The sequence below is a fragment of the Chroicocephalus ridibundus genome, chromosome 4, assembly GCF_963924245.1.
Source record: "Chroicocephalus ridibundus chromosome 4, bChrRid1.1, whole genome shotgun sequence".
NCBI lineage: Eukaryota > Metazoa > Chordata > Aves > Charadriiformes > Laridae > Chroicocephalus > Chroicocephalus ridibundus.
The window spans coordinates 67,782,445-68,067,117 of NC_086287.1; the positions used below are offsets into that span (position 1 = coordinate 67,782,445).

The 284,673-nt window shown below is 44.7% G+C and overlaps 7 protein-coding genes and 1 non-coding gene across 17 annotated transcripts; 4 read left to right on the forward strand and 4 right to left on the reverse strand.

The window, feature by feature from the left end:
• Positions 1-45,421: 45,421 nt before the first annotated feature.
• Positions 45,422-59,749, reverse strand: KLHL28 (kelch like family member 28). Its single transcript, XM_063333722.1, has 5 exons — positions 59,603-59,749; positions 55,809-56,707; positions 52,910-53,353; positions 49,896-50,104; positions 45,422-49,402 (listed from the first exon to the last, which is right to left on the reverse strand). Exons 2-5 carry the CDS (start codon positions 56,705-56,707, stop codon positions 49,239-49,241), a joined length of 1,716 nt encoding a protein of 571 aa, XP_063189792.1. The 5' UTR covers positions 59,603-59,749; the 3' UTR covers positions 45,422-49,238.
• A 231-nt stretch (positions 59,750-59,980) lies between these two features.
• On the forward strand, positions 59,981-96,892 carry TOGARAM1 (TOG array regulator of axonemal microtubules 1). Of its 2 annotated transcripts, XM_063333727.1 has the most exons (22): positions 59,981-61,491; positions 72,206-72,362; positions 73,763-73,897; positions 74,198-74,494; positions 74,922-75,187; positions 77,083-77,315; positions 77,944-78,044; positions 78,718-78,879; positions 79,802-79,900; positions 80,318-80,487; positions 82,883-83,051; positions 83,371-83,505; positions 84,228-84,381; positions 85,003-85,108; positions 85,495-85,730; positions 89,007-89,165; positions 90,359-90,485; positions 90,797-90,915; positions 92,089-92,278; positions 93,241-93,460; positions 94,224-94,310; positions 95,929-96,892. In XM_063333727.1, exons 1-22 carry the CDS (start codon positions 60,061-60,063, stop codon positions 96,180-96,182), a joined length of 5,007 nt encoding a protein of 1,668 aa, XP_063189797.1. In that variant the 5' UTR covers positions 59,981-60,060; the 3' UTR covers positions 96,183-96,892. The 2 variants fall into 2 exon arrangements, with proteins under 2 accessions (XP_063189797.1, XP_063189798.1); XM_063333728.1 differs by lacking the exon at positions 78,718-78,879.
• A 99-nt stretch (positions 96,893-96,991) lies between these two features.
• PRPF39 (pre-mRNA processing factor 39) lies at positions 96,992-111,471 on the forward strand. Of its 6 annotated transcripts, none has more exons than XM_063333734.1 (14): positions 96,992-97,094; positions 100,506-100,869; positions 101,144-101,269; positions 101,910-102,028; positions 102,813-102,980; positions 103,765-103,930; positions 104,531-104,638; positions 105,652-105,816; positions 106,134-106,260; positions 106,354-106,622; positions 107,224-107,408; positions 108,827-108,901; positions 109,467-109,587; positions 110,644-111,471. In XM_063333734.1, exons 2-14 carry the CDS (start codon positions 100,540-100,542, stop codon positions 110,692-110,694), a joined length of 2,010 nt encoding a protein of 669 aa, XP_063189804.1. In that variant the 5' UTR covers positions 96,992-97,094; positions 100,506-100,539; the 3' UTR covers positions 110,695-111,471. The 6 variants fall into 6 exon arrangements, with proteins under 6 accessions (XP_063189804.1, XP_063189803.1, XP_063189805.1 ...); XM_063333733.1 differs by lacking the exon at positions 96,992-97,094 and adding an exon at positions 99,221-99,538; XM_063333735.1 differs by lacking the exon at positions 96,992-97,094 and adding an exon at positions 101,620-101,782 and having other exon boundaries at positions 100,847-100,869; positions 101,144-101,516.
• Positions 106,705-106,790, forward strand: LOC134515734 (small nucleolar RNA SNORD127). Its single transcript, XR_010071101.1, has one exon. It is a non-coding gene; the product is annotated as a small nucleolar RNA SNORD127 (small nucleolar RNA).
• Positions 111,472-111,962: 491 nt separating the features above from the next.
• FKBP3 (FKBP prolyl isomerase 3) lies at positions 111,963-116,231 on the reverse strand. Its single transcript, XM_063333740.1, has 7 exons — positions 116,121-116,231; positions 115,949-116,050; positions 115,761-115,868; positions 115,017-115,152; positions 113,968-114,035; positions 112,710-112,807; positions 111,963-112,206 (listed from the first exon to the last, which is right to left on the reverse strand). Exons 1-7 carry the CDS (start codon positions 116,229-116,231, stop codon positions 112,152-112,154), a joined length of 678 nt encoding a protein of 225 aa, XP_063189810.1. The 3' UTR covers positions 111,963-112,151.
• Positions 116,232-116,404: 173 nt separating this feature from the next.
• Positions 116,405-187,881, forward strand: FANCM (FA complementation group M). 3 transcript variants are annotated; one of them, XM_063333729.1, is made up of 23 exons: positions 116,405-116,965; positions 117,739-117,911; positions 118,629-118,706; positions 119,395-119,553; positions 143,030-143,161; positions 143,947-144,079; positions 145,943-146,071; positions 146,573-146,674; positions 151,371-151,564; positions 152,217-152,423; positions 155,630-155,864; positions 160,381-160,538; positions 161,154-161,306; positions 175,038-177,030; positions 178,436-178,515; positions 178,640-178,708; positions 179,243-179,380; positions 181,790-181,946; positions 182,933-183,039; positions 183,550-184,116; positions 184,881-185,265; positions 186,840-187,131; positions 187,612-187,881. In XM_063333729.1, exons 1-23 carry the CDS (start codon positions 116,521-116,523, stop codon positions 187,757-187,759), a joined length of 6,234 nt encoding a protein of 2,077 aa, XP_063189799.1. In that variant the 5' UTR covers positions 116,405-116,520; the 3' UTR covers positions 187,760-187,881. The 3 variants fall into 3 exon arrangements, 1 of the variants encoding a protein (XP_063189799.1); XR_010070882.1 differs by lacking the exons at positions 184,881-185,265; positions 186,840-187,131; positions 187,612-187,881 and having other exon boundaries at positions 181,790-181,953; positions 182,931-183,039; positions 183,550-183,567; XR_010070883.1 differs by lacking the exons at positions 178,436-178,515; positions 181,790-181,946; positions 182,933-183,039; ... (2 more) ...; positions 186,840-187,131; positions 187,612-187,881.
• On the reverse strand, positions 121,473-135,331 carry LOC134515118 (heme-binding protein 2-like). Its single transcript, XM_063333732.1, has 5 exons — positions 134,937-135,331; positions 128,658-128,749; positions 127,111-127,252; positions 125,525-125,708; positions 121,473-125,096 (listed from the first exon to the last, which is right to left on the reverse strand). The coding sequence occupies exons 1-5, from the start codon at positions 135,160-135,162 to the stop codon at positions 124,925-124,927; spliced, it is 816 nt and encodes a 271-aa protein (XP_063189802.1). The 5' UTR covers positions 135,163-135,331; the 3' UTR covers positions 121,473-124,924.
• Positions 187,882-188,061: 180 nt separating the features above from the next.
• On the reverse strand, positions 188,062-210,261 carry MIS18BP1 (MIS18 binding protein 1). 2 transcript variants are annotated; one of them, XM_063333731.1, is made up of 16 exons: positions 209,265-210,261; positions 207,558-207,686; positions 205,772-206,490; positions 203,953-204,029; positions 203,317-203,447; positions 202,762-202,849; positions 202,288-202,451; positions 200,428-200,594; positions 199,296-199,452; positions 196,821-197,697; positions 195,754-195,926; positions 193,455-193,597; positions 190,855-191,000; positions 190,106-190,190; positions 189,391-189,448; positions 188,062-189,186 (listed from the first exon to the last, which is right to left on the reverse strand). In XM_063333731.1, exons 1-16 carry the CDS (start codon positions 210,031-210,033, stop codon positions 189,092-189,094), a joined length of 3,978 nt encoding a protein of 1,325 aa, XP_063189801.1. In that variant the 5' UTR covers positions 210,034-210,261; the 3' UTR covers positions 188,062-189,091. The 2 variants fall into 2 exon arrangements, with proteins under 2 accessions (XP_063189801.1, XP_063189800.1); XM_063333730.1 differs by lacking the exon at positions 188,062-189,186 and having other exon boundaries at positions 189,193-189,448.
• Positions 210,262-284,673: the final 74,412 nt, after the last annotated feature.

Below are 284,673 nucleotides of genomic sequence, written 5' to 3' on the forward strand. Positions count from 1 at the left end.
CATTCACAAGCTGCATAGAGTGGGATTTATGTCTGCCCAGTCCAAGGGGGTGGGATGCCAGGTAAAGGTTTACATCTTGCCCCCAAAAGCCCAGCAGAGGAGCCGGTGCCAGGTCAGCACAGGGGAAGGGTCCCTCAGAGCCCTGCTGTACGCAACGTGGTGATGCCAAGCAAGGAGTGCATACAAAGCACACAGTGACTGTCACATAGCAAGAGGTAGGGTGATGAAGAATGCGAATAATATCTTGATAAATAGAAATAAAAATGTTGGTGCCTCTAGTGATGGTCAGCACCAGGACACCTACCCTGCTGCCCTTCTGGGGAGGAGGTGGCAGCGGTCACTGCAGTGCCCACACACACAGGAGCATACTTGTGGGTCAGAGGCTTCATCCCTCTCACGGGCACCAGGCTTGTACCGTGCCAAAGCACCCACTCCACCAGAAGAAGCCCTGGGCTGAGCTTCCTCAGCCACCGAGGTGGGCCAGCAATGCCGTGGACATCAGTAAACCCTTCCCCGGCTGCAGCAGAGCCCTCTCCCCTGCGCCTTGTGAAACTCTCCAGCAGTTTATTGTGCGGGGAATGCTGCTCATTACACAGCAGCGCTGAGCATATGGCTCGCAGTTGTGAACATAAGGAAACGCTGAGCTAATTGCTGCACAAGGAGTGGGAGCGCTCTCGGCAGCCTGCAACCACCAGCACGGAGCTCAGGCTGGAGGGAAACAAACCTCTCTCCCGTCTCCTTTCCCCAGCGCCCTCCTCGCAGAAGGCCCGTGTTGCCCTGAAAACACCAGCTGCTTTCACAATCACTCGCTGTGCCCACGCTGATCCCTGCTCCCGGCCGCCACTGCCCCGAGGCTCGGCGGGAGGGTACGAGGACAGGGGGAGAAACAGGATGGGGGGGCACCAAGGGCACCCTGGAGCTAGGCACTCATCTGCAGCTGGTGGGGAACTGTTTCTTTGGCAAGCCAGAAAATTGACATAGGAAAAATACAGTTTGGAAGATCCACTGTAAAGCAAAGGCTGGGCATCCACCTCGATTTTGGCAGTGCTTTTTATTAATCCTGACAACTTTCACCAGTGAGGGATCAACAGCAGAGCTGGGGAGAGCCCAGCAGCAGAAAAGCCCCAGACTCGGAGCGGTCTGGGGGCTTTCCCTGAACCTCTTGGGCTCCCCAGTTAATTGTCTGATTCTCAGACAGAAGCTGAGAAAACATGTAAAGATAACAAACCACAAAAGTAAAATAAACCTGCCTAAATTATTCAACAACCTTGATGAGGGTAGCACTTCAACGCACCACAGAGATGCTGGACCAACAGACCAGCTCCGCTGAGTGCCTCACCTCGGGTGGTTGGTTTTCCCCCCACGAGAGAGATTTCAGTTCACCCAGCACCAATCTGCCTTTTTGTCTGTTCCCATCACCAAGTTTTGTCTAGAGTCACCCTCTCAAGCATCCCCTCAGGCAGCACTCCCACCCACCTCAGTGGAGCTTGTGCCTGCAGGAGGGCTCACGGGTCCAGCTCCCATTTAACTCTGCGAGACCTCCAGTTTCCAAAGCACAGCGCTCCTTGGCAAGGTACCTGCATCACCACGGGCTCTCTCTCCTTGGGCACCTCACAGGTATTGCCTCCTTAGGGCAGCAGCTCTATGGGATACTTTGAGTTTGGAGACTGCAATGAACCAGAAAGATCAGTCTGAAGGTACAAATCTCATTTAGGCAGAATGCAAAACCTGGAGCAGCACTGATAAATATGAGGAAAATCCAGTTTTCAATTCATCAAGCCTTTACACAGATGGATAATGTCGGTCTGGTCCTTCTCAGACCTTCCAAAAGGCACATTTCCATCCTCCTGCTGGCATTGCACAGCCAGGGCAGGTGCACCGAGGTCTTTCACTATACACGGTTCCAGTGGCAATGGGACATGGTAATTTAGGATTTGCAGGTGCGTTCAGGATCTTGCATTTGGTCTGTGTTCGGAAATAGGAGGGGAAAAATGTAATTCCCATCCTCACTTCTGGGCTACTGCCTGACATATTATGAAAAGAAAACACAACTCCTTCCTTCCCCTCCTCCCAGCACACACAATGATTGCTTTCTCACTTCCATCCGGGAAAGTTCAAAGGTAGCTAATGAAGGTACCACTGCACTTTGCTAGCAATCAGCTCGCAGAAGAAGATTGCAGGAGCCGGATAAATTGGCAAAAGCTAGGTGCCTTTCTGTCACATCTTCATGTGCCAATTACAACAAACAGCTATAAAACCGTGCTCTGCAAAACAAATTGTTATTTTGCTACAAATCTGGGAAGGTTTGACTTGCAGCTGAATGAGCCATGTTTTCCAAGGAAATATCGAGAGAACATTCCCATTCCTTTGAATATGCTGTGAAGGTAACATAGAGGAAGAACACAAACAGTTGCCCCACTGAAATAGTGTTAAATTCCTATTTTTTAATTTAAGTAAATGCAACAGACCGGTAAGATATCTACTTTACCTTCTTGAGACCCTAGGAATTAGATCCACAAAATGGTTTACATATACAAACACAAGACCCACAGCCTCCAGCAACATCCCCTTTGTCTGTCCCTCTCCAAGCCACAGTGCTCTGCCGACGTGCAGGCATTCCCACCATCTCCCACACTCCAACCCTATTCTATCACATCTCCAAAATACAGAGCAGCTCCACAGCTGGACATCTGAAGGGAGGGAGGTTTCACTCCTCTCTTTCTCATCCCAGTTTCTCCTGCTGCTTCCTCCACGCTAACTTCTCTGCTGCGTGTTTTCATGGAATCACAGAATGGTTTGGGTTGGAAGGGACCTTAAAGACCACTTCATTCCACCCCCCTGCCCTGGGCAGGGACACCTCCCACCAGCCCAGGTTGCTCCAAGCCCCATCCAACCTGACCTTGAACACCTCCAGGGATGGGGCAGCCACAGCTTCTCTGGGCAACCTGGGTCAGGGGCTCACCACCCTCACAGCAAGGAATTTCTTCCTCAGATCTCATCTAAATCTGCCCTCTTACAGTTTAAAAGTGTTCCCCCTCGCTCCTCTCCTGAGCAAGAGTCCCTCCACATCTATCCTGTAGGCCCTATGTCTACGGAGTTAAGCTCATCTCCTAAACCAGAAGTGTTCTGCACATTGATTTTCTTACAGGCCACAACCAAGCCACATCTTAAGTCCCTTTTCAATAGGGCAGAGCTCCGAGATGTCTTCTGGTAACGCATGCTTCCCAAACGCGTCCCCACGCCTCCTCTCACACCATGCTCAGTAGGTCTTGTCAAGGAACGTTTTCCTGACCTCAAGTGAAGAAAAGAAGGAACACAGAGTTTCTACTGTAATTACTAACAAGTAGTTTGCCTTTTTTGTTTTGCTTTTTTAGTAAAAGACCATTGACTATTATGGCAGATGTACTTAACAAAATAAGCAACCCTCCAGAAACATGTACCCATTGCAATTTCAGAACAAAATCATTTTTTAAAAGGCAGTTCCAAAACATTAATATTATACCATTCCAACCACACAAAATCATTTAAACTCTACCCTTCTCACTAACCTGAGACCTCACAAGGAGAATTGTTAATGCAGAATTCCAAAGTCTGAATACGCATTTCTTGTCGTCCATGCCAATACTAGGACTCAGCTCCTGGCCGGCACCAGACAAACAGCTCACAAGCAGTTCCCTCTGCATCAGGAAGAGCCTGCTGCTCAGGAGCGTGGAGCCTGCTGCAGCGAGCACCTCCTCCCACCTGTGTGAGCACCAGGGCTCAGGTGTGCAGAGGGGCTGGGAGAGAAGCTCAGAGGGGGCAGGGGGTTTTCAGATGGCTTTTGTAGGAAGAGAGCTCGCCAGCCTTTATGCTTTGTCCCTCTGATGGCCAGCCGGTATGGTGCATCCTCCTTTCTTTTGCAGAAATCTCAGTAAATAAGCCCACTACTTTCATTCCCATTTCATCTTCAGCTGGAGGACCTGCATTAGATTTCAGCTGTGAGGGGGTCCTCCGAGTCAAAATCTGATGCACTGCCAATGAATGTGTTTCAGCTGCCAGTTGCATAGGAATACTCCCATGAATATTTTCACCCATCCCTCTTTATTTGGTTGAGCCTGAATGCCTTGCTTTGAATGTCAGTCACCAGGAACATCCAACCACCTCCAGGAGAAGGGGCTCCCTGCACCGTGCCTGGCAGGGGCTGGCTCCCCTCTGCAGTGGCCTCCTCATCCCATGCAAAATGCTGACGTGCTCACAGCCGCTGAAACATTCCCATCCAAAGGTGACATTAAGTAGGGGCAAGGGACAAAGAGTAGAAGCACCAAGGTAACACTGCCGTCGTGGAGAGCTGGGATAGCAGAGGCAGCCGCCATCTCATCCCTGTGCCTCCAAAAACCTCCCCCAGTCCATACAGAAAAATAAAAATGGAAATACATAATCAAGGCATCTGGGATAAATTCCAGTGAATGCAGATCTCAGCTTTTCTGCTGCTTTGATTCACCAGGTGGAGTGTAAGCTTTTCCCCAGCATCACCCAGGATTTAATGACATTCACATGAAGTGCTTCACGATCTCAAACAAACCCCAAAAGTGAAGTCTACTTTTTGCTGGTCTGCTAGGTAAAAGCAGACCTCACCTAATGAAAAACAAACATCCTCCCCTTCTTGGCTCACTCCTGCAAATACGAGGATTTCAAGAGTGCTAATAGCTCGGCTTGCGTTCAGGCTCAGTATTGAGTGAGGTCAGGTCTGCACGCAAGCGCAGGGTCCCCTCGGCACGGGGGAGCCGTGGTGGCTGCGTGTGCCATCCCAGTGACACCAGCAAGCGTGACGGTGGCTGCGCTGTTATCCCGCCGACCCTTCATCCCTGTTTTTCCCTGTGGCTCATCCTGCCTGTGGCAGCTGATGCAGAAGCTCCTCCTGGGTCAGTCATTTCAGCCGCCCCCGACAGCAGCAACCTATTCCCCAAAATCCCTTTTTCACAACGCAAAACATATTAGAAATGCAAAGAAAACTGATACGTAGTAGCCTTTACAACAATTCATTGATAAAATCCTTGGACTGCTTTGACATGAAATTATTGTTAGCATGCATTTTCCTAACCCTACCTGAAACAGTGCAGGACATTAACTTACAATTCTGAAGTCTTCACTAGAACAAAGTCTTTTTAAAGACTTATCAAAGCCATTTTACATATGAGATAGAGCACGGAGCAGTAAGATGGTAACAACAAAGTGGTCTTTTAAAAATATGTTTTCCAGTGGCCACAATAGAAACTGGCAGAGGATGTTTCCTTCCTAAAGAAATCTGTCTGCAAGGAACTGTCTGGAGATCCTAATTCTGGAAATAATGAACTTTGAGAGCCTCAGCTGACGATCAGCCTGGACACATGCTCATTTACCCTTCCGTTATGGTCACATCAGCTTTAATAGTCCAAAAAGCCATGAACCCTCCGTACTTTCAGTTTTATGGTAAACCCCACAAGAATGTTATTCTACACGAATATTTTGAGGAACGAGCGCGCAGCATGCTGCTTAGGCACAGTCGTTGTTTGAAAACAAGATGATTTTGTGGCAGATGGATCGAGGCACTGGCTCCCAGACACAAATGGGTCCCACAAAGCTCAATAATCGGTCAAAAGCTGGTGAAATCTGCCTTATAAAGAGAGCTCTCAGCTTGAAGCTGGAGGGTAAGGGTGCAGCAGTGGCAGCTCATGGTATATCTGGAAGATTGGCAGTAACCCAGGGAGCCTGGGAGCCCTCATTAGGAAATACTTTTGTCTTTTAACTTACAATTTCTATTTTAGATTTGTATACATTTCTAGTTACTTTCATGTCATGATACAGGTTTCTAACATCTTGTCTTTAGTAGAACTTCAAAGCATCAAATGGACTTGCATTTTAAAGTAGGATGCAGAATTCCCACACAAACTATACTTTCATGCTCACTTCTCCCGGAATCCCCCCCTTCAAAAAGCAATAGCTTGGTGCTGCTGTAAATTGCCTTTAAAATCCATAAAAACATAAAAACCCAGGTTCAAGGAAGGAAACCAAAAGCACTATGCAGCCCTTCAGAAATAAAGTCAGAAATAAAACCACATCTAACTGTATGAAATTAAGTCAAAAGGCTGCCAATGTTCATGAAATTGGCTTGGAGTCATTGGATCTAAAAAAACAACAGTAACTCTCGGGATTTTCTGTTTTCTTTCTGGAATATAAAGTTTTAGGGTTTGTGCTTTAAAGCTTGATGCTACAAACGGAGGGTTTGCTTTGGATGTAGAACAGCCTTTGAAAAGCCATGTTGCAGGGTAAACAGCTCAGGACATCTCAAGCATCGCGGAGGTGGTGCTTTAGGAAAGGACCAAATCCTGCAAGGCTGCAGGTGGACCTGGGCGGGGGCCTGGTGTGGGGGGGAGCAGAGAGGCCAACGCCTCTGGGTAGAATAGAATAGAATAGAATAGAATAGAATAGAATAGAATAGAATAGAATAGAATAGAATAGAATAGAATAGAATAGAATAGAATAGAATAGAGTGGGATAGGATGGGATAGGATAGGATAGGATATTTTATATTGCCTGCTCCCATTGTTCATGCCTAGTGCAAGTCTAGCTCTGTATTGCTTTTCTGTTCTGGTTTTGATGGGAGATGTGCCAAGTCAGGCTTTGCTTTGGGGTGGATGGAGCACCAGCAGCAAGCCGCTTGTCAGAGGCCTCAGGTTGCTCTTCTCTTCAGAGTGCTCTTCTCCAGGCCATGGGGCCATGACTGATGTCCCAGTACCTTCTCGCTGCCACGCCGGGACTCCTGCCCCGATACCTTCTTGCTGCCACGCCACGAATCCTGCCTCGATACCGGCTGGCTGCCATGCAGTGACTCCTGCCCTGGTACCTCCTCACTGCCACGCTGTGATTGCTGCCCCAATGTCTGCTGGCTGCCACGCCGTGACTCCTGCCCTGGTGCATCCTTGCCGCCACACCGTGACTCCTTCTGTGGTACCTTCACACTGCCACGCCGTGACTCCTGCCCTGATAACTGCTGGCTGCCACGCCGTGACTCCTGCTGTGGTGCCTTCACACTGCCACGCCGTGACTCTGTGGATGCCGAAGGACCTGCGGACACGGCACCCGGAACGAGCCCTGGAGTTCTCATCGTTCTCACTGGCAGCAAGCCGTGGGATAAGTAATCAAGCCCCAGCTACACAGCACCTGGGCCATGATAAGAGGAAGAAAAGGAGAGAGTGCTGACGGCTGGCCGGGTTGCTACAGGTGAATAGCTTGTCTTGGTTTACACCATGCATGGTATGTGGTATGTGTGGTATGTGCTGTGTAATCACATGATAAGGACGTAGCAGTGGGAAATTGCTAGCTCTGTAGCAGAAGGTATTTAAGGAGGCTGTTGCCTAAAATAAAGCGACTTCGTTTGTGCACCAAAACAGAGTCCGTGCCTAATTGCCACATGACTCCTGCCCTGGTACCGTCTCGCTGCCATGCCGTGACGCCTGCATTGTTGGCTGACTCATTATTTCAGGGCATATATCTGACATTTCCTTTTCTGCACCTTCTACCGATCTCTTTTCTCTATCGACGTTGCTCTGAGATTTTTGAGCAGGGGACTTCAATATTTCTGCCAGAGCCTTCTGGCTCCAAACTTGACTCATTTGCTGGCTCCTGTTGGTTACTTTTCTGGTTGTTCTCCGGCTGATCCAGATGACCCCCTCCTCGGGGCTGTAGGCTGCCCTCTGCGCTAGCTCCGCTTGGTCCCTGGAGTTCATGCTGAGCTGAGACTCCTGCCGCTGGGGATGCCAGTTGCTCTGCCACAGCTCGGCCCCCAGGCAGGAGTCTGGTCCCAGGAACCACCAGCTGCCCCCGCTGGAGACCGGCTGCCGGCTGTGACAGGAGTCCTGCCTTAGAGAAACACTCACAGCACTGCCGGGCTGCTGAACCGTGCCACCCATCTTAGTGCGCGAACCTCCACTCCCCTGGGTTTCTTCTGCCACCAGTTCTCAGGCATCACCTGCTGGTTCTGGTCCCACTGGGTGTTGGCTGCTGCGCTGGTGCTCTTGTCCCCATGTCTGCTGCTGCTCCGCGATGCCTGCCCCTCTGCAGTAGCCGTTTCGGGAAGCATAGCTGAAATTTCCTCTTCCACCCTGTTCACTAGTTTATTCTCTGTATTGATGCTGATGCAGGGGACAACGAGCTTTCTTCCAGAGCCGTCTTGCTCCAAACGTGGCTCCATTGGTGGCTCCTTGCTGGCCTGTGGGCTGATGCGGGCAGGATGGGGTCCCTCGCATCCCCAAGGGTCTCCAGGTCAGGGAGCTCCGGCTGCTCACGCCCTCTCCCCCCAGCAGGTCTCTGCCTGGGGCATAGTGGCCAATGTCTCCCCACGGCAGGGGCTCGCCAGGCAGCTGGCGGTGGCGTGGGGCAGGGTGCTGCTGCTGGTGTGGGACAGGAGGGTTCCTCTGCCCACCCCTGCCCTCTGGAAGCCCCCACCACTGGGAGGTCACGAACCAGACCCACTGTTGCGTGACGTGTGTGTCCCCCAGCCCCACGGCTACCCCCAGACTGTGGCCACAACCCCGCAGCTGCCCCCGATGGTCCCCCCTACGCTGCCCCATCCCACACCACTGCTGCCCCACAGCTGCCATCCCCATGCCCATCCCACAGCCTGCCCCTGGCTGGGCACCCACGCTGCCCTCCATGCCCTGTCCTCCCCCACAAAATCGCCCTCCCATTGCCCCCAACCTTCCCCAGCGGTCCTCCCCACAAGCTGTTCCCTGCACGCTGCATTCCCAAAACCTGCATTAATAACCTTTTTTTTTTTTTTCTCATATGTGTTTAATTGCAAAATTAATTCAGGTTTTAAAAACCTTTAGCTCATCACCTGGCTTGTTTGTTTTGCTCAGCTTGTTCTGGAGAAGCGTCTGCTTTAGAGTATTTCGGCAGAGATGGCTTCTCACAATCTGCAGCTGACAGGGAAACTGTAATTCATGAGCCAATACTGCTCCTTAACAATCTTGCACTCTTACGTGCATAATTAAAAAAAAATATTAAGAACCCTGTGGCTGCCTACAAAGATGTAGATGAACTGTGTGCCTCATTTGTGTTGTATGTACAGCTGAAAATCCCTTTTTAATTTGTTCTGTCACAGTTAAATATTACTGCTCATACTGCATATAACATCTTTTATGGCAGTAAGACAAAAAAATAATTTGGATAAAGGAAGCACAGAAACAAATTTCCACCCAAATCTCAGTGCAAACAAAACCCCGCTCCTAGTTCATGGTACGTAATTAAGGTTTTATGAATCCTAAATCAGCACATATATGTAGAGCTATAATGCATCCACTAGTTAAAAAAAGTTTTTTAAGTGAATTAACAATGTAAGGACACTAAATTACTGAAAAGAAAAATGCCCAAGGAAGCAAATGAAAACTTTAGAGGTAAAGACCTTCAGGAATGGGGCAGCCACAGCTTCTCTGGGCAACCTGGGCCAGGGGCTCACCACCCTCACAGCAAAGAATTTCTTCCTCAGATCTCATCTCAGTCTCCCCTCTGTCAGTGTAAAACCATTCCCCCTCGTCCCATGGCTCCCCTCCCTGATCCAGAGTCCCTCCCCAGCTTTCCTGGAGCCCCTTTAGGGACTGGAAGGGGCTGGAAGGTCTCCCCGGAGCCTTCTCTTCTCCAGGCTGAACCCCCCCAGCTCTCTCAGCCTGTCCTCACAGCAGAGGGGCTCCAGCCCTCCCAGCATCTCTGGGGCCTCCTCTGTCCCCGCTCCAACAGCTCCGTGTCCTTCTGCTGTTGGTGCCCCAGCGCTGGAGGCAGCACTGCAGGGGGGTCTCACAGAGCGGAGCAGAGGGGCACAATCCCCCCCTCACCCTGCTGCCTATGACTACATGCTAATGTATATCCGCTGCTTTTTCTGTGGTTTACTTGATTCCCATACGCCACCAAGGCTGTGGCGCAGCCTTACAGAGGAAGAAAATCATGTTAGTAGAAAGGTGGCGTTTGTAATCAGCAATTTTCTTCCAAACCTCACAATATTCGTTGGCTTTTTGAATTTTCTTGCAGCAAATCGTATTTCTTTCCAATGTTTTAGAGTAAAGATGCAGTCACATCTGGGTGTGCAGGAGGTCATCCAGCAGCACCCCAGAGCATAAGGTAAATCTATTCAGTGCCAACAGCATCAGCCTGCTTGAAGGGCCACGGCGATTGCAATACCAATACTGTGGCTTTATACAGCTTTAAAGGGAGCATATAGACGATAAAATGCATATAGGAGATAAAATGTTTCCAAAAATGCCGCTGGAGAAAAACATGCCATTTTCCCCTTCCTTTGCAAGACTGTAGAACTCCCTGGGGAACCTGAACTTTTGTGAAGGATTGACCATGGAGTCAAGTACGTGGCTGACGTTTTTCTGCTCTCAGAAAAGCCACAGGAAAGTCACAGTTTGCACAAATTCCCTGTGGACTTGACAAGCCTTCCCCAGGAAAATTCCCAAGTGCCATCCCAAGCGTGCCCCAGCCCGGAATGGAGGATCTGCCCCTGCCACCGCAGCAGCCCCCTCCCCGTGCCCAGCACACACCCCCCGTCCTCAGTCACGAAGAGGGAATCGCTCCTCCGAAGGCAAAAGAGCAGCGGGGTGGAGGAGCTGCAGGGGCTCCCGCCTTGAGCTTCAGAGCAATATTCCTCTGTCTCACAGCGTGCGCCCTGCGTGCCGCAGGAACAGTCGCAGCAAAGCCCAAAATTCCTGCTCCGGGTGGAATAGATATATTGTGTATAATATACAAATATTGTATTTAGCAAATATGTATAAATATCATACATAACAGATAACTATATTCTATATAATATTATATAGAATAAATATTAAACATATTATATATAATATATAAATATATAATATATATATAAAATATACATAAAGAGACTGCAGCAAGCTGGTTCCGGTGCGGAAGGATGGCAGAAAGGGAGTGCTAAGCGGTTATCCAAGCTACACATTGACACCGTCAGGGTGAGACCGAAAGCTTGCGTGATGATATAACGAAAGACCGAGCACGTATGCGGAAGGGGAAGGTAAAGCAAGGGCCGCCCAGAACCTGCGATGGCCCAGGCCACGGCTTGCCGTGCTGAACTGCGCGCTCCTGCCACCGCCTGCTCACGTATTTATCCTCTGTCTCATGTTTTATATTTCAGAAGTAGTCCTTTGGGGAGAGAGATCATCTCCTTGTTTGACATTTTGTGGAAATTAGTTTGCGTTTGCTGAGTACTAAATCTCCATTCCTCGGCCGGGGAATTCAGAAAAGTGCTTTTGCTGGGGACTATGGCCCTGAGGTTGTATTTTCTCCCTGTAGAAACAGAATAAAAGCAGGAGAATTCTTCCATCTTGTTCTCTCTTTCTTTTCTCCTTTGAGTTATTACTATTGGCTGTTTCAGGTTAGAGATAGATATCTGTGTATATACAGATATATGTGTATATATATTTAAAAAATACCCATCAATCACTTTGAAATTTCATTCTTTGAAAGTCGGCCAACAACAATATCATTTTTTCTTATCTACTTATGAAATGACTCCAAGGTAAAAGTTCTCAAAATTACAATAATTTCCTGCCAAGAAAGTAAAATTTAATGTTTGTGGGTTCTCACTTCAATAAGCACAGGAGAAATGTGCACCTACATGGATTAGACGAGGCTTTTTTGAGCTTGTTAGGATGGTCAGGCTTGGGATTTTTACCTAACATATTTTATAAAAGCATCTGAAAACAGTTTTAGGTTTGCACATGGGGTTTCTTCATTATATATTATGAAGTACCAGGTTTTTTGGTCATTATTTTGGCTTTCAATTAAACAATATAGAAACCTGTAAGAAAAACTGTAAATAGCTCAAGTTTTCAGAGGAAGCTGTACCACCCATTTGAGCCAAAGGGCAATACATTTGAGCCACATCAGCAATACAGCCAAGCATCTGTTGACCACTTCAGGCCCTTATCACATGGGATTTACAGATCCAGATTTGATCTGTTCCAACCCACCCGTTCCTCAGAGGACAAACAAAACCTCTGAATTTTCACCAGGAAATGTCACTTTTGCATCACTCGCAGACGTGCTGTTTCCAGCAGTTCTGTCTCTAACAAAAACACCCAAGCATTTGTGGCTGCCCCATCCCTGGAGGTGTTCAAGGCCAGGCTGGACGGGGCTTGGAGCAACCTGGTCTGGTGGGAGGTGTCTCTGCCCAGGCCAGGGGGGTGGAATGAGATGACCTTTAAGGTCCCTTCCAACCCAAACCATTCCATGATTCTAGGATTTCAGCTTGGCTGTGATGAAATGGGCTCATCCTACGCTGGGCAGTATCCAGGGCGGGTGCACCCTTTCTTCTCGGGGCTGGCTTTCTAATTGCTACACATTTCTGGAAGTTTGGCCACCAAGATCATTTCCAGTGGAGCTGATGTGGCCATCACCTCGGAGTGTGCAAAATTTGAAGACACTGTTTTCGTGGGCAGCCCAGGATGCAAGTTACCCCCAAGGATGGGTATTAGTCTTCTCGTAGGCACTGGTCCCCATTGGCTTTGTGCTGCAATGCCTTCACAGTGGCCATCCCTGGCATCCAGGGTCTTGCATAGACATATGGCTCCTCTGATGCCTGCTTACAGGACGGATGTGTGCTCGTCAGCTGTTGTCTGACTTCCACACATAATCCACCTTCACAGGAAAAAGCTTGATCAGTGCTTTGCACCACACTGCCAGCTTGCTCCAGCTGCAAGGTCTGGGTCGCATGAGGAAGCCTACGTGTAGAAACCACCACGTTCCTCCAAGAGTTAACATCTCAGCACAGCAGGTTGTCATCTGCCCACTCTTTCTACTCATGTCCCTCCCTCATCCAGCAGCCTCAGACTCCAGGATGTGGAGGACGGAAAGTGGAAAAATGATAAAAAAGATAAATCTGTGCTCAAGTTGTGCTCCCCATAAACTGCCATAATTGGATTTGTGAATCCAATTACAGCTGTAGTGTAGAAGGCCACAGTCGAGCTCTGTATTGTATTTGTGAAGCTGTGCAACTTGTGTATAAAAAAAGTGGGCAGAAACAAGCTAACTGCTTTTACCTTGAAACAGCTGGAGAAAATACCTCCTGACCTGATTCTAACCTCACTGAAGTCAACAAAATCAGAGCCTCAGGTGATTCAATTAGAAATCCCAAAAATGTATCGAGCTAGGCTTTAAGTAAGAGCAACTTCTCTGTTAGGGCAATTGCAGATCTCGCATGGTAAAGGAACCAGCCCAATGCTCAAAAGCCATGTGTAATTAGAAATAATTCAGCTGAGTTACAAAATTTCACTGCTGCAAGGGGTGACGTAAGCCAAACGATACTGGGGGACAGCAGAGCACAGTTTCTTGCTGGGTGCCCGAACAGACCAGCCTGGATAGGAAATGCTCCGGGGACGGGATGTGACAGAGCCGGGAGACAAGCTCTGGCTCCTGAGAGACACAAAGAGTGAGAACAGTTTTTCATTACACAGGTTATAGGTTATCTTGCGAAATTATTAGGCATTAAGCCGAAAATAAAGCTTAAGGGGGAGTTAATCACATAGTACATAATTGAGTTGTGGAGCTCACTCCTCCACAGACTACTGCAGAAACCAAATTATAAGTAGTTTCAAAAGGCCTAGACAAATTCAGGAAAAATAGATCCACTGACGGATATTGAAAATCTCCTAATTTTATTTTTCTTCTCATAGCCTTTTCCTAAACTTTTTTACTGCTTTCTAACTGAGAATATATCCTTTGCAGAATATTTGCTAGAAATACCCTGCAAAGGATATTTTCTCGTGCACAGTCGTTGCTGCGAGCAGGCTGCACTGGTCCCAGACGAGCATCGTTCCGGTGGTGCGTGCCGGTGTGTGCCGGTGCTTTGTGCAGCTGTGCTCAGCTCCCGAGGGCTGCTGCGGGATCGCCGCACGAGTCAGAGCAATGGCTTGGTCTTTCCTACAGAAGATATTGCGTCTGCTCGTACAGAATTATCCTTCTCTCTTTAAAATCCAGGCTGTGTAAACCACAGTTATCCATTTAAAAAATGAAATTATTTTTTTTTTCCTAGCCTTCGGTGGCTTGTAGCGTATGCAGTACTTTGGCTTTCTGGTCTATATCTCTGATATATTTTCCTCAAAATGCATTCAGTACTCACTACTTCAGAAAGCAAAAAACAAGGACCTGGAGCAATTCACAGCTGCAATTCAAATTTTGGCACAAAAGGGAGAAGCCTATGCCTTTTCCCTGTGGTGTTGACCTACATAATCCTTGTGTGTCCAACCCCGGGGACACCAAGGTTAGACAGTCCAGGTCTAACTCCGACCACCCTCTCTACCTGGATTTTAAGTCCTCCTATGCCAGTACAGTACCTGAATGTTTAGGAGCAGGTGGAACACAAATAACATTAAGAATAGGGAATTTTTCTAACCCAAAATGGTTGTTCAGTAAAAAAGGAAATTGTTTGACAAGACAGTCACAACTCCAAGGAGTGGAAATCAGGTAGAGATGAAAAACTTTGATTTGCACCTATATATTTGAAGCTGCTAATTGTGCCCTCTGGGAGGCAAGCCTTTTGAAAACACTATTTCTTTATACATACATGAAATAATTCCTGAATATTTCAAACATAGTCTTTATGTCTAAAGTAAACATATGTTGATCAGTTATTTCTAGAATAATATGCCATCTGCTATTTGACAACACATTCCTCTGAGCGTAGCGGTTAGTGATGGGTGAAAGTGGTAAGCCATTTTCTATGGAATTTTGCTCGCTTGCAGACATTTTGTGCAATTTAGAATCTAGAAATATGAATCTTGAAAAATGATCGAGAGGTAATTTAATCTGACCCATGGCACTGAGGAAAGAACACCCTGACAGATGTTTTCTACCCTGTTCTAGCAAACAGCCACCAGTGGACACACCACAGCCCCCCCACCACCACCAGCTCCAAAACTTAAAAAGCCTTACCCATTCTGAACTGTTTCTGTTCAAAAAGAAGTTTGCGGTTTTTTTCCAGGTTCTTATATTAAAATATTATTGCAGGGAAAATCAGCTGGGAGCTGAAATCTCATCTCATCGCATCTCCTCGAGCCCTGCCCTGAGGACCCACCTGGGCTTGAGCACACCGTAGATAAAGTCCCGTACACCGTCGCAGTACATGGGATACACTGTGCTTCACACTCTTGAAGCAGGATCCCATTGAAGGGGGCTTTTTAGCCTGACATAATTCCACCCATCAGTGTTGACCCGCTTACGTGAAGCCCACAGTGGCTGAACAAACCCTGCCTGCAGGGGACTCGGGGGACTCCCAAACCACCTTTCCAGCTCTCTACCAGTCGTGTGATGGAAAAGTCTGCTCTCTGCCCGAGGAAGAAAATTAGATCTGCCAGTGTTTTACAAGTCAAACTTTGAACTTTATGTCAGATTAATCTGGTGACTGATTCAGGCAAAATCTGATCATTCTGTGGTAGGAAAGAATGATTAAAATATAACTGCAAGAATTGTTGAAACAAAAATTCAGTTCCAACTGAAAAGAATCTGTGTTTTAGTTTACCAAATACTAACCATGACCAGAACTCCAAGATTGCCAGCACCTGTCTGAAAAGCAAACTATGACTTTGAAAGATTTAGGGAAATAATCACTTCAGTTTTCACTGGACCAAGTCACAGAGAAGGTAACATCTTCCAAAGCAAGAAGTGCACTTCCTTTCAGAGCAGACTGAACAAGATGGAGATAAAACAGCCTAAGTCTCAACAAAGGTGTAGCCCAGCATGTTGGCAGATCATGAAAATTGGGGTGAACGCTTTCGTCAGACCGTGCTATGGAACATTCTCCTCATTTTTCATCTACAAAAAAAGCTTGGGCAGCACCTGAAAAGCTCTTCTCATCCAGTCATCCTGGAGCCTGGTGCAGGAACAAAGTCAGAAGGGTGACAAACCTGGAGCACACCACGTAAAGCCCGGAATAAAAGTGCTTTTCTTGTGTCAGGCTCTCGGGGCTTTCAGTGTGGAAGAGAGAGAGAAAAAATATTAGGAGCTCCTCATAGTCCTCGCTGCCAGGGGAGGCTGGCACACCTAATGATATCAGCGTGGGCATCTGCTCTTCATTCATGGCCAGAGCAGATGGAAATCAAGACACCAGATCCAATTCTCCTGTTTCACCCGCTGACCTGTCTCCATTTAAGTCGAGCTGTGTGGCGGTAGACATCAACTGCAAACCACACTTGACACAAATGCTTTTTCTGTCCTGCACCGGTTGCATTAAAGCCTGTATGAGATGAATGAGGGTGGCAAAAAAAAGAACAGACCGTAAGAGGATCGTGTGTCTCAGTCCATCATTTTGTGCTCACGATTAGTTGTACGCAAGCCCATTTTGTATAGATAAGATGATCATATGCCGGCGTTATTTGGTACATACTTTTACATATACTAGGTTGAAAATAACAGAAAACTATCCCATAACATATATATATTTTTAATAGAATATTTCAGTTGGAAGGGACCTGCAATGATCATCTATCCTGACCACTTCAGGGCTGACCAAAAGTTAAAGCATGTTATTAAGGATATTGCCCAAATGCCTCTTCAATGCTGACAGACTTGGGGCATCAACCACCTCTCTAGGAAGCCTGTTCCAGGGTTTGACCCACCCCTCTGAGCCCCAAAGCTGAGCCACCATGTAGAAAAATAGCAGCCGTCACTAGTGTAGGAGCTGTAGGCTTTTTGGGTAGTCTCACAGTAAAATCTATTAAAGTGAACAGAAGTGATTCAGCAGGTACACATCTACCGTATCAATATTTAGAGTTTGCAACATGAGTCATGTGGCCATAAATCATACAGGAAAATAACAAAACCTGACAACTGTGTCACGGCAAAATCAGGACAAAAGTATATTAAGACTTTCAAGAGTGGGCAGAACATACATTAATTATAGCCCCAAAAGATTGCTGCGACTTTCTAAGATGACAGTTTAAAGTATTAGTAATTCCTTAGATATTATTTTGCCCAGTTTACTTGTTTCCACAGCATGTAAATGTTCTGATTTAACACTTAATGATCATCTCACAGAAATACATGTGCAGCACTTTTCTGCCAATAATGATACTTTTCACGTTTCTTATGGCCATAAGTGTGCGGCTGAAGAAAGGCTGGAATAATCACATTATATATTACAGCCATTTAGTTGTAGAAATGGAGCATGAAATAAACACTTTAGTTCATTAGCCCTAGTAAAGTAGCACAGCGTGAGCCTGCTATCCGTAATCACCGGTAATCCGTGCTTAACCTGGTGACATGCTTTATTATCAAACCCATGAGGCGGCTCGGGATCTCATCCTGGAAATGCAGCGGGTGCCCCTAGGAAATGGCTTTTTCGGAGGAAAGAGGCTGTATCTCATAACGCTGTGTGTGCACCGCCTTGTGTCCCCTCTGCTGCCGCCTGCCCTGCCGTCGGGTCCCCACCGGGCTCCACAGCCGCGCCGCCAGCGATGCCCGAGGTCCGGCTGATTCACCACATCCAACAGCCACTTTGGCAGCGCAGGGCAAGGCACAGCTCTGCTTTGGTTGGGGTCTATCCGATCTGGTAATTAATAGATGCAGTATCCCTGCTATTTAATGGAAACGCTGCTATACCTGCCAGCACACCGGAGCATCAGCCAGGAGTGGCTGGATGTCCCCGACGGGGCCTCGCAGGGATGGGGACAAGGATGGGGATGGGGGAAGAGGAAAGTCCTTCTGGGTTTGTGCTCCGGGCAGCTCGTACCCACGATGAGATGTGGTTTCCCGGGCTGTGTCCTGCTTGAGAACCACAATACAGGAGCTGCCACTTCCCTGTGTTGGCACAGGACCTTGTGGTCCCCTCTGGCACACCGGGTGCCCATGGCAGAGAGCAGCCCCGCCACGGGGGCTGGCAGGGAACCCCACACCCCTGGCAGCCCCCCGGGGAGAGGAGGTTGCAAAATACCCACGAGAGGCTTGACCGCAGAACTAGTCTAACCTGAATGCTTTTCTTCTCTTTTAAAAGATGATTTTCTTTTCAATCATCTCTTTTTAACAATAATCTGGCAATAATGAGGAAATTATATTTTCCAAAGAGGAACAGAAGACCGTTGTAGGCACTCCAGGACAAAAGAATATTTCAAAATATTCAGTAAAATACATTCATATTAGCTAGAGCTTTACTCTGTGGCTCAAATTGCTCTGTCTTCTTGGGAAAAAAAAAATGAGATGGTTTCCAATGGAGGGCAGGAACTACATCTCCTTTAATAATTTCATGCCAAACCATGTAAAATGTAACTCCTGTTCCTGTGTTCTTTCAAAACCTGCACCCGGTAGAGTAGCAAATGGCCAAAAAAAAGTGTTTAGGAGAACTCATTTTCATGCTCTGCAGGCTCTAACCTTGTCTCCAAAAGCCAAGGTTGATGTGTCCCATGCCAAATTAAATCGAAGATGTATGCAGTAATGAAAAGGGTAGCATTCCATGAAAATCCCCACTTTTCAGTTAAAGAGGCCATGGTTTATTAGCTATGCAAAAATTACAATGTCAGAGTAACTTTGTAAGTTCGACTTTTTTCCTAAATGCTCGTGTGTCTCACTGGAAGGAAGAAGCTAGCTCAAGATTTTCTTAAATTGTTACCTGGATGCTCTACTTAACAAAACATAAATAAATTGCTCTAGCAAAAATACACCATGTGTCTCATAAAACATGAGGGACGCGTCACCTGAGGGGGGGGGACTGGGCAGAGCGGGATCCCCACAGCAGCAATCCCAGAGCAAAGAATCTCACAATTACGTAGAGAGGCATCAGCAAAAATTTCCCTCACATTAACAGATTTTGCTTCCTGACAGAATAAAGGCCCCGACTCCCAGATCTGTGTGTGATACTTGACCTATTTACATGAATTCCCTCGCTGTTGGCAAGCTACAAATGAGAACAAGAGCTCGTTACGGATCTGCAAGGCCAGACGAGTTCCCGAGGGAAGGCAGAGAAAAGCAGATCCTCGTGTCAGGGGGAAGTGGGAATTAACAGCGGACACTGAGTCGTTGGGGTTGGCCACTGGGCTCGGTGCAGTCCCGTGCCCTGGTCCATCCCTGCACAGCCCCGGTCTGAGCAGGGGTAGGAGAAAGGAAAAGGCAAATGGTATTTTACTGCGTTAGTAAAGTGAAACTGTGCATGAAGGAATAGAAAAAAGGAGCAGACTCAAACTCATTGCAATCCAGAGTAAGCTGCAGAGGACATTTAATCATGATTTCCCTTCTGAAGGGAAAACAATATTAGAAATCTGCAAGGCCTGAGATTTGCATCGGAGTCCAATATGTTTTCCCTTTCTCATCTCCATTCCCCTTAAATCTTTTATCGGAGTCGTTAAAAAATGTTGCGTGCTACCACAGTCATAACAAATAAACTTATGCCCTTTAACAACTGTCTGGAGCACAGCAGGAAATCAGACAGATATATCTGTACCCCCGTGCAAAACAAATCTCCTTCCAGTAATAGCAGGTCTTCTTCTGCAGCCGGCACCAGGGAAGGCACACAACCCATCCTCTCCGAAAGAAACCACCTTCTTCCTCTGTGTGCTCCACGCTACCCCACGGCCCCGGCTCCCATGGCTCAGCCCCGTCAGCGCTTTCACTCCCCGGTCATTGCGTTAAAAAGCCAATTAGGGCACATCGCCCAGCACAGGGGAGAGGAAGTGTGACAGGGTGCTCCCCCTCTCCAGGAGCCAACCTGACCTTTATCTCCCGTACCCCTGCCCAAGCAAGAACCACCCGTGGTGGTCATCATGGGTGCATCTAGTCGTGATGGCTCAATGTGGTTTCGGGGAGTCAGATAACAGCACAGTAGCCAATGGCTATCAAGAAATGCTGGTACTGTGGCCAATGCGCAAATATGACTGTAGGTCAGTCATCTCACCCCCATAAATAGCGAACAGCCCAAGAGCCCTTGGAGCTCTCCTCAACGGCAGCAAGCTGCATGCCAGGATCTCCCCTTGAGTAGAGATGCCACAGGAGGTTACTTCTCGAGACCCAGTGTGGAATAATTACTAAATTGGCCAAGAATACAAAAATACAGCTTTGTTCACACATTAAGGAAAGTCATAAAATCAAGAGGCTTCTGAGGTAGAATACAGCCGCAGCTAGCACACGAAGAATGCAACATCTGTGATTCCCTGTACAAGGTTGTTTGCGAAACTACACGAGGGATGGAACGGAACGCGCTTGTTCCGTGGCCTTCCCTTGTGACGAATAGCAGATATGGGGACGAGATGGTACTACGGAACTGATAAGCGGCCTACACGCTACCCGAGCCAACATTTCGTCAAATGTTGATGAAATGCTGTCCTTTTGTGAGAACTTTGCTCACCACAATGTACCAAAACACACCTCCATCCCGGAGGCTATCCGCCCCCGAGGTGTGAACACTCCCCCTTGAATACATTAATCATAATAAAAGTACATATGACTAAAGTCACTCAAACTCCACTTTGAAGATAAAAAAATAATATAAAAATAGCCCAAGAGAGAGGGGATGTCAGGGAAGACACCATCGCGAAGAATTCCACCGCTGATTTCCGGGATCAGTCGACGGGCTGAGCCTCTCTTCCCCCCCATAGGGACGCCTTTGGGTAAGACTTTGATTACACCGAGCGCTTTCTCGGGGACTTAGAAATTTCTCTAGAGAATCTCTACCCTACATTTATAGCCAGGCTGTATCGTTTATAATTTTGTCGCGCGTTTGTATACTTAACAATATCTTTATTTGCACATGCTTTGCAGACAGTGTATTTATCACCGGCAATCCTAAAGAACCTGTATATCTGTTGTTTAAATAAACTGCACTGTTTCAGTAGCTAGTCGTTTCGCTTTCTCACTGAACGCAACCAAAACTTGAGAGAGGCCGTGCTAGTTCAGGAGCTCGACTAGACTGAAGGTGCAGTCCACTATTAGTGTATCCAAATCGTAATAGTTTAATACATATTAAACGCAATTGGACTGATAGTGCTGAATTGGGCACCACTCAGAATTTAAACCTAGCCGCACCTAGCCTCCCACCTCGGTGAGGAGTGTTAGAACGCAAGGGGGTTTATCTTCTGCCAAAACCGCTTGGCCCCGTTTCACGTAACACCCAGAGATTCCTTGCCTCAGTAAATCCTTGGTAAGTGACTAATAGCATGCTAAACTTTGAAATCTTAGCAAAGTGATATAAAGGATTGATTGCGCATATATATAATCCTTTAGACAGAAACCATTGACCAAGGCTGGGGCTGGGATTGGATCCAACGGCACCCAGAATCCTCTCCGAGAAGGAGCTTAGAAAGCAAAGGGGGGTCTTTCTGAACCTCAACTCAACGGGAGGGTCTCCCTGACAGCTCTGTCTGACCCTGGCCTCCATGCAGTAAATAACCCAGTGTGCCCCACCATCTTGAACCTTGTTAAACCACTGTTGCATTTACTACCAAGCTTTGTTAAATCCCTGTTTTATATCAGTAAACGTATCGCTGTTTCTCTCTACGAGTGAGCTGCATCGCTCCACACGCGACAGGAGGGCATGCACGAAGCCGTTCCTCACACCGCTGCAGTCGCCAGAGCCTGCAGACAGCTCCTGGGAGAAGCCCGCTCACTGCTGATGCTGTGAGGAGCAGCAGCGGCACGGTCCATGGCCGTGCCTCCTCCTGCACAGGGCTCCCCAGACCCCAGGATGCGCTTGGAATATGGGATACATCCAAGAAGAGCTACAAGAATGGTTTGTGAGCTGCAACAAGTTGGTATAAATCACGTTTGCTGTGTGCGAAGCCTGCTGAAGCAAAGCAGGAGCTTTGTGTCTTGTGCTGTTTTGATGTGTGCTACCCTGACGGAGTCGGGGGAACTGCTGCTGTGATTTATTCATATCCTAGCAAAAAAGTCTTCATTAACTACTAAAACTTGCATGTGGAAAAAGCATGTACTGTCAAGTGTTGGGTGCTGTTTAATGAAGAAAAATGAGGCGGCCACCAAATACATGGCAGTCAGAGCTGGATCTCTTATTGACTTTCTTCCCTGGGCACCTGTTCCCTCCTCCCACATTACTGATTAACATTTTGAGAGTTCCACAGCATCTCCCTCTCGTGACATGTGGCCGGTGTCCTCTCAGGACTCTGCCCAAAGCGAGTACAGGCGATGCCCCATCAGCCCTAGGGATTTTATGCTGCTCCCATATATGCACGGCCACATCCTTCCCACACCTGGGCTGCACCAGCGCAGCGCTCGGGGCTTTTAGGACCTCTGGCTCAGCTCATGAGGACAGTTAAGGCACAGGTTTTCAGCTAGTTTATCATGAAGAATAAAGAAAAAATCCTAGTATTATCTTTTCCTTATTTTCAGTGCAGTCAATGAGCTACTTCTCTGCTTTGGGCCAAGCAAATTACAGACGATACAGCATTGCCTATAAAATATTGGGCTGCATTCAAAATTCACTTTCAATTTTAATGCGTTTGAGGTTTAGCTGGCTATTCATGGGGGAAGGAATAATACAGACTGGCAGCAAGGTTAGACGAGCTCAGTGCAAAACAGCAGCCTGAAGGGCAACAGCTTCAGCTGGGGGTTTGTCCTGCTCCCCCATGGCCTCCCATATAGGACAGCGGGAGTACGAGCACCCCTCTTTTGGATGGAGATGCAGTGAAAAGTAAATTTTTAGGTTTAAAGTGGTCTGCTTACAGGACCCGGGGCCAGTTTGGGATGTTTCTTCACAGAGGAGATGAACCGTGCCCTCCCTGTGTGGTGGGACGCCCTTGGGCATCGCCACAGCCGAGGGAACCACCAGCCCTGGAAGCCAGTTCCCGCCACGTGGAGCAGCCGCGCTGGGCCAGGCAGCATCCCTGCCTGTAAACAGCCAGCCCCCGTGCACACCCATTCGATTAAGCTTTCTATTTTTTAAAATTGAAATATTTCTCATGCCTGCTCAAACACCTCTTCAAGAGTACTGATATTTATCTAACATATTGAAAAATTATTTTAATTTTCAGGAAATCTCTTTTTTTTTTTTCCTTCCTCCCTGGCAACCTGGCATAGATAACAAAACAATGAACAATTCTCATTCATTTCATGCATTTCTGAACATCGTGGCAACCACTGTCAGAAAATTTAATCATGTTGCTTTCATAACATTTATTTTGCATATTTCTGCAGTCACTCCATGGAGCATGGCCGTGGCAAACATAACTTGCCCAAAGTCATATGCAAAAGATAGTTCGGTACTTCCTCAAAATTTGATACTGGGACGACCTGCAGAAATAAAACCTCAGAATATGAAAGGAAAATGTTCATTACACCCTTCTTGTGCTCTTCCCTGCTCTTGATTTAAAGTTTGCTTGTGGTAAATAGGTTGGAGTCTGCTTTTCCTGGTTGCATAGAGAAAGAGCGAGTCTCAAAAACTGCCCTTCATGTGAAACACTTTTTTACCTTTAAACTAATTCCACCGATATCAGATGGGAAACTGCCTCCACGTTCATATATCTCAGCTTCACTTACCTGGATTTAGCAGATCATAATAAAGGAAATATTAGATGCCTAAAGCACCATCTGTGCACTTACACTGCTCAGCACCACTAATTAATTCCGCCTTGAATGGTCGTCTGGACCAGCCACGGGGACATGCAGGTACCAGCCATAAGTCCCAGACCACCTTTCCTTCCAGGCAATTCATTTGCGTTTGACATTTCATAGTTCTCCAGCTTCATAAAATTTATTTCTGACTTGTTTCATGTAAATCAAATTGCATGAGATTTCTGCCTTCAGTTTATAAATGATCACATTAAACCAGAAGATGCTCTTGGCCACAGTGAGTCTAAAAAGCGTGATTTTTTTACAGTTGCTGTTCTTTTTCTTTTTCCTTTTTTTTTTCCTGTGAACAGGCAACTTTGTATACTCCAAAATCAAGTCATTTGCACATTTGTCTAAATCCAGAATGCTGGCTAGGTACGTGCTGTATTCTGGGGAGCCCCCCCTGCAGTGCTGCCTCCAACCCCGGGACACCAACAGCAGAAGGACACGGAGCTGTTGGAGCGGGGCCAGAGGAGGCCCCGGAGATGCTGGGAGGGCTGGAGCCCCTCTGCTGTGAGGACAGGCTGAGAGAGCTGGGGGGGTTCAGCCTGGAGAAGAGAAGGCTCCGCGGAGACCTTCCAGCCCCTTCCAGTCCCTAAAGGGGCTCCAGGAAAGCTGGGGAGGGACTCTGGATCAGGGAGGGGAGCCATGGGACGAGGGGGAATGGTTTTAAACTGACAGAGGGGAGATTTAGATGAGATCTGAGGAAGAAATTCTTGGCTGTGAGGGTGGTGAGCCCCTGGCCCAGGTTGCCCAGAGAAGCTGTGGCTGCCCCATCCCTGGAGGAGTTCAAGGCCAGGCTGGACGGGGCTTGGAGCAACCTGGGCTGGTGGGAGGTGTCCCTGCCCAGGGCAGGGGTTTGGAAATATATGTCCTTATAACGTCCCTTCCAACCCAAACCATTGAATTTTTCTATGATTCTACTTTGGCACAGGGTCACCGCTCCCTGTCTTGTGCCCTGCACAGGGCAGGGGCTGTTGCTGCACCTCCTGGGATGTCCCTTGTCCAAAGGGTCCAACCTTCCTGCCCTCCAGCACCATCCGGGCGGTCGCACCATCCGGGCGGTCACACCGCCAGGGTGCAACCTGTGTTATGTTCTGATCAGCCTCAAACAGGCCATGAACGTGCTCCATTCCTGCTAGCAACCACCGTTACCACTTCATTTCCAATGGAAAAATAATGCTTAGACTAAAGAACGCCAATCAGGTTTTGCTTCCTCTTTCTAGTCCACCCCCCACAATCTGACCGTTGCACGCAGCTAAGCACTGCAGCGCAAAAAGGAAATCAAATGTGTAACTTATCACAAATGGCCAAGGGACTCTGCCAGGGCATCCGTGTAGATGCCAACCCACTTAGTTATGCTAGGAGATCATTTTTCTAATGATATTAAGATAATATATGGAAAGATATTAGTGGGATTCAAAGGGCTGGCTAGTAATGTCCTCCCAGACACCCACGGCTGGGATAGAAAATGCTGAAATAAAGTCCCAGCATCCGGGAAGGGTTTTGGGAGCTTAAGCCATGGGCATAAGCCGGTCTTTAGGTCACACCCAAGGAGGGAGACTCCTTTGATCAGGCATCCGAGCAAAATCTCCATCCCTTCCTGAGAGCATCCTGCAGGGGGGATTGCCTCGGTGCCTCGGCCCTAGTGTGGGTCCGCAGGCCCTGGTGGCCGCCGGTGCAGCCCCTGCAGCCCCAAGGCAGGCAGGCAGGGAGAGGGCCCAGCCCAGTCTGCCACAGCCCTGCTCTGGTCCAGGCTGCCTCAGGCTGCTTTCTTCTTCTTTCCTTTAATTAAGCAGGAAAATATCTCCCTGAGCTGAAGGTAATTGGCAAAGCAGCCTGGGCACTCAGGAACTTCGTAAAAATAAATGCGGGCGGCTAAATTAGTTTCAGCATTTTTAAGTTGCAGAAGCGAAATGGCAAAAAACCCAAGAGCAGCAACAACAAATATTCCCGCTGGCCCTGGTTGGCTTGAGGCTGCAGGGTGGGAGGAGGGAAGCTCCGGCAGGACCTCAGCCCGGGCGGTCCCACACCCACAGCTTCCAGCCCCGTCAGCCGGAGCCAATGCAGCGCCGCATCCCGAACACCACAGACCACCCGTGCCCGTGGGCACCCACAGCCGCTGCTCCAGCCCCACCAGCCCTTTGGCCACCTCCGTTTCAGGGCTGACCCACGTTTGGGCATAAAACAAATCATTTGGATAGGTCTTGGTGCCTCCTCTCCAAGTGCTCCCAGAGAGGCTCCTGCTGCATCGTCACGGACAACTGGGACTTCCAGAGAAATATTTGGGCATCTCCTCTGGGGTGGCACGGGCAGTGGGACAGCACCGGAGCTCTTGGGTGTCAGATCCACCCTTGGGGCAAAAGGAACCCCCCTCCCGCGCACCCATGGGCAGCCACAAGCATTCTGTCGGGAGGCACAGGCCAAGCCAGGGACGAGCTGCTGGGTTTTCATTTTCACCATTTAATGCTGCTTTCAACAAGTCTGAAGCAAAAGAGTCCACATAGAGTCTTTTTGTCAAAGACCGCAGTGGTTTCTCTCTCTTAATCAGGCTCTTCCAGCAACACTATTTAATTCTTTTCCGTGGCTGGTTTCCCCAGCAGGCAGATAGCCAACGTGTAGCCCATCGCCCGTTTCCCGGCTCAGCCCGTGGGACTCGTCCGCTGCTGTTTGCAGCTTCCCTGCCTACAGAAACCAAACGTTGCCCACGAAGCGATGAAAATACCCTCAACAACGTGTAATCAGCTTCAAAACTTGTGCCAATCAAAACGGTTATCGGGGGAGCCTCCGGAGAAACAAAGGCTGGGATTGCAAACAAACGTTACATAAGTATTTTTGAAAGAGGAATAGAATAGGAAATCGGTGGGAATTTGCTAGCCTGCTGCCCTTTACGTTATTCAGGAGGCGGCAGGGTTGCCAGAGCTCTTTGTGCCGGGAGGGTGTTGAGCCCCGCGGAGGGCTGAGGTCCGCGGGGATGCTCAGCATCCCTGTCAGTAATAAACACTATGAAAAAAGTGCCTGCTCTTGTGTCTCGGGGTTGCTCAGCCCCTGTGTAGGGACCATTAGGGACATTTTAGCCCCTCAAGGCAGCAAAACACAGAACCTCGCCTTAAACTCTTGTTATTTCTAGCTAAAACTCTTATTATTTCTTTCTCGAGGGTGACATTTAGGTACCTGCTTGTAGGGGGACAAAATGCGAACCGAGGTCCCACGGCGTGTTGGAGTCCCCGCCAGCAGCTTGGGACACACTCAGGTCAAAGTCAAATCTCCCTGCAAAGCCTCCTGTTCGCCCAAATATCCTGCCTATTTTAAAGCATTTATTTAAAATTAAGTTTTGTGTGCAAGTTTATTAAAAAAGCGTGGTTTATGGATTTAATTAAAGTACTGCGTGTGAGACCTTGCTAATCCTGGTTGTGCTGCAACTGTATTAAAGTGCTAAAAATCAATATATTTGAGTTTAAATATTTTATTACGGCAAGCTGTTAAATATTAATGATGTAACAAGTAATCAGTGTCATCGCTTCTGCCTGTCTTCTTTCTGTAGGAAATCTGCAGGAAATTTGAAAAAAAAAAAATAAACGTCTGTTCGGTTTGATGGCTAGGCAGCTCTTGGTTTTCTCGGTTCAGGAAACAAATGTTGGTGGTGATTTACGCAGGTCACAAGAGCATCTTCCCATGGCCATTCTCCACCTCATTATACAAGGATGGGAAGGCACGGGGCAGCAGCGCGATGCCGGAGGGCCGGGAACACACTCACGTGCACCAGCTTCCACGGTGTAAGCCAAGACGTGGCCCTGCTTCATGTCAGCTGCTGGGACCTCCAGGTGCCGTGTCCTCCTCCACCATCTCGGTGGCCCCAGGGACATCCCCAGCTCTCATTCCACCATCACTCTGGTAGCAAAAAATTCCCATTTTCTGCCCTTCCTGGGATTTTTTTCTGGGTTGCTCCCACAGGTGGAAGCTCAGGACAGGCAGATATAAAGGTGCCACGCAGGTGGCTGGAGCCCCGCTGGCTTACTGACACAAAAATAGAATCGTGAACTTTCTTGGGGCAGATAAAAGGCTATTTTTAGCACATTACGTCTGGCTGTGGCAGCAATTTGTGGCCCGATGGAAATCTGAAGGTCGCAAGCAGCTGCCAAAGAACTTTGGAAGCTTTTCACCCAAAAATGTTCCCTGAAACACACAATTCTTAACGATGCTTCTGCTCAGAGAATGTCAAATTATACTGCATAAAATGAATTGCAAACACGGGTTTTGTAATCACATTTTAGAGAGATCTGAGTTTATTAATATACATGATCTTGTAAACCTGGCTCCTGCGAAAAGGCAATGAAGGAGCCAATTTGTTTGCGATCAAATCCTAATTCTAGAGCAAGTCAATCTTATTTTCAGTCCTGCCAGCTCGCACGCTGCACGTGGCGGGGGGATTTCTGCCCAGGACGGCCTCCCAGCCGTGCCTTGCTCCCGGAGGAGGGGTGCGGGTGCAGATATCCCAGGGGAGGATGCCGAGTGTCGGGAGAAGGAACACCCCAGCTCACGGGCTGTGGGCACTGGCCGCTTTTGGAGCACTTTCCATGGCTGACCATTGTTAACCCTGTTTTTAAGTGGGGTAGGAGCTGTCTGACAATCTGCAGACGTTGGCCATGCAGATATCCACATCCGAGACAGCCTGGTCGTGCTCCCTGCTTCCCTTCATCCCCCGGGGACCCTGCACCCTGGGGTGCACACCCCCCCGGGGTCCGTCACCGCTCGGTGACAGCATGGGATGCAGCCAGGCACCAGAAGGATCTCTGGGTGTCCACCTGAAAGCAGGGCCTGGGGAGGATGCAGGGACCATGAAACTCTGTGTGTGGCATATTGCTGCTGGGAGCAACAGGAGACTTAGTGGTTTTATCCAAAAATGTGAGCTCTCTCCCATTTTGAAGGCCAGATCTTGAAACATGTGACTACATTAGATCCCCAGTTCCCTCTGTAGCACAAAGACACACATCTCTGGTGCGGTGCCTGGGCCCCGGAAACCTGCAGGTGCCCCTTTCCCCACTCTCTGATCCTTGCATTTGGCATCTGTTTGCCCGTTTCCTCCGTGCGATGTTGTTTACACCCTCCCAGGGAAATTAGTGCGCCGAGTCTCTGACACAGGCTCCTTCAGCAGCACCGTGCATCTGATTTTTAATCTGACTAATAGGGTTGAAATGTCACACTAATAGCAACTCCTGTGCCTCATGGTTTTGTCCTATCAATCAATCCTTCATTATCAGGTTAATTGGAAATATTTATCTTATCCGATACTGAACACTTTTTCCCCGAACAAAATGTAAGTTGGTATTTTCAGTGGGGGAAAAGGCACTGGGGATGGGGCAGGGGATCAGCCCAGCACAGGGGTGGGGTCCAGAGCCTCCCGTGGGCTCGGCACTGCATAAGGTCGGGTTGAAGGAGGTCTTCTCCTGGGCTTCAGGTCCCCATCTCTTCTCCAGATGCACCTCATGCAGCCACTCATGGTCTCAAGGTGGATCAAGCCTCGGTTACCTTACCGGAGGGCAGCGCACCCACAGCCAGCTCCAGCCTGGCCCAGAGACGGTGGGGACTGCCATCCCCATCCCCACCTGCCCCAGGAGGGACACAGCCTTGGCTCCCCAGAGCAGAGCCGAGGTCTGTGTCACTGCTGCACATCCCACAGGGAGACAGGGAAGTCCCAGAAACACCCCTCTCTGCTGGGCTGGGAGTGGTGAACCCTGACCATGGGTCCTCAACAGGAATGATCGATGGTCACCAAAGCCCCAGCACCTGCAAGAGGCGTCCGCAGGTTCCACGGGTGGCACCCGAGGCGTCCCTGCCCCAGCCCCATGGCTCTTTGCCCTAGGGAAATGCAGGTGCCCCATCCTGGGCACACGCTGTTGGGTCACGCCAGTGGGATGGGGATGGGGACATTGTCCCCCACCCGCCCATGGCAAGGGGAGGCAGCGCAACCCTTAGGTCATGTAATTCTGCTGTCACTTCTCAGTGGCACTTTCCCAGAAATGTTATTTCTACATGTCTGTTTGTGTTTTCCAGGTTTTTTCCTAAAAAAACAAAAGACTGGGGGAAAAGACCTTTTCAGGTTTTAGATGTTCTGGAAAGAAAAAAACCCCAAAACTGATTCTGCTTTAAAAGTCATTAAAATGTTCAAATGGAGAAAAAACAAGTATCTGTAATTATTACCAATGGAAGCAGTTATTTTTCCTACTCTTGTTAGAACCTTCTTTGAAACTAATAGCATCCTTCCTGCCAAATGAGATCCTCTTCCATTACCTTAATTTTTTTTGCTATAAGGAAAATCACATCTTTGCAATTCAAAGCGAAACCGGTACCCTCGTTCCCGATGTACCAGTGTCCCAGGTGGGACGAAGGAGGGACACAGCTGATGGGACTCCTCTCCCATCTCCCGTCACCGTCCCGGGGGGAAGCTCCATGGACGTGCCGGAGGTCCCAGCTTGGCTCTTAATCTTCCCTGGGGGCAGCAGGTTTCTGCTTGGGCATCCGTGTGTCCCCAAGCCCAGCAGCAACTCTCCAGGTGGGAGAGTTTCCAATAAAACCAGGACTAGCTGAGTTTGCTGCTGATTTTTGTCTGTCCATACTGCTGCAACTCCTAACCCCCACTGCAGTTAGCCCTGTCGTATGTAGCTCCCTGCAAGCACCCTGATATCAAATCACAAACCACCTCTTACCTAATGCTATTTAAAAAAGGTGGGGAGTCACGTGCGACTCAAAATGCCTTTCCATCCCCCCGCGCTGCTTGCTGCGGGAAACGCTTGCCAGTGCTCAGCTCTCGAGTTGTAATTCTGCTCTGGCTGGGTTTAGGCAGATGAGGAGCTGTCGCCCGAACCCCCCGAGTGACCCCTCCGGGGACCTCCCGGCTGCCCGGCAGCGCCGGAGCCATCAACGCGGGCTCCGTGCCATGAGCATCCTTCCCCGGCCCCGCTCTGGCCTGCGGCGGCGCTGGGAACGTGATCCCGGGGGAGACCGAGCAAAGGCACCTTTTCCCTCTCCGGAAAGCCGTGCAAGAAGTGCGTTTCGGAGCAGTTTAGTCGGCGGCAAGCGCTGCCCCCCCCAGCGCGCCGGGATTGGGGGGGGGGGGGCGGGGGGGGGCTTGCGGCCGCGGCTGCCGTAGAGCTTTGCTACCATCTGCCGGGGACCACGGGGGCTGCTCGGCAGCTTCAGGGACTGGAAGCCCAAGGCGAGATGAAGGGAAGCTTTACCCGTCCCTCGGCTTCATTCCCAAGGACAAACTCGAACTTCACGTCAATGAGGGTCACACGCACAGCCCCCGCCATCGCGGGCAGCTCCCCGCACCCCTTTGAGATGGTTTCATTAAGACACAAGCACCAGGAATCAAAGGAAGGGTTTATTGATGCCCCACAAAGCAAACACCAATGCCAACACATGATATGCAATAAATACTCCTCTGGCTCTGCCCCTCGGTGGAGGCACCTCCAGGTCCAGCACCCTCCAGCTCCAGGACTGCTGCACCCCATGGTCCCGGCACCAGTGTCCAGCCCCCAGCACAGGGTGAGGGACCATCTCTGAGGAGATGAAGGACATCGTGTCTGCATTTCCATATTTTATTTAGAAAAGACAAAGCGTGCTGGAAGGTGGCGCTGGTGGCAGGGCTGGTGTAAAGCCCAGGAGATGATGCTCAGGTGAGGCTGGGGGTGCCAGCAAGCCCACCCAGCGCATCTCCCCGCGCACCCTGGCTCCGTTTCTCCTTGGCACAGCCAGGAGAACGCCTTGCTCCTGCCGCTGCGAGCACCAGACACATCTGATGGCAGGTGGGATTCTGACAGTGAGGTGGGAATCCATTCCCACGTCCCTGCCCTGTGCAGTACCGTGCAGGTACCTGTGCTTTCTGTGTAATGTGATTTCCTGCATCAGCATTTCTCAGCCAGGATGTCACTGTCACAGCTCCACTGACACCCCTCTACGAGGGAGATGTACATTTTTCTTCACGTCTTCAAGTGGCTGATACCCGGCAAGAGTGAGTGCAGAGGAACAGCCTGCCTGCAGCAGCCAGCCCCTGGTCGGAAGGTTTCTGGGAGCCACAGGCAGCCTTTATGAGGCTGCCAAAAGCTGATCCCCTGTTTCCCATTGATCTTTCTCCACGGCACAGGACAGATTTCATCCTTCTGCTTACATGGAGTTACCCAACCCCACACCAGCGCTGTGATGGAGAGGGCAGTGGGATGGTGCCACGCTCAGAGCCCCCACGGCTCCATCCACCCCTGGATTAATCAGGGGATCTGGGGTATGGCGTGATGCCAGGGGTGGATGGCAAACACCCCAGGCCAGTGCGTGCAAGAGATTTTTCCTGGCGCAGAGCCAGAGGACGGCACCACAAGGCACTGGGTCCCGGCAACAACGTACTGGAGGGTCCTGGGCTGCCCCCGGGTCCCCAGTGTCCCCAGCACAGCGGGGGCTGCGCAGCCTGTGCCCCTCACATGCCCGCTGCCTGCCGCCTGCCCGCACATGGCGATTCCCATGGCAACACGCTGCCACGGCACAAACACCGGATAAACTGAAATGGAAATGACTAAAAGCAAATTCCGTCGTCTGCTCCGATGACAGAGCCAATATTAGTGCCCATCTGCCAGCATTATTCCCCTGGAATTAGAAAGAGAAGCCGAGAGGGAGAGAAAAAGTGACATAGTGAGCTTACACTTACTGATTGTGACTGTCCTCAGCTTCAACTGATCATCACTGCTCCCTTCTGCCCACCCCCTGTCCCCCCGCCAGCATCCCGCACCAGGTCCCTGCTCAGGTCCAGAGCGGGACAGCCCCCCCGGGCAGCAGGACTCAGCCTGCCCTCGGCATCCCCCTGATGCATCCCCCCGACCCAGCTGCCCTCCCAGCTCCCTTCCTGGGAACAGTATCCCCCCTAGAGCCCCATCCACAGTGGGGGAGCTGGCCCCACACTCCAGCTTCCCGGAGCTGCTCCACAATGTCGAGGACAACGGAGACTGGCAGAGCTGCAGCTCCCCGCTAATTCCTGCCCCGTCCTCCGCCGGTGAATCTTGTAATTCGCTGCTTGATCGTTCAGAGAAATCCTGTGGCTTGCATTATTATTCAGTACAATCTCATCAGCTTTTATCCTTTAGCAATGACCTTACGATAGTAAAGTTAAGCCTACAGAAATAGCATTTGTAATTAATCTATTTCCATAAGATTAGCATGTCAAATGTCACAGGGATACATGTAAGATCCCTTCGGAGCTTAAAATCCTTTTGCCTGAATTGCTTCAGAACTGTGACAGTCTCATCAGTGAGCAAACAGCCCGGCCGGGGGCCAGGGCTCTTCACGGACCCCTCCCCGCCGCACAAATCACCGGCTCTGGCCTGGGCTGCCAAAACCCGCTTTCTGTCCCGTCCACCCGATGTGGCCAACACCAAAGGGCTGCTGGGCTCACCCCGAGCAGGGACAGCCCCCGGCAATGCTGCTGCCATCGCATGGGCTGAGGCCGGGGCTTTCTCACCCTCCCCTCGTCCCGTCATCCCAGCCCAGCGCTGGCACCGCTGCTGCGGGGCGAGTCGGTGCTGCCACCGACCTCCTCCACTTCAACACTGATGCATTGCTTAAAAAATAATGCCAGAATATATCGAGGGATTTATTTTATCTTTCTCTCGCATGAAAACATTGTGTACAAAGTCCTCCTTACCTGTAAGGAAAATCCCCATTTGATTCCCGCACACGACATTTTTCGAGTTTAATGCTGTGTATTTTCCCGGGGGTTGTTAGAAAACACCCCAAATCCCTTCAGGGCTCTGCTGTGGCTGCTCGCGGAGCTCGGGTACCCTCTGCCTCCGCCAGCATTTACATCTCAGCTCAGACGAGCTGCGGGCTCTTGCACTTTGGGGGTTTGGGATCACAGCAGCCTGCGGAGGAGGGTGACACTGAGCTGCCGGAGCCAACTGGCACCCATGGTGTCCCCGGCACCCTGCCACGGTGTCCCTGGCACCCTGCTACGGGCATTTTCTGGCCCCACCAAGGAGCCTCTGTGCCCACCCCAGCCCCTGCCCTTGCTGCCACCGGTACAGGATCAAGGCACCAACACCCTTTGGTTGTGCCCAGGTGACTTTGCAGTCCTGGAGATCTAACATCCCACAGGGACATGAGTAATCACTGCTAATCAGTCACCACAGAACATGCAGAGACGCTTTCAGGGGTTCTACGGCCTCCATAAAGCTGCAGTCAGACCCGCTGGTACCAAAGCAAAGCAAACACCTGCCGAGGGTGAGGAGGGACCTTCAGCAGCTTCATTGCATGGACCCAGATATCGCAGCCCCCTGCCACACACTGTCCCCATCCCCTGCCGAGGGCAGGGAGCTGGCTGCAAGGGCTCCCAGGATACAGGGATGGGATCTGGAGCAGGAGCAGGCAGTGTCATGCCTTCCTTTCTTTCTGGGGATGGAGGAGCATGCCCATGCTGAAAATTTTCTTTTGAACTTTTATACTTTTGTAGCCAGAGGAAAAATCTCCTGTTTTCTAAGCACAATCTTCTTCCCTCTCAGAAATTTTCAACCTTGAATCAAGTTCTCTGCTGAGCGAGGCTCGCTCTTTTTTAGTAATTAAAAACAGATATTCCCCGAATAAGGGTTTTTTTTCTTTTTCTTTCTGCAGAATAAAATAAGTTTTCTAACAGTAGATCCACATCAAAGGTAAGTGCAGGTGCAGTTCTCCAGAGGAAACTCCCCACCCTAATGCTGGAATGGGGGTAATCAATAACCCTGTGTTCCGACGCCCCGGTTCTGTACGGCGGGCGTCCCTCGGCGCCCAGCCCAGGAGCAGGCAGGGCTGCTGAAGGACACTGCGACGCTGTCTGTGCGCCCTCCCAGCACAGAGCGAAGCTCAAATCCTAAACTCTCCCGCTGAGATGACTTTGCAAAAGTCATTGAATACCTCTGCGCTTTAAAAATACACAGACAGACAGAGCCACAGACAGACGGACACAGACACGCACCCCCAGGGCTCTGCACCTCCTCTCTGGCTGCTCCAGCTGTATCTTCACTCACACCCATGTCCGTACCCCACCACTGCCCTGCTCCAGGCACTGCCCCAGGGACCCCCATGTGCCCACAGGCCCCGGGAGCCCCGCACCCAGGGGACAGGCAGTGCCATAAGCAGCCGGGACAGGCAGTGCCATAAGCAGCCAGGACAGGCACGGCCAGCCAAGCGCACCCACAGCCACCCTTTCTGTCCCCTTACCCTGCTCTTTTCCCACATTTGTTCCCCCCCAGATCATCTGTATCCATCCCTGTCCCCACCTTTGGGTCCTCACTGAACATCCTGGAATGAATCCTGTGCAATACCAAAACACTCTCCCCGCATCCCGCAGTGCACCCCCGCCCCAGGGCAGCCATCCGGCTCCTAAAGCTGCTCCAGCATCGTGCAGGGCCCTGGCTGCTCCCACCCGGATCAGCCACACACTCCCCAAAGCCCGGGGGGCACCAGCCTCGTCCCCCCCATCTGCTCCCAACGCTGTTTTTTCCCATGACCCCATAAACCCCATCACTCCTGGCACTGCCACCAGTCCCAGCACTGCCCTGGGACCAGCACAGCCATAGGAAGTCTCACTCCCCTCCATCCCAGTCCCTCCAGGTCGCTCTGGGGCTCTCCAAGCTGGAATTCCTACAAAGCAGTGCCACCCCAGCCCCGCAATGGGCTGCGCTGAGCCCGGCGCTGGCTCCACGGCTCCCAAATTACCCACGTGGCACAGCTCATCTTACAGCATCTCCGGGGAGTATTAAAAGGATTTTTTTTTTCCATATTCTCACTCTATTTCTCTTTTTCTTCTTGGAAATACAGGGTGACACAGTGTGATAAGGTCTGTCACTTTAAATTAAGCCCGCTAGACTGTTTTTTATCCTGCAATAATCTGCATGCAGATAAAACGTGATATCCCTGGGAAGAGAGAAGCCATCGGAAGGAAGAAAGGGACCCAAAGGCAGACACCCAGATACCTCCCAGGGTTAACAGTGGGCTCTTCGACTCCGTAGCCTCCCAACAGCTTTTTAGTAACAGAACACAAATCAGACTTTGTTGCCTTCACATACTGACAGCACGGCCTCCGCGGGGTCAGTACTTGGGGGTGCCCGTGCAAAGGAGATGTGCGGCCGGGGGGCTGTGGGACAGTGGGCACGGAGGTCCTGCCAGCCCCAAGCCCGCCAGCCAGAGCCACAGCGGGCGACAAACACTTCCCCGTCACCATCAGCACGTTTTGCCATTTGCCAGCCTTCATAAGCGCTTGGGAGAGGCGGGTGACCACCTTAATAGGAACGGAGCATCTAAACCTTTCCCGCTCACCTCATGAGCTGCTCATCCCAAAATTTTGGATGCTTTTGGAAAACCCAGCTTTGAGTCATAAATGAAACTGGTAGCGACAATTCACAGCAAAAACTTAAACCTGCGCTCTTTGGTGTTACGCCTCACTAAAGAGGGGTTTGAGGAACTTGGGGAAAAGCCGTAATGAGTCAACACCATCAGTGAAGACAAAACTATCTGAGGAACCACAGGAACAGGAGATCACGTAGGGCAGAATTAGAGATCTCTCATCTATCCGCTGTGCAAATCACATTACTGGAGCTTGGAGGATCCTTCAGCAGGGAAACGCGCAGCAGGCAGATGTAATCTCCCACAGACGCTGACGGGAAGGCAAGATGCTCAAAGGGATGAAATGTCACCAGCCTGTTTCAGCCTGTCCCTGGAATTGCTTCTCGTTAATCCCAGCCTCTGCCTCCGGATTTACCGCCTCTGTGAGTGCTCCAGCCCCTCTGACCCAGGCTTGTCCCCCGGCCTCTGGAGCTGCTGTGGCTCCGTGGGCTGCAGCACCATCGCTGACACGCAGCCAGGGGGGACAGGGCTGAAAAAAACAGCAAAACACCAAAACGTGTCTAAAACCTGACAAGACACATCTTCAGGAGCGGTGCCTGCTGCTCCTTGCACTTCCCATGCTCCATCTCCTGCCTGTTGGGACAGTCCTGCTTCTGCCGCCGGATCCCTTCACAGCGCCCACAGAAGTCCCACATCCAGGCTCAAATCAGGGACTCGGGATACAGCTCCTCCTTTGGCTTCTGGGCACCTCAGCATGGTCCAAGCACACCTCGTATGAACCCGCTGCTTCTCTGAGCTCTCACAGTTGCATTATTTTTTCCAAACTTGCCCCTACACCCACAGAAAACAAGGAGCTCATGGACTTGTGCCTTCGCCCCTCACAGCCCCCTTTTCAGTCCCTTCTCTTACACGTTTCGCTGCAAAAAAAAAGTCTGGCCCCATGGTTTGTGGCACCAATTTTGGCGGCGCCTGCCTGGGATCCCGGAGAGTGTGGGATCCTGGATCCCGGGGGTCCTCTGGGCCCAAGCTCCCGTGCCCTGCCGGGGCAGGACAAGGACAGGGGAGGGGTTATTCCCACCCCAGGCACTGCGGCCAGGAACAGGGTACTTTTCCGAGCAGCACTGGACCGACGGACTCAGCCACCAGGTTTTGTGGGAATGGCTGGAGCTCCACATGCCACCTGATGTGGGTGGGAAGGCACCGGCTTCCCCAGGAGCGCGCTGTGCTACCAGGATGGCTCATATTTTTAATTCTCCAAATTACAACAAAAAAAAAAGAAAGTGCTGCTGAGGGGGTTGGGTGATGCCCTAGCCTGTGGGGCCCAGTCCTCCCACTTCAGACACTGCTGTGACTGCAGGTGGTGACCGCATGGCTGTGGACCGCTCTGCTCCCCAGGATGCCTGACGGTGGACTGGCAAGATGAAGGTGCCATGTGCCGTCCCACGGTGCTTCCCAGGCTGGCTGGCCACGCTTTGGGGACAGGAGGGACACCCCCGTGTCCCCGCTGTTCCCGCTGCCCCCCAGGCCGGTTGCCGGTGGCAGGGAGAAGAGCGAGGCGGTGAGGCTTGGCGGTGAATGCAAAGGAGGGGATGCGGCGCTGGGGAGGGGACACCTGGGAATTGCCATTTTCCTGGCCTCTCCAGCTGCCACCCTTAATATTTGCTGCGCCGCCCGCAGCTGTCAGCACACGCTGTCTGCCACTTTATTCCCACTGCCGAAGCCCTTCCGTCCCGCTACCCGGCTCGAATGCTAATAGCTGACCACAGCGTATTATTCATCCTATCAAAGGCAGGACAAGTATTTTAAATGGTGCAGTGATTCATGGTAATTAAAGAAACTCTTGCAAATATTCATTCTTTTCTCCTCTCCCTCCATCCTGCCCGTGCTGATGTGGAAATACAAAGCATTCGCTGTTTAAGATGATGGGGACAGGACCGCCAGCAAGCTGGCACCCCCACAGATGTGCCTTAAAATACTTAGTGAGCAGCACACTCACCCTAAAAGCCCCGCTTGCTTCCCGGCCCTGGCACCAGGGAGACTGGACTCCTGGCCTTCAAGCTGGCACAGGTCCCAGAGAGACCAGGGAGCTGCCAAAGTTTGCTCCCATGCGTATGTGACCTCAATAGAAATCAAGCAAAAGCCGAATCTCCACATCTGCATGTGCTCCGCTGTCCCACCAAGCCGGGCCCCAGGCTGGGCACCGCTGGGGTGGGGAGCGGGGGGCTGCGGGGAGGCACTGGGGAGGTCAATGGTGGGACGGCAGGAGGGACCCAAGGTCTCATGCTGGAACACCCCGCAAAGCCTTTGCACCCTTTCCCTGGCACATGGAGGGTCACCTCTGCGCTGGCACAAGGAAACTGGTGCCCTCCCAGTCCCCACACTGGGGATAATGATTTCTGCCCACAGCCAGCATTTGCTCCTTGCCCACGCTGCACTGGGTCTGTTGATGCTCCGTACCAGCAGACCATCCCCAGGATGCCGGCACCAGCTTCGGTCCAACCTTCGCTCTGCTGCGAGCTGGCACTGCCTAGACATCACCAGCGACAGGGACACGGTGAAGGACAGCTTGTCCCCTGGAGCAGCATCCCCTGTGCTGCTGCAGAGACCCCCGGCTGGTCACCGCTGCCCGCCGCGGCTCAGAGGGTGGCTGCAGCTTCATGCCAGGAACTGGGTGCAACCAAGGCAGCTCTCCTCAGCGCTGAGCTGCTGACGTGGCTTTGGTGATCACAGTGCCACACCATGGACATGCCCTTCCCGTCCCAGCCAAACCATGTCATGGTCCAGAGCAAGGTGGCCCGGGCACCAGGGTGGGCAAGGGGGTGCCTGCACCCTCCCTGGAGCTGTACCTCCAAATGTCCCTTCTCTGAGGTGCCTTCAGCCCCTCCTGTCCCTGCCGCGTTTGCCCTTTCCTGCAGCCTCAGGCATGGGGACAGTCGTGGGAAGGTTTCTGGGGCAAGAGGATGCTTTCTCCCACTGTGCCCAGCAGCCCAGATGAGGCACCACAGGGACCAAGCCACCGCAGGGACCAAGCCAGTGGAGGGAAAAAGCCACCACAAGGACCAAGCCACCGCAGGGACCAGCCATCCCCCCTGCTGCCCCTCCTCTCCTTCTCTTTCCCACCCTGCCAACCAGCAGGACCCAGACCTGGTCCCCTGGGTCCGGGTGCATTCAGCCTGCGGAGCCTCCCCCCTCCGGGATTTCACTGCTCCTTCTTTTCACTTACTGTTTTCACAGCTTTCTCACTAGGTTTGGTGGGGACTTGGAAGAAAAAAAACATCACTGTGTGTGTTTCCTAGTTGGGTACCAGCCTGAACTGAATTAGTTTAATGTGAATAACCACAAACCTTTTGGGAAATTGATGCTAAATTTATAAAATGTTATTATCTCTAGCTCTCCAAATTAATCTGCACAAGTAAGTACTTTTCATTTAGGACAATTCAGGACTTAAAATAAACAGTAAGGCAGAGAAAACTCAAGACATACTTTGTGTATGCGCTGGCATGCCTCCAAATATTAACTTTTATTTCCAGTACCACTTGGGGATGAAGCCGAAGCCAGAATGCTCTATTTAGGAGACACTTATTCCTAGCCCCTGGTTTTGGCCCAGCGGGAGATGAAAGGGGCTGGATGCTGCTCTGCTGGCACTGACTCTGTGTGAGCCTGGCTGGAGTCAAACAGTGGCTTTGGCCAGGTGGGTGGCATCTGACAGCTTCAAAACCTGGGATTTTTTCTCATTTAATGTGTCGGTAGGTCTAGAGAGGGGCAGGGGGGGCTGCGCAACAGGACTGAGGTCCTGCCGTGGGATCTTGGGCGAGGAGAGCAAAGGTGCAGAAGAGGTGGGAGATCTGCCGAGGGGGAGATGCTTGCTGGGGTGTGCAAAGCTGGACGGATCCAGTGGGGAAAGGGGACTCCAAAGCGGTTCCACAGGGAGAGCCGCAGGCGAGAACCAGGAGCAAGAGGTAGGAGGTAGGAGCTCCCATTCCCTAGAGATGTGCAGGCACAGAAAGCCTCTGCCTGCCCGAGGAAAGAGTCTCTTGGACACTGGAACCCGCTTCGGAGGGGGATCCTGCTGTCATCTGCAAAGGCAGCCATAACCTGGTGGGGAGGAAGAGGAGATGAGAGGGCAAGGCAGCCGATTGCCGTGGGGGTCCATGGAGGCTGTTATCAAAACGTGGCTCTGCGGCAGGGAGTCCCCGTGCCCGCTGGTGCAGCCGTGGGCAGGGAGCCGTGACTCTGGCTGGGAAGAGCCCAGTTCGTTCAAGCAGGTTCTGCGGGTGACTAAGAGAAGGGGAAGAAAAACCTTTTTGTAATCCCCCCAGCACAGTGGAAGGCTTTGCAGCAAGAGATCGGTCGTGCATTAATACTTTTAATTCCAGCTAAAACCCATTGTTGCAACAGCCCCGCTGCAGGGCTTGACATTTCCCAGGCAGCAGATAGCATCTCCCATTACATTTCTACACCCGCCAGGGCCCCGGTCTGGGGGTGGGCTCTGTGGGAGAGGGGGACAGCCTGTGGCAGGGTGACCCCCCTGCCCAGAGCAGAAGCATCTGGGGTGCTTGATCTCAGTGCTTTTCCAGAGGTGGTACAGGGATGCTCGACCTCAGCACTTCTCCCAGAGCTGGTACTGGGATGTGTTGGTACCTCCTGCAGCTGGGAAGATCAGAGGTGCCAGCCCTCACTGCAGCTCTCCAGCAGCCTACTCTCGCATTCCTCCTTCTCCTCCTCTAACCACGGGCCAAGCCCAGGTGCTTTTCACATCTCCATCCTCACGCTGAGCTCTGGGGCTGCAGGGTCACACTGCTGGGGTCCCGCTTTGACCCGGCGATGTTATTTTGGGCTCTTTTTCAGCCCCTCAGGGCAGCCTCAGCAGCTGGGATCCGCAGAGAGGCTCGTTGACAGCCCCGTGCTACCTGCGTGCGGCTGTGCCCTGCCGGGCTGCGTTGCCCCTGCGGCCCCCCCAGGGCAAGGGGTCACAGCAGCGCCCAGCTCCCCCACGCGCATTTCCACAAGGCATATCACTTCCCTGGGAGCCGGGAGCACCCGCTGATCAGGGGGTGCTGCTGGGGAGGGGGAGCGGATCCCATCCCACCTCCCCCTCCCCAAGTCGCTGCTGGTGGCCCTGCCACAGAGGATGGGCTGTTAAGGACCCTCTTGCCCACCTTGCCAGGCACATGTAGCCTTGTAGTAGCAGGGACACCTGGGGACAGGGAAGGAAATGGGGGGGTCCCAGGGTGACCAGCATCCTGGTCATGAGGCCAGGGATGCTGGAGGGGAGCTTGGGGACCCCCGCAGCACAGCAGTTTCTAGTAGGGGATGAAATGCTCAGCCCCGGACCCCGGGGGAGCCCCCTGTAAGCCCTGGCAGCATCGCACCTGACACAGCAGTGATGGGCCACCCCGACATCTGTCCCCACAGCCCCATGAGAGAAAGGGGCAGCAAGGGCGGCATTGCCCAGTTTTATCGAACAGTCCATCAGGGGGATGGCGGGGGGTCTCAGCTGGGAGCAGGGGGTCCGGGGTGCTGTAGGGGGCCGAGCGCCCCACCCGTGGCTGTCCCTGTGTAAGTCAACACTGACATCCAGTGACCGGCCAGCCCCACTGCAGGGTTCTGCTCCCCGCCAGCGCCCAGCGAAAGAGCTCGCAATTAAAGCAAAAACCAAGAGGCTTTTAATTTTCCTGAGAACAACCCTTGAAAGCTCATTCCTGGGGGAAAAGCTTGCATTTTCTCTGGTTTCTAAACATAGTGAATTAAAACAGACGAGGAAGGGACATGCATCACTGGAGAAGCTGTACCCAGCTGTGGCCTGGCAGCCTCTGACACACTGTCTTGGGTCTGAAGTGTCCTTCGCACCCCTTAAATCCCCCCCCACTCACTATCGTCTCCCATGCTGGGTTCAGGTACCAGCCCTGGGCAGGGACAAGGGCACTCCCCTGTCCCTACAGCCGAGGTGGCCCTCGAGCAGCACCAGCCAAGGCAGGGGAGCAGCACGAGGCTCTGCCCAGTTTCCTTCTCCTGGGGATGGAAGAGCTGAACTCCCCTCTTTGCCCCAAAACCCCGTCCCTGAACCTGCCAGGCTGTCATTGTCCCAAACCCAGTGTCACTTGAGCCATTGCCTCTAACGCAGCCACAGCCCTGGGACTCTCACAGCACCCTCCATGCAGTGGTGCAGAGCCTGAAGCTCAGGGGGAGTCTGGGTGCCTGTCTGAGAATATGAGTGTAAAAATGGTAAACATGAGTATAAAATAGTCTCCCTCTGCCTCTCCTCTGGGCGCACTGTGGGCACGCCAGAGCCACCCTCCCTGGACTGAAGCGGTGGGAGTTTGCAAGCCCACGGGTCCCCACTGGCATAACGGGCAGTTTGGAGCTGACAGATCGGGGCTTTCAGCATCCCCTGGTCACTCAAACACTGACCTGTGCTGGGAGCAGAGGGAGGCAAACACTTCACCTCATTATATTTTTCCTGGCAATATACGTGTTAGTAATCTGAAAACATTAACTTTTTATTTAGGGTATTTAGGGAACTACCCCTCATCCTACGTCTCTCCCCCCCTTATCCAGAGTCCCTTCCCAGCTTTCCTGGAGCCCGTTTAGGGACTGCAAGATCTCCCCCGAGCCTTCTCTTCTCCAGGCTGAACCCTCCCAACTCTCCCAGCTTTAGATGAGATATCTCTGCTCATCCCTGCTCTTCTTACCCCCGGCTGCCCTGGGAATCAAGCTGTTCCATGGCTCCCCACCAGGATGGCCCCTCAGGGCAGCTTTGCCCCCGCCACTGGCATGCTCCTTAGCAAGATCCTGGTGATGGCACGGAGAGCGCAGTGTGGCCCTCAGGAGATGGGGAGAGGGACCTAATAGGACTCCTGGTTCTTTCTTCACGGTGCCCTTGCTGCCTGCAGCAGTAGTGCAGTTGATAGGTACAGACAATTGCATTTAATCTTGCATACACCAAATATACCTATTAATAATGCAGAATGGGATCTCTTCGCTGTGCACTGTTCAACAAGTGTGGAGGGATTCTACAGAGCAAATCCAGGCCCCCACCAGAGTGAAATACCTGCTGCTTCCTAACGTCCGTAATGGGCTGAACAACTGCTCCGCAGCCTGGAGGTGTTGGGGCTAAAATATGTATCAGCATTTGCAGCTCAAAGCTATTGGTATTTGAATTTCATCTCCAATTAAATAAAGCACTCAAGCATGCACTCAACTCTAACTCTCAAATAAAATCACTGAAAGCAATATCATTTTTCTACTTCACAATGCACAGGACTTGAATTTCTAACAGCTCCAGCTGAGAACACAGCCTGGACGTGTGCCCCTGTGAGAGGGGGAAAAAGAAGCGTTTTTCCCCTCCTCTAGAGAATCGAGGTGCACCGGCTCCTCCCCTTCTGCTGAAATGCTCTTCTACCTGGTCTGAGAAAGTAAGTCTTGAAACCGAAGCATTTTCCTTTTCCCCTCCACCTTCTCCAGCCCCACTGTCCCTTGGGTCCCCAGCTGTAAGGCACCCTCACCACGAGCATGTCGGCTCCACAGGGGAGGCAGAGGGAGAGCCATGGTCACGACAGCCGGCAGTCATGTCACACCCACCCAAGGAGTGGAATTGTCACCGTCCCCGAGCACCGTGTGCCTTATGAGGGGTTGTCTGCATTTATATGGGTCATGAGCACGAGCCAGGGAACTATAGAGTAAACACAGCAAGTTAGTTGAAGAGTAATGTACAATAAAATAAGAAAATAGCAAGCACACCATGATGTGAGAGCACCTTATCGGACCAACCTATGCCAATAAAAACAGCATCTGGGTACTTTGCCCACAGGCGCTGAGACAGCCCAGACAAAGGACGGGGCTGCGGTGCCCCACACCAGCGGGCGGAGGGGTTGGGGAGCATTGGTTGCTTTAGTAGCAACCAAAATTACCATTTGAGAAGTTCCATGCAATGCTAATCCAGTTTATTCTGTCCTGTCTCCCAGTTATCACTTCTCAGCTGTTATCACTGCCTGTTCAGATAAATCTGGGTACCAGGTGCCGAGGTGCTGCACTGCAGCCTCCCAGATCAATAGGCACCAGATGTACCTGGGGGGGGGGGGGGGGGGGGGGGCTTAGAAATGTCTTTTTTTTTTTTTTTTTCTTTTTTTAAATAAAGCACCAGGTTTTTCTGTTTTTTTTTGTCATCTCTACTTAATACCAGACAGCTAAACCCCCCCAAGTTATGTTCCTTTTACCATTATGTTCCTGCGCTTTCCTAAAATTAAGGTCTGTATATTATTAAGTGTACTTGGGACCCAAAGAAAGAGGACAGTAGCTGTGGGTTGTACTGCCCAGTGCTGTTGTAAGCCAAATGCTATGTAAGGCGTTTGTATTCTTCTGACACGATCTTTTTTTTTTTTTTTTTTTTTTTTTTTTTTTTTTAAAGATGACTACCTTTAGCATAAACTAGAAAAGTCCTCACCTGCACTACCTGTCAAATGTGTTCTGAAGTACCTGCTACATCAATGCATAACAGCAACCTTTAAACTTAGGGAAAGCTAAAACTAAGTCCTTGATGGGTATTACCTGGAAGTCTTTTATTAATGTAGTAAATATATATATTTTTTCTTCCTCCCTCAAGAAAATCACTGGAGTGTTTTCCTTTTGTGCCAGCTTCAGCACGACTAAGACCATAAAAGGCCGCATCTCTTCTAGCTGGAGTTCCCAGATGACACAATTCTGTGTGTTTTATGGACAGTATTGTTGAGCACCTCTGAGTACTAGTGGTGAGTGGCATCTCCTACAGCAACGGCCAGAAGCTAAATTCAGGCCTTGGGCAAGAAAGAATTCAGCACGCTAATCCCTGCCCTCAACCACATAAAAAAATTAGCCATTCCTGCCTGTATTTAGATGCAGCCAGTGAAAAAATAATTTCCCTGCACAGCTGCCAAACCTTAAATTTCCACTTCACTAAGGGAGAGAGAGGGGTGCCTGTTGTTACTTCATCTAAACCATCACCCAAAGTGAAACCACTGCCAAAGATACAAATGTGAAGAGCTGCCTAACAATAAACTAAAATTGCTTAGCTGCAGAGCCCTTTGGTCCTGAAGAGATCGTGTCTCTGCAGTCAGTCAGTGATGCTGGGTCTCCACCAGGAGAGACCAGTCTGGACAGGAGCTTTCTAGAGCGCGCTCTTCTGCCAAGGAAAGCAGGAATGAGCGGGTCTGTGTGTTCCTTTGATGGGTGCTGATTCTTCAGGGAGACGACAGTTACGGCTGCAGGGACAGATGGGAAATCACAGGCCACATATTAAAATCCTCTTTCATGGGAGCTTCTAATACCAACGGGGCAAAGCCCCGGTGAGGCGTTACTGGGGTCAGGGGCTCCAGCCTGCTCAACCCTCCCACTCCACCTCCCCTAGCTCCAGCTGGAACCACCGCTTTCGAGTAACAACTCACAAAGGCGTTACTGCCTTAGGAAACTAAACCTACAGCATATTTATGTTCACCCAATGAAAGTATAAAAATAAAGTTTTTCCCCAGGTTTATTTACTAAATTGTTTCACATTCGATGAAATAGTTACAACAATACTTACAGAGCATTATCACAAGAGCAAACACGCTGAGAACACTAGTAAAGACCGAGAATGCAGGTTACAGTTATTTTCCTGTCGAACACAAATGCCACTTTTGTAAACAATAACAAAACCAGAACAGTGCTGCTAAAAAAGATGTACACATAAAAACGCTCTACATACACAAAACTACATATATCATTTTATACTCCCAACCAAAGCACTCCGGTCAAGTCCGAGTACAATTTGGTATTCTCTGTACAATTATTAAATCCTGCTAAAAAGTATAGTTAACCTTGGGTTTAAAATACAGCACAGCGCATAAGGCAAAAAAATAGGAATTATCATCCAGTTCTTTGCGTTTCAGTTAAATATCAAGAATTTAAGGCAAGCTTGGACATTTTGCATTGTTTCATATAGTGAATGGGGACTTACAGATGGCAAATTCACAAAAGTAACACGCTATCTCCCACAAAAAGTTAGCTGTTTAATGTGCACTGGACACGTTTGCCCCTCTAGAAATTCCAACTAGATTTTCTGAAAGAAAAGCATTCCTAGTAGGAGAGGCTGTCAAGCAGCTTACAGATGAATATCTTAATTAAAAACAATCAGAAATTCAGGAACTGTATGTACACATATAAACTCATACCCATTTTAAAGTGCTTTACAGATAATTTTGAGTGATTAAGAAATAGAACTGGATGATAATTTATAGTTGTATGACATCTTATTTGAAGGTCCTTAATTTTTAAACTGCAAGACAGACATTATAATGACAGTACTGTTCTTTAAATGCAGATTTAAACTGATTGTTGAGTCTGATCTTCCTAGAACCAAGCACTTCAGTGAACAGGACAACAAGCACCCAGAACAGAAACTGAAGATGGCATGATTTTTAGTGACGTGATCCCTAGGTTGATACACTCTTTGATCCACATCTAGCTAAACCCTTCATCAAGTAACAGCATTATATTTCATCAGGTATTTTCATCATTCGTCATACCATTCCTACATAATAAAAAACTGTTTATGCTGCTATCTGAAATTTAGCAATGCCACATTACAAAGTATGGGGTCAATCTCTATCACCTAATTTAACATTGCCACTGCCGAAGTAAAGAGAATAAAACATTTTGCAACTCTAAGTGCTTTGACTTGCATAAATGAAAGATGTTTATATAAACACTGAATAACCCTGACCTAGAGATTTTTTGTTCCGATGAATCATCAAAATGATTTCTACACCTCGCAACACTTTGTGCTAACTGAAAAGAGCGTTTACTAATAGCTCCAGTCAGAACATGTATGCGAGCACCTTCATTCATGAACTCCTATCGTAGTTAAACTCTAGAAGGTACGGTACATACCGAACTGCGGGGAAAGCCTTGTATCAATAACAGGCCTGAACTCCTCTTTAAAACAAGCAATTTTTGCTTTTTTAATATTAGTTTAAGTGTCTTGATCTCAGGTGTATATTGGAAAATATAACGCTCAATGGCATCTCTGTGAAAGAGACCGAAAGGTCAAACAGCACATGGAAATATTCAGTGTGTGCGTTTCCCAGAACGGCAGGAGGAGATCCAGGGAACAGGCTGAAACATCCCTCTTAGCCCCCAGACTGCTCCCCTTCCTCCTCCCCACACACAAACACGCAACAGACAACCATGGAGCTACTTGTGTCCTATCAACAGATTCACTGGAATAATTCAATTACGCTATTATTGCTATATAACTAGAATGCTTAGTGGGTCAAATAAACTGCATTGAAAACGCTGACATTGTTACTTTTATTTGCTTTTAAAGTCCTGCTTAATTCTACCAAATTTGAAGAATACGTGCAGGATTTTATAATCTGTGCAAACACCTGTTATCTGTGAATAATATTTTATGGTGAAAACACCCTCGTCTCCTTGACTGTTTAAAATCTGAATATTAGCGCACGGAAGAACAAGGAACACCACTGTTTGCCTGGCTGCAATTAGCGTTGCAGGAACTCAGAATAAATCAAGTACACTCAAAAACCTCCTCTTCGCATACTTATAAAGAAATGGCTTTTAAAGCAACTATTTCAAATATTATTGCACCTTCAAAAATAATACTATATGGACTTGAAAACCAAGGGGAAACAAACATTAATTTAACATGTTAAAACAAGGGGAAAACAACTCTGGAGGCAAAAAAATTCTTCAGTACCAGGCCTGGCAATACACGTACAGACACCAAAACAGAAAATTCAAGATAACCATGATTCCTAGTTAAAAATCAGAAAACAAACCAAAACATTCTAAATTAGCTAAAATTCGTATTTATTCAGTCGTCTATTTTAAATAATGTTTATAACCCACAGCATCACTTTCTATTTACCTGCCCAAATTTTCACTAAGTTTAGGGCCATCACAAAGTTCTATCTCTTGAGATTCTGGTTACTCAGAGGCACCGACCTTCAGCACTCCGCTCCCCAGGACACACGCTTTGCCCTGTGCCCTCCATTCATTGCAGCTCATGTTAAAGGCAACACTGTCTGAAAAACCCAAGACGGGATCTCACTATTCGCTCCCTATTTATGTATTTGTGAGAAAAGGAACAATAAATGTAGATCTTCTGAAAAATAAAATAATAATGTAACAAACATAGAGCTCATTCAGTACATTGTGTTATTCTTGACAGTTTTCATAGGCACGAATGCATCAAGCAAATAAGGAACAAAAATACTAGAACAATCAAAACAATCATGCTTTATGCATACTGCACTAAAATCGGTAACAGCCTTATCGTTAAGTCCTACATTTAGCACCATTTTTATATCTGAACACTCTGAGAAAGCAATCATACATTCTTTTAGAAAAGGAAGTTATACGGAATATGGACAGAAGTGCGCTTGGGAGAAGGATGGGACGGATTCATTTCTGAGTATTTATTTTATACCACGCTATGAATGCTGCTGTGGCATCTTCTGATGCGTTACTGTTGTAATTTTTCCTTGCATTACATTTGAAAACACAGAGCAGACTAGCAAGATTAAGTCATTTAATCTAGCACTCGTTTATCCACAAAAAGAATACATAAGGGAAAGTGAAAACTGTGATTTCTCTTCAGCAGATCCAAAAATTTCGTTAAGAGGCAATAAATTTGCCTTGTAAATTTCTGTAAGTAGTTACTAATTACCATCCCAGCCCTCCTACCAATAAGCAGGTAACGAAGGAGAGTGTACAGGCAACATACTATGGCATTTGTTATTTACAAACCTTGAGATACAGGAACAAGGCAGCCCTTTAGTTACTGTTCATAAAAAACGTTATGAAGCACTGGCATTTTCTTAATATGAAGACACAACCAGACAACTATCAGCAACTGTCCAGTCACACACCACAGTCACACATCTCTCACCCCAAGCACAGTAAACTTCATGTTTCAGAGTAGGCAGGAGGAAGAGAGAAAAGCTCTAGAAGGTGAAAGGGTTAGATATACAGTAAGTTTTCTAACCATAGCCCAGGCATTTACAGTACTCTCTAAAATCCACTGCCATTAACAGGATGCTATCTAAACCTAGCTGGTAATAAGCTTTCCGTGCCTTCTGCCCGTGTCAGTAAAGCAACAAAGGCCAATTATCGGAAGAAAACAAATCCTTCCTCATTTCGATCCCAACTTCACCACATTCCTTCAGCTTCCCAGCTTCAGAAAACGCAGCTTATGGTCTCTGCTAGCAGGGTTTATTTCCAAGCAAATTAAATTCCATCTTCGCATCAGGTCCATAAAGTCCCGCTCTTCATCAAAGTGCAGTCAAACCAAAATTGCATCGACAGTACATCATCCCAGCAGAGTCCAGCCAGGTATCCGAGATGGGATCGTACTTCTGTACAGTGTTCAGGTAGGATGACCCCGAATGACCACCGACGACATAAAGGTAGTTATCGATTACAGCTGCACCAACTCCTTTGGGAAAAAAAAAAAAAAAAAAAAGCTGCATGACCACCAAGTAGTATTTTTGCTCCTAATTAGAACCCTCCTGTACCCCCCTTCTTTGGGCCGTCTTTAAAGAAAATGGGTGTAAATGGAGAGTTGTTCTCTGTTCAGGTCTTACACTCCTTTTTGACTCCTCTCATGCCCTTTCCTATGACAGCACAAAATTCTTCTGTTCCAATATCCCTTGTCAGGGAGACAGAAGAAAGGATGCACTATTGAGTCTCAACATAGAATAAAATACAGTAGAACAGTAACCATAGAATTTCTGAAATTAACTAAAAATTAATGCAAAAATATTTCATTTCACAGAGCTGATTAGTAACTTTTGGCCCAATTCACAGACGAAGTACAATACTCTGCAGAAAAGTCATTGTGACTTTATTGCAGCTTCTGTCAGGTCAAACGGCAGTTTATTTATGAAAGGATATCTGAATTAAGTGCTGAGAGTTTTGCACGTCCCTACCTGTTCTGGGTTCCTTCATGGGTCGACACACAGTCCACTGATTTTGATGAGGATCGTATCTCTCAATGCTCGATAAGTGAGACACACCATTGTGTCCACCTACTACAAAAATGAAGCCCAGCATGACGCCAACACCAAAGTTTATTCGCTTATCAGCCATCGAAGCGACTGTCTCCCACGAGTTTTTACTTGGATCATAACGCTCCATGCTGCAAATACAAAGAAACAACTTGTGAAACTTCGATTTTAGTGACATTTGAATTTCACTCCATGAGAAATCCGCATTTGTCAGAGGTACATCTAGTTCTGCCAACCAATATTACCATACACAGGAATAATGCAACACAAAGAAGTGTTGAGCTGATGAAAAATTTTGCAGCATGGCTGCTTTGCACAACCAATGGTAGCACACAAGAAACTAAAGGCAGCGTTATCACCTCAGAAACATTAATCACATACGAGGATCCTTTGACAACACAAAGCAGCTGAAGGTTCTCAAGAAAGTGTTGCCAAAAAGCATTTTAAACATATTTCATCCTGATGTAGCAACTGCAGTTCGGCCGCTTCTCTGATGTCCTTATGCCACTGACCTGGATCTTCAGGTGACATATTGAAACAAAGCAAGACTTTTCAAAGCTGGCTTCAGAACGGAAAGTTCTTTCAACGATGACTGCTGCTATTTATAGAAAAAGCAACTCATGAAAAACTGAACACAATGCAGATCTGAAGTGTGTCTATTTGAGTAACGCATCAAATCAAAAACTTCCTTAAGGCTTGCCTGAAAATAACAGGGAGGAAAAAATATGGCAAGCTAATCCCACAGGAAAAGCAATAAAGAGGTGGCAGATCAAAACACTAAGGATAGAAGAAGCCTTCAGGATAAAATGGAAATGAATGATCATCATCACCGTTATTATTTTTTTTTTTAATCACTGGAGCTGTACAGATGGTCAGAGTCATTAACACACTCATGGCACGCCGCCATTCCCTGTCCAAAGTGTAGCTTCAGTAGCACAAGGCAGGGAAAAAAAGAGGGGAAAAGCAAACCAGAAGCACTGCAGAGTTGGAGAAAAGGCGCTTAGTTACACAGCAGATGGCTGTCTTTTCATGCTAGAGTCTAATGGCTATCACTCTATGAGCCTAATGACTGTACGGCATGGCATATTACTCGCACCCTTGAATAATTAATAAAACTAAAATTATTCAGTAAAAAGTAAATTAAATTTAAGAAAGCAAATAATGAAATATCAGATTCCAGTAACTCTACAGGAGCTGCTGGCAATTCCTTTCTGACTGAGGAAAAGATGTGGTGCGAGGAGTAAGGCTACTGCAGAACAGCAGAATTTTAATGTTGTTAAGAGCTTTTCCTTTAAAGGTACCAGCTCGATAAAGACATTTCCTATTGCTCCAGTGCCAAGTCTTACACTTCCCGAAAGGTGGTTACTGAGTTGACCTTTCACAGGCCTGTGCACACTCAGCGTTTTAACTTTTGGGAACCACTTCTGGCAAGAGCAAGGGCTTGATTATCTCCCTTTTTTAAGCTCTGTGCAAGGCTACAGCGGAGCGAGCATCCCCCAGGTGCCACAGTAACTCCTGGTGTCCCTGCTCTGCTCCACTACTGACTTTGCTTCGTTTAAGCTACTCCTAACGCCCATAGTTCTGTGTGGTACAAAGACGGAGTAGAGCTATGAGTGACCATATAGGACAACAGCACAGCTTAATTATGCTGGGTCAAATTCCCAAGTGAAGAAATTCTAGAGTCAACAGAAAGCTTTCAGAGGTGGCTTGCTTGTCTACTAAGTATTTCAACTGCTACTAGAGTTCATAATTTGAAATATAAGAAATTAGAATAACATCACGTTAAGTTTCATAAAATCCTGTCACAAACAGTTTGAGTTATTGCTGGTTTGTATTTCAGTGATTTAAAAGATTGTTTGCATTTTCCAAATGAAAACTACTTAGATATACTTTCCTATTTGGAAACCAATCCTTTGCTTCACAAACTGTTCCATATAAAAGCGTATCAAGTATAAGAAGTAAGTAGAATTAATGATTAGTGCAATATCGTTATAGTACACTGTTAAACAATCAATCCAAACCCTCCTATAAGCAAGGTTTTCATTTTCATTCTTTATTCAGCTATTTAGACTTGTAGTTTATAAGTTTGCTTCCTGGAGGGACATATGGCTGATTTGTTCCCAATTTTATGGGGAAAAGAGAGTACAAATGATTTCTTTACATAACTAAATACCCCTGTCCATCCATATGGAGCAATGTGGAACAGAACAATTAAAGAGCATGCTGGTAACAGGAAAACTCCTTGTGAACATAAGGTCTGAAACAAGCCCACTTCAACCCAGGAGCCACACCAGTAACCATCATCCTGAACTTTATTATTACCATTAAGACTACTTACAGATTCCACCTGAGGTATAGATTTATTTTGTGTGTATTAAGCATGTGAAAAATCCTATTCATTTCAAATCAGTGTTTTTGATGTTAAAGCTAGTCACGCATCCTAATATTTTGCAGGCTTGAGGTAGGATTCCCGTAGTGCTGGCAGAGTGCTGAGCAAGCTCTCCTGAGGACTCAGCGCCTGGACACAGGTACAGGAATGCTACTTTGGGGCCCGAGCAAATAAACCCGCACAATACTGATCTGCTGAGTTACCCAGCTTGGGGGTCTACAGGGTTAGGTGTCTTGGAGCACCTCGCTAAGTAACATGCATATATGTCTTTGTCTTTACCGTTTTCCCTTCTTAAAGATTTTTAAAACAACAACAAAAAAAGCCCCAAACAAAGCAGCTCTGAGCTGGAACATATAAAGATAAGTTATAATCAAGATTTCCCAGTTGAATTGTCAGACTGATACTACAGAACAAGGATTAATGAGGCCCACTGTGGGTTACCAATCTATCTTAAAATACTTTTTAATTGGCTGCTGAACACAAGCTTCATAGCAAGTTTCAACGATTTCCAGCTTATGACATTGAGCTACACACCAAAAGCACATACCTGTTCATATGGGCAGGACCATAACCACCAATGGCATATATCATTCCATCCAAGACAGCTGCAGCAAAACAACTTCTGGTTTTGTTCATCGGGGCCACTAGCTGCCATTCCTTCACTTTGGGAATGTATTTCTCTACAGTTCGTAAATAAGACTGCCCATCATAGCCACCTAAGGCGTAGAGCTCTCCTGCCAGAACTACCACTCCCAGAGTACTCCGGCTCTCAAACATCCTTTCAAGAGATGTCCAAGTGTTCGTGTCGGGGTCCCAGCACTCCACTGAATTCTCATGCTTTCGGTAACTGATGCCTTGACACACGTGGGTTGCAATCCCTCCTACAACATATATTTTCTGGTCTAGGACACATATTCCAAATTCATACCGGGGAATGCTAAGGGGTGCCAGGCCTATCCAGGAGTCATTCTGTGGAAAATACATTTCAACACTGAAATAGAAAAACAAAGATTATGTGAGCAAACCTAACTTTCTGTGAAGTGCAAATGAGCACCAAGGAACACAGTCTTAAGATGATTTCATGTCCCATCCGATGTTTGCTGTTTCTTCCAATAGCCCAAACACAAGCTAAAATCAAATGCTGTTTACTCTCTAAAGAATTAAAACCCCAGGGCCTCACAGTGTGATGCAGCAACACAGCAAGTAGCCACGGCACCAAGCCCAAGACCTGAAACGATGCATTGTGAAAGCACAAACCAGGCAGACTGCGGAGAAGGCAGGACAGCATCGTGGGTAAGGCCAGGGAAGACAATAAATACAGGGCTGACGCCACAGCAGCTTTTGGAGGTAGGCTGTGATTGAGTGAACTGAAAATACAAACCAAAGGGATAAGAAGGGTAAACTGAGGGAAAAAAAAAAAGTCAGAACAGCCACAGAGATGGGAGAGAAAAGGAGAATTAGAAAGGGGGAAGCACATGTCTAAACATACACTAACAAATATACATTCAGAAAGTACAATTTGTAATTTTATAAATACATATTTTACATGCACCATACAATTTAAACAAAATGTCTAAGTAGAACAAACTAATTTGAAAAGTCTGTTTTCAAAATACTGCTTATTTGCATTTTCTTTTAATCATACCCAGTGTTAAAATACGGTGGGTCTAGCCTGTCACTTATAAAGTCTAGCAAATCTATCTAAATGCTTCAGTTAATAAATTACTTACATCATTTAAAATAATACCTAGTACACCAGAAACATAATCTGTTCAAAAAACAGACAAGAAAATGAAAGCACTGGAGAGCCGATAGCCACTACAAACTCAGAAGTAGGGACTACTGGCTCTTGACAGCAGCAGCGCACTTAGAATATATTTAGTACTGCTATTTTCTAAGTAATTTTGTTATTATGAAGGAGTTTCTAACTGTAAGTGAAAAAACAGCCTTCATGCAAGTACAAATGAAAAGCATAATGAGAACAGTGGAATTAAGGTTTTCTACTTCACAATTTTAATTGTATTAGGAATTATTTATTTAATTGATCTATGACTATTTTTTGTAAGTCAAGAGCAATTGTTTAAACTTGAGTATTATCTGAAACAACAGTTTAGGAAAGATGAATAGGAATAATAAATTAAGGAAGAGCACATTTTTCTATGCATTAAAACATGGTGAAGAGTAGTAAAGAGCATTTTTTTTTAAATCAAAATAATCCAAACTACATTGGGATGTAATATTGTTACAATCATTGAAGAAGCGGTGAAAGAAACAGAGATGAAGAATATCAGAGGATGACCTTATTCACTCAGTTTTTTTATTAAGCACAAAACCTCCTTTATTTTTTAAACCTACAAACCAAACAATTCCAAGCCCCAACATCTAGTTTACTATCGATCCCTATTATCAGGAAAGTTAACTTTAAATAACTTTGACAACGTCTCCCAACACAGGGAAAAAGAACATATGGATCTTCCCAGGTTTTTAAGTGTATGTATAAATATGCAAGTATGGAAGTGTCATGGAAAATAATATCTCAGAGTAAAACATTATCCCAGAATTCATCTGTAGAACCAGTTTGGGTAGCCTGCCTTTACTCCGAGAACATGGACTGAGCTGATAAGGGTACATTCAACATCAAAGCACTGTATGTGTATGTATAAGTATACATATATCTGCAGACACACGCATGGTTTAACTACCACTTCTGGATATGTTAATACAATATTATAAGGAAACCCAACCATACTAGTATGGGGAAGAATGCAGTTTTCCTCTCTATTACATTAGCCTCAGCGATGTGCTCCAGCAGCGGAAGAACAGGTTCATTTTGAAAACTGGGTAAAGAAAGATGGGCACTTCCCTGTTTCTGCCAGCACGGATATGGATACCTACTCAGCGCTCAGGCTAAAGTCATGATTGCATTATGACCAAGAACCTGACAATCCTAAGAATTACCTCTTTGCCCTTCTCCGATTAAGCCTATTTTAATTCCAAGGACTTTTGAGTTATCAGGAAGCATATTTGTTATATATTAGGTTAAATATTATGATTTGATTGTCTGGAATAACAATAGATCAGGGTAAATTTATGTAAAATGAAAAGACCTGAAAGGATAAAGTAGCAGCATACAAACTTTTATTAACCATATTTTCAATCAACAGAATTAAAATGATAAGATTTTTTAGCTATTTGTGTTGGTACAAATGAAACCCCGTAACACCGAAGACTACTCATGGAATCAAAAAGCATTTTGAATTCAGTGCTTGTCCCTGTTAAAAAAACCAAACCTGCTTAAAAGTTCTGATGAAGGAAAGCAGTAACTACTGTCCTGCAAACCACAGCTCTTCAATGATTGCCTTAATCCTGACCCAGGGCGATAACAAACACCCGTGAATGTCACATCGCACCACTCAAGTGCTACAACAACTTTACCTATTACTTACCTTTCCAAACAGGCAAACAGTCCAGCTTTTCCTCCTACCGCACAGAGGACCTTAGGAGCACAGCGAGGTCGTGTCATCAGCATGGTCTGGTGGGAAAGTCTGTGTTCAGGCATAAAGTGGTATTTTAGGGCCTCATTTAGCAGATGTTTACAAGTATGGTCATCACGAATGAGATGGTTTGCTTCATATAACCTCGTAAGAAACTTAACGCTCAGCAGCGGCAACCGAACGCAATGCAGCAGCTGTGCTAAGTACTTCTGTCGCTCCTGCACGTCGTACTTGATCCAGGACTCTAGTGCATAGAAGACGGTTTCTTCTGTCACAACATTCAAGCAGTCATTGGAAACAATTTCATCCAATTCAGAATGGGTAAGCTCAAAAAATTCTTCTGTCTGACAAACATCTTCAAAGTTTTGACAAATGTACTTGTTAGCAGCCAAGTAGAGGTCATGGCAGCCATAGGTCTCTGCAAAACGAGAAATCCCGATGCAATTGCCAGGGTCAAGCTGGCTTTCAAGAAACGCACAACACTCCTTTACTACCAGTTTGATCTGGAGAAGATTTGCAGCCGGAAGAAGCGACTCTACAGTGTCCTGTGAGATGAACACCGTTCCTGTGTAGGCATACTCCACGATGGCCTGCAGGGCCGCCTCGTCGATGCACTGGAACTCCACCTCCGAGTTCTCCTTCTCTGAAAGGTTCCCAGTGAACATGGCTTTGAAGTATGGACTGATGCTGGCAAGCACCACCTTGTGGGCATGGATCTTGACATCGCCAACTCTGAGGATAATGTCACAGAGCTCGTGATGTTGGCGAAGGAGGTTCAAGCCTTGCAGAAGCTGTTCAGAATGCAAGTGGGTTAAGTTGGCAAGCATGTAGGTTGGAGACGACTGGTCCATCTGTGACAAACAGAATTTTTAACGCATTACTCAGGGCTTCGTTTCAACAGCTTCGTTACTCATGTTACTTAGACATGCCATACATAACATTTAAAAAATATTTTTCCATTTTTGCTTTTATCTTAATTAGGTTTATTACTTTCCAATTTACTTCTTCGATCCTTATGTGCTATGCTTTTTCATGGAAGTTAAATCCAGGACATTCAAATGTTTATTAATAGTGTATGCTATATTAAACTTTGACTTAAAAAAATACAACCATCACCACCCTGGTTTTTTTCTGTTCTGGAGTAAAATGCATATTATCTGAAGCGATGAATACATGATGGGATTTTAATGAGATATTTGAGAGAACTGAACATTGCCTGAAATAAAAATAGAGATAAATAAAGAACAGAACTGTCTTATTTGAGACAAAGTTTTGAAAGTTCTTCAACTACTTTGTGCTACTCGCCTTGCGGCATACCTAGTGCTGCTGTGGGACAGCTGAGCCCTGCTGTGCTTCCCCTGCGCCCAGTGCTGCGGGGACCAGTCCTCCATCCTCCCTTTCTTGCTGGGAACAGCAAGTCCCTCCCTCTGCTCAAAGAGGCAAAAAAGACCCACAGAGACAGCGGGGCCCAGGCTTGCAGGAAAAGGGGTGCTGCAGCAGAAGTTACTGTACTCTGAACAGGCAGAGGAGATGGGAAAGATCCTTGCCTCACCTCACCGAGTGGCTTCCACCATGAGAGAGAAACCCCAGCGGACGTGCCCTGGCCTTCCGGAGAGATCAGACGTGGGAAAGAGCTGGGCCTGCCTCCACAGTCAAGAGGTGGGAGCTGGTGAGGTGCTTCCTGGGATGAGCATCCTGGTGTCTATCACCATTTCTACCTCCTCCCAGCACTGGCAGCTACCCGTGCTTCCCAACATCACTAGCAAAGGTAGAGAGAAGGATCCTCGTTCCTACCCACCACTCCACAAAACCCCAAACACTTCTTCCAAGAAGTTTTAGTTTGCATCGTGACACTTGAAGGCACTATGACACCTGCTCTAATTTCAGTATCATTAAAATTCAACTGGTGCTGCCCACCACTACCTGTTGGAGAAGCAGTTCTTCAGTTCTTTATTCAGACTCAATTATTATATTGGTGAGAGGGTGGAGGGTATGAATGTGTCAGAATCCTGGACCACGAGGAAATATAACTATTGTTCTACAGAGAACACTGCAACCATCCAATTTCTGAACTGAAAAGCTTATTTCATTTTGATTTGCTAAATGACTACACAAACTTGAAGATCTCACTTCTTTTATCTTATTATTAAGAAGTTCATCATTTTTACAGCTCCTTAACTGACATCTAATTTGCAGTGAGCCTACTTACAAAGCGCTTAATCTGAAAGAATAAAATTAGTTGTCAGCATTTAAATACAGAACATAATAGCACTGACAGAGAAGTGAAGGCTTACAGCTAGGGATAGAAAACTTCTTGCCATTAAGAGATAAGCTAGCTCATCCCTCTCCTATTACAATCCCCTGCTAGAAAAAAAAAAAGCATCTCAAAGAAAGTATTTTAAGCATATCTGAAAAAGTCGAGACTCTACAACAACATTTTCCATGTAACAACATTTTTTGCAGCAGAAATTATATGGGGTGGGTGGGAAGAGCTGTTCAGCAGCTAAACCACTTTCTATTCCGTTTCTGTTTGTGGTCAGTTCATAACTTGATTGTACATATACACAGAAATCATAAAGCACGGGGTAACACCACATGGAAGGAAAACAGAATGGGTACAGTTCAGATGCAAAACCTGTAAAACCAGTTATAAATAACTATATATAAGTTATTCTGCAGAAATAAAACTTTTTGTACCAACTTGGTAGAGATGTCTACTGCTGTACCTCACAAACTTCCTGCACAGCAATGCCGCCCACACCACATATTTGCATGTATTTATTTTATTGTTGAGCAAGAATTCAGAAGCCAGAACATTAACCAGCCCTGAAAAACATATGCTGGTCCAACCATTTGTGCTTACAATGCAAATGAAACAGTTTCCCCCTAGGCTCTGGGCTATCAGATCCTTTTCACAGTCTGTAGGTAAAACTTACCGTGAACAGCAGGGAAAGTGTTATTGGAAATAAAAAGGTTAACCAGAAATATAAATACCTAAGCTCGCTTACTGAGGAACTACTGTTTTAAAAGCTGTGGTATGTGGCGATGCTCAGTAAGTGATGCAGAGCACAGCGCTTTCTTTATACGAAAACAGCAGGAAGAGCCCCAGGCGCTTTTCTGTTTCAGGGCAGTATTAAAGTGCTCGCCAGTTCCTTATTTAGCCCACAAAATGGTTGGAGCCAGCAAGCGGCTTGTCCAGTTTTGTTACTCACTAGACAGCAGAAAACCTCAAAAGCGCCCGCCCTCAGTGCCGAGCTAACTTAAGTTCTGAACACCCGACAATCACAAAAACCACCTTCTGCACGACAAAAACAGTGCAAGGAACGATCTGCAAGCACAAAATTGCTTTGCTTATGAAATCTTATGCTCTCCACACCGTTGCATTTCACCCCTGCGCTGAAACTCCGGTCCCGGCCCATCGCACGGGGCCGAGGCAAAGCGCGTTTCTCCCCCAGCAGCCCCGCCGCTCCCCGGGCAGCCCGCGGGAGGGGGGCGCCCAGCGCCTGAGTATCAGCCGCCCCGCCGGTACCCCGGGACGGAACCGCCACCCTCCCTTCACCCCTCCCTTTTCACCAACATCTCCCCGGGGCGGGCGGCGAGTGCTCGAGGCCGCTCCCACCCCCCGGCACAGCACCGCTCCATCCCTCCCGCACTCCGCACACCGATACGGGATACAGCGGCCCCCGCGGCGCCACAAATGGGAGCGGGACCCGCTACCGAGGCCGAGCGTGGCGGGGCGGGCTCACCTGCGGGCGGGGGTGGCCAGGCCGCGGCAGGGCCCGGCCCGCGGTCGCCGCCGCCTCACTCGCCTCCGCTCCGACGGCAGCGCCCGGCAACGGCAACGCGTCACTTCCGGGCGCCACCGCCCCGCTCCCACGACCAATCAGTGGCGGGGAAGGGTCGCGCACCCACAGCCGCCCGCGCCCGGGCGGTACCATTCCCCACACCGTGCGGGAGGTGGCGGCTGTTCCTCTTCACCGGCGGCGCGGCGCCGGCGCCTCCCTCTCCTGCCCCATGGTTCCCGAATTCTGCAGCGGCGCGTTCATATCCTGCAGCGCCGGCGGCTGAGGTGGGGGGCGGCGAGGCGTTGTGCCGGCCATCACTGCCCCCCTCCTGCCGCGCGGTGGTTGGCGCCGCGCAGGCGGGGTTCGGCCGGCCCCTGGCGACGGCGGTGTTGTGCGCGGCGCGTTGCTGGGGTGGGGGCATGGCCGCCGCCCTGGCCCTGCCGCCGTCCGCCCGCGCCATGGAGGAGCTCGCCGGCCCCCAGCGCGGCGGGCGGGCGGTGGGACAGGGTGACGCCGCCGTCGCTGTGGAGCTGCCGTGGGGGCCGCGGCCGGCCCTGCGCGGAGAGGTCCTGCGCGGGCGGCGCCGCGGGCCCGGCCGCCCCCCCCGGCCGCCCCCCGCCGCCCTGCGGGCCCTCACGCCGCCCCCCGCCGCCCGTCGCGGCCTCGGTGAGCTCTCCCGCAGCCTGGCCTGGCAGCTGGGCGGCCCCGGGGAGGCCGGTGGCCAGCCCTTGCCGCCCGAGGGCCGGCCGGCGGGGGAGGGCACAGCGCCGCCGCCCCCCACCCAGCCCGGCGGCACCGGCCTGAAGTTGGGGCTGTTGCCGCCGGAGCTGCACGCCCGGCTGCTGGACCAGGAGGACTACAGGAACCGCACGCAAGCCGTGGAGGATCTGAAGAGGGTGGTTGGGGGTGCCAGCCAGGCTGCAGTGACCTCCACACCGGCCCCCAGTCTCCTGGGGCTCATCAGCTTCCTCTACACCCTCCTCGACGACTCCAACTTCAAGGTGGTGCTCGGGGCTTTGGAGGTGATCCATCTGCTGGCGCTGCGCCTGGGCGACCAGGTCCAGCCCTTCCTGGCACCTCTGGTCTCTGCTGCTGCTAAAGTCCTGGGGGACAACAAGCTGGCCGTCCGGCAGGAGTACAACCGCCTGTTCCTGCGGCTGATGAAGGCAGCGGGTCCTCAGCCGGTGCTGGGCCTGCTGCTGCAGCAGGAGCATCTGCAGCACAAGAACTCCAAAGTCCGGGAGGAGGTGGTCAACATCTGCATCGTGGCCCTCCTCACTTACCCTAGTGAGGAGCTGGACTTGGCCAAGCTGGCGTTTGGGCTGGCTCCAGCACTGGTGGACAGCAAGCGCAGGGTTCGGCATGCTGCCATGGAGGCGTTTGCTGTGCTGGCGTCTTCCATGGGCCCAGACAAAACCACCCTGCTCTTCAAAGCGGTGGATGCAGTGGAACTTGAGGACAACGGGGATGGGGTGATGCATGCGGTGCAGGCCAGGCTGGCCAGGAAGACCTTGCCAAAGCTAGTTGACCACGGGTTTGTAGAGTACGCTGTGCCCTTGCCCTCATCTGGTCATAACAGGGGGTCCTGTTTACCCCCCGGTGCAGATACAGAGTGGTTGCTGATGGGCAACAGGACTCAGAGTGCACACAGTTACTGTGGGTGTCATGCAAGGGATGATGCTCTGCAAAACTCCAGCTTGCATGATGCATATGTCGATCAAGGAGTAAGTCCAAGGAGAGTCTTGAGTGCGGGTAAAGGAAAAAACAAGCTGCCTTGGGAAAATGAGCATGCTGGAGACAGGGAAGGTGGTTCAGGAGTCAAGATGCCTTTCACAAAGGGTGTGGAGCAGGTATGTACTCATAGCTCACTGGGCTCATTTATTCCAAGGCATGTTCCAAAGGGGGGTTTGAAAGATGTCAAAGGCTTATTCAGTGTCAGGTACTTGTGAGGTATGGCTAATACTGCTGATATTTTGTGTGCAAGGGTCTCTATACGTACATTGATCTCGGAAGGCAAATTTGAGAAGTCCTTATGTCACATTTAACACTAGTAGGAACCAGATAACGAATCACTAACAAAAAAACCTATCTTTTTTTTTTTTAAGTTAGATGGACTCCGTGAAGCATTTCTTAAGTCTAACCCTAGTGACCCGTCTCTGACAATGGCAAGCTAATACCCAGGGAAGAGTGGGGAAGCTATTTCAGAGCTTCTGTTTGTATATTTGTGTTTGAGAGTACCTGACTGACTGCAGAGGGTTTCCTCAATACAGAAGCTGTTTGGAAGAAAACTGACAAATTGCTTCAGTTCAGGCTTTGAAAGCAGAGCTCTGGAGTGGGGCTGAGGCGGTGCTTTTTGGCAGCGTGCTGACCTGTAATAAAACCTGGGGTTTGCCAAATGTCTATGTGGCTCTTGTTCCTCAGTCTGATTCAACTAGGAAAAATGTAGGTCAGGCTGAAATAGCAATTCTCATCGACCCGAGTTTTGATTTTATCACTTATTGATGATGTAGGCAGCTGCAAAGGGAAGGAACCTTTAAAAAATTGTTCAGTTCCCTTTTACTTTTGCAGTGGTTCTGTTCTGTGACATCTGGTTTAGATACCATCTGTGCATTTAAGACATGTATCTGTGTGTGGTGGGTTTTTTGCTTTTTTGTGTTTGTTTCTTTTGGGGGGGGGGCGAGGAGTTGGGTTTGTTTGGTTTTTGTTTGTTTGTTTTTTTAACTGAACAGGTTTAATTTAACATAACTTGATCTCCAGCAAGTGAGTTTGAGTGAGTGGATCTTTTTAGAACATCAAAAACTGTATAGAATAGACTTCCTCACTACCACATTTACGTATTCAGAATCTAATTCTTAGTTGCTTAGTAACTTGTTCCTGTATTGGATGAAGTCATGAGCAGTGCTACTTTGTGAAGGCTAGCTTTTAATGAAGTCTTTTAATAAAAAGAAATGTGAGTTAACACTGTTGTACAGTAAACCCCTTGAAGTTCATGTATATATGTGCATGCACACAGGCTCGTGTCCTTCGTTGGTGTATGTATTACCTTTATTCAGATTCCTAAAGAGATCTGTATCTTTTTGAGTTAATGAATCAGGCAACTGAGTTCCCTTGGGTTATCGCCAAAGCAAATAGGGTCTGCACAACAACTTGTGGAGGAAACACCTCTAGAGCAAGAAGGTTTTTCTTTTTGAAACAGCTTTTCAGTATTACTAATACAACTTGTAGAAGACATAGTTAATTGCCACCATTCTCTTGGCAATCTGGGATGAGTTCTGTACTGCTGCTGTTTGCGGCTGGCTGGGTTTGTGTTTTTCTGTAGACTGCGAACAAAAAGCAAACCAACACACGTGCCAAAACCTGGGTGTTGCTTGGAATGGTAGAAGGTCCTCTGCCTGAGCCAGCCCTCTCTCCAGGTCACAGTTAGATGCTGTGGAAAAGGAGGTTTTGGTTAGGTTTGGGTTTTTTTTAACATTTTTGTACATGTTTATCCCTGTAAATTATTGGGAGGATCACCCAAAGTTTCCAACCCTGGAGAGAGGGAGAGAAAGCAATTAATTTACGGTTTCTGTTTTGTTGTGTATGTAAAGGGCATTTAGAAATGGTGTGAACTTCAAGTTAAATCTGACCTGGGGAAATAGTTATATATTCATGGCTTCAAGGCAGTCATAATGAGGTACTGGGTTTACTAGGGAACATCCTTGATACTAGTATGATAAATGCTAGACTGTATGTATTTTTATATGTGTAGTATGAACTTCATGGGCGTAAATCCCATCTCATAATACTGGGATGAAAACCAGCTTGGCTGCTGGGGATCTGGAGTGCTGAGTGTGCATGTGTGGGGTTTTGGGTTTGTTTATAGTATTACTGTCAAAGGTGGGCAAATCATAAGCAGGAACCTCTCATGTAAGACAGCTGGTTACCTCCCGTATGTAAAGCCTAACAGGAAAAAACAAAGACCTTCAGATCAACTTCCTATGTCTGACAGCCACTGGGCCCGTCTCTTCGTCATCCCAGCATTTGTCTCTGTGACTGAATCGTGGGATGACAGTTTTTCTCCTTGTCTCCTTGGAAGCATTTTCCAATTACATAACATCACACAAATACTTAAAGCTTAAATTAACGTTTTCCTTTTGTGATCGTCTTTCTTCTTACATCCTTGTGTATTATGGTGAGTGTTTCGCTTTGTTCCTACTTTTGAACAGACACAGAACTTATATTTGTGCCATGTATTTTTTTTCAGAATTAGAACAGAATCAGTTTCAGCCTTTATTCAGTAAAAGTGTCCTTCTGAGCAGGAGCTGCTCATGACTATTGGTGCAGGTTACTTTCCCAAATGTCTTTCTCTTTGCCGCTCTGCGGGGACTCCAGCTGTGAAGTTAACCAGCCTTGCTTTGCTGCCACACACTATACAGTAGGTGATAATGAAAATATTTCTACAGGGAGAAAATCCTTTTTGTCATGTACTGTATTTGTTCCTTTTTAATAAGAACTTTTTTTTTTGCATCTAATGACTGTTTTTCTAAGGTATCCTGTGCCTCCTAGAGATCTGTTTGCTCTTATCTCTTCCCTCTGCTTTCTGACTTGTTCTGTTTGCCTCTCACTTCCATTTTATACTGTTTTCTTGCATATTTAAGTTGGTAGAAAGCACATCGATAACTTTGGGGTGTCAGAATTTGAAGACTTCATCACTTCCACCCTACCAAAGGAAACACGTTAGTGTTCCTTGTGCACTTCTACTTGAAAGACGTCTGAATAACCAAAAGCCTTCAGTTAACCAGAATTTCTTTTACACTGAAGCATAACTCCTCTCCACATAGGTTTTTGCTTCCATGCAGGTAAGTACCGACCAGAATAACATTTGATGTCACGTTTGATAGAATTTGAAAGTTACCAATTTTGACTTGGACATAGATGAACGCGGTACCAGAATTACGCCTGCGTTACCAGCTTGCTTTAGTGGTAACGGGTCGCCTGATGTGAACAATGTCAAAAGCGTTGTTCCTGTAGTTACAAAGAGACAGTTGAAGCCTGATACAACTCAGCAGCTAATATTTTGCATTCGGCAGGTTTGAAGGATTTGGTTCAGCCCAAGAGCACTTGTTTGTCTCTCTGAAATAGTGCTGGCACACGATTTCTCAACTTCCAATGATTCCTTTTTACTTCGATATCGGTAAAGATAAGGTCTGACTGTAACAGTGCTCCAGTGCAAGATAAAAGCATGATTTAATGTAGCTGCCACATCTTTGGCCTCTGTGAAGGAAAGGAAGAGCCTTGTTTAAAAAAGTAGTGTGTCAGGGAGGCTTTTCATTAGAAGGGAAGGCTGCTCATCATTGCGCGTAAGGAGAAAAAGAGTAGGGATTCATTTTAGTTGCCTACGCAGTGATTGTTTAAGCAGCCCCATGGTCAATGGAGAGCTCATCTGTGCAGCTGGTAGAACCTGGAGAGCTGTCTTTGTGACCAAGGACCTGATTTTAGGATGAAATGAATTCTTTTCAATATCGAGTCCTATTGGCTAGACCCACATTTTCTGTAATGGAACTTTAAACAGCACGGTGGTTTAAGTATTGAAATATCTGATCGCTGTCTGCTGACAGCTTTGTTACCCTGTCCTCACATCCCGATCATTTGTCTTATCCTACTTGTTACGTCTGTCTAATGGATTGTAAAGCTCTCCAGGACAGGGGACATCTTTTTATCTGGCTTTGTGATTTTTGGTACAGTATGTGCTGGCTTCTTGATGGTGCTTCTTTTGTCACATCCGTGCCACGAGGCTGCTTTTATCCCCTGGTGTGTGTGTATCCTCGGTGCAAGTAGGTGAACTGTGTTTTCACTTAAGGCACTCTGGGACGAGTGAACTTGGACAGTGTTTCCTGTTCTTGAAGACATTCCTTGTTAACTGAAAGAGATTGCCATAAGCTGTATAAATAAAGCTCCTCTCCTTGGGGCACTTAGCAATCAAAGTCGGGGGAGAGAAATAAAGTTAGCCCTGTATCTCTTTTTAACTCTTTTCAGTAAGGTATATGATGCATAAAATTCGGGTAGTCAACTTGTTCATGTAAATGTAAAAAATTAATTATTAATTCAGACATTCCTTTGAAGTGAATTTGCTTAAAAATTAACTTTTGGAGTCATTCTGTGGCTGAAAGGATGCATGAAATTAGATTAATGTTTAAAGTTGTTTTTCTACTAGTATTTTTAGGGTCATGTTACACAGTGATTGTCCAAGGCCATGTCTAGACTTTCCTGATCAGATAAGATGTGCGGTAAAACATGTGTAAGTTAATGTGTACTAAAAATGTAATGTAGGTAAAGCACACTGCCTTCAAGGGTTTGTCTTTAAATGCAGCTTCTGTCAGTGATGTTAAATTGGGTTCTTGATGAAACAGTTCTCTGTAACCTCTGAAGTCCTTTGAAACTGGATTTGTTTCGTGCCCATCTGTAAATTACGGTTGCCAGTGATGCCGCAGGATTCAGAAGGGCGATCTGGCTCTGCCGAGAACATAACCAAGCGTGTCTGTCCTGCACAAAGTCCAGCTGTGAGGGTGGTAACACGCGTGGCTGCCACCTCGGGCGGTCAAGATGTCACCAGCTAATGATGGTTAGCTTAGCACTAGAGATGCAAGCGCAGAGTTTCTCTTAGTTTGTAGGTTAGCGTGAGACCGTAGTTATGTTCAGCCTTACGCACCCCTTAGTGAGAAGCTCTAAAGTGAGAGAGGCTTGCACTGCCACCGCCTTGACATCCAGGGGATGCCCTTGTTCTGCGCTCAGAAAGGAGTCCTCTCCCTAGTTGTAACAGCAGAAGAAAGCATGGCAGGTAAACACTGTAGGACCTTTCTCGGGAAACCAGTGCCTCCAGCTGTCTCTTTCGGAGCCAGAGAGTGTCCAGAGAGATGCGGTGAGTGCAGCAGGACTGTTTGGTCACCCGAGGAGCCACCATGCCCCAATGCTGCGGCTGACTTGGGATAAGTCACGCAGGCACAGAGTTTTGCACCAGTGACAGCTCAGCAGTGTTCCGCCTTCAGGGGCGCTTACAAAATATGGCACACGCTCCTCAAAAAGGTCATTAAATAAAGTATTTATACCAGTCTTTATTTCATCTGTGAGTCTTATTTCTGACAACTAGTGTCGGTTGGTTAAAGTGCACGATTTTATGCTTCAGTGCTTTATATATGGATATTGAAGGCTTACAGCTTAGTAACTGTTCATGGCACTTCAGTTTTTCCATTTCCACGCATCTGTCAAAGCTACCAGACAGGCTCTGCCTTTTACTCAACCCTCTTCCAAAGCCAAATTGGAGTAGCCTGACCTCCTCCTCCTTACATGGGACAGGTAGTTGGTGTCACCACTTGGCTTGCATCGGTAGGCTGAAGCTTCCCTGTTTTCTAGCTAAATTAATAAAATGGTAACTTTTTTTTTTAAAAAAAGTACCTGCAGTTTTACATTCTGAAGCATGTACTTAGAGGAGCCTTATAACAGCATCGCTTTGTTTGCTAGATGAGGAGGAGCTAGATGAGGAGATGGATGAGGAGGTGAGGAGAGGAACGCTTTGTTTGCTAGATGTAGGAAATACTTGGCAACACAGGGTGGTTATAAATTAGTATTTTCCTTTGTACTTCTGTAAGGTGCCATTCATTTCTAGTCCAAGCTGGCAGAGCCAGGCTGGCGATATTCGGTTTGTTATGTGTAAATCCAATGGATTGAGTTGTCTGAAGGTGCTGAAGTGAGCGTTCTCTCCCAGGAGACACTGATGTACTGTGTCTGCTCCTGTTCCTTGGACTTAGCCTTGGAAAGTGTAAACAATTGCAATCTGAACCAGACCAGATCCTATTCGAAGTAAATGTTGATGTTGTTTTCATTAGGACTTGACATGATCCGCTGGTCTTCTGGGTGCTGACGTTAAGTAATTGGAATTAGCTGCTGTGACCATACATGTTGCATTCTCCAATGGTTTGTGCCATTGGTGAGAGGTCACACAAAGGAGTTTAAGAGCACCGCACTGGCAACCCTCTGTTCCCCTTTTAATCCTCATCTTCTACCAGTCCAATTTAAGCAAGCTATCGGAACAAAACCACTCTGCAGTTTGGGGTACAAAAGCAATTTTTAGAAACCTAAATGCTACTCACTCCGTAGACCCCACTGGCTGCGCTGCCCTGCTGAAACATGAATGAGTTGATTGCCACAAAATTGGCTGCCTGTGCTGGAGTTTCTCGCTGGGCTTTTGGTACCTAAACCTGCCTGTGTTTGCCCTGAAAATGTAGTGTGCGGGATGTAAAACATCCCATGCCCAGTAGTTACTGCAGGATAAGAGTTACCTTCGTGTTTCTCCCCTGTGAAACACACGCGCTCTGGGTCCCTGTACCTGCTGTTGAAAGCAGTGCCCTTCGGGGGGAAGCAAGAGCATTTGAACATTTTACTGAAGTTTTAAGCCATGTTGCAAAGTAAACGTGAAATACGTGCAGTTTCACAGAACTGCGCTGTTTGGCAATGTGTGTGGAATTATTCCCCATTTGCATACTGATCTGATAACCAAAGAACTAAATAGCTGGACTTCATGGAGATCTTAGTGAGTTTCAAATGATCTGGGAAATTAGTTTTATGAAACAAATGCTCTTTGTTTTCCGCAGCGATAGCGAGGATTAGAGGACCATACGGGCTGACCTGTCCGCAGGGTAACGCTGCCCTTCCACTGGGAGTTGAGGTGTCAGCCTCTGGGGTGGGAACCATGGTTTTTCTGGGGGCGGGGAGAGTATTTTGGGGAGATAACGTTATATATTTGTGTTCTTGTCGATCTCTTCCCTGGGAGCAGGTTGTAGGTGGCCGCTGGGTATTTGATTAGAAGGAGCTTTCAGCTCATCCAGTGCCACTGCTCAGCTGGGGCGGGGATGTAAGACCTGAGCGTTTGTCGGTGCTGGGTCACTCGCCAGGGCTGGGCTGTGGTAGCCAAGGTACTATTTCTTGTGGTGGATCTCTGTTTTCTGACACTGGTGATACTAGTGGAATTTAAATGAACCTGAAACCTTTTGAGAAATCCTTTTGCCAACATCTGCCGTCTACTTCAGAGAAAAATCTGGCAGCTTTAGGTTTGCATTTATTTGCCACCACCCTGCATGCCTGAGTTTAGCAAATTTATAATTGCTGTAATTATAATTTCTATATGAGAAAGCAGACGGTTTTTATTCCTGTAACTGGGATTGCAGCAACTGAGCAAAGTTGTACAATCATGTCAACGTTGTGCAACTTGCTCCTTCTGCATATATTGTTTTGTCTGTATGGAAAAATAGGGCGTAAGTACTTTGTACAGGTAGGACTTTCATTTACGAACTGAAAGATGTGTAGATGGAAAGCGATGTTTTCTATCCAGCTGATCGCAGGAGTGCCAAGTTCTCACCTGCTGGAACGAATCACTTCACCCATTCCGCTGCTGTTCTTATTTCTCATTTATAAAGTAAAGTTAGTGTTCCTCAGGGTACCTGGGCGATAAAAAGCCGGCATAGCGTGGAGTGTTACCACTACCACTCCTGTCATTTAACTTGTTGTTCTTGCTGTATATCCAGCAATCAGAACTTGTTTCTTATTCTTCGTGAAACTTCTTAATCCCTGCTCTGGTCTTGCTAAAGTATTTTCCTACCCGCTGGATTCCTGCTGCCATCTTCATTAAAAATGGGATCCAGATGATCCATGTTCTAGCAAGGCTCCTTAAATTGTCACTCGCTGCTGTATGCATTGAACTGAGCGGTTGCTCACAAATGTTTTAAGTGAGAGTCTAATCCCTGAAGGCCAATTAAAAAGGCGGGTCCTGCATTAGCACTGGCTTTCAGGGAGGAAGATTTTATGTAAAGTTTTAAGCTTTTGAGCATTTTGGTGGATGTGCTTAAGATGCTGCGCACTGGAGAGTTCGCCTTGTTCTGCAGCTGACGTGGATCACATCTGCCGAACTTGGAGCACATGAAATGCAGTGGCGAACACTGAATTGCAGCATGCATTTTTGTAAGTAAAGATGAAATTTTTGCCATTTTTCTTAACCACAAAAGCCCTCCCAGGAACAGGAGGCTGTTCCATTCCAGCCTGTGGCCACGTCGCTGTGTACCTTGGCGCCTGGTGCGGGGATGAGCAGCCGCCCCTTTGGGAACCGCTTGGGGTTTTAAAGCACTAAATGGAAATACAGGCAAATTGCTGCTTCACTTGTTTATCTACTGCTAACAGGTACTATGTGTGAGTTAATTTTTTTCTTTTTTAAGGGAGAGCAGTGTTAGAAGGAGCAGAATTAAAAGTACATAATTTAAAAGTTTGAATTGTGAAAATTATTTTTTTCAGGAGGAGTCTCATTGGTAGGGTGGGGAGATTTAATTTCTCTTGGCTTATATCTTGCTAACGTGTTGTGAATCTTCTTTACTTGGAAGGGACCTGAAGGTTTTGCAGAAGCTCTTAAAGCTTTTTGTCTATATTCTATATCCATAAAAAAAAATAATCTATTTTTAAGAACTTGTGTGACAAAATAAGTGTTATAATGATCTAAAAACAGCTAGAATATGCTCATAGCCATGCTAGTCGTCTCATGACTGTGCCGCTTCAAGTTTTAAATCCTGGCCATGCTTAATTTTGTGATGCTTTTGTGAACACCCATTAAAATACGAAATATGAAATTAAACCTCATCAAGATATTAGAGCATTTAGCTGCTGTTTATTTGACCCAGTCATTTGGCGTTGTAGTCTGTGGCATTACGGCGCGCTCTCTGCTGTGCGCGGGCACTGAGCAGGGCCGGCCATCAGCTGCTCCGCAGGGTGGGCTGTGCCGTGTCCCTGCCCAGTTTGCCGTTACTGGTTTCTCACTGGCGAACACAGGTTGCATTGTGCGGGCCAGGCTGTGAAGTGAGGGGAAAGTGAATTACGGGCTAACGGAGAGCGGCGGTTTCATAGTGCAAGTGTTTGTGTGGAGTTCCCAGTTTCAGAATCCATCTTTGTGGTGAACTGAGATCTTCAGTGGATTTAAAAATAGATATTTTTATAAATGAATGTCCTATGTGTGCGTTAGACTACAAATTCTACACTCACACAATCAGTATATTGACTAACGGAGGTTTTTAGGCTTAACATGATGCTGTTCTTTCCAATACTGAATAAATATTTCCATTTCTGTTCAGACTTCTCTTTTGACCTCAGTGTGGAGCCTTGTCTATGAAAGGGGAGAGCAGAGTTAATATAGCCTGGAAATGATTTAAATTACTGATTTTACTACTTAAATCAGAAAGCAAGAAACCTATATTTAAAGCATGATCTTTTCTTTGCTAAGTATTTAGATTATTCAGATTTTTCCTTTAATTATAACTGGTTCTCATTACAAGGTGCAAGTACAAGATGTTACCAGGTACAGCTTTTAGAGTAAATCCGAAGCATGCTTTTTCACACTTCAAGTAACTGCTGTCTGTTTAAACACTTAACATAGCTTAATGCACATAATTCAAAATGTTAGTGTTTAATTTTTGAAATTGACAACTTGTGCAACTCTCTACCAGTTTTTGTTGGTGTTTTTTTTTTTCCTTCAGTGTGAATAGTGTCAACATGTATTAGAGCGAGAACTGGAAACCAATTAAAATGCTTTCTAATGCTTAAAATACTTGAAGTATCAGGCAGCTGGGGAAAGAAAACGTTCGTCAGCATGTTTTGCATTTAAAAATCAACTGACTTTTATTAACAGAGGAGGTCAGGCAGTTTGTATTGATGAGCCACGGTGCTCTGTGCTACATTGCGAGGTTTCAAAAAATTCTCTGAGTTTTTTTGTGTGAAGGGTCTGAGGTTTTGACCCATTGGCCTGGAAAATAGTTGTTGGAAAACAGAATTAGTTGTTTTTAAAATTCAGGTAGTGGTTAGGATTTAGGCAGTTACCTGCCCCGAGGTAGCTGCAGGGGGACAAGGTCGAAGTCACCCGTACCGTGCCACAGCCCCGCGGGTACCCATGGCGCTGGGGACACCTCTGTCCTCCTCGCCATGCCATGGCACCTCTGCCACAGGGCACACAGCCCACCATGGAATATGGCAGCGGAGCATCTGCCCATGCCTAGGCGGTTTCTGGTCATGGGCACTCACTTCGGTGCCTTCCGTGGCTCCTGTTGCCCACCCCTGTGGTTGCCCGGGCAGTGGGTCCCTGGGGCAGGGACAGCTGGACCTGCGAGCTCCTGCGCTGCCCCACCGCCACCAGCCCTGCGCTCCGTTCGTCTTTTTATAGGAGCCTTTCTGCTTTTTGCTCTCCTTGTTCATTTCTCTGCGGGTATGTGCATGATGAATCCCATTCTCTTCTGTGGGTGGAAGATACAGCTCACGTACACACTCTCTGGCTTTTCATTATCTAAGTGATTGGGAAGAAAAACCTCTATTTTCCATCAGTTGTGTCTTCTTAAACATATTGACAGTGGTTTGTGGAGCTTTATTGCGAACAAACAGCTCTGGGCTGCGGTGGGGTCTAGGTGACAAAGTCACGCGGGTATTTCTGCTGTTTGTACCGAAAAGGCTTGTGCATTCATTTCCCGCACGTGAATGTTTCTTTATTTTCCTTTTTTCCTGCAGTTCTCTACGTCCAATGATTTTCTTCATTCTCCAAAGTTAAGGCCCCCTCAAGGAGTACCAGTCAGTGATGAGTTATTTTTTAGTAGAAAAAGAGCTTCAAGGAATTTATTTCAGAATAGTATAGATTTTAACTCCGAGCATTCTTCTGTTTGTGCTGGTGAGTATTTACACAGAAAAGTGTTTGATCTGCTGTTTACAAAATAGATGTAGAAGAACCTGAGCATGAATTTGTAGCTTCGTGAGCATTATTTATCGTTCGTTGATTGTTTGTTTTGTTATTTATTTTCATTTACTAAGAAGAATTGAGCACTGGGCACAGGGCTGTGTCTCCAGCTGAAGCAAGCGGCAGCGATCCCGCTCCTGCCCCTGGACAAGTGTCTGCCAGCTCAGGACTGAGACCTCTCTTTTCCAGATTTTCACTAGTTTAGATAGACCCCAGAGAGTTTATAAATCAGCTGTTTTTGCAGACAGCAAGGCCAAAAAGAACTAGTGGGTTGTGTAAAGGGATGTATTGAACAGAAGGGCTCAGGAGGTCCCTGAGATACAGAGCTGTCTGGTGCTTTTGTGGAATTAGGGAAAAGAACACCATGTAGATCAGCAACAGAGTAATTCAACCAACCTTCTTTCACACTGTAAAATACAACATGAATTGCAGATAAAGCAGTAAATTAAGAGGAGACACAGAATTTTACTGACTTTGGAGCAGGAATATGTTGTTGGCTAGAATAGCAGTTATTATCCTAAAAAGTATGCTGTCAAGAGTTAGCTGATAGTGGCAGCAGGGAATGAAGTACCATAAACTGGATGGCATGTTGGGAAGGTCATATTTATGTATGGTGGTCTCTTCAGGAGAGCAGATCAGGACATAAATATTCTAGATTTGCATATTACCCTTTTTTGCCTTGTATAAGCAGCTAGGGTAGAAAGCTGGCTGAAGAGCGAGCTCTAAAGATTCATTTAAAAAAAAATGAAAAATGTCTTGCTTTTCAAAACCAGGTCTGTAGAAGACTGTAGGTACGGTGTTCCACTTAATGTACACTAGCAACATAGATTCAGTGATTTGGATTTTAATAGCCAAAAGGCATGTGAAAAGAGCGGGCAAGACCAGACCTGATTTATTCCCTTCCATTGGCAGCAGGTTGTATTCGCGGCTTTGTCAGAGGAGCGCTGACACATGTGGCATGCAAAGTTTGCTCTCTGCTGTGCTAGCAGTGACATCACGCTAAAGAAACTCACTGCGTTTGGGGCTTTTAAGGTGTTGTCTTCCCTTTATTGGCATATATCCAAAGAGGGGATTGTTCTGGGTTTTTCTTCTGACCCCCTACAATTCTCAGTTGGAAAAGTGCCCTGCAAGAACAGCCAACCGTTTTTCCAGTTCGTGCCTGTCAAGAGCATTAAGAGGTTGCTTAGAAACTCTTGAATTAAAGACTTTCAAAGGAGTTATATTTTGCACTGAAAGTTAGAGTCTTAATTCGCTGTTAAATATTATTGCCCATTTCTCATTGAATTACTGAATGTTAAGTATTTATCGAGTTATTTGTGTTTTTCTTTTGAAAGGTGTTATGGGCTCTCATCAGCCGCAAATTTCAGGGAAATGTGGAACGCTTGGATACACACAGACACGTGGGAAAAGTGGCAGTGTGGACTCTGATTTACAATTTTTGGGATTAAATAACTGTCAACAAGACAAAGGTATGTGCCATGTTCAGTCTACTTCCATCATTCGTTTTTTAAAAATATCTCTTCAAAACATGACTGCAAAATAGCTTAGGTTCAAACTCATTTGATCAAATGAAGAAAAAGGAAGTTGATATTTTGAGGGCCAGTGCAATTTGGAAAATGAAATAAGCTGATTTGTCTGTTTGCTTGGTTAAAATGCTGACCTTCAGTTTTGACTGTCTAGAAGGTGTATTATTTCGTTGTAAATTATTATTATAGGAGCTCTAAAAGAGGCAAATTGCCACAAATACCATTCTCTTTTTCTTTGCTCAGTTTGTGGCAGCCTAAATTTTTCCAGCAAGACCCAGAGAAGTTTTTGCAATCAAGCAGAGCATACCATGTCCTTCCAAGGCCCTAGTGCAAGCCAGGGAGCCTTCATCCTGCCCTCTTACCCTCTGCCGTCACCCAGGAGCAGCCCAAAGCACGGCTCCTCTCCAGCCCACTCTCCAAAGAAGTCACAAGACAGTACCATGAGCTTCTCCAACTCCTGGCCTCTTAAAAGCTTTGAAGGACTGCCTAAGCCTGGTTCACAGAAGCAGCTTCTCAGTCCAAAGTCAGGAGACAATACAGGTAGGAATGTTGTCAGTATAATGACAACGGATTTCAGGTTTGCATTTTGAGCGGCTTGAAGCAGTGGTCAGAAAACCTACAGTGGCAGGGAAGTGGGGGTTGTGCAATGCCCCAGTTGCAATTACAAACCAACGAGTTGGTTAATTACCCTGTTAGGGGACAGGCCTTTTGCCCAACTCAGTACAGCTGGTTTTATGTTCTTGCTGGTTTTGTTCAGATTTGCTCATACTTGGCCAAACAACATGTCCTTGAAATGTATTTATAATAGTAAATAAAATTGCACGCATAAGTATGTTTTTTAACGCTCACTTCATTGTACAAGGAGTTTTCTGGTGTGATACAGAAACGAGCCATGAAGTTTGTTGTGGCGAGTCCTGTGTTCCTGCCACCCCTCCCAAGGACTGACATCTGCTCGTGTCTTCTTCAGGGGAGAACGTGCAGGAGAAACATTCTCCTCTGCAGCTGAAACCTACCCTGGTGAGACACCCGGCCTCCAGTAGGAGCCTGGCCGGGGCCAGACCCGTCCCCCCGATTCCCCGCCTGGCCAGCCCCCTGCCCGACAGGGTGGAATTACAGCTGACAAAGTGGAGAAAGCAGGAGTGTGAGGACACGTGGCTGAACGAAGTGGACAGGAAGCTTGCGGCTGATCTTTCGGAGCTCAGTGTTGATGACGAGGAGGTGGATCAAGAAGAGGTTGGTTTAGATGTGACATAACACGCTTTTAACAGTTGATATATTGTAAGCTTTTTTTTTTCCTAAACAAGAGCCAGAAAATAGTGTTTCTGACTTAAATTTCGTGACACTCTCATCAGTACAGCAGGTTATCAATGAGGTACCATTGGGTGTCTGATAGAAGCTAAGTCAAGCAATAAATACGAGTGTTGAAGCACGCTTTGTGTGTTCCAGACACTTTAATTTCCCTGTTTTTCTCAGAGCCAAAGCCATAACGTTTTCAGTTTCTGTCGTACCCAGGCAAAGCTATGGGCCTTTATACAGCTTCTGTCCTCATTATCTGGAATTCATGTTAAATTTCATGCCAGGTTTAAGTAGTAATCTTCTCTTTAGTTATAGCAAAGGGTACAAAATAAGGAATAACTGGTTTGACTCAGCCCGGGAGCGTCCTCGGCCTCCCGGCTTTGCTGAAGCAGGCTGTCCCCAATACCCACGCTGTCCTCAATACCCGTCCGGCCTGTCCCAGCTCTCGCAGAATTCGGTCGGCTTTTCATGGACTAAAATGCGAAGAGCTGATGTGAAGCTGGGTGAGTGTGGTGTCACCTGCAGCTGTTTGATATGGCACGGACCCGTTTGCTGTTAAGCTTGGCAGGTCAGCGTCCTTCCTGCACATGGAAATCCACTGGTAATAATTTGGGCCAGTTGTGTGTATTCTGCGGGCAGTGTTTTGAGCATGCCAATCAACCTGTGACTTAAAAATATTTGAAATATTTAATACCTTTAAAAAAACGTACTTTCTGTGACCCATGAGACTTGTTAAACAGAATTCTTGTAGCATTTCCCTTTACTGGTCCATGATATACTCTGCAGCTGGTGTAGCTGGAGATGGCCATTGCGTGGGTTGTCTGGTGGGATCCCCCAGTGCATGGAGCCCGTGTGTGTGTCAGTGTGTGCCCAGTGCCTGCTGAAGGACCCTGTCGCTCACTCTGTTGCTCAAGTCTCTCTGATGTTTGAGAAATAGCAAACAGCCACACCAGTGCCCAACATAGAAAAATTCAGCAGAGGCACGGCGGATTACTTCAGGAGGTGGTGGGGAGGTGGAACTGCATCCACACTACCCTCACCAGTACGAATCGACACTGCTGCAGTGTTGATTACGTGAGAGGCAGAGGTGTCACACGCGATGGCATTTTGTATGATCTTCCCTGCATGATCCCATGCAACACGTCTGTATTTTGGTCACAGCTCACAGACAGTGTTTGAAGTTCAAATCCTGTCTTTAGTCCCTGTGGATCTGAGAGCAGTTGCAGTAGGACTTAATTGCTTTGCCTCACTGTCTTGATCTTCCATCCTGGAGTCACTACTGAAAGTAATTTAGGTGCTAAACAGGTAGGGGAAGAATTTTTTTACATCAAATGTATTTGGTAAAAAGAGGAGAGAATATGCAGCAGAGATTTTCCTGCTTATTTGAGTAGGAGCTCTGCTTGCTAGGCACGGTTTTCAGGATTCCCTCCTGCATATTTTGCATCTTTGTGCAGTTCAGATGTGAAAAGCCTGACCTCCCAGTCGTGCGTGTTAGCAGCCATCAGACGCTTCCTGTAGTCTATTAAAAAAGACAAGGGCAGCTGATTTATTTTTGCAGGAATCTGTTCTTGTGTTTTGCAAAACGAAGCTAGGGTACAGTGTCTCTGGGAATTCATGTTTAATAGCGTGTTTATTCTTGTGAAGCAAAACAGTGAAAGGCGCAGTTATAATCCTGCATAACCTATATAAATATTCAGTCCCGTTGCGCAGCAGAGGCATGGGCACCGAACTCCCGGGAATTGAACACTCGGAAACATACTTTCTTTTGCTTAAAAAAGCTTTTTCCCTATGCAGTGAATAAACCCTATCATTTTGTTTTCAATCCTGTATAGATGCAGAATTCACTCAGATCTCTACGAAACAGCGCAGCTAAGAAGAGGGCAAAGCTAAGCAGCAACATTTCAGATCTGGAAAGCCCTGATTCTGCTGTTAAACTGGATCTGTCTGTGGATTCCCCCTCCCACGCTTCCTCCCCTGGCACGGGCTCCTGCAGCGAAAGCGGGGTTTACAGCCAGGAGTCCCTGACTTCCCCTGTGTCCACAGGCCCCCAGAGAAGGAGAACAACGTGAGTGGAACTGGGATGTTAACACTGCTTTGGAATTCTCACCCGCGGTCTCTGCTGGTCTTAGTTAAATCTTAAAGGCAGTGACATCTGTAACATATTTTTCATTTAAGATTGCTTTGCTTAATAGCTTGATTTTTATATGTGAATTATTTCCTGTGTAAAAAGACATTGCTCTATACAGTAGCTGCTTAATTATATTATTGTAGGTTGTGCTGGCTTTTCATGTGAAAGAGTTCCCCTGTGCAGCCATAGTAACGCAGTGCAGTTAGTGAAGTACTGCCAGGGGGAGTAAATATTTCATGAAGACTTTAGCCTGCCATAGAAGGTATGTGAACCATAGCCTAAGCAAATGAGTAAGAAGGAGAATGAGTTAAGAGGAAGGATAATGTTTGCTTATTATAGCTCGGAAACTGAAGAAGGAATGGGTTGGTTTTCTGTGATAAGACGACAACAATGTAGATGTTTCTTGTGGTGAATCATGAACTGTTTCCATTTTATTACTGACCAACTATTGCTGGGGCGGAGAAACTGAGATCTATTGATGTCTTTGCTAACAAGTGTTATTTAACTGGGCTCTGACTAGTGTGTAGGATTGTATTTATAAAAATTTTGTTTTATACTTTAACAGGTCAGACACCTTTCCACTACTTGGCAGCAAATCACAGCCTGCAAGAGTGTCTTCAGCAAGAGGCAGAGACCCGAATGTGGCAGAACATAACTCCAGCGCAGGTATTCCGCTGTGCATATCAATGTGTACCTCGCTTCCTTGGTGGAGCAGAATGGTCACTTGATGTGTCTGTTACTTGTTCAATGAGCTCGCGTCCCTTCAAAAAAGGTAATTGGTAGACGCTATTTGGTCAAATTGAAATTATACTGCAGTACTGCAGGTGAGAAGGAACTCAGGCGTGTATGCTTCCCATTTGCTGACCTTTATTTGAGTTCAGGATGCTGCTTAATTATCCAGCTGCTGGGGCGAAATGCCGGGCTGTACTGGGTCCCAGACAGGCTGCAGCACAGCCCTGCTTGATGCATCCCCTCCGTGTGGAGAAGGGAGCTTTTGGTAACTGCTCTGCACACATGTACCTGGGGTGATACATGGCATCTCTCACTTCTTTCCTGCCCACAAGGGCTGTTGCTGTGTCATAAAAGGAGACACATTTCTCTGATTATACCGTTTTCTGGTGGCTGCTTCCAAATACATTATTTGCCCTGGTACAGTCCTGGGAACTGGATTGCCCGTCAGTTGGGTCAGTTGTTCTGTGGCTCCTCCTTCAGCTTTCTTGTGTTTTTTGAAGAGTTTAAAAATTTCAGAAAATGTAACTATTTGAGAATCCTGTTGTACACAGGAAAAATTATTTTTTTTTCTTTAATATTTGATTTTTTTTTCCTTTTGCGTGGCTAGCATTTGATGATAAGGGGACTTCTAATGTTAGCATAGTTGGCCAACGTTTGAACTGTGGCAATGGATGTGGAGATTATGAGGAGAAGAAGCAAGGAGAAGTGTCACGTACTATTTTTAAAAGTCAAAATGCGGAGCACCAAAGAAATTTTAAGCATGCAAAAGGTTTGTGAGTTTGCTACATCGCTGTTCATCTGAGCTTCATTTATGGCAAAAACTGGGGCTGTGAATAGCCTTTTGTAAAACAGGTTTTGTAGAAAATACCTTTCCAGGTGTTTAGCTTGATTACCTCTTTCCTAGTCTTTATACTTGCACTAACAAGTTGGGGTTTTTCCTGACATTAACTGAAACTCGACTGCCAGTTAAAATTAAAAGTCAAGTGATAGTATATGGCGTGGACAGAGGACCAAATTGTTATATATGTCACTCTGAATAAATGAAGAGATGTAAAAGTGTGGTTTTAAATTACTCTCTTGTTCATTGCTAAAATTAAAGAACTTAAACTACTGTACTTTACATTACAGTTTTAACTGTGTCATTTTAATGCATCCTAGGAGCCACCGTTCCCTACATCAGAATTTTCTGTGTACATTTATATTTGCAACTAGTGTAGCCAATATAGAAGTACATAATGTGGCATCCACTTTGAAGAATTTGGGGGACTCCTAATTTACATGAGAAACAGCATTAAGTGCTGCTTGGAGAAAAACTATTTTAGCAAATTCTGTTTTGATTCAATTGTGCTGAATTACATAAGAAACAGTTTTATACTTCCACCAAGTGAGTTAGAAACTTCTGGTTTTTTTCAGTGGAATCAGTTTATTTAAAAATCCTCTTACAAACATAGGTTTTCTTTTTGATCTTTTGGCAGAAATTTTATTTGCTATATGCTTACCATGATTTTGAGGGTATCAATATTTAGTAAATCCTGTTAACTTCAGTAATTTGAGAACGTACTGATTCATACAAATGATAAATTCAGATGTCAGTGTATGATGACATTTTAGAAGAATACAACATGTACCAAAGCATAAACTACACGATTTACATTGTGTGATTTTTTTTTTTTATTTTATTTTATTTTAAGGGCTTGCAGAGTCAATGTCTGGTTTTCCAGAGATGAACAATCTAGATTTCATTTCACCAAGTGTCCTGTCTGAAGATGCAGTTGTAATTGTTGGTAAAGGTATTGCAAAACCAAAATGGTCTCCTGTCATGTTTTTAAAATGAGGGAAAGTGTACTTTTATAGAGTGGGAAAAGGAGAAGTAGATTCCTTACAACGTTTAGATTTTGATCATCTCCAGTTCCTATGGGAACGAAAGGAATTATGCTTGGAAGTTTTGCAGTTACTGGATATGCTGTTCCATTCCGGCACAGAATGGCAGCAAATTGTGAGGGTTGAGTTGTGGCTCTAGCCCGGTGCACACCTGTATGTGCATCTGTCCTACTCGGCGAGAATACTTTTGAGCGGAAATCGGCACTAATAGTATAATAGCAATGTTTTTATCTTCTTGAATTACTTTTGGTTTCCTTTAGTTTTTACTAAGTTCTGCTGAACAAGAGGATTATTTTGGTGAGGGCACAACATGGTATGCCTTTCAGGTGTTTTTGGCAGTCCTCCTTCTGCGCGAACATACAGCCAGTCCGTAGGGTGTGTAGCGAATGGAGATGGCCAGGCTGGCCAGGAGGAGCCTGAGCCCTCATCAGGCATCCACGGGAGAAGCGTCCTGCAGAACAGTGCGTCTCATTTCCATGTTGAAAATGAAAAGGAGGTAAGAATTTCAGAACCATTTTATGTCTTCCTTGCTGTTTTTATGTGTGAATACAGCTGACTATAGTTTTGTAGTCTCTATGTTACGGTAAACAAGATTTTTTTGATTAAATCTGTTTTGATTAAAATAGATAAATTCATAGCTCAGGTGACTTGCACTAGTATACAAGTCCTTTTATTGGTGTTATTCGCTGAGTTCCGTTACCAGGTGAAGTCTAAAGCTGGATTAACAATTTATCAACATCTGGTTGACTACACGGAGATTTTTGCTCTGACTGCTTATTTAACCATGTTGCAAACAGCAATGAGAACACGTTGATTTCTTCTAGTGTTTGCAGAATGTTAAGCCTAAACCAGGAATTTCTTGTAATTCAGCATTAGGTTGGGTATTACGCTGCCTATGGCAGGGGGTTGGTATTAGATGATCTTTAAGGTCCCTTCTAACGTAAACCATTCTGTGGTTATTTTTCTAAGAAGTGTTAAATAAAGAATGGGCTACGTTTTGTCAGTAAGTTGACTTACTGCAGATTGTCCATGCAGCTGAAATATAACAGGACTGTTATGTCACTTGTTGATTAGTACCAGCATAGGAAATAAATTTGGCCTTGGCATAGGAAACTAGTGTTCACATCTCAAATGGCTGTTACAAATGGCACCAAGTACCAAGACTGTTGATACCAAATTAAGTGGACTGTGTAAATTGGTTTTTGGTCCGGTGGTATTTTAGATTTAAAAAAACCAATGGTATGAGGATCTCTTTAAGCACTGTATAGATCCACCAGTATTTGCCAGTACTTCAGTAGCTGATCCTAAGACCCGTTTTCAAGGCAATGCTGGAATCAGAGAAGAGCACTGAACCATAGTTTTGCTATCCTGGATGAATGATTATCGATTAAACCTTAAAATATTATATCATTTTTTGGTCTCTGTTATGGGAACTTTTCTTTTTTGTGTAAGCAACTGCGTATTTACTGGGGATGCAGTGAGTGCAAAAAAAGTCATTTCCTGCCCAAGTCTGTAGGTTACTGTCTGAGCTAAATCTATTTGAGTGTACAATGTTAGGCACCGAGGCTCAGGCTCCTGCTCACATACGTGTGCACCTCTCTATAAATGCAATAACAACTTCAGCAGGAACGGCTGAGAAAGACCCATCTCCCAAAATCTTAGTAACCACGGCACGAGCCTGGAGGAGAGCGCGGTGCAATTCCTGTGCTGGTCAGACTGTGCTGTGCTGGGATCTGCACCTCACTCGCCAAAGCATCCCATAGCCCTCACAGTGCTTCTCCTGGCTTTTTCTTTGGGTTCCACCCGCATATTTTGTAGCCACAAATTGCCACGTCAGAAGCGTCCCCACCGAACGCGATGTCCCTGGGAGAAGGGCTGCAGGAGGCGTGGAGCTGGAAAATGCCCTCTGACCCCCACAGTGCCCAGAAATGTGGAAGGAGAGGAACTGCCTGAGTTTGGGCATGTCTTGTTTTCTGGATTAGATTATTAATCTGGCTCCATTTGTAAATTTTTTAAAAAATACCATCTGAATATCTGTCCTGTAGTACGGCTTCGTGAGGAGTGGTGCTGCTTTGTCGAGTAGTATTTACGTCTGTTACTGAATGGAGGGAGATTTTTCTGAATGAAGTAGTGATACAAATTTTAAAAAATTTGAAACAAAAATCACAAGTCTTTCTGAAAGCATTTAAAATGAGTGCGTTGTATTATGTATTAAATAATAAAATAATTCCAATTTTAAGATTACTAAAACTTTAAGCTAATGATAAACAGTGTCTGGATTTTCTGATTGCCACTGAAGGCTTGAATACTTGGAAGGGTCAAGTTCAAAGGAGAAAATGGAAGAACGTATTAAGTGTTACTGAGCTTTCATGAAGAACCCTAATTGTCTTAAACATATAAGAGAAAAGGATCACACAGAGGTCACACTGTTAAAGACCACTATTTAAAAAACCCCCGTGTGCTTAAATGTGAGTGAGTTAGCGTAGACTCTGTATTTGTTACTTAAAATTCTAGGAAACAACACAACACTGCCAGAGAAATAGAAGACCATTTCTTTTAGACCTTAATCCTCTAACTATTCAGATATTTTACAGTTAATTATTATTTCCCTTAAGTGTTTAAACTTGGAATGTTGCTTCTCTTTGCCTATAGGACCACTTATCATGCAGAAAGCACACATTCAGCTCTTTTCAGGATTTGATGTAATATTTATATGAATAATTGCCTTTTGCTTTGTAGAATAATGGGGAAAACAGTAATTTTACATGCTTACCTTAGACAGTCTCAAGAACAAGTTATTGGGACCTTAGACAGTCTCAAGAACAAGTTATTGGGTAACTTGTGCATTGTATTTTATTGTGTATCATAATGGGTGCGTTAATTTTCTGCAGATAAAAGTCACCATGTCTAAATCTGCCCAGGAAAAGATGAAGCGGAAGAAAAGAGAAGAGAAGGAACAGAGTTATAAAGACCATCAGGAAGTCAAAGACCTTGAAGAAAAGGAAGAATACCCTTGGGAAAGACTTAAACTGAATGAACCAGAGAAAATGACAACAGAAAGTGAGGTTTAGTGTTTGTCTAAATGAATAACATGCTAGTAAATGCTGCTGAAAGTAAAATTTTTTGATAATTACCAAAAATCATGACTGCCTCATGGGACATAAGGTATTACTGGGATTAATTTTACACTACAGTTTACTCTTTAGTCATTTGTTACAGTCTTATAATGCAAATTGGAGAGTAAAGTGCTTATAGGAAATACTTGTAAGACTGCAGTTAAGAAAAATTTCAGAAGACAATCTAGGACTGTAAATATTAGTTTTTTCCCTTCTTGTGATTTGTTGTTGTTGTAGTTTGGACTTGTCCTTCTGTTTTCTAGAGTTAAATCTCTATGCGGATATATTAACATCATCAAGAAATGTATCTTTGTCATTAGAAAACGCGGCCTTGAATACTTCGTTAAAAAGAACATCCAGTTTGAAGAAGACAAAATGTTCGGCCTTGCTAGATTCTGGTAAGCTGCTACAGTAAACTAAAGACAGTTAAAATATTTGAATATGTGAAGTGGGATGGTTCCAAAATACAATCGGGTTTAATATGATTCATCTAAGCAGTGGTCAGTCCCAAGGCGCTCTGGAAGATGAGGACTTTGGGGTGGTGGTGGAGGGGATTGGAATTCATCACTGCCCCCTTGAAACATTTTTCACCTTTAATTTGTTGGGAGGATGTTTGAAACATAAGAAGATTTGTTATTTGCTCAGAAACTTAAATGATGTAATGTATAAATGGCAAATCGACTCTCTTCCAACCCCTTCTCTCTCCAAGCAAAACGTTTCCTCGTGCATTTTGTCACTGAGATGCCTTGAAAATGGGCGGTAGAGATCTTTTCCCAGTGGCTCATTCTGATGAGGGTCAAAGGTCTTCAGAATTTTTGAAATGTCTCATTAAATTTTACCATACTGTGTCTTACCTCACTGTGATTTAGCACGTTCTGCATCTGTTTTTACATTAAACAACCCACTGCATTTGTGTTTACGATTTTGAAGTGGTGGTTGTTTGCAAAAAATTAATTGCCCTGAATGAGATGCTGAATGATTGTGGATGTAACTGTCGTCTTGAAAACCTGGTCCCTCAGTAGCTGCAGTCTATACCCCAAACTTTCTATCTTTCCTTCCCTTGAATGAATTAGTTTCTTCAGATAATGCTAATTATTTGTTATGCTTCACCGCTGTGCAGATGAAATGTCTCTTGGGGCACGAGGACGCTATAAGGACCGGACCCCATCAGTCACTCACAGTCCAGAAATAATGGACCCCTCAGAACTGCAGCCCTTTGCAAAACCAGAAACGGCGCTGGCAGAAGCCTTGACGCTTCTAGCTGATGAGGACTGGTAGGTGTCAACATCTGTCTACAACCTGAACGCAATGTGGAAGGCATTTATTTTGATCACTTGCTTTAAAAAAAAACCAGCAAAATGGACATAATGTGAAAAATAGTGAGGAGGATTGCAAGTGATACAGGAGAAAAAGAAGAAAGGGGTTTTTTCAGTCCAAATCTGTATTAAAGTGTAACTGTTGTAAATTGAGGCTTAATAGCTGAGCTTTCAGAGGCTTGCAGAGATGGCTGATTTTCAACAGTGGTCCGGCGGGCCCCCACCGGTACTTTCTCGCCTTTTTCTGTGGAATGTGAGGCTGCAGTGGGCTCTGACTGGCGAAATGGGGTTACAGCGCTGCTGCCTTTTCCACTCGGGGAAGGAAAGTAATCCTTTAATTGCTGCTAGTGCAAGCTGTGGACAGAACTGTAGGAAGGAATTCAGAGCCTGGTGTGCTAAAATACTCCTACTACCACATTAAAAGAAAGACTCACTTTGAAAGAATTTCCTACGTTACAAGTTATTGCTTTATTTTACAGTCTTATTGGTTTGCTATTTGGTGTCTTAGAATTCTGTGGTTTAATATTTTTATGAAAATTTGCAAATGTTTTAGATTTAAAGATCTTATTTTTTACATAGGGAGAAGAAAATTGAAGGTCTGAACTTTGTTAGATGTTTGTCTGCCTACCATGCGACTATTCTGACTGCAAAGCTACATGAAACAAGTCTGGCTGTGGCTCAAGAGGTTAAATTTTACTATCAGAATATTTCACTGACTATATGTGTGTATATGTATATTATAGCTCTGAGATACACTGAAGTGAACTGTTCAGCTGTGGGTAGTTTTCCTGTTGGATAGTCTCAAAAGGATGAGCCTGTTGTTCAGCAAAGCAGCTCATGCTTCAGATACCAACATTTGATCTGAACTGAAAATTTTAGATTGTAACTTTATATTCTTTTTCATGGGTATATATTTTAATTCTCGCACGTTGTGAATCAAGTTAGAAATTTATTTCTCAGTTGCTTTTAATGTTACTTAAAAATTACAAGGGGAAACATTAAGCTTGACTTATTTTAAAGTATATTTTGTAAACATTATTCATTGTTTGTTTGGGTTTTTCCTGTGTGCAGGTCAAGAATTTACGCTCAGGTGTTTCTCGAGCTGCTGTGGTCTGTTTAGGGGATTTGTTCACCTACCTGAAAAAGAGCATGGATCAAGAACTAGATAATACAGTAAAAGTCCTTTTGCACAAAGCTGGTGAATCCAACACATTTATAAGGGAAGAGGTAGACAAAGCACTGAAGGCTATGGTTAATAATGTGACTCCAGCACGTGCACTTTGTTCTCTTATAAATGGAGGGCAAAGGTAATTCTTATAAAGACTTTATAAAGAAATAACTTGTGCCTAGATTAAATCTATCAAATATAGTCTTTTTTTTAAAAAAAATCAAAATAAAAGAGGCAGAAATTTGAAAATATAGTAAGTCAGCTCTGCAAAACTTCTACCCAGGGCAACGTTTGTTGGCGTAACAGTAAAATGCAGCCCCCCTGTTTCTTTCTGTAAGTCATGTAAAAACTGGGCTGTTGATTTTGGAGCTTGGTATATTTTCTGGTCATTTTGCAACTCTTCAGTAACTTTGTTTGCTGTTAGTATCGTATTCTTAGGAAACTGCTCTTTTGCTCTGCCTAGTAAAGCGCACACAGCATTCTCATTCTTCACTTGCTCTGCAATCCAATGCCTGTCTTTTTCAGTTTCCAGCACTACTACTTATTTCGAAAGATGATTTATAACTTACCGTTCTCTAGCTGCAGCTGTCTTGGTTGATTTCCTGTTCTTCTCTAGACTTGGCTGGTTAATAGTCTTTTTGTCTGCGTTTTATTTTCCTTTATGGTGGTGGTGGCCATTATTTTCTTGAGTGCCTCAAACATGACAAGCCTCCATTTCTGGTTGCATGGTTTGCGTCTGACCTCTAGCTCACCTCAGTCTCTAGTAGAAGTTACATTCCTTTCTCTCACTCTCCCTGTTATGTATGTTGCTCTTTTTCTTTTCTGTCCTCATTCACTCTAACAGCAATACTTAATGAAGCCATTAGGCAGTCCAGTGTGTTAGATATATACCTACTTGTACTTGGTCTCTTATCTAGCTCTCATCACTTAGATGACATTTAATAAGCTACATTTCTCGTAGCCTATCCCTTCCATTAAATATTTCAGATGCCACATTATAAATCAATCCTTAGACTTTCTGCACAGCTACAAATCGTAAGAGTTAGTCTTGACTCAAAATGTTTTGTTTCCTGGCAAGCTGGCTGTTGTAGAATGTATTGATTCTGTCTCCTGAAAGCCATACTACAATTACCTGAACTTTAAACTGAAAGGCAAATATCAGCCTTGGGATTTAAATTAGTTGTGAGTCATGCCTGCACATAGTTGTTTTGGTGAATTTAAGAGCAGCAGACAGTAATGGCACATTGCTTTAATTCGAAAGCCATGTGAAGTGGTCTGTTTATGAATTCCCATCTTTTCTTCAGAAACCCTTGGACAAGCAATGCTCGTGATCATAACTGGCTACATCTGATCTCTGCAGTTTCAGTGGCAGACTCAAACACACTGACCGAGCCTTATGCATTTTCTAGACCCGTAAAGGTTTGACCCTTACAATTTGTCCACTCGGATGCATTTTCAGATATTTAAGGCATCAAAATTATCTGAGCTGTGAGTCTGCATACAGTATTTGAAGCAGGGATTAATTTCTTCACGGCTAAGAAGACTTCAGTCAAAGCAGTGTCTAAATCATGGCATACAGTATGTTTTTAATACGTGACCTTCAGTGGATGGCCTAAATGGCACCGTGAGTTACAGCTGTTCTAACTTTGGCCGTATTGGCAGCAGAGCCCCTGCGGCACATCTGGAGCTATCCTCGTTAGAGGCTGTAACAGCAAATCCGAGAATTAGCTTTCAAAAGTGGAAATTTGGGAAAAAATTATACGTGTCTGCAGTACAAAATAGGAAGGTTCTGTTTGACACAGCTATACACAAAGACAGCTTTTCTAAATTTGGCTTTACATTGAGTTGTTTGTATTCCCCACAACTTACATATTCAAGTTAACAGTTAATGGTTTTGTGTACAGTTCAAAGACCTTTTAAAGTTTTCTTATTTTCTGCTCAACATGTTTGAAACCTACTGTGGTCATACGTATTGACACTTGCAACCCTGAGTAGGCATATATACTGATTCTTCATCAGCTACAAAGTTGTTTTTAACTTTACCAACAAGAATAATTAAAACCATTTTTGTTTGCTTTTGTGAGATGCTGCTCTAAAGACTATTGCTGTAAACTCAGCTCTATGAATAGATGCTTGGTCCCAGAGCATGATTCCAGGGCTAGGTCTGAAGGTGATTGTATTTCAAAAACTTCAAAATCTTGTTTCTTGTCTGTATGAATTGTTCCAAGGTCTTATGTGCATACAGAAAGTTTTCCAGCAGTTTTGCATGAGCAGCGGGCATGGGTGGGGAGCAGGGGCTTATTTGCTTCCGTGGAGTGAGGTCTTCAAGGCTCCCAGTTCTCGCTTTCCCACGGGTGGATGCGGCCGGAGGTAGTGTGGGGCTGGTCCCTTCTCCCGAGATGGGCACGACGGCAGCACTGACACTAGCCAGGGCGGCCGGCAGCTGAGGAGGGCTTTCCCAGCAGTAGTCTGTGGAACCAGAGAAAAGGCAGATCTGGGTGAAACGGGAAGACAGGCGTTCAGGAAGAAGGCTGGAGGTTCACATCAAACTGCAAAGCTGGGGAGCCACTGATGTGGTTTACCAGGTCCATTCTTTCCTTAGCTCCCTCTTTTAAACCTGGTTTTCCCTATGAACAACGAACGATACGCGTCTTATCGAGTGCAGCGAAACTGTCCTCAAAGTAGGATTTTTTTTAATCCAAAGATAAAAATGAAATTGAAAAAGTTTGAATTTGCAGAATTGTGTACTCTGAAAACATGTGGGATCAGCAGGTGCAGCAGAATTTATATAAAAGGTTAGATTGCTGCACGAGTTTGAAAACTGATTCCAGCTTTCCTCTCGTTTTCATCATCATAGGTGTTTAATGGCCCCTGTTTTGTAGAAAATAGACTTCCGCAAGATTTTTAGAAGTCAACAGAATACTGCTTTACTTAATTTTAAATTGATATAAAATACATAAGATGTGTTTCTGAGCACAGGGACTAGTTTTTCTTAAAGTTGGTGGAAGGAACACGTAATACTGTGGTTTCTAAAATATTTTACAATTATTTTAAGGAAAATTAGAAATTAAATTCTAAAAATAAGAAAATTACTGGTTTTATGAATTGAAAAGCTGCATTTAGATGTTAAAACTGACTTCAAACAGAAATAATATAATTTTTCATTTGCATTCTTGTAGTTTGGGATTTTAAGTGAGTGAAATCAAATTTAATCAAATCCTTTTAAATAAAGTTGTCTTTGCTCCACACTGACTTTTCTATACAGCCAGAATAAGTGTCTGCGTATTAGCAGTATCCTAGTTGTAGATTATGCTAAAGATGAAAAAAGAAAACTTGTATACCATATTTGGTAGAGCACATAAATAGCAGTTAGCTTCTGTGATGAGTTCTTACTGAGCAGCTGTGTCTTCTGTAGCCACCTGCATTCAGCGGTGAGAAGATGCACAGCCCAGCACCTCTCGGACATTGTAGAGCGTATGGGACCGGAGCGGATTCTCTCTGGAACTAAAGTTGTCGCTGATCGGATTTTCCCTGCAATAGCCAGGTTTGCACAGGATAGTTCCCAGCAAACAAGGTTAGTACGGTTAATAGTTAAGATAAGCACATTCCAGGTGGCTGAAACCTCTGCACAGCCCAGCGTGTGTTCCTCTGCAGCGACAGAGGATAGAAACAGAGAATCATTTAGGTTTGTCCTGGTTTGAGCAGCGCAGGACTAATTTCTCTTCTAATGCTTGGGAAAACTGCACTTTTAGAACTCTAGTGTCCAAATTTGTGAAAATATTTACTTCATAGCCAGCCCTGGTGTGTGCGTTTCAAGGTCTCAGTGCTTTCGAGCTCGCCAGGGGCAGGGACGAGGAGGAGCGAGACCCGGGCACTTGACCCAAGCTGCCAACAGGGTTATTTCATACCATCAACATCTCATCCAGTATAAATTAGAAAGTTTGCTGAGGAGGTCTCTCTCTCTCCTTTGATGGCTGCGATCCCGTAGAACTCCTCGCACCAGTGCCGGTGTCCTGAGCTCTTCCCTTCCTCCTGCAGCCGCAGCGCTCGCAGGGTCCCACATTGGCTGTCCCTGTGGGGAGTGCACGGCTTCTGCTGGTGAAATGGGCTGGGTATAGTTCTTGTGTATTTTATATTGGTATCAGGATCAATACTGGTTCTTTAGTATTATTAATGTTAATTATCTAGTCTTATTCTGTTAAATCTGTTTATATTTCAACCCTCAGGTTTCCTTCGTTTTCCCCGATTCCTGTTCCCAGGTGGGGAGGGGTCATCGGGTGAGAGAATAATTGTCTAAATGACAATAAATTGTTGTGGGTTCCTCAAACCATAGCAAGGTTGGAAAAGACCCTTAAGATCATTGAGTCAAAGCGTTATCCTAGCACTGCCGAGACTGTTCAGCTGTGCCCAGCCTGGCTGCAGGAGCAGGAGGGGCTCAAGGGACACGCTCTGCCGGGCAGACACGAGATACAGGCTGGGAGGGAGTGCTGGCACTGGGATCCACGGTGGCTGACTGACAAGGCTGCACCATCCTATTTAAAGATGGCTGAAATGGAAGACTGTTCTCATTAATTTGCTCGGTTGTTGATTAACTAGTGATTCTTGAGCACAGTTTCTTTGTGGGAGGGTGAAAAGGGTGTCTGGTTACCCGTGTAGATAGCAATCTTCCTGCACTTATATTTTGGAATTACACACCTATAATTATCAATAGAGTTACAAAGCAAATCTGTGTTTATGATGCATATGTTGTGGTCTGTTGCCCTGCAGGTATTATGGTCGAAAGATGCTCTTCACTATGATGACTCACCCTGATTTTGAAAAAATGCTTGAAAAGTATGTGCCGACCAAGGATTTGCCTTACATTAAGGAGTCTGTTAGCAATCTACGTGAAAAGGTATGTGGAAAAGCTCTTGTTTAACAGCTGAGAAATGTAAACATGTACTAGTGGTCATCAGGTGTAGCCAATGAACCTGCAGGGAATGGGGGAGTGCATTTGGAGCAAGACAAGTCATCGAGTGACCACAGTGTGGAAGGTGATGCCCATTAGCTGCCCTGTGCCTGCCTGGACTCCTTGCAGATATGTGGGATCTAATGCGCTTTGCTCCCCTACTTTGCATGGCTGTCAGACCTGCTTTCACAGCATCTCCAGCAGTGCAGAACTGTTAATTAACAGCTGTGTTAATTAATGGTTGCACCTTTGTGCAGGGTTTGGGGGAGATGCCATTAGATACACCCTCAGCGAAAGGACGACGTTCCCATACTGGTAGTGTTGGACATTCAAGGTCATCGTCTACTTCCAGAGATGCTCTCAACATCACTGACAGGTAACGATCTTCACTGTGTTACCCTGGTAGTAACTTGACCTCTAGGATAACAGCCTTACCGCAAGAAGGGAGCGTAGAAATGTTCGCAACAGGGTTGTGAAAATTAGACATACCTGAAGGAAAAGGGAAAACTTGACGTGCCCCAGATAAACCCTTTTAAATAGGGTAATTGGTAATATTTGTGCATTTTATGGTTAATTTGTCCATTGACTGCCTATCAGAATACGCACAGTACACAAAACACTTGGAATTCAGAGTGGATCCACATCACCATCCGTTCAAGATACTGCTGTTCAGACTCTGTAGAAAAATCATGCCTAATGATAGCTGCAGTACAAGTTATCTATTCGTGCGCTTATCAGGACACTAAGTATTTAGATCCTAACTGGGGATGCTAAAGGTTTTGGAGCATACTCTGTCCATTTTTAGTTTTCTGTTTTGTCTTCTAGCAGTGCAGGGGATTTTGATGCTGCCTTTTGTTCTCACAGACCTGATAGGTTTGAATTTGAAAATGCAAGAAAGGTGTTTATTCCATTCTCCATCAAAGACTTCTGTCCATGGATTAGGAATGAGCTAGAAACTCTATGTGGACTGGTCTGTAAATGCAGGATACTTACCTGGACAGATTCCTCAGATTTTATAATTCTTCCTGTGACTGTCTAATAAGATTAGATGCTACAGAAAAATTGTATCAAAATATTCTGTGCAGAGTTGTTGAATTTCCACCTCAGTGTGGCACATTGCTTAGGTGCCACCTAAACTGGAATCAGTGTGTAAAAAGTGTTTAAAGTACTGTGAGAGTACAGGAATAGGGAAGTTCACAACTGTTAGGGGTCACAGTCCCCGTCCCGTCCGTCCGTCCCCCCCCCCCAACCCCGGCTCTGGTTCAGAAACATGCAGCAGCACAGGGCTCCTGCCCACTTGAGGCTTTTCTCTTGTGTGATAGGTGTGTATGCATGGAGAGTGGAACATACATTGAGACTTCAGGAACAACAATTACTATTAGGTGATTATTTTTTTTTAATTCACCGTGTTTAAAGTGAAAGTCCTTTATCAGAAGATTTTCTGTTTACTGCTCGTATTTGCACTTAGATGGAAAGAGAATGGCTGAGATTAAAGACTTCTGTCTCAGCTTGCTTATGCGTGCACTGAATAATTTTTCCTTTCCAACAGAGAGACTACAGAAGCCCGTGAAGTCACAAGAAAAACAGCTCCTCGTAATTCACTAGAAAATGAAGAATATGTTAAAGACATCATAGGTTTATTGAATGCAAAAGACTTCCGTGATCGAATAAATGGCATTAAGCAGCTGTTATCAGATACGGAGAACAATCAAGGCTTTGTCGTTGCAAACATTGTGAAGGTAACTGTATGAAGACATTTTATTTCAAAGGTCTTTGAAGTTGTGTCACAGGGTTTTCTGATAAAAAAATCTTGGCTCCCTGTTTCATAAGAATGTTTGATTAACAGAAAGATGTTGAGGAACAGGTGAGGTGTGCTCAAGGGGGAGATATGTAAGCTACAGAGGTAGTAAAGCAAGTAAACAGGAGGAAGATGAAAATTTGCACTTAGAGATAGCCCTCTTTGAATTATTTCTGCAATACTGCTTGCAGTTTTTCATGCCACTGCTGAGTAAATATCAAAATATTGGAACAGGTTACAAAAAGAGCAGCAAGGATTAACCGAGATCTGAAAAACTGTCTCTGAAGCACAGCTGTGAGTTCCGCCTGCTCTGTTTGTCTAGGAGAAGGTGAGGAAAGGTCTTTATTTATTATGATAAAGCTTAAGGTAAGTATCCTTTCTAATAGGAAAGGAGGTGCTTTAGGAGAAAAATACTGTGATGAGGTCCAACAGTTGTAAACTAAAGATAGATATAATGAGAGGAAAACCAAGATTGTCTTCTAACGCTGCAGTCTCTGCTGTGGAACTATGAAATACTTCTATGGAACTTGGCAATATCTTAACTGGGAATGTTTTTTAAACATTTAAAACATTCTTTTTGCTAAATAGAGCTATGTCTTGCTAAAAATACTTGCTTGCAGAAAAAATTAGTCATACTGAAAGTTACAGGTGGCCAGTTTTCCTCCATTACATCGTATAGGAATGATTCCGATTCAGACAAGGTGAGATACAGTTGAATAACACACAGTATGAAAATATCAAATGTTGCTTTACTTGCTAAAAAATGTATCTCAGGTATTTGCATATCAGAGCCATCGTTTGCTAAGATGGACAACTAAAATGTAACAATAAAGCAGGAAACGTAATATCCACCTTAAACATTAATGGTTAATTCTGATGAATGCTGTTTGGATACTTTTTCAGATCTTTGATGCTTTCAAGTCTCGCTTACATGACTCAAACAGTAAAGTAAATCAGGTTGCTCTGGAGACAATGCACAAGATGATTCCGCTGCTGAAAGACAATTTATCACCTGTGATCAACATGTTAATTCCTGCCATGGTGGACAACAACCTGAACTCCAAAAATCCAGGGATTTATGCAGCTGCCACAAACGTTATTCAGGCTCTATGTCAACACTTGGGTAAGTAATTTACTCTCTCTTAATTTTAAAGAGTTTTAATTGTATTAATCAAATTCTACTCTTTCCAGTAGTTTCCATACAATCATTACATTGTGTAAGGAATCATTGGTTTCATTCTCACACTTCCTCATCTCAGTGTTTGCCAGTCCAATAATACAGCTAGCTGGACTTGTCAGAGGCACGTAGGTGCTTTTGTTATTTTTCCATAGCAGGTGGTTTTTGCCGTGAAGATGACCAAGCGCTGGCATGGGTTGCCCGGGTTGGCTGTGGAGTCTCCATCCTTGGAGATACTCAGAAGCCATCTGGACATGGTCCTGGGCAACTGGCTGCAGTGGCCCTGCCTGAGCCAGGGGCTTGGACCAGATGATCTCCAGAGGTCCCTTCCCACCTCTGCCAGTCTGTGTGATTCTGTGTTTCACTATCCAGAAGCTTGTCACGCTGCTGAATCTCTTCAACAGGTCAAGGAAGTAGATTCTTGCTGATTGGTGTATGCCACAACTATGTTCCTTTCTCGACTATTTTAGCTTTGGAACAGAATATTAGTATTTTCAGTAAATGAATACGCTGTGCTCTACCAGATTCTAGGAGTTAGGGCTTGTGAAGAGGATCTTTTTATGCTTTTATGCCCTTAAATACATCACTGTGTTTTTTGAAGTTAATATGTAAGTAAGGTTCTTATTTACATTTTTCCATACTGTGTTTATTTTTGGACTGTTTTGTTTTCTGATTAAGAATTTTAACGTGTTTTGTTCCTTGTATTTAGACAACTATTTGCTCCTCCAGCCATTCTGCACAAAAGCCCAGTTTCTGAATGGAAAAGCAAAACAAGACATGACAGAAAAGCTTGCTGGTAAAGTGATGTTTTACTTTGTGTGTTTGCTTGTTTGTGTACCGTCCTAATTGGGCAAATTCATGGTAGGATAGTGGTGGCTGTATATTTTTCCCTTCTGTCGCGGTAGCTTGTGATCATTAACGGTGCAGCAGTTGTCAAGTTTCACCCCCTTCTAATGCAAATTGAAGCTATTGCTGACAAAACAAAAAAGATTATTATTATAGTCGTATGGAAGATGTATAAGTACCTGGAAGATGTATAAATGCCTTAAGCTTATAATAATTTTAATATGAAATCAGAGCATGAGTTTTGTTTTGTAATGAGTTTCGTTCCATCAGTAACCGAGTGGGACGTACCTCTCCGTGGTGGGCCAGCCTCTGCTCCTGCACAGAGCCAGCGGGGGCTCGCCTGCTTCCGTTCCTTCGTGTCCCGTTCCCTCCCACAGTCCTCACTTGTACTCTCGCCAGGAAGAGACGGAAGGAATGAGTGACTGCTTTTCCTGAGCTTTCCCAGCACAGAAAACACACTGTTCTCTAAGGCTGGCTCCTACTAACTCCTGAATTTTACTTCTGTAGCTTTTGACTTTTTGCGGTTGGTTTTGTTGTTGTCTTCAGGCTCTTGATAATACATATTGGCGTTCAGGGGTAAAGGAGACAAGCTGGCAAGTGAGCTGCAATCACCACAACGATGGCAGACTTCATAATGGTTGTCTTCCAAAACTGGTGTCAGGAATTTCAAGGCAAATTTGGTTTAAAAATTGAAGACAAATTTTAATTAGAATTCACTTGTGTGTTATTACTAGCAAAAGTGCTGAATTTTGCTTTGATGTTTTAAGCGAACAAGGGCTGTCTTTATAGGAAATATGCTTGAACCAAACAGCCATTATTTGGCTTACTTCCAGAGTAGTTGTGTGTGTAGTCGCTATGAAACTGAACTCAGTAACATAATGGACAGTCTGTTCTTGAAATATTCCTAAACTTAGGCTTTCTGAATGCGTTAGTCACCGACCTCTAAACAGTTCATCTCTTACTGGGATTTTGTGGAGTAGTTTGTATTACGTAGATGAGAAGAGTCCATACACTCTCTGGCAGCAAGACAAACATTTGCCAGTTAAATACTTTATTCATGATGTAATTGTCTTAAGTATAGGGAAAATGCTTCATCCTATGTATATTTATAGTATAAGGCTACTTTGTTTCTTAAATGCAAATATCTACCACGTATTTCTGAGGTAGATCGGAAATCATAAAATACCAGATGTTACACAGTGCACTGTGGGAAGTAAAGGTCCTGTGATAATCCTAACTAAAAAAAAACAACTCAAAACCCACTTTCTTTTACTTGTTTTAATTTAATGGAAAATTGTAATTATCAGCAGTACCAGTGCTGCTGTGTAAACTCTTGAGAGAGGATAAAAGGGCTGTTTGTAGGGAAATTCAGTATTTTTTGTCGGAGCGTTGGTGCTGTTGCAACAGCAGACAAGCTCTTGTGCACAGCATTCCTTCATTCGATGCTTTGAGAAGATGATTTGACATTAAGTGCTTTTAAACACCTCTCAAAGCAGGGGATTGCTTCTGAATTGTATTTTAAAAATAGTTTTCACACACGGTGTGATGACCCGTTGTCCTTCTTGCAGATCTTGTTACAGAGTTATACCCACGGAAGCCTTACGCTGTGGAGCAAAAAGTTCTAGTTGTCCTTTGGCACCTCCTGGGAAGTATGACAAACAGCGGCTCTTTGCCTGGAGCCGGAGGAAACATCCGGACAGCCACAGCAAAATTATCGAGAGCACTTTTTGCACAGATGGGCCCAAGTCTGTTAACTCATGCTGCATCTCAGCCACCGCACATCAAGAAGAGTTTAGAAGAATTTCTGGAGATAGCAACCTAAACTAACGATCTCTGTGCATGCGAGAAACTCAATCAGCCGCCTGGCTGGGACAGACGGACAGCTGTTTACAGGGAGACGCGGGACCATCCCCGCGTTGCCCGTGCCTGCGTTCACCACGCAGAATGGCCGCTGTCGGAGAGCCTGTAGCGCGCTGGGCCGTGCTGGGGCCAGGGAGAAGTCACTCCTGCTCCTCTGCATCGATACAGCACAGCGGCCTGTGGACGCCAGATTGCTAATGAATAAACACTTATCGCACAGTCACGTTCTGACTTGTTTTAGCACTAAGCTTGCTACGTGGAAGAAAATCCTGCAGACAATTATGCAGTACAACACCGTTTTGTGTGGTATTTGTGAAAGATACGTATTTTTTTAGTCCACTTACACCGCTGTGCAGTGTTAGCTTGCTCTGGCTGCTGCGGGGGCACGGGAATGTTGGCTTGGTGGCGGGGCACGCTCATGGCGAAGCATGGCCACCTGCGCGGGGGAAACAAGCCTTCCCCTTCCCTCTTCCCCCTTTCCTCCTTCCCCTTTCCCCCCTTCCCTTTTCCTCCCTCGTTCCCCTTTTCCCCCCATCCCTTCCCTTGTCCCGCTTAACCGTTCCCCTGACAGCCCGGTAAAGCGGCTGCGCCCCCTGCCCGTCCCTCCCGCTGCCGTTACTGTACGCGTTTTACACGAGACCCCGAGGCGAATAAAATGGATTTATTTCTGTATGGGCCGCCGCCTTCTTGCCTGAGGGGGGAAGGCGGGAGGGGAGAGCGCGGCGCCATTTGGCGGGGGGGGGGGGGGAGCGCGGCGGGCGCGTGCGCGGGGCGCATGCGCGGTGCCCTGCGCGCACGCGCCGTCCGCTCTTCCTGGGGCTCGGCGGCGGCGGGCGCGCGGTCAGTCAGCGGGCGGGCGGCGGCCCCGCGGCAGGTACAGGGGACGGGGCGCGGGAGCGGCGGGCGGAGAGCCGGGGGGAGGCGGCCGGTGACCCGCCCTCGGCCCCGGGGGTGCGCGCCTCGCCGGGGGGAGGGCTGGGCCCGGCCCGGCGGGAGGCTGAAGCGGGTGGCGGCCTGGGCCCGGTCGGGAGTCGCGGCGGCGCGTGGGGTGTGCCTGAGGGAAGGGAGGGTGTGGGGGGGTGCGGGGCGCTCTCTCCGCCGGCCGAGATAGGCACCGCCGCCTCCTGCAGCCCTTCCGCTGGCCGGCCGTTACCGGGCACTTGGGGAACCGGGCTGCCCGCGGGCTTTGCTTCCTAGGATAAATATGTATGTGCTATAACAGCTGCTAAAGCTCTGAATAATAATAGGCCAGCTCACAACCTTTGAATGCCGAACGGTTTATTACATCGTAGCATAGAGAAGAGAAGGCTCCAGGGACGCCTTAGAGTCCTAGTCTCTAAGGGGCCTCCAGGAAAGCTGGGGAGGGACTCCGGATCAGGGAGGGGAGCCATGGGACGAGGGGCAACGGTTTTAAACTGAAGGGGGGAGATTTAGATGAGATCTGAGGAAGAAATTCTTGGCTGTGAGGGTGGTGAGCCCCTGGCCCAGGTTGCCCAGAGAAGCTGTGGCTGCCCCATCCCTGGAGGTGTTTGAGGCCAGGTTGGATGGGGCTTGGAGCAACCTGGTCTGGTGGGAGGTGTCCCTGCCCCGGGCAGGGGAGTGGGACTAGGTGGTCTTTAGGGTCCCTTGCAACCCAAACTGTTATATGATTGCTATCCTTTGGCCACCAAAGCATCAGTCTTTGGGCAGGAGTTGTGAGGGGCCAGGCTGGTGCTGCCCAGGTAGCCGCTCACTGTGGTGGTTAAAGGTTCGTAGAGCCGGGGACGGTGTGAGAGAGGCTTGAAATGCCTTGGTGCTGCCCACTTGGGTTTTTTCCTAGATGTTTTCTATCAGTTCATATTTATAGATGCCAGTATTGTATGCAATAAACATTTAATTGAAATAGGTTAAATTATATATGCTGACGTAAATTATTTAAAGCTGGTGCGTGTAGTTATCTGATATTCCTATTTAGTTATTTAGCCTGAGCGATGTAAAAACTTCTGGAATTAAGTTACTCTGGTTGGTGTTTGTCTGTACTGGGCGTGCACCAGCTTGGTGCCTGCTGCCGTCGCAGCTCCCTGGATTGCGGGGCATTCCTCTGGTACCAGGTGGGGCTGATCCTGTCAGCCATAGCCTTCAGTTACTGGAAGAGTTTGGGATGGGCCAGGGTTCCCTGCGGGTGTTCCGGAATGCCTTCAGTTGGAAGTGATCTGTCAAATAAACTTAGCTTCTGTTTGAAATGTTGTGTGCAGAGGTGGTCCAGTACTGCTTCTCCCTCTTTCTTTTTTTCTCTCCCCCTGAAGACAGCTAGATTTGGGGGAGTTATTTTTTAAGCTGGAATACATCTTCTGAATTTACTGGAGGGGGAAAACATCTGTCAAATTTCAGAATAACTTTCAGTCATAAATTACCGCATGTTTAAAAACAATTGCATTAGCTTTATAAAATTTTAGAGCTGTAAACATCCTTTATCATTTCCAAGTTTTGGGGCTGCTGTGTGCATAGCACACTCCTCTTATGCCTTGGTTTTATTATCTTTACAGAGGTAAGCTCTGAATGGTAGCAGCTGTTTTAATTGCGCAGATCTCTTCTGTATGTTGCCCTGGTAAAGGCATAGTGACACTACTTTGATATTATTAACTTATAAATTATATTCATTCTTAATATTGAAGGCACATCTCCAACACTTACTAAAGAAGCTGGCTTTAGATGCAGGCTTTCTAGAGTGGCCCAGGATGTGGGGAAGAACAGGTCATTAATGAAATAAACTGCTTGTCTTTCACAAGCATCCTCTTTTCCTGTAGAACACAAGCAGTATAGTGCTCTGTGTAGTCACATTGCGTTCATGTGACTTTTAAATGGTATGAAGGATTCATTTTTATTAACAGTTACCATTTAAAATTATAAAATTATGAACTGTTTACCTTAAAGGAAAGAAATTGTGTTTATATGATTGCCGGACAATGTATACAGTGCAGAATCAAAATAACTACTTTTAAAAAAACAGTTTTTAGACAACTTGCAGAGTAGACCATGTGGACCCTTTAACACTATGCCAAAGGTACTTGGCTTGGTGAACTCCTAAGAAAACATGAACTGTTATCTCAGGCGTGGAAGCTGCTGAAGGTCCCTTCCAACCCAAACTGTTCTAGGATTATGAATCTATGAAGATAGGGTATAGATATTTCTCCTTTCTGTCATTTTTTCCCCTGAACTTTATTATTGATGGCTCATCAATGTATTTGTTGAAGTAAAAGCAAATGGTCTGTCTGTTCTTTTTTCAGGCTTTCAGTGGGAAAGAATTCTGGAGATACAGAGTGGTATGGGGACTGTTGGGTGGGTTTTTTTTTTTTAGCGCTAAACTTACTTGCTGTCACATCCTCTGAGGAGAAGCGAGGGGGAATAGAAGTGGCAGTTGCTTCAGTGCATTTGGGGATGATGGTCTTGCACTGTTCTTCATCCAGAATAGATTCATAGCTAAGAGCTGGGTATTGTGTTATCTAGAACCCGTTAGTCATTGGGACCTGGCTCAAACGTGGAGAAGGTTCAGTGGAGTGCCTTACGCCCAGGTTGAGTGCTATTTGGCAGAGCAGCACACAGCCGGGTTAGGCTGGACGGGCCTTTGCAGAGGAGAGTAGGGCTGGGCATCAGCATTTGGCAGGAAGATCAAAATGAAGAGTGGGAGGAAGATGGAGTCTGTCCTGAGGGGCAGGAGGAACCCCTGACATCTGAGTTGTGTGTGGGAGCGAGTGACTGCGTGTCAGGGACTAGCCTAAACATTTTTTTATGGCCCTCTGATGCTGGTTAGTTTCTGTAGGCATCGTTAATGTGGACTGAGTCTAGTGCTGATAGTAATTCTTTGCTTTGCAGAGTTATTGCTTAATCCAGTTCAGCTCAGCGTTGAGGGTACAATTTAACATATATTTATTTTGTGAAGAACTTACTGATTTGTACTAAGTAGGAGAATTGAATATATTTGAACGTAATTCTTCGTTTGTATTAAACTTCTGCCAGACTTGTGCAGGAAAACTGTATTGGTTCAGTTTCATACCTCGATAGCCACTTGTGCTAGTTTTTAGGAAAAACACCATGCGTTGTATTTGCAGCTGTTACAAAGCATGACTGCTATTAACCTGTCCCTAGTTGTGAATTAGGCTCAAGAGTGAAGTAGATCTAATCCATAAATGTCTGTGGTGAAATACATGGATGCCTGAAGTGCTTGGGAGACTCTTGGCTGAGAATTCACGCCCAAGTTCTACTTGAATCCTCACTGCACGAATACTGAACCTTTTTATTTCCACAGGACCTAGTACTACGGAACAGCAGTAAGCTTAGCCATGGAGAACGCAGAAAATACAGAGGAGGAGAAGCCGACTGTAAGCAATGACAGCATAGACAATGGCACTGAAACGGCAACAGAAGAACAGCATATGGACTTCAGTACAGAAATTATGAGTGTAACTGAGATGGAACAGTCGCCTGATAGTTCCCCTGACTTGAATGAAGAAAACACGCAGGAGAGTGAAATTCCAAATATTGAAAGTTTACAGACAACAGATATTGAGGCTTGCTTCCCTCCAGATTTTGACAAGTTTTGGAAAGTAGTAGAGGACAATCCCCAGGATTTCACAGGATGGGTATATCTACTACAGTATGTAGAGCAGGAGGTTAGTACATGCCCCCTCTTTCCTTAGCCTTCCGGAAATAAACAAAGAAAACCAAAACAAGTCATGGATATTCCAGTGACAAATCTAGACCTATACATCAGGGTTTCCTAGACACTGTTTTAAGACAGTTGCCCTTGCCAGTGTCATCAGCAAAGATCACAAAATAAAAACAATGGCTTTTGAGACAATGTTAAAATAGTAATTATTTTGAAAAAATAATGTGAAGGGGTTTTTTAGGTAAGGATTCATTGCTTTTATTGTGTATTTCTTGCAGAACCACCTACCAGCTGCCAGGAAAGCATTTGACAGGTTTTTCACGCATTATCCATATTGCTATGGATATTGGAAAAAGTATGCAGACCTTGAAAAGCGACACGACAACGTTAAGCAGTCTGATGAGGTATGTAGGTAGCTGGGCGCAGCTATTGCCATTGGTCCTGTTAGCCAAATAATGACTAACCTACCACAAGTCATTTGGCTGCCAGTACCTGCCATGTATGGTCAGGTTTGTAGGGATTTTGTTTGCACTTGTCACGTCTGTGGCATTTGTAGCTAATGTTTTTTCTCTTTGTTGGCAGGTGCGTTAAACCTCTACAGTTTGTCAAGCTTTGCAGTGCAAGCCTCTGTATTACACTGCAGCTTAACAAGTAGGGCAGGGCTTTTCTGTCACTTACATTTATTACTCATTTTCAAAACAATATAGTTGGTTTGCTGGTCACAATTGCTACATCTTATTGCATTTTTGGTCAGACGCTGTCAATGATGCTCTAATGGGTCTGTGCCCTATGGTCTGTACCCCAAAGCCTGCCCACACAACCTGGTCAGAATGCAGGGACCGCTGCGCTTTGAAGATCAAGACTCTGCACGTGGAGATCAGAACATTGCCATGTTCTATCCAACCTCCACCCAAATGGTAATGGTAGATTATTTAAACAAAATTCCAGTAATTAGTATTTCTAAGGTTCACCGGATAACACAGTGTTGCCTCTCTATTAGGACGCCATTAAGTATTTGAAGTACAGTTCATGTTCTCTTCATAGGTTTATCGCAGAGGGCTTCAGGCAATTCCTCTTAGTGTTGATCTTTGGATACATTATATAAACTTCTTAAAGGAGACCTTGGACCCTGCTGATCCTGAAACTAACAGTACTATTCGAGGGTAAGTTGACAGCAGACTAAGTGATACGAGAAGCCCATACGTACAGTCTAATGACAGTGTTACCAGATTAAGGTAAGGGGCGAGCTAATACCAGCCTGCAGGTACTTTAAGGACTTTTAAGAGATGATGGAGCCAAATTCCATAAGAAGGGGTAGACAATACAGTGTGGTACAAGGGTCAAAGGTTGTGATGACAGCTTCAGACTAGACGTTAGGAAATACTTGGTGTAGCACTGGAACAGGTTCACCATAGAATTTTTGGAATTAAATTCATTGGAGGGTATGGCTAGAACATGTCTGACCTCATCTGTTGCTGGCAGTGGTCTTGGTTAGAGTAAGAGGTTGGACTGAAGTTTGACACAAAGCCTTAATTGAACTTACACTGAAGCAGCTTCTAGTGTATGAAGTGTATGAATCATGTATCTACGTGATTGATGTATAGCTTTTGTGTGTTAAACTGCTAAGTAATGGTTTTAGAATCTTTAGAAGAGATAAGTGGTAAAAACTGTGCATTTTCCTAATATCTTGTGTTCCTGCAAGGGGGTTTTCTCGTGCTTTTATTTGTTCTTTTGTGGTAGGGGGAAAAAATGTGAGTGTGAACTTCTGGAATTTCTAGATACCTTGCTATAGATATCTAGAAAATACTTTGAAGAATTTAAATAATGAATGTAAGTGTGGTTGCGAGTAACTGAGGATGGTCATAATCTTTAAATAAGAGTCAGAACTTTTCTTCCTTGTTCTGTCAGCACATCCAGAAACAACTGTAAAATTATTTCATTTTTCAGAGCATATGAACATGCAGTGTTAGCTGCTGGGACAGATTTCCGTTCTGACAGACTATGGGAAATGTATATAAACTGGGAAAATGAACAGGGAAACCTAAGGGAAGTTACATCCATCTATGACCGCATCCTTGGAATTCCAACACAACTCTACAGTCATCACTTCCAGAGGTAAAGAGAGAACAAAGATTTAGTTAATGCTATGAATTTCTTAAGCACACACTAACCTATTTCTGTAAATGTGAAAATATTCACTTGGAACAAGGACTTGAAATAGTTATTGAGTTTTATATACTTATTTATTTACATACTCGTACAGTTTGACGGATTGTTTTGAAGTACTGATACACTTTTTAGGAATTTGGGTTCACATAAATTCACAAATTCTACAGTGGAATAAAGGAAGGCCTTGGAATTGTGAGGAAGAACAGAGGACGTCTTTGAAAAATCAGAATGAGCAGTTTTGAACTTTTACTTCCTCAAGCGATACTCACGTGTGGTGAAACACTAATTTAATTGGCTAAAGAGAAATATTTCGTTAAGTTTTAGATAGTTGAATTAATATGGAGAGGTAAACAGGGCATGAGAAACCTTAGTTAAATTATGCACCAGTCTTCCCTGTAATTTCTACAGGTCTTTTAGTTTTGGAAATAAAGTATCTTCCTCTAAATCTGGTCTTGTCCTTTGCCATGAATTTTACATGGCAAGTGGTCTGTCTTCGCCACTGAAGTTTGTTGCTATTTCATCTCTCTTTGAAATGCGAAGCTTTTGAAGCCTGATAGATAGTAGAAGTCGCCTTTTGTCTGTATATTGTCAGCGGTTGCATTGCCAGTGTCGTTCTAGATCGATAATGTAATGCAGAACCCCTCTAGGATTTATTATTGTGCTCTGGTTATGCAGAATATTGAAATGTAAACCATCAAACTTGTGTTGACTTGTTTCTAACTATTCTTAGGTTTAAAGAGCACATACAGAACAACTTGCCTCGAGATCTTCTGACTACTGAGCAGTTTGTTCAGCTGCGCAGAGAACTGGCATCTGTGAACGGCCATAACGGGGAGGATGTGCAATCTGGAGATGACCTGCCCTCTGGTACTGAAGACATAACTGACCCTGCCAAGGTACGTACACAGGGGATGTTCATCAGCATATCTTGCCTTACTCTGTGGCTGAGTTTATTTGCAGGCAATGTAGTCTATCTGTAGCTGAGGTGTTGCCGTAGTTCTCTTGCGTATCATTGCACTTTGGCTCAGGTGATAACTGCTCTTGTCTACAGGATGTATCTTTCCAATATTTTCATAGGTATCAAAGAAACGGAGTTCAAAAGTGAAAGAAGTGATGTACAAAACTTTAGGAATGAACGGTCTGTGCGGGTTCATGGCCTTCACAGGCATATGGAAACTTGGAACTGTCCAAAGGAATTGCTGAGTCTGAAAATGTACACGTTCTGAAACCAAGTTTGACTTGGATCCAAATTCACCTTTAATCTCAATCGTCCTTAACATAGAGCAAAACTTCTGATAGAAAACCAGTTCAGCTGGGTTGCAGTAAGGGCCGAGGCACCATCAGGGCAGCACCCTATCCCTTCCCCTAGCTGCTTAGCGTAACATTTAATGCATCTGTGATACTTTTAATTTATACATATCACACTTGTCATAAAATGCATTTACAAAGCTGTTACGGTGTCTACCTGTGTTACATTTTTAAAAATTATGTTTTAGCTAATCACTGAGATCGAAAACATGAGGCACAGGATCATTGAGATTCATCAAGAAATGTTTAACCACAACGAACATGAAGTCAGTAAGAGGTGGACATTTGAAGAAGCGGTAAGTTTGGTTTTTTTCTATGTAAGGCAGCACATGGCAAGAGTTTTGAACATAAGACTGGGAACTAGGAATTTTGAATAACAGGCGTTATAATTTCAAGTGTTGTGGGCTTTGAACAAAGATTGAGTTTTTCTTCTCTGGCATTCTTCATGTGAATAGGCAACTTGTGAGGCCAAGTGTTATCTGACAATTTAAAGATCTTTAAGCAGTATTTGGAGAGAGGCAAGATAGTGTATTGTTTACTACGCTGTCGTTAAATATACATGCATGAAATGCTGTGTAAGGTAGTACTGCCTTATGTGTGTGAGGCATTGCAAAATAACAAGGAGGTGAAGGTAATTCTAATTGAAAAGGTGAGCCTATCCTAAAAAGAATGCAATTTGTGTGATGAAGAGAGAAAAAGCAAAAGGTCTCTGGAAGCATGCTTTGCTACGTTTCGTTCAAAGCAATGTGTAAATTTTCTGTGCTGAACTCTGTCCCACCCGGCTCCTCTTGTAGTCATCAATACAAATGCAATCTCGCTAGCTTTTGGAATAATCAGCTTAATGGAAGTATTTAAGATGAAGCTCTGCCTTTCCTTGTCATGATTCTCAACCAAATTTTGGATTTAATTTGTAGGACATGCGCTAGTACAACAGTAAGTACTTTAGTTGTATGTATATATGTGGACAATACTCGTTTATCATGTCCTTGTTACGTTGTGACGCAGGTTTGCAGGGGATAAACTGCACTGAGTTCTTTCTCAGCTTCTGTAAACACTTGCACTCAAAAGGCTTTCTAGAAAAATAAGTTACTAGCCTAGAATATATTTATCAGCAACATCTCTTCATCAATACTTGGGTAACCCCAGCAGAATTATTATTTGAATAGATAATGAGGTATCATTCCGAAGTCCTGTTGATTTAAATGGCATTACCTGAATGGTGTGTGGCTGTTTGGGGTTTTTTTTAATTTTTTAAGCAACTTGGTGGTATGCTTATTAGTCACAAGTTGCCGTACTGTAACTCTTGCAGATAAAGAGGCCTTACTTTCATGTAAAACCCCTGGAGAAAATTCAGCTGAAAAACTGGAAAGAGTACTTAGAATTTGAGATAGAAAATGGCACTCATGAACGAGTTGTGGTCCTCTTTGAAAGATGTGTTATTTCATGTGCCCTCTATGAGGACTTCTGGATTAAGGTAAGGGAAGTGGCTTACCACCCATCTCCTGCCGATGGCATACATTGATCTAGTGACTAACCTTTTGTACTCTTGTGGAATTTTGTTCATATATAACTATATCTGTTGCATTAGGAGATGGTCTGCTTGCAACCAGATTTGACTGCTGCATATGCCAACTTCGTTGCCTCTCTACGTCCTTCCTTACAGAAACTAGTCTAGTGGTTCAATAAAGGTGCTGAATGGGTTTAAACAAAAGAATTTTATCGTTCTGGCATGTTTTTAAAGACAAATACAAGCTTTAAATTTTTCAATCTCTGCTCTGTTTTCAACTATAGTATGCCAAATACATGGAGAATCATAGTATTGAAGGAGTGAGGCATGTCTACAGCAGGGCTTGCACAATACACCTTCCTAAGAAACCAATGGTTCACATGCTGTGGGCTGCCTTTGAGGAGCAGCAGGGTAAGAGCAGCTTTCGTTTTTGCTGGGAGGGATTCTGGTTTTAAGAGGCTGTTGGATGTCTCATATCTTAAACCGTCTTCACCGGTGTTTTAGGCAACATTGATGAAGCAAGAAGAATCTTGAAAACATTTGAAGAGTGTATTCTAGGGCTAGCAATGATTCGTTTGCGAAGAGTAAGCTTAGAACGCAGACATGGAAACATGGAAGAAGCTGAACACCTGCTTGAAGATGCTGTTAGGAATGCCAAATCAGTTAGTGAATCGTCGTTTTATGCCATCAAATTAGCTCGGCACCTCTTCAAAGTACAGAAAAATCTTCCAAAGGCAAGAAAAGTGCTGTCAGAAGCCATAGAAATTGACAAAGTATGTGTTCCCTCTTTGCTGTATTAAAAAATAAATAAATCCTGGTAGTTTTCTCTCTTTCAGAACTATTTTTTTAAAAGTATGGCAACAATGATGACAGGAATTGTAACTGTATGTAATGTTTCATTACTACATGGAGACACCAGTCCCTCTAAACTGATGTTGCCGCATTTGCAGCTTCCAAATCTGGAAGTCTGCAGATTTTTTTTCATCAGAAGCACAATGTGCTTCATGCCTTCATTTTTCCTTTTTAGGATCTTAAATATTACAGGTGCGTTCACATATCAAGGTGAACAAAATTGATCATGTAGGCAGTACTTGCAGATCATTTTGTATAACCGCAGAAATATTTGGCACTCCAGATGCTATTAGCTTACTATTAGCAAGGGGTGACATCTGTTTTTGTAATGTTAGATCACTTCTGATCTAATTGTGAAACAAACCAGGTCAAAGATGACCGATGTAAAAAGAAAATATTTTTATTGACAATTTTAGCATATATTTATGATGTAAATGTTCTGATATGCATCTAGTAGACATACATTCAGTGTTAAATACCTAACGTGACAGATGTACGAGTTCTAATACATCTTTTGCGCAGGAAAATACGAAACTCTATCTCAACTTACTTGAAATGGAGTACAGCGGCGATCTCAAGCAAAATGAAGAAAACATCCTGAGCTGTTTTGATAAAGCTGTCAACGGCGCATTATCTATAAAAATGAGAATTACGTTTTCTCAGCGAAAAGTGGAATTTCTGGAAGATTTTGGTTCTGATGTAAACAAGTAAGACGTAATCTGTGCAATGGCCAAATTAGGGTCACCACAAGGCTGCTTGCAGGAGTAGCAGGGAAGGGGTAGGGTTAGTGGTATCCACTAAATTGTTTCCTTTGTGCCATCAGCTCTTTATTGAGGGATAGCTGCTTTTCTAAACCAAATCCCTACCTTTAAATAGGAACCTCTTTTCAGAAAATTATCCCTTTTTTTTCTGAAATACCCAATGCCTCATAGAGCAAAGTTCTGCTGCCCGTAACTTCTTACTGTAGTTTTCTCTTGCTAAGTCTCCTAAAGGGGGATGTTCCTCAAAGAGAACATGAAATGTTTTGTGACACAGGTATAATTTGATACTCCGTTCCCTGAGAGCTGTTGCTTGAGATGTTCACATCTGCATTGGTTTGATTTTTCTGTGTTCAGAAGCATTAACAGTGCTGGACACTTACGTGGGAGGATCAGATACTAGAAGTGCAACTTCTTAATTAAATACTAGATGTACTTTTTTCCTTCTTAACTCCCTACTGTAAAACAAGTGTTTGATTTTGTTTACAATTTGCAGCTAATTAACTTGGAAGGACTAAGCATGCGTTAGTTTTTCTGCTTTGTATGTTTTTAACAATAGCTGGTCCTTAGTTTCTGCTGACTGAACACTCTAACTTGCGTGGCAGCCAGGCGTTGCAAGTCTGGGATCCTAGACAGACCAAACAAAATGAAGTCTGCAGTTCCCAAACAATACTAGAGCACAGAATAAATACAAGAAATGGTTTTCACCAAGAGTAATATTGACAGAATATTGTAAGCTGTGGTATGCAGCAGATTAAATGATAGCTGGCTATTCATGGGAATTTTACCTAGGAAACAGAAGTATTACTCTTTCACTCAGCAATATATGGTAATACTTGAGATATAAATAATATAGCTTTTCTGTGCTGCATTAAATATACATATGTACTTCCCATGTTGTTTGGGAAAAGGCTGTAGGTGATACTTTGGAATTGTAATGATTTTGTCTAATGCTAATTTCCAGTATTTAAAGAAATGTTGATTCCTAGATATCAGTGCTGCTATAGATGGCATCAGTGCGCAGCTGAGGGAATGCAATTACTGGAGGAAGCAGCTGTATCACAAATAAGTTTTAGAAAACTTCTTTATAAAAGAACTGCATGAAGTGTGAAAAAAGCTGAGCAAGTTGGGAATTTCTGAGCTAACAAAATTCTTCAATATGTGTTGTGGAATCCCCCTTCAAATTAATTTTTTTTGGCTTTCCCATCTTCATGGTGGATCACTGATTAAAATTTGATTATGGTTGAGTGGTTTAGAATGCTTTTGTATTTGTACAGTTTGAAGTAGACACTTAAAAATGGTTGCTCATGTGTTTAAAGCGTTGAGCAAATGGTGAGCAAAGCTTTATTTGTTTCTGTCTCCTTCAGGCTTCTGGATGCCTATGATGAACATCAAGCCCTTCTGAAGGAGCAGGATTCTTTAAAGAGGAGGGCAGAGAACGGGTAGGAAGTCTGCTCACCTGAGGGGATAAACGAACTCAATAGATGACGCAGCGTGGGGTCGCTGGAACACGTACTACACCAAGCTAGAGCTGAGACAAAGCACTTTGGAAAGGCTTTAAAAACAGTTCCAAGAACAGTCTTGGGAACTGTGTCTTTTTCTTTAGGTTTTGAATATTTATACATACATTTTTCAGCTTTAAACCTACTGCTTGCAAGAACAAAATCACTGTTGTCTTAAATCACTTAAAGTGTATACTAATTAGGGCTATACTGTTGGCATAAATATTTGGAAACAGATTTATTGGAAAGTAAACGTTTCAGCTATGTTTCACAGAAAAGCTAAACGGTCCTCGTAAATGTAACTCAATCTCTAAACAGAAACATGCTTTAGCTCTCTCAGTTTGAGCACCAGAACACTTTAAAAACCAGACTGCTGTTCTGAAGCCCAACAGGGCACCAAATTTGAAAATATCATTTACCCTTACCTGTTACAGCACTTCTCACACAAAGACATGCTTAGAATTTGATCTAAAATACCATTTACAAGCAAATATTCACTTCACAGATCAGAGGAGCCAGATGAAAAGAAAATGCTCACAGACGACCCAACTTTGGCATCGGCACAGATGATGGACGGAGACATGCAAGTCAACCAGGCCGCGTATAACTACAACGCCTGGTACCAGGTGGGTGTTGCTTTGGTTACTTCTAGAGCGTGTGCAGTCTGACTGTATGCACATTGGGGTTTTCCCGGTGGATTTATCTGTCTATGGCCCAGCATCAGTTGGTGAGGAAAGCTTGGGAGTAAAAATTTAGCTTCTGTTTTTGTTGATTCCTCTTTGATCTGCTATGCAAGTGTAAAATATTCCTCTTGGGGCAGATGAGCGGTTTGGTGGCTAGCTCTTCAAGCGCAGGGCTGCGTGACAGCACTGAAGGGCATTGCTGGCTGAGGGCAATAGACCCGTTGTGTGCTGCAGTGTTTTGCCCAGGAGACTTGCCTTGGGACGCCAGTTTACTTTCTCCAGTTAGTAGTTCCTGTAACATCTGGGTGTGGGTTCTGTGACTTGTACAGCGTCCAACTGAAACTTTGGCTGAAGCAGTTTAATTTGGGGCTGTGACGTAACGGTGGATGTGGAGCCAGAACACAGACAGTTCAGGTGTCCGTTACCTTCTATTCCCTCCCTTCTTCCTCCCTCTTATGAGAATCTGTTGAAAGGGGAGTGAGGCAGAGCCATAGAGCGGGAACCAGAGGGGATCTGAGGGTTAGTGAACCTCTGACCTGTCCTGCGTTTTCAGACTTGCCGCACACGTGTTTATTAAGGGACTAAAAACACTATGGGCACCAGTACCAGCCTCTGCACGGACCCTGGGTACAAACCTGACCCTGGACTCAAACGGAATCCCACTTCAGCTTTGCCTCTGGAGCAAAGCTGACTCCCAGTGGAGCTTTCAGGTGGTTGGGAATTCAGGGGCTGCCGAGGAACTCCTGGCTTGTTCCCAGCCTGAGGCATGGGCTGCGGGCAGGGCCTCGCTACAGAAGGGCTGACACCCTAGCGTTCTGGGGGTGACGTGGGCACGGCGACACTGGCACAGCCACGCTGGCCACTCTTCAGAACCATTGCAGTTGCCAAAGGGAGAACTCAGCTGTGCCCTTCTGAATCAGAGATCATGGCTTGTCACCAGCGCTCTTCCTGCAGCGTGGGCAGTCTGACTTACGCTATTATGTTGTGTTTGTTTTCTAGTACAATTACCAGAATGCCTGGAATTACGGACAGTATTATCATCCAACTTGATCCGAAGAGTGAGTGAAGTTCACTGTGCTGCAGTTTCAACAAAGATGGAATAAAAAAAAATTATATTTTTCTAATTTAGGGATGTGAAAGAACTGTTGTAATACCTGCTTTTTGGTCTTTTGCATGTGAAATGAGCTGTTGTTCACAGGGTATGTGTGAAGCAAGACTTGTGTGCTGGTTACTGATAAATGGTATCTCTCTACAATTCTAGTTTACCATAAATGCATTTTTTTTTTTTTTATTTCCCTGCACTAATTTATGGAGATACCTGAAGATTTTTTTTCAGCCCCATAATGATTCCATAGACTTAATCAGTACAGCTGTAAGTTTTTGGGTTTTTTTTTTTTTTTTCCGAAGCTGTTGTGCCGAGCAGTGTTGGGTGCCGCTGTTGGCTGCTGCAGGACGGGAGCAGGTCGGGGGGGGCTGGCAGGAGCAGAGCTGTCACCTCCTGCTCTGTGCTCCAGCCGCAGCGTTGCAACCTGCTCCATCATGATATCCCTTTCCCTGCCCCAGCCAGCAGCTCCCAGACTGCTGCTTTATCTCGTTACGATTGAAACTCGTCAGAGTACGATGCAGCCTTTGCAAGCTGCGGTGTGTATTTTCTATTCTATGTGGGGGTCAAAAATTAAAACGCAGTGCAAAATGATGTTGCATTCTTTTTTAAAAAGCACAAACTGTGTTTGGGATGATTTTTGTATTTAGAGTTTTTCATGTACACAGTGTGAGCAAACTTTTTTCATTTTGATCAAAGTGATCATTCCCATTTTTGTAATAAAAGCAAGGAATTCAGTAGTTCTCTGAGCTTTCTTGGGTTGCCTCGTTCAAGCCAGAGTCTCGGCTCAACACCTGCACAAATTTCTGTGGCTGAGGTACAGGAACACATACGCTTCCCTTCTAGAAGGGGGGGCATCACGACTTGACGCTTCTATAAAACACCTTTAAAGGAGAAATGTAGTGCCTAGAGTATAAATGTACATTTTTTTCCTCTTCCCCTCTCCTAATAGTTTAGGTTATCTGAAATGGTAGGGCAAGTGCTGTTGTAAAATTTGGCAGCTACACAAGACAACACCTTGCTGAGGACTTGTGTATTGCAGTATATGCTTTACAGTGAAAGCGTGCTCAGTACAGCCTGGGATCGTAACAGGTGTGGCTGTTCCAGATGGGTCTAGTTCTCCTTCCACAGTTTGATGGAGATCTGTGCAATTTTCCCCCCCACAGTAAGAGAAAGAAGTTTTAAGGGGATCGTACACACAAAGAAGTGCAGTCACTTGCATGTATAAACTATGTTTTCTTTAGTGGTGTGTTACTGTACAGCAGTTGGGGGCAGGGAAAACAAACTTGATTTCAGTACAAGGCCACAGTTGTAACTATATCCTGAAGTTACAAGAGCAAAACTGCATTGTCAGAAGCTTTCTTGATCAGAAATGGATTCCCAGCAGCCAAGGGAAGTCTTCATTTCATTCAATATCCACCAATTCCACTTCAAAGAAAAGTTTTGCATTTGGTGGAATCCTGTTGGCACACGTTAAGGAAGCTTAAAAAAAACCCCAGCCCACAGTTATCACATCCATCCGTGTTAAGTGAGTTAGCACCTGTCCTGTTTCTCATGTGTCAGTTTTCTATTTCACTGCCCCGTTTTAACATCCCGGATTCAGTGCGGAGCCACAGCTGGTCTCTAAACCCAGCTGTCATGAGACGCTCAGTCCCAGTTCCGTGGATAGCCCTTTATTTAGACATGTCTTAATAAAGCATTTGGAAGCAGCTAGAATAAAAACGCCAGCAGCAAACACTGGCGGGTTCTCTCCCGCAGTACTCCCTACAGGAGTTTTTCTTCAAAACAAATGGGCAGTTGCATCCATCCATTAAGTTCACTGAATTTTTTTTGTACTGTTAACATTCTAAGCCTGCTATGCGTGCCAAGCGAATGCTCCCCCATTACAGCCCTCTCCATAAAGCACCTTATTCCACCAAGCATTTCCAAGTTGCTTAATGAGTAATTAGTTGTGGAAGGATACTTAGCATCAGGCTGCCCTTTCTTGCCGTATGCCCACTCAGGTTCAATCTCCAGTTGAGCCTTCTCTCCTTTACTCATTGTTAAGAGAGCTTCATCCCACTGAAAAACCAAACCAGAACAAACTCAAACAAACCACAAAAGAACACAGCAGTCTCAGAGAGCTTAAGTGCATTTCACATGCTTCTCCCGTTTGCTGCTGTGAGTAACTGTGAATACCGCGTCATTTTCTCCAGCACGCTCACCCACCCCAGCGTGCGCTGCGAGGTAGCTTCACCTTTTGATTTGTGGGAAGAAACATCGCCTTTGGCGGACGTTCCCTGTTCCTGTGTTAGTTTGCACTGTACTTGGCAGTGCAGATTCCTGCTTTTACATTGTGATGATACTCATGAACCAATGCAGTAACAAGCTTGTTTCTAAGGAATTATCCTGTTTCAGAAAGCGCTTCCCAGGAGACCACCACACACTGTACCAAGGGGTTTGTCTCTCTGCCTCACGTTTCCCTGCTGTTGTGCAGTATCAATGGATTACCCTTTATTTGAGGATGATGCTTAAAGACTTATTTCAGTGCTTGTCCCTCTTCAAGACTCGCTTGCACTGCCCAAAGCCGGTGTTCTGTTTAGCACTGTATCAACACTTCACAATGAGCAGCTGCTGCTCACGCCTTGTAACTGTGTGAGGAGGATACCTGGCAGCCACACAAACACGGGAGCCAAGAGGCTACAGAAAACCCAACTGACTCCTGCTTCTGCAGTACTGGCCACAAGCCCAGGGACATTTCCCCCTCCCAGTGCCAATCCCTTCACCCATAAAGGCCTTTTTCCTGCACAGCGGCAGCATGGAAGATTATGCTGGGTCAGGTTCGTTTTGTTTTTTTAGAGTCAGGTAAACATAAGACCCTTCTTGCATTCTTGCCTCGTGCAGACAGACACCTGTTTCACCACTGGCTCAGCCACAGCCAGAGTTAAGCACCTCCTTTGCACATCAGCTGGTATCTCCCAGACATGCCAAGTTCACACCAGTGTCTGTGTAACACGTTACACTGTGTTCCACACACTACTTAACGAGAGGAATGACACTGCAGATGAATGAACGCATCCATAAAGAACAAATATTACACCGGCGGATGTAAACCCTTTCCAATTGCCTTTTTACCTCCACCAGAAACAAGAACAGCAGCTTAAAATTTGCACCCCAGTCATAAATCCTGTGGAATGAAAACTCTTTTTGGGTTCTGAGGGAGTCATTAATGGTTTACTTACACCTCTGATTACTTTTCCTATGCCAACTTTGAAACTTAAAGGTTTGGCTGCTTTTTTCTTCTTTGAACCTGAAAGACAGTTTTATGTGCATTTGCTTTAACATCACACCAGCACATTCCATGCTTCTATCTAAAGTTACTATTAAATCATGCTTTATATAAATATCTGTTCTTACTGTATTATTTTGAGCCCATTATCAGATTTCTAGAAGTGCACTAAAAACGTTATGAAACATGCAAGTTGCACCAAGAGCTAAAGCTGATGAGCATCTTTAAGATATTGATCCACTGAACTCCAAGACTCATTTCTGAATTACTACAGTTGATGGTACAAGTCATAAACACATTAGTGAACCAAAAAAAGTCAATACAGAACACAGAACAAGTACAATGGCTCACAGACAGTATTCCAGTGACAGCCCTGCTGTTCCTCTCGGTCTTGGGCATCGCTGCAGGAAAAGTGTTTCTAAGACTGCAGAATTTCATACACCTAAATCCCGATTGAGAAACTGCCACAAAAATACCAGCAGACTTCTCTGCAGTGGATACGGAACACCAGACTACTTCAAATCACTCTCATTCCAGTGCCTCCGCACTTCAGGGTTTATTACAGAAGCACACCAAGACCTGTCTATTTAGAGAAGCGATCTATGCTGTTGGTGCTCAAGTTCCACAGATAAAGGGAGCTCCCGCAGGAGGAGCCATCTTTCCTCCCAAGTAGTTTCAGCCCTGATTAAATCCCTGCATTTCACATTATGTATGGCTGGAGAATACCAGACGTGAGGCCTGGCAAGATGCAGCACTGTCACTTGACACCAGCCACTCCCAAAATACTGCTCTGCGCTCCCTCATGGAAAATCAGGCTCCGAGAGCAGACTGCAGAGACAGCCCCAGTCAGCCCAACACCACCACGGTAAAAGTAGTTTGTCACGACTCCCGCCATGCACAGCTTCCATAAGGGAGCGCCTGCCCAAGGCTGCTTAACGAGTCCAGCTAATTTCTTCTACCCACATTTGCAACAAAAGCCAAACAGTATATACGTGACCTTACTTGTTTGAATATTGGTATCGAAGACTGTTCCATCTTGCAGTTTGCCTGTATACCAGCAATGAACAGTGTCCCCTTTCTTCGGGAAGTTGGTTTTATCGCCCTTCTTTAAAATTGATTTTGTATACTTCGGCGGCCCCTAAGTTTATAAAAACAAGAGTTATGACTGCTGCATTAACTAGTCTCAGACCAACTACATTCAAGATGGAACAATGAGTTAGTCCAAGGCACCGAATGAACAGATGCAGTGTTAGTGAATGGCACACTCATGCGATACTGCAGGGCTGTAGTATCTGGGGAAAACACAGCAGCGTAGGTGCAGTTTTCAGCAAAGGCTGAAGCTTTGGGAGGGAGGCACAGTGCCGATCACTAATTACATTACAGAAGCTGGGTAAGCTTAAGGCATGGTACCAGACTTCTTGCAGTAATCAGGTTTTTGAAGACCTGGATAACCTGGCTGGCCCACAGAATGTGGGGTTGGAAGGGACCCCCGGAGCTCGTCCAGTCCAACGTCCTGCCAAAGCAGGGTCACAGGAATGGATCCATGGTGGGGTCTGAATATCTCCAGAGAAGGAGACTACACAGCCTCTCTGGGCACCCTCAAAGTAAAGAGGTTTCTCTTCATGTTGAGATGGACTTCCCCGTGTTTCAGTTTGTGCCCGTCGCCCCTCGTCCTGTCACTGGGCACCACTGAAATCCACCCACGAAATCGCCCAAATAAGGCGAGTCAGGGGGTGCTGCACCCACCTCCTCTACGGCCTCCTCGGGCTTCGCTGCTTTCCCCTTGGCCTCCTCCACCTTGGCGGGCTTCGCCTTCTCTGCCGCCTTCTCCGTGCCATCCGTGCCCTTGAACCGCTGAAGGGAGGCAGAGGGGCATCAGCCATCAGCCACCGCCCGAGCCCCGGCCGCCGGCCCCCACCACCCCGGTTCCAAACCTGCGTGTGGAAGAGCTGCGTGTAGGCCGCGATGAGCTGTTCCTTATTCGCCGTCTTCGCCACGTTCTTCACCTGCCCCAGCAGCTTGTGCTCCGCCAGGAACTGCAAGACACGCCGGTTGAAGGAGGGACACACAGAAGAGGGGACCCCCTTCCACACACCCACCCCTTACCGCCTGGGCTGCGTGCTCCTGAAGGAACTTGATAATATCCTTCTTGGGCAGCGCCTCGCTCCGCAGCTCCTCAGCGCTCCAGGGCTGCGCCGGACCCGCCGCCGCCGCCATTTTCCCGCCCGCCGCCGCCGCCGCCGCCACCTCCTCCTCCTCCTCCACCACCGGCTCCTCCTCACGCACCGCCCAGCCTTCCCGTCGGCCCCGCGGGAGCCGCCGCAGGGACGGAGGGGTGGGACCGGAGACGGCCGAGCCGTCTCCGGTCCCACCCCTCCGTCCCTGCGGCGGCTCCCGCGGGGCTTTCAAGCGGCGGCGCTGAGGGAAAATGGAGGACGCTGCGCCTCGGCGCGCGTTACCTCAGAGCGGGTGGGAGCCGCGCGGAGCGGTGGTGCCCTGAGGGAGAATGAGCGGCGGCCGGCAACGAACTTTACCTCAAGCCTGGCGGGTGGCGGGCGGGAAGGCGACGGAGAAGAAGAAGAAGGAGGAGGATGAAGAAGAAGACGACGACGATGAGCTGCTGTTGGCGGCGGCCGCGGCGGCGGACCCGAGCCCGGTGGGGGGTTTCTGCGCGGCGGTGGGGTCCATTTGGATCTACCCCACCAACTACCCGGAGCGCGGCTACCAGTTGCGGATGGCCCGCGCCTCTTTGCTGGCCAACACGCTGGTCTGCTTGCCCACCGGGCTGGGTAAGACCTTCGTGGCCGCCGTCGTCATGTACAACTTCTACCGCTGGTTCCCCTCCGGCAAGGTGCTCTTCCTCGCCCCAACCAAGCCGCTGGTGGCCCAGCAGATGGAGGCCTGTGCCCGCGTTATGGGCATCCCGGCCCGGCACATGGCCGAGATGACAGGTAAGGGACGGGGAGGGTCGTGCTCGGGGGTCGCCTCAGAGGTTCACCATCGAGGCTGCTTAGCTTAAAGGCAAGGGCAAGCACCGTGTTTTCACGGTACAAAAAAAAAAAAAAAAAAAAAAAAAAAGTCTTTTTTTTAGGGCGAGAAGCTTTTCAGGGGTTAACTTCAGGGTTTTTTTGCAATAGTTAAAACCCCAGGTCGCCAATGTAAGGGTGATGGAGCAAGGGGAGATGTTTTCTGGAGCTTTGGGGTGCAGCCCTGTGGGCCATATACAGCCTTGGGGCTTCCGCATGGAGATTTATATGTCTGCACAGAAAATATGCTCTGTATGAAACTTAAGACAAAGGATAACGGCTTTTTTCCCCTTTTTTCCTAACTTCATGAGCTGCGGTTTGTTGCTGACTGAAGTAACAGCCTTAATGACCAAATCCGTTACCTGTTCTTAAGTACAGCCTTCTGTCAGAGGAGGGGTAGGTTAGGTGTGGGGCTGCAGAGGGCTAGGGCCCATCTTGAGTTTTATAGCCTTGTTTTCTGCGTTTCTGGATATGGTGTTTTAATGCAAAAAATATTCCTGGTCATTGTATTTGCCTTTTTTTTTTTTTTTTCCCCCTCTGAAAATGGGAATAGCATCAAGGTGCATGCTATTTTAAAAGGTGCTCATTTCCCAAAGCCAGCATATGTCTGCCAGCCTTCTCGGTCTTCTGCTGTTGCTCTCAGGTCATGGTGTGTTCTCAGCAGAACAGTTTGCTAATGTTATTTCTTTAATTTTCAGGGGGAACCCAAGCCCTCAATCGGAGGGAACTGTGGGCTACCAAGAGAGTCTTTTTCCTTACGCCTCAAATAATGGTGAATGATCTTTCTCGTGGGACGTGTCCTGCTGTGGAGATTAAATGTTTGGTTATTGATGAAGCCCACAAAGCCCTTGGAAATCACGCCTACTGTCAGGTAATGCTGGATTCACCCCAGTCTTGTCTCATAATTACAAAAAAACTCCCCCCAAATCATTTACAGGATCTCCATAAAGTGTCACTGTCATCATATAGGTCCTTAGCTTTGTTTGAAAGAGATCAGACAGTCCTCTGCATCATCAGTGCTTTGTTTTTATGTAAAAGCTGTAGTAAAACTTGGTAAGGCAAGGTGGGAATTTTTTTAATGTCTGAATAAAATTGTAATTTTTGTTTCAACATACTTTTTTTACTAGGGCAATTTTAAAAAAAAGTCACTATGATGTTTCTTTCAGATGTATTTGTATTTACAGGTGTACTCTGGTGTGTTTGCTATGTTGGAATAGCTCTTAAAACGGGGAGGTATTTTTTCCAGAAAAAAGGGCAGCTTTTTTTTGGTAAAGTTCTTAGTAAAAGGAGTTCAAGGTTTCTTTTTAAAATTGTGTTTCGTATTGATTAACAAAGAGTTTGTTGTGTTATTGTGGCTTAATCTCATAGCAATGTGTGACCTAAAAGAAAGTTAGTTTTACATACTGGAGAAATTGACCGAATACATGTGGAGTTGTGCATAGTTCCTGGTTCCCATTTGAATTTAGATATACTTTTTTTTAGACTATTTTGTTAAGCTCACTCTACTTAGTGAATATTTTCATCAATATAATTTGTGTCAGCAAATAATCTCCTTTAAGGATATTAATGGAATCTTCCCTATTCTTAGGTTGTTAGGGAACTAAGCAAATATACAAATCAATTTCGGATCTTGGCCCTAAGTGCCACACCGGGCAGTGATACAAAGGTGAGTCAAATCAACTTGCGTGGTTGGAATAATAAAGTTTCAGTAGAAGCTATGTTTAATACCTTTTGGTACAGTTGAACATTGTGCAGGATACTGAAGTCTTAGAATTCCACATAAAAACTTAATCAATCCATTACTTAGTGAGTGTTTGTCTTTTTCATGCTATCGACTTTGTATTATTTATTTCCTCACTTTTCTAAAAGGAAACAATACCTGCTGGTTTTTGAGAGTAGAAACCCACTTGAACGAAAAAGAATATACTCTCAATTCCAAATGGCTTTCATACTCTGTTCAGTGTACTATATTGGGTAAACATAAGTAAGGCTGAGGTTTTCAGTCTAAGGCGGATGGACAGCCAAATTCAGTTTAAGCTCCTAACTCTAGGTTACTTCTCAGCGGGTATTTCATGGGGCACCCAAAGCCAAAGGGAGAGTTCTGTCACTCCAGCCCTTGTGCAGTAGCACGCTTTTTGCATTCAGGAACTTACCATGTTGACTCTTTATATACTACTTGAGATCTTTAACTGAAGAGTCTTTCATTTTTCATATATAGTTAGTAGGTACCTTTTCCTTACAATTATATTCAAGGCCTGCTAAAATATGGAAATAGTTATTTTCATGTGATATTGACTTGTGTTGCCGGAGTTTTAACGAGAAAATACAGTCGTCTTTTGTGGCTTCTCAAACAGGCTGTGCAGCAAGTTATTTCCAACTTACTCATTGCTCAGATAGAACTATGTGCTGAAGATTCTCCAGAAATTCAGCCTTATTCTCATGAGCGACAAGTGGAGAAAATTGTTGTTCCACTTGGTGAAGAATTGGTAGAAATTCAGAGTGCTTACATCCAGGTGAGTTGTTGCATTTCTTTGTTGTTAAACAGACAGTGTCACTAAATATATAATCTCCCTTCCTGTGTTAACATCTCTATCTAGACTAGCAATAACTTATAAAGTAACACTTTCCTATTCAATTAACTTTGCTTTTGAGTATAAGGCAAAAAAAGAAACATTGTTTCAACTTTAGCAGCTGCGGTTTCACTTTCCACCAATGCTAGTTATTACCTTGCAATAACTTGAAGAGCTCTGATGGAAAACTTAAAATTGAATTAGTTTTCTCATCCTCTTTCAGGAGTCCTTGCAAAATTGCCATGAGACCTAAACTGAGGGCTTCTTAATTTGGCTGAATTTAGTAGTATTAAGATGTTGAGAATGACCATGCTGGTGTTGTCTGGGTTATTGCCAGCCTTATGAAAACTGTATAGTGACTGAAGCATTTCCTCTGATTAAGAATATTCTTTAGAGCTTTAAGTCATCTGTAAGTGTACTTAGTTCTCCTTGGTTTTTTTTTTTGTTTGGTTGCTTTTTGGGGTTTGGGTTTTTTCTTTTCTTTTTTACCACTAGGTAATGTCTCAATTTAGGGCAGATTAGCAGGGACCAGCACTGTTAGCAAGTCAGTGACAACTTAATGGTCTGCGTCTTCTCAGTGAGGTACTGGTAGACAAATGGTATTACATAAAGTACTGCTTTGAAACGTTCAAAATGTATGTTCTTTTTTTGGTAAGAGAGATAAAAAAAAAAATAGGATTACGTTAGTATCAGACTGTTGTCCTTAGAGTATGTTTTTGATTAAAGTTAATGATTTTTGTGTTTATGTGAAGACCACTGGCAAACTTGTTCATTCATTTTCTAGATTAAGTTAGTTCACCTGTTTTCAATCCAGTAACCTGAGAGTATATTTAAATGAGGAAGTTCCACTGATAAGCTAGCAAGAACTTTAAAGATAGTTTTGCATCACTACAGGTGCCTCTGAAAGCTCGTATGGAGTGCAGGGATTTAATTTGAGGTGTTTCACTTGAGATTTAAGCTGAAATAAGCACACAGGTTTGGCTAATCTGGTGTAATTGAGGAGTATAGACAAACCTGGACTAAATCGTTACTGTGGCTTCAGTGGTTTCTATTTCCTCTCTTTGATCTGGTATTTGCATTTGTTTTGCTACTGCTTTACATAGAAAATATGACTTGTAACAACACAGAGAGTGTGGAAGGATAGTGCCCCCGCTTTTTCCAGTGTTCAGGGGCAAGCCAAGCCTTAGTATTAGAGACCCCAGCACTTTCAGAAGTGGCTCCTGTGCCTCAGTTTCCGCTGAGGTGTTTCTATGGTTGTGCAGTTTTCTGCAGCACAGCGATGGACGTTGGCCATGCCCTGAAGTTAAGTTGCACTGTTTGCTGTGCTCCTGTGTTTTGGCTTCTGAGTGGCTTGAGATCAGGATAGAGATGTGAGTGTAGCCACAGGAGCAACGCATAGATGTTGCATTATCCTTGTCCCCTGCCAAAAGAATCAGTTGTGGATTACGTTTGAATGGCATTGGGATTTAGGAGAAAGCTCCAATACATATGTCACTCTTTGTTAAAAACTGCTTCTCTCCAGCTTGGTTCTGAAACCAGCCCTACCCCAGTCTGTGCTGCTTTGAGGGTTGTGGGGGACTGTGCTGGGCACTTGACAGAAAAGGGGTTGCAGATGGCTTCTGCAGTCAGGAGGAGTGAGTTTGCTAGCAGCCCTGCTGGCTGCAGCCCGTAGAAACATAGCTCCAAATGTACCTGTTTATTTCAAAGAATGTGTGTCTTCTGAAAGTTATTTAATTTTTGTGGGGCTTATGGCTTTTGTAGAATCAGAATAGCAACTTGTGACTTCTGCTGTTCCCATTCAAAGGAAAGATAGCAAAAAACAAAGCCAGGTGTACTCTGCACAATAAAATCATTATCTTTAATTTTGATAAACAGTAACAGTAAACAAGATGACATTTCAGTGAAAATGAAGGACAGTGTAAAACAGCACAATGCAACAATGCCAGAAAAATTATTTTTATATTTGTATACATACAATAAGCAAGGCCCTGAGTATCACAATAGCTGGAATAAACTTTTTAGGCACTAATGCTTGTTTGAAAAATACACAGTATGCAGGACAACATTTATCTGTTAAGGCTACGTCATTTAATCTTCCAAAAATATGGGTGAATTCTGTTTTTTTATCTCCTTTGAATAGTGGAAATCAAATAACTTCAAATTAAAAATGAAAATCCATTAATTAATGGCTTACAGGGTAGAGCCACAGATGGATAACAACGTACCTGTTCTGGTAACAGGAGTTAGATAATGAAGCTTGACATAATGTTTTCAAGCTTTCTCAAGTGATGTATCTGAGTAATAGTAACGTTTCCTTGGCATTCAGTGGTGTAACTATGAAGTAAATTTTATTGTGTGTCAATGAAAAAACACAATTCTTTGTGCCCATGCTTGTGAGGGCTGGTTACAGAAGTTGGTACAATATTCCATAGCCATAAAGTGTATCTTCAAACTCGAGATTAATTGGTTCTTTCTCAGCAGCAGAAGCTGTCTAACATAAGTCAAAATAAATACTATCTTGGAATTCACAGTTTTACATAAAACAACGCTGAACACTTTGCTGCGGTTAGGATATCAGCACATTCAGATAAATACCTTATTTTTATATTTCAGTAACAGGAATGTTTCTATAACATACCCACAAGTAGCTGAGTCACAGAAGTATTTAGGTGAAGATTGCCTATGGAAAGAGACATAAGATATAGCAAATGCTTTTTGCGATAGACGTTTAAAATGCAAAGTATGTACAAACTGGTACTTTATGGTGAGAGGATTTAACTGCTTCCAATAGCTATTTGACATTTGCTAAAGCCTAAAATAATTTCTATAACTGGCAAAAGCAATCAAATTGCAGAAACTTCTTTATTTTACCATAAAATCATGTCAAAGGTGAAAATTGTTTTTATTTGCTCTTATAAAAATCTTGTGGGGGATGAGGGCAAAACAGAACCCGTTATTTAATGCCTCCCTGGGCCCTCTACTCAATTCAGTTTTTAAAAACTAATGTTTTCCATTAAATTGTTAGCTTTCACTTTAATACTGGCTCGTATTTCCAACAATCTGAGGAAGTGTTAAAAATAAATAAGAAGCAACATAAATAAAAATCAAATAAGAAACAATTCAACATATTGAAAAGGAAGTCTGAATTTTTTTCCCTGGCTATGATCCTGTATCTTGAACAAATGGAGAGGAATAAAAGACTTGACAGGTACCTTCATTGTCTCGTTCTGTTCAGTAAGAAATACTTCGATGTGCATCTGAATTGGCACATCAGACAAAGTGGTTCCTAGTTGTGGCCACAACTGGCACAAACATTTCTGCTGTCACCTCGCAAACTGGATTTGGTAGCTTTCTGGTTGGAATAAGAAAGCCCCCAATCCCACAGTCTTTTTTGAGATTGCCCCCCATCAGTTTAACATCCCATTAATTTGTGGCAATACAAAGGTCTGTGACGGACCTGCCGGTCTGTGTCAGTTTGTTTGCGTTGAAATTAAACCTTCTCTCTCTCTCTTTTATTTTTTTTTTTTATTTTTTATTTTCCTTTTCCCCTTCTTGCTGCCTCCCCAAGGCGTCTCTGAGGGCAGCCACCACGAGAGAGCGCCTTAGGCATGCTTAAGCAGGGCCAGCCAGTCCGCCCTGATCCTGCTGCTCTGCAAGAGATTTGAGGTTAAGCATAAAGTCAATTTTGTGCAGCGGAGAGCCTTGTGGAACCCGGAGGCTTTAAAGTTCTTGAGACCTGTGTGTTTATTCAGTCAGAAGTACTCCATAAATCCATTGTGTTTGCCAATTAACGCTACTGTAAGCTAACAGACACTGGTTTGGGTGCTGTCTTGTATGTTGTAACTCAGTAACACAAAAGCGTTATTTAGAGCCTAAATCATATAATCAATAAATAACGCTGGTGATATAATTAATGAATTTTTATATAAAAAGACATTTAATTCTGTTAAGGTTAAACTCTACCGTCATGTCTGTGAGGGGAGACTTTAGGAAGGGATTTTTGAGAGCAAAACTGTTTGCTACCCCGATTCTAAAGTGCAATAGGTGCTCTGTAGCTGTAGAACACAGCAAAGTGTGAGTGCTGCTTTCAGGCCTCCTGATGCATGGAGAATGACGTGGGCTTGTCTTTTGATCACAGCGTGCTAGACTAGCAGTTGTCTACTTCAAGAATTATCATATGGATAAAAGAAACAAGCTGCAACAGGGAAAATTAGGTATTAGGAAGAAAAATTTCTCACAGTGAGGGTGGTCAGATACTGGAATGGGGCCTAGAGGGTTACAGGCTCCCAACCCCTGGAGGTGCTCAAAATCCAGCAGTGTGAGGCCCTGAGCAGCCCGCTCTGCCAGCAGCACAGCAGAGCTGCACCGGGCGACTGCCAGAGGTCACTTTGAGCTGAAATTTTTTTCTGTGAAATATTTGTATCAATTATAACATTAATAATGTGGTACTGCCAGACAAGTGTAAAAAGTACTGAACGAATTACTTCAGCTGTAATGTTTTAACATTTAGCAAAGTTATAAGATGAAAGTGTTTGTGAAACTGAAGAGTTAAGAATTACCACTTTGTATTTAGAAATGCCAAATATAGCCGTGGGATTACTATGAGTGTGTGATTAAGATAACCTGTAACTTTTGCTATCAAAACTTCAATGAGCATTAGGACTGTTCTGCTTTTTTGGTCTCTTCTCAAGGTTAGAAGTACTTTGGTTGAATGCTTTTTGAGGTAAGCATTAAGAATCTCTGCTCCACAGATGATGACATAAAAAGCAGTCAGCATTGGTCTAGTTTTACTCCTTGGTTTAATCCCAGTGGTCTATATCTGGTAGTTCTCTTCAGAGATTAAGACCTGAACATTCTTTTTCTGCAGCATAGCCTGCATGTGTGAGGTGGTTCTAACGTGTCCCACTGAAGGCCCCAAGAGGGTCTTTGTGTAGCTGGTGCAGCACTGGGTGCCCAGGGCAGGGGCTCCAGGATCTCCCCTAGGACTGTCCCAGGCCACAAGCAGTCTAGAGCTGCTAATAACTGGACAAGGAGAGAGGTCTCTGTCTGCCTTACCTTGTAAAGATAAGGTGAACTAACTTTTAAAGTGCTAAAAATCTCCATAAAAATTGTGTAAAAACTGTAGAAGTTGACATAGGAAATTGTATGTTCCAGGTGTTACCTCTGTTGGATTATTAAATTGGAGTGATTGCCTTGCTAAACTGGCCAAAAGCCACATTTCTAAAATCTTTGAGGGTTTGATGTGTAGCCTTACGTGATTTCACCTGTAAATCAGCACTGATTCTTGTGAGTGACAAGCATCGGAAAGGGGAGGCTATGGTCTCTGAAGGAACCATATCTCATTGTGTCGGTTGGCAGCAGCTGGATTTGTATATCCTGCAATGATGAATGTATCCTGCAAACATAACTCGGGACTCTCCAGAATTTCCGCCAACAGGTTTATTTCTCTCATTATAGAGTCTTCATTGGTGATTCCTCTGAAGCTCCTGTAACAATCAACTTCATATCAAGTTCTTTTTAAAATCCACAGTTTTTTCCAGAGACTAGAAATGCCTCCTCCTAAATTATTTAGTCGTGTTTCGCAAATGACTCCCTGACTGATCTCATACACATAACAGTTTTTTCTGAACATTTTCAGTGACATGTCAGATACTTTGTTCCTAGCTACACAGAATAGTCTGTGTTTTGAGTTTGTATCTCACATTTACAGCTGCACTGTTTTCCCAAGTAAGCTGGTAACCATTATTTCCTGAATATCCCAGTCTCGTAAAGCAGGCAACTTTTAACAACTACTAAAAATCAAGTTTTCCTGTTTGTTAGCCTTTAGACCCTGATTTAAAAGATGTAACAAGCCCAAATTGAAAACTACATCTTTTTACAGATTTTACTAGAACAGAATTGAAATATTTCTTACCTACTATAAACAATAGTAGAAGGCCATTCTTCAATGATTATGTCAGAGTCAAAAGGATGAGGTGGCTCGTCCTGCAGCACTTCAGGCAGGTAGTACGCTACTGTCACTGCCTGTGTCATCTCCGATTGAGATTCATTTGTATGGACTATGGTCACAATGGGTATTGTTATCCCCAAGTACAGTCCTGAGGAGACATACATGACTTTTTAGAAAATGTAAACGGAGGTCTACATAGCATGCTCGACTTCTGAACCCAAGCTGAATAATACAAACCGAGTACCGTGGAGCAACAAGAATGTCATTACTAAAAGGAATTCAGTAGGATATTTTAGAAAATGCAGTTCTATATTCCAAGTGGAAATAGCATTTTATTATGCCTTGTACTTTGTGTGTGTGTACATAACTAAAACCTACATGTGCAAATATTGTGCATGTGTGTCTAAAATGTGGTATTTGGTGAGCTCTCTTCATGGAGGGCAAGGAGTTTGACTTAACTTCTTTCCCAGTGTTTATGTTGTACACTGACCTTGTGTCATGTTTTAAATATTTGGGAACAAAGAATGTAGGCAAGATAAGGGGGCTGCATTGTGAATTAGTTTAGGATTTGCTGTTATCAAACATGTTGCTACATTTTTGCAATGTTCTAGGAGAAGGTTGACTCTTTTGACTGTGCAGGTAGCAGTGATGTCTAGGAGTGGGCACTTGGCTTCTGTACACAGTTTGAAAACAAAACAGCGCTGTTCTGGAGCCAAAAATTACTTTTAAACTATGCTGAAGTGTTAAAAGAATGGGGAGAGTGGGGAAAATACCTGATTAAAGAAAAGCTTTCATGAACAAAGTTTTCAGTTTCTTGGAAATAAAAGTAAGGGTTGACTCGATTACAACACATGTACTATTACAGAACAAAACACCAGGCATTGCAATACTTTTTAATCAACTGGAGAATTAAAAAAAAAAAAAGACAATGGATGGCTGGCAGTTGAAACCAGATTAAACTGGATTGGAAACTAGATGCACATTTCTCGTGCAGGCACAAGCTATCAAGGACATGGTGGACTTGCCATTATTTTAAAGTACTTGAGTTAAAACTGGATTATCTTTCTGGAAAATATGCTTCAGACACAGAAATTTTTGGTGTCCGTTCAGACACGCACAAGTTGAGTATCATGAACTCAAACCAGAGACGAAACATTATGGTCTCTCTTGGCATTACACTCTGAATAAGTTCTTAGAACAGGCGATTTCAGTACTGCCGTGGAAAGTAAACCACTAAAATTGTGTAGCAAAAGCCTAATTTATAGCTGACAGCCTACAAAATCAGCCAGTATCAGTTCCCAGACAGTTGTAATGGTCACAGTGCCCTTGGAAGCTGTGATTGCTTCCCGCAGATGTTCTCCTCTAGCATGTGTGCAGAGGGAGCAACACGTTGGCTCAGATTCTGCTGGAAAGGCTGCATTGCAGGAAAATGTCCCTGTAGACCGGGTGGAGGATTTGGGAAAAGCTAATAAAACTATCTCCCCAATTAGGATGAGCTAGTGCATAAATATAATGTTTTAACTTAAATCTAGAATTGTGGCACCAATTACCTGAGGAATTCTGCTCACAAATGTACCTCATAAGCTTCATGAATCCAAGGCATATGCTCTGTTCATACTGTTTTTCTTTCATTTTTATACAAGCCCATTTGGCTTTTCCATACTGACGTTTTTCATAAAGCAGATCTCCAAGCTGCAAACACAGTAAGAGAAAAATTTTGTATTTTAAGTTAATCACCTAAAAAACCCAAGCAAACAAATAAAAGTCAAACAATTTGTTGTATACAAATACAATGCATTGTATTTGTATACAAATTGGAAATGTATACAAATACAAAAAATGTATACAGATACATTGTATTTGTATACAACAAATATATATGCTACAATATTACTTGTAGAATAAGAAAATCAACTTCTTTAGGTGTATGACCAGGAGAGCAGGAAGCATTAGGAATGATTTTAAGTCTCAATGTCAGCTGTACCTTAGGCTCATTCTGTTTAATGCTTGGTTCGTGTGTGCTTCATTTCAAGGTCCAAGCCAGCATATAATAAGTAGATATCCAAACCCAATGCAGTGTATGCATCTAACTCGAGTACAGGAATAATTTCATCTTTTTTTCAACTGTCAGTGAAATGATCTTGAAAGGAAGCTGTGAATTTTAATCCTTCCTAGCATAAATCAAGAAGGGATATGCTGCTGATCTTGGACCAAAATTTGTTTCAGCAGACTTCTAGGTAGTTCTCCTTTGAAATAAGGAAGTGTCATCTCTTGGACTTGCAGTATTAAACATTTAGTTGCAATTAACACTGAATAACCTCATTTGTTTATCTGCAGTCATTACAGTAGCAATGAGAAATTGCTTTCAAGCATTTAATCAGAACATAAATAGTCAGGAGTCCCAAACTATTTGGATGAAATACACTCATTCAAATTGTGATATTTATAAATTTGAATTATATAGATCTATTTAAAAAAATGTGATAAGAGTTCTTCATACATGGTTCATAAAGATTTGTCATGTATTTAAGGTTAGACACTTGTTTGCACATTTCCTGAGCTGTTAGCAATTTGCTGGATGTCAATTTCAGTTTTTCATTAGAGGATAAGATGGGTTTGATAAGATGGGTTTGCAAATTGCTGCTTTGTTTGATAATGACCCACGATATGAAAATACATGTTACATTTTAATTTCAAATATTAATCTCTTTCAAGTATTCTTTGCTAAGGTTTTATTAATGTGATTGTGTAAAGAAGCAAATGCATTGATTTAAATGAAGAAAATAGGCATTTTATTTCAAATGTCAAAATTTAAGGGGTTTTTGTTAAATTAATTCTAAAAAGTCACAAAGGCTGTAATTCCTGACCATCTTCTGACTTTCCTGATAGTTTCTACCTTACAAAAAAGAAAAATTCACGCATGTAAAAATGTTGAGATGCTAAAAATTAACTGTAGTTATCCAGTTATAATGCTTTGCACTTATGATGTTAAAAATCCTAAATTGTTAAAATAATTTTATGAAGAAACATATTTTTGTGAGCTAGATATGAGTACTGAAAATGTTGTTCCAAGCTCAGCTGGGAAGGGAAACGGTACCTTTTCTTTGCGGTGGATGAGAGTGAAGGGGATGGTCTGTCTCTCCTGGGGGCTGTTGTTCCGAGTCAGCTGCTGAATTGGCTCTGCCATGTCTGCAACAAAATGATACATTTACAGTTTTAGAGGTGAAGCTGTAGAAATAAGAAGGATATGTGTCTCATTCTACTTCCTCTTAGTTAAACTTCAGGCCACTTTGTGTTTTTAACAAGTTTAGTTTGCGCTTCAATATTAATAGGAAAGGTTAACGGACTTTTGTCTCTGTGCAGATGACACTGCCAATTCTAGCAACTCTTCTAACTCTTTTGGTGTTGGATTAATGTGTATCCACATGAAGAAGTAAATTGAGTTAGCTGCTCTTGTTCAAGGAAATATCACTGTGGAAACTTTCATCACTTCCAAATGGTGTTTTATGTCTAATATTCTACTTTAGCACTTGATATTACACACATTTCAGTGCTACTCAGTAGTCAGGACATATGTTGGGTGTAAGGCCTGTGTTGGCACTCAGAGGCTGCAGTGCCCGAGCTGCTGGTGCTGTGCTAGCCATGCTGCCCCGCTATCACACTGCTTTTCTCTGCGATTCACTCCTAGTTGCAGTCTCTGGGAGCGTTAGAGCTGAAACTGATGGAGAGTGTTTCAGCTGTGATGCTGTGGTGATCCAGCTCCTCTATGCAAAGTGGAGTTCTGGGTCTTAAGTGAATTGCATAATATTTACTTTTTTTTAATGCATGCCCTTGTAGTAAGACCTTACAGGAGGGCAGGATTTCAAAACCAAAGGCAAACAAATATCTCCATTAAGAAGTGGAAGAGAACATGAACTTTTGTTTGTAGCTTCAGAAGGAGACATCACAGAACAGGGCATACACGGGGCTGTGTCAGCAAGACTGCAGCCAGCTGCTCAAGGGTGTGACTGGCTGTTCTGTCCAGTGCTCGTGAAGCCACATTTCCCCTGCTGTGCCTGGTTTGGGGTTTCATGGTACAGCAGTGGCATTGAGGAACTCAAGATAATTTGTTGGAGGGCTGCCTGCCTGGTTAGGGCAGGGTGAAGCACAGGAGGGGCTGGAGAGCCCGATGTGCGCAGGCTGGAGGGGAGAAAGCGAAGGTGGGGTGTGGAGGGGGGATTGAAGATAGTATAGGTGAGGGAGGAGAAGAGTGTCCCGTTAAGCTAAAGAAATGTAAGATGAGGAAATTTAAAATTCCTCAGCGTATACTTCACTGAAGAACTGTATCTCAAGAAGACATGATTTTTTAACAAAGAAGTTAGAACATAGATTTGTGCTAATTGAACACAATTGCTTTTTGTTGCATAGTGGTTTTATACATATGTGCTGTCCGATTAGATACCAAGTATATTAGATTAAAGGGTTTATTTCAGTTTGGAAGGGACAGAAAACTGTTGACTGAGAGTGAATATTAACATTTAGCAAAATTGAAACATTTCAGTGTTATGGTTCCATTACATCTGGCTGAAAGAAATAGAGTGGTTCAATGTTCTCAAATATTCATAGTTACCAAAAAGCACTAGTAAATCTTAAGTGTAACATACCAACTTTATGTGACTAATAGGGACACCGTGAGTTTTGCATGCTTCTTATGTTTGCTGTTGTCTTGCCCTTTGGAAGAAGGAGGGCTCGGAGCACAGTCTAACATGTGTCATCACTTCTGATCTGAGCTCTCGCATTTTCGTGGCGGATCATTATGTGAAGGAGAGTGTTAATGCTTGACTATTGTTGAAGAACTCTAAGCACCTACACGTTCGCTTACCAAAACTGAGATGGAACTGAAATGTGCATTTGAGTGATTCTCACATTTTGTAAGAAATTAAATAGAAAACTTATTCTCCGTTTCTAGATGTAGTGACCCTAGCAATCGTCCAGTCTGTATTAATCGTTAACACTTCCCAGCCAAGCTCAAATGGATAGAAGGAGCAAATATATTATACTTGCATATATAGTACTAGTATATTCTAGTATTTCTGTTCTGCTTCAGTTTTGTCATTTAAATATGGATGGATTAGGTGTATTTGCAACTATGGTTGCCTTGACGTCAATTCCAGCTGCAGTTCATAAATAAATTCTGCTTAGAAGTTGATCCCTATCAGGCAGGCTTGGAAACTCTGAATATAAGGTTAGTCTTAGGAATGGAAGGCATCTCTTCCAAAAGAGTTAGTCCCTTGCCTTTCAAGCTGAAGTAATATAAGCACTTGTGTATTTTGATAGAGGTTGAGAAACTTAATTTTCATATACAGTGTTTTAAAGTCTGGATGTGAATTTCTGCCATACTACCTCGTGGTATGTATCAGACATACATGAAAAGGACTAGAGCTTCAACTGAAGTAAGAGCCCTTCTCTTGGGTGTTTTAAGTGCCTCAGTATCTTTAGTGGAAAAGGCAGGACGATGGGGGAAGAGAGTCTTATCCATGTTTCAGAGAAGAGGAGAATTAAGATGCAGGAGAATTAACTTGGCCTAGGTCACTTAGTAAATCTGTAGCTGAGCTGGGAATCAAACCTACATCTCCTGACATCCAGTGCAGGGGTTTTAGTTTTAAGACTATTTGGAATAGTAAAGATCCTTTTAATAAAGGGGAGAAGGCTATACTTGGTTAATGTTAAACATTTTTTTTTAAATTTCATTGGGAAACATTTAAAATGTAAGTAATAACTGACATGTAAAATTGATCTCTTTGGAGGCTGAGAAAATTATAAGTAGATTAGACTTCAGCACTGAATTTTCCACAGAGTATTCAAGAATTAGGAAACACTTGGGGACTCTAGAAAAGTTAACTCTATTATTAGATTCCTTTATTGATAAATGTGGGAGATTTATATTTTTTCTTTTTTTTTTTTAATTTATTCCATATTAATGCACAGGATAGAAATTACAACTAATTAAAGTCCTTTTGGGAGTTTTATTCTTCAGTTCATGAATCCGTGCCTGTCAGGCATGACAGTATAACATTTGGATTATAAATATTTTAACTGCACAATACTATACTATATATAATATACTGCCTAAAAGCCAAGTGAGTTGCATGATTTGCATGTCATCTGTCAGTCCAAGCTTGCAAACTTGAATACTGGTGTGACAAAAGGCAAGACAAGTTGTAGCAGTGTAAAGGCTTGGTTAACTAAATTTCAAAACTGTGATTGCAGTTGCTACTATAGGTAGGTATTATGCAAGAGGCAAATCTTTACAAAGGGGTTTATGTAGATGAGGCACCTTTGACAAGCCTTGTGCATAGCAGCAAGATTGAACAGTATTTAAATTGTTGTATGTCTTAATTTGTGTCTGATCAGACCTGTTGGGAGCGTCTCTGAAGTGGGATGTACTTGTCAGCTGTGCCCTTAAGTAATGTACATGCGCATACAACTTTGTCATTCTAGGGCAGAGGAGACAGCCTTTGTAATGCTGGGAACCAAAACCTTCATGCTGAAAAGAAGCACTAGAGGTGCACCTTAGAGAGAGCAACTGGGGAACAGCTCTAGGAGGTGTAAGCAGGGTCAGTACTGGGCTGGGGTGGGCTGCGTTGTGAGGCTGCAGTCTGGGCACGACCCAGTGATGGGGGCTCTGCAGTCCTTCCCTGCACGCTTCCGTCAGCCACAGAGGTTATGGCTGTCCAGTGGCCCCTGGGCCACTTATGTGAGGTCACCTCAGCAGGGGACATACATTGGAACAGATGGAAAACCACCCGCGATTCCAGGTCTGAAGTTTGATGTGGAGCCTGGGTACCTGAGCTCAGCGCATGCTGCTTTGTACACTGAGTATCTTTCGACAGCTTTATGCTTTAGCAAGTAGATGGTTTTGATGGGTTTTCCTGAGCTTGCTTGTTAATGACTGTGCTTGTATTGAAATTAGAATTGAGAAATCTAAGGTAAACATGCTGTAGCATGTTTTCTGCTTCTACTGGGAGTAGATACAATGGAGTTTTCAAGCCAAGAAAGTTAGCTTATACCTTCCTGCACCTTTCATTTTCTTTTACCTTTTTGTTGCAAGCTTTGGCATAGGCCGGCCAGTCTATAGGATTAAGTGATAAATTGAAATGCCAGCCATGTAAATATCTGTTGTTCACATCTCACAAAATCTTAGATTTTTCTAGAATGCTTACTGTGTTCCTGTAACCCTTAAAAGGTGCTAAACAAAAGCTACAAAGCAAGTCATCTTTTTGAAAGGTATGTTGTCACCATAGAACAAAACAGGTGTCAGAGCTTGTGGCAGTCTGGAAATATTGATGAAAGGCTTGATAATGTTCTTATTTTGCAGATTTTACCACTAGACTACAGGAAATATACACTCTGTTATTAAGGTCTCAAGTGCTCTGCACAGTTACCAGGCTGGCAGTCAATAGCCGGCCAGGTAAAGTTCTTGTATTTTCTTAAATCATGGCTTAGGCAGTGACACCAGCTGTTTGGATGGGACACAGCAGTCAAGAGAGGCGGTTTGCTCCCTGCTGACTGGGAGGATTTCTCCTCCCAGAAAGTCAGCAACTTTTCCTCTCTGTGTTCCCTGAGGCTCGAGTACTCTTTAGCTGGCTGGATACTAGCATGGATGCTGACAGTTAGCTTGAACTTTGAATGGACCATGTAAACTAATCTGGCAAACTCTCCTAGGCTGTTCTAGTTGAGATGCAGTCACTCTTGACCTATAGCCCTGGACAATATCTGAAGAAAAATCTTCCATTTAGATTTTTGTAACACTTGTGTAGCATTACAGAGTAAACCTTTTATAATACAGTAGCTAAAATGTGGTAAAATACTACCTTTGACTTATTTCCTAGACTTGATATCCTGCCTCATAAATCTCAGTGAAACAGGGCATTGAAATACCCGTATAATATTATCTATTATATATTATAATATAATAACCCATAGAATACCAGATAATTTTGTGGGAAGGAATCTTGTTTTCTGATACACAAAGGTACTCTTAAGGAGCAACTTAATGTCTGTGTGTTCATGCTTAATGCCTTAAATAGGGAGCTCCACTCCCCTCTCTCTGTGCCCCTGTAGACCCCAAAGCTGTCAGACACGATGCACTGATTACAGATGAAAACCTGCGGCTGCCGGAGGGACGAGATGGCACAAGGACCCCTCCTGCGGGCAGCGAGAACGAGGCAAGCCAGGGAGCTCTGTTCAGACTGAGCTTGCCCTTCTGTTAGTAGCTGATGGGGCGTTGATTTGCATTGTTAAAACATTAGAAAGATAAGAGGAGACTTCTAGGCATGACTTGAAAAGGAGGTTGTGCCCCTCTTGCTGTGTTGGAATCTAGAAAAAGTTTTCCAGTAACAGTCGTTTCATTTTGGTAGTGTCTAGTGCAGACTGTTGTTCAAGGTTTTGCTGCTTCCCCTCCTCTTAGAAGGTGATTTATCTGGACAGTAGAGATGCCAAGGAGCTCTCTGTACTTCTCTACACAGGACAGTGCAGATCAGTTAGAGTTTCTGAAAGAGCTAAGTTTGCAGTTATCTCTGCTGCTTGTTAGGAGTTATCTGACTTGTTACAATATTTCAGATTCTTCAGTCTTTCTTAAATTTGAAAATAAACAGTTTCTTGGTAAGATAAGCCTGGGAGGCTTACTGTCACAAAGCAAAGTCAATCCTTTTGCTTGTTTACACTGTGCTATCTTTCAATTCAAGCATCTTTCTTTAAAGAACTGACCTCTTGGATAGCTACAGTGAGGAGAGATTCTTAAGATTAATGCTTTTGCAGGTGGCCAAACTTAATTTTTTAATTAAGACTGAAAACTCAAATCAGTCCTTTTTAGTATGAACAGGTCAACCCACTACTACTACATCCACTTTTCTGTTAGAAAAATCTTTTGAATCTCCCAGTGCAGGGCTTTAGCTCGGACTGTATGTATCAGAAGTGTGCAGAAATGCAATGGGTGATGATGGCAACACCCTATGCTGTACCACCTCCCCCCTCACCTCAGCCCCTTCCCCAGCCTGGCTGGGGGTGAAGGGGGGGCAGATGGGGCCGTGCCCCATCCCCCCCTGGCCCTGCCCCACACCTCCCTCTGGGACAGCTGGGTGCCAACCCCGAGGACAGGTTCTCTGTGGAGAAGGGGGAGGTTTGCTGGGGTCCCGTTCCCCGCCGGAGAACCCGTCACCGGCATCGCTGAAGCGCGGGGGGCTGCCGAGGGGGACATCCTGCAGCTGAAGGTCAGAAGTACCCGGGAAGGTTACGGTACCGGCCGGTAAGCCCCGAAATGCCGCTCCCTAATCCCCCAAAGCCCAGCGGGCCGCTGTGGGTGTAAGCGGCTTAGCGCGGCCCGGCCGGCTCTTACCCCGGGGCACGTCCACCTGGTGCCCCCTGCCCACGCTCTGCCAGTAGCTCAGCAGCCGCTCCTGCTCCTCGTCCTCCATCCGCTCGGCCTCCTCCTCCAGGCTGCTGCCGTTGCTGTGGTACGCCGAATCGGGACTCTCCTGCGCCATCCCGTCCAGGTCCTCCAGCGTGATCATGGCCGGGCCGCCCGGCTCCGCGCCGCCCATGCGGCACCCGCCCGTCTCCATCGCGCCGAGCAGAGCCGGGGAGCGGGCTGGGCGCGCTGCCGCCGCCGCGCCGCTTTATGAAGGGCTCGCCCTGCCCAGGGATTTGAGGGCGGAGGGGGCCCCCCCCTCTGCCCGCCTGCCGCCGGGGCAGTACCCTGCCGGCAGGGAGGGAGGGATGTGCGGCTGCCCGCACTGCGCTCCCGGCTGGCGGAGCAGGGCAGAGCTCCGGCAGGGGGCCCCGCACGCAGCCAGCGCCGCTTTGCTAGCGGTCCTCATGCTCTGCGGCTTCAGCCGGCGCTGTAGCATCCAAGCAGTGTAGATCTTAAAAAAGTTCGTGTTTCCTATGTTTTTTCACTTTAACTCGTGCTGTTTTCCTAGCCATTCTCTTCATCATCTTTTTTCCCCACTGCTCTTCATGCCCTGTTAATCCTTCTTTATTATGATTTTCTTTTAATATTTTCAAACCATGCTTGAAAGACAGATCTTTCATTTTATTCAGAAGTGCCTGCGAGGTCATTCCAAACTGGATGCAGTTAGGAGTGTAAAAACCATGGCTCATTTTGTTATTGAAAGTCCACCTTTGGAAGTTGACAGCTGCCCAATTTTGCCATTGCTGGGGCAAGCCTTTATGAGAAAGAGGTGGAGGAGCAGACCTGTTACCAGGCCAGCAAGCAGGATCTGAATTTGAATCAGGGATCTGTGTGGAGCACGTGGTTCTATTTGTGGTTGTCTTTCCTTCCAACTTTAATGTGAAATAAGTGTTGTGGTCCTTTTTTTTTTTTTTTTTTTTTTTTTTTTTTTTTAAGGCAGGAAAGAGGAACCTCTGGGCCTTTAGAATTTTAGAATAATAGGCAAATAGTCCTCTCCCCTACACTGTTGAGATGCTTGCAGGAGGAAACCAAAGGTTAGGAATGTAACTGTTGACTCTGTGATGCGATGTTTAATCCCCCCCTTTTTTTTTTCTGCTCAGTATCTTTCTGCCAGGATCAACTTTAGTTACCTAGTCCCAGGGGCTGATCTTGGTGTGACGATGAAGCAGTAATTGCCTTAGAAGCCAAAGATGTGCAGGTCCTGACCGTGTAATTCTGATACCACAGCCTGAAATCCTGCTGTTCCTACAAAGTGTTCCTTCTGTCAGCCAAAGCTGACCAGCCAAGGACTGTTGTTTCTTGGAGAATTTGCAAATGGACGAACAACTGCCAGTGGGGATGTCCTGAGAGAACAGTTCTTTCCTAATGAATTTAGCATGTGCGTTGTTTGGTTGGTTGGTTAGTTTTTTACGGAAAAGCGGAATTCACTGGTTGCAGTGAGGCAGATAGTTCCATTGGGAGGATGTTTGGCCTCTTAGTTGTGGGCAGCATCACAGACTCTGATCTGAAATTCACTGAGAAGGCAATTTCTTGATGAATGCTGGAAATGATGCTTGCTTAAATGTTTGGTTGTCTGATGATTTGATTTCATGGCCAACTACCTAGTGTACAGAATCACAAGATTCATTGAAAATGTGCTGAAGTGGACTGTATTTTTTTGGCAGTTATCAGATTTTCCTCACAAAGGTACTGTTGAACGTTATTCGTGGAGCAGCTACATTGCTGTGGGGTAGGTACCTTGAAGTTAGGCACAATGTGAATCAATCCACGACACAGGTAGTGTCTTAAGTTATGTTTTAGTGCAGTGCGAACAGTGACTGCAGTTTTGTAAGGAATTTTCCATGTAATTTTGGAAGTTGGATTATTGCTACCCAGTGAGGGCATCCTGGATCTTGGAGATTTCTTCCAGGAAACCATTATTCTTGAGAAGAGCTGACTTTTTGAGGCAATGGGTAGAGGCTCTTCCTCTGCCTATCCTGAACAAATAATTCTGACGCTGTCTCACAAAAAATGATCCCAACTCTTTTGTTCAAGCCTTAATTATGAGAATAAATGCTTAAATGAAATTATTTCTGTTTAGAGCCAAATTTCTCTATTTGTGAGAAATGCCAAGAGTATTGACTGGCTACCTGTGAGAAGAGACTGCTAGGAGTTTAAGATCCTGTTTTAAATATTCACCTGCACAGATTACTGCATGTGTATTTGGTTTGGTTTTGGTTTATGATGCCCTTAGTAATTACGTACAAAGGGCTACATTTGATGGAGTACTGAAGATGTATTGTGGTCTGTGTCTAGATGCTGCTATCAGCTCAGACTAGTAGAGTAGCTGATTGTTACTGGAGTTGAACAAAGCTGATTTTTGCTGTATTTGTGGGTTTTTTTTCCACCCTACAACTTGTTAATTTTGTGTGCAACTGCTGGCTAATAAATAGTCACTCTTGAAAGAAAGTAGTTTTGGTAGTGCTGCATTCTTGATGCTTTCCTGGCAGGTTATATCTCTAAATATAAAAGAAAAATATTCAGCCTTGCAAATTGAGGATATGAAACATCCTCCATAGGATGCTTCTTTCTGTCTCGTGGCAAAGTGCTGACATTTACTGAATGGCAGATTGATAAAGAAAAGGCACTTCTTTCTTATGACTTCCTGAGTAAGAGTAAAAATGTTCTCAGTGAAATTAATTGAAAAGTAAAAACTGTAGGCCATCTTTTTTTGTAACTTTTAAGAAATAAAAAATGTTATAATAGGAGAAAATCAAGATGTTGGAAGAGGACAAACTATTGTATCTTTCTGGTGAATACCAGCTTCCAGGGAAGACTGGTGTATGTTCAATGGGTAACAGATCTCTGGAGAGTGGGAAGACTGGGAAGTGTCTGAATGAGTTAATATAAACTTGAGAACAAAACTTTGAGGCGCCAAGATCATTACTAGGTTGATTGGTATTGGTTTTGGAGAATTATAAGGTCAGCTTAAAAACACTGTACCCTGCTGTGTCCCTGTTCCTTTATTTTCATCATTGGGAAGGTAAGAAAATGTCAGTAGAAAGCTTACACAAAATAGCACTTTTCTCCCTCATGTTTAGAGTTTGTTTGTCTTTGTCGTGACTCCAGAGCTTTACAGGGAGAATAACTAAAACTGAGCACTAGTCGTAGCTCCAAATGCCTTTCTTGGTTGCCTTCTCTGTCATAAATCCACTTTTTTTTTTATGTTAATAATTGTCCTCCCTCCCTTCTTTGATGTAGTATACTGTGATTTGAGAGGCTTCATCAAATGTTACAATAAACTGTTCTCACTCTATACATGAACTTTATGTACTCTGTGTGCCCAAAAAGTTTCTTTGCAGTTGGTGAAAGGGTATGTGTAAGCTGCCCAAGGTGATCCGTGGGATGTGCTGCTACAGCGGTGGGGCTGGCTGTTCTCTGGTCACCACGGGGCTCTGCAACCACGGGTACTTTCTTCTTTGGTAGTCTCGAGACTCTCTCACTCACCCTGGGGTTATGGTTGGCAGAGACTAAACATGTTTTGCTCCTGTGGCTTCCTCCTGGAAGTTGCTTTCAGGAATATTAGGTTACCACACTGACGCCTCTCAAGGCAGCACAAACCCAAACCCTTCTAGTTTCAGTCCTACAACAAGGCATTGAATGCTCTAGAACTAGGCCTTGGTTGATTTCATGGCTTACTGCAAAACTGGTTTGCTCTCCCCCAGGACAGTATGATCGTAATTCTATCATGAAGACTTGTGATAAATACACCTTTTGAGCTGCGTTTCCAGCTATGGGTGGTGGGGCTAAAGCCTGGAAGAAGTCTCTTCTTTCCCCTTTCCTTCGCTCCCTTTGTTGAAAATTTGAACGTCTGGACAGGAGCAGCATGATGTCTGTGTGATGCACAGCTGCATCTGAAACCTGTATTTGTGTTCTGGAGCTGCCTGTGTTGCTGCCCTACTCCTGGTTTTAGTGGTCCCTGGTTAAGGCAGACCAGTGGGGCACATTAACGTTCCCGCACAGCTGTAGGTGTGATGTTACCTCACCAGCACACACCGTAGTCTCATTTTATTGCACACCGATTCTGTGTCTGCCCCAGCACATCTGGAAGGGGTCTGTGGCTTATTGTGCATTGAAGATGCTGGAGCTGGGTGAGTTGGGAGGGCAGGGGAAGGAGATGAAGGGAAGGGGCAGCTCCATTGAAGTGCAGTGTGAGTATATAAAGCTGGTCAGGTGCGTCCATGGAGGCTGGGAGCGCTGTGGAGAGCTTCTGCAGTTCACCTTTCCTGGGGCTAGAAGTGGACTTGACGTCTTTGTTTTGTGAACGTATGGTCTACTTAGTGGCTGGTTTCTCTCAACCCCCTCCTTCTCTGCTCTGACAGAAATGCAATACAAACTGTTATTTCTGCTTGGGAGATTTCTTGGTTTTCTTTGGTAAAGAATGCTTGCAAATCTGCAGTAAAATAATTAAGCTAGGTCGTTTGTTTAGAGCCTTTGTTTTTTATTGTGCCAAGAGAAAACAGATTAACAGCAGGTTTTAGTGAGGTGTAGCTGAAAGAGTAACAGTTCTTTGCCTTGCCAGTTCTGCCCGTACTACACATGGTAGTCCTCAGCTAATGTCGTAGCTCCAAACGGCAGGTCCTACACTAACCTCAGGTACAAGCTTCAAAAAGCAGCGTGATTTTGCTGGGGAAGATACTTTGTTCAGCAAAACCTTATATTCTTCGCGAGTTTAGTGCAGTATGGAATAACTTTACCAGTTGTCTTTTATATATTGGTAATCAATCTGTTGGCTTTTTGAACTCAATTTAATGAGCTAGAAAAAGCCACAAGTCCTAGTAAGCAATTAATTTAAATTAATTCTACAGTTCTGTTTTCAAATGGGTAACATAATACTTAAATGTTTTGGAAAGATTGAGGAGACTTTCCAGAAGTATTATCTTTTTAATTAAAAATAAAGGTATGGAGGCAAGGTAAATGTAATAGCTCTGAGTAGTGCTTGTTTCTGTATGTCTTCTAAGTAGGTTATGTTTACTGTTCCTTATTAGTTTTGAAGCTCCAGGTGACTGGATCCCGCTGTCTTTCATAATAGTCTTCCTTGGGTTGTTTTGCAGAGGATGATTAAATCAGACAGAGGTGTACATAGAGCAAACAGTGACAATATAATTTTCTTACATATTATAAACTAGGTCAAGGGATGAAACATAAAAGTGTATTTAATGGTAATTCCTTTTCTAAAAAAGCCATGCAACAAGTATAGGAGATAATAAACCAGTGCTGAAATATTATACATTTGTGGGCATTACTTTTTAATTAAAACATTAATTTCAATTCTGGAGAATCATATTTGTGTTCAGAGACTGACTCCATTTCCACTACTAGAGACATACCTTAAGCTTGATCTTCAGCATTTCAGGTGTCCTCATGTCCGACTGTTTGATGGGAGGGTAAAATGCTATTTCAGTGATATCCCATTAAAATAAAAAGCACTGAGTTACCCTTGCATGGTCAACATTTTCTTTTCTTTTTTTTTTTAATACCTTTATTTTATAAGCTGGCACAGACATTCCTGTCTCTGTCCTTGTAGCGTGGCTTGTCAGATGCAGGCCAGTTTTAAAAACAACGTAACAACAACAAACTGTTTGGTAAATGACAAAGTTTTGAATTTTAAATTCTTAAAACTAAACCAAATATGAGAAATTAATTTCTTGTGCATTTAGACTTCCAAGTGGCTTGGTGAATGTTTTTTGACTGCATTTTAAGAAAAAGATAACTTGATTTACTCCCCCCCTCCCCCGCCTTTCCTCTGGAAATTCCTAGCAAGATTGTATTTTCCAATTGGTGAATTGGTGTTTGCTTGTTGTTAGTGGTTTATTTGATCTAATTAGTGCATTAGTCTTAATTAGCAGGCATGCTCCAGGATGGCATCTCTGGACGGTGCTGTGCTTTTCCATGGCCCAGGCTCCCTGTAGATATGGTCAAAGCTGAAGACAGGGCTCGGTGGTGCCTGGGGCTATTGGGCACAGGTTGGTGTTGGGTCTGACAGCAAATCTCCTGGGAGCTGTGGAGGAGAGCGGGCAGTGCTCCACAGCACCGTCCTGCCTTTGGAGCCGTGCCCAGAGCCTCCCAGTGCTCCTGCAGGCATTGCCCGATTGCCTCTGGCTGGGAGCCAGCAGTCCGAGCTGGGCTCTGCTGAGCAAAAGCAACAAGCCACCTGAGACCTGCTGTCCCAGCCTGAAGCCCGGAGTAGGGAAGAGGAGCAGCCCAAGATGCACCAGAGCATTCAGAATTTAGCCTTTGTTTCTATTATTTCTCAGCAGCCTTTATCTGTTATAATCTGCTTAGCCTGCTGACTCCAGCTCGCTGTTTTTGAAAGACCTGCAGGCACGGAGCAGGTGGTGTGGAAATTCCCCAGCACATTGTTTCTTCAGTTTGACTGGTGCTTTCACAAGTGCTCATTCACCCTTCCAAAGTTCTCTTTGCATGTTTGATTCTTTGGGGGATTAATGCCGCTGTAGTTGATGATGGCAATTATTCCCACCCCTTTTCTCAGGATTTGCCACTTGGTGCCATGTCGGCACTGTACACAGAGTAAGAAGCTAAAGAAGTACCAAACTATAAAAATAATCAAGGCAGCAGAGAGGAGTTAAACTAGGCTGCCACTGCATTGACAGGGTATGAGGAGAGTGTGGTTGTTAGTAATATTTATCCATCCTAACAGGCTCTAAAAACCCAGCATACACTAAATGTGTGAAGAAGACAAATGGGGTGCTGTTACTTAGTGTATAAACATGCGCTGCACTCTTACAGTTGACTTTCTTTTCTTGATTTTGTCTTCACAAGCTGAAGACAGATCAGTATTGTTTGAGGCCTGAAAGTTAGAGCTGTTTTTATTGGTTCTGTTGGACTTGCTTTTCAGTGGGCTGAAAGAAGAGCAGCAAAGGGCTTAGGCATCTGTTATGTTCTAGCCTTCTCTAGCGCAGCCCAGTTCAACTGGTGGGAAAATGCCCAGAAGACTTGGGAAACACTGTATGCGTGTAAGCAGCCATCAGGAACTAGCTGATGTCAAACTAAGTAGAGACTACCTTTGGAGCAGCTTGTTATTGCTCACTAGAGATGTTTTTGGCGCTATTAGCCAAGCGGGCCAACAGATTGTAAGTAATTTTTGTAGAACAAATCTGATTATTCCAATTATTACAGAGTTAGCGCTCATGCAAAACTAAGTCTATGAAAAAAATCCTGACCACCTGAGGCTAAGAAACAAAGAGGAAAAACAAGATTAAGATGAATTAGTGCAGGTCAGTTCCCTTGTTTCACCGATGTGGAAATCAGGTACATGTGATGTATAAAAACAAGTTGTCTTTTGGCGTGGCTTCCGAAGGAAATAGGGCACGCTGCTGTGCCGGGCCCATCTGCTGGGCGCTCGTTCCTCTCTGCTCGTGTCTCCCGACTCTATTCCTTCTGCACACAACCTTCTCACCTGTTGGCTGGCCTCCGCCTGCCGTAATTTACACTTCTCAGAGATGAATGCAAGTTTTCCTGAGGCTGAAACACTGTTGAAGTCAGTGTTACCAGTAAGAGAGGGAGCTGCGGTGTGAGTTCAGTAGCTGGTTACCTGTCCCATTTCACATCCTGTCTGCTCAGTCAGTACTTGTGCCATTACAAAAGCACAGTGTGTGTTTCCACCCCTCAGTTTGATGGATATGGGCTTATCCTGGGGGCAGAAGGATGAAGGGCACAAATCCTCAGTGAACCAACTTGTAAAAATTCTGCTCATCTTAGAAAATATTTTGAAAAATAGCCTAGAAACATCCTGATAGTGGAGAACCTTACACTGAAGCAGAGCACCAGGTTGTCGTCTGGCACAGTAACAAATTATTTAGGAATCAGTACAGTCTGTTCTGAAAAATTCCATGTTTCAAATAAAATAAGTGAGCTTCTTGTGTTCTGTTGTGTAAGTTTTATAAAAATAAAACTACTTTAAAGGGCTAAATATACAAACCTTCACATCTCTTGTATACTTCTGTGTTTTGTTGCAGGTGCTAGAAACATTTGCTGGACGCCTGATTAAAATAGGAGTTTTAGCAAGGCGGGATATTCCCAGCCTTACAAAGTACCAGATAATTCTAGCAAGAGATCAATACAGAAAAAACCCATCTTCACAATGTGTGGTAAATGTCTTTATTTCATGTTATTAAAGTAGTGAATAAATATTAATACTCCATAGTGTACAAAGCCTCCTGACACATTTTAAGTTAAGTTTCCTTTGTAACATTCTGGTTTTAGCCTTGGAATAAAATATGCCCACTTGCTCCACGTTTCTTAATGCTAATATAGGAAAATTAAGGAAAAGATTAAGAACTCCGTTTCCAAACTGAAATTATTTTGAGAATTTAAGATTGTAATTACTGACTGCCAAATTTACACTTTCCCCTCAAAACTACATCACTGCTCCTATTTTTCTGTAAATTTTCATGGAGCGTTCCAATTTTGCAAACTTAAAGAAGAATATTACCTAACAAAACAAAAACCAAACAAATAAGAGAGACATGTACCCTGAAGACCATTGGGCAATACACTTCACAGCAGGCAAGCCAACTTTCCTGCCTTAAATTTTGTAGCCTGGGTAAACGTGCCAGAAACTTTGCCAAATACTGCTGGATGGTTCAGCTGTCAGATTTTGAGTGTCGCTGCATCAGAAAGTAATGAGCAAATCTTGGAAGATAATACAGGTGGTTTGGAAATTGTTTTGAAGGTGGAAAAAGATTGCTTTCATTGATCATTAAGAACTGTGTAACCTCTTTCCTGACGGTTTTGATAGATAGCTGGTGGTGTGGTATTTGTGCTTTGGCTCGGTTTCTCAGATGTCAATCTTACTTTTGTCATAAGAATTGCAGTGTGATTCTTACTGCTTATCAACTTCCTGATTTAATGATGACTCTGTTTTGTTTTACAGGGAATGCATCAAGGCATAATTGAAGGAGATTTTGCACTTTGTATCAGTTTATATCATGGTTATGAGCTGCTGCTGCAAATGGGATTACGGTCATTATTTATCTACCTTTTTGGAATTATGGATGGATCAAAAGGTGAAATGTCTTCAGAAACATCCTTCCTTTTGTCTCCGCTCCTTCTCATTTAATGTACCTCATCTGTATGTCTAAGTTTGCACAAACAGCATATATAACGGATGAGTCGCAAATGCAATTGGTATTTTCTTCCCTTTCATCCCTATTGGAAATACATTGGCACAATGTTAAAGATACAGTATATTTGGGAAAGCAAACGTGTTTATATGGCAGCAGTTCCAAAAAGAATGAGGCACAAACAGAACTCAGAGTAAGTGACAGTAATATCTCTGGAGAGACGGAGAATAACCATTAAACAGCTTAAACTAAGAAATTGTTTGGTCTTGTAAAGAAATTCCTCCCTCTAAGGCAAACCTCCTGTATGCATGAGTTTGAAGTGCCTTTGCCAGAAGATTACAGATTTGGACACATCACACTAGAATTTCTATCCTAGCTGTGCAACATCTTCCATCCTTGCTAAGCAAAATGGAAAGCTGTTTTCTGTTCTGGCCTCAGTTTATTTTCCAAATTCCCTCACTGACCATTGTGAGTCTTTTGCAACTCTCCCCAGTCATTTTTGGACCCATTGGGTCATCATTGCTATCAGTAAGACTTGGTTTGGTACTGACATCTTTTTTGTGGGGGAAAATTTCCACTTGGTGGTGTCAGTCCAACAGCAAGTGTTCTAAAATGGGATGTGGGAGGGGAAGGTTCCAGTGGTTCTGATTACCCCACGGTGTGCCTGTCAGGCTTCTTGCTTCATTTTGGTTTACACTTCGCTGTGTAATGTGGTAATTTACAAAAGCTACTTCGCCTACAGCACTGCTTAATTCAAATGACACTGCCTTGTCCTACGTCTGAACCAAAAGCATACAGTGCTTGCTTCATATTATAGAATATCTGTAGAATATATTTTTATAGTATGTATATGCTAATAATTTCTTATTAATTTTATGCTTTTGACATTTTTGCAATTTATTCCTTTCACACATGCAGATGTTTACATTTCTGATAGTATAGTGCTGCTGTTAGACCTAGGCACCCAAGAGCATTTAATGTATTTCCTAGTTTCTCAGATTCCTTAAATCCCTGCCTGCTATTGAATAGAACAGAATATTTGAATAGAATAGAATCTTTCATCTGGAAGGGTCCTACAATGATCATCTAGTCAGGCTGTCTGAAAGATGGATGATGGAAAGTAGTCTTAATAAATAGGTCTTTTGTACCAATTCTACTAAGTTTGATTTCTGGTTTGAGTAGAACAAAATTGTTTTCAACATTGATATAAAATCATTCAAGAAACTTGCTAATTCTAGCTTTTTTGTCTAGGTTCCTTTCTCTGTGAGTAACTGTCAGCACTGATAGAATCATGGAATGGTTTGGGTTGGAAGGGACTATCAAGATCGTCTCACTCAAACCCCCTAGAGGGTCACCTCCCACTAGAGGTGGGAACCTGGTCTAGAGGGACACCTCCCACTAGCCCAGGTTGCTCAGAGCCCCATCCAGCCTAGCCTTGAACACCTCCAGGGATGGGGCAGCCATGACACTCTGGGCAACCTGTTCCAGTGTCTCACCACCTTCAATGTTTCTGGATTGGATGCCTTTTCTAGTGCTAAATGGTTGATGTAAAACTTTTCGTTTACCCACAGGAACAGGCTTCTGTTTATACATATGTAATTCATGTTTTCGTGTTTAAATTCTACAATGGCATTTTCCCTGAAAAACATTGATGCCAAACAATGTTTATTACATTTTCTAAAGCAAACATGTGTCTTTCAGCTCTTGAAAGGAGCTTGCTACTTCTGAGAAAGCTTGTCTTTTGGGTGGCAAATATTATATTCACTCCAGAGATTAAATACTAAGATATTTCAACTTTTTACAAAGGGTTAACCCGTACAAAGAATGAACTTGGTCGTAATGAGGACTTCATGAAGCTATATCAGCAGCTTACAGACATGTTTTCAGACCCATTGCTGCCTTCAACGAATGGAAATGTTTACAAGAGTAAAACAGGTCAGTATTTACCTTTTAAAGACAAAATGTTTACATTCTGTTTAAATGAAACAGTAGATAGCTCTACATAGTTTGTAGATGCTGGAAGCTCTTTGTTGTGATATGCTCGGCTAGTATTCTTTATTCCAGATTGTTTTCCCCAGACTTTTATTTATTTATCTATCTGTCTGCCTGTCTGTATTCTCTCAGTGGTTTTAGCTACTTTCAAACAAGGTTTCTATGTTTGAAGTTTTTGATTTAAAAAAAAAAAGGTTAAAATATTACTGTTTGACTTTATACATTTTACAGCGTGAAAGTAACAACACTTTCTCAAAAACTGTGTTTAGCAAATGTGCTTCCCTAAGTAGTTTACTAGTTTGTTTATGTGAATGCAATTAGAACTAGTGTCAGGAGTTTGTATGTCTGACTCAAAGAATTATAATGAGAGGAAATGAAGTTCACTAAACCTTCCTACTTGTTGCAGGTTTGCTTACATCTTTAATTGCTTTATTTCCTTTTCAGTGTTTGAAAATAAAAAGGATTTTATCTACAGCCATCCAAAATTAAGGAAATTGGAGGAAATTGTAATAGGACACTTCAAATCCTGGAAAAAGGGATCTTCTGGTAAGTACCAAAAACTCAAAGAAAGAGTATCTGAACAGTTGAACCTGTGGATGAAAACAAGTAATTTCCTATCGATTTATTTCCGAATTTGTTCAAGTTCTTTATTGTTTTGTATGTTTCTCTATCTTCTGTGTGGAAAAGTCCTCTTTAGAAGAACTATACCATAATGTTTCTTTAAGAAGAAACATTCTATAAGTTAACATTATTAATTTGATACAACCTGTTCTAGCAGCTTAGTAAAATAGTGACGGTAAACTCATTCCAGTGCTCCTATGTCTTGTGATTTTCATAGGCACAGGGTTTGTTCTGGAAACCATCTCTCAGTGCAGTGCTACCATTACCTCCTGCAAAGTTAGATATTTATGGACATATTTATGGAGCTTAAGGATAAAAGTTCTGATATCCAGCCTGTTGGCCAAGAATGACAGATTCTGAGGCATCTATTTGAAGTTTAAAACCTTCAGTTACATACATCTGTCTCTCATTCTTTTTTGTCTTGACCGAAAGGGAGAACAAAAATATGTCATACAGTAGCATGAGATTATGAAGCAAAGTATTCACAATCATTCTGATGTCTCTGGTTTTAGGAATTTTCAGCTTCTTGATCCAGTTGTTGCTTTTGGAATGATGACATGAGTAACAATAATTTTTTGTTTGTTTGGTTGGGTTTTTTTGCAAGTTCTTCACTTTTTTCCTTGTCTGTTTGGATCTTTGTGTTTTGTGAAGTTCTGATAATTTCTGACCTGCCCTTCTGTCTTGTTTTGGGTTGTTTTTTGTTGATTTTTTGTTTGATTGGTTTTGGTAATTTTTTTTTCTGTCTTAGATGTTTGATCCTCAGAATACACTTAAATTGCCTACTAGAAAGTAGCAGCCACTTAAAGTTTCCTCATTTCTGTTTTTGTTAGTTTATATGTCCAAATGCATTTAATCAAATTACTTTCTTCTTTTTTTTTTCCTTATTTTTTCCCCTTTCCATTCATACTTCTTTCTGTCCTCCCTGCCTCTGTCATGTTTCCTGTTACAACATCTTTGTAAGCTGTTGCCTTTTGTTTTCAAATTCTGTATTCTGTACTGGAGTTACCTAACTAGGCTTCTTATTTAATACTCTTCCGTCGTCTTTTGATAGCATGGATTTTGCTGTCATATGAATCCCATCAGATATGTTTTTCCTTGCAATGTTGGTCAGACATGTCTCTTTAATATTACTAACAGGTAATTAATATACAAATATTTGGATTTTGTGTTTTGTGTCTGTGTGCATGATCCTCAGAAGTGAGTAGGCATGAACCGTAAGTCTCTACTGTTACAAAATTACAGTAACTGTGCAGGAAGAAATACATAATCTTTTATAGTGCAATTGGTGAGCAGTGGTAGCGTATCCAGTCATATCTTGAGCTAGGTACGTTAGGTTTTCTTGCTGTCCTTCCTTGCTCCCCGTCCCTGTAACCTCCTTTATCCTCGTAACTAACATGCAAAGCAAGGCCGTGGGGAATGTAAAGCAGTGTCCTGAACACAGTTCTCTAGGTGCATGTCATTAAATTTAACGCAAGTACAAACAACCAGTCCTGAAATCTTTGTGTATAACACAAAGCCAGAAAGCACTTTACAATTCATGGTCTGATCACAAAGTTGGAGGCATTCTAGTAACTTAGGAAATGTAGGAAGCTCCTGCACGTGTCTCCCTAAGCTTGTGCATCTCCACCCCAGCTGCACTCGGCAGTTGACACAAACAGTGTCACAGTGAGACACTGTGAATTTATTTATTTGTCTTATTATTCACTGTGTCTTAGCATCTCTGATGATACCTTTTGAGTAATAACCTAAAACCTGTATTTCTACCCTTCCTTCCTGTTTCTTGCCAGTAAACTCTAAATCCACACGCACACAAGTAGCTACACCCTACATTCTGGTTTTGGACTCCGAATGGACTACGCGCTCGTGTCCTCATTTATCCCCCTCCAGACAAGAATTTGTCATGAGTCTGTCAACAAAAACTTGAGTACTTGTTAAGATTCCAAACATAATCACATGTATCTTTGCTCCATCAGAAGGCTCTGAAATAAAAGCCTAAATCATTATTTCCCTAGTATCTCTAGGAAAAAACAAAACAAAACAAAAAAACAAACCAGAAGCAAACAAACCCCCTGAACTGAACCCTGCTTTGTTCCAATTACGCGTTGCTGAACTACTCTGAATCGTAATTTACTGTGTTCATGCCTGGGTAATTTTTAAAATGGATAACTACTTCTGCAAAGTATTTTCCTTGAAAAGCCCTACATTTGAGACAGAAAAGGAGAGTATTTATAACCCGAGTCATTAGCCATATCAGAACAAGACTAGCTCTCGTTCCTCTGTTTGAAGTGAAACCTCAAATGAGAAGTGTGGGAGTGATGCCAAGTTGCCTGTGCAAACTCAGAACCGTTTCTAACTAGTGATCAAGCAGGTTAAGTTTGAGTTTCCTGGCCACGTAGCTGTTGCCCCTGCTTTGCACGAATCACTTACCAGCAATTCAGGTAAGTGCACGATAACATTCTGGGCAGCCCTTAAGAAATGTTGGCTGAGCATAATGAGCTTCTCCCAGCTAATCTTCCATACCTGGATTACTCATCAGGTTGATTATGGGCTGCTAATGTATTGAATTTTCTAAGTCTGGTATTGGATAAGGTGAAGGAGGTGATGGCAACAGCAGAACGTTTTTTCACAATACAGGGAGAGATGCTACTGAGGATTATTGCTATTCAAGTCATGAGAATATGCTAAAAATAGATACAGAATAATGTTGTTCAGAATAAAACTAGTGGAGGAGAATAATATCAACTCATGTAAGTAAGATATATCCAGCCTGCACTTATTCTGAAATATATAGTTTGTCAGTCTGCTCAGGATGGCAAATTATGCAGAACACATTATATCAGTGTTGCAATTATCTGTTTTCTAGCTAAAAATACTGAATCATATTCACCATTTCATTTCTAGGCCTTCACTGGGGACTGGTTTCTGTGCTTGACAGGTGACCCCCCCATATCACCTGCAATTTACTGAAACCATGCAGTAGAATATCATAGAATAATTTAGAATATTTGGAAGGGACCTCTGGAGATCCTCGTGTCTGATCTCCTTGACTGTCAGCCTAAGAGTCACATTTGTTTTGACCGGAGGTAGCCATCTTCATGATCTACCTGTGTGTTCACGGCTCAGCTTAAAAAGAAAAGGGGACAATGCTTAGCTTCAGCTTCTGCTTTTCGCCTTAAGCTCCTGAAAGCATTTCTGCATGTAGATATGCACAACTGAAAACTAAACTGGGATTTCTGACAGTTGATCAGAAAGACGTATATACTTCTCTGTTGCAGTTAATGCTTTAACTTCAAGAAGCAGCTTGGTGCTGGAATTACAGGCATAGCATGAAACTGTTGTCAAGCACCAGGTGACTTCATAGGTTCAGGGAAACATTTTTTACACGTTACGTCTTGAGAATTTTAATTCCTTGTCTAACCTTTCTTTTAACGAGATAAAGGTGTTTTGTGGAGAATTGTATAAAAGAGGAGATCTTTATCCCTGGAAATCTATTTGATTTCATCTGAGGGCTATGTCTAGGTAATGCATGCAAGCTGGGCCAGTTTCAGTTATTCATTCTATCCTTTTAGAGATTCTCTGTTTTAACATACTAGGTTTGTACTTTGTAGCATGTTTTGTTGTTGGTCTATTATTTGGATAGGATAAACAGAAGCTGACTGTTCAAGACTTGCATGTTGCTTAGATAGCTTTTGCTTGTGCTTATGAAGGCAGGTACTGTTACATGTTTAAAAAATGAAGAAAAAAAATAAAATAGTTGAGCACCCAGAAGACAAAACTGTGATGGTGTAACATAAGGAATGTGGGTGTGGTCAAAGGCAATTATTTTTCCCTTTTATTTGAAAAAGGCAATGTTATCCTTGCTGCCGAAATGAGAGCTATAACTGGTTGTGATGACAGATGATTCAGAAGCAACAGATTATGATATTAAGGGAAGTTTTTGCACATTTCTGCTGTCATGAGGATCCTAAGCTGTAGAAGTAGACACAACTTGCTGTAGCAAATCATAGGAAGTTGGTATACATCTCTTTTATTCCACCATGCTGTGTCCTAGACTAATGGTAACAGTGGCTTTTATTGCTGTATATTGCTAACCTCATCTGACTCTGGGCATTTAAGTAGCAGATTTAAGTCCCATTGTAGGCTCTTTGGAAGAAGGCATCTTAAATAAAGTTTTAAAGACACTTGCTGTCACACCTGAGCTTTTCAAAGTAATATGAGTAATGGTACCTCAAATATAAGACATTCTCACCATAGTTATTGTAATTTCTCCAAAGTTAGAATACTGCTTTGATTCCAGAGAGGAATTGTTTGAGCAGATATATCTCAGAGTGTTTTCTGGGATGTTGGTCTGAATAGGCTGAGGGGCTCCTAATTGTCAGTTTTCTCCACTGGTTCTTTCTTTATTTATTTGCTTAAGTCTTTTTTCTTTAAATGAAATTTCTTTTAAAGAAAGTTTTTTTGGAAAAAATTATAACACAGTATAGTTGGACAAAATCTTCCCATTAAGTGAGACAAGAACTGCGAATATGTAGCTTATGGGATGACCTGTCCTTACTTTTTCATTGGTAGTTATTTTAAAATCATGCATAAAAATGTTTTTTGGCTTTTCAAAATCAAACAGATCAAGTCACGACGGAAAGCACATCTGTGGACACTGTGGATACCAGAGTGATGATCTTCTCATCGTTTCGAGATAGCGTGCAAGAGATCGCAGACATGCTTTCCCGGCTCAGTCCGGTTGTTAGAGTGATGACCTTTGTTGGTCATTCCACAGGAAAGAGCACAAAAGGCTTCACACAAAAGGAACAACTTGAGGTAAAGAAAAAATTAGAGGTGTATTAGGAAATAGTGACAAAGAGTATTAATTGTATAACTAACTACCTGAGTACTGATAGAGATTGTATGGCAGTGACCAAACTTCAAAGTGTCATTAGTAAATTCCAATGTAGTTCAATTGCTTTCAGAGTATCCAAAATTATACTCACTGAACAGAACGTATAAGTAGAAATATTTTATACATTTACATTATATTAACAAATGATAACTTTTATATATTTGAAAATCTGGGGAAATATTAAAATACTTGCTATGGGGGATTTTTTTTTCTTGTAGGTAGAAAAACTAAGATATAACCTTAAACATCGATCTAGAAAAGTTTAAAAAAAATAATAAAAATTTAATAGCAAAGTTGGGAAGATAAATTTTAGAAAAGTGCCATGGTTGGAGTCAGAATAAGATGTGATTTTTTTTCCTTTATTTTAGAATTGAAGAGTTGATATGTTGATAACATTAGTGCATGGTATTTGATCACAACAAATCAGTTGACAAATTCAGAACAACTGAGTTTTGTAGCTTTAAAATATAAATTAATTATTTCTACTTCTGTCTGAACCTAGGAAACACTGCAAAGTGTGTATAAGGGGCTTTCTGGCTAATCTGTTAAATCTAATTTTAATTATTTATTCAGGTGGTAAAACGCTTTCGTGAAGGTGGGTATAACACTCTGGTCTCTACCTGTGTTGGGGAAGAAGGCTTAGACATTGGAGAAGTTGATCTCATCATCTGCTTTGACGCTCAGAAAAGCCCGGTGCGCCTTGTGCAGAGGATGGGCCGAACGGGGCGCAGGCGGCAGGGCAGGATCGTCGTCATCCTCGCCGAAGGGCGGGAGGAACGGGTGAGTGTGTGGCTTTCTTCTCATGGGGAAAACAGACTTGTTTTTTCTGTTCTGGGAAACTATACACTGTGCATTAAAGCTCACTGAAGTCCTGAGCACTCCTAGCAACATCTACCTGTCCCTCCAGGAAAGTATAGTAATCCACAGTATTCTAAAAATATGTGCACTTTCTCAGTGTGAAGGGCTTCAAGCCTTTGTTCTTAATAACACTTGTTTTGTAAAGGATAAACTGGAACTCGGAAACTACAGGGTTTCTGCCAAGGGTACAGAGCAATGCGTGGAAGAGGAGATGGGGATGGAGCTCTGCGAGTGGGAGGACTGGCAGTGTCTCACTCTGAACTGCTGACGACACTGCGCATTCAGACAAGTGCTTAGTGGTAGCAGACTTGCGTGTGAGGTCTGAAGAGATCAGCTTAAGTGGAAATCTACTTTTGCTAAATTCCTGAACCTCAGCACTCAACTGGGAGTATAATTAATCGTCTCTGAGTGCAGGCTGCCCCTTGGGAAACTAACGTACCAGTGTAAAACTAAGCCAGGAGCTGTAAGCTGGGAGAAGCCATCTTCAGCTGTACTGCAGCTGCACCCGCTGGGTGTGATCCAAGGGAGCTGTCAGGGCAAGGGTTAGAGAGGAGGAGACACGCCAGTCCCTCTTGACGTTGCTCTGTGGTGAGAGCGGTTGCAGAGTAACATCAACCTGCAGCTTTACACTTCCATTGTGCAACCCCTGTTGGAACACGGGGCATTTTTAGCGTGCACCTCACTGTTCTGCCTGAAAATTGATTTTGTTCTTTGCTGGTTTTGTTCACTTGCGAGGTTGGTTCTGAGTTAAATCAGGTTTCATGACAGAGAAGCGTGAGATTTGTGTAAGCTAACTGTAACACCAACATTTCAGAGTCTTGCTATTATTTCATTTATTCCAGTCGATGTTGTGCCTCTGTGTTAAATTTGTAGGTAGCGGGGATTGAATTCTAAATGAGGGTCCAAAGAATCCTGCCTGCGGAAAAAAAAAACTGCTTTGAAGGGATGAGAGTTAAAAATTATGAAAGTGAATGGTATTTGTAAATATTTTCTCATGCTGCTTATGAAGACTGGTTGCTACTGAAAGTTCTGCTCTGTGTTGCTATATTAAAATGGTCCCTTAAATTCCTTGCAGTTTTCACTTAAATAGTTGGATTACTGGGTTCTTCAGGTTTTCTCAGAAATCTCTGAAGCAGAACATTCCCCCAGGTAGCATAGTAATTTTATATACTGTTGGGGGCGTTGAGATCATGAAATAAATTTAATTGCTGAACAATATTGGCGTTGGTTGGTTTTGCTTGGGCTTTTTTTGGTTTTGGTGTTGTTGCTTTGGGTTTTTTTTTTTTAATTGAATCTCCTTCCAGATCTGTTAATGTGGAGGTTCTTCCCCATCACATAACTTGAAGCTAAGTAATTAATGGTCTCATATTCATTTGTGGGAATTTGTGTAATTTGTGTGTGGTTGGGTTTTTTGTTGTGTTCTTGTCTTTTTTTTAAATCAAACCACTTCAAGTCAATTATAAAGCTGTTGAAGAAATTCTATTGGGAAAAACTGGAGAATACAGGTCTCTAAGTTTGAAGCTAGAGAGGAATTTCTGTTGCAGCAGCGTCTGTTACTCTGTTCCGATTCTCTCCTCCCCTTGTGTTCCATGCCCGGTTCAGCTGTCCCACGTGGAAGCGCACTGCGTCTCAGCCCTGCGGCACACATCATGCTGTTGCTAATGCCCTGGGTTCCCTGAGAGTTCAGCTTCCCAGTCTTCTACCTTTCTAGTTTGGCCCTATTCCGAGATGCACGGTGTTGTGATTCGGGGTTTTTTAACATCTTGTGACAGCTCCGCTGCATGTGCATCAGCCTGGATGGGGGCCGTTACCTGCAGATTTGAACCAGTGCAAAGAGAAGGGCACGGGGAGCTCACAGCCTCTCGGGCTCCTGTCAGGCCGAGCTTGACACCCTGTGAAACAAAGGAAAAGGAAACATACTGTCTCAGTGACAGTAAAGTAACAATTCTGTTAACCAATTACTTTGGTAATACAATTTTTTTTTCCATAAAAATATGTTTTTGCCTGTTCTAGGCTTAAAATATAGTTATTGGAATACCTGAGGGACAGTATAATAGTCATTAACCTCTTCCAGGTTTATTCAGAGAGCATCTTTTTGTGTCTGTCTCCTCTAATCCTGGCTTCCAGAGACCATCTCTCTCAAAAGGACAGAGCTGCCATGCTGTCACACACAGAACACGTAGGCTGCCTAACTGGGCACGCTGTCTGCGCCAGCGCTATGCCCCAGAGACTTGGAAGAGTATTAGGGCAAGAAATGTTCAGAGAGGGGACCACTTTCTTTCCTTAGTTTTTCTGTCTTTGTCTTGGTTTCTCTATTGCAGAATAAAAATGGAGTGTAATCAAAAGGACTTGGAGCATATATGACATTAACAAATAATCCTGTGCCTTTTTTTGTTTCTGTAATCTAATTTACATCATCCCTGTATCTATTGCAGATTGTAAATTCCCCCAGGCGAGGGCTATGTTTCTTTTCCTCTCAAGTGCTGTGCCTACTTTTCGTCTCCTTACAGAGTGTAAAAAAGCTGTACATTATTTTATATTTTGTATTGTTTGCAACTGAAAGAACAATCACTGTTCTGTAGTACTTCCTTCAAGGTACTTCCTTGCTCATTTCCTTTGAATGTTTTACCTAGGCACAAAAGGATGATAATTCAAGTTTAATTTGACTTAAATATTTTAGTATAGAAGCTCTTGGAAAAAAAAAGAAAACCAAAAAAACAAAAACCCCCAAAACTTAGTAGCTATGTTTTAATGTATTGATTATCAGATTTCCAATACAACCTTATTGCTTGTTGTTTTCGTCCATGTCCTTCTGTTCCTTTCCCCTCCCTGCTTTGGTTACCATAATGTGGAGGCATACAGCAAGTCCTGAACTTGCAGTTCAAGAACTTGAACAAGCAGCTATGTTGACCTACCTGACAATATTCACAGAAGAGGGTGTATAGTTGGTTCTCACGGCCTTGCATCCTATTTTGTTTCAGTTGTGTTTGGGGAAGAAAAGAAAAAAAAACAAATAATTTGATGACAGAATAAAAAAATAATGAGAAGCCCCACAGTCACTCAGGTGTTCTTTTACTTGTGATCGAAAAAACAATCCAACAACGTATGATTTATCTTCTCTTTTACAGACGTACAATCAAAGCCAGTCTAACAAAAGGAGCATCCACAAAGCTATTTCAGGAAACAAAATGCTTCATTTCTACCAGCATAGCCCACGTATGATTCCAGAAGGCATAAATCCGAAGTTGCATAAAATGTTTATTACTGCTGAAAAATATGAACCAAGCAATTCAAGAATGCTTTCCAAAGAGAGAAGATCTAGTTCCCTCCAGCATAAATCTGCTCTCTTTTCCTGTGTCACTGGTAAGAGGATTATGGTGTTTTTCTAAGTGCTGCGTAAGCTGCTATCTCATGTTGTTATATTACAGCATATCAAAACTGTGTGCTCACATGAGTTCTGGGTCTCTAGCAAAAATGTAATTTCTGTCAGCTGAAGCTGTGGTACCGTGCTGACTGCTGCTTTGGTTCCTCATCCTTTTCCTTTAACATCCTAAAATCACAGTTCTGTCCTTAAATATCCATACTTCAAATCAGACATTTCATCTTTCTTAATAGAGCTTCTCATGGAGTCAGTGACTGAAGGTCAGAAACTCCAGCTACAAACAGAAGAGGCAAATGTTCATGATGTCTTCTGAAGAATTCTGATATACCAATGAGAGGTGGCATAATTGTCACTTAAATGTTTAGTGATAATTCTATACCAAACCTGGTTTTGGGCTTTAACAGTTAGGCTTAATGTTTTTGTTAATACAAGAAAAGTATGTCTTATACCTCTGTAAATGACGATAGAACAGAAATGCTTGAAAACCAAAGGATTTTGAGGAGAAGGAGAAATCAAGGGTCGAATACTTATGAATTGCACACACCCATGGAGGAAAATTAATCTAAAAAGAGAAACAGCTCTTTAGTTGATGCAGTTACATGGTACTGAAATGCTCACTAAACTGAACAAAATTATAAGATAGGAAGAAAGAGCTAAGTTTTGTAAATACTTGGAAATCGTTGTGCTCAATCTCTTTGGTTAAGTGCTTTCTGTAAAGACCAGTTGCAACTTCTTGAAAGAAGAATCTCCTAAAAGCCTTGGGAAACTTCATATTTCAGAATCTGAGTAGTTGGACTTCAGTGTTAGTGTTTTCTAAATGCTTCTGATCACCTACATCCGATCTCTTTTCAAACACCGTCTGGGGCAAACAAAAGGGTGAACACAGAAATGGGAAGCAAGCTACAAAACCATGCAGGAAAATATGAGCTTCCCCTTTGGCCTCCAAACCATTTCATGCTATCTCCCATTTTGCAGGGTAGAAATGTAATGGAGGAGAATTAGTATTGATAACTCAATGTGTACGTGCCATCCTCACCCCAAACTCTTTGTAAGTATGGGTGTGCTGCAGACACAGCCGTGGCACAGCCGTGATGATGCTCCTAATGACGACATCTCCCGTTATGCCTCTGGAGCCTGCTGTAAGGCATGCTTATCTGGGGCTTGTGCACAGCCCAGGGGGTGGCCAGGATGGCCACCAGTGAGGGAAAGTGAGGACAGGATAAACAGGCACAACTTGCAAGAAACTAAGCAGAGCAAAACATGGAATTAAAATAATAATTTTAGAATGTAAGTCTGTCCTAGAAAATAGAAATGACAGGCAGTAAGTGCATAAAGAAGATAATATGCTGAACATGCTTCCTGCTGAGGGAACAGCACTTCAGAGGCTCTAATTACCAGGTTCCTTTTGTGTGAAATAGGTTAGCAGCCACCACAATTGCAGTGCCTAGTGCGCGGGGAGGAGATCTGTCAGCTGCTGAAGATGAACATGATTGACCGCCCATCTTGCAAACAAGTCTTACATGAGTGCAAATTATTGAGCACCAGCTTTGTGTTGAAGTCGCCTTCATTACTGTATGAAGCTAGTGTCTGTTTCTGATTTTAATGATATTCAAGATAAATTTCAAAAAGAAGAGTAAGAAAGGTCTTCATTTCTCGCGTTTTCTCCTCTCCTTATTTCAGTGCCCCCTTCCACATTAGAAAATTGAAAAAAGTAGCAGTAATGAATAAGCTGTGTGTTGTCTTATTTATGCTCTCTTACTTGTCATTTGTTCTTGAGGTTCTTCAGGTTTGTCCATGGAAGAATAGATGTGCACAGAGATTGAAATATTGTAATTTCAAGCATTCTCCTTCACTTCTAGTCAAAATTTAATATTTCCTGGTCTTCCTAATTTGATCCAATTTCTATTAATTTTACACTATCCTTCCACTTCAAAACCTATTTCATAAATTTTATGTTTCTCAGTACCCAAAGGACACATTATTCTTGTCTTGCCCCATTGCTAACCAAGTGTGTTCCTCAGGTGTAGGAGCTTTTCTTCCAAAAGTACAGCAACAAGAACAAAAATCCCATTCTAATTTGAGATTCTTTTCTCTCTGTTTTTTTTTGTTTGTTTGTTTATAGGGTTGGGTTTTTTGTGTTTTTTGTTTTTTTTTTTTTAAGAGTTTGCTAAAATTGAGCACCATATCAGTAAGTTCGGTAAAATCAAAAAGCATTTAAGAAATAATAGAATTGTGTTTAAAATGGCTTGGTCTCATTGGAGGAAAAAATTCTCCGAACAGGTATCTTTGGAGACAGCTCATGTTTTTATGCTCATCTTTTTTTACTTTATAAAATGAGAATAACTATCCTACAAGATAAATGAAAAGGTGAAAGAGCTGAAAGATCTAGATAATCATCTCTAACATTATTATCTTTGCAAGTTCTCTGCCAAACTCCCTGCTCTGTGAGAGGTAGGAAACCACAATGGGCATGGCAAAAAATAGCTAACATGCATTAAAATGTGCTCTTCCCATAGGCTGTTGTTCAGGTAGCTGAATGTCATTTCAAGCTATCAATGATTTCTTTTGGTTTTTCTTTTTGCATTGCATTTGTCTAGATGAAATTTCATTTTATGAATTATTCTTCTCCTGGCTCTTCACAATTACTTTACTCCCCCCTTTTCAGACTCTATCAATGCTTCCATTCCCCTCTCTAGGGAGGCCTGTTGTGCTTGCTCATTTTCTTGATAGCCAAAAATACTTTTCTCTGCTCAGAAAGAGAAAGTTCAGAGCTTTGGAAGTATCTGTTACCGAATTTTGCCAGCTGCTGGAGGCCTTCATGCCAGTGTAGAGTTGCACCATGTATTGCTTGGGCAGGTGGTATCGCAGGATCCTCTTGACCTTGTCAAAAGGGGGGTCTCCTCTGGAGCTGTAACACAGAGAACTGAAGTCATCTGTTGTTCTCAGTGTGTCCCTGGACGTGTCTGGATGGCAACGGTCCATCACCAGAGGTGTTAGGAAAGGCTCCGGTGCACTGTCTGGACAAGCATCCTCAAGAGCAAGAAGGAACCCAAACTAGATCTGTTTGTCTATGAAGCTTTTCACTGGTGCCCACTTTTTCCTGTCTTAACAACTTGCTGTTTGAAAATGCATTCTCAGTTCCTTGGTAGGCCATCTTTTTGCTTCTTGGTTATGAAGGTAAATCTTAAGTGAGGCAGTAGAAGTCACTTTGGACTGACCAAGGGCATTAGGGTTCGGTTACAACTGAGGACTCTTTCTGGCATTTCCTTTCTACCGTGGCCAGGCAACGCGGTCCAGAACTCCACGCTAATTAGAGATTGACATATTCTGTCTTGGTGTGTGGGTGCTGGATATTAACTGCTAGAGCAGACCTAATACTTAACTGTTCTTATAAACAACAGGAAAGGCTGTGAGATATGCTTTTCTGATAAGTGTTCTTAATTTTCTTTGCCTTCAGAACTCTATATTTTTCCTCCTCTACTTGAACTGTGTGTTAGCTATAAAGGAGTGTAACATCTCCGAGATGTAGAGTCAAAAATATTTTAGTAGCAACATCGATCTTGTGGGTTTTTTTTGTTTTGTTTTGTTTTTAACGATGACCTTGAAGAACTTCAGTGTTGGTTAGTTTTTTCCAGCTGTGAAAGACTTTTTCTGAACAGGACTTGAACCTAGTACTCTGAACTCTCAGGGATGTGTTTTTGAGTCTCTAATAAACATTGTCACACCATCCTGTGAAGACACAGTCTCTGGCAATTGTAATTTGAGAGGATTGAGAGGTACAAGCTGACTCCTCGTACATGGCACTAATTCAGAATAGAGTGTTGGCTGCAGATTCATTCCAAATCCTGTCTGCAGAGTGATTGTCAAATTAACTTAATTATTTTTCTCCAAGCTTCATACATCTGGGATGAAAGTACGCACATTCTTAACACGCTCTTAAAAAGGATTCTTTGCATGCTCCTTTGCCATTCACACGGTTGGCTGTTTTGAGGGATTTGGCATTTGTTTGGATAATGTTGGTATTGAGGCTTGCTGTCAGCCTGCCAAAAATGACTCCCTTTCCTCTTCGGCACTGGAGCGTACTTGCTCAGAGCCAAGCAGCACCAGGCCCTTGTCTTCAGTAAGGTGCCATATGAGCACTTATTTTGTTTCTTTCTAGCATCGGTGCGCACAGGTTCCCTATACTTCCCACTTGCAGTTATGAGTCAAAATAAAACTCATGAGCCTCTTTTTTCTTTCCTTGCTATCCATCTATATCTTTGTTTATATGATGCCTTCTCCCCCCAAAATTGTTTATTAGATTTATCCATAATTATAACACATACAACACTGTTCTGGTACTTGTTTCAGACATCAGATTCTCTCTATCTGGTTATGCTTGTGGCACAGAGAAGGTATTTTTTCTTTTGATTGGTGTCATACAAAGTTCTTTTTATTCCGTGTATCCTTTTTCTTCAAGTGGGTAACATTTTTCTGTTACTGTTTTTTTCCCCATAGGCCAAAAGCAAATACACGGTCATGAGAATTGGTCTCTGTCACCTGAGGAATTTGAAATATGGGACAGACTTTACAGGATTAAGGAAAGTGATGGAGTAAAGGAACCGATACTGCCTCAAACTCGGTTTGAAACCTTAGAAAACCTGGAAGAAGTATCAGTGAGTATAACCTAAATGTAATGTTTTCTTTGATATGAGGCCTAAAGGATACCCTGAGTAACAAAGTTAACTGAGAATTTGAAGGAGGTCTGTATTAAAAATGCAATTTTGAGAATTCTGTGTAGGTTTTTGAGGTTAAGAATTTAAGGGTTAGGTGTTTGAAATGGGCATTTGAGGTTAGCTCTGTAAATTAAAAATGCATTAAAAAATCTCTCAGTATCCATTAAATTCTGTTCCTGTTTCGAAGAATTCCATGCAGGATACTGTATTCATGATGGTATTGTATCCACATGTTTTCATCTCCTTGTTTATAGAACTATAAAAGTGTTACTGAAAGAAAAGCTCAAGTTTTACAAGCTCTTTTCTGATTCAGAGAAAAAATTTGGAGCGTTTGTGTCATTTCACCACTTAAAACAACCTGTCTTCCTTGAAAAGGTGTGACAACACAAAACACAGAATTGCTTTTATTTAAACCAGACTTAAACATTTGTGATAATGTTTAAATACTTTCCTGCATTCGGAGTATTTATAGTCCCTACCAGAGAAGTAGACACTAGTTTTGCTAAACAATTTCTTGATTAATATCTCCTTGCCACTCTTAATTTCAAACTGCAGAAACATAAAGAGGAGGCAACTCATGAACTTTCCTTGTCTGAATGGAGAATTTGGCAGAACCGTCCTTTTCCTACATCCATGGTTGATCACTCAGATCGTTGCTACCATTTTATCGGTGTTATGGAAATGATAGAGCTAATGAGACATGAACAGGTAAGGTGTTTACATTTGGCTGGCTGTAAACAAGCAGCAGGTATTTAATGCACAGTCAGACTAATTAAAACATAATAAGTGCTCTAGTTCTGGCTGGTCAGTTGAAACAAAAAGTGGAGAAATGTTTGCATGGGGCTAAGTTAGTTATTGTGGAACGGATAACGTATTTAATTTTGTTTCAAGATGTATCCCACTGGTATTCTGTAATTCTTAATTTATTCCACAGAAGCTGTTTAAAAACAGTTAGTGTTTCTGAAAACAGAAGAAAGTCCCACCCATAAATCATCTTTTTGTTTTTTTTTTTTTAAGGGATCCAAGTATCAATTTTTTACACAAGGACATTAAATGCAAGAAATATATATGTCAAGGAGCAAGGTCACCAAGAATGATATTAGAACTGTTCCAGAGTGTAATAGGAATTGGAAATAATTTTGTACATTAAATGCATCGCATAAAAATAATGCCAGAATGTAATGCATGTTTTAAGGTAGTTGTGTATTGAGGCTTTTTGGTTTGTTTTCTGTGGAAGCTGTAATTAGAAACTTAATTGCTCCTAAGAGTTAAAGGATAAGAGGAGGGCAGTCAAACTAACAGGGATGAAAACCATTTGGGAGATGAGAATTTTTTTTGCTATCAGTTATGGATAGCAGATATGCCTTTACAATGAAAGGCACGTACAATAAGATGTGTGTAGAGGTGGATCTGTTGAAGTACCTGAAGACTTTGGTTGTTCACCACACTCTTTTTCCTCCAGTTTATCTCTTTTACGTTCCACACATATTGCTTTTTAGTGTGTTGAAGTTTTCTAGGTCATCAGAATCTGTTGCTAAGCTGCCAGAGTTTTCTGAATAACTAGACTAATCAAGGAAGAGAATAGAGACATTGTAGTTGTACTCCTTGCTAGGAAAGTGTATTAATGGAAAGTTGTAAATAGACTTCCAGAGCTAAGATAAGCTTCTCCACTTCATCACAGAATAATGGCATTCTTGACTTCTTTGAGAGTCTGTGTTCCTGAGCTACAGCCAAGAACGTACTAACAGAGAGAGGACTTTGGGGAGAGTTCAGGTATAGAGAACTGAAGGAAGTCAAAGGGCAAAGAAATGGTTAAAAAAATTGTGATTTCTCTTCTAATTGAGGACCTCACTCCCCACCACCAACTCAGGCACTTGAAGTATTTGTGACTTCAGTTCCTTTTGTGAAAGTGTATTGATACCAGAATTCTGTTCAGGTTCCCGAGTGCCTTCAAAGTTATAGATGCTAAACCAACATTTGGCACCCTGAAAATAATTTACAGAGCAAATTTGTTAGTCACCAAGCGAGTCTTCAGTCTTCTCCCCCAGGCTCTGCCAAAGTAGGTGCCAAAAATGATAAGCAAGGTAGAATGTCAAACGCTTGCATTCATAAGTGAGCTTTTACAGAACTTTTACAGAGACAGGTCTGCCTAGTGTCCCTCACGGGAATGAGACAGCCCAGCTCACCTGCCTCTGCTCTGTGCTATATATACTCCAGGAAGCCTGGCTCTGTCTTCCCTCTGCTCTTACACTAGATAAAGATAGCAATGAGATCCCCTTCTTCTCAAGACTGAACAGAGTTCCCTTGTCTGCCCCTGTACCTCCGTATGCTCCAGCCCCAAGACAGTTTTGGCCGCCCCTGCTGGACTTGATCCAGTCCAAGATATTACTTGTACTGGGACCCCAAAACTAGCCTAAACACTTCAGATGTGGCCTCACAGAGGATGAACAGAGGAGGACAATCACTTCCCTTGCCCTGATGGCTACTGTCCTGCTAATGGAGCCTGGGTGCGATCGTCTTTGTTGCCACAAGGGCACACTGCTGTCTCATTTTTCTGTCGTGAGGTTTCTGTCATTTTGTTGAGGAACCTCTGGACAGCAGCCCTGCCCTCAAGCATGTCACCTGCTTCTCCTCCCCTGGTATCATCTGCAAACTTACTGAATGTGCTCTCTGTGCTGTAGTCAAGGTCAGTAATAAAAATGTTAAACACTAAGAACCTCTGAGAAATGCTCCTAGCAGCTAGCCACTGCCAGGACTTCATACCAGTCCCCAAAATGATTTAATCATGGTGGTCCAACATCTCACAAGCTTAGCTAGGAGAATGTGTCAGAACCCTGGTAAAGTCAAGGTAAAGAACATCTGCTGCCCTTCTCTTGCCCCCAAAGCTAGTTACATCATAAAAGGCAGTCTTGAGGTCTTCATCCCTATGCGTTCTGTGTGCTTCGTGGGATATTTGCTTGAAAGCTTGGATGTTTTCATACTAGTTTGATTTGAAGTTTGTACTTTAACTTAAAATTGGAGTAAATATAACATTCATGTAGTATTGTAACTTCAGACGTTTAGGTTTTCCTTATGATATAGTATTCTTACTATATCGTACTCTACAGTATTCCTAACACTATGCATATGAAATTGTTCACATCAGGATCTTTCAGAAATCAAGCTTTGCCAAAAACTGATTATGCCATGTTGCCCATAGCCAGACCTGTGGGGAGGCATGGATGGTTTACTTTGGCAGTAACTACTACACTGATTTTTATTTATTTTTTTTTTTTGTATTGTAGGGTATTTGTTCTTAGAAGAAAATATTAATTAAAAAATGCAGAAGTAGAGCAAAATTAAAGAAACTTAGAGGTTTGTAGGCAATGCTTTGAATTTCTGCACACCTACTAAGGCATGTTCTTCTAGGTGGTTCTGTCTTGTCTGTAGTCCTGACTGATGCTGTGCGGGCAAAATTCCACCCACTGAAAGAGCTGCCTGTGGAACGCTGGCCCCATGTTTCTCTGTCACTGTATTTTCATGAGCAGTTCAGTTCAGCATATGATTGGGAAAGCCGTGAGATTTAGAATCACGCTTTTTTACCAGATTTGGATCTCACCCTGTTCAGTGTCCTGCTCCGTTTCGCAGTGGGACCCCCAGACACATTGTGCTTGCTCCAGGCACGGGCAGTTTGGGGCTGAGGCTGCTACGGCCTCTCCGTGAGCTCTGTGCTTCTGCTGGGCCTGGATTAAGGTATCCCCGGGTGCGTTGTATGTGCTGAATATACAGAACTCAGCTTGGGATGGTCTTAATTCAGGCTTGCTGGTTTACACACCCATTTGACTGAGGCATTATTGGTGAAGGATGTTTCTATAGCAAGTTTAAACTTTTGGAAGCTTGGCTTTCAATGTGGTTTGAATTGAATGAATTGAATTGAATGAATTTCAAACCACAATTTCAAATGTGGTTTGAAATTGTAGGAAGTGCTGTTATTAAACAGTGGGACAGCATAAAGGAATATTACTCCAGCCTCCAGGAAATTACCTTTAGCAGAAGTTAAGCCTGTAAAAATCTACCTAAAATGTTAGTCTTATATGAAAATAAGTGGATGGAAACAAGAATTGTTTTAGCAGTGAGTCAAAGGGTTTTGCATGTATGTACTGTGCATCAAAGTTCCTACTATAAATATTTTATTGCCAAATATACCACTGCTAATCTGTCTGACGTTAATTTACAGTTCTTAATAGCAGAGGGATTTAAGACAAATACGAGTCAAAGCTATTTCCTTAAATAACTAAGATATTGAACTTCAAACCACAGTTCTATTGATTATTTTCTTACTGAGGGATAAAAGATAAAAACAGGCAAATCATTATTTTACTACGAATAACCAAATGATCTAGAAGCTTCTGATGAAACTAATTATTTATTGGGAAGAATCTCATTCAGAGATTAGCAATAACTTAATACGAGCCATCTTAGGAGGTATTTATGTGTTCTTTATGAGTGTTTTGGTTTTTATTACAGAAGAAAGCTCAGGAATTTACTGATATGTAGCTTTCCTTTCCTTGTACTCATTCCATGATTCCAAGAAACTTCCTATGCAATTGTGTTTTGCATAATAAATTTTAAAAAGTCAGTGAAAAGGCTTTGATATTTTTAAATAGATGAAGTGAAAATGTTTGGGGGAAAAAATTGTATATTGTATTTATATGCTCTTAAAAACTTAGAGAAGAAGTTGGCACAATCAAAAGAAAAAAATAAAAGTAAAAGAAATCCCAAATATGAAGCCTGCGACAGGCCACATCCACTGCAGAAAAGCCCTTAATGCCTGTGTGGCTTTATTACTACAGCAACGAGAAGTGGGCAGATGGGATTGGATTTTCTGCTAGCTACAAACAGGGATTTTTTGTGTAACATGGTAACAAATCAAGTTGTCATTATGCAAGATAATTCAATAGCTTTTATAAGCATTTTTGAAAATTAAACTGTACTGTTTGGAAACAAGGTCAGGGCAAAGTAATCATTTTTATTGAAATGCTATTTGTCCAAGTTTCTGAGGGTAAGTGACAGGAAATATTGAAGTGCGAGTGCATTATTTTTTATTCCCTGGGAGGCAGGCAACTCTTAGGGAATTTGTAAATGTCAGAATGTTGTCCAATGTGGGAGGATGACTATGGGTGTCCATTTCCCACTTCAGAGTTGGCAGTGTGAAGTTACAGTGAGGTTCATTATTATCCCTAGAAAGACAAAAGAAAACACAAAAACTCCCACTCAAAAGATTCTCACCCTTTTTCACCCAAGTAATCTCTGGTACCACACACCTTGGGAAACAGGGTTTAGAAGATGAACCCGCAACAACTGCCACTAAAATCATCTGTCATTTATCCTCTGTCTTAGATTGCTTTGAAGGATTCACGGGGTGAAATGCCTGGCAGCAGGGAAAGTGTTCCCAGGATACTCTAAAATTCCAAATAAAAGTCTTTCCATGATTTTGAAGTTTTAAATCAGACCTGGTTTGGGGGGAAAACACAGTGTTCCCAGCCAGCTGTGACTTTTTTTCCAGGAGACAATGAATGCAAAGTTAAAAATGGTTCAAGAAAGGACAATAAAACTTTTTTTTTTTTTTCTGCCTTTATTGACATTAGTACGTCTTGGGTTAAAATCCTGATACGAGATGTGGCGAGACTTCTTCCCATCCAATAACAAATAATTTTAGATGGTAAATGATGTTTCGTTACAGTGTTTGTGGCAGACGGACTAACGCATCTGTGGAACTGCGGGTTTGAACTGTGGGGTGCTATTTATTGTCTGGGCACTGAATCTGGCTTGATCAGCAGAGAACAGATAATCAGAGAAAATGCACTGTCTTGGGATCCTCAAAAGAAAGCTCAGCAGAGGTGGCCTGGATTGTTCTTTACTGCAGAAAGCCCAAGCGGAACATGCGTCCCAGCAGGAGGGCGGCAGGACATTTGTTCTGTTCTCAGCCAGTAAGGCTGCCAGGGAGAGCCCACAAGACCAAAAAAATCTCAGCTCTCCAATTAAAATAGTTTCTTTGTGCCATATTGATTCTTCTGATCTTGTTGCCAAATGATTTGAGCCTGAACGCTAATTGAGACCCGGTTAAGATTGTTCAGACCTTTAATTGCAGGTGCTTTCTGTTTTTAATGATCCTGTGGCAGTGAGAATGGAGAAGTAAGAGTGATTAGGCAAAGGATTCTGGGGTGTCAGCCATGTGCATGGGCCAAGGGATTGAGCAGATTGTGTGGCACCTGGAAGGGCTTAGCTGTGTTAATTTGAGCTAGCGTTTCTGCCCTGTTTAGGGGTGACTCGGTGTTCCTCTGCAGCGCTACGTGAAAGCCTTCCACAGCCCTTGTGCCTCGGGTTCAGGCAGACCAGCCAAAAATAGTCTTCCCACCGAAGTTAAATGATCTCAGTTTTCTGCAAAACATGCCGTAATATAACATCTTGTGGAAACCAAATAGAATATCAGGTATGGGATATAGGGTTGCCAACTTAAATCTACAGCCAAGAGACACCTGATGCGCACTCTGTGGTATGGTATGTCGCTGCCTGCCTTCTGGGGTGTTTATTACTAATGGATGTGCTCCTGAGCTCCCGCCCTGCTGGCAGTAGAATTGTACAGCACGTACCTATTCTGGCTACTATTGGCTTTTGTTGGGTTTGTTCCATTGTTATTTTATTTGTTTAGGGATGTGTGTGTATGTACACACACATCTAAATTTTGCATTTAGGTTTCTGAATTTAAAATAGGTGTATGCTGTATTTCACAAACTGTCAAAATATTTATGTTATTTGTGTCTGTGAATAATCAGTTGGTTGTTCCTTAAGCTCTTACAGGAGACTGATTTGGCAAAGCTCTTTGACAGTCAGTGTGCCAAGTATGAACTGGCAATCCATTCACAGAGTCTTGGGACTCATGTAGGAGCTACTATACACCAAAGCTCCTTGAAGATACTATTTATGTTTTGAGACGGGATAATATTTTAACATTGTTTTTAATATTATAATAATGCACCGGTGACAAAGTTTGGTGGAATATAATCATTTATTTAGAACAATGAACTGCTGCTGTAGTTGAAAAACTACTTCTAGATGCAACGGTCCTGCTATCCGCTTGGATATACCTGTTGCTGCTTGTATTTTTAATATTGGCATGGAAATGCAGTGCTTAAGAAACGACCATGGTCAGTGGGGTTCAGGAGTGTTTCGCTATCCATATTTTCATGGAAATGACACACCAGTATCCAGGTCATTGCTGTGTATCTCTCTGTAGTGTGGTGGGTTTCCCCTCTCCCCTGTAGATTTCCACAATTCTTAGCACGGGACACCCCAGGCTAAGGAAGTCAAACAGTAAATGTCCGCATTAACCTCTCTGTGATGCCAGATAACAGAACCATCGGTGGTTGCCAGGTCAGACACCTCTAATACTAACTACCTGTCACTTCTGTCCCGAGAGTTTTATAAAATACACAGTCACTAAACCAGAGATTAATTTATTTTCTGACACTTCAGATGTTCTTGAACATTCACTCTTGCCTCTGTAGCCTCTTTAATGATACCTAATGATACCTGTTCCCAGAATCGCTAGGGTATATACCCTGTATTTTGCTAATGAATCTTCCTTTTTAGGGATCTTTTGAGTGTTTTTATTGTGTAGCTGTGTTTGCTGTATAGACAGATGCTCTCTCAAATTAGAGTATCAGCAAAATAAGTAGAAGCAGATAAATGAGAAGTAGCCGGTTGCTCTAAGCAGGAGCAGATGGTAACCCTTCAAGGATTCCCAGCACTTGGCTCAGCCTGGTGTCGCAGGAGCAGGAGGTGTCAGGAGCTGCCTGGGGTTTTGAAAAGGGTGTTGGGTGGCTGCATGGGAGAGTTCGTGATTCATTGCAGGCAAGCTGCCTGACAGCAAAACAGCAATAGAAGTGGTAGATACATCTACGACCTGATATTGTTAGTAAGAGAAATTTGTAGGGGGAAATTGTGGTTTCTGTGTCCCTTAGGCTTCTTTAGTGAATCAACTAAATATATTTTTAAGGGCCATCTGATGGAATATACTTGAACTTCCAAACAAAGTTTTTGTTGGTGTTCCTTCCCCTAGAGTCTCTTCTGGAAACTAAGCAATCACGGAACACGGAAAAGGAGGGATTGATTATTCTGTTCATTAACCAGTTCCCGAAAGGTATAAATAATGGCCTGTACTCAGATGGCAGGGAGGTTAGCAGCTAAGCAGCAGAATTGTTTAACCTGTTTGCTAAATGATCTAGAAAAGGGATAATTTTTACAGCAGTAAAATATTATTTTTGGTGATAAAAGTAAAAGATGGTAATAAATTTCAAAAAGAATTACCATGTGAGCAAGTTCTAAAAAGCTGGAGAGTTAAATTCTGTACCAGTAAGTTTGAAATTGAGTGAAGGAGAAAGCTGCCTTAGCCAGGAAAGAGTTGTTTTGGATACTTCTGGGTAAACATTAGTTTAATGATCACTGTTGCTCAGAAAAGGGACAGGAATTTCAGAAATCAGTAGAAAAAGTAGCATAAAATGAAGCAGAAAAAATTCGGTTATGGTAAAAATATGTCATATGCCCTGACCTTGTATACAGTGAAAGTTCATCTACTACCGTTCAGGGGGGTGTAAACATAATTTTTAGCCAGTGTAAGCTCACATCAAGTAACCCGTGTGGGCAGATGGACACATTTTGGGGAAGGAGCATTCTGTAATTTCTTTATTTCTACACTTTCTCGGTTCTTGGTCACATACAACACACTGGGTTAAAGCAGCCTTTGTCTGACAGCTGTGGCTGTTTGTCCTCTTGCAATCTTGTGCTTCAGTCTCATTACTGGGCACTAATAAGTGCTATATAATACATACTTTTATGGTAAACCATTTCAGCAGAACATAGCATTTTACTGCCTACTGCCCAGTTTGTTGGGCAGGTGAGCGGGACTCTTGAAAGGCAGACGCTCTCTCTGGAGGAGCTGGAGGAAGACTGCACGCTTCCATTTCTCTGTCCTCCAGAAGCCTCCCATTGCAACTGAAGGGCAGTTTGGCTTCCTCAGTGAGTGTGTGCTAACATGTCCCATATACCCATATATTAAAAACAATAATTATAGCCTAGGAGGTATTTGTAAACTTTAAAAAAGTGTTTGTGGGGACTAGGGGAGAATGGACATGGCTGAGAGCATTTGAGGCACAGTGTTTTGTTTCCAGAATATGCGAAAGGGGCTCTTCCACGTGTTGAGGATCCTGTGTGAGGGCAAACACAAGGGTTTTCCCTTCAGTATTTAAGGGATCAACTGATCACCTACAAGGAGACAATTGTAACCACTTCTCATTTGAATAGATTGGAATATACTGCTGTGATACCTACTCTACCTACTCAAAATACTGTGTGAAAACCACCAGCCTTACTGTTGTAATTTTTGTTAATATTCATGCTAAAACAGAAGTTAACCAGAAAATATACCCATGTGACTAACTATATTGGCAGCGTCGGCACCATGGGCTTTAACACTCAGTGTGAAACTGAAAATCCCAAAGCCTTTCTTCCCTAGATCTAACAAAAAAACAGTTCTGAAGATAGGTTCTGGTTTGTGTCAGAAAACACTTAAATGCTGATTGTTCATGCTGCTTTTCCCTACATTTCAATCAAGCTTTCAATTAAAGAAGTTATAATTGTTACAATCTATATTGTATCTGTTTGCAGACGTATCTTTTAATTTTTAAATGGCAAAATCACCAGGGTTTTGGCAGACATCTGAATCTCATTAGAAAATGAACATCCAAAGCAGCTTATGAGGAGAGAGAGGTTAATATTAATTTTGATATTAGATGCCTTAAATTAAGTGTGTGAATTAAACAGTGTATGTGTGTATATACACGCATATGCATATGTGTGCATATACATATGCAAATATGCATATATTTATTAGTAATGAAAATTTTAATATCTTAAGTTTACTTTTTTCTTTCTATTTTCTATATTAAAAAACCTATTGCTTTTTAAACTGAATCAGTAGTTGTAAGCAAGGTCATTAATTGAGTACAATAATATAAGAGAGATGCCTGGTTTTTTACTCCTGCATGACCTATTTACTGAGTAGCTGGTACACACTGGAGCTTACTAGGCTATAGAAGAGCTGATCAGGTAACTTAAGATTATACGAATTGTACACATTCAGGCTAAAATGTGATAATTACAATTCTGTCCTTTCATTCCATCAGAATTAACTAGGCTCACTGGGAGAAAGTATTTTGTTTGGGAGAAAGTATTTTGAGTGACCAAGTTGAACTGGAGCAGTTATATAACTCCATGTAAGCCTGAAATTAGGTTACTCCAGTTTGTCCTAGATGCTAAATTTGTCTCTGGACTGTTGTCCTGGCACATGGCAGTTTTGCTAGACTTTGCTTTTTTCTTTTTTTTTTTCTTTTCCCAAATTAGAACATAATCATGGATATATACGGTGGCCTAATGAAGTTCTTTGCTGTAACAGCTCCTCACTCCTCCTGATTCTGTGTTGTACCCAATTGCTTCTCCATGCAAGAAATTTCCCTGTTTTGCACTCTCTGTTTAAGTTAAGGATAAGTTCAAGTTAAGGATAAGGGAAGAGCAACTAACGTCATCTACCTGAACTTGTGCAAAGCATTTGACACCCTGCCACACAAGATCTTTGTTTCTAAATTGGAGAGATATGGATTTGATGGATGGATCACTCAGTGGGTAAGGGACTGGCTAGACGGTTGCACTCAAATGGTTGTGGTCAATGGCTCTATGTCCAAGTGGCAACCCGTGATGAGTGGCATTCCTCAGGGGTCAGTACTGGGACTGGTGCTGTTTAACTTCTTTGTGGGCGATGTGAACAGTGGGGTCGAGTGCACCCTCACCAAGTTTGCCGATGACACCAAGCTGTGTGGTGTGGTTGGCACGCTGGAGGGAAGGGATGCCGTCTTTGGCAGGCTTGAGAGGTGGGCCTATGTGAACCTCTGAAGTTCAACAAGGCCAGGTGCAGGGTCCTGCATATGAGTCAGGGCAATCTCATGCATGAATCTAAGCTGGGTGGAGAGCAGCCCTGAGGGGAAGGACCCTTCCAACCTAAACCATCCTATGCAGTGTCTTTAAGGATTTTGGCAGGGACTTTTTGAAAGCCTTTCAGAAAGATGGGAAGATGATACGCATGAGAGCTTCTCAATGTTTTTGCATGTTGGTCTCTTTAAAGAAATCTAATGGGTTTTTTACATCTGACTTTTTATTTTCAAAAGCAAGATTGAAACTTCTGAAGAAGACTCATCCGATAATTACATTATCTGTTATAGCTTATACTGATACATTCAGTATGGAGATAAGGTTAGCAACCTATTAGCTTCCACCTTGACAATTAAAAAATGGCATCACATTTGCCACCTCCTGGTTCCTGAGGTATGTAAGCAAGAGGTTACATGCCACTATTACCAATTCAGGAACTTCGTTCTTGAGTTTCTTTAGGTGCTTTGGATGACATCATACAGTTCTGTTACTTCTTACTGTCCTAAACATACAACTTCATGTTTGGCCATATGAAAACATAAATGATTTGCTCTTATGTGCTCTGCCTCTGGTCTAGTTGTGATTTGAATTATCCTTTTACCTATTCACAACCCTCATCTTTTCCTGCAGGTTTGCATAGTTTTGCTTTACTTCGGGTTACTTAAAAAAATGCAGAATAATATAGGGCCAAGAATGGTCTGCGCTGTGCCTCTTAGGAGTGTATTGGGTGGGAAGAGCATCACCTACTTCTGTTTCAATAAGGCTTAGTGGTTTGGCAGCTAATCAATCTTTAATCCATTTAATATAAGTTGTGTTCTTATAATGCTTGAATACTTTAATTGAAATATTATGCAACATTCAGTCATTACTTACATAAATCTAAACATATCATTATCAACACCGTTATCTTGTAAACCAAATGTGTAATCTCCTCAGATGATATTTGTGAAGTTAATTGGACCAGGTTATGTTGGTTGTTGTTTGTTTCTCCTCTGATTTCATACAAAGACTTCCATATCTTGATTCTGTGTTTTGACTGAGCTTGAGGGAAACTAATTATTTAGAACACACATGTATCAGAATAATCCTTTAACCCTTTCATAGTAATTGTTTTCTTCACTATTTTGGTATTAAGACTTCTTATAAGTCAGCCTGTATAGTCGGGGGATCTCCTTGGAGGTCTCTTCTTAAAAAATCATAACTCTTAGGTTTTTTGGGTATGTTTATAAATGGGTAGCCTAAGCATAGGCAGTAAGTGTGTAGCAGCTGAGTAACATCTTCTGTAGTGACAAATGGAGTAGGGGTTTCACAGCCCTTTAGAGATGAATCTCTAGCAACTGAACTCCCTCCCTGGGCGTTCTCCTGCTGCGCTGGGCACACACAGTCGCGTACATTGTCGCTGACACACGGGTGTCAGTGCTGGCAACAGGGTTTGAAACCAGCCGTACCCTGTCCCCAAAGCAGCCTGTACACACATCCTGCCTTACTTATTCTGCATACGATTCTTTCTGTGGCACGTACATGAAGTTAGTGATAAAATCTAAATAGTAACTTCATTATTATTGAGAGAGAAAAGATGCTGTTAATACTGGATAATATGCTTCATCCACTGCAACCAGAGAGGATGCAAAACTGTGTTAGGATGTGATCAGCCTTCAAATGCATGGAAGACAGCTTCGAATCCTGTGCTCAGGAATATATTTAGGCAAGCTAGGCAGCAGCAATTTTAGGTATGGCTGTTTCTGCTTTGTGTAATTGGATAAAATGACTTTCCAGAGTATTTTTCAAACCTTGTTTTCCATGATTGACTCCTCTGGCTGCTGTAAGGAGTGTAGCAGTAAAAGGTTGTTTAACAGCAGCTCCAGGTCTATAATCTGTGGAAACCCCAGCTGTTTAATTTCTTCGCAGTCTCTTTTGGAAGAGATGTCCCAGGGGTCCCAGTTTTATCAAGATGTTGGTGTCACGGTGTCATTGGTTAGAACAGCTCTGGAAACTTTCTTAGGAACTCAATTACAGAGAGGCCAAGTGTTGAAGAAATGATAAGTCCTATTCTCTCTGAATGAAGACAAGGGGTTATGCCCACAGGAGAAGAGTCTGCACGTTGGCTGGGTACCTATGATGGGCAGTGACAGGTCTGGCTTGTGAAGAGCTAGAGCAGGATGGGAGGTTACTGTACGCTACTGGGAGATACAGATATGGAGTTTGGAGAGTGATTATCAGCATGGCTAGCACAAGCTGAAGTAGAACTGCTCTAATAATATTCTCGTGGGACAGTGAGGAGGGTTCAGGAAGTTATGATGATGAGGACCTCATTTTTTTCCTATTTATAGATGGTAAGACTTTTGGAGAATGTTACTCGTATAGGAAGCAGGTAACCTCTTATTGTAGAAGTCAGTTTTATCACACACTATTCTATAAAGATACCTTGTTTAATTTCAGGGATTAATGAGTCTAGGGATTCATCTGACTGAGCTGCTAAAAAGTAATTGTACCATCTGTTTAGATCTTACATCTTCATTTTTATTTTTCATTAGTGAAACAGGTTTGAACTTTGAAGGAGTATTTCAAGGCATTGCTTTCAGAGCCTCATTTGACCCCTACTCTTCCTTTTGGAGATTGCATGCATTAATTTTGAAATCTTAATTTAAAAGAGAGAGTGAGAAAGACAATAAATAAGTAGCTTTTCAATCCAGGCAGTCCTTGTATGGATACCTCTCTGGGAGCAATGGCAACGTCTATTGTGCTTTTTTCAAGTGTATTTGTAAAAGAGTTGGTTGCCTAGGTCAGTGTCTTTTGAACGGATGATTAATAACCATCTGTGAAAAAAAAAAAAAAGTTCAGAGTATGTAAGTGAGAAGTTCTTAATGTGCCATCAATGGCAATAGCCGAATTACAGTGACAGTGCAAAGAGAACAGAGAACTCTAGGCTCACTTGTGCTTGAATAAGGGTTTCTTTTGCTCACAGCACCTTTGGCAATTTCCTGGTCCTCCACAGCTACAGCCTGCAAGCAGTAGCCCATCCAAGGACATAGGACCTTGCACATTGTATTAGCTCAGTGACGTTGCTTGCTGTTAATGTTCTGAGAACTGCATCTTAACTGCACGACAGTGCAGAATTTTTGCCTTGCTGCTCTGGTAAATGCCGTCTTTATTTACGCATGGTATCTTTTGGTCTTTCTAAAACATTCAGGTTTGATGGTTTGACTACCCAAGCATGGATTTTCAGTTGCTGCCAGTAAACGTTTTGTTTGAAAGTTGTGACCTTAAATGCAAAGCAGTTTCCTTTTTTTTTTTTTCTCCTTTCTAATAACCTTTAGGAGTATAAAAACCTTTGTCACTTGTTTTAAATATCCTTATGACAACTCCTTGTAAGCCTGTATGTATTTACAGTAAATGTTGCACTGTGTTTGTCACCAGGGAGATTGCAGCTATGAACTGGAGATTCAGCCTCACTTACATCTTGAAGATGTTAATGTTCAAAGGAATAAAAGGCATCTTTCCATGACCAGCTCCACATTTGATCAGAAAGCACGCTCATCGACAAAAGACATGGCGCACAGATCAAAAGTAAAACCGTTTTTAACGGATACAAATGATAGCAGGAGTGAATTCTTTACCACATTTAAAGTAACAAAACCAAAGAGTCCTACAAGAACTTCTGGACTAAATTTAGAATCTGCGTTGCCCACAGATAGTAACACCTCAGCTTCTTGCTCAGCAAAAAGACTTGCTCTGGATGAAAATACTGACCAGGGCAGTCAAAAAGATGAGGAACTAGCGGTGACATTTGACTTAAATGAATTTATTGACTTATGTGACAACAGTGAAAGTACTATAAATCATGAAAGTGCAGGAACAAAGGAGTACAAAACTGTAGATAAAGCTTGTAGGTCACTGGAGACAAACCACGCAGATTCGGGTTATAGTAGCTTCACAGTTGAGAAATCACCTGTATCCTCTGACTTATTTTATCTTCCTGAATCATACGTGGATTCATTCGTGCTTGTGAGACCATCTGAGGAGCCCTCTTGGTTAAAGCAAGCGTTTTCCCATGTGAAAAGGCTTTTATCACAATCTCCTCCCTCTTTGAATAAACTTTATGATTTTGAAAACATAATGAGAAATGAAGAAACACTATGTCCTTTTCAAAAAGTTATTTCTGGTAGTTATTCAGAGAAACTGTGGGACAGAGTCTTTCCTGCACCCTCAGAAGCTAACTGTTCACTGCTGCTCTCTGAAAATCCTGAACTGAAAGTCAACAGTGAATTGTGGGCTTCTGTAAGTACCTGCTTTTCAAAAACTGCAACATCTTCTGAGACTGCTGCTGTTAAAGCCAAAGAGGAACTTCACTTCAATGACAGCTTTGACAGTCTGTTTGACAATGAAGAATTGACTGAAATCCAAAAGAAAACTCCAACAATAAGTCACACTCTGACAAATAACCCGTCAAGTAAGTATTTTGTTCAAAAAGATAAAGAACATCTCAAAGCGAACAAGAAAAATGTGATTGTTGAAGAGAAGAGTATACATTTGTTTGAAGATGAACACCTTGATGACACAAATAATGTGAGTTTTTCCATGAGTAACAAGCGCTTAGTCAGGTCAGGTTGTGGTGGAAGTGGTGCTGGGCCAGCCCCAGAGCACAGCCCCACGTGGCTTCCCTTGGAGGTATGTTGCAAGGACACCCACAGAACCCCTAAGGAGCGGCCAATAGTCGGTAAAACTACCACCCTGGAAGAGTCAGGAGATATTAGTGTGACTGAGCAGGGTCTGGATAACCATGATCTTTATGACTGTTCTCAAGAATTGTTTTCTGTTACCTTTGATCTGGGATTTTCCATCGAAGAGTGTGAGAGTGAAGTCTTTGAAGAAAATATAAATACAAATAATACCAGAAAATTCAACAATGCCTTGGGGACTCATGCAGATGTTAAATCCACTGACGATAAAAAAGAATTACTAAATGATATCTCCAGACTTGAAACATCGCCAAAATGGGATTGCAGAAGTCTTGAGAGAGGAGCCATTTCCACACCGTTGCCATTCCAGAGCAGGACCGCGAGTGCCAGAGAAGGGGCTGAGGCTGAGGCTGCTGCTGCTGCAGGGCCTTTCTTGGAGGCAGGAGCCAGAAGAACAGGAAATGCATCACCTAAAGCTTTGGCTTCTGCACTTCCGACCCCAACAAGTAGAAAGGTTATGAATATTCAAGCTGCCAAAAGAATTCCTATGAATGTCTTCTCTAGTGCCAGGGAGGAAATTCCAGAGGTGCCTCTCGCAGATAAAGTAAATAAAAGCCCACGCAGGCAGAACTTTGGGAATTCAGCTGTGGATGCACTTGATTCCCCTTTAGGAAGAACCGAAACCCTGGAAGACACCACCCTTCGTAGTTTACGTGTGTCTCCTGCTGCAGGTAGGGATTTCAGTGGTACAGTTACTTAATATCTTCATGTTTATTTAAACAGAATTCAGTATCTTTTGGATCCTCAGTTTGGTTTATGACTTAGGTGGGAAGGATGAAAGGAAAAGGGAATAATGGTTGTAATATTAGAAGCTGGGTCAATGAGACTTTCCAGAATCTTAACCCTGCATATGCGCTTAGCCATTTGAGGCTGAAATGCATGCACACGTGTTGGCGGAAATATTCAGAATTAAACCTCTCATACCTCTGCACAAGTGCTTACAGTGCAGCCGTGCCAGACATAACTGTGTGACCAGAACTGCATTCACAGCCCTTTCTTAAGCTTCTCACCATCTGATCCGTAATCACCTGCATCTGTATCCATGCAGAGTCCCTGAATCCATGTCTTCCTTCTTTTCCTGTCATTGTTTCTGAGGAATAGAAACTCCACATTTAAAAAAAAAAACCAAACCAAACCAACAACAACAAAAAAAACCCCAACCCAAAACCAAACAACAAACCACAAACCAAAACACCAGAAGAGACAAAACCAAAACCACAAAAAACCCCAAATTGTTGTTTTAGAATTGCAGGGTTAGCACTGAACCTGGATCAGGTTGTTAAGGGCTTTGTCTGCTCGGGTCTTGAAAACCTCCCCGGGGAGCGTGTGTTGTTGAAATGATAGTTATTGGTATTTAAATATGTTATTTTAGAAGTGGAATGTTGGGGAATTTTATGTGTTTCCTTAAAGAAATTCAAACATTTGAGCGATTTAGTCAGAACCAACTCTCCACCCCCCGTCTCCTGCTGTACCCTCACAGACACAGAGGGAAGTTCCGGCAGTGCCGCAGGGGCAGTTAATGCCCAGCCTGCTGTGGGGCAGCACACCCATTGCACCCAGTCCCGGGGCTCGGCCAGCACTGGGCCTTTGTCATACAGGATGTGAAGGAAGATCTTGTATTTCATAAAGGTAGTCCTTTGTAAAATCAAAAACTGCTGGGGTTGTTTGAAAAGGAATTGGCGAGAGGACGTTTTAGTGAGTTCTGTGTTTGTTTCAGTGCACCCAAAGGGACATGTATTACAAAATGCTTCCAGAAGTGTAACTCTTACTCAACTTTTAAGGATGACTTCTCTTGGGTTCATTTCTTACCTCCCTTTTTCTCGATCTGTACTGCTGGCGTAATCACTTCCACTCAGAGGCTCTCCTGGGAAGCAGGATTTATTGTACATCTCAGCTGGAGATTATTTATTTTGATTAACAAGGCTAAAGAGAACAATATTTGCCACATAGATCAATAAGTAATCTCCTTTGTAGGTACTTTTATAAGAGAGACAGATTTTGATTGCTCTGTTATAGCAATATTGTATTGTGAACAAGGCATTTTCTTGTGAATGTTGTTTACTATTTTTGCTGTAGGAACCAGCAGTGAGAGTGAAGAAGAGATCGTTTTCCAGAGACAAAATAGGAAAAAAAAGAATGTTTTGAAGTCTCCTGATGTGAGTCTTAGAAAAAGGAAAAAAACCCAACAAAAAAAACGCCAAAAAGATGAGAAGCAAAATGATAAGTCAAACACCAAAGCAAAAATGCCCTTTGCAATTGTACTTCTTTTTGTTTACATAGGGTATGAACGATAGTGATTTTGAATCGCCGATCCGTGCCATCAGAAAACGCCGACACCCCCTTAACATGGTTAGTAAGTGCTTTGGTGAGACAGAAGAAAAATAATGCAAACTCATTCATGGAGTATATATTTAAACATTTACTCTTTCTTCAGTCAGTAGGCAAGTGTTCTTATTAAAAATATTTTATGCCCTCTGACCTAAGGCATATTGGAATGTAATTGCTTTCCATCCTTCAGTTCTTTCCTGAGGTCTCCATAGACGACTGCGCAGTTGTTGTTTGGCAGTGAGATACTGTTATAGGCAGGAGAGCTGAGCCTCTCCCTTTGTGAAAGGCAGTAAAATAACCTTTCTACCACAAAGCTTTGAGTGAAAAAAAAATAATCGTGTCACACTTTACCTAATTTTTCTTCCAAATAACATTTTTTTTCTGTTCCTTTTGTATTTAATAAGATGATTAGCATTATTGCATTATTTTACCATAGCAAATCAATCACAAAAAATCAGGTGTTGCTTAAAAACCCCGGATGTTGAAGGATGACTGTGTAATTAAAATATTGGTTGCTTTAGTCTTTATTGAAGTGTTTGTGAAATGTTCCTCCAGTCAGACGTGTCCAGTGATGACAGCATGGATTTTCAGAAGAACTCAAGCAGGACCAGAAGTAGCAGCTCAGCAGCTCGTAACACAAACAAGCTGAGAAGTACCAAACGGCAAAAGGTGAAGAGCAATTTTACGTACAAGGTATGTGACGTTATGTGTGTCTCTTAATACGTTGAAGGTCGTATTTGGAGCAGCTGGCACTGAAGTTGCAGTGTAGAAAACTGCCGTGCTGTGTTGTGTGTGTCTAAGTGCACATTTGCAACATTGCCAACCTGGCTCTGAAGAATGCGTCTTTGAACACGAGCAGAACGTGTTGCAAAAGAAAACCCCCAAAAAAAGACAGAAAGAGACTTTGTGAGATTTTACTTTCTGTTCAAACTGCAACAATGAACTGAAAGTATTTTATAATTTGTCTATATTGAAATTTTTAAAAAACATGAAAATGCCAGTAATGTTGAGCACTGGTTTCACATACTTAAGAAAAAAATTTACTGTGTCATTGAGACACTCATTCTGGAGCCTAAAATGGAGCTTTATGGTACAACTGTGTTGTGGCAGGCACACAGTTGGGCAGTTGTTTGTTTTCAAGACATTGTTTAGGAGGGTTGAGGCTCACAGCTATTTCACACAAGTTTATCGCAAACATTTGAGATCATATCTTGAAACACTGGATAATCTCACATCCATTGCCTGACTTTCAGAGGGATCTGCAGGGCCCTGCATCATAATGTTCTGAAGCAAAATAACAATTTACATTATGAGTAGAAGACACTCAAAGATTAGTTGGACTCAGGAGCCTCAGGTTCTCATCCAGAACTTACGCTAGTAGATACTTGTTCATATGAGTTTACCACCTACTCCAATGGTTTCGACTTTGAACATCTTAAGACAGCAATGATCCCTCGACCCCAAAGCTTAAATCTTAACTTTGTGTTTTACACTTTAATCTGTCACTGCATCAGGAATGGATGCAGGAGAAGATGCAGGGCCAGAATTATATATTCATAGTAAGTGAAAAAGCTTTTAAATATGCATGGCTGGCTAAGCAGAAATTACTGCTTGGGCTCCAGGGCACATTATGTTAGATATTTTTAATGTTTTAAAGATAATCTTCATTATGGAGACTCCCCTATAGTATCAGTGATGAAAAATAATCTTTCAATTTTATTTAAACATTTTCTTAATGTGAGACCAAAAGGTTCATGGAAAGAGAACGTGTATGCTTATGAAATTCTACTCTGCCTTCGCATATCATCTTACCTAAACATCCATAGTGATGAACATGCCAGAACTCCAGATCCACAGGAGATCCAAGACATGAAAATCATTCTGATCAGTCCACCGCCAGTTAGGGTGTTCTCCCAGAAGTGCAGGCAATGGAGTTGTAAGTGCAGCAGAGATCTGCAATTACATTAACGGAGATTGTGAGAAGTCCAAGGCGACCAAAACAGCCATTGGCTGAGTTCAAAGATTCAATAAATAATTGAAGAACCTGGTAACTTCTTGTTTCCAAGCGTGACCAGACTCTTGACTGTTAGTTTCTGGTGTCTCAGTTCTTTTCACACTGCAGGGTTTGTCCTCTCTGTAGTCCTTCACAAATAAGAAGGATTAAGACTAATTGGCAATAGCATTGAGAGTTCTTTCCTGTAAACAGGTGACCTCCAGTGTGTTTCAAAACAATCAAAACTGTTCTAGAAAAGGAACTATTAATAAGGCCTGTCATTCAGGCTTACTGATTGGTGTAAGCAAGTAATTAAAAGACAGAAAAATTTGAAAATCGGAGATGTCACTTATTTTAGCACAAGATGCCCTTGTCTTCCATGTACTGAAAAACAATTTACAGCCTTGTGCTTTTCATTCAACGTATTTTGAAGGCAAACGAATCATTCTTTTGGACTAATTGGGACACAATGTTTTTTGTTTTTTTCATGTTTTACTTTAGTACTTTATAGCTGAAATTATAAGAGAAAAATACAAAGTATTTAATACAAAGTATCTCTGACAAAACATCTTCCTGAATTAATTTATTTTTTTTCTATGTACATTCTTGTGAATGTGGTGTTGTCTGTTTTTGATGGAACTTAGAACCAAGGTCTGTATTATGTCTCCTGGACTGCAGTTCACATGTGAAGTGCCTTATCTTCCCCAAAGATGAGCATTTTCTCAATAACGAGTTGCATTGCCTGATGAATTCACGAAACGATCCTAAGACCTAAACAGAAAAGGGCAAACCAGAGTGAAGTCTGTATCTGAAGTCTCTAGCCGGCTTGGGTTCCGAGTAGTCCAGCTCTTCAAAATCAAAACACATTTTTGAAAGCAAGTAAAATGAATCGTGCGCTGTCGTGTGTTTTACTGAGCTTTGTCTTCTTTACATCACCTTTCCCTGCAAGGGATTCTCTTTTCAAAGCCAGAAGCTTAATATCTGTGACCATGTAAGCAGCTGATGTTCTGAATTCATGAACTGATTTGATCAGAGGTCTTCTAGGTAACATTAGTTAATTGGGGGCCAGCTTCTAACTACAATTTTTTTTGGATTTTTTTGTCTTGTAGTGTGCAGCAAGGCAGTTTTTAGATGAAGAAGCTGAGCTGTCCCAGCAAGATGCAGATGGTGTTTCATCTGATGAGAGCGATGACACAGAGAAGGAGCTGACCTCTTCCCTTGCTCAGTTCCTGAATGATGATGTGGAGATCACACAAGTGTTAAACGGTGAATGAGGGGAGTTGTTTGTGGTTTTAAGATAAGGGGTGTTGCTTAGCAAATGGTGTACAAGAGGCATGGCCATTCGGTCAGCTGGTATGTCAGCATGTGTCAGCTGCGAAGCAGTAACCTCCTCAGCTGGGGTAAATCCATTATCTGGTTTAATTAGCATGGTTTTTTTATGTAGTAAGTTCCTCACTGGAGCCTCTGCCATGCCATAGCTTTGGACGGGCTGGAGCCAGTTCTTTGAGGGTTGCAGGGGCAGGAGATGGCCTCTCGCTGAGTCAACCTCCCCCTCTTACACCATTATGATTGAACAGAAATGCAATTTTCTATTTCACTTAGAAATTTCTGAATCCTTCTGTTATAGAGAGACTTAAAATATGACATGAAATAACAATTTGAATGTTAAAGATAAAATTACAGTGTTGACGCTGACAGAGCTGAGAAGGTAGTGCTGGTTTTTGGCCAAGATGGTTTATTTACCCCTGTGCTTATGAACCTGGTCTTTCCCTGGGATATGTGCATGAGGCAATCGTCTTACTACAATTTAAGATTCCCAGATATTGTTGAGGATTTTTCTCCTCCACTGAAATTGTGAGTTCTTCCCTGTAAGATCCTGTGTGGGCTTCAATAAAACCACCCCATTCTCATCCAGCCTCTGAAATCAGTTACGTCTGCTTTGGGAGAGACTTTTGCAACACGGAAAACTGAGTGGTTTGGGTTTGCTGTGGTTAGCGTTGCCCTTCTCCCTGCTGCGGGTATCCGGACCTCTGCCTACAGACAAAACCTTCCACATAGCAGCCTCCATGACAGCAAGCTGGGTACACCTACTCCTTTGCTTTGGGGTTTTCTGAGATGTCTGGAGAACTTCAAATTTTTGTTTTGTGTGACTATAAAGGAATTTCTTAATATGGAAAACACAATGTAACAATAATGAATTAAAAGTTATATGCTTGTTAATACCGTATTCTCTTTTCTCTTTTTTAATTTAGACTGTGAGATGAAAGGAGTTTACCTCAAATCTGTGCGTAGTCCAGCTCTTGGCAATAGATACAAAATGGTTCACCGTGAATTCAACACCATGGAAATTTTCTCGCAGGTATGAAACAAAATGACTGCTGTCCTTGAGAAATTCTGACTGTGTGTCACCTGCCGTACGAGGTGTGGAATCTGCCTGTCTTCAGGCAAAACCACAGCTTGTCTCGAGTATGCAAGCGTGGCGGTTCAGAGTCCTTCCCCCTGTGCAGAGACACACAAAGGAGATTCCCGTCTGTTTGAGCAGTATTAGTGAGCGAGTCTCACTTCTCCTGTGATACAATTAATATTCCCATTAAAAGCCTTCTGGTGACGCATCAGGGGCCTGACCGAGATCTGCGTGTATGCTCGCTGCAGGCACAGCTGGGAGCGTGTCGGGCCTGCCGTGGAAGTAGCTCCAGAACTGCCAAGCACGTTCAGCAGGGGAGGTCTGAGAGGTGTGAGGAGCTCCTGGGCCCCACAGTACCCTGGCATAGGATGCACTGGATAAGCCAAGTGCCTTTATGGAGAGGAGGAGCAAGATCATTACAGTGTTTCAAAACTTACTGGGTTTGTTTTGTTTCTCCCCTGACAGATTCCTGAGCAAGACCAGACTTACGCAGAAGACAGTTTCTGTGTTGGAGAGGAGGAAGAGGAAACTTGCAAAAAAAGTGAATCTAGTGAGGAGGAAATGTGCGTGAATTTTGATCTCCTAAATAATGAGAGTTTTGTTAGTGGAAAAAAACAATACCTCACTCGCCGCAGAAAAAAATTAAACCAGGCCAGGGTGGAAGAGAAGTACTCTGTCCCCATGCAAAAGAGGAAACCATCGCGAATTATTGTTCTCAGTGATTCCAGTGGGGAAGAAACAAGTGTCAGCAATGAGAAGCCCATGAAAACAGACTGTTCCAGGGCAGAACAGGAAAATGATGAGTTACCCAAGTCATTGCCTTCAGTCTCCTCTGCGCAGCACACAAAAACTGCTGGGGAAACCAGTGTTTGTCAGTCTGTGGAGACTAAGAGTGAGATGCTTCTCGGCTTGAAAGCTTCAGTATCTGAACTGCTGGATTTTCACACAGACTATCAAATCAGGAGCACATGCTTTCCACCAGCTGTCGCTAGCTCTGATTCGGGGAAGGAGGGTCTCCAGGCTCCCACTGAGGTTGGTGTTAATTCAAAACAGGACCTTCCCCTTGTCTCATGTTTTGCTAGAGAAGCCCAGGTGGTGGGAGCCTCTTGTTTTGAGGGCCGTCAGCGATACCGCAGCAAGGATGAGGGTGCTCCTGGTGACAAAGGAGCAGGGTCTGCGGGTACTGCTTTACATCGGCTCCCTTCTCTTCTATATAGGAGGTTTCTGTACTCGCAGGGTCACTTGGAGAGTATCTTAGCAGTCAATAAATAAAACTTGTGGATTAGATACTGTCTTGAGTCTGACAACCATGGAGGAATATGGATCTATTTCAAATAGTAGAGAGTGTCCACTAATTATTTGGCATTTGTAGTTATAAAGTATTTGTTCACTCTCCTAAATTAAAACCCTTCGTAGTCCGAGGTTGGATTCCTGATCTTTTACACTTTTCTGCCTGACTTGTAACGTTTACAGTATTCAGTTTTTGTTGAACTTGTTACTGAAGGCTGTGTGCTTTTGTCATTCAAGGTGCTAAATAATTACATCAGCCAATTTGGGAGATTGTTTATAGGGAATTAAAGTGTTAATCTGAAAGTGTTTGTGTTTTACAATATCAAAAAAATACCTTTTTTTAAAGACTTTATTAATTGGATTTTTGGAAAAATAAAAGTGGAACAAAGTGTATCTGTTAAGCATCAGTATTTGGAAATCATCTTTTTTATTGGCATGGTTTTCTTTGGTCTTATGCTTCTCTGATCTCTTAGAAATACTATGTGATTGATTGTCATCATTTACAGGTGGAAAGTTCTTTGAAGAACACCTGCAGGAACACTTCAGTTCCACCTCATTCGGCTGCCACAAACTCCTCTCCAGCTACAGCTCTGTTTCCACGCAACCCTCTGGAGAAAAACTCTCCACTCGTTATTCTGGTTGACAGCCGGGAGATCTCCTCTGGTGCAGAGGTGATTTCTGCCTTGAAGGCCGTTCATGGGGTGAAGGTGCAGGTTTGCTCGCTGAGCAGCAGCGATTACATTGTCAGCAACCGCATGGCCGTGGAAAGGAAATTTCTGTCAGAATTGCTGAACTCTGTGAACAGGAATAAAGTCACCCAGCGGCTCCAGCGCCTGCAGAGCATGTTTGAGAGAATATGTGTGATTGTGGAGAAGGACAGGATTAAATCAGGTAGGTGTTCCCAGGCGGGGGTGGCATGGGGACGCACTGGTCTGCTCAAGGCTTGCACTGGCCACACCAGCTTTGTGTATAACATGGGATGGAAAGTAGATTGAAAACCTGTATTCTAGTCTCTGTAGGAATCTTACGTTAATAAGGTCATCAGCTGAGCATTACAATTTGTTTTGCTTTTGAGAGCCATTTAATATAGGCAGAAATATACAACTGGATCCAGAGGGATTCATTCCTTAACTTGCTTTTCCCTGCTTCAGTAATTATTAACTCAAACATTTATAACTGACCATATTAATATGTGCAGAAACCCCCCAACTTCAAGACAGATTTCAACAAGGTGAGAATAGTACAGTAAAGGAACAAGCACAACCTTATCTGTGCTGAGCACTAGAATAATAGTGGACTCAAGTATTTTTTTTAGCAGTGATGTAACGAGTGGTGTCTGTCAAACTATGGGAAACCTCTCAGGGGTTAGCGCCAGTGAGACTGGTAGCTCCTGTGCACACCATCCCACCTGCTGAGTCCACCTCCAGAGTGTAGAGACCAAACCGGTAATGGCTGCTGCTGGGACAAGCGAAAGAGAATTAGCTGCATTAAATCAGTTTTTAGAAAAAGACAAAAAGAGAGCTCCGACAAAGAGCTACTTTGGGAAACCCATGTTTGAGCTATTGCCTTGTGTCACAAAGCACAGAACAGAGCAGTCTCAAAGTCACCTCCTGAACTGATTAACCATTTGTGGAAAATTCAGGACTATTTCTTTATATTATATAGTTTGGACAAGCCATCTGTTTTGATCCCAAGATCCAAATTACGCAATCAAATGACTTTACTAATGCTGTCTATTCTCAGTGCCACCTAGAAAATAATGGAGAGGTCTTGCTTGCACCTGCTTCACAGCAAATGGAACTGGAGCTCCCAGCTCCAATGAAATTACAGATGTTCTGGGATATAAACCTTCACTATTGAAATCAAATTGTGGTGGATGCAGCTTTGTTTTTGTGACGTAAATCTAATTTATTGATGGTTTGGATATGGAAACAATGATAGAATTGGTCACCAAAGATGATGTTTCTCAGCGGGAGCTGTAGATAAGTGGATTGCGTTTGAGCTGCCTTTTTACCTCGTTGCTGAAGGTGACATTTGTTTTCAGTGCTTTGTCCAGTTTTTCTCATGACGCTGTTTCCAGAGTGCTGCTTGTTTCTTGTTTGACACAGAGTTTGAGTGCATTCTTACTTTTGTAGCTTTACAAAACCTCTTCTCATTTCTATCATCTGTCCTGTTGTTCATCACTTAACCATGTGTTCCTCCCCATCCTCTCTCCTAATGATGTTTAATTTGCATTTTCAGTGTAAATTCCTAAAGTCTACCTCTCAAATAACCAAGTAAATCCTGCTCCCATGACCCCTGCTGCCTCCTTTCCGTGAGATGGTTTCCCTCATCTTGTTTTTGTTTGTGAGTTCTCAAAGCCGGGGATCTTTGAGGAGTTTGGCTTTGCAAACAATTAATGAGATTTTTTTGCAGTCATCTAGCACTTCTTAAAGTAAAATCTCACTGAGATTCTCACTCTGCAGGAGAAACGACACGCTTTTTCCAGAGGACGCAGTACTATGATGGTGTGCTCTCAGCCTTGGTCCAGGCTGGGGTCCGAATTCTTTTTAGCTCTTGCCAAGAGGAAACTGCTGGTTTGCTGAAAGACCTGGCTTTGGTGGAGCAAAGAAAAGACACTGCCATTCGCGTGCCAACGGAGCTGGAGGGTCACAAACGGGAAATGCTCAACTTCTACCTGAGTATTCCTAATCTGAGCTATCTGGCAGCTCTCAACATGTGCCATCACTTTGACTCCGTGAAGAAGATGGTCAACAGGTAACAGCAAGTGCTTTGAGGCCTGACTTTCCTTTCGCTCCTCTGTCTCATCCGCAACCTCCCGCTCAGGTAGTTGCTCAGACATCCTTTCTGCACCTTTCTGTTACTGTCGGAGCTCCCCAGGAGCTTTCCTGTCTCCGCCCCAGTCCTGCCCTGCTCTTTATGCTGTTCTCAGGCTCTTCCAGCTGAGCGGACCAGGGCCATGACATGGGCCCTGCTTCCACCATCCCCCCTGCTGCTGTACCTTTTCCTCTCCCCTTTCATGCCATTCCCTTTTCTCTGCAGTGCTCTTAAGCTTGCTTAGGCTGGCGTGCTCACAGCCTCACAGAGAGGTGACTGCCAGCAGCTCATAGCATTTCTGTTCCTCTCTTCACATGGGATGTTTCTTGCCCACTGGTGCTTTCCCCTTTTGTCCCAATATTGTCTACTGGACTCCAAAAGGCTGTAGGTGAGGTGCCTTCCTGCTGTGGTCTCTTACAGCTCCCCGCTGGACATTGCTGTGGGCGCCCAGGTCAGCCAGCAGAAGGCAGAGGAGATCTACCGCTACCTCCACTATGGGTTTGACGCACAGCTGCTGCCCCAGGACCTCTGCGTGAAGGGGAGAAGCAACGCAGCTGCCAAGAGCTGAGGGGAGCGAAGCTTGGTTTCTGCACTCCCAGGCTCTTTTCTTTTAACTGCACTTTACTGAGTTTTGATTCACTGTAAAATATGTAAATAAATCTTGCGGAAACATCAGGGCTTTTGGTATGCTACAGCCCACTTCTGGCTCTCTGCTGAGCACTCCCCCCCGCCTCTGCCTCCAGCAGGATCCCACACTTGCCTGCTGTGCCACACAGACCCATGCCTCCACGGCTGTCGGGGTGAATACCTACAGCGAAGGCTGGGTATGGTCATTCCAAAATGCCTTTAGAAATTAGAATAATGGCTGAAGTGTTTTGACAAAGTACAGCTTTCTGGCTTAAGCAGAAAGGCGGTGACAGAGGGGAAGGTGTCTAGCTGCGGTTCCTGCAAGATTGGTACCCTTGTTTCCTAGGAAAAAAGTGAACTGCCGGTGTTCCTTATGCTTCTTGCCCAAACGCTGAAGGGCTCGCTAGGTTTGAAGTAGAGATGGAGGGGCCCAGGGCAGCCAGTGCGTTCCCTTGCCCTCAGGTGGCCTCACAGCTGCCATCTCCCTATCTATCTCCAGCGCTGCGGCCATCGCTTCCCCCTTCCCTCCGGCCGCCGCCTCCCTCCAGCCCGCAGCTCGCTGCTGCCGCCCCGTGGCTCCTCAGAAAAAGAACTTTGTATTTTTATTCCTTCCCAGCCCTTTCTGGAGCGCCTTCATGAAGGGGCCTGTACAGGAGCAAGGGACAGGAGCAGAGATAAATAACCTTGCTGACACGGCACAGACCAGCACCAGGCTGGGGTCACCATCCATGTCTATCTGAAAACAAGAGAGAGGATGAAAACATACAGGCCCAGGTAGCTGAAACAAGGCTGATGGATTGCTCATCAAGCCTGCTTCTCCTCCCCAAAGGAGTAAAATAAGCTTGTCCTTTTTAATTACATTAAGGAAATGTAAAAATTCAAACTCTCAGTAGAGGAAATTAAAAAGCAATTACACTTTAGTTACAGAGTGTACCATTATAAGTTTATTGTACAACCAAAAAGATAACATATCTTATCTTAAAACGAACCAAAACTTGCCCATAATTGGGCAACATTGGGGTAACATTTCTCCCTCCCCCAGGAGAAACAGGGCCATGGGAAGAGGAGCCTGGGCAAGAAAGTGCCACTTTGTACACATGGAAAATGACAAACATTGCTGCAGAGACAGCAAGAGAACAGTGTTAAAACACATAAAAAACAAGCTTTCCAAACCAAACTCTTAACACCATAGGACCCTCACGGGGGTAGCCAAAGCCCTGTGCTTCACACAAGAGACATGTAAGTGTTGAATTAATAAAATCCACAGAGTTCATTAGACAGAAAAATAGGAATGGTCCTGTTCTTCCTCTGATGAATCTGCTGCCTCATCCACAAAGAGCTTCCCTACAACAGACTTCTGCTTCACTTCTGCAATAAGAAAACAGGGGGATTATTAGCACATGCCTGAGCTGGACAAGCAGTTACAGAAGGTCCAAAAAACAAAGGCTCTTATGAGAAACAACTGTGGAAAAATTATTAAATGCCCAGACTGTGGCCCCCCAACAAGCCAGTGGCAACATGAAAATAAGTGAAGGAGCCTGAAATGAAGAAGGAGAAACAAAGAATACTTACTGTTACTGGAAGTGAAGTCAGTTCTGCGTGAAGCTGGTGTAGCAAGCACACCTCCAGCCTGATGAAGAGGAGAAGAAGGCTCTGCTCAGACAGCTGCTACAGCACCAGCACAGGAGCCTCAGAACAGCTGGGGGAATGGCATAGCCTCCCTCCCACCCTGGAGTTAAGTTGCCCTATCACTACGCTACATCCTTATATAAATTCAAACTGTCCAACTACCACACATGCTTTCACTGAACTGGAGGCACAAGCCATTTTTCTGCCTCTGGGATCTCAGCTTTTCATGGAAAAGCCTGAAGAATTACAGAATCTAGGATACTGAAGAAATAAATACATAAATTCAGGGACAATCTGACAGAAGGTGAGAAGCATTGTTTCCTTTCCCACTGAACTGAAGAATATAGCAGGAACTTAATGTACCTAGAGATCACAGAATTGAAAAGCAGTTACAAATCCTAAAAAAAAAAAAAAAAAAAAAAAAAAGCAGCATGTTCAATCCGGATGATAAATAGCTCTTTTCTAACAAACAGAACCTTTCTCCAAGAGAAATAGATAAAAAAACCGTAGAAGTCTAAGAGGAAGAAGGGGAGAGCTCCTGTTTTGTGTCTTGAATATACAAAACTGGTCTGTGATCCTGGGATTCTTTTGCTGCTGCTTTGCAAAGCTCTGCATCATTAAGGTGGAACTAGGCAACATTGAAGGAAACCAGCATTACCGACTTCTTCTTGACCTTGTCCCAGGTGCCTCTGCTGCCCTGTGCATTCTTCTGCATCCGGAACACGTGCCTGTCATAATCATTCCTGCAGGTGTGATCGAGCACGTTAGCATCGCTACTGTGCCGCCTACAGAATCCGCTGGATATGGTTAAAGGCATCATACATACAGCTCTCATTCAGAAAGAAAATCAGCATGTTCATTAAAAACAGTTGGTCAATTAAATATACCAGCAGCTCTGGGAGTATAACACCACAGAAGTGGTTAAGTAGATCACATGCTAGATCTCCTAATGCAAATATCAGACAAAGCTTCATCACCTTCCCAGATGATGTTTGTTTCTTGTCCTTTAGATAAAATGCCAGTTACTCGGCAAGCTTCAAGGTGATTCCAGTTTGTTTCAAGTAAAGCCTGAAGCAATTTCATTAACAGGTTTAAGGCTCAAAATGAGCCGAGAAACCTCTGCTGAGGCTGAAGCCCAAATCACAGCCCCCTCCAAGAGTAAAAGGACCTGCTATTGCCATTGTTTTTGTTGCCCACGCTTAGTCGAGTAGCTCAAACCACACATGCTGTTGATGGAAAGAGCTTTCTCTAAACACATCACTCAAGCACTGCAGGATGCATGCTCTGAGTCTGGAGGTGAACTGGTTGTCCCAGTTCCATCAGTGATCTTTCTCAGAAGACAAAAACAATCTTGGAGAAAAAGAGAGAGGCAAAGGTTAGTAGAGGGACAGCAGCAGGAGCTCCTACCTGTTGATGGGCACCAGCATACCAGGGCTGATATGCTCACACTGAGGGGTTTTTGCCATAGGGAAGACAGCAGAGGAAGGCGTGATGGGGTTGTCCGTAAGTGCAAAGTCGTCATCATCATCCAGGCTTCCCCGGAACATTGGCAACTACAAAGCCACATCAGAGCAATCAATGACCTGTCCTTTTTAACAAGTCTGATGAAAAGGCTTCTCACAGGTCTGTCTCAGAGTGGTGACAGGACACAGCCTCTTCACAACTCTGAACCTTGATCATGTCCCCCCTCCTCCCCAAAGGGAGGAGTCCCAGACTATTCACTCCTCAACAGGCAGTCGCTCCATTCCCCTCCTCACTTCAGCTGTGTTTTTGACTCCACTGTGTCCCTCATGAGACATGGAAGCCAGCAATGTGCACAGTATGCAGGCTGTGGGTGTGCAAGGGCTCAACACAGCAAACAAATGATGCCTCCATCTTGCTCTTAATACTCCCCCCCTTGGTGCCGAACATTCCGCTGGCCTTCTTTGGCTGCTACTACAGCCAAATGATTCAAAAAATCATTTCTGATTAAAATTGCAAGCTCAAAGCTGACCATTACAAACCTTATGAAGAACGACTGAGGGAGCTGGGGTTGTTTAGCCTGGAGAAGAGGAGGCTGAGGGGAGACCTTATCACCCTCTACAACTACCTGAATGGGGGTTGTAGAGAGATGGGGGCTGACCTCTTCTCCCTGGTGACAAGCGACAGGACGAGAGGAAACGGGTTCAAGTTACGTCAGGGGAGGTTTAGATTGGATATTAGGAAACGTTTTTTCACTGAAAGGGTTATTAAACATTGGAATAGGCTGCCCAGGGAGGTGGTGGATTCACCATCTCTGGAGGTGTTTAAAAAAAGGATAGATGGGGCACTTAGGGACATGGTTTAGAAGTGGCTTTTGTCAGGGTAGGTTAAAGGTTGGACTCGATGATCTTAAAGGTCCCTTCCAACCTCAGCAATTCTATGATTCTATGATTACGACTTAGGAGGAGGATTTCGGGATTACTCAGTGGACTAGTCCTTCCATCTTGAAGGGAGAGGAGAACTGGAAAGGTTCAGAGAGAACAAACACAGATGATCAAAAGCACAGCGGGTCCTGGGGTGGGTGAGCTATAACTAGTATCAGGGGTGAACAGGGACCAGACAGTTGTTCCCCGTCTCTTCCCCATGAGGAGAGAAGAACAAAGTCAGCAGATGTAAGTTCAGATCAAATAAAAGATTACGCTGCTTCACAGAGCAAACAATTCAGCTCTGGAACTCAGCACAAGAAGTTGCAGATGTGAAGAGTCTGCACAGGTTCAAGGGAGGGCTGGACTCAATCATGGAAGGCAAATCAGCTCATGACTCTGAAATACACAGGATTTATCTCCGGAGGTATACCTCTCACCATACACAACAGAAGGAGGTTAGTTGCTTTTGCACAGCACAAGCTAGGCAAAATGAATTTAGAAAAAAAAAAAAGAAAAAAGAAAGAGAGAATCATATTGAATCACTGGCTGAAACTGTATTCTACTAAAGGAAGAGTCTGCTGGAGCATCCCTCTGCAAAAACAGGGTGTCTTGGCCATGGACACCGATTCTTTAACAGGTCACCCATTCACACTAGTCATGGCGATTTCTCCATAATACACCGCAGTTTATAGAAAGCAATGAAGTTACTGCTGCTTCAACAGCAACCCATGGCCTTACCCCACTCTGGACACTGCCAAAGTAAGAAACACACTGTTGCCACAAAGAAAACTCACAGAAGAACAAACATATCAAGAGACATCTAGATGCCCTTTGGAGTCCCTGCTGGAACTGAGGTGCTGGTTTTAACAGGCAGCGCTAGTTTGGTCAGAAAACAGCAAAGAGAAAGATGCATCGTGAAATATACTTCAAAAATTGTCTACAGGGAAAAAATAAATTATTCTCTTGATAAATGAGTGGCTTTCTCTTTAAATACAAAAAGAGTCTTAACTAACTAAATAGTCTATCAGGGAAGTGTAATGCTCTCCGCTCCACTGCTGCATCTGCTGCCTGTCTGTGGCTGCCTGGGGAGGGCACTCCTCTAGCTGAAACCAGCCCAAACAGGGGAAGGGGGCAGCTCCTCAGCCCAATCGGAGAGCAAGTAAACGACGGGCAAGGGCCAGGGTGAGAGAACACCACAACTCCCAGAGACACCCACCCCTGAACAGCATCCAGAGAGAAGCGGGTTTAAATGTGAGATGTGCTGAGAGGAGAGACTTCAGAAAATAAGCAGTTCCACAGCACAAGGATCCAAGGGGCAGCCCCAGGACAGCAATATCACTGCACAACCAATGCTTCACAGCATCACAAGTTCCGCCTGCAGAGGCAGAAAGGACACGCCACCAGAGACGGGTTTTACACATCTGTTCAGTGGCAATCCTCATCTGCAGAAGCCACATTCCATGCATGCTTACTGCCAGCAGTCCAAATCAAGGAAAATAAGCATCTTCCCCTACTTCCACAAGGTTTTATTGATGGAACTGAACCAGCGGACTTGTAACACACCCTTGACAAACTAAGCAGAAAAGCGCGTGCAGATATACACTGTTTGCCCAGATTTACCTTTACTCTTCTGTTCTGAAAGGGGGTTGCAGTGAAAATGTCGTCGTGGTTGTCCTTCGGCAAATGGTCCAGGAAATCCCTCATCTGCTGCTTTCTTTTTAAGGTTCCCACTTTGGCAGTTATCGCAACTGGCTCTTTCTTATCTGCATGAATCAAAACTGATGTCTTAGAACAATTAATATTATGTAGCATGGTTTTAAAATTTGCTGACTGCAATCAATGCTAGCAATACAGAGTCCAGTCTCTCTTTTGCAGAAATGTCTTATAGCTTCTTTGTGATTCTTTGACTTCTTATGCAATTTAGGCTTTGAAAACAAATTGCACTACTACACCTTGATCGGAAGCTTACTGTAGAGCCTTACATAGCCATTGCAAGTGTCGTACACACATCAGCTATTTTATTACAATTTTAACGTAGTTATCCCTGCATCTGCATTTCGTAGACAAAAGACACTAAGATATATCACCCATGTCAAGAGGCATAAAGTGCTCAAACAAAGGCTGTGCTGCACAGAGACTCATTTAGCATCCTTGACACGATATTTATGGAATGCTCATCTGAGACTTTTGCAAAGGATACAACTGTACATGCTAACCTTAACCCAATTACCACACCTAAACGATGAGCCATTAAACCTACTTAAAGGAAAGAAAGGGCTTTGCCACTTCCACTGGTGTGTGCATTCCTATCCTCTGCTTTCCCTTACAAGTGACTTTTGGGGCAAGTTTAGAAGAACACCTTCCCAATATCCTCACCTTCAGACAAAAACTAAAATAGCTGCTTATGCAGTCAGTCAAGTGAAGAAGAAAATGAATCCACAGCTCACAGATTGTCAGAAGAACCAAGTATTTTTGTATCTGTGCTAAGATTCGTTAACAGGATGCACTCGCCTTCTGAGAGAAGGCCAATGAACAGCTCCTAACTGCCATGGAAGATCCTTGCCAAGTACCACACAGGAGTGGATTTAGTCCTTTGCTTTGCTACAGTCATTTTAGAGTGTCTTAGCACTGAAAGGCCCAGGTGAATCCGAGAGGTCCCAAACATGGTTTTCCTCAAAGCAAAGCATCTGAAAACACTGTGGCAGACTGACCCTTTACGAATGCTCAGTAACCAGAACAGCTGTCTCTTCTTGATAGAGGAGTCTGCAGCCTGATAATGTTAGGGTGAAACAGGAAAAAATTCTCTGTAGGATATCATCAGGGGAGAAATGAACAGTAACATTAGAAAGAGCTTGCGTAATCACAGAAGTGCAGGGAATTTTGATACCATGATAACAGGCAAAATAAGATGGTTCCTAGCTACGCTTGAAAATGCTTGAGAATAATGCCACCACTATCAAAGCTGAATAAAATTCCTTACAAAACTGATACCCAGCAGATTCTCACACCAATTCTGTAACTGCAAACATTTCAAAGAAACATTCAAGTAAAAATGAAGTGTGCTGTTCTGTGCCTGAACTCTCAGCCTGCTGCTTTTCCAAGTCTGCACAAAAATCAGCGTTGCCTGACTTTCAGGGCAGGGCAGCCCCCAAGATCACCGGCTCTGCATTACGGAGGCTACAGAACTGGAGCCAAGCATTCCCGTGTGAAGTCCAGTAACTGTAAGCTGAATCTCCTCATTTGGACAGAAAAAGTGATTTTAATGCTTTCAGTAAGTGGGGACTGACGCACAGCTTTAGCCGCCGAGAGACATCAGCAGAGCCATCTTTGGCTTTCCTCACCTAAGCACTTGCCAAGTCATTGTAACCTTCCCTGTGTTAAATAACTGGATTGAGCATCCTGTGCCTTTCACTTCAGGGCATACTCGCTATAAACATAAATTCCTTTCTGTAAAGATGAATTACTTATTCAGAACTGGACAGAAAACACCAACAGGCACATCAGTACCAGACACCAGAGGATGTAACTTTGCTGTTCTCATTCCACACTGCCCTGAGCACATCCAAGCACCCTGTTATCCCTTTTGAATAGACAGCTCTACGCGGAGCTTGTTATCTACTAGGCCTCCAACAGCCTCTTAAGATATAAATAGCTATTTTCCCTTAGGTGGCAAGGCCAGTTTAAGTCTTCTCATCAGGCCAAAAAACTAGAAGACTCTAAAAATATCCTTTCTCTTCTTGTAGTTTCAATCATTTATGACACCCTCCAAGCTCTGCAACAAACCTTCATGCTACAGAAGACGGCCTTCTTCACTGTTGGACTCTGATACGTATTTATCTCTGTACCTCTCATTACATAGTAAATATTGAATTCAAAATTATTTAAAGACACCAAATACCCAGAACCAAGATGTCAGTACCTTTCTGTTCCGCTTTTAGCGAAGTGGTGCTCTTCTTGACACATGTTTTGGAACTTTCTGACTGTTGTTCTTCGACATACTTCTGATGGCATTCTTCAGCAGAGCGAGAGCCCACCGCCATGGCGACCTCCACCCAGAAGCTGCTCTTGTGCTTTGGGAAGGAAGCGACAGCCCTGCCAAGAGAGCAACACCACAACTCTCGTCATGCCAAAGAGCCTACGCAATACTGCAGAGACCAGCTGCCTCCTGAGAAAGGACACTGTGCCTTGGACGCAGACAATCTTGTCTCTGGTGTCTTGTCCAGATGCTTTAAAACATGCAAATTTATTTGAACAATTTTTAGCTAACAGCTCCATTACAAGATAAATTTCTTTTTTATTTGCAGCAGGTCACTTCTACCCCCCAAGACATGAGCTCGTGCCTTTTCAGGTTTCTAGTCTAAAAGAAACAAAACCAGCCATGGTCATTTTATTACTTAATGTACATATTAAATACTGCCCAGTAGTTTAAGTAACTGGACAATGCATTATTTAAACATTCTTGCAGTTAATCTCCCCTTTACAAAACTTAAATACCTAAACACCTCAGGTTTAACACTTCATTCCATCGGGGAGAGAATATGCTACCTCTGCCTTGCTGTCTAAACCATAAATATGAATAGTTTTACCATATAATTTACCCACCCATGTTTTTCAGTGTTACTTTTACGAATGTTTATAATTTCTAATAAGATTAAGTATGTGTTTTTGAAAACACATAAATTCACAAAATTTTGCTTAATATTTGTGTTTCTCCCACTTTCCACTGATGACAGCGGCAGGGGCTGCTGCAGGCTCATGCATCTACAGTTACTTTAGAAAATACTCAGCTGTCTCCTTTATTTCACTATTTTTTAATTTGTTAACAAAACTTACTTTGTAACACAGAATTAAAACCTAAAGGAAAGCTTTAAATAACAGGAAAGAGACAGAATCTGAAAAATCCAGACTACCTAAATCCTCCAGTATATCATGCCTCCCGATGGCTGAGGGAACCTTTCCCCTGGGAAGACAAGGGCAACCACTTGCCTGTGGAGCTCCTGTAATTCCTTTTCCGACCAGTCATCAGTTGTCCGTGGAAAAATTTCTAGAGATTTCTGCACCTTTTTCCTCACAGGTTTTCTTGCTTTTGCTGCTGAAGACTTGGCATTATTAGAATGTTTATTATTAGAATTAGAACCTTTACTATTTATGTTTTTATCAGATACTTTTGTATTCTTTTCTTTTACTTGAAATTCCTCTTCATTGGTTTCAGACTCAGTGTCAGATTCAAGCAAATACCTTGGAGGGTTGGTTCTGCTCCTTGTTATCCTTCCCTGATAAGGCGGATGGGAATTACTAGACTTTTTTCCCTCAAGTAATTCAGAACCGTCACTGGATCTGGGCAGACTTTGCCTCAACGGCACATTATGGGAGGTAGTGGAGTGTTTTACTCTCCTTGGTTCACGCAATACCTTGTTTGCGTCATCCTGTGAACTTTTACAGTTAAAGGAAGATTCAGAGTTTTGAGTCGCTTTTTCAGAGAAAGGTTTACTTTTCCTTTTGATAGACAGTGGGGTGTCTTCACTGGATTCCTCTTCCTCATCTTTGCTTGACGTTTCTTCTGCTAAATGCTTGTCTTGAAGTTGTTTGGCTGACTTTAAAGAGTACTTGTAAGCCTGCTGATACATAATGAATTCTCCATATTCTCTTCCTCTTTTTTCCTCTGTCATTCCACTGTTATAGTTGGTTTTGTTTAGTACATCAGTATTTAAGGGAGTCAACCTAACGTAAAGCTGTGGTTTAGTTTTTGTGCTATCGACCACATGATGACTTTCATCATTATCTGAAACGAAGCGCCTGGCTTTCTTGCTTCCAGCAGACTTGGTTCCTTTCTTGGAACTTACTCCTTTTTCATGGTTTTTCCCTGAAAGAGAGGATGTCAGTGTAATATCACACATTATAATGTCAGTCATTACTGCATTCTCTGACAAGCAAAGACTAGCCTGCTGCGGGGTGCTATGCATCCCATGCTTGTTAAGATCTGTGAACTCATTTCTGTTACGGAGGCTGGAGCCTGCAGGAAGAGACAAGCAGCACACTGCCGGCTGCAGCTCCCCACCTTCTGCAGAACCCTCTCCCCACACTGACTCTTCAGGACAAGGAGATATTCTGTTGAATGGTCATCTTGGGATACAAAAATAAGTTAAACACCGCTTCCCTGAGAAGCACAGCAAAATGTCACTTACGAGAGAAACTGGTGATGCCAGGAAATGTTTCATGACACTCTGCACTGCCTGCCCCTTCCCCGTTTAAAAGACATGTAGCACAGGCTGTCTGCAACCCATTTCCAAAGACTTACCCAACAGACAACTATAAACTCATTTTGATCTTAAGGGATGCCCATAACTTAACCAAACGTGATCTGAGTAAAACCAGCACCTAGTGAAGCTTCCCAAGATGGCTACACCTCCTCTCCCACACGTGTATCTCAGAAGGATCAAGTAAAGGCCTTCTGCCCTCACACTCCTATGTATTTGGGATTAAATTTGTCAGGAACAAGAGGCTGCATGATACAGACGTGACAGCATGTCCCAGCAGGCAGGCCGCTCCTCTGCATAGCAGTCAAGAAGCAGAGAAAATCCATCTACACACAACTCTTACAAAGACAACACAGCACAAAACCAGTTGTACGGACTGAATTCATTGTGAGCAAGCGTCCCTCCGCTCCAAGGGAGCGCGGCCAGCAGCAGAGCATCCTTGTTCCTGCCCAGTTCACTCCCATGACAGACTACCTCCAAATGACTAAAAGAAGTAAGATTATCAAGGTTACAAAAAGGGAACATGGAAGTATTGAGCAGATAGAGAATAAAACGGTAAACAGAAAGCATTGCTGAAATGCCATGACTGAGATTGAGCCAACGCCAACACTCCAAAAACTTTACTCATGCTGCAAATAGCTTTTCTGCAGGAAGCATTACAGTAGCTTTAAAAAAGAAACTTCTACGTTTTATTCTATGTTGTTTTCAGGGTTCTATTGTGTCCCAAATTTTATTAAAAATAAACTTTTAATACTCTGTTAATACACTTTTTTTGCCTACCTAGACATTTCATTTATTTGAATTCATCCAGCTTAAAAAGTAAAGCCAGACCACCAGTTCACTGGAGTGGTGAACTCTGCTTCTCTTCAGGCTTTCCCAAGTCACATATAATAGCCATGTTGAGATACCCAAAGTATAGGAGCAGAAACTTCAAAAAAAACATAATCCTTTCGTTTCCATTTCCAGAAAGAAATCTGCACATTCCCATTCTGTAAATAAAGAAGTGATTTACAAACATAGTTTGTATTTGGAGCTGTAAAACTAGCTATTCTGACAATTCTTTACAGAAGCAGCAATCGACCATTAAGAGACTGAAATAATTTCTTTACATTATCAGGACATCACCGTACTGCTCCAAAACCCAGCTCATAGTTCTACTGGTTCTAGTCAGTAACTTCAAAAAAAAGAAAAAAGATTTTTTTACCTTTACTTTGGATTTTTGCTGTTTTTTCTGTTGTCTTCATTCCTTCCTTTCTTTTATTCTTCTTTACTTCCTTTCTTTTATTCTTCTTTACTTCCTTTCTTTTATTCTTCTTAGAAGTGGAACTGGTCCGTCTTTGGAATTTTTCACTACTAAACATCTTCAAAATAAAACAATTTAATCTAAACTTCTGCAAGAGATTACATATCAAGCCTACCGACGCCAGCTCTGAAAAAGCCAATGTTTACAGAATGGGTAGATTTAGAAGTCACCTACATTGACCAGCATCTACTAAATGCTATTTGATGAACACAGGTGTTTATACAAATACATGCAACCAAAGCAACTTAGCCAAGCTCCCTTTAAATTTAAATATTCTAAAACACAAGTTCAAACCTTAACACCTAGAACTGCTTGAGCTGGCAGTAAACTGTAGGTACATCTCCACTGCTGCAGCTGATGACTAACATTAGTACATCCCCCATGCCATAAGACTGACGAATCTCAGAGAGGTTAAAAAAAAAGTTCACAACTACAAAGAATGCTGTTTTCCTTCACTCCTTATCAGAGTATTATCAGAGTTGCTTAAGGCATCATAATAAATCAGAACAGCACACCTCACTCAGAGCTGGGGTGGCCTGGACAAATCAGGATACAAGAAATGAGGAAATACTGGCTCCTGCTGAATGTGAAGCGCCACAGAGGAAGGGGAGAAGGGAGAAGAGCAGCGATGGAGACAAGAGCTCATCGGCAGCACTGGCCTCCCTTGTGCGATCACACACTGTGGCATGGACTCAGCATTACAATGCTACAGAAAGCGTTTCACTTGGGTAGCCTCTGTACCCAAACCAGTACCTTTGTGCAACTTCCTATTTGATCTGTTTATCTTTCAAAAAAAACACTTATTTTTCCATAAGTAATTCCCCATTATCCCCATTTTACAGACAATAACAGTTATCTGATAATACAGAGATTAAGACTTTTTTAAAGTTTGTTTTAAAATATTTTTATTGTGTCTTCAAGATTTCCTGCCTCCTCAGGTACTAGGAGCCAGAGTCTTTCTGTTAGCTACCTCGCCGACTTTATTCACTGTATGTAAGATACATTTAAGTAGCAATATGCATAAGAATCTTACCGTGCTCAGATAGTCTATTCCACCTTCTTCTATAGTAACATTTAGTTTCTGATCAACAACCTCACGTTGCCCGCACCAGAAACTTAATGGTGGTTTGACAAGACGGCCGCTACGCGTGTAAACTCTGTTTGAGTCATTCAATATGGAATTGCGCTTTGGGGTTACATCTACAAGCAAAAAAAAACACAAAACAGTTTTGTCCCAAATATTGTACTGAAAATTCAGCTTTGCAGATTTCACAAGCATAGGGGCAATATTGTGCTTAAAACCAGCTCATTTGCACTGATTACATGGAAAATCTAAAACTTACCACAACGTTATCTTGTTCTTTTAAATGTGTTCAGGTTAGGAATAAGCATACCTTAACATGATTGAAGTAATCTTCACAAATTAGAAAATTTACTGTTGTGAGCTTTTTATTTTTTACTTTGTTTAGAAGGTTATAAATACTGTAAAACTCATATAGGGAAGTAGAATGATAAACAGAAGTTGTCACACTGGACAAATCCTAACTAATGAAAGAGAAAAAAACCAACAGCTTTTATTGTGTTAGCAAGAAAATCTGATTACAGTATTAACAAATAGTACAATGCCATTTGGCCAAAGCCCTGTTGGAACCTATGACAAGATATTAAAAAGTCAAAAGGTAAAAGCAAAAGCTATTGGCATTCCTAACAAAGCTGGGATTGCATTACAAGAAAAAACAGTTGAGTCAGTAGGTTATAGCTTCACAACCGTTTCCTTTGGAAACAAAGCCAATGTAATAAATTTTTCCATGATCCTTTCCATCCATCCCCAGTTGTTATCACACTCTATGCCTCAACTGTGGCAAAAATGTTAAGATGCCATAAAATAAACCTGCTCAAGGACTTGACACGAGTTAAAACTAACCCAGCTAACACTGGTGGGCATTGCAGGAGAGAAGTCCCAAGGATGGAGCCTTGATGGAGGTGTTAAATCCCATGGGCATCCCAGAAGGACTAAGAAGAGAGTACGTTAAGCAAAAGAGCAGCTGGATTAAAGTTAAGTCAAGCTTGCTGTCAGAATAGCCAACTCTGGAGTCACTGCCTTCAGCTGCTACAGATCAAGCCAGACCCCTGCTCCTTTCCCAGGGTTAGCCCTCAGGACAGCCCCCGAGCACTTCTTGTAGCTGGTGGGATCAGCAAACCAGAAATACAGGAACAAGTCAATGCTCTTGATCCTTGCAGTCTAAGCAAAGAACTTCACCCAATTAGTTTGTTCCCTGCCCTAGAGGGACAGGGAACTGCTGGAAAGGGTGCAGCGGAGGGCTACGAGGATGATTAGGGGACTGGAACACCTCTCTTATGAGGAAAGGCTGAGGGATTTGGGTCTCTTCAGTCTGGAAAAAAGACGTCTGAGGGGTGACCTTATGAACGCTTATAAATACTTAAAGGGTGGGTGTCAGGACGATGGGGCGAGGCTCTTTTCAGTGGTGCCCGGGGACAGGACAAGAGGCAATGGGCACAAACTGGAACATAGGAAGTTCCACCTAAACATGAGGAGGAACTTCTTTACCCTGAGGGTGGCAGAGCACTGGAACAGGCTGCCCAGAGAGGTGGTGGAGTCTCCATCTCTGGAGACATTCAAAACCCACCTGGACGTGTTCCTGTGTAACCTGCTCTAGGTGACCCTGCTCTGGCAGGGGGGTTGGACTAGATGATCTCCAGAGGTCCCTTCCAACCCTATGATTCTATGACTCTATGACTCTATGACTCTTCCATACAGCCTAATTAACAAGATACAAACCAGATAGATATTAGATATCTTTTGCTAGGGAAAACAGCTCTCAAAAATCCCAACTTTTTTTTTTTTCAAAGAAAAGGATTATTAAATACTCACAGCTGTTTTCATCATTCTTCGGTAATACTTTATAGGTGGTCTTTCTGGTTTCAGGCTTCTTTGCCTTTCTTGCTGAGTCTCCTACATTTTTCAACACATTTGTACCCACCACTGGGTCACTCTCTTCATTTACATCCTCATCAGTATTTTGTTTTCGTTCTTTCCTAATGGTTTGGAGTTTAAGAACAGAAGTAATAAACTTATGAAAAAGTTGTCCTTTAACAACACATTAACTTATGTAAACAACATCAGTGACACCCTTTGCTTGTGTTTCAGACTATGCAAAGAAGTGGAACAAAACCAAAGCAGTGTAATGAAGAAAGGTAAAAGGGTATCCTTCCAAAGCAGTGACCAGCTTGGAACATAGTCTTCGTGCACACATCTACAAGCTTTTATACTCCTCTGGTATAGTATTCTTAAAAAGCAAAATCTCAAGAGAACATGGCAATGAAACAGAATCTCCGAAGAAATTACCTTCTTTCCTCCAGAAACTCCTCAACATATTCCTTCCACTTTTTGGAAAACCCATATGTAAATCTCTTGATGAAATGGTAGGGAAATCCTGTTTGAAACAAAGGTAGCCTTAACGTTAGCTGAGAAATACTTAGAATCAGAAAGGGCAGAAATAATATCCAGTACAATCATGGTTTTGTAAGGACCTCCGAAGCTCACTACATCTTTAAACACTAGAGAGAGACAGGCTTCCCCAGTTTAAAAGAACAGCGTACTTCATAGAAAAGTCAACAGAGGGGTCATTAATTATAGACATCAGTATGTGGAGACAGCACTAATTTCCTGGGAACAAGGAGCATAAACTTTCCCTGTTCTTACCATCGTGATGCAGCTTAGCAATATCAGACTGCACCTGCTGCTTTCCAGCTCATGTTCTTTTCCACAAAGTTTATGAACCTGCTCAACACTGAGCCCAATTAGCAGGATAAGGCAAAACATTCGCTTCAGCAGTATATTCAGTCATAAATCTAAAGCCCTTCTTGGTCTGTAATGTCACATTAAGAATCGTCTTCTTACCCTCTTTTCTCATTGAAGCTGAATCTATATTTCCCTGCAGCAAGTAGATACTACCAGATAATGTTCTAACTCGGTTGTGTGCTATGCGTTCCACAATCGCATTACTATGCCAAGGCAGATCTTTCATATCTCTAAGAAGAGACAGATAACATGAATAACAGAAATAAAACATTGTTTTCATAAAAGAAGGCATTTAAAACTAGAATATTGATATTCCATATGAGACCGGCAGTGTTCCATATTTTATGAGAGAGACAGACACTGGCAAATCATGCTAGGTTTTTCTTTTCTTAGTTTGAAAGAGAAACAGTTCTGGCCTTGTCTGATACTTGGATGGGACAAAATGAACATGTCACCTACTGCAAATGTTAGCTCACAGAACATTAGGCTGCAGAAGCAAAATGGACTAAAGGACTCCATCCAGCTCATTATTGCAGCGATACCACTATGCAAGTTACAGCAGTACCATTATACAGGTCAAATGTCTATTTTCTGCACGATTACTCCAGAGTGGTCTCCACCATCTCTCAGTAAGCCTGCTGAATTACTTCCCTTCACAGTGCTGCTGCTGTCAGGGAGGTTCCGAGCTTTCAGTAGGTAAGTAACTGTGTTAGGTAGTTACTAATGACTTCTTACTTCCGTTTTCCTTCAACAAATATTGCAGTGTTACCATCCATCACTTTAATTCTCCAACTGGTTAGGCAGATGTTTATCTGTTACAAAAAAAAAGGTCATTTTTAAATTAGACTAAGCTATGCAACATCACTAAGGCATTAGCAAAATAGAAATAAACTCCTGTATAACCTGATATATAGGCACCATCCTCCAGACCAGAAAAACTGAAAACAACCATTATATATATATATATAATTGCTGAAGCACAATAAAGCTGGAATCTAATGCACAAGTGAAGATAGGAATTTAAATTACAGAAACTTTTGAGTAATGAATGTTGACCCTCAGAAGATGATGTCATTGGCCAAGACCTCTAGCAGATCCAAAAAGCTCCTCACAAAAAAATACCAACACTATGCCATACTTCTTGCACTTTGTCGTTTGTCCTCTGTTACTGTTCAGTAAAAAGTTATCCATGAAAAAATAAAATTGTATTTATAAGCTATGTTATCACTAAAATTTAGACAGTATTGAAATGAAATTGAATTTCAATTGAAATGAAAGTTTAGATAGAAACTGAAACCTGATATTGCAAACTATGACACGTATACAGCTGCGGTACCTCCATTTTGCATTACAAAGCCAGCAAGCCAGTTGCATTTCAGTTGCAGTTTGGAAAACCGTGTGTGAAATATATGACTTTGTTTTAGAAAAAAAGCTGCTCTGCAATGATTTTTTAACATCTGAAACTATCACTATTTCTCCCCACAACTCCAGTTGATAAACTCCAGATCATTTCTTTAATGATGTTCACCTTTTGACCAGCAGCCTTGATTTCACTAAAGATCTTACCAATGATCTAACCCTGACCGAGTGAAGGCACCCGACCCGTACAGCCAGCCACCGCCTGATGCTCAGATCGGTAGCATCCCATCACATCTTTCAGCTGCTTCTACTGACCTACAAGTCTTAAATATTAATGGATATCTATTCCTTATTTAAATCAAAGCATAAAGGTAACTTTTTTTAAATACAGGAAAACATATCAAACATGCTTGACAATGGTGAGGGAGAACAAAACAATTAACTCGCTTAACTTGGAGAGGACTGTTGTCCCACAGATTTCTCCAGGGAGCAACAGAAACAACCCTTGGGAAGGTAAGCTGCCACCCGTTTCCTAGGCTAAACATGGCACACTTCAAAATACGCTGCTTTCCTCCAGATTTATTCAGGATGTTGTAAATACTGCCAAGCATGTATTAAATTGAAAATAAGATCTGCAGGCTAGTCTCCTAGGGAAAGATTCTTGTCCCACTTCATTCAACAGGAGCTTGGATATTCTGTAGGAGAGCCAAGGCTTTCACCTCCCCATCAGCTGTACAGGCTCAGGTAACTGTAGAACCAGACCTGGCCAACAGCTAGGAAAGATCTCTCCTTGGCTTTGCAGAGGCAGCCAAGAGCTGGAGTGGCCAGTGATTTGTTTCAGGTCCATCATACCAACACACAGCAACTAACATATTAAAGAGATGACATAGGAGGCTCTTTCAGCCCATACTGTGGCTTGTGAATACTAAACCAAAAGGCCTTCTTTTCTACAAAAAAAACCACCAAAAACACAACAGAAACAACAAACCAACCCCTGAACGTTGCCATCTTGGAGTACAGGGAAAAAAGAAATCCTTTTGAAAGGGAAGCGTTTACAAATACAATGTAATAAAATAATAGTTTATTCTCTTGTGAGTCCTCATTACTTTTGACAAGAAAAAAATTGCAACTAAGAGTGACAAGCAGCCCACAGGAATATATCAGTTGCCCTAAAGTATTACGTAAGTTCTCCCACCTCTTCGTCTGCTTTGTCAGCAACTGGATCTGTACGAGGTTTATCCAAAGGGACCTTATAGCCTTCTTTTGGCTTTTGCTTCCTTGGAATGTGGACTTTGGGAGAAGAGAGCATAATACTACATAAGCACTGCAAGGGCTTTTGAGAATTAGTTTCCAGTATCTCCTCTTCTCCCAGTATCTCCTCTTCTCCCAGTATCTCCTCTTCTCCCAGTATCTCCTCTTCTCCCAGTATCTCCTCTTCTCCCAGTATCTCCTCTTCTCCCAGTATCTCCTCTTCTCCCAGTATCTCCTCTTCTCCCAGTATCTCCTCTTCTCCCAGTATCTCCTCTTCTCCCAGTATCTCCTCTTCTCCCAGTATCTCCTCTTCTCCCAGTATCTCCTCTTCTCCATAAGCAGCTTGCTTGTTGCTTGGCTGCAATTCTCTTCCATCTTGATGAAGTTCAGTACCTTTTACTTCTCTATTTCTCCACCTTTCTTCTAACTGATCCCAATTTTTAAAAGGGGCAGGGCATAAAATCAGAGAGTCAGTATTTTGAGACATTTCATCATCAGCATCCATTGATTCCACAAGGAAATCATCCTGATCATCAGTATCAGTTGCCACACACCCTGCCGGATCATTCCTGAGTGGCTCAGCAAAAGCATATTTGACTAATGGCTTTTCTGTAGCTGTGGAAGGAGGAATGTTCTGCTTGATTGGGTGTGAAGGTGTTGGACCTGCCCATTACAAAAACCAACAACACACACAAAGAAATTAGTGATATTTGAGAACTAATACAAATACATTCATAAAGTTAGCTCCATTTCTAATAAGCAGAGGTTGTACTGATTGGCGTTACAATTGTGAAAGCACCACCTATTTCAATTGTTAATGTTAACAGCAAGCCACTCTGAATTTGTTCAGACTAGCTTTTCCTCACCACCAGATCAATACCCCCGCTGTTAAAGACTTAGAGATATCCCACTTTCCCCCCAAACCACGCTAACGTACACCATATCTACTAATGGTATACGTTTACCATTCTTCCTATCTTTTCTTTAATGAATCCTCCCTGCAGGACAAAAAAAATAATCTGTTTTCCCAAAACCCAACATGTCAAATATTTCCATCTTTCCAGGCTTCAAAATCTGGACTTGTAGCCACACTGGTGCTACAAGCATTGGGGTTTGAATTTTCAGGTAAATGAAGCTCAGTTTTGAAGGCAAACACTACTAAGACTTTGGCATGCATCATTTTCTTCATCTGCATTTTCAAAACTGAATTACAGAGTAGAAGCATATACAAGGTTGCTATCAAGTAGCAATGTGGAAAAAACCAAATACAAGAGAATTTCTCACAGAACTGAACCTTTTCTCCTTATGTATTAAAAGCTAAGGGGGTGTGGGTGCAGAAAGGCAGCAAATAAGATGTTCGGGTTTTTCCACTAAGTTTCACATTCCAAGGGCAAAGTGTTACACCTGGTCTCTAAAGAACTCTTAACCCATGAGGAGCCCAAAGGCAGATGGCTGTTGTCATCAGAGGAGATAATGCACTCAGACTAATGATGTCAAGCTTCCAGGTCAGAAGCCCACAGCCCTAAAGCAGAGTTAAACCAAGTCCAATGCCCTCTCCAGGTTTGAAAAAGCAGATTTGCAGGTTTCTTCCTCCATTTTCCGCTGCATGCAGACTACAAAGAAAGAAGAATGATACTTTGCCAAAGCACACGAGAGATTATAAGCAAGAACAGAAACCCTGAAGTCAAGGAAGTTTTTCTGAAGTGTTTTTAAAGAGCAATACCAAGTACCTTTTTGCTGTTGCTGCTGCAGTTTCTGCTTTACACGCAAGAAGAACTTCTGAGGGGATTCCAGTACAGGAGGGTGCGTGGTTTGTGCTTTCACGGTTTCTTTCTTAGGAATCTGAGTGCAAACTACTTCTGGAAATTAATAATACAAAAAACCTTTGAATATGGGGAAGAAAACCATTTTCATGTGAGAGGCAGAAGAAGCAAAGAACATACTTCCTAAGATACTAAACCCTACTATAAAACACTGTTTTCTTTTCTTTCCCAAGATGGATGGGCAACGCAACCTTTCCCTTTTCATCAGGGGGTCAGCTGAGGTTACATTGCCTCAGGTCTGTGTGAGAAACACCCTCAGGTGTGTGTATGTGTGTCTGGACATAACCCAACCCACAGGGAGCAACAGGAGTTTGGAGGTGCCTACAAATTGGGTGGGTTTCACAGCAGTAAGGTCTAACAAGCAGCACCAATACTAACTCCTTTTGATATTCAATCAAAAGTCATTATCAATTTGTGATGTGATGATGCAATGGCAAATATATACCTTTCATAAATCTGTTGTTAAAAAGGAAAGAAAAGGAGCTTTCAGTTTTCATAAAAAAAATACATAATTGTAGAATAGTTTGGCTTGGAAGGGACCTTTAAAGGTCATCTAATTCCAACCCCACTGCAATAAGCAGGCACATCTTCCACTAGACCAGGTTGCTCAAAGCTCCATCCAACCTGGCCTTGAATGTTTCCAGGCATCTGCCACCTCTCTGGGCAACATGGCTGTTCCCCCTCACCCTATTGTTCCACTCCCTGATCCAGAGTCCCTCCCCAGCTTTCCTGGAGCCCCTTTAGGGACTGGAAGGTCTCCGCGGAGCCTTCTCTTCCCCAGGCTGAACCCCCCCAGCTCTCTCAGCCTGTCCTCACAGCAGAGGGGCTCCAGCCCTCCCAGCATCTCCGCGGCCTCCTCTGGCCCTGCTCCAACAGCTCCGTGTCCTTCTGCTGTTCGTGCCCCAGAGCTGGAGGCAGCACTGCAGGGGGGTCTCCCCAGAGCGGAGCAGAGGGGCAGAATCCGCCCCCGCTTGCCCTGCTGCCCACGCTGCTGGGGATGCAGCCCAGGCTGCAGGGGGTTTCTGGGCTGCCAGTGCACATTGCTGGCTCTTGCTGAGCTTCTCATCCACCAACACCCCCAAGTCCTTCTCCTCAGGGCTGCCCCCCATCCCTTCATCCCCCAGCCTGTATGGATACCACGGGTTACCCTGACTCAAGTACAGGACCTTGCACTTGGCCTCGTTGAACATCATGAGGTTCACACAGGCTCACTTCTCGAGCCTGTCCAGGTCACTCAGTCTGGATGGCATCCTGTCCCTCAGGCATATCAACCACACCACTCACCTTGGAGTCATCTGCAAACTTGCAGAGGGTGCTCTTAAGCCCACTGTCCATATCATTCATTGATGAAGATATTGAACGGCTCTGGTCCCAGTATGGACCCCTGAGGGGCACCACTTGTCACCCATGTCCATCTGGACAACTCAGTAACCCCCCCACTAAAAACAGCAGACAGCTTGTACCAATATTTTTTTACACCTATGAATGCACACTGGCTGCTTTCGCCAGACCCTGGAAGAGTCAGAAGCCCAACACAGAGGAAGCCACACCAAGCCAAAGGTTAAATGTGAGACCTAAAAATGAGGATTAATATTTTTTCGCGGAGAAACAAACCTTTTTCCGGCCGGATACAGCTCCCAGCCACCTCGGCAGGTCCCTGCCAACCCTCTGCCGTCACAGGCTTCTGAAACCTTGGCGGAGCGGCCGCGGGGTGCGCGACAGGAGTCAGGATGAAGTCGCTGCCGCAGTCTCGCTGCTGCCACTGGGCCCTGGCCTTCATCTGCTGGAAGATTTTGGCTGGGGACTCGCGGCCGGGCGACTCGCAGGCCCGGCGCTTCAGCCGGCGCTGGGGCCCGGTGCTGGCCAGGATATCGCTGGCGCCGCCCGCCACGAGCTTGGACTGGAGACGGCTAACAGCCTCCGGCCTCTCCTCTCCGCGGTGCGCCGGCTCCGCGCCGACCCCGAGGGCGGCCTGACGCCTCAGGAGCTCCTTCAGTGGGGTCAGCGTGCCCGCGGGGACGCTGTTAAGGGGCACCGAGCTGAACCGCCGCACTCCCGGGCGGCGGCCGGGGCACCGGCTGGGCGTCACGATCATCTCTCGGCTGGGCCCCACGATCATCTCTCGGCTGGGCCCCACGATCATCTCTCGGCTGGGCCCCACGATCATCTCTCGGCTGGGCCCCACGATCATCTCTCGGCTGGGCGTCACGATCATCTCTCGCCTGGGCGTCACGATCATCTCTCGCCTGGGCGTCACGATCATCTCTCGCCTGGGCGTCACGATCATCTCTCGCCTGGGCGTCACGATCATCTCTCCCCTGGGCCCCACGATCATCTCTCCCCTGGGCCCCACGATCATCTCTCCCCTGGGCCCCACGATCATCTCTCCCCTGGGCCCAGCCGCGGCCCCTCACGGCAGCGGCCAGTAAGTCGATCCCTCCCCTCAGAGCCACGAGCGCCGCCACCCAGCCTGTTGCCGCCCTGCGAGGATTTGAGCGCGGCCACCGCACGCCGATTGGTGGCGAGGGCGCGGGGCGTCACGGTCCTCCCGGGCAGCGCGAACGGGGCGCGGGGGGGGGTAAACGCTGCGTGGCACCCCTGGCAGGATGGTGCGTTCCGCTCCGCCCCGCCCCCGGGGCGTGGCCCGGCGCTGCTGAGGCGCGGGCGGCCGTCGGTAGCTGAGGCTATTGCCGGGTGGGCGGGAAGGAGCGAGCGGTGGTTCCGCGCTCTCGAGGGGTATGGGGAGGTGGTTTCCCGGCGTTGGGGAGGCAGCAGTCGCCGCCGTGAGCTGCTGGCGAGAGCATGGTGGATACGGCCCCTAAACCCGCCGGCTACCAGGAGCAGTGTGTGGGAGTTAAAGCAGCGCGGCGCCGTCCGCGTTCGGACGATGAGCTCGCCAGGGAAGGGTGACAGGCTGGGGACGGCCCCTGGAGCAGGCGCTGGGGTGGGGAGGGAGCCGTAGCCCCTCAGGGAGCGGGGCCGGGGCCCGCCGGAGGGAGTAGGCTGGAGCACAGCCGGGAGTGCGGGGCGACTCGCTGCTGCCCCCGTGGGGAGCCACAGCAGGGAAAACAGGCGTGAAGTGCTCCAGCGCGGGTGAACGGTATCAAAACTCCCAGCATCTGGGCTGCAAAGCGAGCCCGAGCCGTAACTGCCTGTAGATTTTTCAAAAGGCAACGATCAGTCCAGTGTAAACCCGTTAGTTTAAATGGGGGGTGTAATTAGAGCACTGAAAACACAGGCAAGCTACTCTGTTGCTGTCCTCGCCCAAAGATTAAGTGGTAGAGTTTCATCTTCCAAGTGGGAAAGGAAGGAAGTTACTTGCAAAAAACATAAAACAGAAATCACCAGCTTTTCCCAGCAGCTGGGCTCTCCTGGCTAATGGCACATTGGAATCAGGTGTGCCTGATGCTTAGAAATTCAGTTTGGGGTAAGAAATGACCTCAGTGTTTGCTGTAATTGACCAAATGCCTGTTAATATAGAATAGCTAAATTTACAAAAAAAAAAAAAAAGTAGTTATGCTGGGTAGTTTGGGGTTCTATTTAGTATTTTGTGACTTAATTTTTTTTTGGTAATTCAAATCTTTGGGCTTCTTACAGGAAGTGCATGCATTAATTAGTGGCCCAGGTTATATAGCAGACAGTGATCCTGTGCTTCCTGCTACCCAAAATCTCTAAGAATTCACATGCAGAGGAGAAAAAGCCAGGTACAGAGCTGCCAGTGTTAAGAAGCAGAGGTAGGTGTGTCTCTGGGGAGGGGGGGTCATAAGCTGTAAAGAAAATAGTTCAGTGAGAAGCATGTTTTGGGATGTTTCCACGCATCCAAGGTTATGCGGCCGTGGAGCCTCTTGGTGAGGGCTTCACGTGCTTCTGAGCTGCTCCCCCAGTTAAAGAAGAGAAAAGAGTATCTGCAACAGAGATGAAAATCTGTGGGTGACTAAGCTGGGCAAGTGCTGCCCGTTACACAGTGGTGAATGGACCACGGAGGCCAAGACCAAGTGTTTCGGAAGGCATTCCATCACAGAAGGGATCTCTGGGAGCTGGAGCAGCTCTGCTGGTGCCAGCTGCTGGCCTTGGCTCCCTGCACCGTTCCTTCTGCGGCTGTTTGTGGAGCTGGGGTCTCTGAGGGAAGTAATGGGGCTGGTGGTCCCATTGGTGGGTAGGGCAACCAGAGAGAGCAATGGGGAAAATGAAAGAAGAGCATGAAAAAGTCAAAAGCGGAATGGTGAGAAAAGGCTGTGTTTACATTTTATATTAGTTGTTACATGTCTGGTTGTGGCTTGTATGCAATTGACTGTCCATACGGCTGGTGTGGGCTCAGCCTGGCTAGCACAGCACTGGTAAGCCAAAAGTAGTAGAGCAATCTGTTTAATACACTGTAATATTATCGGTTTCTAATGGTCTGTGTTGCGCTATAATGGTCCAGTTCCTCTTAAAAAGCGAAAGACCGCACATTCAACCCACAGTTTACTCCTTATTTCTAATGATATCTTACTGCTACCATAGTTTCTTAAATACTTATCAGCTTTTGCCTAAGTAATTAAAAGCAAATAAAATTTGGTTTGCTTCAGTTACTTGCAGAAACCATCATAGTTTTTCTTCCTTTCAGAAAAATAAAAAAGGTAGGATGCACAGGAAGTTGAGTGAGTGGTAGTTCCTTCTTTCTAGTAAAAGTTTTTGAGATTTTGGGGTATAGTTTAGATAGTTGTAGATGTGCACGCTTATTATAAACTTTAACAGGGCAAAGCAAGTCCCCTTTTATACATACTGTCAGACTCCAGTGGAGTGTCACATTTCTTGAATTATTTAAACGTACTTCCTGATTCTTTGTTCCATAAAGGAGAGAACAGGTTGATGATACAGAGAAGAAATAATAATCCAGACTAAGTACAGAAAGCTGTTAAGACAAAAAGAATGAGTGGAATAGTTTAATTTTCGTTGAGCAGTGAGAGTTCAGGTACTGCGTGTAGTTGGAGTAGTTGGAACAGCAGCTGTCTGCACAGGAGAGTTTATTCTGAGGGAGAGCAGATACATCTAGAGGCAAAAAGAGCAAGTTCTTTAGCTCAAGGCCACACCTCCAAGTGAAGGCTACTTGATAGCTTCATCAGGTCTTCATGCTGTGGGCTTAAAAGGAGACATAGATACATTCTAATTAGTAAAATACGTATTTCAATCTCGGCAATTAGGAGAGAGGACTTGAAAATTGGCATTCTGACTCGACAGTTAGTTCTCTTTGGGCAGACTGCTGATGCTAACAAAAATCTCCCTGGAAAAAAGGATTCATCACAGGACAGATCATAATTGCATCATCAAGATATTTGCAAGATATTTTTCTCATACATTCTGTCGCTGTTTCCCATGGAGATGTGATCCATGCTGCTGAACTGAAGGCAGTTAGGTACAGTGTGCAGCTGATAGACCTGCTTCTGCTGGTTGCTTGCTCTGGACCCCTTAGAGCTGATTCCCCGACCACCGCGGTCACAGATACTTGTATGGAAAGAAATGCGATGTGTGTGTCTAAAATGTCATTATCCTGACTGGTTTCATGTAAGCTATTTTGTCAGCAGCTGCAAAAATCCAAGCCAAATGGTCTGTGTTGTAGACTGCATGTAAAGTCCAGTAACCTCAGAGCCAGATCTGTGGTATGTGGCTAAACTTAAATCAATTTTGCATGCTGTTTGGCTCAGGGGTGTGTGCTTTTTCACCTTTTTTTTTTTTCATGGACATACTTAAGGTTTTCTGTTTTTTGGGGGGCATCCTTTTAACAGGTACTGACAATGATGCAATCCTGCAAGTTATATATACATATTATAAGTGTAGAGGCATAAGAATAAATGTCTAGAGTCCTCTGAGGGGTTCTACCTTACTGCAGTCTGGCAATCACCCTTCTGTATAAAGTTTTTGTCCTGATGAGGTGGCTCAGAATCGGAAGATAAGAGGGACAAGCAGCACCTGCAGCACCCACGAGAGAATGTCAAATGTTCTGTGTTCCCAAAAAAAGGTTCCAATGGGAGAAATAGAGCAAAGGGGGGGAGCTTGTTTAAAATTAAACATCTTTTACTGTATCCCATTTACACAAGATAGATTGCTGTTGATAATTAAAGAAATGCCTCTTGCCCTCAAGGTTTCCATTCTGTATTCCTATAGTTACTGTGAAGCAGCTTAGTCTTTTATTGCTCCTTTCCTTTCTGGAGATATTTTTTGGTAGCTTAGCAATTATGTTGGTCATACCTACACATCTGCCTAGCTAACTGTTGTGTGACTTACTGGCAGTACCCTTAACTGGCTTTACCCATATTTTTATGAAAGCCGTACTCCCATTTCTGGGAGAAAAATAATTGTCTTCATTTTCCATACTTTTTTATTATTCAGTTTATCCTTCATTCAGATTTTCGGAGACACGTATGTTTTTAATTACATTGATAGCCTATGCCAATGGCTGCAGTTACCAGAAGAAATTTTGATGGTGATAATTGAAAAAGTTTGTGCCTTGCCACCTGCTGTCTTGGAAAATATGTGGTTTACCTTCAGCTTTTGTGGCAGCGAGTCCTGCAGTGCTAAGCACTGCCAGTGCCAAGCTGAGAAAGGATGTCAGTTCTGGAATTGCAGGAGTCTGCCATCATCAGTGGAGGCAGCTGGTGGCATTTTTTCCCAGCCTGCTAACTGGGACTGAGGACTCCCTCCAGCCTGAGGATTTGCCTGAAGCATTTCAAATGCTTGAAGACCTCCAGGAGCAACACTTGGAAACATGTGTATTCTGTCTGAAAGAAGCATAGCGGAGGGAGTTCTGCATTTCCCCTCACTTGCTGTTGTGGTCCTTGAATACTTTGTATTCCATTTTCCAAAGACAGGGAACTTTCTCTTTCTTTTCTCCCAGGTAAAAAGATCTTTCTGTTCTGAGCTGGCTTTCCACAAAAGTCATTTACCAGCTGCTCTTCTCAACACCAGCCAGAATTAATAAATTAGTGGCACTACTCAGGATAGTTAAGCATAAGTTTGACCACTGATAACATTAGAAGGAAGGGTGGAAGTCTGTGGAGTAGTCCAAACACAACGTTTATGCAACTTCTCACATGTTGACTCGCAGGCTTTCTTGCTCAGTCTAACTTCACTGGCATCAAAACAGCCGTGTGAAGCTCTGCTGCAGGACATATTTCAGACAAACAGCATAATTGTTGTCCCAGACTTGCAAAAGCATCAGATGTTTTTTAGTTGTTCCTGTCCTTGGATGTGAGAACCATGACAGGCTTTAGTTTTCAGAGATGTCAGTCTCTCCTGTTGAACGGGACACTGGAAAAGTGTCTCAGGTTGGATGCAGTCCAAAGCCTGCAACTGCAGAGCTCTCTGAGGATGTTCTTTCAGAATTTATCCTTTGTTTTGGATGTAAAGGTCTTATTTAATAAATATTTTAAAGAACATTTCTGGTTCCTGAACCCCCAGCTATACCTGTATCCTCTTTCTCATGTGCTAACACCCAGTTAGTTTCAATATTGGTCAGACTTCCTAGATAAAGGCTATGCTATAAATTGACTAAATTAGATCAGATTTCAAGTTTCAGTTAAATGGTTGATTAATTGAAGTGCACTTAGGGGCTTCTTTACTTGGCCTTGCTCTAAATGTCATATACTGATGTAAACATGACCACCCCAAGGACTCTGGTGGAACTTGTGCTGTTTGATGGGGGGGCCTTTTGGTAAATACTTTGTTTTCTTCTTCCTTTTATTTCCCTCCCCATCCTTCAGCACTGGAGTCATATCACTTGCTATCTCAGCACTTTTACTTGGTACACCAGTCTGGAAGTAGCGAGGTTAGAGCTGTCTGAGAGCATTTCCTCTGCCGTTTCTTCACCTGCGTGTCATTGCTGTCCACCCGGCAGAGTTCCTCCTGGACTCAGAGGATGTCTCGGGACAAATTCTGAAGAACCTTCCAAAACTGTGCGAATTAAATGAGTAGACTTTAAGCTGTTGAGGGGATGCTGTCATACAAGTTTGTGATCTCTTAAATGCTCTGCAATACAGTGAATGTATTTGTATGGATGTACATAACTACTGTTCCCGTGAAGGGAAATAAGCAAGAAACCCAAGGGCTTCCTCAGGCACACCGCTGCTTCGTGTGGCTCCTAGGCTGGGCTTTCCTTTGCCAGCGTCATGTGCAGCTTGGCTAATGCGGGGCTTCTGCAAGGGCTTGATTCTCATTGCGGGAACATCAGCTAGATTTAAGCCATTCCAGATTTTGATATCAGAACAATCTCATTGTCTTTGCAACTGCTTGCAAAAATTTTCAATTTTTTAAGTTCAATCTAGCACAGTTTGGATTTATCCAGTTTTCAAATATGTGTCGTGTTTTCTGAAAAATTTTGCTGATATTCCATCAGGATGAAGGTGGTGCAGGAACAAATGATAACTGAATTGCTATATACAGCAGCGGGTCGTTTATAAATAAAAAAAAGCTGAAGTGTCTTTTGTGAGGCTGTATGGCTGACAGCTTGAGCAGTGAACAAATCCTGATTTTCTGTACAAACGCTTCTGAGTGAAAGCACTACTTTTCACTGACAAAACACCACCAGCCTCTTCTTTAGGTGACAGTGGGTTGCTGCTGTCAGATAATTTTTATTTTATTTTATTGCCTCTTCTGAATGGTGTAATATTACTTATGTTCTCAGCCAGCGTCTCAGGGGGAGGGAAGAGGGTGTGGAAAAGGAGGCTGTGGTTTAGGGATACCAAAAAAATAATTACATGAAATTAATGAATAAATGAAATGAAAAGTCACTCTTCAAGCATCTGACATCATGAAAACTGACTAATGTATTTTGAATCTGGACCCACCTTTTAATACAAAACCATGATTACTACCTTTGATAATTTAATTGCTTTTGGTAAAGAGTTTTTCAGAAGCCTCTAGGGATTCGGAATAAAACTTTTGAACCAATTTTGTCTCTAGTCTCTTACTCATTCTGATGTACGACTGAGGAATGAATTCATTTGCAGAGGTCATAATGTGTATTTCTTATCAAAATAGGCTGGGGTTTTCACAAATCAGAAATCGCTTATGCACAAATGAGGTTTGTTGATCTGTGATTTCCAGTGTTCCTTTGAGATTTTCCTTAGCCAGGAGTACGAGGGTTGTTAGGTTTGAGAGATCTGGATATTGTTTGTTTGGAAAAGCACTGGATTTATGAGCAGGTGATAACAATATTTACAAACTGGCACATCAAATCACTGTGAGTAATTTGCTTCGCAGAAAAATGTTCATATCCAGTGGAAAAATTATAGTTCCTTTTGTGTCGAGGCAGTTCTGTGGAGCAGTTAATGTGTGTAAATGCAATTGTACTTCCCCTGCAGTAACTGGTGCGTGCGCCTCGTACGGGGTGCAGTGAGCCTCTGGAAAGCTGTGCGTGCAGGAAAGTTCTTGGCTTAAGCATCATCTTCTGTGCAGGAACTTTTTGTTGTTATTCTTTCAAACCTCTCTGTTTGTTCCGTTCCCCAGCACTACAATTCAGCTATACCATTTCTTAATATTTGATCTAAGTCCTCCCTGTGGCGTTGTCCTAAACAAAACTTGGTGGATCTTCCATTATGGTCCTGGTCTTCAGCTCTCTGCTGCTTTTCTAGTTCTTTTCTCACTCTTAAAAAATATTCTATCATTAAAATTCAGAGTTTCCAGTAGCCCCTTAATTCTTACTGTTTCTTTCTCATTGTTATATTTTCACAATGGTTCCTTCTTCTAATGGACTTCATGGACAGTAAATGAGATTTACATGTATAGCTCCATGCTGTGCTGAGTCCTGAAAGCAGCTTCTAAGCAAAGCAGTCTAGAACTGTGATCTCCCACGGGTAATGTCACAGCTTCCGTCATGAACACTAAGCTCAGGCTACATGACAGTGTTCCTTCTAAATGGAATTGCTCATCATTTCAGTAAAACACGGTGTCTATGGCTGTGTCGAATTGTACTGAACTCAAAACAGTGAGGAGCTGATGTGAAGAGAATCTTTTGAAGAACTTTCTTGGGCCCATATATTTCTTTGGGAAATGTCTTTCTAATTGACAGGTTTACTTTGAAATAAGACTTGAATGTTGTTCTCTGAAGCCAGATGTGGGCTAGACGAGTGCCGTGAAAGGTGATCAGTAACATGGTGAGTTTCCTGGGAGGCTCCGCACACCCTCTGCCAGGGCTCTTCACGCTGGGCCTTCAGACCTCCACTCCCCGGCTGGGATCTCTGTCTGGCTTTTTAGCAAACTGAGTCTTTTGACAAGCAGAGACCACACTGGAAGCCAGCCTTGTTCTGCTGCTTACCAGTATCCTATCTTGGTGCAGCATGTCACCATATTTCTCTTTTATATAGCAAGCGAGATTACTGTGTGAACACCATTTGAGTAGAGCAGTTGCAGTCATTTAAGAGCTGTGTGTCACCTTGCGATCAGTGAAAGTCGATGTGAGATTTTGACAGCTGTAAGTCACCAGGCAGACACCATAAGAGGATTTTGCAGGCAGTTCTTTTCAGCAGTGGATATATGGAATTTATTATTTGGTGCCTAAATTTTGCTCTCATTTTAGTAACGGTGAATTAATTTACATTCATCTTGTTCATGCTTATTTAGTAATTTTGGATGGAAGTTTGGTTTGTTGGTTTGGTTGCAAACGTGGTAGTGAAACTAATTTGTTTTGTTGTGAAAGATTTGCCCTTTATTCAAACTTTTATTTGTGACTGAAGAGATATTCAGACAAATAATGGACTGAAAGCTTGACTGACATGGACTGCATTAGCCCGTGTGCTAACATGTTCTTTAGAATATTCTGCAGTAGGTGGAGAAGATGAAAATATAGAAAGAGAAGAAAGAAGTGAGTCTGGTTTTATATTACATCAGAAGACTTTCTAGATGGAATGCTGCTGTGTTTGTGATCTTTTGACCATACCATCAGACCATTTAAAAAAAAAATAAAATAAGACTTTCAGAAATGTGCTTCTGTTCTAAACCCTTCAGGAAAGATGGATGGAGCTGTTGGACTGACTGACTGAAATGGTGCTTTGCTCTTTTTGCAAAGTCAACAATCAGGTTTAGAGCTACTGCTCCAGTTCTGGAGCTGCTGGAAAGAATGTCAACGCGAGCCGAGAAGGTGATATTAATTAGTGCCCATTGGGAATCTCTCTGACTGTGCTATTAGCAAAGATCTGTTACTCAGTCTTGGGGGGAGATTGTTTGTTTTGACGTTGTCCCACTCTTGTAGGAGAAGAGTTGGCCTGGGAGGTGTGGGTGTCATATTGCACCCCTGTCTGTGACTACTGGAATTGGCTTCTGGAGAAGTGTGGAAGCAACACCACTGATTAGCTAAGTAATACATGAAATAAATCTGCGTCTTCTGGGACACGAGAGAAGCCTGCAGAAAGTGAGAATGGCATAGGATTATCTACCATGGGGAGCCTGAAGAGAGGCCAGGTTTGGTGAAAGATCTGGGACAGGGTAAGCTCCTTCAGACAAGGGGGAATTGTCAGGAGCTCTGAGGAATGCTCTTGGACTGAACAGGAATTAGTTTGCTGCTGAAGTTATCCCAGGACCTGTGTTTAAGTCTGCGCATTTGTAGTGGGTTAGACTATGGGTTGGTGTGATGTATGCCTTGTACAGCTCGCTCACCCCTCTAACGCTGGTGCTGCTGCTGGATTCTTGTTTTAAACATTTCAGAGTGGTTTTTTGTCTTTAGGAGTAGCCAACCGTTTCTGTCCTTACCATGCATGCTTCCCTTTGGTTTGCCTGTTTTTCCTGTTCTGGTTGGATGTGTTCATTACATTCCATCTTCTCGCTGGCTGTTTCATGTGCTGATTGACATTCTGGCCTGCTCTTCCTGCTTCTGGCCTTGCTAATTAGATTTCTGTGAACTCTTCTCCTGCTGATTTAGCAACGGTGCTCAGAGCCGTTTGCCTTGTGCTGTTCTCTAGGGCTTTTATTTTTGTTCCTGTTTATTATTCTGCTAGGCATCTCAATATCACCTATTGCCGTGCCAGGTCCATCTCCCTTAGTAACCATTCACATCCTTTTCAATGTTATTTCTCTGAGCAGTCTGCCCTTTAATCAGAGTCTCTCAATAGCCCCTGTTCATTTTTTTTTTAAAAAGTTCCTGTACTGTTTCTCTGTCGTTCGGCAGTGTATTTGTTATACTTTTGGGAAGCTCAAAAGAAAACTAGAAACAGAAGAGAGCCGCGGTTTCCTGGAAGACATCATGGAGGACAGGCTGGGGTTGGCTTACTGGTTCCATAAAGCCAGTGAGATAGCCTGCATCCCTGGGGAGGAGGAGTGAGGCCTGATAGGGAATCCCAGATGAGCTGTGGGCAGTTGGGATCGAAGATTAGGGGCTGAGCAGGAAGAGGCTTGAAACCAGAGGCCAAAGATAGCCAAGGCCAAAATTAGGACCTGAGGTGTGAGCAAGAAGAAGCTGGGGGAGCCAAAGGCATGTTGAATCAAAGGCAGAAGCATGATCAGGGCCCTGGGTTGAATGTCAGGCAATTGAAGAACCTCTAATTTAAGGTAAATGCCAGACCAGCCGCCAGAAGGACTGGTACGAGGCCAGTGGACGGACCAGGAACAAAACCCAGAATGCTGAGCAGAAAGGAAAGAGGCAAAGCACAAGTGCTGAGGAGTGGCCAAGTGGCACAGTCAGCACTTTGATTGTCTCATACACCCACAGGTCATGCATCAGACTCCCAGGCTCAGGATTTTGAGATGTTGTCCCTTTTTGTCACTAGAGCAAAGACTTGAAAAAGTGAAGAGCTGGGATGCAGCTGAGGTACAGAAAAGAGAAAGGACTGGACCAGATAGAGTACCTTGCAGACAGATTGGAACAGAAATGCAGTCAGCATTCAGATAAACCAAATTACTCCTCATTCCTCTGAGCAAGGATGTTTGTAGAAGCTGTTTCATCTATTAAGATAACTCTTAGCAGGGAAGATGGGGTTGGTTCTGTTTAATTCGAAGTTTCCAGTGATAATTACATTTCAGGGCTGTGATGAAACAAGCGCTTATGGAGGAATAAAAAGAGAGGATAAAAAGAATTACAGCTTTCTGATGATACTGTCAGGAAACAGCGCAACAGAGCTGAATGCTCTGGGCCTGCAGATACCAGCTATGACAGCTGGTGCTTGAGACTGTCTCATTTCCCCGACTGAGGACATGCCTGGTGCCTGTGTTAGCTGCTTCTCTAGCACAAGAAATCCCAGGTCGAGCAGAGCTGATTGTGCTCCCTGGCCGTGTTCTGTTAGTGCTGCATGGTGCAGCGACTCTCAGGCTAAAGGGAGAAGCTGGAAGGGCAGGAGGAGGGTGATGGGGTGTGCAGGAGCGGGGCGTGCAGAAGGGAGGATGGAAGAGGAGCTCTGTGTCCCTGGCTGGTCCCTCCATGGTGCATGGCAAAGCTCAGAGGGCTCTATCTGTATGTTCCCTGATGGTGCAGCCCTTGCCCCTCTTCTCAGCACCTTTCAGCTATGTGTTCTACCCTTTTTCCTTCCCAATTCCTGCTTTTATTTTTTAGAGATCAGAGGGAACTTGTGGTGCATGGAGTGTCCTGTGCTTCCCTGTTTTGCCTACCAGTGGGATCTCACTTCTAAAACAGCAGTTTCTGCTGTGGTATCAGCATTATATTTGTGTGTGTGGTACGATGGCCGTAGCATGTTCCTTCATTGATCAATATAATAATTTCTGTTTGGGTTGCTTCAGTGTTTCACCCTTTCACACCTTTTCCATCAACACTTCCTTTTACAAACCTTTGTTCCCTTTCCCACTGCAAGTGCAAGCCTGCACAGCTCATGTTAAAGGGGGTCCCTCCCTCTTCCTTTTCCCTTCCCTCTTTGTTCACCATATGTTTTGTCTCCTAAGAGCATGAGTTTTCTAAGGCTGTGGCTGTCCCTGCAGGTAGGAGTTGTCAGAGGCACTCACTGAGCCTGTTTCCCTTGGTTCCTCTATAGTTGAACGAGAGGCAATCAAAATAGCCCATGAAGCTCTGTGAAAGTAGATGGCTCAGTGCCTTTTTCTTTCCACCGGGTATGTAGACATGATCCGTGCAGGTGCAAAAGTCTGTGCTGCAGATGGCTGAAGTCAGACAAAGTGAATTCCTCCCTACGAGTGCCTAGCAGGGAGCCTGCCTTGGCTGGAGCATTTACAGCCGTGTACTGGCCTTGGCTTGCTCCAACAGGAATACCAAATACTGTCTCATGAATCTCAGAGCCAAGCTATAGCACAGACCAATTCACTGGCCGGGTCACACTGAGATAAGAAACATGTTGCTGCCTTAGCCTTGAAATTGCTTTTACCAGGTTGTTGTACTCCTTGGTGTTACTTGCGGGCTGTGTATCACTTCTCTAGTTCTCTCTGGTGAATCATCACAGGAATACTGATGGAGGAACAAAAGTGACCTCTAGAGGAGTACTCAGGATAGCTGTGATTACATGATAGATAAGCTAAAGAGCTATAAAAATGGTAAATACTCTTGTTTCAGGACATCCACTCAGCAAACCGGGGTCAGGAGAGAATGCCTCCTTAGAAATGCTAGAGCACACTTGTTTCATTTTTATAATTCTGTTCATAACGTACAGTGATGGGTCAGGACTGTTTATGCCAGGCCCTGTGCGAAGTGCTCTAGCGGCACGTAAGCTGTGTATAAGACAGAAGACAGTAGGTGGACGGGATGGAATTGAGGAAGGCAATGAGGCAGCGTTGGTCAGGGTGGTGAGCAGTGCTTTCAGCTTCCCCATGGTCTAGACAGAAAGGGTTCTGGCTGGTTTCATAAGCAACCAAGATGTGCTGGTGTGCTGTATCTCTACAGCCGTGTTGCTGTTCCATCCCTCCTGCACCCCGTACTCCTGGCCAGAGATTTTGGGTTCATTGGCTCATGTCAATCACAGTAATGGAGAAACTCAAGTTTGGAGGGAGGAGAGTAGTGAGCAGACAGGGGGAAGAGACATGGGTCTTTTCTCTCTGTTTGTCCTAGTATTAGGTAGTTGCCCATCTACTGTCTGATCTGCAAGCCAGCAACCCAGAAATGGTAGCTGGATTTGGGGTTCGGAATGAGAGCAATGTTGGGCAGAGGTAAATGAGGACCGAGGCAGAACCGGCGGGGTGCCAAGAGATGACTGCTGCAGCCAGCAGGGAGGGACTGGAGCACGGGTGGATTTTCCTCAGGTGATAGCGAGAACCAGGCAGGGAAGACAGAATGGACAAGAAAGTAGGAACGAGGGAATGTTTGCTTAACTGTGAAAATGTGTGTGCCATGATTCCCCACCTGCTGAATGCCGAGAGCTCTAGGTTTTAGTGGCTTAGGAGCAGGCTCAGGGGAGGGATACTTGGTGGTGTGGCAATTTCTAACTTCTTACAGATGAAGCAGAAACACTTAAAGCCTTAAATTGCTTTTGTTAAGTATGCTAATTAAAATTTCCAAGGCCTATTCATTGCCATAATAGAAAAGTATCCAGTATGAAGTCAGATCCAGTTTCATTTGGTGCGTGGAGATCCCGTTAATGAGCTAAATGTCTTCAGCTACAGTATTAAGCTGGTAACATGCTAATTTGGCTAAGCATGTTTTAAAATAGTTCAAAACCAAATTAGTGCTGTTATTCAAACATTATCAAGATACTTATTTTAAACTCTAAAAGGAGCTACTTCAGGACTTGTTTTACAAAGAGACATTTGAATGATGTATAAGAAATTACAGTTTCTTTGACCTTTGTAACATTTTGCATAAGCAAGGTACAAGCAGAATCTTTAAAATACTTTATTGCTTAGAGATTATCTACTTCATAAAACCTTTCAAAATTGGATTTTGTCATAAACGGTCCCACTGTCTTAGGCGTAGAGGCAGAAATAGCTAAGCTCTAGGGATCAGCCGCTAAATGCCAGGTATTTCCTTTGGAGCCTCACTATGCTGTGCGAAGTCTCACAAAATCCATAAACAGATCGTGCATTTCTCCCTGATGCCATAGGTGCACTGGTAGGGGGGCTCCTCACGTCAGAGAGGATCTTCTTCTGCATGCAGGTGGGAAGGCCCGCCTGAGGGGCGTTTCCAGAGGATGTCCTGAAGAAGGGACAGCTCTGCATTTCGTGGAAGGGTTTGATGTGCTGCCGAAAGGCTGGTGTCCACGAGATGGCAGGAGCCACCTTCCCTGCTTCGCCTGCCTGGGGAGCAGGGTCTCCGGCCAGCACACAGCTCTGCCACAAATGTGCTGCTGCTAAAAATGTGGTTGTTCATAATGCTTACAATGGTTAGCATTTAAATATGTCCCCCTCTGTGATTCTTAGAAACACAAGCACAAGCGAGGGTTCAGGAAATTGTGTTGTTGGTGTGCAAAGCTAATCTTGTCTTGTGTTTTGAAAGCCGCGCCTGCTCTCTTGCTCTGTTCTGCTGCTGCTTACACCCGCTCTCGCAGATCCCGAGACGAGAGGAGTATTTGGCTATGCACTTGGAATTTTCCTGTCATGCCTGCCATAGAAATTCCTGTCCCGGTTAGTTTCAGTTGGACTCATTGGCTTGTAGGAGGGCTCAGCACTGTCTGTGGAGTGATTTCTGATCTGATTGGGGAAACCAACCACAACCCTTACTAAATTGTTCCAATGCCTGTCACCTCTGTGTTAAAATTGTGTACTTTACATGCTACTTGAAGTTGTTTAGCTTCCAGACGCTTCCTTTCTCAGCTGGAACAAGAGCAGCCAATGCCAGGAACATTCGGCCCATGCAGGTGGTGAAGAGGTGCCACCCTATTAACTGACATATGAAAAGCTTCTCTCATCGCCCCATGCCAGGCAGGTTTTCCAGATCTCATATCTTCCTGTTGCTTTTGCAGAGGCCACTTGGAGATTGAATTGTGGATCTCCAGCCGCTCCATAAAAGATGGTTTGCAGGGGTGTATACACCGGCAGTGCCAGTCGCTCCCCCTGGTCTCAGTTCTCCTGCCTGTGCATCCGAGGTTCCCCGCTTAGACACATGAGCCAACCCTTCAGCACCTTCCCTTGGGATCAGCTATAACCCGTTCTGAGGACCATGTACCATAAAGGACTCCTGAATTGTTGCTTTCAGCCCTGTCCTGCTGTTGTCATAAGCTGAGCTCATTTTTTAACTAGTTGCTTATTTTTCCTGTTGCCATACTGTTGCCACTGGAGTGTATTCCTCAATAGTTCTTCTCTAGTGATCAGATGCTGCCTTCTTGTTCCCAGTGTAAATGTGTCCGTAGCCCATTTTTAACTTTTGCTTCTTGTGCTGGCCCTGCCCTTTAGCTGGCCCTTTAGCTAACTGAACTCCCTCCTTTCGCTGTTCTTTTCTCCCTTGTGTATCTCTAGAGAGCTGTCACAGTTTGTCTCAGGCTTTGTCTCAGCTGGAGGCACTAAACCGTGTCATTTTTCCGCTGATTCTCTCTGACTTTGTGTTTTTGAAGCAGACGATCAGAGCTGCCCTCAGCTCTTCTCTAATGGGAGCAGCACTTAGCCTGCACAGGAGCTGGAAGAGCTTCACGTCCTTACTGGGAGCGTCTTTCTCTGCATGTCCTCAGATGCTCAGTATGAGAATGTCCAGTTTGGTTTACAATTGCAATTCTGACATAAGATGTTTCTATAAGGCATTTGGCTTATTCAGGTCTAGTTTTTATAAAATCCAATCAATTTCACAACATGCTGGTAGTTAATGCTACCATCCGAGCTCCCTGACTGTCAGCCTGCCTCATGTTGCCTGTCTGCTCTGCCATGTCAACCACTCAGGAGCTTTCGGGGGCATCCAGCTTGTCCCTTTCAGTCCCAGCGTGACAGCCCTCTGCTTCTCCAGGTCCCTGCTCCTCTGTCCTTCCCTGAGGGGGCCCAGGTTTGGTAAACATTTAGGTAATTAGCCAAGGAACTGCTTTTGAAATCTACTCACAAAAATGGCTTTAAAGTATCTTAAACATCATCTGTGATTAGCTTTGGTTGTGGTTGGTTAATAATCTGCTTAGTTACACGGTCGTTGTGAAATAGAGAATATTTTTGTTATCACTGCAAAAAATGAATGGCCCGCTCAGTATCTTTACAAGCACAGAAGATCAAGATTTGTTGAATGCTTTCTCTAACACCAGTCGTTACGGTATCCATTCCCAATAAGGGATGTAAGCTATTAGAATAATTTCCCCTGCTATGGTTATTTTAAAACATCCTCGATGTCCTTTACCTAATTGGCTAGAGTTTCTTTATTTTTACTTGTTTCTGTAACTTTCCTTATCTTTCCTGTGTATTTCCTAAGTGATCACCGAAGTAATTTCCATTAATTGTAAGGAAATGTGTCTGATTTTTATTTAGGAGACAGATTTATGATGCCTGTTATTAGGAAAGAGCTCATTGTGATTACAGAGTTTGACATTATTTCCCTGATAGGTGAGATGTTTTCACAATTTCATAACTTGTGCAAGATTTTGCAAGAAGTTATGCAAACGTAACGTAAGAGTTTAAAAATCCCTGTGGCACATAACTGGGGTTGTCTTACAGAAAATGAATTTTGCGGTGATATTCATCTCCTACGAGTGTGTTATTTGTATTGCAGTTTGGTTCCATTCGTGGAAGAGAAATCACCTTAGAAGTAACAAATATATCAAAACGTAGGCAGCTGAAGAAGTCCCTGATCTAAAAGGGTGCAAACTAGGACAGTGTTCTGGGCAGAGTCCCCTGTGGTTTTCCTGGTTTTGTGTTTTCTCCAAGATACCTGCTTAGGCCAGCATCAGAGCCAGGGTGCTGAGCTACACAAATCTTTGATTCTTGCATTCCTTTGTAGTAGAGGTGATTTGTCCTGTATGCCGGACAAAGATCAGCAAGTGAATTCCTGGTCCAAAGGGTTTCCAGCCTTGGGAATGAAAGCAGAGAAGAAACATACTGACCCCATTCAGAGGTCAGTTTGAATGACTGATCCGAGAGCGTGATGGGGCTGGAGGTCTGAGGCCAGTATTGTCGAGGGGCTCAGTGGCCTCGCCGTGGGTCAGAGCGGAGGTCTGTGGGGGGCAGTGCCCTCGCTCTGACCGTAGCTGTCAGTGGGTGCCGGGGTAACGAGTACGTGTGCAGGGGAGCGTGTGGCTGTGCTGCCTTGGCACGCTCTCGGGGCACAAACCAGTTTGCCTGTGCAGACCCAGTCCTGCAGCGCATTTCTGTCTTCATCAGTGGCATTAGCCAGGGCCTGTTAGGCTGCGGAAATCTCAGAGAGAAAATTATGGTTATGGCTTGGTTTTATGTGTTTTTAAATCTGTTCTTTGCACTTGAGAAATACGTACCCAGAAAAGGTTTTAGGTGTGAGGTGCTTTCAGAGAAAGATCTCATGCATGAGCTGCACAGCAACATTGCCGTCTTCACTTTGCTTCTGCCTGGGAGCCGAGAGGAATCGCTTTGCAGTGTCACTGAGAGCACTTACCTGTGCTGCTCACTGGGGGAAGGCAGGGAGGGGTGGCTGTGACCACATGGCCCAATCCCTTGTGTGATAAAGTCCATTCCTCTGTTCCACTTTATTTAGAAATGCATCCAGTCAACTTAAAATCCCCTTTGACAGAGACCAGTCCAAAGAGCAGTCGTCAACGCCCGCCTGCCGACATCCCGGTGCGGTGGTGGTGGCTGCTGGGAGTGTGGGAGGGTGGATAACTGAGAGTGGCCCTGTTCGCCACGCCTGCAGAGAGCATCTCCCCTTGCTGCTGTCAGAGCAGAGCTGGGGGACAAGCGTGGCCGAGGTTCAACCTGCAGGATGGGCTCATGTTCTTCATTCCATCACATCCATGATTCTGCTGCTCCAGCAACTACTTGCACACACACCCACGCACCCACCCCTAGATTTTCATATTACTGTTACAAAGTTGTCTAATTTCAGCCTTCAGGCTTCAAATCTTAAGGAGCATTAAGAAGTGGTCTGTATTTTTACATCATTATGAGGGCAAACAGGGGCAATTCCTGGCAGGCAGTCTGCCTGTCTGTCCAGCGCAGGTGATGGTCCTTCCCTACCCTGTTACATGGGAGAGTTTGTGCTGCAGGTTTCATTCAAAGGCTGATTTGTATAGACTGTGATCAGCTCTTTTCCTTAATCTTCTTTGGTAAGCTAAATAGAGCAACTCCTCAAGCCTCTTTCTCTAAGGCAAACTTCCAGATTCTTTAATGGTTCTCCTGGCTCTTTGATGAACCCTCTCTGATTGATCAGCCTTTTTCTACAACTGTGAGAGCCCTGTGGGACTTGGCATTGCATGTGCTGCTGCCCCGGAGCCACACCAGGCGCCTCATCTTTCTGTACCTGCCTCTCTGTGGGCAGTGATGTGTCCAGGGAGGCAGTGAGGGTTAGGAGAGGGCTGAGAGTGACCGCGGGGGGAAGCAGGTGAGAACAAGGTGGGAGCAGAGGAAATGTCCCAGTCTGGGAGGTGTGGAACAGCACGGCCCCCTGGAGCCAGAGGCCAATGTGGCCCTGAAAGGCACTGCTGCAAAAAGAGAAATCCAAAAGTGTGTTTGCGTGATTGCGGGTAAAATAGTAAGGTGCAGGGAACTAACGGCCTGTAGCACGTAATGCTGATTGCTGGAGTAAGGGGCTTGGTGTTGCTGCTGGTGGGGCAGTGGGCTGGTTAGTGGGCACGGGCTGTGGAGTGGGAGCTCTGGGCACAGAAAAACCTTCTTTACATTGGCATGGAAAGAAGATGCAGGACAGACCTCCATGACTTCTGCACTCCATGAGGCAGGTTTCACTTTGGCACTGGACAAGCTTGAATATGTGTCCCCTGCCCCTGTAAACAGCAACTGAATCTCTCTTAGCTGAGGAGTAGTAACAGCTTCTCGTCAGTCACCCCAGCACGGCCTGCAGGGGGTAAATTCAGCCCAGTCACCTCCTGTGCTGTCCTCAAGCCATGCCTGGTGTCTGCAGGAGCTCCCAGAGCCCCGCATGGGTCTTGGTGATCTTGCCGCACAGGAAAGACGGAGAAGTTCCCCTTCCTCAGATACTGTTCCAGGCTGACCCCCAGGGACATCTGCCCAAGGCACATGCTAAACAATTTAAACAATTTAAAAATAAAGTGCTTGGTCAGTCTAGTGCCTGTAAAGTGTATGCAGCTGCTTTTAAATAATATCAAATTGCAATAGCATTGATCTTTATGGATGTTAAATATGTATGCATTGTGTATTAGAAAAGGGAAAGCGATGTCTGTGAGGGACAAGTTCTTCAGTGCGTCTTTCTATTTTTGTTGCTTAGGAGACATTTTGATCTAGCAAAATGCAGGAATCTTTAGCCATGCTAATGCTTGCTCTTAACACAACACAAATTATAAAGCCATTTGCAAAGTAGATGTCGTCTACCTGCAGATTAGTCATTGGTGAGCACTTAAAACAATTTAAAATTGGTGTTTCCATTCTTTTAGTATGTCATTTTACAAGTCCCTTGGACGTTTGCCAAGTGCACTGCTTTGCTCAGGCATCTGCCTGGGAGAGAATATCTTTCAGGTCTGAGAGCTCATACAATCCAGTTTACGTCCAGATCACCCTTGAGGTTTCCAGATTTCTCATTTTTTCAGTTTCCTGCACAAAGCTGTGCAGCATCTCTGTGTGGGAAGATGAACTTTTCCGAGCAGCTGCGATGTGTTTCTAGGATGGCTCGCTCAGGCAGTCCAGCCTGCTGCAGTTCCTGGTGTGCGTTAGAGCTGTTCCTGGATAAATCAGAGCGTTGGGGTTGGAGGATGTCGGAGGATGTTGGAGGATACTTTGCACATAGCAGGGGCAGCTTGAGCAGTTTGCTCTGTGTTGTGTCCAGGTGGATTTTCACTGTCTCCAAGGGTGGACATTCCAAAACCTCTCCAGGCAACCTGTCCCAGTGTTCAATCACCCTTACACTGCAAAAAGTTTTTTCTTATGTTTAGATGACATTTCACGTATTTCAATTTGTGCCCGTTGTCTCTTGTCCTTTCCCTGGGTGCCAACGGAGGAGAACCTGGCTCCGGCTCCTTTACAGCCTCCTGCCAGGTGTTTGTATACATTGGTGAGATCTCCCCGAGGCTTCTCTTGTCCAGGCCGAGCAGGCCCAGCTCTCTCAGCCTCTCCCTGCATGAGGGATGCTCCAGTCCCTTCATCATCCTTGTGGGCCTTTGCTGGACCCTCTCCATGTAAGCCCCCTCCCTCGACCGCTGGCACCCTCTGCCTGATGCAACCCAGGAGGCCGCTGGCCGTCTTTGCCAGGCTGCTGGGTGGTGTTCAGTTTGTACACCAGGACCCCCAGGTCCTTCTCTGCCAAGTGCTTTCCAGCCAGTCGGCCCCAGCATATATTGGCACATGGGGTTATTCCTCCCCAGTTGCAGGACTTTGCTTTTCACTTTGTTCAGCTCCAGGAGATCCTTCTCAGCCCATTTCTCCAGCCTGTCCAGGTCCCTCGGAATGGCAGCAGACCCATCTGGGCTATCAACTACCCTTCCTCATTTTGTATCATCTGCAAGCTTGCTGGGGCTGTGCTGTGTGCCATCACCCATGTCCTTAATGAGGATGGTAGACAGTGTTGGCCCAAGTATTGTCCCCTGGGGTATGGTCCCTTCCCTGAGGAGCTCAGGCAGAGCTGACAGCAGGGCCAGGATCACAGGGTGGCTCCCCTTAACTCCCCTTTCCCTTTGTAACTGCTTTTCTACTGAATTTTAGTTCTTTCATACCTTTTCCAGAAAAAAATTGCTGATAAATATTTGGGGTTGCTTGGTGTGAAAGCGGGAGGCAGTGGAGGAACCTTTCCAATCAATAACTCCATGCAGACCATGAAACCGGAGTGGAAGTGCAGGGAGCTGTTTGGTGATCCAAAAAGCAGCCAACCTCCTGCCCTCAGACTCCTGACAGTGAGCTTGAATTGCCAGTTGAGTTATGCATGGTGGCATAAATCTGGCTTCAGCGGGTGCTTTAACTGTGTGAGCAAATTTGCTGCACTGGGACTGCCTGTGAACATAACAGGTAACCACGTACTCAGCTGACGTCCAGATGGGGACCTCTCTAGCACTGGTACTGATGTAAGATAACTCTGGTTTGCACATCCTGGCCAACCTTTTTAACAAGCCCCTCTCATATAATTATCCTTTTGGGCTGAGAAAAGTGCATCTTAAAGCAAGGCAGAGGTTTTTTTGTGTCTACCACTACTGCTGAGAGGCTGTTGCAAAATTTCAATGCCATCAGGATTATAAACCAATCTTCAAATTTCCAGCCTGGATTTATGACTGTTTTATACCATTTACTATTGTGCAAACATTTTTGCCTTTTAATTTTAACAACTCTTCTCCCTCCGTGATGTTTGTATCCCTGAATACACTGAGGAAAAATGTCGCCTTTACAGCCTTTTTTTGTGTTGGTGTTTTTTTTTTTTTGTTTTTTTTTTTCTGACTGAAGTAAGCCAAGCTCTTTGAGGGTCTGTCTGGGTCGTGCTGTGAGTGTGGTGCAGAAGCCTCTCCTCCAGCAGGGCTCTTGCTGGCCTGCTGACAGATGCAGAGTGGCACGGCTCCCAGAGCTAATAAATCCTGCTAAAGCATTTGGTTTAGGAGATCGAGCCTGGCATCACTATGGTGGTGTGGCCAGGGCTGGCCATGAGAATTCCCCTGTCTCAGGCCAGTCCTGTGCTTCGTCTGATGTGCTTGCCGTTGTTTTTCTGCCATTTGCAAGGTCTAAACTCACTGGGTTTTTGACAGTTCTGACAATCCCATATATTTCCCTATATGCCCTCTAAGATGTCAGGTGGTCCGTACATTTTCCACCAATTTTCAAAGCAGCAACTGTGGATGCTGTATTCCCAATACCCTTGTGCAAGAGGCTAGTTTGTATAAATGGTCCTACTTGTTTTTCAGCTTGCTGCATTAGGAGTTCCAGCATCTTCAGACTTTCCTCTCACCCGTGGCTACGAACTCCTCAGCCCAGTTTTCTTAAGTTTGCTCCTTTTGTAAGAAACTTACGAAATCAAAAGCCATATTTACGGATCTTTTCATTAGAATGAAGCCCATGATTCTTCACTTCTCTCAAGCCTTTCTTTGACATGCTCTTGTTTTTATCAAGACCAAGGTTGAAATATTAGTGCCAGTTTTTATTTCAGTGACCCTTTGGTGAAGATACATATTGAGTGTGCTATCTGTTCTAAAGAAGGTAATTTAATGTCATCTGTAATATCTTTCACTTCCAATTGAATTTCACTCCTTTGCAAAGTAGGCGAAACTCTGCACAGTTCAGTTGGGGGGGGTCTAGAATCAGTTTTGTCATCAGTCAAAAAGAGAACTCTTAAATACTGTACAGATGGCGTAATAAAGTTAGACAGAGGAATCAAGTTACCTTCTAAGTAACTGTGGTCAGGGCTCCAGCGCAGCTTTATGTAAATAAAGTCCCACGGGCATGATGTGTGTGTGTGTGTTTTATTTTGTTCCATTGGTCTTCCAGCCTTCTATTCACAAGTATGTCTAGTATGGGAATGCACAGAGTTTAAGTTCTTTGGGAAAGACATTTAATGGTACCTAAGTACATTAATACTTGCCTGTAAAGAAGGAAACCCCGTTTCCAGGCCCATTATCTCAGAGAATCTTCTTTCCCAGTTGAAGGGATTTGGGCTCTGAAGCTGGTTTCACAATCAGAACGACCTCTGTAATTTTCTCAGACGTGGGTTTTGTTCTTTGCCGTTTTCATGCATAGGTCAAATGCAGTGTCAATGCAGAGTCCAGACAAAGTGGCTTGACCATGGGCTTTGGTGCAAGGCTTGGGCCCAGTCCTAGGAGGTGGTGGGACCTTCCTCTGAAGCAGTGAGCATCCTTACAAGAACCTTGCACAGTCCCAGCAGAAGTTAGGACTCTCCAAAACCAACAGAATCAAACTTTGGATGGGTTCAGGGATAATGTTAGATTTCCATACATAACCTGTGTCTTAGGTAATACAAATCCCTTTGATGATTCTGTTCTTGGAAAGTGAGTCCTTGGCTAGCCCATGTCCTTGTGTCACCCAAGGCAGAAGCAGGGGCTTTTGTGGGACAAGCGTCATGCCGTGGGAGAGCGGGTCAGGAGTCGGGGAGGAGGTGGATAGACCTCCCTTCGTATTATCCGCACTGGGGAATTACCCACACTAGGTAGGGCTGCATTGCTTGATTTTTGTCAGACAACTCTTTGTGTTATACAAATGAAAATACTTGCTGTGTTGGTGTTTTCTGATTGGTGACTTAAATTGTGAGAGTAGGGCAGATTCATCTTTGTTGAGCATCTTCCCTAATAGATAGTGTCTAATTATTTGGCTGTTTGGACCAGGTGCGTGAGGTGATTGAGCAATTGCGTATCTCTGAAGAATCTATATAAGCCCCAACTTTTGTTCTTCGCCTGAAGCACATGATGAAATGCATCAAACTGATATGCCAAGCGGCTGAAGGTGATGTAAATACTTGAAACCCTGAAGAAGGACTCATTTAGTGGCATCCAAATGGCCGTCTCCCTCTGGAGTTATGTGTCTCTCTGGTACGTTCCCGCTCTGACTGGGATCTGCAGTACTTGGCATCTCCTCACTCTTCATCGTGGCCTAAGCCAGTAATGGAAAGACTCGCCTGCATAATTCTCTGCCATCTAAGCTCTGCTAATTGAAAATGGAAAAAAAAAATGTTTCTCCCAGTTTTTTTAAATCAAAAGCTAGTAATTTCACTCTCTCTTGGAGTGTTACTGTAGTGGTTATGAAATTTAGCTTAATCTGCATTAATACTGCCTTTCAGCATTGGTTTAGGAAAGAGACCAAAAACCCACATCGAGCTCTAAAGAGCTATTATGGAACAGTTGCAGGCAGAGTGCTGGAGATCCTTCCTTTATAGAGAATAATAAATGTTAATGCAGTCCTTAGCATTTCAATGTCATGATTAAATATTCCAGAGTCTTATTAATTGAATATTTTATATTCTTCCAAATGGCCTTGATCCGCACAATGGCATACTAATTCCAAACTGCCATTTAAAGGGAAGGGAGAAAGAACATTTTCAAACTCCTTCAAGGAAACAAGTGCAAACAAGCCTTTTTAAGCTGAATGCATCAATATGCTCTTTGGCAATTTACTTTGCATGAAGCAGCTATGTGGAGGAATGTAAATATGTTTGTGGTTTGGGTTTTTGAGGTCTCAGAGTCATATAGATGGCTTGCCCTTGGTATGGCACAGAAGAACTATGAGTAATAAAATATCTGAGGGAGTTAAAATTCTGTGGATGGCAGTCATGCATCCTTTCAGTGACCCCAGCACTGTGATTCTGTAGTGGTAGGTGTTAGCCCACTTAGCCTATTTACTGCCATGTTTATGATGAGAAGATGAAGTAAGTCCCTCAGCAGCGGGGTTCGGGGCCAGTGGCTATTGCTGCTGCAGCGTCAGACGTGGCTCAGTGCGATGCCAGCGTGCTGCTGGTGTTAAAGCCTGTGCTGGCAGCTCACCCTTTACTGGGGTAAGTGTTCCTGCTCCTTAGGTACAGGTGTAAAAAAATGACACATTGGTTTCCTCGCATTTAGTTAACTCTTGTAGAACATCACAGTTTAGTGCTTGCCTGGCAGAGCTTTAATGCAGCATGACAGGGAGTATGCATTATTATAAATTTTAAATAAATTTCTCTTGCTTTTCTTCACTCCGTTCCCTCTTTCTCACATTTTAACAAGACTAGTAAATAAATAATAAATAAATAAGTCATTAAGATTCTGCAAGATGCAGCCAATTACGACAGAATGACCTGCCTATTCTTTTGTGAAGGTGGGTGTCATTGGGCCATTTATGATGAAATTTAGTTTCAGTTGCATGGTTTCCCTCTTGTCCTGAGGTGTAGAGTCTGAGTCCTGCAGTCCTTGCCTTGCCGAGAGGAGCTCCTGTGACCTCCAGTGCCCTCCTGTGCCACCACCAGGTGCACTCTCCCCACCACGGTTTCCCCAAGAGGACCACTGGCTGCTCCCGGGGCAGAGGAGGAGCCCATAGCTCTGGCGGGAGCTGCCTGCCACTGCCCAGCTCTCCCACTCATGGGAATCCTGGCAAAATCCTGGCCAGTCATTTTCAGATAAAACTAGTGGATGGGAGTAACATACAGAAATGGTTATAGCAGCTTGCTGTCCGGTGAGACTAAGCACTGGTGGCATCTTTTTCCTTTCTTTGTCCTTTTTAGAGAAAATCCAAGTTAAGTGCAGCGCTTTTAGGATGATGAGAGGAAAACCTGTTAATAAAATTATTTTCAAAGGACAATAGCATCTCAGCTGGCTGGAGATCCATTGGGCCTGCGGCTTATACAGTATGATAGAAAATCAGTAGCACAAGAGAAAAACACTAATACAGTAAGAAGGAAAATAGATAGCCACTGTGGGTTGCTATGGCTACTTGGTATGTCTTGCTCCGGTGTCCCTTTGGATGTCTTCATCCCAGTGTTGTGTGGCATTGCTTCAGAGCTGTGGTCACTGGTAGTAGTGTTGTGACTGTGAGACGGCCGGTTCCCGGTACAGCTTCGTGCCCCCAGTAACCCCCGTAGAGGCTGCAGGGATCTGTTAACCCACAAGGTTTTGCACTGGTTGCACGGGGTAGTTCCTCGTGGAGATGAAGGGAGCAGCTCCTGAAGCCTGCTTAATTAATGGGCTTAACAAAGCAAAAGGATTCTGTGCTGCAAGCTTTGGCATCCTGCAGTCCTGCCTGACTGCGGGAAAAGCCACCTGTCGTTTAGGGGGTTGAATACTTCTGAATTAGAATCCCAGAATCACGGAATCGTAACATTATTTAGGTTGGAAAAGACCTTTAAGGTCATGGGGTCCAACCGTTAACCTAGCACTGCCAAGTCCACCACTAAACCATGTCCCTACATTACTTCTTAGCACCTCCCCTTCCATGACTCTACATATAATATTTGACAGTCATTCCATCTTCTATTCCAAGTCCATGTATTTAGAAGAGCAAGCAGTGAGTTTAACTTTCTGTATTGGTTTTATATCTGCTGCTTCTGGATATCATTTTACTTTTATCGTGAAGTTTTCCCATTGCAGTATGTTGTGCTGGAATGCTTCTCCGTGTTCAAGGAGGGAGCTCAGCAGTCCTGTGGGGCGTGCAGCGTATGCAGGGGGTGACTTGTGCACAGTCTGTAATTCAGCGATGCCTATTTCTGACCCTTTTCACTATTACTGTGTGGGTGTCGCTGTGCTAGAGGAGGTCACTCAGAGCCCTGCCATAGGGTCTATTGCTCTTGCTAAAGAAAAAAGACAGTCAGTCCACATTCCATCATTCATTTGGCAATATTTCTTTTCTCTGCTGATTCCCCATCACCTTGCTCCCCTAAGTACCCGAACCAACATTCCCTGGCACCTGCTCTAAGTGCTAGGCTCTAAGAGATGCTCCTAGGAACTGGAGCGATGACTTTGAGGGCTGTGTTTACGCTACTAAAATAAATACAGAACTAATGATCTGTGCTTTCTGTAGCAGTGTTACCAATGTAATACTGTCTTTATTAAAAACAGGAAAAGAAAGAGTATCCACCTGTCCTGAGGGGATGCTAATCGGTAAAGTAATGGTGAGGAAATGTCAAGTTTCTGGACTTTCTTTGCTCAGCATCCTCTAATTAATTCTTGTTATTCCCTTCTCTTTCGTAACTCATTTTTATTAAAGCCAACATCTGTTGTCCGTTTGAAGTTGATTAAAATACTCTTTAATCTTTTTCTAAAGTTGTTATTAAATTTCCAAACGAAGCAGTAGCACCACAGAAACATCCCTCCTCTTTGTTCCTGCTCCCAGCCAGGAGGAGCTGGGATGAAACACATTTCAGAGCAGGTAGGAAGGGGAAGGCGTTGGGCTGGGAATGCAGCTCGGCGTCGGGCTGCGCATGAGAGGCCTCGGCTGCCGTTACAAGATGCCTGTGTTAGCAGTCTGGCCTTTTGGGGCTAATTTGCTCTGCTGAGAAGTTTGTTCCGAACTCGTCTGGATTTTTCTAAATACCTCTAGTATTATTTTAACACTCTCTAGACAAGTCCCATGCTCCCCAAATGGTAGAAGGGCTTTGGTAATACAGTGCTGTATTAAAACTGGAGTCTGCAGCCAGAAAATGTATGCCGTCAAGATGTCATTGCCATAGATCTCTACTCACGGAGCCCAGCTTACACGGGTTTTTGCGACAGCATCATGCCACGGATGTCATATGCCAGCTTCTGTGTAGGGCTGGATTGTACAGTGAGCTACTGCGTGACAGTTTATTACAGTACAGATATTAATTGTGTTTAGTGATGTTGTGTCCCTTTCCATGTCACTCCAGCAGTCAAATGGGAGGAGGAGGCCCCTGTGCAAGACTGAGCCGTGTAAAAGGGCCAGTGCAGCAGGTCTGCTGCATCTCTCCTCTCAGTCCTTGTGAGGACGCCTTAGGGCAGAGAGCTGACGCAGAAACCACTTCCGAGAGGGTCTCACTTTTGTGCAAAAAAGGCTCCCTGCAGTGAGGCAATCCTGCGAACGTGGGCACTTGGCTCTGTGCTGGAGAGCTCTGGGGCAGCCTAGGGCAGAGGAAGGCTTTAACCCTGATTCTGAGGCCACTCATCACTAAGTGGTCTGACTGTGGTCACTCTGGCTGGCCCAGTGACACCAGAGACAGGGTTTCTGGCTGGAAGTCTACAGCAATCTTCTCTCCTCTTCCTGGTCTCTCCTGTGCTCTGTTTCTCGTCTCACTTGTTCCAAAATCGTCTCTATTTTTGATGATGTTTTCATCTATTTGTGCTCCTGAAATGCCCGGATAGAAGATGTTGAGCGGGACTGCCTGTTCTGCCTCAACTCGCTTGGGCACCCTGTGCCTGTGCAGCTCAGTGGTAGCTTATTGTCAGACTCCAGTGTGTGCATCCGAATAACCCAGTGCTCCTAGAGCAGACACCAGGGATACAAACCTGCCGTCGGACAAGGATTGCTTTCAAACCAGTGAGCTGGCTGGGCAGGCAAGGCTCACATCTTAACAACAGAGGTGATGCCTCTTTATCACCATGCTGCACTGGTTTGGCTGGTTTCAAGAGAACTGCCCAAAACCCCTGGGAAGGACTCCTGAATTATGCATGGCGCAGCAGTTCACTGGTCATTGGTTTCGGTGCTCAAAGTTAGCTCAGCGGGTCAATTTTATACAATAACAACAGAAATAATGATGTGGCAATGTATCTGTGTGCTTAAGTCCTGTTTTATTTTTTACTGAATTGAAGCCCAAGATGTTTGCAAAATGGGCACATCTGAAAGATGTTTTGGACAAGAAAACCTTCATTTGTGTTGTGTTTTTAATGAATGGGATTAATACCAAAGATTTTTGTTGTTGCGTGCGTTACTACGGAGCTACTCTGCAGAAACCAGGGTTTTGTAACATTTGGGTCTTTCTGTGTAAATGCAGAAAACATACATTCTGAATATTGTTTAATTATGAAAACCTTGCTAGAGCCAGACACATTGAGGACCTTGTACGTTTCAAACAACATAGTAATAGTTATTAGTTTAACTTGGGGTTTACTCTGTGAGATAGATAGAACAAAGCAACAATTGTCAGAACTAGAGGTTAGACTGAGGTTGTGCACTCTGAAGCTGGCAAAATGTGCTGTGCAGAGTGTGTGGCTGCGGCTCAGCGCCCTTCAGGGTCTGGGTATGTGAACGTGTGAAGGACACACTGTGGGGCCAGGGTGAGGCCCTTCCGAGTCGCCTGGAACGGTGTCCAGACCTCTGCATCCCACGAACTGATCTGTGGTGGGGTTGGTTGGGTGTTTTTTGAGTATTCCTGATTCTCGCCCTCTTATTAGACAAAATCATCTCTGCCTATGAGTAGATAATCAAAAAAAAAGGAAAAGAACAGAATTTGACTATTAGACTAATTATAGAAAGTTATTGAGTTATTCTCTGGCTTCTTTTTAAAGAATTAGCAAAAGGTATAAAAAGAGATTCTGAAATTTTACTCTTGTAGATGCTGCAGAACTGAAAGTTTCTATTATAGGTAGTGATGCTTTCTCAAAGTAGTTTTTTTTTATTTAGAGGTGTCTTCTGCAATAAAGAGAGGCCGCCTTTTTCACAAATGCTTAAAACTTGCCGGATGGTGCCCTTTCAGCTCCTCATAGTGATCCCTGCTGGCGAAATTAAGGCATGAACTATCATTTGATTGATACAGATGCTGACAGATCAAATCTATGTTTTCCTACAGAGAGGAGAGCATCCCTTGTAAGATCTCTTTCCTCAGGGTTTATGAGTTAAATTGGGCAAACAGCTACCTTCCTTCGCAGCTGGGAAGGGCTTCAGAACATTGCAACTTCATGGTACATGCTTTCCTCGGAAATTATTGCTTTGCAAACCCCTGAAATCTCAATTTCAGCTCTGCTTTCACTCACAGTATTCCTTTAGAATGTGAAGAGCAGTAGAAACAGAGGTGAGGAAGCAGCAACATCCCATCTCGTTCTCTGACCGGCCCCAGCCCGCAGGATGCGGGCAGGATCGCTGCACACAGGCGGTGCTGCCTGCCACCGCGTTCACTCTATCTTTAGCATATTTCTCAGCGTGCTGACAGCAGGATTTAACACCGTGGCGAATGTTGCTGATCCTCCTAAGGATATCTTCATGGCTGCCTCACATTAATTTTGCTATCAGCTAAAGTTTGCTTTGCTAAATGGCATTGCTATTTTCAACCCGTCGTGGAAAGGGAGCTGCCGGGGACTGCTGTCTGATGACAACACACTCATGAGCCACCGGGGCTGGAAGATGAGGTGACAAAGCCTGTTTTATACCAGCGGCTGGTGGCTGCTTGGGACCGATGGGTATCCTCTCTGTCCTGGGGAGGACAGGGTGAGGGAAGCCGCAGCTGCCTGGCCTTCCCAGTGCTCCAGGGCAGATCCTGGCTCATGGGCTGCAGCAGCTCTTCTGGCCTGGGTGTCGTCACGCAAGGCTTGACGGGCTTTTTGAGGGACATTTCTCTGCCCCACCAGAACTTCTGGGCCTGTAGGGAATGTTTTCTGACTTGTTTTTTTGCAAGAGATTAGATGGGAAATTCAAAGCAGCCCTTTTGCATTCTTTAGACGTGGCTCTGTGTCCCCGGGAGCGGAGCAGCCTGGCAGCAGGGGGAGGACGGGGCTGTCATCAGCACAGATGTGGGACGTCCGAGTCCTAGAGTCCACTTTATGTGGGAGCGGGCAGGTGGTTTGGTCCACGCTCTATGCACATCACCAATCCCGTAAGGCAGAGGCGGTGACCTCTAATGCAGAAAAGCCAGCAGCTTTTGGAGGATTCCTTCTTCTCTGCATTAGTCCTCCATAAAATGAACGCAAGAATCGCTTTCCTTACTCTTGTTCACTGAGACTGTCTGTGTTTGTGTGTTTACAGCCTTCAGTGCCGCAGCATTCAGAGCTGAATCATCTCTGTGGTGATAGTAAACATGCTTTGGAGTGAAATAATGATGATGGGACAAGTTCCTTCCTTGCTGTTTATCCACTTTGGCTGCAGGAGTTGTGCCTCATTTGAACTGTGCATTTGAACACTACCCGGCTGTGCAGCCTCCTGAGGACACCAAGCCATTTTAAAACAAAACGGGAAGGGACTGATTTGAATTTCCACAAGTTCTCTTGTCAACTCTTTCTATTCTTTCCTCAGCAGAGAAAACCAGCTTTCATTGTAGTGTATTCCCCTGATGCTGGCACACCTGCAAAAACAGCATCACCTAAGCTGCATTAATGATACTTTTTCTTGCCAGGTCTTTATTCATAGAGGCATGTGGCACAATAAGGAGATTGTTCCCTCCCTACGTTCTCGTCATCTCAGTGTATTCTCTCTCCCCGAATCATTTGGGATACCTGTAGGAAATCATCAGAGTATCACAAGTATGTTTGTCACTTCAGACTGAGAAACAGCTGTAAAACCAGTTATTAGGAAAGAAGAGCCATGGGTGTACTTAAGGTGTGGAGAGAGAGGTGCGAAGGGAGAGCAATGAAGAAACGTTTCCGTCTGGAAGCAACATCAGTGCTCTTGCAGCCACAAAGACTCTGTTGCTGGCCATGTAGTCTCGAACTTTTCTACAGTTTTGGCTATAACAGAGACTAAAGGAAGAGCCCAGCACTCCGTGGTAGTGATGAGTAACATTACTAAGGATTTTTTCACCAGCTCATGCTGTGGGTCATGAAATTACAATAAGATAAGGCAGGTTTTCTTTGCTCACTACAGGGGAGACAAAGTAAATTTCACTTGATATTCAATTTCTATTCCCCACCCCTTCCCCTAGTATAAGGAATTATAAATAACAGACAGTACTGTGACAAAATGACAGCTTGGAAACGCTAAACTCCTGAATAGCTTTGTGTGCAAACAGTATGTAAAAAAAAATACATTCTTATGCAAGCTGGGGTGCTGCCCATGCTGACTCTTCTCCCTGAGAAAAGGAAGGCAAAGAACCCATTTTGTTGCATAAAGAAAAAATAGTATTGTTGTTCAAGGTGTCCAGTAGGTTTCCAAATTGTTCTTTTTAAGAAGCAGGAAAATAAATATGTATTGTAAAATGAATTTCATTTAGACTGGCACTAAAACTCATAATAGTGCAGGTATCTTAAAGAAGTGCAATAATCGTAAAAAGCCTGGGATAACTCTGAACTGGGAATGGTCAGTCATTTCTGTCTCAGTGAGATCCACGTTGTCTGGGAAAAGAAGGATGGTTTTGGCAATGCCACAGGGTAGTGACCAGTTTAGCGTTGGAAGAGCCCTGTAATACCCAAGTCTCTACAGTACTTGCCGTCTGCAAGTCACGCAGACGCTACAAGCGAGTCCAGTGTCGCTAATCCTTTTTTTCATTATCTTTTAGAACATGAGACTAAGCTGGGGGTACAGGAGTGACCATCCCAAAGCCGTCTACTAAGCACATTTAAATAGTCACAGGCATATTACTGTGTGTCCCACAATGCCACACTGACCATCTTCATGTTCACATTCGAGTTTTGGGGACGCTTTTGTTTTCCACATGTTTGGGAAACTTAAGTTCACATCTGAGAGCATTAAAATTCTTCTTTTCCTGGCTATTGCAAAGTGTTTGAAGCATTCCAGATTCACTCCAAGTTGAAGGACTAAGACTCAGCAAAGGGTTAACATTTGTCTTGCAAAGGTTTAACATGTTAACCAAGGGTTAACATTTGTCATGCTGGTTTTAAGGGACTGGATTGGAGCTGACATCCCAAAATTGGGCAGTGCCCCAGAGAGCATGAGGTGACCAGAGCTCCCTGCAGGAGCCGGGCTTGTTGCTGTGACATGCTCAGAGAGCCTGCAGGCAGCGCTGACGTTGGCATCGGGGGGGAAAGCAGCTTTATCTTTCCAGATGTCCACAGAGTGCTGTTTCCCTGCTGATGTGTAACATTCCCATTGCAGCAACAGCGGAAAGAGTTGGTGGTTACTATTTTCTAAGACACGGTTGGCCAGAAGGCAGATGGAAATAACACTTCTGGAGCAAAGAACGGAGAATAGGTGTTGTGTCAGCTTCCTCTGGTGTCTCCAAAGGCTGCTGAGAATCTGCTTGTGAAACAGAGCAGAATTTGACTTGCAGTCATGGTTCCCTGCAGATACGTGAGTCAACAAGAACCTAACTTGACTTGCAAACCCCAGGCGAAGGTTGGAGAGCCAGCAGAGAGAAGTGCACTTTTAACTTTCTCTCTGGATTCAGCGAAGCAGTGGCATTTCGCAGAGGCCCCACTCTTTCAGCTCCAGTTTGTGTTTCTGTGATTTCCCAGTTGGCATTTTAGCAAAACTGAATCCCTAGATCTTGCAATGGGCACAACATACCAGTATTCATTCCGAGATCTTTCACCACTGCAGGGTCTCGACCTCGTGTTAAAAAAAAAAAAAGGTAATTAAAGATTAAAGATTGTGCCCACCAGCGCTTGAGGGGAGGAGGAGGTGCATGTTCCTGCAGGATGCCGGCAGGTGGTGAGGCACAGGGATCTTGGGTTTTGCTCCCGGCTGGAGGCAGTGGTCCAGTAAGCACTACCCTTTTTCCCCACACTCAGGAGCTTTTTACTGCTCTTTGCTTGGCTTTGTCCTCCCTCATCATTCCAGTCCCTGCACTTTTCTATAAATAAGCCTGGTCCTCCCAGGTTTCTCAACGCTGTGCTCTCCTTTCTCTTCCAGTTCCCATCCCCATCTTCCCAGCTCCTCGGCCAGACCCTGGACCTTGTTCCTCCCTCACCTGCATGGGTTCCCCCTGATGAGCTGCCTCTCAGACTTACCTTTCTGTCTCAGGTTTCTCCCTGCCTGGGCATTCTCAGTTTGCTCCCAGATCTTTCCTCCCTGGCTTTGCCACACGCTGATTCCCAGTCTCCTTCCACTGCACAGGCCATCTCCATCTCCCCCTTGCATTTCCCTCGTTGTCTCCTTGCCCTTTTCCTTCAAGCCCCACAAATCTCATGGCTTGTCCCCTTGTCACCGGGCAGGTGGACTCCCCGGTCACTCCTGGGCGCCACCCCACAGCACTCCTCAGCTGCAGCTCCTGGAGGAGCGTGCCCAGGGCAGAAGGTATCTCTGAGGGCTTCACACTGCTACTAAAAAAGAATTTCACTGGCAAATCTGTTAGCTGCCATTTTCCAAAGCTTTTTTGGGGCAAATCTGAGTGGATTTTCTTCTGCCCTACAATGCCTGTTGCACAATGAATTTAAGATCGAGAGAGCAACATTTTTTCTCATAGAGTCATAGAACGGTTAAAGTTAGAAGGGACCTTAAAGAGCATCTCATTCCAATCCCCCTGCCCTGGGCAGGGACACCTTCCGCTAGACCAGGTTGCTCCAAGCCCCATCCAACCTGGCCCTGAACACCTCCAGGGATGGGGCATTCTCTGCTGTCTTTCTTAAAAAGAGCCTACTTGTTGCAGTGGAAATGTTCCAGAAAGATCAGCTCGGGACTGACCTAGCATAGCAAGTGTGAACTGAGATGCCAAAAGCTTGTCCAAGGTATAAGCAATGGGAAATAGTTCCTTAGATGTAAAGGTATCCTCCATTTATCAAATGTTTCCCCTGCCGGGAGCAGGGTCAGGCACAGGCACTGCAGGGCTGTGGCAGGGGGTGCCCAGGCAGGGACTGCAAATTCAACTTCACACTCTTCTCCCAAGGGCGCGAGGACTCTGCCTGCAGAGGGGAGAGGCCAGCCAGTGCCCAGAACATCTCCTGTGGAGGTGAGCTGCTGCCTGTGTGTTAGCAGAAACTGTCTGCCCCTGGCCTTAGTCAGCAGGGATTCATTTAACAGCAAAAGCTCTGAGGCATTTAATGGAAAATAAAATAAGAGTGCGAGTGGGTGCCCAGTGAAGTTCAATAGTTGTTTCCACAGAGCCAGGTTTTGTGTTTCGCTCTGAGAATACAAATTCTATTGATCTGTGCAGCACTTTCATTTTCTGTATAAATATAAATAAATAAAAATAATCATCCAATCCATGCGTAATTCAGTGAGCTGTTCATGTGAGCTACATTCTCACTCTCCATAATACAAATCAGAAGATCGCAGCTCCGCTGTACACTTGCTGCGATCACCTCCGCTCAGGAGCCCACCTCGGGAGAGCACAATCAGCCCTCTGTATTCTCTTCACATCAGCTGCTCAAGGTCACCGCCTGCCCGAGCAACTCTTTTATGCAATTTCCTACCATTAAGTACAGTAGAAGCAAGTCAGCCTTGGTAGTTTATTTATAGATCCTGTAGATGCATAGTTCTCACATTCTATTAACGAGGGCAGAAACAGGATGAATTTTTTATCCATTACTTTGTGCTGCATAAAATACTGTGCATTTTTACTGGAGGCTCTACTGTTTTAACCTTTGACAAGTGATTAATGATTCAGATACCAGTGTTTTACTGATGTCTTGTGTAAGACCCATGTGGGCATGTGTGCTTAACCATTTCAGACTAATTCAAGACATTAATTTCATTTTGTTTATAATAAGAAGTCCAAACGTTCAACATCACAATATTTACCATTACTGTGAAATAAGCAGTATTCATTTGGAGAACACATGCTGATGTGGCAAGTCATATGAAGTGACGAGGCCAGTGCTTCCTTCTCTCTTTTTGTATTCTTCTCTTTTCATTTGCATTTTGGCCACGGCTTTAGGTTGCAAGACTGAAACGTGCTGCCTGGGCTTCCCCTCCCTGCTGAGTGGGAACCCTCTGCATCCCCGCTGCGGTTGGGATGGGAGAAGGGAGATGCTGCATGAGAAAGGCACAGGGTTGTACGGTCTGTTGGGGGCACCGGTGGCTGTGGCTCTCGAGCAGTTCGTAGGGGTCTTTGGAGAAGGGCTTTTTTGAAGACACTCCAGTCATACGATGCGTACAGAGACTTGGGTCTCCTGAGGTTTGGAAGTCATTAATCATGTGGAATTAAGGCAGTTAATCAAATCTCAGAAACTGACAAAAGATTGTCCCTGAGGCTTTTTACCTTGAATATCTTTGGAAAATGATAGTTTCAGCTTTCCACTTGACTGCCTCTGTAAGCTAATTCATTTTCTTCAGAAGCAGCCCAAGGTCAGCCATTACCCAACGGTGTCAGTCGAGATGACGCTTCACTCACGTTGAGCTTGGAGCTCGGCAGTGAGTGGCACTGACGGTCTTGCTGTCACGGAGGTGCCGATGGGTACTCCAGCAGGAGCTTAACTGGGGGGAGAGAGCAAATGCTGCAGACCTCAATTTATCTTTGTCTGAAACTTGAAATATTTCGGTCGCCAAATACACCAAATGAGATACTGGGGAGAGTGTTAATGTGGAGCAGGAGTGCGCTCAAGGCGCAGGCTGCGGTCATGCTATCTGCATTCTGAGTTACGCAGAAACACTAATTTAGCTAATCTTTTCTCATTACATAATTTATGTAATTAATTTCAAATTGAATTGCTCCAGATGCTGATTCTGCCCTCTTGGTTGTCTGCTGCTTCCTTTCCCATCAAATCCAGTAGAGTTAATAGCAGCAGGCCAAAGTCTGCTCTCAGGTCTCTCCCCACACTGGTTTTTGGCCAGCCTGCTGGTGACTACTGGGTCCCCAGCAGGAAAGGGAGTGGGGAGATGTGGTACAACCCCGAAACCACACTCGTCCGCGGCATTCACACCTCCCAGCCCTCCTGCGAGTGCTCTCAACTGTGTGTAATGGCTGCCCCAGGATCATTCCCGGGTTCCAAAGTCAGGGCACAGAGCACTGGGGTGAAGAAATTCAAAACACTGAAAGAGAATCTGTGAAATCCTCAGGATGTCACTGTCACCCCGAATTCACACAGGGATGATGCTGAGAGGTCCCCATCTGGAACTTCCCATGCAGATCACGCTCTGGGATTTGTTCTCCGCAGTCTTAAGGAACCATTTCTACAGCGAGGGCGTGAGTGTGCTGTGGTGGAGAGGAGCTCCCATCACACGAGCAGATTTGTCTGTGTAAACAAATTGGATACCCAGCCTGGGGAATGCATCTGCACTGAGCCACACATCCCATCCCATGCCATCCCATCCCATGCCATCCCATCCCATGCCATCCCATCCCATCCACGTTGCAGTGCTGATGCAAATGGGAGAAACAGCAACTGTTTTCTGTCCTCTCTGGAGACAGCACTACAGCAGTGTTGTTACCAGTGTTGCTCCTGGGTGGCACTCAAGAGGGCGCCAAGATGGTTTTCTCCATCTAGTTCCACTGCGGGCAATTAGAGTAGTCCGCTCTCATGCACAGCTTCCCTGAGAAGGCAGATGTAGCCTAATGTTGCGGCATCCCAGAACTGCTCTCCTGTAATTACCATCAGCAGCACCAGGTGGCGAGAACAGTCTTCATTTCACGTCCTGCTCTGTGCCAAGCACCAGTGGGCAGGAATAATGCCGGAGATCCTTAGAGAGGACAGAAAATAGTTGTTTCTTCCACTTGCGCTAGCATCACAGGGCGGGCGGGACGAGATGTGTCAGATCCTCGTGTGGATCCTGATACAGACGCTTTCTCTGGGCAGGGTATGCCATGGACCTGTCCTGCAGAATGGGTCTCCCAGCCTTTCCCACCAGGGAAGAAACATCGGTGTTCATCCTGCGAAGGACCAGGCTTTAAAATCAACACAAGCAATAAGCCTTCTCTCTAGGGATATGGTTTAGTGGTGGGTTTGGCAGTGTTAGGTTGATGGTTGGACTCGATGATCTGAAAGGTCCCTTCCAACCTCGACGATTCTATGATTCTGTGATTCTCTGATTCCTGAGCTGCAGTGTCCTCAGTGCAGTGTGGTAGGTTGTGATGGATTCTCTTCTCCTCTCGTTTCACCTCATGAAAGACCTTAAAGTCTATGTCAGGGTTTGAAATTGCCTGGAGGACCCCTGGGGTCTTGGAGGACTTGGGGGACCTCTGGGGAGGTGAAAGCTCTTTTGGCATCAGATGCTCCCACCTCTGCATCAAGAGCCGGCGGTGCTGGAGCAGAGGCTTGGACTGGGTGACCTCCAGAGGTGCCTTGCAACCTCCAGCGTTGGGGAGCCAGGGGTCAGTGGGCTGCAGGGCCTCAGCAGCACCCGTACCACTGTCATGGAGACACACATACAGACAATTTGGAAAACTTTCAGGGCTGCCCAGAAGAATATCTGCAATATTGACCTCTGTCTTTTGTACCGCCTTACCTCTGCAAATGCTTGCCTCTCAGGGAGTCAGAATTGCATGCAAAGAGGCTAGGAGAGAAAAACGCAATTAACAGGAGCGTGTGAAGCAGTTTTCAGCTCCATGAAGCCTCTCCAGCAATTTGACTTGATCTTTTTCATATTTTTTTACCACTCTGTGGAGAATAAATTAGATCAGGTGAGAGATGTTGCTAGAGTGAAGACTGAGAGGTCAGAGAGGATCCCTTCAAGTCTGTGTTATGCTGCTCACCAGCCCTCGTTTGACTTATGGGAAGAACTAAGTTGGTAAGAGTTGGAGTCATTAGTACAGCTTAACTAGAGAATGGCACTGAACTAAATAACCAGAACACTGTGAAGCAACAAACCTCTCTTCCCTGACAAATTAACTTGAATTAAATTACAGAAAGAACTTTCTAAAAATTATTTTTTCTGTGATTATGGGGAAATTGTAAACATTTATTGCAAGATGTGTCCAGGGATGACCTCGACTTCCAGGCAAAACCTGAAAAATGGAAACATTTGGCTAAGGCTGGAAATGCTGCCGGGGCGTTGTGTCATGCTGACTCTTAAGAGCGGGATTTGGGTTGAATTCATCTCCCGTGATGCCTTGTGCATCCCTCTCGTTAGGGTTCTGTGGCATCCCTTGCTATGTGAGGCATTATAGTATATGTACTGGGGACTGGTGTGTAGGTGGGGTGGCGTTAGTGTGTTTTTGGGTCGCTGTGCCAAGATACCAGAGCAACATTTGTGATGGAAAGTATTTTGTTTGACGTGCTCAGCTGGAGTGCTGTGCCTTTTGAATAAGCACTTTTCAGCATAAACCAATCGTTCTTCTGAATTCTGTTTTTGAAAATAGTGTTTCATGGAAAAAAAGCCTTGAGGGCAGAGATTTGAGCTTATTTGAGATTTGAGAGACTTAACTGCCCCACTCTGCCCGGGACGCCTGTCCTGTCCTTGCTGCCGGCCCGCTGGCCCCGCACACGCCGGGAAGCAGCAGCCCCGGGCTGAGCCAGCTGAATTGCAGACACATCCCTGCTCTACCCGCGCTGCTCTGCCCCCAGCGTTAACCAGCACAGATTTCTGCATGCTGTTGTTAAACAAGAGCTGTTATCTCCTGTAAAGTTACTTGAAATTAGTATTTTCTTTAGTGAAAGTTAAGTTTTCAATGTGGATAATCCAGCTGACGCTCTTAGTCTTAGTCTGACGCTCTTAGTACGTCTTCTTCCTCCTGACCCAGGGACGGAGTGAGTAGTTTTCCCTTTGCATTTCCAACTGCGCATCTGAGCAATACCAAACAAGTCACCATTGGGATCGGGGCCTCTGAAGACACTTTGCCAAGGAGTGGTTGCCTTTCCCAGGTCTCATGTCACCTTTCTGTGTCCCTGACCAGTCCAACCCAGCACTGGAAACGGTTCCCCTGCTCCCAGCAGGTTTGTGGATATCTGCTCAATGCATCAAATGCCTGATGTCTTCTGGGATAGCACTTGTGCTTTCTGACTGAGGGCAGTGACCCAAAATTCATCCACAGAATCACCCTCCGTATTGCTAGTGCATCCTGTAGAGCCCTCTAAGTGTGGTCTGAGCCCATCTGCAAATCCAGACCTGTTCCTCATCCACGCTGCTCACCTGCGGGCACGTGTCGTGCCAGACACAGCCCAGGGCACCACAGGTTCCTGGAGGGGATGTCCCTATGTGCTGGGGGCCACAGGACGGTCCCAGTCCATTGTCCGTGCAGCGTGGGCAGAGGAGGCACAAGGTGCTGGGGATGCTTTGTGCAAGGCCTGACCGCAGCTCCCAGCCAGCAGAGCAGGGGAGAGCACATCCATCGGGACTTCACGTGGCCAAAGTTCATGTCCTTGGCTACCTGGCACCTCTCCAGGCAGCCTGCAGCCTCAGTGAGTCCAGGATCGGTTCAGGAGGTCAAAACCACGCTGCTTTTTAACACACAGTATTTCAATTCTGCACGTGTGGCTCTTTGAAGAAGGGAGGTGCAGCAGAGAGGAGACACAGACTGCACCGCTTCTCAACGGCAGCGAATATTATGCGTCTGCCTTCCTCCTCCTGTTCTCAGCCTGGATAACAGAGTGGCACGGCATCAGAAATAATAGACTAAGAAACCGTTTGGAAGGATTTTAAACCCTTGTTGCACATCAGTCTGCAATGTCCTCACTCCATTAATATTCTGGAGAGAGTAATGTAACACAGCCATCTCATGATTACTCTGCTGATTATGGGGCATCATTATATGTCCCTTTTGGAGCTTTCAACCGGCTGTATGCTTTGAAGCTGAAGACAAATAATGAAGGTGCAGAGCAGACAGCACCTTCTCTCTCCGTATCTTCAGGTAAAATGCCTTCTTTGATTTATTACCTACCCCTGAAAAAAGCAGGACATAAATTACTAAACGTTGGAAATCTTTCAGCTCTCATAGGCAAGGCTATTTGCTAAATAGTCTGTTCGAAGGTCTTTTTGATGCTGCTAAACATCCTAGCAGCAGTTTACTTGGAAAGATGAGTTCTTGATGAGTTTCACTGTTAAAATATACAGTTCTTACTCAGAACATGAAATGGAAAGCACCGTTCAGGGTTTTCATCTGTAACCATGATATCATTTTCTGTGGATACAGTCTGAAATAGTTTTATTAAAAACATTGGTTCTTCTCAGTTGCCTTCATTTATGGAGAGATCTGACTAAGGGTTCAGAGTGCCAGTCTACAGGGCAGAAAGGCAAACAAAGAAGTGAGATAAGTAAAAAAAAACTTGGTGTATGTGTTGTCAGGCAGCAGGTATGTCTGTATCCTTTTTGTAGAAGGGAGCCCAAACTGGACACAGTCCCCCAGTTGTGGTGCTCCAGGTGCAGAAGAGGATGCCTCCTCTGGACCTGCTGCTACACTCTACAGCCCACGGGAGTCCCCTGGACTTGTGTGCATGCAAGTGACCAGTGACTCTATTCCTCTGCTTTGGACACTGCTTCTCTCCCACAGGCTACTGGAAGGCTGAGGGACCTGGGAGGCCCGAGGACAAGCCTTACCTGTGAAAACTGAGGCAAAGGAGGCACTGAGTCCTCAGCCTTCTCTTGTCACTTGTCACTAGCTCCCCTGCCCCACTGAGCAGTGGGCCCACGTTCTCCTTCCCCTTGCTACTGGTGTACTTACAGAAACCTGTCTTGCTGCCTGTCTCCTGCCCTGCTACCTTTAACCCTGGCTGGGCTTTGGCTTTCCTGACTCCACTCCTGGATGTACAGGCTGTGTCTTTGGTTTTCTTTCCAAGCAGCCTGTTGTCCCCATGCCCACCTTTTATATGTTTCTTTGTTGTGTTTGAGCCCAGTCGGGAGCTTCACATTCATCCCTGCTGGCCTTTTGCCACACTTGCATGACTTTTTGTGCATTGGAATGAACACTTCTTGTGCTTTGAGAAGGCTGTCCTTGACCACTAGCCAGCTCTTCTGGGCCCCTTTGCACCCCCCAGTGGCATATTCTCATCAGATCCTGCCAAGTAGGTCCATGAAGAGGCTAAAATTATTTTCTTCCAAAGCCCACAGTTGTATTTTCTCATGGTCACTGCATGCGAGGCTGCATCATCCAATAGTTCTCTTCCTCGTTTGAGTAGCAGGTCCAACAGAGCATCTACCCTGGTCATTTCATCAACCACTTGCATCATGAAATTCTCTTTAATGCACTCTAGAAATCACCTGGATTGCTTGCACCCAGCCATAGTGCCCATCTGGCAGACACGGAGGTGTTTAATGCCACTCATGAGTATGGGGGCCCGTCTGTAGGGTGTTCTCCAGCTGCTTAAGGAGGGGACACAGACAGGGCCTGATCCACTGGGTCACGGGTGCTGGGCTGGCTTTGACAAGCTCCCTTGTTCACCCTCCCCAAACCGCTGCCTGAACAGCAGCTCCACAGCCAGCAGGAGCAGTGTCTGGACCCAGCAGGGCTCCCCCAGCCTGGTCCCAGCACATCCCACCCGTCCCACCTCCCCTGAGCCCCCCATGTGGCTGGGGGCACAGCCACCACCACCCTCACCACACGTGGGGGCTGCGCCCAGCGGCTGAGGCTGGGTAGAGCTGGCTCTGCTGGGCCAGAGCTGGAAATAAATTAGGGCACGAATGATAGCAGAGGATTGGAAACTGAGAGCCAACACAGGTGGGGAATGACTTGTCAGCTTGGGTTCAAGGGTCAGCGAAGTGATTTATTTTTAATTTGGATGGTTGACAGCTGTGATTTCATTTGTGAGCCTCCCCAAGTGAGGGTATGACATACCGAATAAAATGTGTCAGCCAATATGTCACATCACATAAGACCAAAGCAGCGTGTCTCTGCTGCAGCCGGGGACACCTTCCACTGGCTCCCCGCAAACCTGCGGCCAAGAAGGCAACACCCGGGTTCCCCTGCGTGCAGAGCCCGGCACAGCTCCTCCTGCATCTGGAAGTGCAGGGCTTGCCTTTGTACCGCGGTGTCCCTTTGGGCTCCGTGCAGCATCCTGCCACCAGAGAAGCAGATGCTGCTCATCCCCGCTGCAGCTTTGCCCTCCCACAGCCGACAGGGCAGCGCTCCCAGGTGCCGAGCAAGTGGGGCTTCTCCACGCCTCTTGCATCGCTGCTCAGGGGAGATAGCCTGACGCAGGCAGCAAACAAACTCTTGCCATGAAGGACAGGGACAAGTTACACCCTCCTCATGTTACAGATGAATTGTTAAATCCAATAACAACCGCTTTAGCCCGGGCGTTGTGCTGCCAGGTGTGGGTGAATCGCTCTGGTTGCTTATGGGGGTCATGGCACGGTGTGGAATAGGAAGGAGACTCAGTTCTTCTTCCTGTGCCTTTTCTTGGTGGTCTTGGGTGATGCTTTTAGACCTATTTGTATCCGTTTTGTCCTCAGCCTATTGCAAGTTCAGACCCAGAGGTGATAGGCAGTGGCATCGTTCCCAGAGTCACGGCTGGAAAGGAAGAAAAGTTTAGTGTTCAAGAAGTTTGTATCAGGCATTGGCATGCAGCAGACATGGTCTCTGTGCGTATTATCTGCAGCCTGATCAAGTCACAATTTGTGGAAATGGTCTGATAATATATATGTAGGTTTAAAGCCTGGAGTGAAATTAGCCTTTTATATGGAATGAATATTTTGAGTGATTGAATATGAATCCAGATATTTTCTGCATACTTTTCAGTAATATCTGAAGGAGCTGTGTTATAAGTAATCTATCTGGCAACAAAAACACTGTAAGTAGAAAAATACAAAGAGCGTTTCACATTTATCATCCTAAAATGATGTTTTACCACTGCAAGGAGAGATAAGGATTTCATTTATAAGTGACAAAACCAAAATTCTTTTGAATTAAAGTGCTGTAATACATTAATACTAAAAATAATGCATTTGTTATCAACGCTGCTTTTGATGACTGTTAACTGATTTATAAACCAGCTTTTGTGTGGATCATGGGCAGATTATGTCCATCAGACCATAGCATGAAATGCAATGTCATTAGATGTTTCGAGTGGTTATTAATCTTCCAGCAATGTACACCAATTACTGCTCTATCTTTGTAGCCTTGCTAGCAGACGGGCAGGAGAGGCAGTACGACGTTTCCACTCCCTGGGCCCGAACCACCAGCCCGAGCAGCTTTTACCTCTGCGAGCTCAGAGCAGCCAGGCCAAAGCTCCATCCGTGCAGCCCCGTGACCACCTCCGGCCTCAGGTAATGGCCAGGGGTGCTTGGGGAACACTACAATAACAGCGGGGTCTATAATGATGTTTTTGCAGTGTATTCCCTTAGCCTTCAGCAGGTTATGGCTTAGGGACGTTCTGAATCAGCTGTGGTATCTCTGTGCTTAACATTTCTTCATGAATTTTTCTTCTGTGGATTTATCTAGTTGGCTTTTTGCAGCCTCTGAAACATTCGTTCCTGACCGTGGCCATGTCACCTGCGTGCAGCTTGGTTCCTCTTTCCCCTCCTGTTTTCACTGCCAGAGCGAGAAGCTGCCGTTTGTGCTCAGGTTGGCATCCAGCGGGTTGAGCTGCGGCTGTGCTGGGATGCCTTCCAGGTACAAAAAAAGGCCGAAGAGGGACTTTTTACAAGGGCATGTAGTGACAGGATGAGGGGTAATGGCTTCAAACTGGAAGAGGGGAGATTGAGATGAGATCTCAGGAAGAAATATTTCACTGTGAGGGTGGTGAGCCCCTGGCCCAGGTTGCCCAGAGAAGCTGTGGCTGCCCCATCCCTGGAGGTGTTCAAGGCCAGGCTGGACGGGGCTTGGAGCAACCTGGTCTGGTGGGAGGTGTCCCTGCCCAGGGCAGGGGGTCAGAACTAGATGGTTTTTAATGTCCCTTCCAACCCAAACCATTCCATGACTCTATGATACACTGGAGTGCGCCTCTCGCCGTACCCCTTCCGCTGCACTGGCATTTCATTGTGCAAAAGCAAAATAAACACGTGCGGATCCTGCCATAAACTGCATTCACTGTGAGAGGGAGGCTGCTAAGGAATTAGCAAGTGCCTTAAGGATACCAGTTTGAATTCCCAGCTCTTGTGGAAGGGTCAAATCCCTTCTAGACACACATCACCTCTGAGATGTCTGGCTGCTGCCCGTGGGGACACTGGCTCGCACGGACACTTCATCCTCATTGATCCTGGGGAAACAGAAATTATTATCAGAAAAACTTTTGCTATTCTGCTTTCATGCAGTTAGATGTTCTCATTCAGATTACACTCTCTTTGAGACACATTTGCAAATGGCTTCCTGATCAATTATTTTCTTCTTTGAAGAGAAATTACTGTCAAAATTGAAACTGCACTTGATTTGCTAAGGGCAAAGGGAGAAGACAACGAAACCTAAGAACTCAAGATCTGAATCTGAAAGAGAAAAGGAGCAGACAGCATTTTGCTGTAAGGCAATTTATGCAAAGCCCATAAAATGCAAGAACAACCCAAATTACTACAGAGGTAATCAGAGTCCATCATCAACATATGTTAGAAACGTAGAGACTCGACTGTGCTGTGCTCCCGAGTGTCTTGTCCTCCTGGAGAGAGAAACAAGGACTGAAGTCACCGGCATGCAGCAGTTATGGATTGCATCTGTCAGATGGGGGCTTTTTAGACAAGTTAATCAAACTTTCTTAATCAAACAAGTTAATCAAAATCAGGTGTTTGCAGATCAGGTTGCAAGTCAGTGCCAAAGGAAGGACAACTACCCTGCTGTTACTCTACCAAACAAGGAGAGGATTAGGTGAAGGCAGGGGACATTGTGTAGAGGGAATAATATCTTCGGGACCTTCATTGGGAGGAGCAGTCTGGTCCCCGAGACGATTACTTCAGAACCCCTTATGGCTGTGGTCATAAGCAGCTGGCGTGGCGTCAGGCTTAACCTGTCCGAGCCCGTGTGCCAGCTCAGCCCAGAGCCATCACACTCCAAAGCTGCTTCCCGGTGCCTCTGACGACCTCCCTGGGGCCCGGGCAGGACCGTGGCCATGGAAGCAGGTCCTCTGCGGGGCCACACCACGTGGAGAGGGACGATGCTGAAGAGAACAGGACTGCTCCACAGCTCTCTCTCAGCACCCTGCTCTTCCTGCATCCCAGACTGACATTTGCCTTTTGCCCTGGGAATTGCTAACTAATACTGCAATCCACTGCAAACCCAGCCCCTTTCTGAGGAGCTGCTGGCTCGCCCGTTGTCTCCTCAGCTTGTCCTGCTTCGTGTAGCACTGGGCACTTCTCAGCCTTCAATTGAAATTTTTTTTTTCAAATCTTTTTTCCGGTGGTCACGATTCTTTTGAATTCTCAGCCTGGTTGACCAAGCTGCTTTCAGACCGATGGGGCTCAGCTGTGCCTGTCGTACATGTGCTGGTTTTTGTCATCCAGGCCATTAAGGGAAAAGTCAAATAGTATCGGAGGCAGAGAGATGCAGAAGCACACCCAGTGTGTCCCCAGGGTCAGGGATAACTGCGCTCTCAGTATGATCTTCTGGCTTCCTACCTCTTCCTTGTTTCATCCAGACCACGTTTCCTTACCTTGCTCTGCAATGTCACGCAAAAGAGCCTCAGAAGCATTATTAAAGTCCAAATAAATGACATTTAGTGCCTTCTGTTTTCCAAAAGCCTGTTAGCCAGTCACAGGAGAAAATTAGTTTTTTGTAAAACCAGGCTGCCTGTTACTCTCCCTTTTTCTACCATCCTTTCTTCCAAGAATAAATTCCCTTTGACTTTTGCTGGAATAAATAATTACTAAGTTAATGTAATAGTTACCTGCAATGCTGGGCACGATGCCCTGGGGGCATGTAGTGCTAAACTCACAGTAGTGAGTTCCGATATCTGATATAAATCCTTGTCACCCAGGGGTGACAAAGACAGGCCACCTGTGGGCTGGTGACAACTGGGAGGCTCACACCATGGTTCTGTGGCTCTGACCCCTCAGAGCCCCCCCCCACCCAGGGCTCAGGGCGCTTGGCACCCAGGGTCTCGTCTTCATGGCCAGTATCATGTCGAAAGAGCCTTTAGGCTCTTCTTCCGGCTTGCTGGCTACCAAAGATGTATGAACAATAAAACAAGACAGAACTTTGACCAACACCTGCCGGGGGGGGGTTATTCAGGGTCTGTATTTTACGCGTTGGGATTTGCCCTGTGGACAGGTGGGCTGATAAGAGGGCTCTCCCCTGCCAGCGCCTCTTCCCACCTAAGTAAATGCTTCTCTTCAGAGGAATAAATAGTTTGGGGTTTGGTGACCTTTTTTTAAGCCGTATGGCAATTTGTGAATGGTGCTGCCAATACAAGACTTTGCAGAACTTTGATCCTCTTCACCATTAAATTTTGTCATGCCACGCAGTGCCATAGCAGATGACAAATTGTCCTTTACCAGTGGGTAATGTCAGAGACCCAGCTTCTCACAGCATTCGCTGCGGTTGCTAAGAGCAGCCCAAGGATTACTGTAGTTATGGTAAGTGTTTCCTTGAATATAATTTCCCAAATGCTTTTAGCTTTACTGTGGCAGTTTGTCTCTAATTGCAGAAATAACAAAATGCCTTGAGCGTATTTATTCACTTGAGTTTTATTTTAGTTACTCATTATAAAAGTCTTAATAACGGCCTGAAGGGAAGGAATGGAATTGTGTTTGAGCAATAGAGAGCCAAAGACAAGTTGGTTTGAAATTTTGCTTAATGGACCATTATGTCCTCAGAAGAGTTTTTTGTTTTCTGTCATTTTCATTTCCCCTTCTGCCACTTGATGGTTCAAATCCAGAAATAAAAGGCAACTGAGTTATCTAATACCGTGAGTCTCAGATTTAATAACTTGGTAAAAATCAGTCCTTCAGGTAAACTGATTTCATTGCCAGTGAAAGATGAATGCTTTTATTTGCTCTTGAAGGTGAGTCTTGATTTTTTAGGACACTGTGGACTTCTTCCTCACTGAAACTAAGGGTTAATTTTAGCTCTTCATAAAGTGTTCAGAGATGGAAGAAAGAGAAAGGCCTGGTGTGAGACCAAGGACAGGGAAAACTGGTGATGAAAACTGTTGGTTTCTGCCAGAAACAATTGCTAGACCCCCCCCGCCCTTATGAGCCTGGCTGTCTCTTGCATGTTACTGAGTGTCTTCAGTTCTACAGTTATTGGTCTGCTTTCGGAAGCAATGATTTGTTACAGCAGCGGGCAGTAGCTCACGTCTTACAGCTCTGGAGATCCCTGGGTTACTTTGGTGGGACAGGTGCAAACACCTGCGCCTTCCTGAGAAAACCTTAGTGGACCATACCTTGCAAAGTTATTTTGGGCAGCTTCTTAGTTGGCATCTTCACGACAGCCCTCCCTGCCTGAAGAAAGCAGGAAAATGCCCTTCTCTGCCACAGAAAGCCTTTGTGGCACGCAGCAAGGCCCTGGGCTCCATGGGAGTGCAGGCTGTAGGTGCAAGGAGAAGAGGAGCAGCCTCCACAGCCCTCATCCCTCTGCTGAGCAGCAGTGCCTCACGAAAGCCTTGTTCTTCTGCCCACACCTTGGCCTTAGTGCCTTTGGAAGGTGAATCAAATCTATTTGCAATGCTCAGGTCTGTTTTGGTCTTACCTTCAAGTGCAACACTAGGAAAGAGGTATTGTGTGGGAGCTGGGGAAGGCAGAGCTTTTTAAGTAGATTTCTTTGCAGCACGCTGTCCTCCTCTAACAGATGGTACTCAGTCGCCCAGGCGAGCCATCGTTGCTGCAGCATTCGGTTTTGAGGGCCCCTGTCCCTTGCTCATTAGGATGGTGTTTTTTTGGGACCCTTGTTCCTGGTTCAGCCAGCACAGGGTGAAAACGTAGGATTATTCCAGTAGGTACACTGCTTTGCGTCTTCTTACACAAGAAAATAATGATCTTTCTGGCAACTTGTCCTTAACTCCCTTTCCACACACAAAGGAGGGCTGGATTTCGGTTTCCCTCTCGTAGTAGAGGCTGTGGCACCATGAGTGAGGTGAGGTCAGAGTGGTGATGTCTGAAGGGTTGTGTCTTTCCCACGAGAGATGCCGTATGAGTCAGCCCTGCACGTCCTGTTGGTGAGATGTTAGTTTTTGGCGAGGTGTCTCTGATCTGAGGTTGTGCCGTCCTCCCCATGGTGCTCTGCCCCTCGGGCTGAAACACAAAGGCTTTGGCATGAGGGGGAGCTGCCTAGAAATCCTCCTCTGGACTTTAAATTGTATCCAGCCATCTCAGAGTACCTGCTGTACACCCTGGCATCCACCCGAACTCGCCGTGCTTAGGAGATGGTCAGCACAATGCTCCTCATGCTCCCTCTCTCCCTCTTTTGGCAGAGCGATGCTGTGTTTCGATTTAAACCCAAGCGTTGTCTGCTTTGTGAATTACGATTATTAAAACGTGACTGTTTATCTTCCTGCAAGACTTCTGAGATTATTTATACCTTTAGAATTTGTCAGAGGGAAATTTCAAAACCATTAAAACATACACGTAATTTATTTGTGGTAGTACAGATAGTCTGAAGACTTTAATCCCCGTGCAGATTAGAAGGAGAGCCGTTTATCAGGTCAGACAGGCAACGTGATGCCATGCTGCATTCAATATCTTTGGTGCATCGTCCTAAGGTGACACTGTTTTAAGGCATGTGGTTTGTTCTTTTGATGGAGGCACCGTTGCACTTTCTTCCAGACAATATCTTAATTACCCTTTAACTTGTAATCTCCAATTCATGTCTGAATGAACACGAGACCCTTCAGGTATCTGTAGATGTTATCCTCCAAACAGCCACACTTCATGAAACGGAGATTAACTTCAATGTAGATGACTTTATCTGCGTCCTGCAGGCAGGGCCGGAGTCCGGGGGTGCTCTGGACCGGGCTCTCTGGGGGGGTGGCAGAGCTGACTGCTGCTTGCTTGGGTTCAAATCCAGTGGTTTTTTCACGGAGTGAAGCAGCTACTTTGCAAAACGGACAGATGAATAAAGATTCTAATTTGAAACTGTCTAAAGTTAAAAGTGCCTTTCTGAAGTGTATTGGTTTTCCAACTGTGAGGGTAATAAACCTTTTTCTGCAGTTTAATACTTGTTTTCATTCTTATCGTTCAATAATAATTCCCCCCCTGGGACATATAGGGAGAGGTGATGGGAATAAATGAACTCGGAGGCTGTTGCTCGAGCCACCCCACGTTTACAGTTAGTAGTAGTTTACAGTTGCAAATTAACTCTCACGTCCTGGAAACATTTCTTCTTGTATCATTCCCAGCTGCTTCTTCAGGGAGCACAGAATCTAGCGATATCGGTGCACTGTCATTCCTTTCGTTTTCCATCAGCCTTCTTGGAAAATGCCGTACTGCACAATTTTTAGAAGTCTGAAGGTGTGTCAGAGCCCGCAGGCAATAATGAGCATTATCCTAACGAGGTTCTCTGGCATATCTGTTAGCGTGCTGCTGCACACAGCAGAAGTGGGTGTGGATGTGCACACTCGGAGGCTGCAGGAGAGCTTTCTTCTTTGCTGATCAGGTAATGAACTGACCTTTACTGCTGAGAAGGGCTGGGAGAAGCTCTGCTTGATCCCATCAATGCTGCTCTATGCATGTTCCTAAGGAAACAGTGGAAATGGGGATGAGATCTTACTTTACTCAAACAAACCTCTCATGTCCCCTCCACATCTTGATGCTTTACTTGTAAGATAAAAAAAAATAATGCTTTTACGTGTCCTTTAAAAATGGTCTTGAAGTTGTTGTGGAAGTGGGTCAGTCTTGGCAAAGTTCTGTGGGCCTTCTAGGATCTGCCATAGTTGCTATTAATTTCATAAGAGACTCAGTGGCACCCTCCTCCTCTTCTAAGGGGGATAACATCCTATCACCATTGATAAATCACTGTGCGTTAGGATGGCTAATACTCTTCAAACGCAATTACTTGGTACATGGAGAAGCAGGTTTTTTAAAGTAAGGGAAAAGACAGCAGCACAGAATAAAGATTAAGTGCCTGCCAATTTTTTGTCTTTAAAGTGGTCATTTTTTACTTTAGGTGAAGCAAAATTGGGGACGAGTGACAGTTCTCTAATGCAATTAATTATTTATGTTTTTCTGCAAGCAGCAATCAAGAGCATCAGAACTGAACTGAAATTTATATCTCAATTGATTTTTGAAAAAAGCCCTGCTTGTGAGCGCAGAGGTTGTGGCAGCCCCGGGCTGTGTCCCCCCGGGTCGAAGCCGGGGAGTAGCCAGGGAACCATCTCTCTGGGTCTATCGCCTCCTCCTGCCAGCCCAGAGAGAAGCCGGGGGGACCAGCCTGCACAGGACATGCCGATGTCTTGCCACTGGCGATTCCAGAAGCCCAAACTGCAAAAATGAGGTGAGAGGAGCTCACCCGGCAGCTGAGGGAGTGTGTTTACCCCGGAGCCACGGTGACCTCGGCACAGACTGTGCAGGACAGGGATTGCAGAGTGATTTCCAAGTGGAAGGTCTCCACCTTCACCTTGGATCACCCCACTGTTGTCCTGCCTGTTAGCTGCCTGGGACCAAGCTTCCCAATAGCACTTGATGTGGGGAGTACTCTTGGGTAACTTCACTGTGGATAGACACAGTAGATGGACCCTCACTGCCCTGTTTGTGTCCTCCATCAGAGTGCCATGATCTTTGGGACAGACCTGTTTCCTTCTGCAGGACCCCAGGAGTTCTTTGCAAGCCAGCTGACAAGCTGCAGTGGTTTATCTAGCGAGGCCGAGGTCTGCCTAGTGTCTGCTCCTTGTGAGCAATGGGCTGATGCCATTTAATGTCCTCTTGGTCTTCTGTACGTCTATGCCGGTGGTAGTGCTGGCTGGAGGGTTGCCATTCCAGCCTTACTGCCGAGTCCTCACATCTGTGGTCTCTGCTGGTGGTGCAGATGGTGTGAACGGGGTCAGCGAAGACCTCTTGGTGGGGTGGAGACCTCTGGCAGTAGGTGTGCGGGGCCGTGGGGAGGTGGGCTGGCCGGGGGTAACCTCGTCTCCTGCCGCTGGGCTGAGCTGGTGTGGGATGGAGCTGCCTTGGGGACATCCTTTGTGTCTCTTCCTCCTGTTGGGCCTCTAAGAACGGATCTCACACTGAGAGGAGAAAGGGAAGCCAGCGCAGCCGTGAGGAAACCCAAACCTCTGAAACTGGGACCAGCCCAGCGCCCCGAGTCACCTGGCTTTTGCAAACCCCGTATCCTGGTTTCACGTGGATGCCAGGTTCTCCAGAACGAAGCAAACTGCCTGCTTCGACCTCCTGCTTTGTGGTCTTGGCAGCTGCCTCCGTCCTCCTAGATGGCAAATTTCCTTCAGAACTTTGTCATTGCCTGTCTTCATACGGGATGTGACGAATACAGACTGACGGCTTCAGTGCTGCGTACCTTTGTGCTCGTCGTTGGTGTGAGCCAGGCTGCTGCTCCATCACCCAGCCCTCCGATAGCAGCATTCCCCGTTATTTCAGGGGTCCTGCCTTTGTTCACTGCCCTCCCAGCACAGGTTTGGTGAGTGTAGGGTAGGGACAGGGACAGGGTCCCAGCTGTGACTCCCGTCCCAGCTCTTCTGCCGAATGCTCCGTGGCTGTGGCACCCCGGGGCACGTCCCCACTAGGCTGTGTGGGTATCAGTCTCCATTTGGCTGAAAACATATGAGATACATATTTTTCAAATTTCATATTAGAATAGGCCTTTGGTCCAAACCTGTCTCGGCTTATTTTTTTTGTATCGCTTTGATTGAACAAGCAGCAAGGACAGAAGAGACCATAAGTACGTTACAAAATACTCAAGGCCGCTGCCAGAGTAGATTTTCAAGAGCAAAATTTTGATGGGCCACTTGCTATCTTGTATATCTGGAGCCTGAAAAATACAATTCCTCCTTATATAAAACATTTTCCGCTGCCTTGCTGGTGCACTTAACTGCTTTTTCGGCAAGAACTCATCTTGCTGAGGAAACATTGCCTGGATTGCAAAGCTAACAAAATGGAGCAAAACAATAATTTTTGCCAGCCTCTTAATTCTTAATGTTCTTAGTTTCCATTTGTAATTACAGTGGTGCACAGTTTTCAGACACATATGGGATTTTTCATTTGATAGTATTCAATTATAATGATTATGTTGTGTCTCATATAATAAAATGTTTTCCATATGTTAGATATAATAAAAGCATAATATCCCCTGGTGCTTTCCGCAATGATCTCCATATTAATACAACTTTCAGATGGCATAAAATGTTTGTGTGTTTGGGCTCCACGGGCACAAACACAAACATTTAATTTTATATCCACGAGAAGCGCCATTGATTTCAGCGGGACTGTAGTTAAACACGGGCACGTTTGGAGAAGGAAAGACCTTTTTATGGAGCAATTCTCTCCGCTACAGGTTGAGTGAGAGACGCTGCTCTCGCTGCCTGCGGAGTGTGGTCCTGTCCTGCTCCGTAGATGGTGGCCATCATGTCCTTGCTCGCGTATACACCCCGAACAGAGGTGGCAGAGATGCTGTCCTGCGCAAGATAAATAGCGTGGGGGACCCTATGTTGTTCCAAGCCCCCTCCAGCTTGAGTGGGAGGCAGCCAGCTGGCGTTTGGAAATTCCCAGCAGCCTTTGAGAATGATTCCTCTGCCTGTGCTTTTAAATCGAGCCACAGAAATTATTGGCCAAGGATTCTCTAGCAGCTTTGCAGTTTTCCTGGAGAGGAGGAGGAGCGTCGTGGGGCGAGGTTATAGTTTCTGACTGTGGGCTCTGCGACTTCGCAGATAAGTGCCAGGCAGTTCTGCATTTGGATTATCTTTCAAACAGAGGCAGTAGAAAAGGAAAACTTAAAAAAATCTGAAAATTAAAAAAAAAAAAAAGTTTAATTTGTTTTGACACGTAACCACCCCAGCAGGTTAAGTACTTGTAAAATTCCTTTCTTTCTGGTGCTTTCTAGTGCCTTGCACTGTGTACTGCTTCTTCCACGTCTTTGTTCCCATCTACCAGCCAGCGTGGGTGTCTGATACCATTACATTCTCTGCTGCTCTCCAGGATTTTAGAGATTTGAGGAATACCCTCCTTTGACTTCCCATCCTTTTTTTGTGGGAAGAGGTTCAGACGTGGTGCCATTCCGAGGTTTATTAGCTGCATTGCTCTAAATCAGGGTGATGACTCCCCTGCTTAATTGTCCCCTGGCAGAGGCACCGCTCGTTTCTTTTCTGCTCTGTACGCAGCTAATAGCCTGGTGCTGTAACATAAAGCCCAACTGAAGAAATTTGGAGGGGATGATTTTCCTTTCTCTGAAAACCCCACGAGTCACAACAAAGCATGTGTCCCCTTGCAAGCGTAGTGCTCTCAGGCTTTGGGTTTCTTTCCCCCTACATGCTGGCATAAAAGCTAAATCCATTCCAATAGAAGCTGCTGAGTTTTATGGTTTTTATCTGAAATTGGTGTTGGCAGGATTAGGAGCAGGAAGAATTGCTTCCCTAAATATCTTATAGGTTCTTTACTTACAGCTCGATGCTATCTGCATAAACCGCTCCATTAGAGATGGAAACTGCTATGGTTTAACAGGGGGAGCAGAGAAGGTGTCAGGGACCCAAATAACCTCTCCTGTTTAGGAGCCCAGCACTTGTTTTTCAGATACTCTTCTGCGTGTGAGTGATGGTTTGTCACATGTGGGAAACAAGGAAAAGTGAGCACATGCATTGCATTTTGATGTTGGACCATGGGTGTGAGTGTGCCTCAGCAAGCTGCTGGGCAGCCCTTCAAAACAAAGCAGGTTAATATTGGAGAAGGTTTACATGAATACCAAGCAGAACGTGATATATGAAATGTATGCATTGTTCCACTGTAATCCATACCAAGATGACTCCGTTATTCGCTATCAGCTTCAGTGGGGTGATAGCAGGGGAGCACAGGGGTTGTTCGTGGTGACGTGAAGTCAGCCTGTGTATTCCATGTCGTTTGAAGTGCTCTGTCCATAAATGTTATGTGTTTGGAAATAGAGCAAAAAAATTATATTTGTGTTCTTTGCCACCAAAAATCCTGTAGCCAGTGATAGGGCTATTGAACCGCATTGTTCCTCTGCTAGTGTCACAGTCATATTAATATGAAAGAAGGATATGCACCAAAGATATAAGATGTTGATTTTTAGGTAGTCGCTGTCAGTCTTGGTACTCTTCATTCAATTTTTTTGGATATTCTTTATCACTGATAGTGCTGCAGATGGATTGCGCATAGCAAGGAAATAAATAGTTGAGCTGCTTATGGTGTGTATCTTTGAGAGAGTGACCTGGAGCAGAGGGACGGGAGGCGGAGCTGGAGGCCTCCAAATGATACCAGCTGCTCCTAATGGCTAGATAGGTTTTGGTGGGACTGGTGATCCAAGGGACTGGTGATCCTCAAGGAACTGGTGTTCTCGTACCTGGTCTGCCTCTGGGCTGGGGCTGTGGGCCACGTCCTTCTGCCAGACTGCTTTCTCCTCCTCCCGTCTAACAATTCGCCTTAGCTTTTATTTCACCAGCTGTAACACACATGTCTCATTAGGCCTTTATAAGTTCCTAAATAGTCATTTTAAGATGTTAAATTGGAAGAGGAGTACTAATCTCTCCTTGGATTTTGATTTTTAATGTGCCCCATTGTGGATCAATCCGGAACGCTGCATCTGGCAATCCCCATGTTAGGGAATCGTCGTTAGTATTGCAAGCATCCCCCAGAGAATCTTAACAACTGAAGTGGGCAATTACCTTATTTTAAATTTAATTAAAAAATGATCCACATAGGGAGAAAAGTTTTAATGTGATCAAAGGATTCATTTCAATAAAAGCTACTGGCACCTTGCTGTAAGTGGTGATTGATGTTTGCAGCCTCCAACATCTATCGGAGCTGAGTGTGCGTCTGGTATTGGCGGCATGTGACAGTAAGAAATGCTTCAAGTTGTAACAACAACCATCAAATTTTTTCCTAGAATTTTGCAGGATCTCTGTAGAATTGCAGCTAGGGTTTTATGGTTGGCATTGCTTACGCCAAGGATCATTTCAAAGGTGTGCTTTTCAGAAGTAGCAGGGGCACGAGCGGAGGGTTTTTTCTTCACGCTGGGTGCCAAGAGGGAGGAAAAGGCTCTGTCTGTCTGCAGCAGGGCTGACCACTGGCCACCCGCAGCTGCCCTGAAGCCAGGCTGCACACAAAGCACCTCACTTTACTTGTTTCTGCGACCAGGGATGGAGACAGGCAGCTCTTCTTGCAAGCCTTCTCAGTGGTCGAGACCTGCAAGCTGTAACATATAACCCCAAATTCTGGTGTTGGCTGAAATCAGTGCTTTGGCACGAGGGCGAGTGGGGAAGGACTCCTGGTTCCCCTGGGGCGAGACCAAGGTGCTCTGCAAGTAATTCTTTCCGTTTTCGGCTGGTGGTTTTCTCCCCTCAGGTGTTCGCATGCCTGTAACCGAGATGTAAATAATCCAGCTCCACCTTTAAGGCACCTTCTCTGACCCCGAGGGCTCTGCAGAAGCAGCCTGTCGCAGGCACTGACGCATGGAGGAGTTGTGGCCCGGGAGCTGTAGCCATTCGGGAGCTCTGGAGAAGAGCAGCAGCAGCCCGGCTCCCAGCGCTGGCGGTGGGACGGTGCTTGCCCTGGGGACCCTACAGCAAGTGTCGGGGAGATCGGTGGGTGGCTCCCTGGCGCTGGGACCGGGCAGCAGGAGGGTGATGCTGCTCCTGGGGGTCAGTGCAAAGGCACGGCTGTTCGACTGCTAAAGCCGCTTCAAGCTTTTACAATTACTTCGTTAAAAAGAAATGCTATTTTCAGAATTTATTTTGCGTCACATAGAGCAAGTTAATGCCATGAGATTGAGTTTAATTACCGCTCTGTTAAATTACAGCAAAGTTAAGGGGTGCCTGCTCTCATATCCTTTTAGCACTGGTTCTGCAATGCATCTGTGTGATAACATGAAGGAAAGGCTGGGAATTACTTCTTTTATGTACATGTAGCTTAAATGAACCCAAAATTAAAATGATGGGCATATCATGCCTTCAAATTAATGGCTTTAGCAGCTTAAATGACAAATTTGTAAGTGAGTTAAATATAATCTGGGTTCCTTTGCCTCTGTCCTTAGCAGCCTGGTATTTTCGATCTTCTAAAAGACAGTGATTTCACCAGCATTTAATGGAGCTGGAAGCAAAAGCACAATAAAACTCTATATACGAGAGAACATGATAAGTGAGGAAATGGATAATGGGGTGGTTAATGCTGTTAAATACCTTGTGCTTAATGTTGGCAGGTCGATTGGTTTTGCCAATAAAAAGTTTTAAGTGGTTGCAGGTCTTGACTGTTGGAAGCTTTCTCCAAAAATAATCCACCCAATGCGCTGAAGTGTTAATCAGACTTTTAACAAATCGGTGTCGTGATTTATTGCCCCTTTTGTGTTGCTTTTTTGGAAGCCTGGATTTTACAATGTTACGTGCCTTCTCAGGACTAGTCTGTTCTGCTGTAGTTAGGGCTGTAAGTGCAGAAGCAGAAGGAGGAGCAGAGCACACTGAGCCTTGGGGCTGTTACAGACGGCTGAGGGCCAGAGGGTCAGAAAAACCTGTTTTTAAAGACCTGGGAGATTAGCCACATGAAAATGCATCCATCAAAGCACAACCAAAGGCTCTAGTGTTCTTCATGTGGGACTTCCTTCCTCAATATAACACTATTAACTGTTTTTCTGAAATGCTTACATTCTAGTTATGTGATAATTGAGGACCCTTTTCCAAATAAAAGTTTGCAGTCATGCAGGAGGCAGTCTGCTGTTGCACCTTCTTTCCAATCCCCCCCAGCAATACTTGAGTCTGGGTTTCCGTATCTCTCACATAGAAGACTTATGGCTTGTTGAATCCTTTGTAGGCCAGGTCGGTGCTCTTCACACCCCTGCTCTGCTTATTGCAGGATATCATAGAATGGTTTGGGTTGGAAGGGACCGTAAAGACCACCCAGTGCCACCCCCCTGCCCTGGGCAGGGACACCTCCCACCAGACCAGGTTGCTCCCAGCCCCGTCCAACCTGGCCTTGAAGTTGGGGCATCCACAGCTTCTCTGGGCAACCTGGGCCAGGAGCTCACCACCCTCACAGCCAAGAATTTCTTCCTGAGATCTCACGTAAATCTCCCCTCTTCCAGTGTAAAACGGTTCCCCCTCGTCCCATGGCTCCCCTCCCTGCTCCAGAGTCCCTTCCCAGCTTTCTTGGAGCCCCTTTAGGGACTGGAAGGGGCTGGAAGGTCTCCCCGAAGCCTTCTCTTCTCCAGGCTGAACCCCCCCAGCACTTTCAGCCTGTCCTCACAGCAGAGGGGCTCCAGCCCCCCCAGCATCTCTGGCGCCCTCTGTCCTGAATGAGGTTTTTCCCTCTGCAGCTCCGGGGATTTCAGCTGAGGATAGGTTTCACCACTTCTTGTGGTGTTTATTCCCTGAGCAAAGTCTGTGATGAGTCTCAAAGTCTTTCTTTGCATTATACATCCAAGCGGTGTGTGTGAAGTTTCTGGAGCTTTTAATGGAGAGAAGGCAGGCTTTCTGGCTTTCTCAAGTTTTTTTTTCTCTTCAGCCATTAGTGTGTCTCTAGGAAATACTTTACAAATGCAGAAAACATGCAGTTTTCCTATGTTGAGGGCAAGGTATTTAGGAGGCCAATGTGGTAGCAAATTAGGATTGTAAACAAGTTTTACAGCATCTTTGTATTGCCAGGAGGGAGCCCGGGAAGCTCAGCGCCTCTGCAGGAGATGGAGTGTGCCTGAGGGGAGGCAGCATCCCCTGTGACAGCTTCCAAAGTCCCCACCTGCCACCCGGGTACTCCCGCGGCCTTTCTGTTGCATCTGCTGCTGTTTGATTAATAAACTGTTCGCTTAATTTTTGTGTTGCCGTATTGAGACAGCTACAGAAATGGAACAAAAAGTCTTAAACAAAGATGTAAATTCCCTTGCTTTTGTGTCTGATTTTGGGCATTTTTAGCAAGGGAAATTTGAACAAAGTCTTACTGGTGGCTACGAAAGACTGGAAAGGAACCTGGAGCTGTCTGCAGCGTGCTGTCCCTCACGCTGTCCCTCACGTTGTCCCTGATGCTGATGCTGTTGCGACAGGTTCACTCCCGGGGGTTTTGCAGCGATCTGTTTGGAGTGCTGAGCAGCTACCGCTGTCTCTCTGAGAGAACATTGGTAAGAGCAGGAGGGATGAGGATGAGGGGAGGACAGCTTTGGTCAATGGTGATGACAGCGGGTATGTGGGAGAAGAGCAGTCCCCGGGAAAGGCCGTGAGCACACGGTCTCGGAGGGGTTCGTACTCTCTGTGCTCACAGCGCCGTTCCCTAAGCACAAGGAGGAGATTCCTCTGAAGGAGCTTTGCAAGTCCAAGATGCAAACGGGGTGTCTCCCAGCAGGGCCTGGCCCCCAGCTTCGTTAGTCCAAGATGGAGATCTCCCTTCTCAGCGCTGCTCAGCAGCACTCCGGCTCCTGCTGCCCGCCTTCCACACAGGAGACCTGGGGAAAGCTGCAAGCACGTTTCAAGGTTGGATGTGTTTTAATGATTAATCACACCGTCTTTAAGACCTTTGCCTCCGCTGGCTTGCTGAAGTGGTAATTAACCCGAGCCTACAGCATTGTAAAGAGCTCTTGACCCAGGTAACGACCCTCCACCAGCGCAGCAGCAGTGTCTCGGCAAAGTCCTGCTCCTGCTTCCCTGCTCTTGAGCACCTCTGGTGATGACGGGATGTGGATGCAGGGGTAGATGTCGGCGCAGGTTTCCGTAGGATGTGGAGGAAACCCATTCCCAATGCAAGTCTGCTGGATTCAGAGGAGTTGGGCTGGTGGGGTGGCTGGTGGCGCTGCTGGAGGACATCTGTCCAGCTGCTGCCCAGGCAGCTTTGGGGGGACCTCCCTGTCCCTGGTGACGGTGTAGCCATTGAGCTCACAGGGAGCCTGCCCTGGAAGACTACTCATAATCTTCAGATGTTTCATCTTGGTGGTACTGCGTATGGCCAGGTGCCGTACTGTTTGTCTTCTCCACCCATACATGTTCATGTTATTTATCATAGTACATGTAGTGACTTCTTATGGCTTGACCCTGGAGAGAAAGAAGACAAAGAAATAGAAGAAAGGCTGTTCTGAAGTAGAAAGGCTGGGAAGATAACCCATTACCCTTACTTTCGTAAAACTGTAAGAAGTTGCAGCTAAGGCAAGTGACACAGCTTTGTGTTAAAGTTGTCAACGTTTTCGTTGTGAGATTTGGTTTTCCTTGCAAAGTTTTAACAGTATGAATTGAATTTTTTCACTGACAGTTGTTCCCCTCAATTATTTCCTTTTCTTTTAAACTCAGCCAGAACATTCAACAATTTCTATAAAAGCACTTAGGGAAAGAAATATGTCCAATGTAATCTCAAAGATTCTTTACATATTGTCCCATATCCAAACCCCACTACGCCACTTGGTATCACCACCCTCATCTTGCTGTGTTTGCTGGAAAGGAGTTGCAGGAGATAAGTGGTTTATACCAGCTGAGTTTAGTTACCAAATAACTAATTAGGTGAGTGAGTTTCCTGTGCAGGGAAGACAGGAAGACAGGTAGAAAAAAAAGAAATACCCTATTTCTTTCATTTCACAATTTTTATCTTTTGTCCAGATGTCTTTCATCTTCCAAAGGTCTGTTGGCAGCACACATACAACTCGCGATTGACTGTATCGATTAATCCTTCTTAATAGAGAACACAACCGGTAATCAACGCTAGCATATTTGATGGCGAAGGATGTTCTGTTCATTACTCTTGGGTTTGTTTTGGGTTCACAAAAAAAGCAGAGTATTCCTGAAATGATGGAGAAGGGCAGACTGCTCTGTGCTGGTATTTAATGCGCCCGACGGCAGCTCTCTGCCTCCCCAGTGGTGGCTCCCTGGTGCAAGGCTGGTGGGACCCTGCGCTGTGGGGGGGCGGGAGCATGGTCCCCTTGGCTCGTGACGCTCAGGGGGGACGTGTGGCTGAGCTGCTCACAAAAAGACACTAAAATAATTCATTAATGCCTGTTTTCACTCTACCCTCAGTGGGCATCACTGCGAATCATGGCAAAAAAGACATCAACTTAGTGGGCTTTGACTCAAGCTCATAAAATTAGTAACTGAATGTACTAGTTGGCTTTGATTTTCTCAATGACATGGTTGGTCTCTTGAGTGCTTGCAGGCTTTGGTCAGGTGTTACCAGGCTCATTTTAGTTACTGCTGCTGTCATTAACACATGCTGTCGTGTATAAATCTACTTACTTGCAGCGTAAAAGGAGCCGAGGATACTTCTCCCTGGGAGAGTAAAGCTTCCAGCGCTAATTGTTTTGCTGTCTCCAGCTGGGAGTGGAAACTACCCGCACACTTAACTTCCCATTATTTTTTCTCTTGGAAACATTAGCGATTTGAGGAGGGAGACTTGGGCATCAGGAAAAGGTGATCTGCAGTGCTGATTTACATAGCGAGGCCTGACAGTTCCCTCCACTGAAGCTGATGACGGTTTCAGAGGGCAGGAGGAACTGCTGGCATTTTAGGAATGTTAGTGTGAAACTGCAGTTTAGTGGAAAGAAACTCACTGCCCAGTGAAATGCAGATATAAAAGAAATATGGGTTGACCAGAGGTAGCGTAATCCATGAGCAGAGGTGCGAGGCAGCTGTAGTGCCCGAACAAGACCTTGGTTGCTCTTAGGTGCTGCACAGACTCCAGGTAAACACCTTCATCGGGCTCCGAGCGTTCACAGTGGTGCCTGGGCTGCATCAGAGGTTGTGTCCATATGATATCCTTATTCAGGGTGATACATTGTCCTAAAAAATCACATTCAGCTTTCCTCACATTGCTGCAAAGCTCTGATGGGTCTCACATGCAAGATTTTGTAATGACCAAGACTGAGCATCTCTGCAAAATCCATCTTGAAAGAAAATAAGGAGCGATGAGAAAATAAGAAGATAAAAGTTTCAAATACGGATTCAGAGAATTAAGCTACACGTGAACTAGGGGCACTAAAATACTTTTGCACGAGAAGATCCACACAATTACTGGGAGTGCTGCGATTTATTCCCTGTAGACTCCCTTTTTTGCATCACTCGGCTTTGAGGCCCGTTCCTGGGCGGAGCAGCAGCAGACGCCCAGGTTCCCCACACCTGAGTGCCCTCTGGAGAAATGAGGAGGAAGCAGCAGCTGCTCCAGGCTGAATTAACGAACCCCAGGCTGTGTTAAAAATTGCCCCCACCCAGGGGCATGACTGAAATCTCAGGTATTCTTGTTGGGCATCACCATGGCATGCAGCTTCCAGTGTGTAAGTGAAGCTCACTCATTCTCTTTTACTAAATTCTTCCTTCTGAAGCAGTTATTTCAATATCCTTGAAAGATACAATATTAATTATACCACAGGCACATTGTTTGTGCAATGAATTTTTGTGTAGGCTAAAAAAATCAATATACATCTAGTTTCAAAAAGTGTTTTAGAGCTATGCTTGACTATTTTTTTTTTTAAATTAATTAAAATGTATAATTTCTTGGCACGTAGTTCTCGGTGTGACCAAACGCTGCTTGGTCTTTAGAAAGAAATGTCTTTAAAGGATCCAAGATGTTTGTGTTTGAAAAGCTGCCGCTGTGTACACCAACTTTAGTGCGTTCCATAAAATTTTTATACCTAATGTGAGCAACGTCTATAAGATGTTATGGTGGAAGTGAATTTCTTATAGACTCCCTAAAGAGATCATGGCTTTGAGGCTGCCACACCAGTTACGCTATGGATGAATGTCAAAAATGAAAGAGGGGGGGTGGTAATTAATGATAAGCATGTTAAAAGTAACAGGAAACACCTGACAAAGTGATTAGTGGAGAGGAGCCTCAGACCAGAGCCAGTTCCTGTGCTTCCACCCCAGCCTGGGCACAGGTGGGGCTCTGAGTGCTTGTTATCACTACTAATTGCTGTCTGCCTCATCAGCCGGGCGGAGGAGTCTTTTAGTGGGGGTGCTGGTGGGAACACTTGCTGAGCAGACCTGGGGGTGTTCTCCTGAGTGTGTGGGGAAGGAGATGGCTCCTTGCTGACTCTGCTGGGCCTTGGAAAGTGCTTTCGAAAGGGTTTTGGTGTGAGATGGAGTGAGAGCTGCGGGCAAAGGCCGTATGCTGGATTGGATCGATCGGCTGGATGCTGGGGAGGTGGCTGGAGGGGATGGAGTGTGCTGTGCTGGGAATGAAGCCGCCGCACTGGTGCGAGGGGAGAACAGGTACAGAGGGGTAGACCCCGGTATGGAGGGTGCTGAGGAGGAGGGAAGTGCTGAGCTCTGTGTTGAATGCTGTGTATCACTGCTCCCAAGCTATGGAGCATTGTTAAGGTGAGGATTGATGAGCAGGCGGCTGTGGGTCACTGTGGACCATGCAGAGGATGGCCTTTAACTGGGACAGGCACAAAGCCTTTGGGGCATCAGCTGAGCCCGCCCCAGTGGCAGGAGGGGCTGTGTCCCCACCACACCCCCCCAGAGTGATGCTCCTTCTGTCCCATGCTATAACTTTTGCCCAGCCTTCCTGTGCAGCAGCCGTGGGGGCCTGAGGGGAGAGTGTGGGTCGTGGCATGGTGGTGACGCAGGCCTTGTAGCTGTTAGGTCGGCCGGTCTTGCTTGTATGTCCTGGGGAAACTTCCAGAAGGGCTGAGGAAGTTTCATTCTGGTGAGGAGCCTTGTTTGCTTCTGTGCCGCTTTCTTCCTCAGCGTTGCGTGCTGGTGTGCTGCTGGGGTGTGTGTCCCTGGGAAATTCTCAGCCTGTGCCTGGCTGCTGAGCGCTGCTGGTCCTTCAGCCCGCTCTGCTGCCTGGCCACCACCACGGCTCTGGAGAGTCCAGAAGAAAAGTACTGAGGGCAAAATATAATGGCAAAACTCAAAACGAATGGTGGTACGGTCTGTGTTGCTGTTGGGATGGATAGCTTGTAGAGGTAAACTTCTTATCCTGTTCTTGAGGAGTGTGTGATGGGAACGCATCTGCTGGGGCTGCAGGGACGTTCCCCCTGTAGATGCAGATAGCAAACTGCTGGAGTGGTCTGGTGGTGTGGATGGCCAGCAGGCATGCCCCGAATACGACACAAACACGGCCTTCCTGCTCAAGAAAAAATGAACAAAAACAGGGGAGGGAGAATATCATATGATACGTTTTTAAAGGTGAATAAAATACAGCAGAGGTTGACAAGGTGTGGGGGTGGAGAACACACAGGCACACACAGAGTGCCACAGGCAGAGCCCTGGAAAGGCTCAAGGAAATAAACCTACGGCAGCTCTTGGGGGCGCACGTGTGGAAAGCTGTGATTGAGCAGAGCTCCTGCTTATATACTGATAGGTAAGCAGGGGCTGAGCAGGCGTTGAAGTGCTTTGCTGAGCTGAGTCTGGTGTATGCGGACTTTGGCTGTGGTAGAGCTGATTGATAAGCACTTAAAAGTATTTTATAATCTTGCAGCTGGTGCAATCAGCCCTATATTGTGAAAAATGTAAAGAAATCTGATAAGCACTTAGTTATTTTGTTAATGTGCTTAGAGAATGAAGTTAAATGAAAAATGAAACTAAGCGGTCTGCATTTACAGATATTTATGCAAGGAGCGAAATCTAATTAAGCAGTTTTAACGGGTATGATACTAAGGTGTGAAGTTTATTGAACACTTGGTTAACTATTCAATTAGTCTGTGGATTTTGCGAGCTGGTATAATTCTAATTCATGTGAGGATCAATTAACTTGATTTAGAAGAAAATACAACATAAAACTTTAGTTCTAAGAATGGGAGAAGTTAAGTAATTGTCACAAATTGATTTTATTAGCATAATCATTACCAATATTCTTCCAAACAGATAAATATTGCTTGAGAGATTTGAAAAGATTTTAGGATTTGCCATTAAAATAAGCTCTGCTTTCTCTTTCATTTTTTTTTAATGGTAACTGAGAAGTTTAAGTAAAATTGGCTTGAATATCAAAAGATATTGGGCTTTAGGAAAGCCCAACCTTCTCTTGTGTTTTACTGCATAGTTCTAATTTTTGAAGGGTTTTATTGATAAGAAATATAAGTTGTGACTTCTCTGCCTCTTCTGTAAGCAGTGGGCCATCTGTGTGCATGCCCCTTCCCCACCTTGCACTGAGTCATTGTTTGTATTTAACCAAAGGAAGGGCAGATACTGCTGCAGAGCTGAGTTTGTTTAAGGAAGCTTGGCAAGAATGTCTCAGCAATACCTGTGCTCGGGAAAGCCAGTCGTCTTCCATCGGGGAAGAACTGGCAGGCTTTTTTTGACCAAGTGACTATACCATAACTTGAGTTTTGAATTCTTAGTTATAAAAATCTATTTTCAGCCTGGGTGGTTTGTCAGCAAATGAACCCTTTGGGTGTGAAGGCCTGGGTAATATCCGAGAGTTAAAAATCTGGTCTGCTGGGGGGTGTTCAACACCCCCAGTCCGATCCCTGCTGAACGGAAGGAGCTCTGTGTGTGTGGTGGCACAGAATGTAGGAAGCTGCTGTTTTGTGTGTGGGAGGCCATGTGTCTCTTAGGAAAATACCTCCATCAGTTGGAAATAGTGTGTTATTTCTGCTGAAAAATTCCTGTGGTCTCCAGCCTGGGGTGTAACTGCCAGGCCTTGGGTTTGGTCGTCGCCAGAACAGGTTTTCCCTAGCGCTGCTGGCTGGGGTCACCCTGGAGGGGTGGCAGGAGTGTCTGTCCTGAGCTGCCGGAGAGGAATTGGGAGAGGTGGGCTTGGGCTGTGTTGTGAAAGGGTCTGGCTGTGGGAACACCATTCCCCTGGGTGGTCTCACCTGGGACCAGTGCTGCTGGACCACCTTGAGGTCATCCTGGCAGGGAACATCAGGAAAGTATCACTTTCCTGGAGGCTGTCACACTATATCATGCTGAAACTTGAATTTTATTATTTCTTTTGCTATGAAGGAAAAAGCACCGTTTGGCTACAGAAGGGAACCGTTCATCCATGGAGCCCAGCGTGCTCTTGGAAAGGAGACCGGCTGGCAGATGGGGAAACCGAGGCACGAAGGACAGAAAGGCCACGGTCTCAGAGCAGGGCTCTGGCGAGGCTGGGGTGAGGTGCCTCCTCCCAGTCCCCTGCCCAGCCCCCTTGGGCCTTGCAAAAGCATGGTGTCACCTGCCCTAGCAGTGTGGTGGCAGGGCTTGCACCCATTCATTCCTCTTCTCTGCCTCCTGCCCAGGCAGGCGTAAGTGATGAGTTAACAATTCCACCTTAGAAAAGCATCTGAGGAAGAAACTGTTTCCAAGTTGCATGGGTTGAAATTTTTTCTCCTTTATGAAAAAAGGCTGAATGGTTTCTTTTTTATTATTTTTATTTCTTTCTCCAGGAAAAGATTTAACTGAAGGGCAGGAGAGACTTTGGGAAATAATCCACTTCTCCATGGAAGCTATTCTCATGCTTCCTGTTTCACAACAAATCAATGGGGATTAAAAAACCCTGTCACTTCTGTAAAACTTCTTGCATGGATTGTATTCAACCCACCAGCTTAGCCTGGACAGGAGGGATGAGCGTGACAAATACACTAATGGAGCTTTGCTTGGCCCTCCATCAGACAGCGATGCTCCTCAGAATCTACCCAGCTCTTGCCCTGGCAAACACACTGAGTTGAAGCCTTCAGCAGAGATAACTAATTAGGTTTTCAATGGCTAAGTGTTACAAAGTGGTTTATTGAAAGCACATGGCCCAACTTTACTGAGACATAAATGTGATGTATAAGGAGTGCATCAGATCTCCTTGCTCAGAGGAGGAAATCCAAGTGGATTTGCAAAGCATCCATTACTCCTGATTTCTGGGGTTATACTAATGGTTAAATTAACTCTGAATGGATCCCTGGGGACTACTAGATGCCCCAGATCTACTAATGCTGAGTTTATACTTATTGTGTCGCCGCAGAGGAAAGCGAGGAAAGCAGCATGGGAAGAGGAAAATGTCTCTTCCTACTTCCCCCCAACCTGCTTCTGGTCAAGGTTCATCTCCCATCTGCATTCCTGTGCTGTCCTCTGACCAGGCTGGGACCTTGTTTCTTTCTGGGGGTGAAGAGAGCCTTCTGGAAATGCTGTATTCCTACACAGGCCTCCGCCTGATGCAGCGGCAAGTGGGACAAGGAGGGTGTGTGTGGTTCAGGGAACGTTCTTGTGCTCCCGTCGCAGCTCCAGGAGCGGGTCACAGGCTGAGGTGCCCGATGGTGCCCAGCTCTCCTCAGCATGAGGGCTGCTCTGGGGGTTCCCGCAGCTGTGCTGGCCCTGGGGCATGCCACCCCAGGAGCAAATTTTAAATGTTAGAAATCTCAAAATTGGGTGGGATAACATGGGGCAGTTACTGTGGTGACACAGATCTGCATGAAGCCTGAAAGAGGAACAATCTACAGATGAAGAGCTGCAACCTGTTCTTGAACACCTCCAGGGATGGGGCAGCCACAGCTTCTCTGGGCAATCTGGGACAGGGGCTCACCACCCTCAGAATGAAAAACTTCTTCCTCGTATTGAATCTAAATCTCCCCTCTTCCAGTTTGAAGCTGTTAAGTTTTGCTCCTCTGCTTTTTAATAGTGAAACTCACCCTGCACTAGGTTGGATGGGGCTTTGAGCGACCTGGTCTAGCGGGAGGTGTCCCTGCCCAGTGCAGGGGGGTTGGAACGAGATGATCTTTAAGGTCCCTTCCAACCTAAACCTGGCTGGTGGGAGCGGGTGGGCAGTGTCCCGGAGTTTCGGAGCCGGGTTGGCACTGAGGATGCTGTGTGGCAGCAGGGGGCTGTGCTGCAGATGGCACTCGTGGTCCTCCGACAGCAGCAAAGCACGGGGACCGCGAAGGAGCTTGGGCACCCAGTGACCCTTGTGCCTAGGTGTCTAAGCCGTGGGTGCTCTGCCTGCCACCACTGCTTCTGCTTTGAAGGTGTTTCTTTGTGGTTTTGCTCTTCTGAATTTTTCCAGTGCTAACGGCATTGGTTTTGGGGGGGAAAAGAAAAAAGCAAGCATTTAAAAGTCTCTGTCTCCATCCCATGCCTTCTGTGAGTGGGTTTAACTCTTTAATTGGCATTTGTATTTTGGAAGTCATTGGGGTGATGCTGGATCATCCTTCCCTAGACTTGTGACATAAGCTTTCATTTCTTGCTCCAGCGTTTCTGTGTCCCATTGCAGGGCTGTGGATCCGAGCTTGTCGACCTCTGTCTCCCAGCAGTCGATGCCCAGGCCCCATGCTGTGTTTGGGAACACAGAGCTCCCCTCCTGCGAGGCCTGGGGCTTTTCTTGTCACTTCCAGTTTAAATTAATTCATGACTAATTCATATCCACATGGGCTTCTCCTGGTATTATACATCTCTTTCTGATATGTGCTCCCTCACTCTTGCTTTATTCACAGAAACTCATCCAATTTCTTCACAGACGTTTCATTAGACATCACGGATCAAACTGGGATAATCCTTATGTAAAGAGCCTTCCCATTCTTTCTTAACCGATGCGGAGTGGACAGAGAGCTCTTGGTAACACACAGGCTATCACGCAGCACAGCCGGGTGTCCCTGGCTGGTTTGGGTGCCTGGCTGCTATCTCCCTTGGAAGGAGCCTCCAGTGACCTGCTGGCCCAGCGCAGGCTGCCCAGGGGTGCACTGATGGGGCAGGATGGATGAGTCCTCCGCATCCAGCCTGGTCTTAGAAATGCTTCTTCTCCCGTGATGGGGTTAATTAACTGCATTGTGTCTTGAGAGGCTAAATTGCTAACAACAGCTCCATTTAAGAAATGCTCAAAAGGCAGCAAACAGGTGAATAGGTAACTTGGCAGAACTGCTTCAGCCTCAGAAGACTTATAGCAACTAGAAATTGTTTTTCTCTATTATCTGAATGTAGAACTAATCATAGTTTTCTTGTGCTCTAATGGAAGAAACTGTCTTAATGAAGGCCTTTCTTGTTACTACTGTTAGACCTGGCGCTATGAACCACTGACCCATCCCTTCGTTAATTGTGGTAACAACCAGTGCAGAGATGGTGATTGCTCCTATAAACATCCCCCAGTGTGAGAGTGGCAGCCCTGGCAGGGCAGCGGCATGTTTGGACTCTTCTGCTGGGACTCAGGGAGGACAATCCATTTATCTTCCTGGCAGCCCTCATCACTGCCATAACCCCCAGTCATCAGCATTCGGGATGTTCTCCTGGCGTGTGATTTATAATGTGGCTTTAGAGAGAGGGAACGGACTTGGCAGGCACTATTCTTGGGGACATCTAGTGCTGCGTTAATAAATTTCAAGAGCCAAGGCAGCAAAGAAAACAAAATCTCTTTAAGTTTGTGTAAATTTACGGGGCTGTGTGACGGTTCCTGTGGCTGCTGGCACCCGTATGGCCCAAGGACAGGGGACACGGTGCTTCAGGCTGCAGCAGCCCTCCTTTCCTGACCTCGTGAGTGGGTTCATTAGCAATGCTCCCTGCTATGTGGGGAGGAAAGTCATGTGTCAGGAGGTACTAGGAGCCCAGATGGCACCTACCGCCCTCTGCCCTTAGTCCCGCACTGTGGAATGGAAATACCATCACACAAAGATATTAAAAATAGCTCACCTCATCACTGTGTGATGGGCTGAGTACTGAGGGATTAGCAGGGACTGGGCTGGGATTTCTAGCGGTGTGCCACGTGCGTGGGAAGATGCTTGAGGCTGTATTCTGTGCATTGCTGCAAAACCATCCCTACATGAGGCTTCTTGAAATCACAAGATTAGCCGTATGTGGAACAAAATGGCATGTGCGCAAAGTGAACTATGAATAAATGTGACTTTTAAGGGGGCACTATGTTTTTTCTGTGTGGCTCTTCCTCTCCAGAAAAGGGATTGTTCTTGATCTCAATGCTTGCAGAGTTTGAACGCAGATCTTAAGGAGCCGTAGCCTCCCCGGCCAAGCTCCCCGATGCTGGTCTGGCTCAGACAGCTGGGCTGCGGGACAGCAGGGAATCTGCCGGGGAAGCGGGCTAGAGGTGGCACTGTGCAGATTCTCCTACTCCTACTGGGGGTGGGTGCATGGAGGTGGGGGGTCATAGGAGAGGCCGGGCCAAGCCTGAGGGAGAAATTGCCACCGATTCTCATAGCCCAGATGTGCATGCATGTATTTTGAGTGATGGCGTCTTGCAAAGGATTAAGAGATTGATAATACCCACATCAAACAGGCCCTTGCTTTGTTGTGGCTTTGGTTGGGTATGCGTCCAGTGAGCATTTTGCTTTCTCCTATACATACTTTTACTATCTTGTTCTAATATGTGTAAAAAGGCTTAAAAAAGTGTATTGGTAGAAATGCCTGATCCTCGCCTTACCAGACAGGGAGCCGGATGGAAGTCATGCCTTGCTGGGAAGAGTTTTGTCATGGCAGTTCCGCACAGTCCGGTTTCGTCCCTGTGCCCCTCTTGCTGCGTAGTGGTGTGGACAAGCCCCACATTGCCCTTGTTTCTAACAAAATCAGGATGTAGATGAATTTCAAATGCCCCTGTCTTTACAGACATCCTGAACAGCTCTTCTGATAACAAATCTGGCTTCTTTTCTCCCTTTGCTCCTCCCAGTCAAAATTATCTTGCAGCTAATCAAAGTCACAGAGGTAATACTGAAACCAGAACCCATCAGATACCGCAGTTTTAGGTAGATACCTAGATTAAATCTGATTAAATCTTCTAAGAGTCACTTTTGCAGCAGACCCCACCTTTGTGAACTCACCGTGTAGGCTGGAAGCCAGGGTGCGTACTGAGGAAAGTTGCGTTATCTTCCTCTTCTCTTGAAGGTCAGCAATACATTAGCAAGTGTGCTCTTCTGAAAATAGGCTTTAATTTTCCCCTTTCAACCTTTTGATTGGCTTGACATTTAAAAGGGTGGAAGGTAATTGGGAGGTTTATTATATATTTCTGTTAAGTACAAGATGAGAACATTTAAATACCTCGTGTAGAAAGTGCATGCAGGAAAACAGACAGCTTGCTTGGGAAGAAGGAGACAGCAGCCTTTTTCCCTACCTCAAATAAAGAAAAGCTGTAAATGATTGACAGCCAACTGTAGTCAACAAAGGAAAAACTGAATCCTAATGTATGAGGACTTTTTTTTCTCTGTTGACTCTAGTTTGCTGTCAGTCACTTATTGCTGCTTCTTATTTTAGGCTGGGAAGAGATGATGGGCTTTCTTACTACAGAATCTGTCCATCTTGCACAGGGGGTTTGTAACCGAAGGATTTTTTTTGTTTTGATCCCACACTTAAAAGAAATCCATTACAAATGCCTTCCTGTGATATCCTAAACTTCTGAATATCCATGAATTAATGGGAGTTTAGACGAGAAATAGGAGAACCTAGATTTCATAACTCCTGTTTGCATGTTTCAATAGTTTTGTTCAATTGTATGAGTTAAAATTCAAGTTATAATTACAGCTGGATTAGAAACAACTCTAAAGATCTTTCCTTGAGCTTCAACAAATGAAGGCCTAGGAGTTTGAAGCTCCCCCACCTGATCCGTATGGCGGGGAGGCCCTGTGTTAACCGGGAGGAGCGAGCAAGTCACTTGACTTTGGCATGGGGATTTTAATTTTGCGGGTTCTTCTGGGTTTAGTGGGAGGTGTTCCTGCCCAGGGCAGGGGGTTGGAACTAGATGGTCTTTAAGGTCCATTCTAACTGAAACCAAAATACTAACAGCAGGATGAGCTGTGTCGGGAGCTCTAAAGCCCCCCAGCTCAGGGCTTCAGCCATGCCTGGTGGTGGGACCCTCGGGTGCGGGGCTGTCTCCTCTTGGGGCTGGCAGGGCACGGGCGAGTGGCCAGCCCTGACAGCCCTGCTGGCCGCGGCACAGACCTCCCTCTCTGCCAGGTGCTCAACCTTAAATCCTAACCTAGGTGTAAGCAGAGCATAACTTATATGTCTCTTTAGGATATCAGGAACTTCTTAGGAAAAATAACTGCATTGCTGGAGGAGATAGTTTCTGGTGTTGGCCAAGATGGCTTTACCTAAATAGAATCCAAAAGCATTAATAGAGAATCACGCTTGGTAAACCCTTCTCCCTTCCCTCTTTTGGTATCCGTCTGCCTGGCAAATACTTTCAGATAAAAAGAAAAACAGAGGCCTAGATCCAGTCCCAAGCAAACATTGCTCATTATTGATTGTAAAGTTATAGCTAATGCTTCAGCAGCTTTTTATTTTCTTCTTTGAAGCAGTTATAATGACAGATCACTTACCAGATTAGAAAGTTTTTATCAAATGCAGCATCTGTCAGAAAGCTACAAATCCCCCAGAGTGCGCTCTGTGCTGCCCGACTGCTCGGACGCCTCTCACTTAAATGGTTTCACTTATTTCTGAAGAAGAATTTCCCCAAGTCGAGTGGAAGCTGTACAGCTATGGATGTAACTTGCACATCTCTACCCTCTTAAGAATCAGGAAAAAAACCCCTCAACTGTACGAGTTCCTCCAAAGTGCTGCATCTTTTGATTTCTGATGCGCTGGTTGGAGCGAGCCCTGAGCAGCCCTGCCTGGCACAGGCCCCTTGCTGCATCTCCTCTACAGCCTGCGTCACAGGGGGAATTAACTGTTGAGGCCTCGTGAGTAATGAGGGGAATCTTCAAAGTTGACCCATGCTCCCAGAGGAGTTGGAAGGTGCAGAGTATCCTTTCTACTGAGCTCAGACTGTGTCTGGAACAGGTGATTTTGTTGTGCAACAATGGGATTTAGAGGTCAAGTACCGCAAAAAATGATGCGCGGCTGCTCCGATTCCAAACTGACCCGTCGCTTGACCTTGCCTGTAGCATCTTTTATTCGTGGCTAACGTATTTTGGAGTGACGAAGGAGGGTACTACAGAAAAGTTCTTGGGAAGAGGTTGGTTACTAGCAGAGCTAAGCAGGGAAACTGGGATTTGAAAGACAACTTAAATTCCCAGCTGGTCGGGTACAAGCTGCGCGTGCCGGGATGGCCTTGCTCTGTAGCATACTTAGCTTTGGGATGTTTGGTGGTGTTTGCTGGCCAATTTCTGAAAAAGAATGATTTTTCTATGTCTGCAGGGTGACACGTTAATAATGCTAGCTTACCAGTGAGTCTTGCTTGTAAAGGTGTCTGTGTTACGAGAGTATTTGTGCTAACCTGTAATGCTAGGAATTTAATTATTGTAGGGAGAAAATGGCTCTTTTAAAGCAAAGACAGAAGATTATAGGAGGTGGCATCAGCAGCTTCAAATAGCTGTTGTTTTGCTGATATTTGCCTTTAGAAGATGATGTAAGAGGTTCTGTCTAAACAAATAATCATCTATGGCAAGAATTGTATAGGAAAGTTATTACTCTCATTAAACATTTACATTGTGGCTTCTGAACAAAAAATAGAGGGGGGGGAGAAAGGTACTGGATGCTGGTTTGGCAGTAACTAATTCAGGTGTAGATCCTTTCCGTCGTGCCCTCTCTTGAAAGCATGCCAGAGTGTGGGCAAATCCTGCTAATAGACATTAAAATTGTCTTCGTTTTAACAAAATAAAAATCTGTAGGAATACTCAACTTAATTATTGCTAGGCCCAGCCTAAGTAGAGCCTCCCCCCGAGTTCCTGTACTACTCACCAGGGCAGGCTTCCCCGCGGCTGCGTAGCTGGTGGAAATCCCTCGTGCTGCATCTGCACAACGTTCCTGTAAAACTTCCAGCCTCGGGCTGGGACTGTCTGACAGAGGATGACTTCTTCGGGTCGCCAGCGGGGTTTGGCCCCAGCTGAGCCGTGCGGGAAGGCTGTGCAGCAGGACAGATTGTAGGATCGCGCTGCCAACTAATTAGTGTCACCTTTTCACACTACCTGGAATTTTGCACCGCGTGTTGGTGAACAGATAGGAACAGACAAAGTGAACCAAACCGTGATTGGTTCCATACCTGTTCCCAGTGGGAACAAGGTTAATAAATCAAACATTGCAGCCTGTTTCATTTCTTTCTTACATTACATTACGTATTGAAATCACTTACGCATGCAGACTAGGTCTTGGATTTCTGTATGTTTGCCAGCTTTTCACCTGGATATACTGAATGTGTGGGCTGCACGCACTCCAAGACCAGCACAGCTCAGTGTGGTGGAGGCTGTGAGCAACAGCTGAGGACATGGGAAGAGGTGTCCTGGAGGTGCTGCGGGTCACCCATCCTCCACGGGCTTTGCCTCCTGCCTTGGGTGCAGGTAAGAGTCCTGCCAGCACGATATGCCTTCTCTCTCCCTGAGCCTGTTGTCCCGTTTCTGGGAGGCTCAGCACCAAACTGGGAGATGCTTGTCCAGGTTTGTGGGGTTGAGAAGAGCAATCTGTTAATCCCACTAATCCTCTCAGTCTTCACATTTGGCATGTGTGCCATTCAAAATCATATGATGGAACAAGTACTGTCTTCACTTCTTTCACGTGCAGACTTTCTTAATGTAAAGACTAAAGGTGCCAAAAGCCCTCATATGTCATCCTTAAACCTGCAAAGACCCGCCTGACGCCCAGGAGCTGCCTTGCTCTGCTTTGTTTGGGGTGCACAACTCTCAAAGGGGCTGTTACAGGGGTGGTGGAGCATCCTAAATCCTATGCTACAAATCTCTCCTTCCTCCTGTTGCTTCTCCTTTGCCCATGACTTGCTGCATGGGGCACAGCAGTTTAGATTTTGTGCTTGATACCTTACGTTATCTAGTTCTTGGTGTGTGAATATGTTTTACTTTTACATTACTTCTGCCCCTTTGTTATTGATAGGTTTTGCAGTGTACTCTGGCAGCCTCAAATCATTTGAGACTATTGCCCAAAAGCATTCAATAGCCCAGCCTGGCGATGCTGATGAATTAAAACAAATAATGGTGTGTGTTTCGAGTGTCTCAGTGTCACGGCTGCTCTTGCAGCAAGGCTCCTGATGTTCACACAATTCCAAACGCCAGCACAGCCACAAGATTTACTTATGTAACCTAGATGACATGGTGAAATGTCTGTCTTCACAACCAGTTTGTCTCGGACTTTATTTCATTACTTGGTTTTTCCATGCTGCATGAGAAGCTCATTTTTAACCTATTTCTGTTGTGTTCTTCCTTGCTGCAGCATCTCAGTTGTGCTGATTTTTTTTCCTGTTATTTTTGGCTGTACTTGCCTTGTGCAGGCAGCAAATCCTGCTGTCATGGGCTCGGTTTGTTCCACCGGCAGCGGCTCTTTTACACTTCTAATAGCTGTAGAAATGCTTGTGGAATCCCTTCCAGAGGCGGGGAGCTGCAAAAGGAGGCCAAAGCTTAAGTTCTGCTGCTGGGGCTGGAAGTAGCTGAGCAGAGCTGCCTCCACCAGTCTGGGCTTTCCTTTCTTGTGTGGGGCTTCAAATGCCTGGTAATGCAATAATCAGCTTTGGTTGTTTTGAAGAGTGGGGAAGGGAAAAGAGAGAGGGTGCTCTTCTCACTGCCCGTGCTGGGAAGGCTGCGGTGCTGGCTGTGAGTTGTTTTCTCCCCCACCGAAAAGGCTGCTTGGCGGCACCGTTACTGCTCGCTCCTTGTAAGTCTTTACCGCTCAGGAAGCTCCATGGTGGATGAGGACCCCATTGCTCAGTTCTGTACAAATAAGGAAAAATGACAATCCACTTTGCACAAGATCTTCAGTCTCAGTGTAAAATTGCAAATGGGCTGGAGGAGGAAAAGGATGAGCTGAAACCGTGGCGCTCTGTGTTGCAGTAGGACTTGTTTCTTGAGTGCTGCAGATTGCATGGAGCCAGTTTTCCCCACAAATGAGAGCTGACTGGAGCAGCCGGCCAGTGCTTTGATGGCTGGCTTACAGCTCCAGGGCTTGACTTGCTCTGTCCGTGTCCATGAAACCAGGCTTGTGAACCTCAGATCCACCGCCCTCACCCCACTGCAAGTGTAGTGTCACCAGGCAGGAGGATATCCAAGAATGTCTTGACTTCTCTGCCCAGGGAAGGGGTGGAATCGCCATCCCTAGCGGTATTTAAAAAACATGTTGGTATTGTGCTGAGGGACATGGGTTAGTGGTGGCCTTGGCAGCATTAGGTTGATGGTTGGACTCGATCTGAAAGTCCCTTCTGACCTAGACAATTCTATGATTTTCTTCCTCACCTGGCAAGGGACAGCCTTGATGCAGGTGGCTTTCTAAAGCTGGCTCTGTGCTGCGTATGGGGAGGTATCTGGGAAATAGCGGTCAGC

Coding starts and splice junctions, on each gene's coding strand:
- LOC134515118 (XM_063333732.1), bottom strand. CDS start 135,162: ATGGAGACGGGCGGGTGCCGCATGGGCGGCGCGGAGCCGGGCGGCCCG. Junction 128,750..134,936: donor CCAGGTGGACGTGCCCCGGG/GTAAGAGCCGGC, acceptor ATTTTGTTGCAG/ACATGGCAGAGCCAATTCAG. Junction 125,709..127,110: donor TTGTGAGCAGAATTCCTCAG/GTAATTGGTGCC, acceptor ATGTCTCCTCAG/GACTGTACTTGGGGATAACA.
- FANCM (XM_063333729.1), top strand. CDS start 116,521: ATGAGCGGCGGCCGGCAACGAACTTTACCTCAAGCCTGGCGGGTGGCG. Junction 144,080..145,942: donor AATTATGGATGGATCAAAAG/GTGAAATGTCTT, acceptor CTTTTTACAAAG/GGTTAACCCGTACAAAGAAT. Junction 160,539..161,153: donor AAAACCTGGAAGAAGTATCA/GTGAGTATAACC, acceptor TTCAAACTGCAG/AAACATAAAGAGGAGGCAAC.
- KLHL28 (XM_063333722.1), bottom strand. CDS start 56,707: ATGGACCAGTCGTCTCCAACCTACATGCTTGCCAACTTAACCCACTTG. Junction 53,354..55,808: donor CTGTTTGCCTGTTTGGAAAG/GTAAGTAATAGG, acceptor TTTCTATTTCAG/TGTTGAAATGTATTTTCCAC. Junction 49,403..49,895: donor CATGAAGGAACCCAGAACAG/GTAGGGACGTGC, acceptor TTTTTCCCAAAG/GAGTTGGTGCAGCTGTAATC.
- PRPF39 (XM_063333734.1), top strand. CDS start 100,540: ATGGAGAACGCAGAAAATACAGAGGAGGAGAAGCCGACTGTAAGCAAT. Junction 100,870..101,143: donor TACAGTATGTAGAGCAGGAG/GTTAGTACATGC, acceptor TATTTCTTGCAG/AACCACCTACCAGCTGCCAG. Junction 102,029..102,812: donor ACTAACAGTACTATTCGAGG/GTAAGTTGACAG, acceptor TTCATTTTTCAG/AGCATATGAACATGCAGTGT.
- FKBP3 (XM_063333740.1), bottom strand. CDS start 116,231: ATGGCGGCGGCGGCGGGTCCGGCGCAGCCCTGGAGCGCTGAGGAGCTG. Junction 115,869..115,948: donor CGCAGCTCTTCCACACGCAG/GTTTGGAACCGG, acceptor GCCTCCCTTCAG/CGGTTCAAGGGCACGGATGG. Junction 114,036..115,016: donor CGATACCAATATTCAAACAA/GTAAGGTCACGT, acceptor ACTGTCTTTCAG/GTTCAAAGAAGAAAAAAGCA.
- TOGARAM1 (XM_063333727.1), top strand. CDS start 60,061: ATGGCCGCCGCCCTGGCCCTGCCGCCGTCCGCCCGCGCCATGGAGGAG. Junction 79,901..80,317: donor AGTTGTAATTGTTGGTAAAG/GTATTGCAAAAC, acceptor TATGCCTTTCAG/GTGTTTTTGGCAGTCCTCCT. Junction 92,279..93,240: donor TCGTTGCAAACATTGTGAAG/GTAACTGTATGA, acceptor ATACTTTTTCAG/ATCTTTGATGCTTTCAAGTC.
- MIS18BP1 (XM_063333730.1), bottom strand. CDS start 210,033: ATGATCGTGGGGCCCAGGGGAGAGATGATCGTGGGGCCCAGGGGAGAG. Junction 204,030..205,771: donor CTGACAAAGCAGACGAAGAG/GTGGGAGAACTT, acceptor TTTTTGTAACAG/ATAAACATCTGCCTAACCAG. Junction 200,595..202,287: donor GAAGAATGATGAAAACAGCT/GTGAGTATTTAA, acceptor TTTTGCTTGTAG/ATGTAACCCCAAAGCGCAAT.